The sequence below is a fragment of the Mixophyes fleayi genome, chromosome 12 (assembly GCF_038048845.1).
Source record: "Mixophyes fleayi isolate aMixFle1 chromosome 12, aMixFle1.hap1, whole genome shotgun sequence".
Classification (NCBI taxonomy): domain Eukaryota; kingdom Metazoa; phylum Chordata; class Amphibia; order Anura; family Limnodynastidae; genus Mixophyes; species Mixophyes fleayi.
In genome coordinates, this window is record NC_134413.1 from 81,714,303 (window position 1) to 81,992,171 (window position 277,869).

Below are 277,869 nucleotides of genomic sequence, written 5' to 3' on the forward strand. Positions count from 1 at the left end.
CTATCTATCTATCTATCTATCTATCTATCTATCTATCTATCTATCTCCTATCTATCTATCTATCACATAATCTATCTATCAATCGCATATCTATCTATTCATCTCATACCTATCCATCTATCTATCTATCTATCTATCTATCTATCTATCTATCTATCTCATATCTATCTATCTATCTATCTATCTATCTATCTATCTATCTATCTATCTATCTCATATCTTTCTATCTATCTTATATCTATCTACCTATCTATCTATCTATCTATCCCATATCTATCTATCTATCTATCTATCTATCTATCTCATATCTATCTAGCTATCTATTTCATATCTATCTATCTATCTATCTATCTATCTCTCTATCCCATATTTATCTATCTATCTATCTATCTATCTATCTATCTATCTATCTATCTCATATCTATCTATCTCATATCTATCTATCTATCTATCTGTCAATCTATCTGTCAATCTATCTATCTCATATATATCTAGCTATCTATTTCATATCTATCTATCTCATATCTATCTATCTATCTATCTATCTATCTATCTATCTATCTATCAATCTATCTGTCAATCTATCTATTTCATATCTATCTATCTATCCCATATTTATCTATCTATCTATCTATCTATCTATCTATCTATCTATCTATCTCATATCTATCTCATATCTATCTATCTATCTATCTCATATCTATCTATCTCGTATCTATCTATCTATCTATCTTTGATCTCTGTAACTATAATGTAAGGATACATACATATTATATAGTATAAGACCACTGATTTCATATATACAGTAATAGTATTAAAGTAAAGATTATAAAGACAATTATTAGTAGCGCAACAATCTAATTTATCATGTGTAAGTTTAAGGCTGTCTACTTATAAATTAGTGATTTATGGAGTAATGTGATATTATCCAGAAGATTAGTTAAATTATACAGATTACATGTTGATTTCTGTATACATTGAATGTATTAATTTCTGGGATGTGCTATATGATAGTCACCTCTGTTTTTATTATGTAATTAATACTTTCTATTTATCATCAAAAATATAATTTAACGGGTTTTTTTTATTGCATGAATTTGTTTGATTAAATATCACTAAAGAACTATAGGGAAGGGTTTTGTGACTGTCCCCTGGTACTTACAGTATATCTCAGGTACTTAGTCTAAGTATAAATTCTGGTGGAGGCACTAACCACTCAATAAAAGCGTGTTACAATAGTAAATGACAGTGCCATAAAATATGTTTATATATCAAATAAATACAATTATAGTATGAGGTGATGAATGCAGCCTGTCTCTCTCTGCAGTAATCTGCACTGGGACAAGGAACATATTAAGAACACTATCACTGTACAGATATAGAGATTGTTACAATGTACCCAACCACATTCTACAGAGGTAGGTGGGGCCAACACAAAAGTAGGCGGGATTTAGAACTCCTGGAATGTGGTTGTAATAACATTTAGGAAAACCTAAATGTAATGACTTAATACACAGTGGGTCATTACTAAAGTATTTCAGGGAAGAGCTGCCAGTCCTGTGCAATAAAATTACATGATTCCTTTTGGATGATGTGCGAATGATTAAAAACCTCTTTGCTCAAACTTATTTAGGTGCCTACTAACACATCCTTCCAATATTCCTTTCATAGAAACATATCTGACTTTGTTTAATAAGTTTAACTATTACGAAACATGTTGGCACAATCGTATCTGATCAGTCTGCCAGAGCAGCATATGAGCACCTCAACGCTCTGTTGCATCTTCCCCTGCCAAATGCGGTTGATGACAGAGGGCAGGACTGGTGGACTTGGGTTTTTCCAAAAAGGGCAATTTGGCATCTAACAGCACTAAGAATATGTGTAATAAGTTTTTGAGTTGGTTTCGGTGTCTTAGGAATTGAGCGGGGGAGTAGAGAATAAGAGAGAGATGGAGGAAGAGAAACCTGAGTAATTTTGCAGATTAACCGGTGGATCGATTCCCAGAAAGGGAGCAGTTTTGGACAGTGCCACCATATATGAGACAGGGTACCCTCTTGACCACATTGACGCCCAACACAGCAGTGAGGAGCTTGGATATATTATATGAAGACGGTGTGGGACCAGATACCAATGGTAAAAAATCTTGCGACAATTTTCACTTATCTTAACGCAGATAGAGATCTTAGAGAGGTTCAGGAGAATCAAATCTCTTTTTTTAATATATAAAAATGTGTACTGTGTGTTTCAAAAATTGCACTAAAAATAATCCTTATAATAAATGGATATCCAGTGCGATCACCACAAAGGTGAAATGCTTCAATCATCGGTAAGAAAACACTTCTTTTGTAACAATTGTGTATGAGCCATAAATGTGCCCAGTGATTGGGGGTGGTTTTAATTAATAACAGTACAGGGAGGGTTGGCAGACAATGGCATAAGTGAAGGGGATAGCTATTCCAAGGGTTTGCTGGTGATATACTAAGTGCACAGGAGGCAGGATTAATAATATTGTCAGTGCAATGGGGGCTGGCCATTTGTTCTAAATGTTCGAGGCCCTATTTGGAAAAGGAAATAGGTACATACAATTTAAAAAACTCCAAGCATCTTCAGCATTAAATCAATAGCACCCTCATTTAATAATTAGGCCTCTCCAGACCCAACATTAAAATTATAGTAAAATAGATCTATGTTCCTCCTTCCAGCCCTGTCATTAAATTAATAGTATTGCCATTTAATAACTAAACCTATTACCCTACCTCTAAACAGCCCCAGCAATAAATTAATAGCATTTACTTTTAATATAACCATTTCCCATCACCCCATCTAAATGTATTAGACCCCACCAATAATTAAATTGCTCCACCATCACCCCACAAATAAAATAGCACCCATTAAATAATTAGCCCCCACCTAAACTTCACCAGTAAATTAATAGCCTACCTCCCACCCATGTACTACTAAGACAAGCCCCCCATTCCCTCACACTTTATAGCAGCCCCCTTCCTATAGTTTTGTTTATGCAGCCCCCCTCCCTATAGTGTTTTATATATGCAGCCCCCCTATATGGTTATGTATATCTATATATGCAGCCCCCCTCCCTTTAGGTGCTCTTCTTCTCCAGCATTGCTCCTCACTGCTCAGACTATATAGTGCAGCTGCCATCTACCCTTGTATGCAATGATCACATATTGATCTCTTAAGTTGTGTAACCTAATTGAATTGGGGTCTGATTGGGGATAAAAACTGATCACAATGGGAGTACTCTGAAATATCTTCATAGACTACACACCAGCGCCCTGTCACTCTCCTGGTTAAAGGGGAAATGTCAATTTTCCTGGGATTTCCTGCACTGGTTCATGACAATTGTACCTATTTCACAACCTGTAATCTTATATCTCCATGTCTGTTATTATTCCTTCTCTGAGTCAATATTTTTTTTTTCAATGTTTTATTTTTATTGAGGTATAAAATATAACATATACAATTGAATGCATTATGAAATAAGTACTTATTTTCACAATTCTCATACAATTCAATAGATAATTAACATCCCTTGTCTATTTCTCCCAAATAACCCATCTTATCCAGGACTTAACTATTAGAAGGTGGAGATAAGTTGATTGGAGGATCTGCAGAGACCATTCTTAACTCATACCATTTAGTATTGTGGAAACTATTCCAAAGTTGTGTTCGTATGATATGGGGTAAGAGAGTTATAAAGCTCTCCCATGTGTCAAAGAATTGCTTTACTCTGACCTCTTTCTGCAGAGACGTCTCTATCCTGTCCATTCGGAATGTGTGATAGAGTTTTTCTTTAAAAAGGGAAAACATAGGAGGGGAATCCTGGGCCCAGACTTGGAGTATGCTTTTCCTGGCCGCAGCCGAAACTGCCAATAGCAGCTTCTTACATCCCTTACTAACTTTGCAGCTATTCCAAATATTGCCCATTCCGGAGACGGAGGTGCATAATTTACCAGGTGTGTATTAGAGAACCTCCAAATCTGGGTCCAAAATCTTTTAATTGGGGGACATTCCCAAAAGCAATGTGTCAAATCCGCCCTTGGAGACCCACACTTCGGACAACAATGGGACTCTGATAACCCTATCTGAAACCACCGAACCTACAAGCCAGCGCCGCTTTAAATTTTAGCTGTCAACTCGCCGATCTCCCGCGAGTTGAAAAAAACGGACTTTGATACATTTACCCCCTGGTGTCAAATGAGGGAACCGTTCCTGCCATAGTGAAAGGCCAGTTTTAGAATGGTTATAGTCAAATTGGGTTCGTAACAAGGAGTAATGTTGTGAGATGGCTTGGTGGGTCAAGAGAGGTTTCGAAAGCATAGCCTCCAATGGGTTATCCCAAGCCTCCGGAGAGATTTTACGTAGTACTGTATTAATGTAGTGTTGGCACTGAAATATAGCTAAGTGGTGAGGAGCCAATTGTGGATAAGTAAAACTAATCTGGGCATAGGTCATAGGTTTTCGTATATTTGTATCAATTAATGATCTTATTTTAGTGATTCCCAACTTCGCCCAATCAGTAAATGGGAAGGAAGCTGAGCCATTCTGAAAGTTCGGATTATTTAACATTGGAAGGTGCATTGAAGTGTAAGGGCTTAAGTGATATCCATGACAAAGTTTATGCCAAAGTTTACGTATAGTATACAAGATTGGCTTATGTATAATCTGAATTGGAAGTTCTTGTTCATGTAGATGAATAAAGGCCAATAGACTAAGATTGGGAATGACGCTCTGATCCAATGTAGTATTAGTATAAATATCCGTATTGTGCAACCAGTCTCTAAGGTGTAGTAATTTGGCTGCTTGATTATATCTGGTGACATTTGGTAGATTCAGCCCCCCTCTATTTCTGGACTGTTGTAATTTAATCAACCCAATGCTCGTTTTCTGGAATTCCAGATAAAGCGTCTAAAGTCTGCATCCAGTCTGGCTGCATCCGATCTGGTCAATAGTAAGGGTAAAACTTGTAATGGATACAATAGTTTAGGGAATATGATCATTTTAATTATGTTTATTCTACCTCCATAGGAGAGGCAGAGATGTTTCCATCCTTTCATCTCATGTTTCACTACACTTATCACCTTAGAGATATTGAGGTCATATAAAGAATGAATATCTCTTGGTAGTCGGATGCCCAGGTATGACATGGTCGATTTTGCCCATGTAATGGGGATATCCCGTGCCCATGCTGGGGTTATGACCCTTTTACTGAGATACATAGCAGTAGATTTCTCAAAATTGACAGAGAACCCTGAGACAGAACCAAACTCCACTATTCGATTCATCAGGGATCTAAGTGAGACTTCAGGATTAGATATGTAGATCATTACATCGTCGGCAAAAGCTGTCATTTTGATTTCCTGGTTTCCAATCCTTATCCCCTCCAATCGCGTCCAATTTTGAAAAACTCTAAGCATAGGGTCCAGTACCAAATTAAAAAGTAATGGAGAGAGTGGACACCCTTGGCGAGTGCCTCTAAACATTTCCAGTGGAGAACCAGTGACACCATTGACCAATAGAGATGTTTTAGGAGATGTGTAAAGAAAAGCTATCAGGGCTCTAAAATCAGTGTCAAAGCGCCTGCATGAAAGTATTTCATTTAAAAATGGCCATGCAACAGAGTCGAAGGCCTTTTGAGCATCTAGACTAAGGATCCTGTTAGAGGTAGACCCCACATTTGAGGCCACAATCGCTGAAATGGCTGTCCTAATACCCTTAACCGAGTGACGCCCTGCCACAAATCCCAACTGATGAGATGTTAACAGCCCAGGAAGGATACCTTGTAACCGGTCTGCCATGATCTTTGCTAAAAGTTTGTAATCTGTATTCAAAAGAGTGATAGGGCGATAAGACCCCTCCATCAAAGGATCCTTACTTGGCTTAGGGATAAGGATTGTATGGGCCACATTAAATGAAGGATATACAGGACGTTCTCTATGCAGAGCCCTTATGTAAGGCTGAATAGTAAGTTTGGAAGGTTTCCAATAACTCTTCCGATCTGGTTAGGATCTTAGAAGAGCTATGGGCTTTAAGGGCAACTATATGACTTTTATGTCTCTGAGGTTTGGTTATGTTTGCAAGTAGTTTGCCAGCTTTATTTCCCCATCTGAAAAATGTAATTTGTTGTTTTGCTTGAGAAGTAAAAAAACTTTCTAACAATTGCCTCGCCTCACGGTAAGTCCTCCATGACGTATCCGATTGATCAGAAGTAAATTTATCATATGCCTCAGCCGATAATCTGTGTAAATTGTCATAAATTTCCCTCGCCGTCTTACGATGCCTAGACACATATGCAGGAGTCAATATTTCATGATTATACAGACTAAATTCACTTTATGTGAAACTGAAACATTCGCTTTTCACATCAATTAACATTAAAGTTTACCTGTTTACATACACCAGTTCCTTGCACAGCTTAGATCCCTGATTTTTGCAAAAATAAAATATAATCTATTTTAAAATTTGCATAGTTGGTAAAACAATCCAACTACTAGGAGTTTAGCAACTAGCTGAAGCCTAGACAAGAGACGCACATTAAGATTTGTCAGCGGCATCTGGAATATATTACTAAATAAATGCCACCATCGCATTCTCTTTCCTCAATGGGTTTCAAATAGACTACCGTGGACTAAGGCATGGGTTTTATAAATCTCCTTAATTTCACATTTGTGTTTTGTGCACTGTTACTCAAACGCAACTCTGCTGTAACATTAGTCACAGTTTTCTAGTTCTCCTTAATATAAGAATTGAGAGTGGTGGTGGGCTGTGTATGTGTACAGGGGTAAACGCAGGATTTGTAGAAAGGGGTTTCCACACTACACCACCAGTGGGGGCGTGACCAGCATGCATGGGGGCGTGGCTATCATTTTGGACAGTGCTTGGCTGCTCTCCAACTCTTCCTATCCCCATAATATACATGGGCAGTGCTGCGTGCACTACTGTTAGGTGCACTTTTCAAGCAGAGCCGTGTGAAGCAGGGGCAGGGTCCAGTCACCTCAATTATACAGTGCCCCAGGCTTGGAGGGGGGTTTACATGCACTAGAAACCCCCCCCCCCCCCCTTGGTTTGCCTATGGGGTAGGTCCTAGTGCTATTGTATAAGTAAGCAGCTGGGTGATACAACTTTTGTCTTCAATCCCAGGTTTTCAAAAGTGTTGATGTGCCAGCTAGGGACCATTTCTTGCACGAGTCCCGGGGTTCAAGACATTTCAGCTACTATATCCAATTACCACTGAGCTTTCCCATTTGGTGGCAGATGCTAAATAAGTATTGTCATGGATTTACTGCCAATGACATGGGTCACTTTATTGCCAAGTAATACCCCACCTTGCTTACCATCATCATCATCAGCTATTTATATAGCGCCACTAATTCTGTAGCGCTGTACAGAGAACACACTCACATCAGTCCCTGCCCCATTGGAGCTTACAATCTAAATTTGCTAAGATACACACATACAGAAAGAGAGACTATGGTCAATTTGATAGCAGTCAATTAACCTTACCACCAGCCCTGGCCGCGACACCCCTGTGAGATCGCCGCGGCACCCCAGGGAGCCTTGGCACATGGTTTGGGAACCACTGCTCTAATGAATAGAAACATCCCGGTATTAGTAGAAGCAATGGTATGTCTAACAGTATAAAATGTCATCTAAGAAAGTCTCTAATCGGGCCCTCTAAGAAACGCTTGAAGATCTAACCGACAACAACAGCTCAAGCATTAATGGAAAACATATTGATTGTGAATCTAATTTTAAAAAAAGAAAATAGCTAATGTCCCATTCACTGGCAACAACATGACAAAGACAATCTCAGACCATAACCACTTTTACTAGACCCACTACTGCTCATACTAGAATACCCAACGTCAAAGAAAGTGCCCACCAAGGTCGTAGATCATCTGAACGTTCTCATGCATCCCCTCTAAGTATAGGAGAGTTTAAGGGTGTCCATGAGTTGTACATCTGACCTTTCCGAGTCTGACAATGTAGTGCCACTTGCAACCTCTTCCCAAATTTCTCAACAATTGGAAATATGAGAATGCCTAATGATTTAGAAATTGAGGATGGTACTTTGGAAGTTCTTCCTATGTTTGAACTTGGATGCAAGAAAATGATGGTGGACATAACAACGATCATAACAGGTCATTTAAAGTAACATGCTCTATTCCACTGAATGTCCCAAAAAAAAGTCATGATTAATACCCAGGGGTACTACTGGAAGTGATTGAAGATGCCCTGGTCTTTCCATTACTAGCATGGATGTTGCACTAGGCTGTTTTAGGACATTGGGATGTCTTCCTAAGTGCCAGAAGCACAAGCTTGCTTAGTGGACTAGTAGTCAGTTGCTTTAATAGCAGTGGTGTTGGCAGGGCCGCCGAGAGGGGGGGGGAGCGGGTACTAATTACCCGGGCCCGGGCATACCAGGGGGCCCGGCCGGGGCCCTCACTGTTTACTTTTTTTTATTTCCTTTTTTTTAAAAAAAACGTACTTTTTTCTTTTTTTTTTTGCCGCCGGGGGGGTAGGTGGGTGTGGGGGTCCGGCGGAATGGCGGTTCAGGGCTCCGCCCCTTCATTGGTGGGGGGAGCAGGTTTTTAAAAAAGAAAAAGAAAGAAAGATACTCACCTGATCGCGGCATCGGTGTCCCTCCTCTTTCCTCTCTGCTCTGTTTACACTGACTGCCGGGTGTGATGTCGTCAAGTCACGCCTGACAGTGAGGAGCAGCGCAGAGAGGACCAAGACAGAAGAAAGAAGCATGAAGAGAGAGGACAGAAGAGAGGAACACAGCTAATACAAATGTAAGTAAAAAAAAAAAGGGAGAAACAGTGTGAGGAACAACGGGGAGAGAGAGAGAGAGGCACAGTTTCAGAAAAAAAGGGGGAGAGAGAGAGGCACAGTTTCAGGAAAAAAGGGGGAGAGAGAGGCACAGTTTGAGGATAAAAGGGAGGAGAGAGAGGCACAGTTTGAGGATAAAAGGGGGAGAGAGAGACACAGTTTGAGGAAAAAGGGAGGAGAGAGAGGCACAGTTTGAGGATAAAAGGGGGAGAGAGAGACACAGTATGAGGGAAAAGGGGGGAGAGAGAGGCACAGTATGAGGGAAAAGGGGGGAGAGAGAGGCACAGTATGAGGGAAAAGGGGGGAGAGAGAGGCACATTATGAGGGAAAAGGGTGGAGAGAGGCACAGTATGAAGAAAAAGGGGGGTAGAGAAAGGCACAGTATGAGGAAAAAGGGGGAGAGAGAGAGGCACAGTATGAGGAAAAAGGGGGAGAGAGAGGCACAGTATGAGGAAAAAGGGTGTGAGAGAGAGCCACAGTATGAGGAAAAAAAGGGGGGACAGCAGAAAGACACCGAGTGTTGGAGAGGGGGGAACGGATGGCACAGTGATGGAGAGCGGGGGCAGCATGGCACAGTGATGGGGAGGGGGGTGCAGGATGGCACAGTGATGGAGAGGGGGGTGCAGGATGGCACAGTGATGGAGAGCGGGGGCAGCATGGCACAGTGATGGAGAGGGAGTGCAGGATGGCACATTGATGAGGAGCGGGGGCAGCATGGCACAGTGATGGAGAGGGGGGTGCAAGATGGCACAGTGATGCAGAGGGGGGTGCAGGATGGCACAGTGATGGAGAGCGGGGGCAGCATAGCACAGTGATAAAAGAGGGAGGGCAGCATGGCACAATGATGAAGGCGAGGGGGGCAGCATGGCACAGTGATGGAGAGGGGGTGCAGGATGGCACAGTGATGGAGAGCGGGGGCAGCATAGCACAGTGATAATAGAGGGAGGGCAGCATGGCACAATGATGAAGGAGAGGGGGGGCAGCATGGCACAGTGTGATGAAGTCGGGGGGAGCAGCATGGCACAGGGTGATGATGGGGGGGCCAGGTGAAGGCAGAAAAGCAGCATGGAGGGCGCAGTGTGATCATAATGGGGCACAACATGGTGATGAAGGGGCACAGTAATGTGTGTGTGATGGCACAGGGGGCTTGTGGCAATGTAGTGTGAGGTGGGTGGTGGCTAATTAATGGGTGCAATTTTGTTTGTGGGGTAATGGTTGGGGAATTTTATAGTGCGGACTATTAATTTAAGATGGGGTGGTTTGGGGGCTACTGAATGTGGGGGAGAATGAGGTCTCTTTATTAAATGTGCCTATGATTTATTTAATGTCAGTGATGGTTGCGGGAAATAGGTATATTTCTGAAATGTAAATACTATTAATTTATTGCTGGGGCTGTTTGTAGGGAGGGAAATAGGTTTGTTTATTAAATGTGAATACTATTATTTTAATGTTGGGGCTGGAGGAAGGCCTAATTATTAATCATGGGTGCTATTGATTTAACGCTGGGGCTGGCTGTAATTTTCTAAATGTACCCATTTTTTATTTCCAAATAGGGCCCCCAACTTTCCAGGATCCAGACAAGCCGCAACTAAGGAAACCTGCAGCCACAGGTGTTGAAAGTGAGAAGAACAGGTAATAGAGAGCAGGAGAGTGTGTGAAATGTTGTGATTCTAGTGGGACAATCCCAATTTTTGGTGACCGTTCAGTGATGTACACAACAATGCAAGTTTTTTTTCTGTAAGAGGGTTTCCTGGGCAAGCCAAGTGATTCATAGCCACGCCCCCAATTGTACAACCATGCCCACATTTTTTTGTGGGTGTGGTTGTACAATTGTGGGTGTGGTCGTACATATTTTTTGTGCCGCACAAAAATTTAGGGTCGCACAATTTATTTATTTTTGTGCCGCACAAACAGTTCTTGGACGTGTAATTCTCAACTATAAGGTGGGCCTCATGAAGTTGTTGTACCGGGACCCTGAATTCCTCTTGGCAGCCCTGGGTGTTGGTGGCATTTGTTCAAATTCCCAACTCAGATTTCTGTTTCAGTAGTTTGCCTGGCACACCAGGCTGCTTGATGACACTGAGAAAAGTGTATACACTTACCTGAATAATGAGCTGGCTCAGTGAACTAGTAAACAGGTACTCTAGTGTCAGCAATGGTGAAATTCCTTACCTGAATCCACAGACAGGCTTCCTTTTATATTTCACCAGGCTGGTTTATGACATTGAGAAATGTCTCCCTACTTACCTGAAGCACTTACTGGCTCAGTGGTAGAACATTCAGGTGCGGTACTGGACGTGATACTGGAGTCCTTTAGTTTATATAACCAGGCATGTCTCATTGTACCTGGATCCAGTACCTGGATCGTATCCCCGGGTAGACCCTATTTTAGCAGCTTGGATGTTGCACCAGGTAATGACAGTGAGAAAACTATGGTGTGTACCATCCTTTATTTGAATAGTAAGTGACCCCTTCTCTGATATGGTAGGTTGTCTAGTTTTCAACATTGTTTGTTTTGCTGAGCTATCCATGTTATTCATAGACTTTTTATGCATTTCATACAAACTACCAACATCATGTTTAATTGCTGATTTATTAAGAAAAACTATATGTAGAAACCAGATTTTTGCTGTTTTGGAAATATGAATGGATACTACACATTGTACTACTAAGTTTGTCTTACAGGTTACAAACAACAACACACACACATATATTTAGTTGTGGTTCGCTTTCCGCCTATTTTGGATATATTTTCTTTGCCATGTCTAGGGTTATAAATAAAGCAATGGTAGTTCCTGTAAGTCCAAAGACTTCTGAAAAATAACTAGGTGTGATTTGTGTGGGTGCTGTACAGAATAATGACTGATATTGATGTTGGTTATCATCCTTATGGTTCCAAAATAAACTCAGCACAGGGAGGGGAGATCACCTGAGCAGCGAAGGGGTTAAAAATACCATTGTACCAACTATCCATTTAATTACGGATTTGTGGGGCAATGGTACTGGTCAAACTAAGGACTACAGGATCACCGTAATCACGGGATTGGTGTATCGGCTTCATCAACTGCAGTGACTCAAGCATCAGCCTCACCTCCCCTCAGTCCAGTACTGGCAGAGCCCAGGTCAATCACAGCCAGGCTACTTTATGTATCACTGTCGTAGTCAAATGGCTCCGCAGAATTTCCCGTTTCTGATAACGGAGGTAACATTGTCTGCACCTTACTACTGGAAAAATCTCAATACATATCACGCTTTACACACATAAGCAAGCCATGAAGAGCCACACAGAAAACCATGACATAGGACAAGGAATTACATATTACCTTATTTCAGCATATTGGAAATTTCTTTCAGTTTTAGGCAATTTATTTAAACCTTTTGACATATTAACAAGAGATGTTAGTTCAGACACTACGAGCCTTAATCAAGTCATTCCAGTAATTAAACTAGTGGAAATGCAACCAAAGAAATGTATTGACTATATGAAAACAAGTGATTCTGCAAAGTCCTTTGGTAAGCATGCTTGATTCTAGGCGTCAGGTTTATGTTGAATCTTTGTTCCCAACAAATGCAGATTAAGAAATGAAAGCAGCTACTTGGGAAGAAGTTGGCAGCTCGAATGGCCCATGAAACTGCCTTTCTGTCAGCCTCTTCTGGAAATGTTACTGCTTCTGCCTAAAAAAAGGAACTATTATATGTATCAAACTGGGAATGAGTCTGCACAGCAGTCACGTGTCAAAGAATTTGACTTCTAGTCAAGCTTATGCCCAGATATTTAGACGCACCTACGATATCTCAAACTCGAACACTCTGTCGGTAGAAGGTTATTTTAATGATAAAAGAGAAGTTGACTTTATAGATAGACCCTCTGAACACTGAGAAGAGTAGAAGTGTCTTTGTAGCCACTTGTACAGATTGGATATGATCTACCTAATCTGACCACCCTCCGTTGTGTACTCTGAAAGAGTGATGGTTGCTGGAGGCTACTTCCCAAAACCGTATAAAAACTGATCCTCCTCAATATGATCTTCAACTTCTTGGACAAACACTGCTGCCGACAAATTGAAAAATAATCTGTGACCGTTGATTCCAGGGGACAGCCTTATATTGGGTGAGGACATGGACACCAGTGCTGACCCTGATAATGATGAGAAAAATTAGGACGATTCAGCTCTTGTTGAACCTCATATTGCGGCTTACACAACCTGCTGCAGGTTTCTTCTCTGGATCCAGAACATTTTGGGGCCTGTTTGAAATGTGCACTTGAAATATGGAAAGCTGAGCAATACATGAACACAGTACTCAACACATCTCTGAAATTATAAAAGGTTAAGTGCTCCTCAACAAGAGTAATAGAGGGTCTCTAATGCTACCTGAAATACCTACTAATTAGGGAATAACCAACCCTATAGCACAATAAATGATGAGACCTTGAGATAGAAGAAACAGGAGAAGCCACATCTAAAAGAAAACAATGTACTATATGTTAGACTCAAAGTGACCAGTGCAAGAATATCCAATATATAATAATTTCTCCTTGCAGTATTCTATATTCTAATACTTAGTGTATACGGCACTTGCATATCAATGTTTCCGGATATCAGCAAGCCAACAAGAGTCCAAATCATTGTCCAAATGTATAAATAGTTTGTGTTGCGCCAATTGAAAGACCAGGGTATCCGTTAATGCTGACAAATAATCAAATAATTAAGAGGCATCCAGTCTTAAACCTTAATTGAAATTATGTACATGTAACAACCAGCATGGACAGGGGTAAGAATAACTCAAAAGAAACAGAAAGGAAACTCAGTTCAGAGCAAAACGTATCAGCTAAGCTGTAACAGACAAATGTTACTAAATCCTTTTACTCGCGTTTCTCTTATTTCAACCAAATCAGTTAAGGTCCTGATGAGGGTAGCTGGTATATCAAAACACATGTATCTCTGACAATTCACAGAGCTACAGGGAGTTCAATTATAACAAGCCCAAATCCAACCATGATGGTAATGCAAATTACAAAATCTTTGTGAGTGACCCTTGTCAGATCTGGCTGTGTATAGTCCAGATGTCAGGTACACTTTGCCTGTTCATCCTTCAGAAGATTTCTGGCCAAATTACCCAAATATGTAATACTTCTCCCCACTGCAGTTTAATAGAGGTGTATTGACACGTGCAATCTTCCTACATTAATACTCTGTGCTGCTGGGGAACCTGCTCCTTCCAAGATATAACTGTAAGTCTGTGGAGAATCCAGCCCCAGTGGCCGAACTACCATTGGTGCAGCAGGTGCCGTGCACCAGGGCCCATGGATATAGATGGGGCCCGCTGCATGGCAGATGCAGAGGGTCGGGAGCCCCGGTTCCCTCCTCCCCGCCTCCCTCTACGGGGGCCCACAGTGCACTAGTTCCGCCTCTGTCTGGCCCAGATCACAGTTCATGGAATGTAAAGAAGCCAATCAGCAGCATCAACAAATGTCACATGTCTATAGCCTTATAAAGGGAGCTCACAGATGCTCGTTTTACCTGGACTGTACTTGGGGAAAGTCTGTGGGTGTCTCTGTTACTTGGACTATTAGTAGCTCAGATCACAGTACACTTGTCTGATGTGGTACATAGCTGTATAAACAGTCGCAAAGACACAACTATTTCCTGTACATGTCATTACCAATCTAGGTGCAGAGATACACAGGCAGTACATTGTGATCTCCACCAATGTATTGTCAAAAAAATCTACATGCAGTAAATGGGAATATTTTTGGCTGCATATAGAAGGAAGTCAATGCTTGTCACTTTCCATTCTGCAGTCAGTCATACAGCAATAGGAAATGTATCAGTGTGACTCAGCAGACTGCCTTCAGAATGCCTTCCTGGGGAAAGGGAATATCTATTAACAACCCCAAAAATCTATTTTCATGAAAGTAATGCAATATAAAAATAGGTATAAGAACCACCAAATGCTTTGACTTATTGACATAAATGGTGTCAGCTGCCAACTCTCCCGTCCGTGAGACTCACAAATTTCTGGGAGTTCTCCTGGACTCTCGGAAGAACAGCGCAATCTTCCGCGTCCTGCCCTCTTCCCTAGTGAAGTTGGTGGGGGAGGGGCTTAATGGCGCAATTCACAGTGTCCCTTTATAAAGAACTTGTGTTGGCCTCACAAGTAGAGCAATTTTGGGCACCAATTCACAAAATATTGTGCCCCGAGTCTGGAGAGGGTGCAGAGAAGGGCAACTAAATTATTATTGGGTTAGGTAGATCTCAGTGATGAGTAAAGACTGACTGAGCTAGATTTATTTACACTAGGGATCAGGAGATTAAAGGAGGTTGTGATTACTGTGTACATATGGGCAGAGTTGGATTACGAGGAGGCCCAGGGGACACGTGCCCCGCTCCCCCAAGCACTCCCATCAGCGAGGCACTGTATGTTTCCAGATTACTGGCCTCTCCTCCGGGACCATTCACCTTTCGTTCATGCGACCGCAGATCGTATGATCGGTTCCTCCCTCCTTTCCCCTATATCTGTGCCCATGTCCTCTTCGGTGTGGTTGTCTACGCCTATCTCCTGAGCTGGGATGCGCACCTCCTGACTTTTTTGCCGTCCCATGTGTGCAAGCTGCAAGACAGGGAGACAGAAGAGACACAGGGGAGAGGGTATATCCAAGGGTGCCGAGAGGGGGGAGCAGTCCCCGGACAGTGTGTGACATCACACACTGTCCCAGCAAAAAGGAGGAGGAGTTCCTGCTCAACTTATGTAAGTGAGCTGGGTTGGGGTTGTGGGGGGTTTAGGATGTGTCTGGGGGGGATGTAATGTATCGGTGGTGTGATGTTTTTGCGGCGGTGGCATGATTTGGCTGGGGGGGGTGGCGTGTTAAATGTTATGTTTTATTATAATGTATGTCTTATATATTGCATGCTAAAAATTAAGAGGCGCTCAAAAACCCTTATATATGTGTGTATGTGTGTGTGTTTAAGGGTTTTTGAGCTCTCGTAATTTTTATATAAGACATACATTATAATAAAACTTAATTTTATATATATATAGGAATGTCCGCGTGCCACATCACCGGCCATTGAATCTCCCCCATATTGTTAATTTATCAATAAATTGGTTTTGAGTTATGTCATTTTCTCTCATTATTGAATTTATGTTTAAGGGTTTTTGAGTGCCTCTTAATTTTTATTGCGTGTTTATCTTTGTATGGGGTTGCAGGGCCCCTAGAGGCAGCCAAATCTGTTATACACTTACAATTGGGGTTCATTATCTGACCATTTCCATACATATAGATATATTTGATTATTTTTATCACACATATTTTGCTTGTTATATAATTATATACTGCGTGATCTGTGTTGTGTACGGTGTTCACTAATTATTCTCCATATTTCATGTACATTTTTCAAACAGGTCCCAACATTCCAGGATCCAGACAAGAATCCAGCACCAGGCTGTGGAAGCTACAATAACAGGTGAGAGCAAAACCATTTTAATACACAATGGGGGAAAGTCAATTGCCAGTGACAAAATCTCCGCCACAAAGTGTCGCACGGGCGTTCCAGAGACACTTTGTGGATAATTGAATTCCCCCCATAATGTCATGTGTAAAGAGGCGCAGCCACAGTCCATGTTGGCCATGCCCCACCACACCCCCTTCAGCAGCAAACATCCCTTCTCCTACAATGTGTGGAGGGGGGCCCAGAAAGTTGCTGTACCGGGGCCCCAAATTCTCTTGGCCTGGGTATATCTTATTGTAATGTGGGTGGAAGTTATTAATTTAATGGTGGAGTGTGGATGGGGGCTAATTTTTTCACAGTGGGTGCTATTAATCTACTAGTAGAGTGATGATGGTACTATTAAATTTAATAGTGAGGTGATGGGACCTTTAATTAAATGTTGGGGTGCTTTGGGAACTATTATTTGAAGGTGGGAATGAGTTTGGGGAGAAGGAGGCCTATTTATTAAATGTGAATTATTTCATGTATTCTAAATGCTCCAAGTGCTTATAGACACTGCTGCCTGTTTCCCAGTGGAGCTCACCATCCACTAACAATATGTGTAATATGTAATACACTAAAAATGTGGAACCAGGCGCTGTATACATACAAAGCGTTAGGAATACTTATATAGGCAGATATGTATACAATGACAGTTACTTATTACTTCCCTTTCTTTCTCTTCTCACTCAAATAGAGAAAAAATTACGCAACAAAGAAAATATTATAGTGCAGTATTTCCTGCTTAATTTTCAACCCATCACCAAGCCGATAAAAGTCCATCTATGCTGTTTCCTGCTCAGTATCGAATCCACTTACAGTGATCTGATTCAGCTCTTTCAAATAGACAAATCCAAACAGCGGTTATTTCAAGTGATATTCTCCTTTGTCGCAGTATTCCACTTGTATCATACAATTCTCAGATGGTGCAGAAATAAGAAGATCGCACGTAGGGCCCGAGTCATTAAGGAAAGTGAGGCAAAAAAGGAGTAAATGTTCTCTGTACCAAACCATGTTACAATGCAAGGGGTGCAAATTAGTTTGTTTATTTTGCACATGACATGATCTATTCACATTATTAACATTTTCACGTAAAATTAACATTAAAACGAATCCCCATCATCATCGACATTTATTTATATAGCTCCAGCAGATTCCGTAGCATTTTACAATTGGACACATCCAAAGTGCTGGGGTAATGCAAATACCTCACCCTCAAATGTATCAGATCTGTAAACTCCTCCTCTGGGATTGTGCTCTCCTTGCCCCACTCCGCTACCAACGCGTTTCGACATGTTGTCTTTGTCTGTTGACTGTTATATCCAGAATCCTTAAATACTGCAACACTACCAGTCACATAACCGAAATCATCAGTACAATATACACAGTGTTCATAGAAAAATGTCCACAGAAGTTCAAATAACAAGTCCTACTAAACCGATACTATACTTCAATTTAAGAGGAATTTCTTAATCCTTATTAGTCCAAGTTGTCAACGATATTCACACATCTCGGCTCGCTCCGTGTGGTTACCATGACTCAGCTAACGGAACCCGTAAGTAGTATAATAAACAATCCTTTAAGCCTTGGTTTGGAAGCCAAGTGCTATCCAAGCCTCTCTCTGGGGATTTGGGTCACTGTCTCGCTTAATCGAGATTTAATCCAACTACAAGTACAGTTGGGAGGAATGTCCCGCTTCACACTACTGCTCGTGAAGTGGAAGCTACATGTCTAAAATCATAGCCATATTAGACCATAAGGGCCCCGGGTCCTCCGAAGCCTTAATCTAGATCTTCATATGAGGCTAGTAAAGAATTTTCCTGGCAAATTGGACCTTCCTTTGTAGGGATATTTTGATTTCCTCCGGATAAATTGGGGTTTTATGGATGAATATTGAACTTAATGGACCTCTGTGTGTTTTATAAACCTTTAAATCTATGTAACTATACATGAGAATTATTAAGACAGATATTGTAAACGTACGTGTGGGACTGACAGTGAGAAGCACTGCTCGATCATGTGTAGTAATTATGGGCAGATATAGTGTTAAATAGTACATGGCTTAGAAGGAGAACATGTCTAGATCATGTATGAGGATTATTGGGAGAGCAGCCCGTGTGAGATTGCGTGGGGGCTTTTGCAAGACCCATTAATAGATCACGTATGAGAGCCATTTGTAGATCATATGTGTAGCCTGATGAAGGAGCTATTGTCTAAGACCAATTGGCTTTTGATTTTAACCCTGTTAATGTTTTTTTTCTACATTCCGGTTTTAATTCATCTTTGGACGTAAGTTCCGTTGCGTGCCGTATCTTACATAAAAATGCTCTGCACATGCTCATAAACAGACCTTACGCCGGAGAACACAATTGCATCTAATTCATGCCCAAATGCAAATGACTCTTCCAACTACCTACGACTTTAAGGGCGGGACAGGGGCGGAGAGGGGCGCAGGCACGGTACAGTGAGGGCGTGCTGAGCCCCAGTGCACGCACATTCATCCAATTCGAGCTGTGGGCATCTCTGAGCTACGCGTTTGTCAGCCGTATCACTTGGACCAGCTACGGCGCAGTATCAGTGCCGTGTAGCCAGGACGCACTTAGGCACACATTCAAACAGAAACGTTTCTTGAGGACCGCTTGTATCAGAATAGGGGTGGACATACGCGCAATCAACGTTCGATTTTTTAAAATACAAATTGCGTTTCAAGATGAACCAGGCCCTCTGTATTGTGTGCTAGAGAGGTTCTCAGCACGTTCCGTTTCTGCCGATGTGAAATTCACTATAAATACTGTATGAGCCTTCACCAGAGGAAGTGAGAACAGCCTCAGCTTCTGTGTAATGACCAGACAGTTACTCAGTACGAACAAGTCACAGCACAATGTGGTTCTTGGGTATCCTGATAGTCTGTAAGTAGAGAGAATCTGTATAATATATGTTTTCTAGGTATCATATGTAAACAATGTATAAATATATATATATATATATATATATATATATATATATATATATATATATTGAGTGCATCCTCATGTATATTCTTGTATATATATATGTATAAGAATGACACTCTCCGAAATGCAACTCATCAAACCGAAATGACATTATAGTGTATATGTAAAATCTTATTTATACATTTTATTTTTCAGCATTGAATAATGAAGAATCAGGTAAGCACACTATAAATATGGGAACATTGTTAGAAATATCTACACTGTGTCTATCTGTATGTATGTATATCTATATATGTATTGTAGGTACGTACATTTGCTATGTTGCCCTGTGGTAGTTTCGCCCATGCATGTATGTATATCCTTTGGCCATGTTTCTATATTGGTCAGATGCACAGTCTTACTTGTATGGTGCTAAATTCTCAGTAAATACATTAAGTAAGATGCTGTGTAAGTTTGGATTAGTCTATGGATAATGTTACTGTATGCTGGATGTACTTCTCTTCACTACATACAGTACTGTCTCTTGTCTTGATTACTAGTGATGACGGCTGTGTATACAGCTATAACATGTGTCTGCTATCAGGAGCAACTCTAACAATGTATTTTATGTACAGAAGACATTCATATCATCCATTTATTTATTATATTATATTTTTGTCTAACTTTTGGGTTTTTTACTGTTTTATCATTAATGCCGATATTATTAACTGGTGGCATTATTTCTAGATATACTGTATGTATATATATATATATATATATATATATATATATATATATATTTACTTTTTTTTTCCTGTGCGTTCTTAATAATCCACATAGGCTTTGGACATATTCTGACACTTGTGCAGTAGAGTACAGCAGACCTACAGCCGACTTCATCAGCACTTGTATCTTGTGATCCGTCGTTCCTTGATGAATGCGGGAGTGCGTAGAGCCAATTTCCTGCATTCTAAAACAACGCACAATGCGCTTAGCATGCGACACCTTGATGAATCAGGCCCAATATAACTTTTAACTTAAGTGCAAAATAATAATAAAATAGCAATAACTACTTGGTAGTTTTGCAATCATGATTGAGGGAATTCCATAATGAAATGTCTTACGTCAGGGTCCACAAGATAAGATTCCGGCTTTTTAATGTGAGATTTATTTATTTACAGTTCAAAATAATATATTTAATGTCCAATGATTCATGAATTAATTAGAATCATTAAGTCTAGTTCTAATGTTATAAAATTGTCTACACTGATCACATCTATAAGGTGTCCCCCTCTCTATACATAGCCCCCACCCATGCGGTGCCTCAGTGGGGTCCCCCAGCCAATAACCCTGCAGTTACATTATTACAGCTGCTGGTCGCAGGGGAGGAGCCGTCATTCATCACACACCCTCAGTGCTTCTACTAAAGTATAGTCCTAACTCCTGTCTGTGAGAGTACCGACATTGTGTCACATATACAGATGCATGAATGTATGTAAAAGACTTAAGGGTTAATCTTCCCAGAAGACACCTCAGCTCTTCAGACACGTAATATTCAAGATTTGTCCCTGAAAATATCCCCATTTTTCAATATTGACCAAATGTACAATACAATTCCTATTATTTTATATACTAAATATACTTATCACTATCCATAGTTATTATCTGAGCTTTAGAGCTTAATGTTTATTAAATATTAAATTACATTATAACGCAGCTTAGTACACATATAGATTATAGTTCCAAAATCTCTTCCTAGTCCAGAGTTGTCCACGTTCTGGATGTCTTTAATCACACACAGGTGAGCTAATCTTTTTGGCTGGGTCAGTAATAATCCCACCTGTTTCTGCAGACAGAAAACATGACCTCTTGGTAGTCCTTGAGGACTGAACTCGGACACCTCTGATCTAGACTGTACCCCATGTAACTTGCTCATGTCTAGAGATAATTTGCAAATTTTGACAACTATATTAATACATCCCAGAGGACATCATGATAAGTTGACCTCTTAGCTTGGTATATTTGTATATATAAGCTAATGTTGGTACTCTCACTGTCAGGATGTTCCTATAAACGCTGTATAAGAATTTCCTGCCCCCCCCTCCCCATATGTACACAGGTAATACTTTGATTTTATTAGTGTTTTAGAGGCAGGATTTACATAAGATGTCAGTGGCTGGCTGGCAGATGGGAGCAGTACTTCCTCTTGTATGTGCCTGTTAGAGTGGAATTGTATGATTATTGATTTAATATCTATCATGTGCTAAGCTTTAGATGCTAATATGTTATGCTATGACTTTAAGAGAAATTAAGCAGATATTATTTTCAGTTTAAAAAGACAAATTATTCAAGGTTGGCCACGCAGCGCCATGTCCCCATCAACGAAAACATTCCAAGAACATGTAGCAACGTTCTTGATAAGATAAAACCCAAGGACTCAAAGATGGGGGCAGCACAAGGATATTGGCAAAAAGCCTGGAAAGAGATAACACACAAAGAAGAAAGAGTTGTTTGATCTTTGATGTAAAACTGAAATATATATATTGTTAATTGATTTTCTCTCATTATTTTAATGTCTTATAATTGGTTGTTCAGAATCTATACCCCTAGACTTACATGTATAAAAATAAGCGCTGAAGTGGTCTCAAATTGGAACAGAATAAAGCTGCTCAGCATTATATCATACAGGTGTTGAGTATTTTCTGTTCACCAGTCGACTGAAAACAAAGAAAGATCTGACTGACATTGAAGGTGCTTGATAGAAGTATCGGTGAACCCCGATACCCCAACATTTCTGGGGGCTAGGTCCGGGATGCTCCAATATCTCCACACCTGACGCCAAACTCCACTGATGTCCAGAGAACTGCTGAACTAAATCCGGTGAGTAAGAAAAGTGTAGATTTCTACCTTCTTACTCAGTTCAGTATTTCTTTGTATGTCTAAGGAAAGTCAGTTGAGGTGATTAGAGGGTATTCTATGAACCCAATGTACAGTCAGAGGAAAGGATAATGAAATGATAAATGTATGGATACTGTAGATTATGATGGATGTAGACAATTTTAGTTAGAAGATAATAAGAGAGGTGTATGTAAGAATTGTACCTGCTGCATTGTTCTGAGAAAATATTCAGGTTGCAAGGGACCTAGACTAGAGTGTGTTACAACTACAAATGCATATTACGGTTTTGTAAGTAATGAAAAAGAACTATATTTTACGTTCGGGTGCATTTGAATGAAGAAATACTACATATTGGCCACAAAATCATATGTTACCAGATTATAAACCTATATGTCCATACACTGACTTGAGGGGAAGAATCGGATCAGCCATAAGTGCCAGCCTTTTAATCTACAGCCAATAAACCTCACATCTGGTGTTCCTATGGCAGACTAGGAGGTAAAGGATTAAAGATACTTATAGTCTGTACAAAGGGGAAAATTGTATTACCTTATTCCACTTATAAGACATTGTATCCCAGATACTGACAGTACTGTGACCAGTAACCCAGTAAATGGGGGCACAGAACAGTAAGATGCCTACTATAGGCAAGCCTATGGATATAATGAAAAAGAGAGAAGGTAGTAAAGCTCTTAAAAGAATTCATAAAGTACTCAAGAGAGCAGGATTTCCCCCAGAAGGGACATTAGACTTAGAGAAATGGTATGGGTTTTATTTGAATAATAAAGAATGGATAAAAAGGCTTGGCTATGAAGATCAGGTCAATGTGTGGATATGCTAAATGTATGTTTGATCCTGCGCAGCTGAATGAGTGAGATGTGCCCCTCCCTTATTCTGTGTAAAAGATTTCAGTGTGTTGAGATAAGAAGCACTCTGTTTTTTGTTATCTGACAATGTATGTAATGCTGACAAAATATGTCCGGAGTGCTGAGTGATAATAACATGTTGAGGCTAACTTGTATTTAGTCTAATGCTGGGACTTGTAGTTCCACAGCAGTAGGCTGGAAGGTATCAGCTGATTTTTCTTTCTCTGTATGTGAGTTTTGTCTCCGTCTTACTTCGTATGAGGGAGATCTGTGTTTGTCTGTCTTGTCTGTTTTTTGTTTTTTTTTACAAAAGACATGTTTCAAGGTTAAAGAAGTTGTACATTTGTAAATAATATAATGCCTGCCTGCTTAATTCTAAGCTTTTAAAGAGATGCATAACAAGTGTTGAAATGTTTTGGTCCATCATTACACGATTCAGTGGACGGACAAGTTGGCTGGGGTCCAACAAGCCGTTTCTGTATTTGAACAAAATAATTTTGTTTCTGAAATTTGAGGAAAATATCTTTCTCTTTAATAAAGTTGAGAATTGTGGGAGTGAGCCTTTACATGAAGATATATATTACAAGCTGTTTTTATCTGTGTGAAAATGGCGCTGATGAATGTTCTCAAAAATCAGGAGGGTTTGTTATGCCCATAAAGAAATGTTACGAGATAAAATGTCGTCTGTGAGCGAGAATTGTGAATATATATTTGTACTTTAAACATGGAAATCACAGAATCTGGAAATATGTGTGAATATTTGGTTTACAAAGAGATGATGAGAAAGGAGTGGCTTTGAACACTCGCCCAGGTCTCGTCACTTTGACATTCCCTGTTTGTGAGATTAGGGACTGCCCTTTGAGGAAATCAGTTTTTCATTGTATGGAACGCATAGCGTCACAGTTAAGCTACAAAGAGAAACTTTTAAACAAGTGTCGTATTAGCAGCTGTTCAATGTGAATTAATAACAGTTACTGTAATTCCTAGTGAATAAATGTTAATCTCTATGCAAAAGTTTTTTCTTCACAGAAGCTCTCCAGCTACAAAGCACCCTTTCAATCCAGATTGCATTGATCCAACTTGCAATGAATAGAAGTTGCAATATGTTTTGGTCAACAGCCACAACAAACATAAGTATAAACTAATGAAGGATTTATAGAACGTAGACTCTGCTGAGTAATGATTACCTTGTTTTGGAAAGAGATATTAGAGTTTATGTGCTATTCGCATAGCAAATGCAGGAACCAGATGGTTTTTCTGTATGTGCAGAAAGCAAAAGGTTTTTATTTTTAACCTCATAACAATTTTGAGTCAATCAGTGTTGTAAACGCATTCACTGCCCTTATTTACTGTGCTATAATAGTAATATACTGCAAGTCCTTCTTTGTATCGTGGGTATGGTAATGCATTGATGGGAATTCAATATTTGTAAGGAAATGAAAAAGATTTAAGACTTTATGAGCTATTATCTGTGTTTTTGCATTAGCATTTCTGGGTGATAGTAAGACATTTACACTCTCCACTGAACAAAACCAAATGTTTAACCAATTTTAAGCTAAAGCAACTTCAGCACCAGCACTGGCTTTGCCAGATTGTGACAGAGCTACTCAAGCACACAAAGTTGAAGGCTTCACTCAAGATAATGCCCAACATCGCTGACTGTTTAAGACCAGATTCCTCAATGGCCTTTCTGAAACATATCGTTAACAATTGTTCCTTATAAGACCAGAAGTAGTAACAATGGAAATGCAATCCATGCTCCAAGTCCTGGAAGGTATAGAAGACCGGGAAAAGGAGAAGCAGAGGAAAGTCAAAGACAAGTCCCAAACCGTTCATGTGGTCCAAGAAAATCAAGACTGGAAGGTTCGTAAAGACACAAGAGGTGCACCTGAGCAATAAATAAAGGAAAAAGGAAATATGACAGAAATGAAAAAACAAGGAGTTTGTTTCTTTTGCAAACAAAGAGGCCACATGAAAAGAAATTGCATTAAGCATAAGAAATGGCTGGAAAGAAGAAATCAACAAGCTACAGACCAACAACTGGCATAGGAAATTGGCACTCCAACGTACCTCCGGCTCCCATATAACCAAACTCTGAAAGATGACTTAACTAAAGGCCTAATGAATATCATATTACCCAATGGTCAAGAACGTGAGTGTCTAATTGATACTGGAGCAAGCCGCACTGTATTAAGAAAACAGGAGGTACCTCAACAACTATTAACAGAAATTGATTTACCTGCTACAGGCCTAGCAGGAAAAGAAGTAAAACTAACAGAAAGTAAACCAGTTACACTTTTAGTAGGTGAAGAGACAATTGAAGTACCAATACAATTTCTCACTTCCTCATCTTGTCCCTATAATCTGTTGGGAGCAGATGTACTTTCAAGATACAAGCCAGCATCAAATACACCCCAACTGGAGTAAAACTCACAAGTCAACTCCCATCTCCAGTCCAAGAAGAGCTTACAGCAGCAATCTAGATGCTAGAGCAGATGAGCACATGTCACAAGGATAAGACTGTTAATCTACCAGATTGGCTGAACATAGTACCAGACAAGTTATGGTCCAAAGGAAAACAGGATGTGGGCACACTTAAAGTAAATCCTGTAAAACTGACACTAAAGCCAGGAACACATCCTGTCTCAATTAAACAGTACCCACTTGCTGCAGCTCAAACCAAAGCGATCTCAGAACAAATACAAGAATATCTACAAATAGGGGTGTTAAGAAAATGTCGCTCTCCTTATTCTACACCCCTATTCCCAGTAAAGAAACAAGATGTCAGACAAGGGGGTGCAATACTGGATGGTTTATGACCTAAGGAGGTCAACAAAAGACTTCTGATCAAACACTCCCATTGTACCCAACCCCCACACTTTGCTTAATCAGATACCGCCAAATGCAAAATGGTTTTCAGTAATTGACTTGGCAAATGCTTTCTTCTCAGTCCCAATCACAGAAGATAGTCAACTCCTTCTAGCCTTCACCCATGATGGAAACCAATATTGTTGGACAAGACTCTCTCAAGGAGGAGCCACAAGCCTATCAGAATTTTCAGAAGCAATGGCACTAATTCTCCAAGGATGGAGGCCTATCAATCCAACTACTCAACTCATTCAATATGTAGATGATCTCATGGTGGCTGCGGAAGCTGAAGAAGAATGCAAAGCAGAAACACTGTCATTACTTTGTTTTCTGGCCGAACAAGACTGCAGAATATCACCAAGCAAGTTGCAACTAGTACAGGAAAAAGTAATATTCTTAGGACATTGTATCTCTGCAGGAACCAGACATCTTACAACTGAAAGAGTTAAAGTTATACGAGACATGAAGACACCAAAAACAGTCAAAGAAATCAGAGCCTTTTTGGGACTCCTCGGATATTGCAGAGAGTGGATTCCTTCAGCTTCAATTCTTATGCAACCACTGTATGAATGCTTGAGGAAACAACAGGGAACAGTACCACTCAATATAACTGAAATAGAGAATGCAGTGCAAGCCCTGAAACACGCTATCTCTACTGCACCAGCACTTGGACTACCAGACTACCTGAAGCCTTTCACATTGTTCTGCCATGAGCAGTCAGGACATGCTCTAGGAGTCCTCACACAGAAACATGGAACGAAGCAAAGGCCACTGGCCTATTGTTCTGCACAACTCAATCCAGTTATGAGAGGCTCTCCATCATGTATACAAGCAGTAGCAGCAGCAATACTGAAAGTGAAGGTAGCAGATATGGTATTGGACCATGCACTTATTATTCAAGTTCCACATGCAGTCACAGAAATTCTTAATCAAGCAAAAACAAAACATTTGTCTGCAGCTAGACTAACTAAATATGAGGTAGCCTTGCTCAGCGCCTCACATGTAACAATTACCAGATGCACAATCCTCAATCCAGCAACCCTGCTCCCCATTGATGATTCAGAAGAGGGGAGTAAGGGGAGTCGCAAAGAAGATGAATCATCAGACAGGGGATATGAGGACCTGAGTGAAGCGTCTGAAGAAAAAACTGAAGAAATACACACACAAAAATTTTCACATGATTGTTTGGAACTTATGAAATTAGAAACTTGAGCTTTGCATAATGTTACTGACACACCACTTTCAGATGCAACCCTAACTCTTTATGTAGATGGATCTAGATACTATGTGGATGGAGTTCCATATACAGGTTATGCCATCACAACTGAGGAAGAGGTGCTTGACTCGGGAACACTGTCTAATGGAACATCAGCACAAGAAGCAGAATTGATAGCTCTAACTAAAGCTTGTGTATATGCAGAAGGACAAAAAGCCAATGTATATACAGATCCACGTTATGCCTGGGGAGTGGCGCATGACTTCGGTCCCATTTGGAAAAGCAGAGATTTCCAAGGATCAAATGGAAAACCCATCAAACATGCAAACTTGATTAATGAACTGTTTAGAGCATTGGAACTCCCTAAACAAGTGGGAATTATAAAGGTTCAAGCTCACACTAGAGAACAAACTCCAGAAGCAAGAGGAAATAACTTTGCAGATCAAGCAGCAAAAAAGGCAGCCCTCCAACCAAATAATACTACATTTCTTGTAGACTCAACAGAAGAGGACACAGACAAACTTCAATTCTCAGACCTACAAAGCTTTAAAGACTTTCAGAAACAAGCAACAAAGGATGAAAAGAATAAGTGGGAAAAAGAAGGCGCACAGCTTGATGAGCAAGGAATATGGTCAAAAGAAAATAAATGGTGCCTACCAAGAGCCTTATACCCAATAATGACTCAGATTGCACATGGACAAGTACATCATTCCAAAGAGGCAATGACTAATAGGGTATGGAAAAATTGGATTGCCCCTGGATTTAACTGTGCGGACACAAACTATGTGGCAGCTTGCTGGATATGTGGAATACACAATTCAGGGCAAAGAGTAAAGACCCCAGGAGGAAGCATTCCAAAGGCTTTCTATCCCTTTCAGAGACTTCAGATCGACTATATACAACTTCCTAAATGTGGTACCTACGAGTATGTGTTAGAAGGAAAAGCTACTGCTAAAAACACAGCAAAGAAATTAATCTCAGAAGTCATCTATAGATATGGCATACCTGAAGTTATTGAATCAGATAGAGGTACAACCTTTACAGAAGAGATAATGAAGCATGTAATGAAGAACTTGGGAGTATCACAAGCTTTTCACACTCCTTATAGGCCACCAGCAGGTGACATTAAATTGAAACTACAGAAAATTATGCAAGAAACCAAAAAGACTTGGTTAGAATATTTATCAATAGTTCTGTTTAACATTAGAACTACACTTATGAAGAGACACAGGTTTAGCACCAAATGAGATACTGTTTGGCACAGCACACAGAACAGGCTGTTATTTTCCATAGCAACTACAGCATGTACGTGGTGATTTGTTGAATTATGTTGCTTTATTACAGAAACAACTAACTGAAATATATGGTCAAATGTTCTCCTCCATTCCAGACCCTAATTTTGATACAGGTACCCATAAACTGCTATCTGGGGACTGGGTGGTCATAAGAAAGCACATCAGGAGACGTCTTGAACCCAGATATAAGGGTCCTTATCAAGTCCTGTTGATGACTCCCATGGCAGTGAAAGTACAGGGAAATGACACCTGGATTCACGCATCACACTGCAAAGTCTTCAAATCAGGGGAGTCTTGTTCTGATAAATAGAAATGACTGTCTTATGGTATTGATATGTCTTACCAGAATATTTCTGCCTGAAGTAGGGGTCAATGCCTCCCTAACCCAGTTTGAAACAGACAGATAAGTGACAAATTGCCTATGTCACTGTGAGAAACAGATGGGAAGGAGTGCTCAACAATTTGCACTCATAGGAGAATAAACTTTTAAAATGCCTTTGTAAATACTTAACCTCATTGCCAAAGTTGTCAGCAATGATTCATTTTGAATATTGGAAATATTGCCATTAGTAGCAAAGGGTTTGGCAATCCAGCTCATTGTATATGTGGTAGAGAAAATTGTTATATGGCTGATTAAGAAATTACTGACACTTGATTGTTGTTCCTGCAGGAAAAATAATGAGCTTCCTGAACCAGTAATGATCACAGAAATTTCTACAAGTTTAATGTCTGAGACAAACAGTGAACATTATGAACAATGGTCAACAATCAAACCAAAAACCTGCACAGTCTGCAACAAGAGATTGACAGTGACCATCGAGAAACCAGAATGAAAATTGATGTCCTATTCATTAGTGGGACATATTTGTTAAAGAATCTTATTCCATATAGAAAGCAATGAATATCTTGATTCATCCATTGATACTAATTCTTCTTGTACTAACTATAATGATTATATGGAACTGCTACTTAAAATGTAATACAAGAAAGTTTTTGAATAGATATCAGCAAAGTATTCCCCTCTATGCACCGAGATAAAACATTAAGTAGGGAAAGAAAAGTTATGGTGATAAAGTACCAGAGATATGTGCTTAATGAATTCTTGTTCTAATCATATGGGGTCCTTATGATACCATATGTTTAAATGTAGGTACTAACTGTCTTCTGCTGAGTATCGCCATGACTGATAGGTAGAGGTTAATAGTTGATATTTAATCAAAGAGGGGAATGTTAGAGTGGAATTGTATGATTATTGATTTAATATCTATCATGTGCTAAGCTTTAGATGCTAATATGTTATGCTATGACTTTAAGAGAAATTAAGCAGATATTATTTTCAGTTTAAAAAGACAAATTATTCAAGGTTGGCCACGCAGCGCCATGTCCCCATCAACGAAAACATTCCAAGAACATGTAGCAACGTTCTTGATAAGATAAAACCCAAGGACTCAAAGATGGGGGCAGCACAAGGATATTGGCAAAAAGCCTGGAAAGAGATAACACACAAAGAAGAAAGAGTTGTTTGATCTTTGATGTAAAACTGAAATATATATATTGTTAATTGATTTTCTCTCATTATTTTAATGTCTTATAATTGGTTGTTCAGAATCTATACCCCTAGACTTACATGTATAAAAATAAGCGCTGAAGTGGTCTCAAATTGGAACAGAATAAAGCTGCTCAGCATTATATCATACAGGTGTTGAGTATTTTCTGTTCACCAGTCGACTGAAAACAAAGAAAGATCTGACTGACATTGAAGGTGCTTGATAGAAGTATCGGTGAACCCCGATACCCCAACATGCCCTTGTAGAGAATTCCCCCTCCCCCTGATTGTCTATTTATAAATCCATTGAGCAACTTTCCAGTTTTCTTCTTGTAAGACCTTCTACAGAATTACTTAATGCAACTACGAACATAGAGGAAATTGCACAGAAGTGACCAGCTCCTCTAATCTTGTCTAGCGGCGTAAATCAATGCCATTCAAGCTGGAACGTAGAGTTTCTGAGCTAACTTCCTTTTCCCCAAAAATGTGAATATATAACTGTTCACAGACTCCCCCCCTGTGTACGACACAAGCAGAGCTGCAGGGACAGCAACAAATATAGTTACAAACACTGTAAAATATTGTTTTTGATCATTTTACACCAAACATTTGATTTTCATTATTTATTCTACCGATAACATTCATGCAACATGGAATAAAATGATCAAAAAATTTAAATCTGACAGGAAAATCACTTGATAACAGGAAATCTTTTCTTCATAGTATCATAGTGGTGTAGATCACTTAGTAGTGTATATTGGTGATAATGATGACAATCTCACTTATGTAACAAGGTACCCATGTGTGGATCACAAATGATCATCTCTTGAAATGTAAAAATGTAATTACTATGTAACAGATTATTCTGGGTGGAACATTTCCATCACTTCTACTTGAGAATAATCAGAGTTGAGGTGTTTATAATGTAATTTGTCGATTTAAATGCTTGTATATTACACATATGGAGCCTGATTATTATCTGAACGCAACTTACACATAAGTGTTTAAAAAGAGAGCGGAACTTGTGCATAGTTCCAACCGCATTCATATCCAAGCGGATCTCAACTTAGGTTTCGATTTGAATCTGGGTGTAAGTACGCTCCTTCTTACGTTACTTGTCGTACGTAGACACACAGAACTGCAGTATATGCACTTGTGTATGTACAATAAAAGACAGAACGTGTACTATGCCATGTGGGTCGTCACTATCAGTCGGCACTTACACCTGTCCTGTAGTGGATGCAAATGACCCGGCTGAAAACGGGCGTACATAGACAAACACAGGAACTGAATGGACCACATCTGCGTCGGAACGCACATGGCCTACGTTATTTTTGCAAATGTATTAATGTATGGCAAATATTATAGTTATTATATAAATACATGATAATAAATAATATAGGGCCTGATTCATGAAGGAACTTAGACAAGAAATGGAATAAGTTTTCTTACTTACGTTTTCTGGACAAAACCATATTACAATGCAAGGGTTGAAATTATTATTATTATTATTATCATTTATTTGTTGGGCGCCACAGGGTTTTCGCAGCGCCTTACATAATATGAACAGTAGACGATACAGGGTAAAATATCACAGAACAATAAACACTAAGTACCAATGCTTTGGAAACTCCGGGCAGACATATGGAGTGAGGGCGGAGCAGAAGAGTCGGTATGAAGACAGGAGGGGAGAGGGGCCCTGCTCATACGAGCTTACATCCTAAGGGAGGGTGGACAAAACAGGCACGGGGGAGGCAGTGATGCAATGGAGAAAAAGGGACCAGGGGAGAGAGGGGAGAACAAGCAGAGTGGATGAGGGGTTAAGTGGATAGTTGGTGGCTTTCAGGAACAGGTGAGTTTTGAGTGCCCGTTTGAAGGAGCACAGATTGGGAGCGAGACGGATGGAGCTACGGAGGTCATTCCAGTGCAGGGGGGCAGCTCGGGAAAAGTCTTGGACTCGGGAGTGGGAAGAGGTAATGAGAGTGGAGGAGAGGCGACAGTCGTTTGCCGAGCGCAGGGAGCGAGCAGGAGTATGAATGGTAAGTAGGTTAGAGATGTAGGGAGCAGTAGACTGGGAGAGAGCTTTGTAAGTGGTAGTAAGGAGTTTAAAGAGGATTCTGTAAGGGAAAGGGAGCCAGTGTAAGGCCTGGTAGAGAGGGGAGGCAGAGGAGGAGCGACGTGAGAGAAAGATAAGTCTGGCAGCTGCATTGAGTACAGATCGAAGCGGGGCGAGATGGGAGAGAGGGAGGCCAGTGAGGAGGTTGCAGTAGTCCAGGTGGGAGATGATGAGTGCATGGATGATGGTTTTAGTGGCGTCTTGTGAGAGGAAGGGTCGGATGCGGGCGATGTTGCGCAGTTGGAAGCGACAGGCTTGAGCAAGGGATTGGACGTGGGGGGCAAAAGAGAGAGAGGAGTCAAGGGTGACTCCCAGGCAACGGAGTTGGGTGACAGATGAGATGGTGGAGTTGTTAACAACGATTGAGAGGTTGTGGTGAGAGGGGAGTCTGGAAGGAGGAAAGACAATGAGTTCCGTTTTGGAGATGTTAATTTTGAGAAAGCGTGAGGACATCCAGGAGGAGATGGCAGAGAGGCAGTCAGATACACGAGAGAGGAGGGTGGACGAGAGATCAGGAGAGGAGATATAGAGTATTTGTGCCCATGTACACAAATATTTGATAGCTTATTTGTACATTGAAATTTAAAGTTGATATTTGTGTGCTACATGAAAAAACAGTCAGTATTTAACTTATGTGCAAAATAATAAACTAATTTGCACCCCTTGCCTAAGTTCCTTAATGAATCAGGCAATCCACTAGTCAACATTATTATATAGCAAAGATTGACCTGAATTATATAAAAATGTGAAATAATTGGAATGTTTATACTTAGATACTAGACATACCGCCACGTTCTCAGTCACTCTTCCTCTGCATCAGGAGCCTCTACACAAAGTGTAAATGTCAAATAAAAGTCCAACCTTACATCTCATTTCACTAATCTTGCAACTGAAAATAAAATCTCATTTAGGACTGCTCCACATAACTAGATGCATGATCCTACCCCGTACATAGCAAAGAGCGACCACGCTGAGTCCAACAGCTGGTGCTAAGGTCTGCTCCTCTGGAAGAAGAGCAAAGGAACTCACAGCCATCAGACAGCTGATATTTGAGGTGCATTAAAATCACTAGTCCTCAGTACAATTACTGCCGAAATCTTCTGGGTGTGACGTGTGCACCCCGTCAGCTGATCAGTAGCTGCGTGGCGTTGGGATTCATAGCCACACAGTCTTACACCAGCCATAGATCAGCAGCTGTGATGTAAAACTTTAGGTCAATGGAGGCTGGAGCAATGGGAACGTGTTCTGTAGCGTATTAAGGGGCACATTTATCAATATTCACATAAAGTGAAAAGTAGTTTTCAATCCTTATCGCAATGATAAGGATTGAACTACTTCTCACATTTATGTACAGCCCTGCAGAGAAACAGCAGTTCCGAAAAACTGCTGTTTCAGTGATAAAAAAAATCATACATACCCCCCTCTTCGGAAGCGCTGTCTTCGGGTCTTCTCTTCACTCTTCAATTGCGCATGTCCAGTTCCAAGAACTGGACATCCGCACACAGATCCCCTCTCTGTCTCTGCAACGATAGTTGCAGAGAGAGAGCTGTGAGTGACAGGGAGGGATCATGTGATCCCTCCACACATGCGCTGTCCAGCTCTGCTCTCCGGAGCAGAGCTGACAGCATTAGATTTCCTCAATTCGGATGATGTACGCCAGCGCGTACATTAACGTGACAAGTTACCGGAAAAAATGTTTTTTCGGGACTTGTTAGATTGCGGCCAGGAGCAGTCACCATTCTGTTGAATGGTGACTGCTCCCAAAAACGAAGAGGAAAGCAAAGCAGCAGATATCCATGATATCTGCTGCGATGCCCCCTTAATAAATTTGCGGAGGGCACTGTGGGACCTTAATGACCCGTTAAAAGCACTATCGTGCTTTATTAAATATGCCCCTAAGTCACGCTATGCTATCTGGTAGGCCAATGGACGATGTGGCACACACCAGGGAAATGCTAACTACTTGAGAATTGGTTTACATGGTGTAGTGGATGCTGCAGATAGCAGGTGCAGCTTGTGCCCTAGGCAAAGACCCCAGTGGCTGGTGGATGCATGGCAGTTACAATCAATAGTTAGTGAAATGCACCAACTTAAGAAGACCTCCAGGAAAGAGCCAACCGGGGTTATTGTTGTATTTATTCTTAGAGACTGTCCTGAAACTAGGATTGGGAAATTGGGACAAAAAAATCTGGATCACTTCCCTTAATGAGATGTACAGCAGCATGCCAAGGGTTAATACCAAGGAAACAGCTGTAGTCACAGGCAGCGTTGTAGCCAAGGATAAACCATATAAACAGAAAGAGTCAAGAACTTAGACTAGCACACAAATCCAGGTTGTTGCGGTCACTGGATGCAAGGAAATGGTGTTCAGCACACACAGGGTTAACAACATAGACTCAGCATATTTAAACGCTGGGCAACACAGACACTCGTGGTCAGAGGCAAGCCGAGAGTCAGGTATCCTAAGAGACAGGAATATGAACACGCTACACTGGTGACAGGCAAACAATAATCTGGCAACTCAGTGTTCAGTGCAACGTGCTTATATAGCGGCTGAGGTGCGCCCAGCACCGATATTAACCCATACCTTAGTGCATAAGAGGGATTTCTGTGTGCACTGGTGCTGTCTGCAAGTGTTAGTCTGATTGTGCAGTGACGCTAAATGCCAACGTCCAGAACCAGCGCTTATGGTTTGGAAAATTTGGTTCTCCTAGAATTAGTTTCAACCTGATGATGTGCCAATTCTTTATGGGGCACCTATATGTAACATTCACTTTGGTCCCTGCCCAATTGGAGCTTACAGTCTAAATTCTCTATCTCATCACACACACACACACACACACTCTCTCTCTCTCTCTCTCTCTCTCTCTCATGAGTTGGAAAGACGATTGGGAGGCACATTGACTAACGTCAGCGAACTATCTCACCAATGCTCTAACGGAATAATAGATTCAGAGATATTTAATTGACATTTGGGGGTAAATGTATCAAGCTGAGAAGTTTGAATGATAGCTAGAATATGATTGGTTTCTCAAACCCGATGGAAAACTCTCAGCTTGATACATTTAACCCCTGGTCTAAAATTTTCCCAGACAAGAAGAGAAATGATTTGCTGAACTTATCATGCATTAGTCACTGTGATGATGGCATTGTGTTCTGGACATTGTGGTGTCTGGACTGTTTTGACCAGACTGTGTATATCCTTCATGGTACAATTTGAATTTAGTCTATAATAAGAACATTTCTATAGCATAGATACATTTAGGGACTAAAGATACAAAACATGTCCCAATTTCTGGGCAAACAAAGAGAAGCTTTATATATCCTTGGGTGCCATAATATTTGTTGATATAGTACATATATTCATCCTCACACTTGCTACCTTGATTTGACAATTGGAATTAAACAGATATTGGGACAGTCTCTTGGGGAATGGAACAGGTGGTAGATCTGGTAGTAACATTGTCCCTCAGTAAGATGCAGGGATTTATATTACAATTGCTGCTGGAAACTCTTAGGATAACGTTGACCAAACCACCCACTGGTCACAAATGTAACATCTCCAAACCATGTAAGATTTAATGTATTAGGAAATGGTTCAGATTGTTTAACTCCTCTCTACCGGTCATCATACTGTGTGTTTTCCAGTTCCCAGGTATGTGTTAACTTCCTTCCCTGTGACCTATAACTGTCACCTCTGCTGTATTGTAGGAGCTGCAGTCAGACCTGTGGTGATCTTCTCTCCTAATTATTATAATATATTCGTCCATGAATCAGTGACTATAACATGTAACACGGGACCTGCTGCAGAACAGACACAGACATATTACTGGTATAAGGACAACAAGCTGATGCACAGAAGAAGTAAACAGAGCTTTAAGATTGAAAGTGCCAACGATGCAGACAGTGGAGATTACCAGTGTAGGACCAGTACTGGTGATTACAGTCATCCTGTCAGACTGGATGTTAGTTATGGTGAGTTATCAGCTCAGATCCTCAATTTCCACTTGCTGTACTTCAATTAGATTCACTAACACATCAATAATATTGTTTTCATTTTACAGAATATCTCATTCTGCAGAGACCCCCCTCCGTTTATGAAGGAGACCCCCTGACTCTGAGATGTCACAGTGTTACTGGATTTCCTGGAATAAACACAGTATTTTACAAGGACGGTGAAGTGATACAATCCTCAGTCACTGACTCTGTGTTACATATTGATAAAGTAGATAAAAGTGTGACCGGCACATACAGATGTACACGACAATTACTGCATCATGATGATAATACATATCATGATTACTCTGCTGAATCCAAAATCTCTGTATTAGGTAAGTTGTAGTGAAATCCTTCACTAGAAATGTGAAATATTTTTTTTAGCTATGTTGGAGATTCTTGTTATTATAATTACTCAGCTGTATCCCATATCTCTGTGACAGGTGAGTTGTGGGGAAATCCTGCTCTAGAAATGTGATATATTATTATCTATTTTGGAGTTTTACATTCATTCAGAACTCATCTGACCAGTATGGACAATATAGTATATTTGGGGGAACAGGATTCCAATAAGATTCAGTAAGAAATTATACAGAACCAACCATGACGGATGGACAATGATTTCCCCTTAAGACACAAGACACTACATTCCCAGAAATGTAATACAGGAATTTATGGGTCTCTGTGCAGCTCTGCATGTAGTACACACAGAGCCGGATTAACCGCAGGGCTTTATGGGCTATAGCCCAGGTGCCTCGGGCAGCTGGGGGGCCCTTAAGAAAGATCTGCCGGCTGCGTTATATATATATATATTTTCCTTTGATACTGCCGGCGATTGCTGTCAGTGCAGGCATGGCAAGCTGACTTAGTAAGGAGGAGACGTAAGACTGTGATCTCACGCCACCTGACCACACTAAGCAGTGCAGGGCACACCCTGCTCACACTGACAGCAAGAAGACAGAGCAGCCGCTGGAGCCTGCAGCAACGAGCTGGAGAGGAAGAGGACAGCAAGTAGGTAAGTAAAATATATTCCAGCCTTCCCTATTATACCCCAATATCTATGGATTACTGTACCTTATATATGTTCAACAATTTGTAGGAGTGCAATAGTTTGAAAACAAATGGTGGTTTATTAAGGTTAAAACAATGCTAACTGGTTATAATTGTAACAACCATTTATTATTTACCTGTGCTAAAACCAGTTAGCATTGTTTTAACCTTAATAAACCACCATTTGTTTTCAAACTATTGCACTCCTACAAATTGTTGAACATATATAAGGTACAGTAATCCATAGATATCTTATTTGCTTTTTGAAAATACAGAGAGAGAGAGTATATTAAAGTATGGACGACGTATGCCCAATCTGATACTACTGGGGGGCCCCCAGTAGTATCGGATTGGGCATATGTCGCTCGACAAATGGGGACCTCACAGTACCCCTAGCTCAGGGGCCTACAGTGTCTTAATCCGGCCCTGAGTACACATGTGAGGAGATCTATTGGGCATGTGGAAAGGTCTGATGGGCATATAAAGGGCATGAGCAGAGGTCTCGGTGTTGTGGCTCCACACTACACCTTTACATCCACCGGACCGAGGGGCCGGCACTGGACAAGGTCTATTGTACTCAACAACATCTGAACTTTCTCCTTGATACCAGGATTGGTTATTAGGTGGAATAAATTAATGGGCTGTTTGGCTCTATCCTAATAATGATTTATATTCTGTACATATCTTATTAATGATTAATGATGAATGTATTTAACAAGAAAATTTGAGGATGCCAAACCTGGGTGTCCATTTACCATTCAACAGCGGAACCAGTCATTATGTATTGATGTATTTATAATGCAGTACCGCTGCTATTTACTATGCTGGGGTTGCTCTGGGAGCCCTGGTGAAGCTAATACACAAACTCTTTTGTGCTGTTTTCCTATAGAGAAAGGATTCCCGATGACTATAGTTATTGGGGTCATAATCGGACTTCTAGTGGTCGTATTCCTCATCTCGGCCCTCCTTATATGGAAACGGAGAAGTAAAAGAGCTTCATCAACCTCTATATATCAAGGGTCACCTCCAGCAAACACAACTGCAGGTAACTAGAATTTGCTGTATCTTAGGTATTATCATTGTGAAGATCAAGCACCCAGCACAGGAGATGTGGAAAGACAAGGGCCCCGTACCTAACAGGAGTGCCAATGCAATACAATAACTATTGTGATGATATACTGTATGTGTTTGGATTACTGTCTGCCATTACTGTCAGCAAAGCATCACTATTGCACAAAGGGTAGAAGGGCTTGTGGGCCGGACATAAATCTAAATTACCAATAGAGGGCAGTGTATTCATTTACTGTCCATAGAAATTACTTCTCAATGTTTCCCCGCAACAAATAGACATTACAACTTCACCGTGGTTCCAAGGTTGACAATTCCTTGTTCCCACCCAAGGAGATAATTGACTGTCCTGATTTTATTATTAATTTAATATCTTCTTTTTGATTATTAATGTATTGTTTAGTCAATTAATATATTGCTCAATTATTATAACTGCAACTTAACAATCCTGTCCCACCAATCATTTCCCAATTAATCTCCATAAAAACAGCTATTTCCTTAAAAGAGTCATGTTCAGCATTTTTTTAACCATAACTGCAGTGGAAATATGGACTATAGATAGGTGGTGTTGGGGGATGCTATTGGTACTTTCAAGAAATGCTATGGCAGCTTATTCTATATGTAGAAATATATTTTTTTGAAGTCAGAAAATGTCCTAATCCTCTACCTCCCACCATGATTGCCAATTGCCAAATGTCTTTGTGGAGGATTTTTTTTGCTTTCATTTAAACAGCAATAAGTTGAATTCAGTTTGACGCACTCGTGTCTTTTACTCGGATAATTAGGTGACTGTAATCTTCTGTTCTGTCACCGTAGATGACACAAATCCCTCTGTTGAAGAAAACGTCTGTTACACCTACCTTGATATAAGACACTTACCTAAAGGTTTGTATTAGCAATTTGCTTGTGAGCACAAAACCGATACAATTACCATGTACTTTTACACAGTTGTGTTATAACGCCAGAAACAAACATCCACTTCTTTAATGTCACGGTAAGTTGGGCTATCCATATATCACCTGTAGGGCTAGAGCAAGCCCCTATGTTCTTGTCCTCGTTTGCCATTGTCCAAAAATACAAACTATATGAAAATTACCTTTATTAATAATGAAACTGCTTAGATATCTGTTATTGCCTTAAACTAATAATAATTACCAATTTCTATTTGCACAAGTTCTACTCCCTGACAAATCTCACTGGGATAAAATGACTGCTCTGTAACCTAGGAATTAGTCACATCATTGAGTGAAGTTACTGGTTCCTAGTGAATGAATAGTGTGGACATTGGTTTTGCCTGTTCTTTTTATCTGTGTACGGTACTTACAAGATGATTTTTTTATCTTTTTCTCTTTCGTGTTTTTCAGCGTCTGCCAGTAGAAATGTGAGTATTCTTTAGAGTTATATGGACATATAGACAGAGGATGCAGCATTTGGTACATCTGGGAGTTAGGAGGTGGACTGATAGACTTGAATAAAGAAATGAGTCTTAAGGGCACGCTTGAAGCCTTTGAGAGTAGATGCTAACCTGATGGAACGTGGAAGATCGTTCCACAGCAGGGGAGCAGCCCGGGCAAAGTCCTGGAGACGAGAGTGAGGAGAGGTGATCAGTGAAGCAGTGAGGCGGCGGTCACAGGCAGAGCAGAAGGGGCGGGTAGTAGTGTAGGTAGTGCTGAGATTGGAGATGTAGGGAGTGGAGGATTGATTAAGAGCTTTAAAGGTGAGGGTGAGGAGTTTAAATTTAATTCTGTAGGCCATGGGGAGCCAATGTAATGACTGTTGGAGGGAGACAGCAGAGATAGAGAGGCGGGCAGCAGCATTGAGGATAGACTTAAGAGGGTCAAGGTTAGAGTCAGGTAGGCCAGAGAGAAGGAGGTTACAGTAGTCACGGCGAGAAATTACAAGCGAGTGAACAAGGGTTTTCGTGGCTTCCGTGGTGAGAAAGGGGCGAATCTTGAATATATTCCGAAGGTGGAAGTAGCAGGATTTTGAGAGGGACAGAATGTGAGGTTTGAAGGAGAGGGAGGAATCAAGGATGACCCCAAGGCATCGGACTTGAGGGACAGAAATGAGGGTAGTGTTATTAACAGAAATAGAGAGCGGAGGAGGTGGGAGGGTTCTAAAAGAGGGGAAGACGATAAGATCAGTCTTGGAAATATTGAGTTTAAGGAAGCGTTGGGACATCCAAGATGAGATGGCCGAGAGACAGCAGGAGACACGAGACAGAAGGGAAGGGGAGAGGTCAGGGGATGAAAGATAGATTTGGGTATCAGCGTAGAGGTGGTACTGGAGGCCAAAGGAACAGATGAGGACACCTAGGGAGGAGGTAAGAGGGAGAAAAGCAGAGGGGCCAAGAACGGAACCTTGAGGAACGCCAATAGGTAAGGGAAGAGGGGGGGATGTGGAGTCATGTGTAGAGACTGACAAGGAGCGGTTGGTGAGGTAAGAGGAAAACCAGGAGAGCACAGTGTTACAGAGATCTCTAGAATTGAGAGTTTGCAAAAGGAGTGTGTGGTCAACGGTATCAAAGGCAGCAGAGAGGTCAAGAAGGATAAGCAGGGAGTAGTGTCTTTTGGATTTTATATATATATATAAAAACTCCCAATGTAAGCACGTCTACACCACCTAGAGCAGCAATGTTTTTCTAACCTGAGCTTTGTATTACAAACCTCATTTAGGTCGATTCATCTGTCACCTACGCTGAGGTGAAGCATCCAAAAAAGTAAATAAGGAAACTGTGCTCTATTTGGGTACAAGCCGTAGCAAGTTCCTCCACGCCTCTCGCTCCCGGAGATAAGCCCACATTATACCTGTATTTACACATCTGACGAGAAGGTTTCTGCATCATGTGCTTGGAATACATTGTGACCCATAAACAGGGGATACAAGAGGGGGAGAGAATGGGGAACGGGGTGAAGCATAAAGAACGAGACAGTAACGGAAGGACAATCACGTCCACATCACTTGGAGCAGAGCCGCCCCATCACCCACCTTTTATAATGGTCTCATACCATAAATATTTCATAATAGTTCATGTGCTTAAATGTATCAGAAAATATTATTGTTAAATATGTTGTGTAAAATTATTTTCTTTTTTTAAAGGATAATAAAAGATAAAGTGCATATTACATCAACTAAAAATCTATTTGACACAACAGAATTCGCAATCCAATTTACACTTATTTCTTTATACACTGATGCTCACGTACAAGCGTGCAGAAGTGCAAATTCAGAGGAACAATGCTATGTGCCGCTGTGGATGTTATTGTGACGTGGCGACCTGGATATGTGGGCCTTAATGACGGTGTCTCTGCAGTCTGTGGAATTGTCTTTTAGAGGTTAAATACAGTATAACCCCTATAGCCTCCCTCTCATGGACTCGCTATAAAGGCCCTTATAACGAGTACACAGGACTCTCCCACCGTTGACAGGTCACATTTCCCACATTCAGAGCAGTAAGTTTCTCTGTACTCTTGATGCTGCTACTGGTGATCTCTCCCTCTGGTGTGGGCATCTCCTCTCAAATTGGGATAGAGCTCTTCCCGGGATACTTTTACCGGTTCCACTAACCTCCTGGCAGTAGAGGTTGCTGGGATATGTAGTCCCTCATGACGCTACGGCGGCACCATCTTGCTGCTGGCAGCATCATGGGTCACAGAGATAACGTATGACATAAGAAAAGAATAAACATGGTGTGAAAGCAGAAAATGATCCTAATCGCTAAATGAGACCCAAACCTGCTGGATCTGTAAAACTTGCCTGCACATGTGTGTCCAAATTAGACATGCATGCAGGGCCTGATTAAGGGTCACAGCCATCCTAGGCTACTACACCAGTTGCCGCCCCCCCCAACCACTGTGTGTGCAATTATATCTATAATATAAATGTCTAGTGGGTGTGTTAGTCTGTCTGTGTGTGTGTGGAAAAAATAAAACCAAGCTGCAGCGCCACCTGCTGGGCGGAGCTATACACTGACCTACTAAATTCTTAGTGTGTGTGTAAAATAAAATTCAGAAAGGGCTGAAATTTGGTATACTAAGATGTTTTTAATTTGTTAATTTAATTTGTTAATTGTTAAAAGTGTTTATAAAGATTTTAAAAAAAAATATATATATTTCTTGAAGGAGAAGTGACAGTTGGGAGTGGTTGGTGGTTGCCGGGGGTGACAGTGGGGAGTGGTTGGTGGTTGCCAGGGGTGACAGTGGGGAGTGGTTGGTGGTTGCCAGGGGTGACAGTGGGGAGTGGTTGGTGGTTGCCGGGGGTGACAGTGGGGAGTGGTTGGTGGTTGCCGGGGGTGACAGTGGGGAGTGGTTGGTGGTTGCCAGGGGTGACAGTGGGGAGTGGTTGGTGGTTGCCGGGGGTGACAGTGGGGAGTGGTTGGTGGTTGCCAGGGGTGACAGTGGGGAGTGGTTGGTGGTTGCCGGGGGTGACAGTGGGGAGTGGTTGGTGGTTGCCAGGGGTGACAGTGGGGAGTGGTTGATGGTTGCTGGGGGTGACAGTGGGGAGTGGTTGGTGGTTGCCGGGGGTTACAGTGGGGAGTGGTTGGTGGTTACCGGGGTGACAGCGGGGAGTGGTTGGTGGTTGAGGCCTGGGCTATGGCCCAAATGCATGACAAGAACCTTTTTAACACCTTAAGTAGCTTGATTTGACTAGAATGCATGAGTATCATGCACGGGTTAACTTGTGTATATATATATATATATATATATATATATATATATACACACAAAATTGTAATATATTAATCAATACATAATACACACTTCATTCTGCACTTCATCTCTCACCTGATCTTGCAGCGTAGACTACCTGATGTTCTCTTTTGCAAACTGTATTTAAAATGTACAAAAATTGTATTATAGTGCAAAATTTTAACAAACCCTGAATGTTTCAAACACATTATTTCATTATGACCATATAAAACAACCCCCTAGTACAGATATAGACGATAAAATATATGAAAATTATATACAATCATATACTAATATCTACCAGCCCTGAATGTCTAGTATTTAGCATTCTAGTCACCGCCACACAATACAGAGATCATGCCCCCCACAAGCTATTTCATCAGCTCCCCCCGCCAGCCACTATATTCCCCCAGCCATTTATATCAACCCCCACCAGAATGTTTATGACCCCAACCATCCATTTCATCAACCACCCACTCATTTGCCCAGCCCCCCAGTCAATTTATTAACAACCACTCTCAGTCACTTCATTAACCCGCCCCCTCAGTCATTTCATTAGTCCCTCCCAGTCACATAATTAGCCCCTCTTATATTTAAATATTTTATTAAGAAACATTGGCATCAATGTGCCCGATACGGATCCCTGAAGGACCAGTTTGGAGACGTTTAGGGGTATATTTACTAAACAGCGGGTTTGAAAAAGTGGAGATGTTGCCTATAGCAACCAATCAGATTCTAGCTATCATTAATTTAGTACATTCTACAAAATGACAGCTAGAATCTGATTGCTGCTATAGGCAACATCTCCACTTTTTCAAACCCACAGTTTAGTAAATATACTCCTTAGTCAGTGAGCTCTCCATCTTTCTACGGTATAGTGTTTGAGCTGTCCTCGTTACTTTTAAGTCACTGAAACTAAATTCTAAGACATTGGGGGGTATTCAATTCACAGCGAGATCCCCGGAAAACGAGCGCTCAAAAAATATTACCGTTAATACGGTAATTACTCGCTGAATTTCAGCTAGCTGAAATCCAGCGAGTAAATTACCATATTAACGGTATTTACGCTCATATTACCGTATTAACGGTAATATTTTTCGAGCGCTCGTTTTCCGGGGATCTCACTGTGAATTGAATACCCCCCATTGTGTGTTGCTTTTTATCTACTTGTTCCTAAAAACTGCATTGTGTGATGTAAACTGTTTTATATTCTTAGTTCAAATAAACATGCACAACATTATTGTGTTCAAATGGATGCACATTACAGCTACTGTAACACTGACATGCTTACAAGAAAGGAGTATGGACCACACACACAATACAGCCTAGGAACAGGCTGTTATTAAATGTAAAATAACTCTAACATTTGGATGCATAGACTCTGCAAGCAAGTCAATTGCAACCAACATCTAGGTCATATTTTAAGAATGCAAAGTAAACATTTTATAAATATACTTGCTGTTGTACAAAAAAATAATAACTTCACATAAAATCGATGTAAAGTTTGCTTGAATTCACTAAATATTGATGGTAATGGACTAACAGATGAGTTAGTATTTCTCATTCTTGCTGAACTGCTCTCAAAACTTACTAGCGCAAAGCGATCTGTTTAATCCAATAAAATAACGTGGATCACAGAGATGGATTCAAGCGGGCAGCCTTCACCAATTGTACAAGTGGAAAGCAATTAGGTGATATCAGTCTCTAATGTATGCTTAGGTAACATCACCGTTCCCCTTAATAGCAGGACTGTGGTCATTCTGAGCCTGGAAGCTGGAAAGAAATGGCACCGGTTAGCACTCCAATGGCTTCTGTGCCAATTTATAACACAGACGCTGGCACTATCCAGGGTAGAAGTAGCAATGGAGCGCTAGCAGAGAGTTCTTTCAAACCATGGGGGTTGAGCGCGGAAGCCACTTGTTCTGATGTTGGGAGAGGGAGGATGTTTGCTTAAAAACTGAATTTTAGTGATCCCCAATCCATTTTAGTACACGGAACTCTAAAAAAACAAAATAACTTACTCACCTGTCCATATTCCATCCCCTTCCAAAGCCGACTTACAAGTTCCTGTTACCTTAACTAAGGTAACTAAGGGACCTTGAAGTATTGAGGATCCCAGTTCCTGTATTGAAAAAGTAGAGATCAGAGGCAAGTTGGTTGAACCTTTTACGCAAGATGCACAATGCGGCATTTTTCTAATGACGGTAAAGATGCCGCATCAGCCCCACCCGCGAACGTGGTGCAGAACGCACAAACACACCGCAATCTCACTTGATGACAAGAACGAGTGTTCTGCTATTGTCAATTGGCGATATGTCATGGCTGTTGTTTTAAAATGATAAAATATCATCAAAGTCGATGCAAGAAAAGACAACAATACCATCGGTCATTGTCCCGCACAATTTATCTTTTCATAGACAGACGTCAGTACAGAAACACTGACATTGTTACTTGATTTACAAATCTTTTTCCTGTGGTCAATAAATCTATTTATTTATTTTTTCATTTGAACAAGCTTACTGTACAGAAGTGTCCTCATTTAAAGATTATTAAAGCCCGTCACAGCTTAGGGTGATGGGCCGAAATAATCACAACACATCACATTAATGTATCACAAGCTAGCATTCTCTGTCAGGCTTACAATACTGTACATAAGACCCATGGTGGATTTGCTGTGTATAAATACTTTTCAAACAGTTGACAGTATGACGTGAGACTGCGTCCATCCCTGTCCTTTGCATCAAAGGGGTTTCTGCAAACAAAAGTGTACAACATCTATAATATTTAATGGGCTGTTGCATTAATACCATAATATTAGAACATGCATTTCAATACTATCTTAAATATATAAGAGATACATTAATAACATACTTGTACCCAGACCTGATTAGGAGGAAAGGCCAGAGAGCAACCCTGATACTATTTCACTGATATTGTTAAAACAGATTCATCTAAATAATTTATTAAAATATATTTGCTGACATTGGTGGGTTTTAGTGCATGATTTTTACTGCAGTAGATTTGCTTTGAATACACATAAAGATTAAACATAAAGATTAAGAATAATTAATACTAAAATGACTAAAAATATAATGGAAAAACAGCAAATAATGTGAAGAATGTATAACAATGTAAACTCAGTGCCCAGGTAGGTACTTGTGTGGGTATGGACTCCAATAAGTGTTGAATCAGAATAAATAAACAACCAACCCCTCAGCTTCCATTGACCACCTGTCCAGATCTATATTAATGTCAAATAAAATGACTTTGTTTTAGTACAGATAGTTTTCCTGCTAGATAATTACTAAACTGAATCTCATTGTTATATTCTACACACTGGACAATCTGACAGGTCAATTATTTAAGGAAAGCAGGATGAAAATAATATGTAATTAATTCTATTATAACATCTGTTCCACTTATGAGCAGCGGCCATTTTCTTGTAGCTCAGGTAGTGAGGGGTGAACGTCTGTTGGTGGAGAAATACTGCACTCTGCTTCTGCTGGGAAATATAAGAATGTTTCGTAAATAGCAGAAAATACATCTGATTACTAACAATTTAATAACGAGTAAAATAGTGACTTCTGTATATTTTCTTTACTGAATAATGGCGGCGGCCATTTTCCCGTAGCCCACAGGCACACTATGGGAGTTAGTGACGCTCATAAGGGGCGTGGTCACATGCTCTCTCAGACGCCATCTTGGAACCTGGAGCGCTACATCCGGGCCCTGTACAAGGCAGAGGTAATATCTCCACTATATTAATATATTTGTCCCTGGGAATCACTCAGGCAACGGGAGAGGGTACAACACACTGCTCTCCATCAACAGCCAGCTTTATATACAGTGGGACAAACTGGCAATTATCCCCATAGAGTTACCCCATGTTTATGTGCAGCCTCCAGGCCATGACTGCACATAAGTGAAAATAAAAGCACCTAACAGCAGCCTTTACACAATTTAATAGTAAAAGCAATAAGAGCTACTAAACCAAAGAGCTTAAGTAGACATAAGAGGTGCAAACAAAAAAGAGCTATAGGAACAATAGAGGAATTAAAGTGTTACATAAAATACAATTTGCTGGTATCTCTGCCCCCAGGCTGGATGGGCTCTTGTCCCTGCTGTAATACATGCTATGGAGACATAGAACTGCTGCTTGCTGACCTTTGCTGTATGTCATTTTTCTAAGAAATTATCTTTTTCTCTCTATAAAGTGCATACGGTCGGGTTTTTCTTAGACCCACAGCCCCTTGCGGCCAGACCAGTTCCAGCAATGTTTCTATATGCTGGTAATACGTCGAATAATGTCTTTGTTTGTCGATCCAGGTGAATCTTCTATTGGTAGCATTTTAAACAGACGCATGATAAATCATCATCATCATCATTTATTTATATAGCTCCAACATATTCCGTAGCGCTTTACAATTTGGGACAAACATAGTAAACTAATAAACAAACTGGGTAAAACAGACAAAGAGGTGAGAAGGCCCTGATCGCAAGCTTACAATCTATGGGACAATGGGAGTTTGACACATGAGGTTAAGTCTACATTTGCAGGCGCCCAGCCAGACTGCAAAGGTAAAAGTGACTCATAAGCTAAATGATCCTGTCACACAACAATGTTGGTCAAGGGGTAGTTGTATAATGGATGGTAATAGGGTAACGTAGTGAGGTTAAGAGGGTGGCTGAGGAATATTATAAGCTTGTCTGAAGAGGTGGGTTTTCAGAGAACGCTTGAAAGCTTGTAGACTAGAGGAGAGTCTTATTGTGCGAGGGAGAGAATTCCATAGAGTGGGTGCAGCCCGGAAAAAGTCCTGTAATCGGGAATGGGAGGATGTAATGAGGGTGGATGAGAGACGCAGATCTTGTGCAGAACGGAGTTGCTGAGTTTGGAGATATTTTGTGATAAATGCAGTTAGACCACAAATGAAAAGAAGTAGGTCCACGTATTGGTAAAGATAAACAGCATTTAAACAAATGATACAGGAACAAAACAAAAATGTAGGAGGTTGGGTGTCACAGAACAGGTAATAGTTACATAATGGGTATTGGTTTTGGCAAGTAGAGATCTTTGTAACAACTATAGGATAGGCGATGTTAAGGGTAGAGGGAAAGACTCGATAGGTTGAGTGTTCAGTGTGGGAAGGACGATTTTGTCCTTCCCTAAAAATCTGGGTTTGTCATGAAGATGATATGAGTTTTTTTCTTCCAAACGTGGGACCTCCTGGATGCGGTTTTTGACTGCTGAGAGATGGAGGGTCCGTTTGTTTCCACTGGGACACAATGATCAATTGGGCTGCGTGTAAGGTTAATTTTATGGAGTGCCTAGATGAGTTTTGGGGAGGGTAACGTATAAAAAAGATCCACAGAACTTTAGGAATCAGAACTTCCATTGTAGAATTAAGGAGGGTTTAGATCTTGTTCCAGAACAAGGAGAACTTGGTCCACCGTATATGACTTCATGCTTCCCAGCACAATTCCACAAGCACGTCAGCTGTGGGGAACATCTTGTTCAGTTTATCGTGGTATAATTCCACGGGTAGTACACTTTATACACTGTGTCCTTGATCAGACAATGTGTAAAGAAAACAAAACCTGACCCTAACCTCACAGTATAAGTAGCCCCTAATAGAGATGCTTCCGACACCGCAGTAAGGAGAACTGTGAGTGGGAAATAGAGAGTGACTGAAAGAAGAAGGGGCAGGAAGAGGACTGAGGACAGGACAGTAATGGGGGAAATGTTTATTATGTATAAGCATGAATACCTCCATAATACTGATCACTGGGTATAGCTCCTCTCACACCAGAGCGACACTGACAGACTGAGGACCTGCTGTATGAGGTGCAGCATAGCTGCAGATGGTCTCTACAGATCTCCCCTGTTACCAGTGTATATTTTTTTCCCTCCGGATTCCGTGCTTTCTTGAGTACTCAAGAAGACCAAGAGAGGGTGTCCTAGTAATCCTGGTACCACCAGGCTGGCCGAGAAGATCATGGTATGCCGATGTTGTAAACATGGTGTCATAGCGACTAGCTTTAATGACATGGCTGATGAGGCCATCATGTTTGGGACTAAAGGGTTTTCTGAAAAGGTCATTCAGACCGTAATTAAGACCAGGAAATTAGCCTCTTTTGAGAATTACTCCATAGTGGAAAACCTACCTAGGCTGGAGTGAGAGAAAAGGAGTTAACATTTCATCTTTTAACTTGTCATGCCTTTTAAAATGTCTGTCAGTAATGAATACATTCACTGTTGGGGCAGGATTTGGGAATCATTGGCCTGTAAAACATTGAGTTGCGATCAACCTTCCTTAAAGCCAAAGTGTCGACCTTTCTTCAGAGGATTCTTCATGTGCAACAGCTCTTTCTTCTACCGGTAGTTTCATGGGATCTAAACTTGGTCTTTACAGCATTACAGTAGCCACAATTCAGTCCTCTTGAATCGGTTTCCCTTAATTCCTTACCTGGACGGTGTCCTTCTTATTGGCCATTACTTTAGCAAGGCAGGTGTCTGAAATGGATCCCCTGTCTTGCAGCTCACCTTATCCTGTCTTTTACAACCATAGGGCTGTTTTGTGCCACAAGCCTTCTCTCCACTTGCTTTGGGCCAGGATTTAACATCTAGAAGTAATGAATTTCTCCACCTGTTGAATGTAGTTAGAGGTTTGAGGATTTGTGTAGACACATCGACATCCGCTGGCCTCTATAGTAAAGAGCGTTGTATCCGAGGATGCTTTCCCAGCCAGGTGAAAAGCCAACCGAGGTGTATCAGTTCCCTCATTGCGCCAGTGAAGCAAGACAAATTTAAGAATATATCTCATGTTAAACAAAATAATTCAGATGAGAAGGAGTCATGTATGAGAATGGTAGGACCCAAGTGGTGGTGTTGGGGTATTCAAATGGGAGAGTCTTCTTGCAAGGTTCCACAACCAACTTTTTGCCATGCAGCCTATGAAGGATTTTGGAGTCTCGTTGATGAGACCCATTACTCCATTAACATGCCATATCCCGTCTCACAGAAATGCTGTGAGCATCTTACATCAGAATTGTCAGTTTCTTAATAACATTTATTTTCTGCATTGACAATACAAGGTGCACTTCTGCAATAAGTTATTTCATAACAAAAATGAGAATATCCTCCCCTAGGAAAGACCCTGAAAGCACTATTACTCTTCCCACAACCCCAGGTTGGTGCATGTGGGGTAATGAAATGGTTAAAAAAAAGTGGTTTATATTTGATGGACAACAGATTCCAGCAAGTGCTGTCATTCCTACTTTCTTTAGCTTATAATTGATGTCTCTCTCAAAACACAGATTTACACAGTAGTGATAAAGAGATCTGTGTGACACCCAGGAGCCGCCCCTGTGTGTCAGGAAGATTGAGCAGGACCCAGAGCCCCATCACGGTGCCTGAACCTCACTCACTGATACATGGGAGGAGCAACAAGATCATTCAGCTGGTGACTGGAGAGGTGACTGCTGGGAATGGGACAATATACAGTAACACCAGGGGATGTGTCTGGATGATGACTGTGTCATTGTGTTGTCAGGTTCCTGCAAGGTGTCAGGAAATCACTGTGTATTTCTCTATGCAGGAGTGGAAGTATTTAGAAGGACAAAGGAATATTTGTATGGACGTAATGATGGAGAATCACCAGATCCTCACATCAGTGGGTAAGTGAAGACTTTGAGGGCATCTAGATACACACGTCATCTGATAATCACTTATAAGCAATGTCATTTCTATTTCCTACAGATATATCCAGTAACAGAAATACCCCAGAGAGATATCTCCGTCCTCTTTATTCACAGAATTGTACACAGGAAAATCCCAGTATCCCACAGGAGTATCAGGTAGATGACATTTTATGGTCTCGACAAATACCAAAGTGAATTTTCATTATATGATCTGTACAAAAGCTGTGTGGATCTTATACAGTGATAGTCTTCTGTTTTCTCAATTTAATAGATATTATGAAATAATTTTTTTATTGTTTGTATTTTTTGTTCGTTTGTATTTAGGATGACGTCCTGACTGATATTAAAGTAGAAATTATAGAGGGAGAGGAAAAGGAGATTGTGAGGGGTAATCAGCAGTGTAAGGTTGAGGAAATCCCTACAGATATCAGCACAGGTGAGTAATTAACACTTATTACAGAAAAGTGTCACATATTCTCTTTATTAATGCACTAAAAACTGTCTTATTTTACACCTTTCTCTGTTAGTATATGCTAATGAGAAAAAGTATCTGGCCAGTGGATAGTCATTCCCTTATCTGTGAGGAGTTTGTATGTTCTCCCCGTGTTTGCATGGGTTTCCTCCGGGTGCTCCGGTTTCCTCCCACACTCCAAAAATATACTGGTAGGTTAATTGCCTGCTGAAAAAATTAATATTAGTGTTTGTGTGTTAGGGAATTTAGACTGTAAGCTCCAAAGGTGCAGGGACTGATGTGAATGACAAATATTCTCTGTGGCACTATATAATTAAATAATGATGATTATTAGCCAGGGATGCACAATAGATCTCCAGGCATCTCTTCCCAGGCACTTTACCACGGGTCTTCCAGGAAGACGGTGGCCCGTCAGGAGTCCATTCAGTCCCTCATTTCGATGATTATTCCTGTTATAGTAAAAGGAAAGGGATTAGGGTCTTATTCAGTCCTCATCCTGGTCCAGAAGCGGGACTGCTCCTTCCTACCTATTCTGAACCTGAAAATGCATGAACGTGCAGTTGAGGATGGATAAGTTCAAGATGGGGTCTTTATGGTCAGTCACCAACAGCATGGAATGAGATGGTTCATGGTGTCCATGGACATTAAGGATGTGTATCTCCATGCTCCAATGTGGAAGGGTCATTAATACCCTCTAAGATTTGCTGTTCAATCTCACCATTACCAGTTTCGGGTCCTACCGTTTAACCTGACAACAGCACCGAGAGTATTCGCATAGATCATGGCAGCAATGACTGCCTTTCTCAGATCCAGAGGGGGGACGTAACTGGATGATTTACTGATCAAGGCAGGTTCACTGGCCTTCAGTCCCATGTTCAAGAGACCACGCGGTTTTTAGAATCACATGAGTGGACTATCAATATCAAGAAGTCTAACCTGAGCCCTTCCCAGAGGATGATCTTCCTGGGCCTTCAGTTCAATGCCTGATAGCATCAGGTGTTCCTGCCAGAAGACAAGATCCTCTTGCTACATTGACTGAAGAAGACCATTTTCGCTTAGCCCGCAGGTGCTGGTTCAACTGGGGATGAGGATTCGGAGAAATTTGGTGTCCAGTTTCGAAGCAATGCAGTTTGCCCCATTTCATTCACGAGTGTTCTAGCTCAAGGTAATCTCGGAAGTCGAATAAGTCCCACCTACTCTTGTCCAAACAGACGTTCACTCTGTTGCCGGAGGCGAGAGTTTTTTGCTTCAATTGGTGGCTAAGGGGCAACCTCACCAAAGGTCGCCCATTCATCATCTGAGACTGGACATTAGTGACAACAGATGCCAGTCTCCAGGACTGGAGTGCTGTGTTGCTCCTGTACTAGTTTTATGGAATATATACTCAAGAGAAGTCAAACTTTTTATGAATGTGTTTAGAACGCTTCTCAACACTTTGTACGCAGCCAAACAATTTCTGCGAGGAAGGGACATAAAGATGCAATCTGACAACACCATGACAATGACATACATAAATCAGCAGGGGGCCATAGAGTGCCCTAGCCATGAGGCAGACAGTCAGAATCCTACGTTGGGTGGAAAAGCCATTTTGGCAGTCCATCCCAGATGTAAGAAACTGGGAGGCTGACTTTCTCGGCAGGCTCTTCATCCAGGGGAATCATCACTTCACCTGGAGATATTCCAGCAACTGTTGTTAAGGTAGGGTCAGCCAGATGTTGACATGACATTATAGCGTCTTGGTTGAACACAAGGTGCAGTGCTACTGGTCCAGGACGGGATCTGCAGAAGTGTCTAGAGGGCGCCATGTTGGTTCAATCTCATTTATTTGTGCCCACCAGTAGACATGCTTCCATAGATTATTATAAAGGTATAGAGATTTTGGTGGCATCGGACTGGCCCAGGAGATCTTGGTACACCAACAACCTTGGAATGGCAGAATGTCTGGCATGGTGTCTGCCTCTAAGGCCAGACTACTTAATTCAGGGTCCCTTCCTCCACCAGGGTTTTCCTCGGCTGGTCCTTATGGCATGGTTGCTGAAGCCACGATTCTTAAGGCCAAAGGTTTCTCTTATAGAGTGGTTCAGACCATAATCAAGACTCACAAGCCTGTGTCTGCCCGTAATTATCAAAGAGGCTGGAAGATTTATATCTCCTGTTGTGTATTAAAGGGATTACCTACCACTGCTTTCAGGATGGACCGATTACTGCAATTTCTGCAGGACAGTTTGAAGAGGTGTGTTTAAATTCAGTTTCTTGAAAGTCCAGGTTTCAGCCCTCAGAGGAAACGGGCTTCCTGAAGTGCACACTATCATACAAAGCATGATGCATATGCAGCCTCCTGAACCAGTCTGTTGCTGACTGCCTTGAAACATCCTCCTTTCGAATCAATTGGCTTTGTGGAGTTGAAGCTCCTTACCTGAAAGTAAGTCTTCCAACTGGCTATCTCTTCTGCCAGGAAAATTTTAGAGCTGAGGGCTCTGTCTTGTAGATCTGCATTACTACTTTTTCACAAGGACAGAATGGTGCTTAGGACCAAACCTTTTAACCCATGGTGGTGTTGCGGGTCCACCGGAATCAGGAAATTAGGATTCCAGCTTTGGGTCAGGCTAAGTCTCCAGAGGAAGACAGTTCTCTGGATGTGATTCGATCCCTGAAAATAAATGTGGACAGGGCCATGTACGGATGCCCTGTTAGTCCTTTATGATGGTCATAAGAGAAGCTGGCCAGCATTTTAACAGACCATTCCCCTTGGTATTACATTGGTAATTTGCCAGGCGTACCTTGGAGCAGGACAGCCTATCCCTGAAAATGCCGCAGTCACATACCGCAAAATCAGTGGGTGCCTCTTGGGAGGAACGGAGCCTTTACAGAGCAGCTGTGTTGGGCATCTACCTGGTCATAGTTGCTGACCTTCATTAAGTTCTACAGCTTTAATACTTTTGCATCAAAAGATGCCAATTTTGGACATAAGGTTGGGGACAGTTTGGGACGTACCCACACTATTGTGACCTCCATGGATGTCAGAAAAAAATTGCTAAATTTTGTACTTGTGTTAAATCCTTATCTCTGAATCCAATGGGGGATACTGTATATCCTCCCCTTATGCTCTTCTGTTTGTTTTTTTTGTTTTTTTTTTTATTGTTTTTGTGCCATTCTGGTTCTTGTTCTTTATTATTTTCTTTGTTAGGATTCGGGTTTTCGTGGGACAATGTTGTATTCTCTCCTTCCTCTTGTTCTGTACCCCAGTTTCTGTCCTTCAGGGCTTTGTTAGACAAGCACTGAGGGTTAGAATATAGCCATAGGAGTATAGTTTCAATTTCAGCACTAAACTTGAAAGTACCCAAGGCTCCAGCAACCATACACTGTAACCCACTTTTGCCAGTGTTGCCCGTTGGATTCAGAGAAAAGGATTTATTGCAAGTGCAAAAATCCTATTGTTTACCCTGTGTAATAATCCATGGATGTTTGATTCTTACTTAGCTTTATATTAAAACTGCAATACTAAAGCAAAATACCAGCTGATTTCGAAATGTTCACACACACACACCGTCACAATGTACAATACACACAAACTCCACCTTTGTCTAACACATGGAACTATAATCACACACCTATCATTGTACAATAGCTCCCCTCCAATCTGTGTGATTGGATGTTCTGTACTGTTGCTCTTCGTCTGTAGAGCTGCCTCTGTACCCTGCTTGCCCTTATTCTTTCTTCCATTTAGTGTTGTTGCCCATCTGAGCTCTGCTCCATTCTCCTCTGACCTGATGCTCTCCTCTTCTCTGTGTAAGGGTGTGAGACCTAGGAGTAGTGTAAACTCATGGTCAGGACATGCTGCAAATTTAGCCAACATCTACTCTGCCTCCAAGACTCCAGTGTTTGTGTGTGGGGGCAGTGTCTAGTTGGAAAATGTCACGGGATAATGAGGATTCCTGTCCTGTGATGTTGGCTGTACATTGTATTTTGGGAAATGTTACTTGCCAAAGTCTGCATTTTGGCTGCAGATGCCCAATGTGGCCATGCTATCTGCGCGACTCTGCGACTGAGTCTACGCAATGGTGATGCTGTTTTATAATTGTAATGAAGTCTTCTTAATTAAACAACTGGGGGCATATTCAATTAAGCCCTAATATTAAGGCTACGCATTTTTTTTGTTAATACGGTGACACAACGTTGCGGATTTCCCTTCACAACCCTATGTGGTGCAAAAGAAAATCTGCGATGTTGCGGATCCGTTACAGAGGCATTTCGTGCTTAATTGAATATGCCCCTGAATGTCTTAAACTTGCTTATAGTATGTACATTTTGGCCATTATAATACTCATTATAATACTCCACATACTACATGTGTAAGAAGCATTGAAGTGGGGTTCACCATCATCGCGGTGACGTACACTTTCCACCACCAGTGTGGCCACACTTATTTTGAAGCTCCACTTCATGACCTTCTACGTGGTCATTGGACAATAGTATCTTTACGATGTGGGACATTTAGCTGGTTCTCTTCAGAAGTGATCGATTTGATGGTTCATCAGCCTTATTGATGGTCAACACAGTCGGTTGATCTGATTTTTTATATGTCTAGTTGTTATCCACTGGCCAGTGTTGCATATTTTATGGTTCATTTTTAATAAAGTGTTTATATACATTTATTACCCACGGTTGGTTGTATATTGATTGTGTGTATCGGTCATCAGCGCTGTTTTCTGTTGTGTTGTATTAATTGAATATGCCCCTGAATGTCTTAAACTTGCTTATAGTATGTACATTTTGGCCATTATAATACTCTACTCAATGTAAAATAAGATATCTATTTCCATACATTTATTTCCAGCCGATGAATGCAAATGCTGGAATATTTCGGAAGGACAACTGATTTTATCTACAGATTTTGAAATACAAGAAGATAACATCACACAAGATTCTCCGGGAGAAAATCCCATTGCCCTAAATATACATCAAAAACTTCCCAGTGCAAATAAATCATCTGATCTTTGTAATCATGAGGAATGTTCCCCTAATAACTTATATATTGTTACACATAGTACAGCTCATACAGATGATAAAATATTTCCACATTCTGAGGGTGGAAAATGCTTTACAGTAAAATCATCTCTTCATGAAAATCAGAGAACCCAAACATGTGAGAACCCATTTCCATGTTCTGAATGTGGGAAATGTTTTGCACACAAATCAAGCCTTATTAGACATCAGAGAACCCACACAGGTGAGAAACTATTTTCATGTTCTGAGTGTAACAAATGTTTTACAGAGAAATCAAAACTGTTTAGACATCACAGAACTCACACAGGTGAGAAACCATTTCCATGTTCAGAATGTGGGAAATGGTTTACAAGCAAATCAAATCTTTTTCACCATCAGAAAATTCACACAGGCGAGAAACCATTTTCATGTTCTGAGTGTGGGAATTCTTTTTCACACAAATCACATCTTTTAGAACATCAGAGAATTCACACAGGTGAGAAACCATTTTCGTGTTCTGAATGTGGGAAGTGGTTTACACATAAATCATCTCTTATTCACCATCAGAGATCTCACCCAAGTGAGAAACCATTGCAGTGTTCTGAATGTGGGGATTTTTTTATGCGCAAATTAAGTCTTATTGAACATCAGAGAACTCACACAGGTGAGAAACCATTTCCATGTTCTGAATGTGGGAAATGGTTTATACATAAATCAGATCTGATTAGACATCAAAGAACTCACACAGGTGAGAAACCATATCCATGTTCCGAATGTGGGAAGTGGTTTTCACGTACATCAAATCTTATTAGGCATCAGAGATCTCACACGGGTGAGAAACCATTTCAATGTTCTGAATGTGGGAATTTTTTTATGCGCAAATTAAGTCTTACTGAACATCAGAGATCTCACACAGGTCAAAAACCGTTTACATGTTCTGAATGTGGAAAATCTTTTATACAGAAATCAAGACTTGTTGAACATCAGAGAACTCACACAGGTGAGAAACCATTTTCATGTTCTGAATGTGGGAAATGGTTTATAGACAGATCAAATCTTATTAGACATAAGAAATCTCACACAGGTGAGAAACCATTTCAGTGTTCTGAATGTGGAAAATGTTTTACACAGAAAGTGAATCTTATTGAACATCAGATAAAACACACAGGTGTGAGACCATTTCCATGTTCTGAGTGTGATAAAGGGTTTACAAAAAAATGTAATCTTTTACAACATCAGAGATTTCACACAGGACAAAAGCAATTGGAGATGAAATGAGGTTGCTGTGATACTCTAGCAGTTGATTTCATTAATGCAAAAAAAAAAAGGCATAACTATATTTAAAAAGTTTATATATGCAGTTATGTTATACAAATGTTCCCATTTATATGGCATGCCCATGGCTTAATGAGTCAAGATGTGTCTGCAGGGGAGCAAAACTGCTTCTTATGGTAAGGGCTAAGGAGATCTGGACTTTCCTTGCTGACTGTGATTTAGGTGCATTCATGCACTTTGTATTACACAAACGTGAAAACGAGAGTTTGTTTTTCTGGGTGAAATGTCTAAATGAGGTTCATAGGCTGGAGAGTGCGTATCAGGTTTGCTGTAGATGAATTCCTCATGTCGTTTCAGCTGCTGGATGTCTTGTACCGTATCGGTAGTAAGAACGTCTCTCATCTTCTCTTTGGACTTAATTCAGGATGTTTAAAACATTTCTTTAATGGCTTCCTTCATTTACTTTTTGGACAAATTAAATGGTGTTAAAATGTCATACTAATGACTGTAGTGTTTGTTATAAAACAATTAAATCCTTCAGATTCCCAGTATTCATGGAACGGAGGTTTTGAGTTCTCCATATTTACTATACAATGGGACATGTTTGATTATGGAGTTGGACCTATTTGGTCCTTCTCATCCATGTAAGATCTCTGGACAGGTTAAGAAAGGTAGAAGTCTAGATGCATCAAAACGGACATCATGTACGACCAAAAGGACAATGCTAACGTCATTAAAAACATTCAATAGTTATAATCGGCACCACACTCAGCTGTGGGTTATGTCACACAGACATATATATCTCATATCGGTGAACCTAACCTTGTTATTACATCAGTGAAATACTATATGCAGGGTGGTATATACTGTGTAATATTTACAGTTTAACACAGGTGAGACAGCCGTTTTGTGGGCTGTACAACATTCATGGGAATACAGCCGATCAATTCATTAGGAAGCAGTCCCATCACTAAGGTACTTCATGAATTGATCGGCTGCATTCTAAAAAATGCCCCCAAAATGGCACCATGCGCTGTATGTTAGTGATGGTTGTGCTTTAAAGGATGTGACATTAAAATATATGTAACACCTTAAACATTAGGATAGTGTGAGTCTTATAGTTGCCACTCTTTCTATGCAAGTTGAAGTACATTGCTGGCCTATCTTTTTAAATACCTCATATATTGTGTACTGTAGTTTGCACCGCGACTAATGGAATATGTTTAGGTTCATTTTCATGTTTTTGGTTGTTTATTGTTTCTGTACTTTTTATTCTTTATATATTAATAAGGTAAAATAAAATGTTCCAAAGTTGTGATGGAATCAAGTGTCCTTTATTTTGCTGGCAAAAAGGGTGTGGACCGAGCTATCAGCATTCAATGCAGTCGAGCCACACAGTGAGAATTCCGGTAGAAATTGGTGTTCCAGCCTTCAAACACATCAGGACTGCCTCTATAACTCTGGTGAGCATGAATCACTGACTGGTTGTTGTCATTACCTCGTCAGCTGTGGTGAGCATGAGGCTTTGCACTGATTTAATTAGGGTGTGCTTCTCTCCTGACCTGATTGGATTTTTGGAGTTTGAAACCCTTCCCGTTCTATGTAATCTTTTTCAGTGATAGAAGTAATTCCTGCACAGAAGAAGCTCTGAGACTCTTTAGTTACCAGTTTCTGCTTCAACTCTGACTCTAGCTTGGCAAACAGCATTAATACTCCAACTAGGCATTTTGGCATCCAGCATACTTTTAATTATTTTGTGAGTACTGCAGCTTGAACATAGAACTGCTTATATGAAACAAATGTCTGCTGGCTAGGAAGGAAACTTTTCTACATCACTCTGCTTGCCGATACTGAAGTGAGGGGCTCTGGGCTGGTCTTTGTTGCATTTGGAATGTTGCTGCCTTCAGCCTTTTCACATTCCATTTGTATTTCCTGCTCTAAATTCTACCATCATTTTAATGCATTATACTTTGAATTGGCATTGAACTGCTCTACCATAGCATTGTTGTGCCAACATATTTGTTTGGCATAGCATTGCCTTGCAGTTGTTTTACCACTTTAATTATATTGCCACTGCCATACCTCACTTGCCACCATCCGGACATCTATACTACTTAGGCCCAGATACCATCCTGACCATTGCCCAAATTGGCTTCTGGACCATCTAGAACCACCTAGGCCCCTGTACGATTATGGTCCCATCCAGTCCTCTCTACATTCTGGCCTCAATATGTTGCAGACCTCTGCCCCATAGTGAACCTATGTGTATTATCTCATTTGCTCCTTTTGTGGCTCATTTAGAAAGTAATCTCACGGGTTCCTCTAACCTATGTCTCATTTCTGTACCTTTTTGTCTATCTGCCCACTCTCTGTCATCCTCTCTGTCCCTTTTTTGTCATTTGATGAATTGTTTTTGTACGCAAAGCGTTTTTTTTCCATTTAATTGTATGAAACCATTTATTATTCTGTCTATCCGTACACTTGGTTTTTAACTGTATGTAATTTGCAAGTGTAGTTTATTGTATGTTCTAACCCCCTGTGATGAAACGAGTTTGATATCACTGTAACCATCCTGTCCCTCGTTTCTCACATAATGTGGATTATAGCAAGTACTTTTTATAGCCCTTGCTTTTGTTCTCTAGCTCAACAGACTACAACTGCAGTGTCTAATTACATGTGGATAAGGGGACATTGTAGCTCATTGTAAATATGTATATTAGTTATTCTATATTGTTGAAGTGACAGTGAGGTTGTTATTCATTGTCCTTAAAGTGAAGCCAGGGAGGTTATGGGTAGGGATCAGGTTGCAAGCTACTGGTGAAAGGGAAGGCTAATTAGTATCCATTGTTCTGACAAGACTACTCCAGACGTTTTTTCTGTGGAAGTACAGCTCATATCCATTCCCCTTTCCAACGCCTCATGTCCAAGACTCCCCAATGTTTAACAAGGAGAGGCCAAGGGGTTATCCCAGGGAGGGTAAAACACTGTGGAAAGTGGACCTTGGATATAAGGAGCCACTCCAGGGAGTAGGTGATATTCATTCTGGGATTTAATTTATGGAAGGTGCAGTGTAGCTGGTTTTGAGTTTTTGTTCTCCACCAATGGACTACAGCTAACTGATGGGTCTTTAAGTCAGGACATCCAGGTAACTGTAGCTCCTTAAGCTAGTGGGATAAGGGACAGATGATGTGGTAAACCTGCCTGGCATTTACTTACTGTACATAATAATTTAGTGATTGTTTTTATTACAATAAATGTATTGCTTTACTTTCTAACTACATTTGCCTGAGTGACTAATAAGAACCTTAGAAGGTACTGGGTTGGCTTCCCTGGCCTGGAAAGGCACCTGTGGGTGGCCAGCCAGAGTGAAGTGGGTGGAATTGGGCCAGAAACCAGGTATCTTCACACCCCCTATGTATGGCTCCGCTGAAACTTTGTCGTGCCTTATAAAGAAAAGATAATAATAAAGATGAGGGGTAGGGGCACATATAAGTAGGGGGCTAGTAAACAACATATCTGGCAGGCCAAATCCATAAAAATCCATCATGCTTATATGAGAGTAACATAACCTTAATATCACACGCCAGGTCCGCAGTCGAGACCCGGCGGACTTACCTGCTCCGAGCGGGGCTGTTCCCCAGCACTGAGTGCTGTGTCCATTCGATGGCGGTGGATTCTGGTCTGCTCATGTGCAGACTCGATCTCCTCTTAAGCCTTCTCCCTCTCTGCCATTGGAACTGCTATTACCTGCAGGATATTTAAGGCACCTGACCATGCAGTCAGGTGCCTGTTTTTTATGTCAAACCCTGACTGTGAGAATATTTGGCTCCTTTTGCTTCTGCTGTATGTTGCTCACTGTTCCAGTGATTCCTCAGTTGCTGTTCAGTGCTACTCATGCACAACTATTCTCTTGACAACTCCAGTTCGCTGCTCTATGGCATCTCCCTGCAGAGTTCTCTCCAATCCTATAGTCCCTTCTAGCACTCTCCCAGAGGGCCGCAACCTGCAGGGCAGTGGCTGCAAAGCCCGTACGTACCCCCTTGCCGGGGTTCATGTTGAAGACAACCTGTCCCCTTAGACTCTGCGCCTTTGGGTAGATTAGTGTTGAGATAGACTGGCCCGGAGATCCTGTACTTCTGCCTAGAACCGTGACAGCTAATTAACTTATTAAAGATTTGGAGATTGAACCTGTTAGTTGGACTTGTCTCCTCATTCACAGGCACAGCTAACCTTTATAAAAATGGTTTCCTTCTCCAGACTTCCATATTTGTTGCAATCTCTCCCACTTATTCTTATCAGCAAAGATGAGAAACCCATTAACTTCCATAAATGTATCTGGCACAGAAAGAGACCAAGAATAGGTCTGAAAAATTGCAATAAAGTATAACGGGGACATACATTTTTCTGATATTATATGTTACAATTACGCCATTGTTTTAAGATATCTACAAGACTGGATTCACAAGCAGGATATATATGCCAACAGCCACACAACAAAACATTCTGCCCAACACTGATTTAAGATCAGTCCTCCACCAGCATGGCAGTGAGATCTCATGGGAAGTGGGGTAGAATCCCTGACTTTGGAACACGTCCTGAGATATAAATATAATCTCAATGCTCATAAATCTATACACCTTCTGTTCCTATACATCCGGGCATCCTACCCCTTCACAATACGGAAAGCAGGGAATATTGCCACAACTTCCCATCTTATCAACAAGGATATTAAAAGGCCATTGGCCTACGTAGAAGCTAAATACGAGACCATGAGGACTTAACCCATCAGCTTTTTACAAGCTCAACGCTATATAACCTAAGTCACTGAAACATTTCCAGCTTTGGACTGGCGAAAACCCATTTGATCTGCTCTTTCTGGCACCTCCACCCAATTCATTACAATGGCTTGAGGGAGGTTGCCAATCGTGCAGTCGATCTCTCAGTTTTAAATTAGCATGCTACCCATTTCCCTGCTCTCTCCAGCAAAGTCCTTCTTCAAGCACTTTCTAATTATTAAGTACAAGTTAACCCGTGCATGATACTCATGCATTCTAGTCAAATCAAGCTACTTAAGGTGTTAAAAAGGTTCTTGTCATGCATTTGGGGCTAGCCCAGGCCCCCTCAGGGGAAGAGCGTTACTTCCCGACGCAAGCGCCCTTTTTTAACGTGGTTTTGTCCACATGTCACCACCTCTTCCTTCATCTTCATCGCCACATCCTTCATCAAGCTACTTAAGGTGTTAAAAACTCCCCACTGTCACCCCCGGCAACCACCAACCACTCCCAACTGTCACTTCTCCTTCAAGAAATATATAAGTCAGTGTATAACTCTGCCCAGCAGGTGGCGCTGCAGCTTGTTTTGTTTTTTTCCACACACGCCACTAGGCATTTATATAGTAGATGTTAATAATAATAATAATAATAATAATAATGATCTTCCAGATTTGGCTTCAAAGGGAAATTCCATCCTTCACTCCTGTCAAGGAAAAATTGGCCTTTATTTTCCGAATGGACCGTGTGGATCAACTCTAGGAAAAGAAACGAACGTTGAGCCGTTCTTTGATACTTGCAAGAGTTACATTAACTCCGTCCCTCAAACAACCAAAAATCAAATCCAAATGCCTTAATCATACTACCTAGAAGGAGTTGCGCAACGTCTTAAGGAACCCTCCCCAATCCAACTTTAAACTCACTACATTCAAACTTTCACAACATAACATACATTCACATATCTGGTTGCCTAACCTGCGGTCTAGCTCACTTATATTGTCTAGACTTGGACATTTTACAATAATAATGCAAAGTAGACAACATTTGCACTTTCCTTTGGACACAGTATGTACTGTTGAGTATTTGTTAGGACACTAATGTTCCTTTACTTGATGCCCGTTTCGTCACATCTGTAATTCATGTTGTTGTGGCCAAGTTTCTTTGTACTTTATGGTATGTCAAACTCCGTCATTTTATTCAGTGACTTAATAAAAATAAAAGTAAAAAAAAAATACCCTTAATTAGTTATATTTAAAATAATTGTTTTGACCATAGATTTTGTTATTTAGCTAAATTCAAAACATAACATGACTAAATGTGAGTGACTCCTGCTGCAAATAAAATCATTTTACAGCCAGGGAGTAGTACGCTGTTTACTTTCACTATCACATATTATGAATAATACTAATTATGTATGTGTAAGACCATCCAATCCATTTCCTTATATTACTTGGATTATATAGTTTATTATATCCAAATATACTCACTGAGGCAGAGGTTATAATTCACAGTGATATATTTGTATATATTACCATCATATCAACAATTTTATCTATATTTTGTTTTTAATATATCATAGCCTATAAAATGCATTTTATAAATATGTCATTAGTCAAAATAATTTATTTATATACTCTTTAAATCAGAGATAGCCATTTGCTTTCCCTTCAGAAGTTTGTGTTAGGTGTAAATATCGGTGCATTCAATGTTGGTCAATATTTCTTGTATATTTACTGAATTATTAAAGAAAACTGATCAATTTATGACATCAGTAAGATCATGCGGTATCAGTGCATCTAAGGAAAAAGTGCTTTCACTTAACCGTTAAGAGAGTTCATGTGTTAAATCATCGACCCTCATCAAATGACTTATCTTTTTCAACCCCAACACTCTCAATACTTTCAAGTTTCTTTTATGCTTACAATGAAAGTGTTTTGCTACAGGTGTTAATTGTTTCACCTTTTTTTACGTTGAAATCAATTCTTATTGAGTTCTAATATTCGTTGTTTGGGTGGTTTCGCAGTCATCCCTATATATTTATTTACATACATACAAATTAAGCAGTGAATCACGCTTGTTGTGATGGAATCTCTGATTTCATTGGTTCTCCCAAATATGTCTTCAAATTTCAAAGTGTGTGCTCAGGGCCAGATTAAGGGAATGTAGGCCCCCGGGCAAAGGGGGCCTCCATTCTCCCACAAGCCCCCCCTCCCGGAGCGCTTACCTACCTCCGTTCCTGTCACTCCCTGTGACGCACAGTTATCTCCTTACTGAGAAGATCTCATGAGTGATCTCACAAGATCTCTTCAGTAAGGAAATTACTGCGCGCCGCGGAAGCACTACAGTGACAGCAGGCAGCTAACAGCATAACATTTGCTGTTAGCTGCTTGCCATTCTCCAGCTGACAGTCGGGTCGATGAATGCCGGCAGGCCCCCCAGATGCCCAAGGCCCCTGGGCTCTAGCCCAGTTAGACTGCTGGTTAATCCGGCCCTGTGTGTGTGCGCCATATAATGGCATGCCTTTCACCTTCGGTGGTGCCCTGACTTTCTTACATAATGCCTGTGGACTAACCTGTCCCTTAGTCCTCACTATCAACATAGAAATAGTAGATTATATTGTAGAACTACTACAAGAGGGAATTTGATCCAGAGTGAGCATTGTCTCCAAAGTTTTTGACAAACTTTCTCAGCAAGAGCTACAGACATTCAAAAAGGTGCTATCAGAATTATAGAAACGGGAGGATGTGATCATCAAGCCCTCAGAGTAAGGGGGCAATATAGTTGTCTGGGGTAAAACAAGTTTACACAGCAGAGGTAACTGGACAGTTGAGGGATAAAACTATTAATAATCCCACAGATAACTAGAAACACCTACACCAAAGAATAATGGGCAAAGCCCATGATTTGGGAATTATTACAAGAACAGAATTTGAGTTAATAAAATTGTCCTAACATTCTATACTTTCTTCAAAGTTCACAAAAATGAGAAAATACCTTCGGGGAGGCCCACGGTTTCAGGCTTCAGTAGTTTCACTGAGAAAGATAGCAGCATTTTTTTTTTTTTTTTAGGTACCCATTTCATATACCAAAGATACTCAAGATGTGTTATGCAGGTTGAATGTCATCATTATGACCGAGAACACATAGCTGGTTCCATGTGATGTTGGATCCTTATAAACCTGCCAGGAACTTGTACAGGATCCTTACTGCAGTTTATATGGTGAGGACGTAGTTACAATGGGACCTGTAGTGCAACTAGGAAAAATGTAAATAAAACACACACACACATCACTGTAAAAATGATTTTAACTGAAATAAAAAACACCCAAACCTACACAGCCCTCAGTTACCTGCTTTATGGCTCATCTACAGCCAAGGTCTTCATCTGTAATACCCATCGATAATAAATTAACCCTGAGGAGCGTAAGGCATTGTACATGTCGACCTTCTTCAGTTTCTGCTTCTTGGTGGATTCCTAATCTTGACCTTTGGCTCTTGGACTCTGTCTACTTGCACCCTAGTTACTTTTGCCTTTCTTGTGAGTGAATTCTATTTATTCTATTTATTCCAGCATCTTTCAGGACGATACCATGGTAACCCCATGCCAAAATTTCCCAATAAATATCGAATCATGGGAAACTTTCTGCTGCGAACATGTAATATTTATAACAATCGGTGGCCTTGAATTTCAGCCAGGGAAACCAGATGGTGTTAAAATCAGTGACTTTATCATTGACATATAGTCGTCTAATCAGGTACTAATTTGTCCTTGAGGGATATAGGTTCGGTGCATTTTCATCGGATAGAAATAACCGACTTACCCATGTTAACTGACTGAGCAGAGATTAAGTACATAAATAGGGATTTTTAAACAAGTTGAGGAGCCAGAAAGATGGTTCTAAAGGAACTTTATCGTTTAGAGTGGTCTTAACAGTATGAACTACTTTTTCTTTAGATTTCTGCTACTTCCACCATCATGGTTTTGGTAACTTCCTGATGATTTAGTCTTCTTGCCTGAGACTATTCTGAGATGAAAGTGTTGAAGTGGCTTCAACACTACAATCATTTACGTGAACTGTTCTCTCACCACCTTCCCAGAGGATGATCTATGATGGAGGAAAAAATTCCCAACAACTAAAGTCCCTCTATTGAGGATACTGGACTAAAGGTGTCTTGCCAAGAAATCTGCCGTTACACAGGCAACTGGGTCCCGGTATCCTCCTCAGTGTCATGAAAACAGCTACAAAGATATTACTCTTGAAATATTTACTGAATGAAGCATTCCATTATTTCAATATGGGAACGATAAGCAACTACAGCTAGGAAATGGATTATTAAAGTTAATGAAATACTAAGTATTAATGGTAAAGGGTAAGTCGTCAGTATACATATAATTTGGGATTCAGGGAAAAGACACAATATAGGAACTAGTTAGCGGATCCCTATAGGTAATCATAAAATAATACATTATACATTGATAACCAACACCAAGCACACAGAACCCCCCCCCCCCTCACACAACCACACTCCCCTTTATACAGGATATTCCCTTATCACATGCCTCTTCCTATTTTACTCTGATTTAAATAATATTCAAAAAAAAGTAGTCAACTTTATTGATAATTAGACTTTATTACCCGATTTGGGTACTGACCATATAATTGCATGACATGTTCATATATATATATATATATATATATATATATATATATATATATATATAGTACTATTATTTCATCTACTTGCTATATAAAGAATGAAAAGTACAGATAGAAAATAAATATCACACTAAACTTATTCCACTGCGCAAACTACAGAACACAATGTATGGAGGTGTAATTCTCAAGATACAGTCCACATGAAACTGTGTGTTAAACGGTCAATGATAGACCCATGATACATTTAGTATTAGACAGCTGTAGTACACGGTATAATCATCGAACACCGCTGTGATATAGATATATAGATATATATATATTTATGTGACATAACCCACAGCTCAGTGAGATGGTGATTTAAACTTTAAAAATGCTCATAGAATTTTTTTTTTTTGCACGTTTTACTAACAATAGCATCCACTGCTTGTTCATGCATTACATTTTGGTTTTCGTACATCTAGGGGTAAATGTATCAATCTGCGGGTTCTTCAACACCCGCGTGTTCAGCCTCTTCCGCGATTAAATTTCAAGGGGCGCTGCATTGTAAAGGGAAGTTAACCCTATACAATGCAGCGCCGCTTGAAATTTAATCGCGGAAGAGGCTGAACACGCGGGTGTTGAAGAACCCGCAGATTGATACATTTACCCCCTAGTCTTATACGTTTCTTAATCTGTATGCTGGCAAAGAATCTCCATCCATGTCATATCTCTGAAAAGATGGACAGTCATCAATTTACTGTGTCCCATGATATCTTAACGCCATGTAATTTGTACAAGTAAATGAAAAGAGCCATCAGTGTGTCTATTAAGGAAATATCCTTAATTTCTGAATCAAGTCCACAGGGAGGGTGAGAGAAGTTCTTACTTATCTAGGAAAGAGGTGTCCCAAGTTCAGTCCTGAAGGGCTACCAACAATTCAGGTTGTCAGGATTTCTGTCAGTAGAAACAGGTGGAATAACTAGTGACCCAGTCAAATAGATTAACCCACCTGTTGGTTGCACCATAGAACCATATTTTTGAAGCTTTGTAATTGACCCCCACTAAGATAGTAACAGATAACATAACTCATTGTTTAACTATCTCATCGTTTTAATTAGAGAGTATGAAGAAACATAATGTAATAGTATCCCGGTCTATACAGTATATCTCGCATTGTCAGGATTATATATTACCTAGTATCCTATATAACAACATGGTTGTGTTATTACTGTAGAGTCATGATATCTAATGAAATACGTAGACCTGTTCCATCTTATGTTGGTGACATGCGTATTATAACAATGAATGGTAATTAAGTTATAACATGTTAACATATAACCTTGTTTCATGTCCAGTTTGTTTTTGACCTGTGTGAATTTTCTGATGATGCGCAATATTTGTTTTCTGTGTAAAACATTCCCTTATTCACACCATGTGAATGGTTTCCCACCTGTGTCAGTACTCAGATGTTCAACAAGTCTTTTTTTGGAAAACATTTCTCACACTCAAGACAATGGATATGGTTTCTCACCTATACAAGTTATCTGATGGTGAATAAGACCTCATTTATGTGTAAAACATTTCCCACACTCAAAACATAGAAAAAGTTTCTCACCTGTGCGAGTTCTCTGATGTGTAACAAGTTTTAATTTGCTTGGAAACCATTACTCACACTCAGAGTACTGAAATGGTTTCTCCCCTGTGTGAATTCCCTGATGTCTCAAAAGATTTGATTTGCGTGAAAAACATTTCCCACACTCAGAACATGGAAATGGTTTATCACCTGTGTGTATTCTCCAATGTCTAATAAGATTGGAAGTGAGTGTAAAACATTTCCCACACTCAGAACATGGTAATAGTTTCTCACTTGTGTGAGTTCTCTGATGGTGAACTAGACCCGATTTCTGTGTAAAACATTTCCCACACTCAGAGCATGTAAATGGCTTCTCGCCTGTGTGAGTTCTCTGATGTTCAACAAGAGTTGATTTGTTTGCAAACACTTTCCCACACTCGGAGCATGGAAATTGTTTCTCACGTGTGTGAGTTCTCCGATGTTCAACAAGTGTTGATTGGATTGCAAAACATTTCTCACACTCAGAGCACTGAAATGGTTTCTCACCTGTGTGGATTTCCTGATGTCTCATAAGACTTTGTTTGTAACTAAACAATTTCCCACACTCAGAACATGGAAATGGTTTCTCACCTGTGTGAGTTCTCTGATGTGTAAAAAGTTTTGATTTGTTCGGAAAACATTTACCACACTCTGAACATGGAAATGGTTTATCACGTGTTTCAATTCTCTGAAGAACAGATGATTTAATTATAAAGTGTTTCCCAGCGTCAGAACACAGAGAGATTTTATCATCTGTATGACCTATATTATGTGTAACAATACCTATGTTATCTGGGGAACATTCCTCGTTATTAGAAGGATCAGATGATTTATCTACACTGTGAAGTATCGGATGTGTATTTAGGGTAATGGGGTTTTCTTCAGGAAAATTGTGTGCGGTGTTATCTTCTATTTCAAAATTCGTGGATAAAATGAGTTGTCCCTCCGAGATACTGCTGCGTTTGCATCCATCTGCTGGAAATAAAATAAATGTATAGAAATTAACTCCATGGAGAAGCAGATTATATTGTCCAAGATTATGTGCCAATCGCTTGATAGAACCAATCATGGAACACGTATACCAATTAAAGTTTACTTAAATAATGGAAGGAATGTAACCCATATTCAATTCACATCAAACATTCCCTGACATTCCCAAACATTCCCTAATGGATGAAATGCGTAAAAACATTATCAACTACCTATTATTAAGCTCATGAGCTTGAACACCAACTGCTCAACTTTCACTGCACCGAGACGGAGTACTAGAGCACTTCTGCGTGAAGAATCGGACATAGAATCTAGGCGCACAGCCTTCATACACACATCTGTGCGGTATTCAATGGTGGTTGAACAGCGGAAGGACGACACATTTGGACCGGATTCCCCAGGCAACTATCCAGATACGAGGGTAAGTCACCATGTTTACCCCTGTCCTAAAACCTACTAGCCACCACTGCCCTTATCCGCATGTGGAGATAAATCTCGTATGAACAGTATCTGTGCCTTCTACATCTTATGGTTTACAAGCATACGTGGACTGTATTTGGAGATCACCAGATGTTGGATCATTTGTTACTGCCACAAACGTTGGCTCTTTAGGTCTCCTGACGCGGTTTTGGTGCAAGGAGCCATTTTGTACCATTAGGAAAACAGCGGTTCTACATTTGTTTCAAGAGGTCCATTCTGGATTGAACTTTACCATTGTTACATACTGGTGCTCATCAAGCCCAGTAAATTGGAGTTTTACTACTTAATTATGATCTGTGTGTGTTTCAGTGCACAGAGATATCTGTTTACTGTTCTATTATTTTTAATACATTGAGTTTTGACCATTTGCAATTATATTGCCTTCATATTTCTCACACACATTAATACAAGTTACCATCTATTTACCTACTTAACGCATTTCCCAACTGCGCCTGGGAACTTTTGTGTATTTGTATTCAATAATGGGAATTGGGAGCACCCCCCTCCATTGCATTCCCATTGGCAGGACTGATAGACATTATTATAGGGAAACGCTGATTCCCATTAAGTTTTACACATTGCCCAGCCAGCTGCTAGGACAGGAAGCCTCATCAGTCAGTGACATTGTCCAACGAGACGCTGCCCTCACACACAAACACTGGATATTTAGAAGGATGCACATGAGTTAAACTAGCAGCGAGTCCTGGACATTGGTTTACACTACTCTTAGGTCTCACAGAGCAGAGGACAGCATCAGGGCACAGTAGGAGAACGGAGCAGGGCACAGATGGGTAACAGCACAAAGTATAGTCGGCAGTCAGACGAGTGTTCACAGTCTGACTGGCAGAAGAGTACAGAGCATCAAAGCACGTAGATTGGAGGGGAGCTATTGTGCAATGACAGGTGTCCTGCTATACAGTGTGTGTGTGTGTGTGTGTGTGTGTGTGTGACGTGTACCTTGTGACGAGGTGTGTGATCATAGAGGGAGAGGAATCGGCTGGTATTTTGTTTAGTTTTACATTGTTACTATACACTGGAGGATAAAATGTATGGGTTATTACACAGGGAAAATAATGGGCAATGTCACATGTGGTAGTACAGAGAGGGTTATGGACAGTGTCATAGGAGGTAGTGTACAAGAGGTTCATGGGTAATTTCATGGAGTCAGACTGACGTCCCATGAGATACACCAGACAGGGTGAGGAGGAGACTGGTCAGATCTCTGGGCTGGTAGCACACAGTGATATGATGCGAGGAGGAGACTGGTCAGATCTCTGGGCTGGTAGCACACAATGATATGATGTGAGGAGGAGACTGGTCAGATCTCTGGGCTGGTAGCACACAGTGATATGATGCGAGGAGGAGACTGGTCAGATCTCTGGGCTGGTAGCACACAGTGATATGATGCGAGGAGGAGACTGGTCAGATCTCTGGGCTGGTAGCACACAATGATATGATGTGAGGAGGAGACTGGTCAGATCTCTGGGCTGGTTGCACACAATGATATGATGTGAGGAGGAGACTGGTCAGATCTCTGGGCTGGTTGCACACAATGATATGATGTGAGGAGGAGACTGGTCAGATCTCTGGGCTGGTAGCACACAATGATATGATGTGAGGAGGAGACTGGTCAGATCTCTGGCCTGGTAGCACACAATGATATGATGTGAGGAGGAGACTGGTCAGATCTCTGGGCTGGTAGCACACAGTGATATGATGTGAGGAGGAGACTGGTCAGATCTCTGGGCTGGTAGCACACAGTGATATGATGTGAGGAGGAGACTGGTCAGATCTCTGGGCTGGTAGCACACAGTGATATAATGTGAGGAGGAGACTGGTCAGATCTCTGGGCTGGTAGCACACAGTGATATAATGTGAGGAGGAGACTGGTCAGATCTCTGGGCTGGTAGCACACAATGATATGATGTGAGGAGGAGACTGGTCAGATCTCTGGGCTGGTAGCACACAGTGATATGATGTGAGGAGGAGACTGGTCAGATCTCTGGGCTGGTAGCACACAGTGATATGATGTGAGGAGGAGACTGGTCAGATCTCTGGGCTGGTAGCACACAGTGATATGATGTGAGGAGGAGACAGGTCAGATCTCTGGGCTGGTAGCACACAGTGATATGATGTGAGGAGGAGACTGGTCAGATCCCTGGGCTGGTAGCACACAGTGATATGATGTGAGGAGGAGACTGGTCAGATCTCTGGGCTGGTAGCACACAGTGATATGATGTGAGGAGGAGACTGGTCAGATCTCTGGGCTGGTAGCACACAGTGATATGATGTGAGGAGGAGACTGGTCAGATCCCTGGGCTGGTAGCACACAATGATATGATGTGAGGAGGAGACTGGTCAGATCTCTGGGCTGGTAGCACACAATGATATGATGTGAGGAGGAGAACATGAATCTAATAGGGCCTGATGGCTCCCACTGGACAGATACATTGTCCTCATTAGTTTGTACTGACAGAGGAGGGTATAGAATAAATGATTGTTTTAGTGACTGAATAAGCAGAATATGTGACTCTTCTCTGTAATAAGTGATTATTACGCACCTGTGCTGATATCTGTAGGGATTTCCTCCTCCTTACACTGCTGATCGCCCCTCACATACGTCTCTTCCTCTCCCTCTGTTATTTCTACTTTAATATCAGTCTGGACGTCATCCTGAATAGCCCACAAAATAATACATGTTATATTTAATGATATCTGATTTAATAAATTGAGACAAAACAGAAGAACATCAGTGTATAAGATCCACACAGCCTTTCATAAAAGGCGATAATAAAAATTAAATTTGGTATTTTAGTATTTGGGGAGACAGTAAAAAGTCATTTACCTTATAATCCTGTGGGATACTGGGATTTTCCTGTGTACAATCCTGTGAATAATGAGGACAGAGATATCTCTCTGGGGTATTTCTGTTACTGGATCCATCTGTAGGAAACACACAGTGACTGATTACATTGTTCTATGTAATTATCAGATGACGTGTATCTAGGTGGCTCTCAAAACTGCTCCACTTTACAATAAATTAAGTCTCCTCTTACCCAGTGATGTGAGGATCGGGTGATTCTCCATCTTCACATCCTCATACAGACCCTTGGGCCCTTCTAAATTTTCCCACTCCTCCTTAAACCTTACAGGAACCTGACAACACAATGACACAGTCATCACCCAGACACATCCCCTGGTGTTACTGTATAATGTCCCATTCCCAGCAGTCACCTCTCCAGTCAGCAGCTGAATGATCTTGTTGGTCAGTTCCAGGATCTTCTGGTCATTGTTTTCCTCACGTATCAGTGAGTGAGGTTCAGGCACCGTGATGGGGCTCTGGGTCCTGCTCAATCCTCCTGACACACAGGGGTGGCTCCTGGGTGTCACACACTCACCAGATCTCTTTATCACTGCTGTGTAATCCTGTGTATGGAGAGAGACATCAATAAAAAGGTAAACTAAGTATTTGGAATTTTTTTGCTAAATTAACAATAATGATTTTAGAAATACAACCCCGATCATATATGTAACTGTTTCCTAAATACATGAGAGTAAACTGTACGTAACATTTCCATCTCCTGCAGCTACAGACACCTTCGTTGGTCCCATCTCTCTGAGTCCTCTACCTGCAGACGGCCCCACGGATGTATCGTCTGCTGTACAGCACAATGAGTATAAAGTGGGGGCTTGTAGTAGACAGAGGACAGTATGGCCGACCTATGGAAGATGGTAGGAGAGGTAAGTGCTGTATACCCTCTAATAGACTCTATAGGATACAGGTAGGGCAGGGTTTGTATTTGTAAAATCGATCCTCCTTGTCTATTTTACACATTTAAAAAAAATCAGGAAAGTGGAAATCACCTTGTAATCGTAAAACTTAGTAACATCATAAAAGACAGCAAAAGCTGTAAATCCCAAAGTCTCATGAATGTATTAGAGATAAAAAATGTACTATGGCCAATGCAAAATATCCCAACTTGTGTGAAGATTTTGGGACTGATACTTTTTTGTCTACGTGCTCCACAGTTACATCTGGCAGATGAGAAGACTGAGGCAGAGCGGAAATCACCAAAAGGGAGAGCGGACACCATCCTGGGGAGCAGAGGCTCATGGGAAGGATAAACTTTAAACAAACACATCCTGTTGTCACTACATCACTTTGGGCCTTATTGAGAGTGGAACGTAAAAAAGACAGAACTTGCATTCGAAAAAGACGCAGGTATTCAGACCCGATCTTTACAGACGTGTCTGCCTCTTCATATGAAGTAACGGTTCAGTGTAACCAGAGCTGTCTTATATATCATCTCTGAAGGGGCATTTATGTTTGATCTATCTCTAAATAAACAAAACAGAAGATAACCCATAGTTAACGCCACCATGAAGGGGAAAAATAAATAAAAACTAATAAATGTCTGGTGATTCTAAAATGAAACATATGTACAACTAAGCAGTAAGAATGACGTCACTGTGACATTCCCAGAATCCCTCACCTCTCCAGTCATGTCCCTGTTTTATTTATAGCAGTAAGAATGACGTCACTGTGACATTCCCAGAATCCCTCACCTCTCCAGTCATGTCCCTGTTTTATTTATAGCAGTAAGAATGACGTCACTGTGACATTCCCAGAATCCCTCACCTCTCCAGTCATGTCCCTGTTTTATTTATAGCAGTAAGAATGATGTCACTGTGACATTCCCAGAATCCCTCACCTCTCCAGTCATGTCCCTGTTTTATTTATAGCAGTAAGAATGATGTCACTGTGACATCCCAGAATCCCTCACCTCACCAGTCATGTCCCTGTTTTATTTATAGCAGTAAGAATGATGTCACTGTGACATTCCCAGAATCCCTCTCACCTCTCCAGTCATGTCCCTGTTTTATTTATAGCAGTAAGAATGATGTCACTGTGACATTCCCAGAATCCCTCACCTCTCCAGTCATGTCCCCGTTTTATTTATAGCAGTAAGAATGATGTCACTGTGACATTCCCAGAATCCCTCACCTCTCCAGTCATGTCCCTGTTTTATTTATAGCAGTAAGAATGATGTCACTGTGACATTCCCAGAATACCTCACCCCTCCAGTCATGTCCCTGTTTTATTTATAGCAGTAAGAATGATGTCACTGTGACATTCCCAGAATCCCTCACCTCTCCAGTCAGCAGGTAGATGATCTCCAGGGTGAGATTTAATATCCTCTCACTCCTGTCCTTGTCCATCTTCAGGGAATCAGTGATTTACACAGATCGGGTTTCACCTTCAGTTGACTTCTAGCAAAAGATTCTCTGGTTCCTCACAGCTCAACTGTCTAGGAATAAATATAATAATCATTATAACATCACAGAGCAGAAATGTCATATAATAAAATATGAAACATTTAGGGTCTCATGTAGAGTAGAAAATAAGGGCGTTTTCTTTGCATAAATACGTATTTCTGTAATTCTTGTGGACGCAAAAAATACGTAAGACTAAGTCCCTATGTAGAGTGAGAAACATCTAACACTTACTCCCCTGTATGTGTAGAGAGGTTGAACAGCGAAGGGGAACAAGCGTAGGTCAGGTACAGTAAGGACGTGTCACATCATGTGTGTAGCATGTAAAGGTGGAAACACCAGCAGATCAGTCAGTCTGGAGGCACATCTATTGCGGATTCTCGCCCCTGCTGCACGATATGTTCTGATGACGGAGCTTGCTAGTGTGTTAAGAAATAAAAACGTAGGAATTCTATCTAGTAGACGGGGCTCCTAAGACGGCTGCTTTCTAGAACAGCTCTGTGCTTAAACTGATAATCTGCACCCATCCAACAGGAGTCTCACAATGTTACATCACTGCTTCGCGACTTCCTCAGGGTATGAGCATCAATCAACGACCTACACTTCAGAAGGGAAGACAGGACGACTTTACAGCCTAACTAGGGATCGGAGTTCACTGGAGAACGGGAGCTGCAGACCCTCAGCACGACGGACATGTAAGTGCACTAACAACAAGCTAACAAATCAAAGTGTGTTATCTCACATTGTGACTAACCAGAGAGAAACGGAAAACGCACATCTGAGACTTTTGTCCATAATCTAAGTAGACTAACCCAGGAACACTGCAGATACTTACGCTTAACATAACATCATTCTTATGTACTGTGGCTGCATCATCTGTATAAGGAGCTTGGCTGTTGTGTTATGTAACTGATCATATATAGAAAACTTGAATACATTATAAAGACCATATATTGTTGTCTACTCATCATTACAAACTGACCGTTCTGTGATGCACAGGGGTATAACTTTGTCACCCCAAAGGGGCACACAACCTGTTGGTTTCATCCATTTAGCATTGATCCGCAGATTGTCTTGACAACAAAGCCACAAATAGGGCTCAATTTTTCAATATAACCACTATACAAGCCAAGGGCCCGAGTCATAAATGAAATTAAATGCTGATATGAGCCATGTTTAGAGTTAAATCGCTCTGCTCATGCCCAGAAACAGACTATACACCAGTGAACGCAAGTACATTCAATTCATCTGCAAACACAAAGGACACTTCTGACAGCCTACGATTTCATGGGCGAAACTGGGGAGGGACGGAGCGTATGCACGTAGTCAGTGTACAGTAAGGGCGCGCCAAGCTCAAGCACACGTAGCAGTGTCCGATACCAGCTTTGGGCATCTCTAAGGTACGTGTTTTTCAGTTGTATCATTTGCACAAGCTACAGGGTAGGTGTAAGTGCCGAGTGATAGTGATGACAGTCACGTATGCAAGCTGGAATATGTGTTTGTGTAATGATAGACACAAAACGGAGTCTTCAGTGCAAATTTTGCAGTTAGTTTTAGTGGTTTTCTGTGTATGTGTCAGTTTGCATAAGTGTCTATCGGTCATAGGCCAGATGACCCATAGCCTACCTTCTTTAGGGTGTTGGCCAGTACTCACTGCGCATTTAATAGAGATAAGGTATTGGAATTTATTAACTAACCAATGGATTAACACAATTATGATTATTACCTAATATGTACACTGTGTCCGGGGTGTGTCCCTCGTAGACGGACTGCAGCCGTGTCTGAAACTTTGATTCCAGCCCCTGGAAATGGGCAAGGGGCCCCTGGAATTACTGACTTGGAATAACCGTGACTATTCATCTATACTAATCCATCTCTGCAGCTAAGTATATTGTGTTATTATCTTTATCAAAAGCTATTTATTGTACTGTTATCTTTATAAAAGCTACTCTGGTTACTCTCTCATAGTAAAGCTGTATCAACAAACAGTTTATAAATCAAGAGCAACTGTAAAAATACCTTTTATGTACAGTAGACATTAATAGCACATTGACAATTGTATTTCATGTAGGCGGGGAGGGGGGGGGAACCCTGTTTTTTAAAGATGTTTTATGAAGGACTATATTATTAACAGGTGTTAATGCATTTAATATTTTTTAAATCTGTGCATTCTGCTGGTATTTTATATTCCACATATGTACATCCTGCAGTGTACTGCGTCCGCCTTGTTCCGTGCTGTATATTCAGAGCATTCCTACAGAGCATTCCTACACCCATATTCAGCAACAGTCGTATATTCAGATCCGCTTATAGTTGAATACGTACTTGCATATGCTCGATTTATGCGCGTTTTTATTTATTTTGCGCGTCTTAATGAATTAGGCGCACAGAACCCAAACCTAGAAACAAGGTACAGGAGTTGTAATCATATCGCTGGGTGCCGGTACATCCTTTCAAAGAGACTTCAAAGTCTTCACCACTCTACTAAGGCAACACAACATCATCATTATCATCACACACCAGATGATAATGAGAATAATCCCCTACCTGAAGCAACCTCCCTACTCAAAAATTACTCCACAACATCGGCCAGAGACAGAATGGGCCACTGCACCCGAGATACACTACCTTTGCTTCTGAGACTTGACCAAGCGTAAAAGGTTTTCTGCTTCCTCAGAACCTCCTGGTACCGGAATCTAGGAAGTGTCCTTCTCCAAATAGCAGGCAGATGTGGCCTCCTGGAGAAATTTCGTCATCCCCTGGCTGGGCACTTCGTATTCTCAATAAATGGTGTTTCCCCTTTCCCTGCTAAACATTGTCCATAAATCCCATCTTCTTTTTATCCTTTAACAATAGGCCCCAAAGACTCTAGGCCAACATCCTGAAGAAACCTATCACTAGACAGGGGAAGGGGACTCCCAGATAAAAGAGTGCTATCTGGCTTCAAACATTTCCCAAGTGTTTGCGTCATATGTTCCCCACAGGCACATCTTCATGGCTAGACATCGAAACCGGCTACCTAGCCTGGCCTAACCCCTGCTGATCTAAACAGAAAGCAAAGACCAAAGGCTTCAGAACTACTCCCAACACTAAAAATTCTCAACTAAACTCTGGCACTCATATTCGTTGAGACTAAACATCACCTCCCCCATGACTAGTATCTGGGGCAATTCTGCTTCCTGCTGGGGACATATACGGCCAGGTTTACTAACCTCCAAGCTGATCAAAAGTTTCCTACAGAAGTCTGTGGATGTTCCTTGCTGACCTCCAAGAGTCACGTTCTAAATACATTAGAATACCTTCAAACACAACATTTCTTGTACTCCCTACCTCTAGCCCACACTCTTTGGGATCTCATTCCACTTGAACGCTTTTGCAGACACCCGCCCACATGCAAGTGTATTAGACCACAAATGTATGTTATTCCGCTTGATGCTGCCACACCTATGTGAAACTATTCCGAGGCTGAGTGGGAGAGGGACCTTGGCCCCCGCCAGATGAGGAGGCCTGGGTGGACACTAGTGGCACTACAAATTATAGTATGAACTGGCGCTCATGAGTTTGATGGCGCTTGTACAACCAACCAACATGCAAAACACTCCTAGGCTGTCAGTGCATGCTGACAACTGTTATCTATATTGGATGGCAGCCCATTCATTACCACCCTTACATCCTATTCTTTCCCACCACAGCTGAATGTCAGTGCTACCTCCACTATCTCTTTCTCCTCAATGGACCAAGCAATAACCCCCTCACACAGCAACCCTATTACCTATCCTGCTTCCACTCACTATTATCCCTTTGCTCCAACATCCCTTTACTCATTTATACCTCTGTCTCTCTGCTGACAGAGTTGTTCACTTGTAACACTTGTGTAAAATGCCGGCTGGTATGTTATTACAGATAGGTGTCTCTTTCTTTCATTAAATGTATTGTTTTATATTATCACTGAGATTATGGGTAAAATGTGGCCCTATTCAAGGTTAGTGGGCTACATGATATGGCCCAGAAGTGTATCAGGTTGCCCATCACTGGTATACACCCTATACCTTTATGTAAACGATAGTAAATGACACATATACAACATGTAACCATATGGGAGATATCAATGAATATTTTAGGATATACTTCTATGGTGACTAAATTGCCTGAAAACATCATGGGGTGAATCACGGAAAAATGTGCATTTATTACAGTTTTCCTAAGTTAACTAAATAAAAATAAAAGGATATTTACTTTAAAATGCCACCAAATGGTAGGTTGTCCCTACAGCAGGGATCAAGAGCCCACTTGTCGTGGGGGCAGATTTCCCTACAATTTGTCTTCTATGTAACACCCCTCTATAATAAATCCTTCATATCCCTACGTAGAGATGTAGGATAGGGACTGTCTGCGCTGTGAGGATGTATCAGTGGAGCTGTGATTGGTTGCTGCCCTGCGGAGAACATAGTGGTGTAACCTGGTGGGATCTATTGGTGGTGTAACCTGGTGGGATCTATCCGTGGTGTAACCTGGTGGGATCTATAGGTGGTGTAACCTGGTGGGATCTATCGGTGGTGTAACCTGGTGGGATCTATCGGTGGTGTAACCTGGTGGGATCTATCAGTGGTGTAACCTGGTGGGATCTATTAGTGGTGTAACCTGGTGGGATCTATAGGTGGTGTAACCTGGTGGGATCTATCGGTGGTGTAACCTGGTGGGATCTATCGGTGGTGTAACCTGGTGGGATCTATCGGTGGTGTAACCTGGTGGGATCTATCGGTGGTGTAACCTGGTGGGATCTATCGGTGGTGTAACCTCATGAACCTCTGCAGACGGCGTCTTCTTGCGCATCCATAGCTGAATCGATCTCCCTCAGCTGCTCCACCAATACGGTAGACAATACTTATGGAAACCCTGGAAACTGCTGGCTAATGGCCAATAGCCCCTAAGACTAAAAGCAGACGCTCGTGGATGGAATATGTCAGTCTTGGATCTTACCTTAACAATAGTAGAATAGTAAATCTTTAGCAGCTCCTATGATCAGAAATTTTGTGGATAAAAAAATCCTCAATTTTCAAACAATAATTTAAAAAATATAAACAAAAGAAAACAACAAAATATGGAAGCAACTAAGTATAATTGTCACCATTCAAACAGTATAAAGAAATAAAGGACATACTAAAACACTTTCATAAAATTAACAATAAAAATCAAAACAATATCAAACACATCAGTAATCTACTCGCATTATGAGATAGACGGTGCACTCAACTATACTAGGGGTGAGCGGGTTCGGATTTATGAAATCCGAACGGTGCCGATCCGAGCAGTGTTCGGGGATTCCCGCCCGACGCAAAACTCAGAACGAGGCAAAACGTCACCATCCCGCCGTCGGATCTCACGAGATCCGGATTCATATTAGTCCCCGCTTGCCACCGCCATCTTCACTCGGGCATTGGAGAGGGAAGAGGGAGTGTGTGTTTGTGGTGTCCTCTGTCCTGCTCATTCCAGTGGTGCTGTCCTGTGCTCTGTCCTGCTCAGTCCAGTGGTGGTGTCCTGTGCTTTGTCCTGCTCAGTCCAGTGGTGGTGTCCTGTGCTTTGTCCTGCTCAGTTCAGTGGTGGTGTCCTGTGCTTTGTCCTGCTCAGTTCAGTGGTGCTGTCCTGTGCTCTGTCCTGCTCAGTCCAGTGGTGGTGTCCTGTGCTGTGTCCTGTGCTCTGTCCTGCTCAGTCCAGTGGTGGTGTCCTGTGCTCTGTCCAGTGGTGGTGCAGTATAAGTCCACTGATCCTGCCGTATAAGTCCAGTGGTACTGCTGTATAACTCCACTGATCCTGCTGTATAATTCCAGTGGTACTGCTGTATAACTCCACTGATCCTGCCGTATAAGTCAAGTGGTACTCTCCTGTGCCGCATATAATTTTTAAAGGCTTTGCCGAGTATGTGTGGTTTAGGGGTACGCTCTCTTGTGCTGCATATAATGGAGAACAAAAATTTGGAGAATAAAGTAGGGGAAGATCAAGAACCACTTCCTCCTAATGCTGAAGCTTCTGCCACTAGTCATGACATAGACAATGAAATGCCATCAATGTCGTCTTCCAAGGCCGATGCCCAATGTCATAGTAGAGGACATGTAAAATCCAAAAAGCCAAAGTTCACTAAAATGATCCAAAAAAAAAAAATTAAAATCATCTGAGGAGAAACGTAAAGTTGCCACTATGCCATTTACGACACGGAGTGGCAAGGAACGGCTTAGGCCCTGGCCCGTGTTCATGACTAGTGGTTCAGCTTCACCCAAAGATCTAAGCCCTCCTCCTCCCCCCCCCTCTAGAAAATTTAAGAGAGAGTTAAGCTGTCATCAAAAACACAGCAAACAACTCTGCCTTCTAAAGACATGGCATCACAAATCCCCAAGGAGAGTCCAAGGGTGTTCCCAGCACTGTACGGGAAGAGGTGGCTCCTTCCACCATCTGCAGCACGTCCTCTGCATATGCTGGAAGGATCACCCACAGCGCAGTTCCAGATTTTGAGAATGAAAGTCATCATCATCATCATTTATATAGCGCCACTAATTCCGCAGCGCTGTACAGAGAACTCACATCAGTCCCTACCCCATTGGGGCTTAGTCTAAATTCCCTAACATACATACACACACACACACACACACACACACACACACACAGAAACAGAGACAGAGACAGACTGACACACAGAGACAGGCAGACAGACACAGACTAGGGTCAATTTGTTGGCAGCCAATTAACCTACCAGTATGTTTTTTGGAGTGTGGGAGGAAACCGGAGCACCCGGAGGAAACCCACGCAAACACAGGGAGAATATACAAACTCCTCACAGATAAGGCCATGGTCGGGAATTGAACTCATAACCCCAGTGCTGTAAGGCAGAAGTGCTAACCACTACGCCACCATGCTGCCCAAATATTTGCAAGTTTATTTTGTTTCTGGTAAAATCCTGTTTAGGTTTGTAAAAAGCTCTTTCCCCCAAAAAATAAAAAATTGAATTTTGCAAATACCCCTCAGATGAAAGGATGCAGCGAAATAGTTAACCAACCACTGATGATGCTCTGTTAAAGAAACCATTGTAAAATAAATTAAGATTTGCTCTGTATTTTTTTTCAGCAAGTATTCCATTTGAATGTCAATGTTGTACACCAGGAGGAGGATATTGATGTAGCTGGCGCTGAGGAGGAAGTTGTCGAGGAGGATGCTGATGTGGTTTTCTTAAATGAGGCACCAGGGGAAGAAACAGTTGTTGTCCATGAGATGAAAAAGCCCATCGTCATGCCTGGGCAGAAGACCAATAAATCCACCTCTTAGGTCTGGAATTATTTTTATCCCAATCCGGACAACAAATGTATTGCCATATGTAGCTTATGTAAAGCTGTAATAAGCAGGGGTAAGGATCTTGGCCACCTAGGGACATCCTCCCTTATACGTCACCTGAAGACCCTTCATAATTCTGTGTTTAGTTCAGGAACTGTGGCTAGGACCGTCAGCAGTCCAGGGACACCTAAATCCCTTGGTCCTGTTGTATCCACACCAGTAACACCCTCCTCGTCAATTTCCTCCTCGATCTGGATCAGAGATAGTCCTGCAGGCCATGTCACCGGCATGACTGAGTCCTCTTCAATCCGGGATTCTTCCGGAGGATCCTGCAGCAGTAAACCTACTACTGCCGCTGCTGCTGCTGGGAGTCGGTTATCTTCCCAGAGGGGAAGTCGTAAGACCGCTATGTCTTTCACTAAGCAATTGACCGTACAACAGTCGTTTGCCATGACCACGAAGTACGACAGCAGTCATCCTATGGCAAAGCGGATAACTGCGGCCTTGACAGCTATGTTGGTGTTAGACGTGCGTCCGGTGTCCGCCATCAGTGGAGTGGGATTTAGACGTTTGATGGAGGTATTGTGTCCCCGGTACCAAATCCAGTCTAGATTCCACTTCACTAGGCAGGCGATACCCAGGATGTACAGAGAAGTACGAAAAAGTGTCCTCAGTGCACTGAAAAATTTGGTTGTACCCACTGTCCACTTAACCACCGACATGTGGACAAGTGGTTCAGGGCAAACTAAGGACTATATGACTGACAGCCCACTTGGTAGATGCATCGCCTTCCGCAGCAACAGCAGCATCAGTAGCAGCATCTCCGAAACGCCTGTTTGTTCCAAGGCAGGGAACGTTGTGTATCACTGGTTTCAGTAAGAGGCACAACGCCGACAACCTCTTAGAGAAACTAAGGGAAATCATCTCGCAGTGGCTTACCTCACTTAGACTCTCCTGGGGATTTGTGGTGTCTGACAACGCTAGTAACATTGTGCGGGCATTACATATGGGCAATTTCCAGCACGTGCCATGTTTTGCCCACACAATAAATTTGGTGGTGCAGCATTATCTTAAAAGTGACAGGGGTGTGCAGGATATGCTTGCGGTGGCCCGCAAAATTGTGGGACACTTTCGCCATTCTGCCACTGCCTACCGAAGACTGGAGCACCATCAAAAACGCCTGAACCTGCCCTGCCATCACCTCAAACAAGAGGTTGTGACGCGCTGGAACTCTACCCTCTATATGCTGCAGAGGATGGAGGAGCAGCAAAAGGCCATTCAAGCCTACACAGCCACCTACGACATAGGCAAAGGAGTGGGGATGCGCCTGAGTCAAGCGCAGTGGAGACTGATTTCTGTGTTGTGCAAGGTTCTCCAGCCGTTTGAACTTGCCACACGAGAAGTCAGTTCCGACACTGCCAGCTTGAGTCAGGTGATTCCCCTGATCAGGCTGTTGCAGAAGCAGCTGGAGAAAGTGAGGGAGGAGCTGGTAAAGCATTACGATTCCACTAAGCATGTAGCTCTTGTGGATGAAGCCCTTTGTACGCTTTGCCAGGATCCGAGGGTGGTCATTCTTTTAAAGTCAGAGGAATATATTCTGGCCACCGTGCTCGATCCTTGGTTTAAAGCGTATGTTGTGTCTCTGTTTTCGGCGGACACAAGTCTACAGCGGTGCAAAGAACTGCTGATCAGGAGATTGTCCTCTGAAGAGGACCGTGACATGGCAACAGCTCCTCCTTCATTTTCTCCCACACCTGTGACTGCGAGGAAACAGCTAAAATTTCCTAAACGACCCGCTGGCGGGGATGCAGAGCAGGCAGGAGGGAATTTCAACATCTGGTCCGGACTGAAGGACCTGCCAACAATTGCTGACATGTCTACTGTCGCTGCATTGGATGCTGTCACCATTGAAAAAATGGTGGAGGATTACTTTGGTGACAGCATCCAAGTAGACATGTCAGACAGTCCTTACTTGTACTAGCAGGAAAAAAAGGCAGTTTGGAAGCCCCTGTACAAACTGGCTCTATTTTACCTGAGTTGTCCTCCCTCCAGTGTGTACTCCGAAAGAGTTTTTAGTGCAGCGGGGAACCTGGTCCGTGAGCGGCGAAGGAGGTTGCTTCCACAAAATGTAGAGAAGATGATGTTCATCAAAATGAATTATCAATTCTTTAATGAAGACCAGCACTGGCCTCCAGAGACTACAGAGGGACCTGTGATTGTGGAGTCCAGCGGGGACGAATTGATAATGTGTGAGGATGAGGAAGTACACACTGAAGGGGTGAGGAATCAGAGGATGAGGACGACATCTTGCCTCAGTAGAGCCAGTTTACTTTGTACAGGGAGAGATGAATTGCTTTTTTGTGTGGGGGCCCAAACAAACCAATAATTTCAGCCACAGTAATTTGGTAGGCCCTGTCACTGAAATGATTGGTTTGTTAAAGTGCGCATGTCCTATTTTCCCAACACAAGGGTGGGTGGGAGGGCCCAAGGACAATTCCATCTTGCACCTCTTTTTTGGGCATTATGTGCTCTTTGGGGCCTAGTTTTTCAAACTGTCATCCTGTCTGCCACTGCAGTGCCACTCCTAGATGGGCCACGTGTTTGTGCCGCCCACTTGTTTCGCTTAGCTTAGTCATCCAGCTACCTTGGTGCAACCTTTTGGCATAAAAACAATATTGTGAGGTGTTCAGAATAGACTGGAAATGAATGTTATTGAGGTTAATAATAGCATAGGAGTGAAAAGAAAAACTGGATTTTAGCAGTTTTTATGCTTTTTTTTAAAAAAAAAAAATCAGAACCCAAAACCTTGAAGGGGGTGTTTTGGCAAAACCCATTAGAACCCAAAACCTTAAGGTATTCAAAACCCAAAACGCGAAAAGTGTCCGGTGCACATCCCTAATTTATACCATCATATTTCTTATACTTATAGGTATTAACAAATTGATAAAAGCAGATCTTAATTACATGATCCTTATGATCGTTCACATAGTTTGTCAAGCCAATGGTTCAATGTCAGGTAAACATTCCTAATTAACTGCATAAATATAACAATTTACAGTAAGAAAATATTTCCCACTACCCGTATCAGAATACATCTCAAGATCAAATAATATAATAGTAATAACAATGTCCAATGCAGAGAGATCAGAGCTTATAGAAAAAGGTTATTTCAACTGTAATTCTGATATGATAAATGCAGTAAATGAGCCCCAGCTCATTAGTATCACCCAATGGGACATTAACAAGACATTTGGTAACTGTATTGATCAAGAAATACAGAACTTATAACCAGACATCAGTAATAGTTACCTCTCATCACCTGACCTGGAACCTCTGATATACAGAGCCAATGCTGACGTCATGACGTCACGCCGCACGTTCCTGAAACTCTGCCCGCAGAGCAGCGTCACTGGTTCTATATCTGTAACATCAGTGTCTGGGAGACTACGGGAAAATGGCCGCCGCAGTACTGCATAAAGGACAATACAGTCTTAGAAAGCATTTATTTTACTAGCAAATACATTGTTTAATTAAAACCACAGAGCGTCTTCCCCCTCATCTCTCTCCCACACACCTCCCGCTTTTCCCAACCCCTGTCGCCCATTTCCATTTCTTTTATTGTAAAGTCCTCATTGCAGGAGAGCGGCGGCCATTTTCCTTTAGTCTCTCACACACTATTGGTCTTACAGTAATATCTTCGCCTCTGACAACAACTTACACTGCACAGGGGGCGTGGCCATAAGCTATCTCAGACGCCATCTTGGAACCTGGAGCGCTACATAAGGGACCTGTACAAGGCTGAGGTAATATATCTCTATAGTAATATATAATATCCTGGCGATCAGAGCGTCATGCATGCGGCTGAGCTTTCACATCAGCTGCTACATAATCTTCATTGTGTTGCAGTCAGCAGAAGGCTGTTAGTAATAGCAGAGCTGGTTATTATAATGATATAGCTGTGAGAGACTTAATACCCAGACCAGCTACACCCCATACACCACAGAGGTGCTCACACACCATGACTAGCCCCCATCCCTCTCCTTCTACCCCCATTACCCCACATCCCCCCTACTATCACCTCCTACCCAACCACCCCTCACCAAGTGCCCCTAACACATAGCTTGTCTAGTGCTGGAGACTAGCCCCCATTCCCCTCCTTCTACCCCTATTACCCCACATCCCCCTACTATCACCTCCTACCCAACCACCCCTCACCAAGTGCCACTAACACATAGCTTGTCTAGTGCTGGAGACTAGCCCCCATCCCCCTCCTTCTACCCCTATTACCCCACATCCCTCTACTATCACCTCCTACCCAACCACCCCTCACCAAGTGCCACTAACACATAGCTTGTCTAGTGCTGGAGACTAGCCCCCATCCCCCTCCTTCTACCCCCATTACCCCACATCCCTCTACTATCACCTCCTACCCAACCACCCCTCACCAAGTGCCACTAACACATAGCTTGTCTAGTGCTCTAGACTAGCCCCATCCCCCTCCTTCTACCCCCATTACCCCACATCCCCCTACTATCACCTCCTACCCAACCACCCCTCACCAAGTGCTACTAACACATAGCTTGTCTAGTGCTGGAGACTATCCCCCATCCCCCTCCTTCTACCCCCATTACCCCACATCCCCCCCCTACTATCACCTCCTACCCAACCACCCCTCACCAAGTGCCACTAACACATAGCTTGTCTAGTGCTGGAGACTAGCCCCCACCCCCCTCCTACCCCCATTACCCCACATCCCCCTACTATCACCTCCTACCCAACCACCCCTCTCCAAGTGCCACTAACACATAGCTTGTCTAGTGCTAGAGACTAGCCCCCATCCCCCTCCTTCTACCCCCATTACCCCACATCCCCCTACTATCACCTCCTACCCAACCACCCCTCACCAAGTGCCACTAACACATAGCTTGTCTAGTGCTGGAGACTAGCCCCCATCCCCCTCCTTCTACCTCCCATTACCCCTCATCCCCCCTACTATCACTTCCTACCCAACCACCTCTCACCAAGTGCTACTAACACATAGCTTGTCTAGTGCTGGAGACTAGCCCCCATCCCCCTCCTTCTACCCCCATTACCCCACATCCCCCTACTATCACCTCCTACCCAACCACCCCTCACCAAGTGCCACTAACACATAGCTTGTCTAGTGCTGGAGACTAGCCCCCATCCCCTCCTTCTACCCCCCATTACCCCACATCCCCCCTGCTATCACCTCCTACCCAACCACCCCCTCACCAAGTGCCACTAACACATAGCTTGTCTAGTGCTGGAGACTAGCCCCCATCCCCTCCTCCCCCCCCCCCCATTACCTCACATCCCCCCTGCTATCACCTCCTACCCAACCACCCCTCACCAAGTACCACTAACACATAGCTTGTCTAGTGCTGGAGACTAGCCCCCATCCCCCTCCTTCTACCTCCATTACCGCACATCCCCCCTACTATCACCTCCTACCCAACCACCCCTCACCAAGTGCCTCTAACACATAGCTTGTCTAGTGCTGGAGATTAGCCCCCATCCCCCTCCTTCTACCCCCCATTACCTCACATCCCCCCTACTATCACCTCCTACCCAACCACCCCTCACCAAGTGCCACTAACACATAGCTTGTCTAGTGCTGAAGACTAGCCCCCACCCCCCTCCTTCTACCCCCATTACCCCATATCCCCCTACTATCACCTCCTAACCAACCACCCCTTCACCAAGTGCCACTAACACATAGCTTGTCTAATGCTGGAGACTAGTCCCCATCCCCCTCCTTCTACCCCCCATTACCTCACATCCCTCCTACTATCACCTCCTACCCAACCACCCCTCACCAAGTGCCACTAACACATAGCTTGTCTAGTGCTGGAGACTAGCCCCCATCCCCCTCCTTCTACCTCCCATTACCCCTCATCCCCCCTACTATCACCTCCTACCCAACCACCTCTCACCAAGTGCTACTAACACATAGCTTGTCTAGTGCTGGAGACTAGCCCCCATCCCCCTCCTTCTACCCCCATTACCCCACATCCCCCTACTATCACCTCCTACCCAACCACCCCTCACCAAGCGCTACTAACACATAGCTTGTCTAGTGCTGGAGACTAGCCCCCATCCCCTCCTTCTACCCCCCATTACCCCACATCCCCCCTGCTATCACCTCCTACCCAACCACTCCCTCACCAAGTGCCACTAACACATAGCTTGTCTAGTGCTGGAGACTAGCCCCCATCCCCTCCTTCCCCCCCCCATTACCTCACATCCCCCCTGCTATCACCTCCTACCCAACCACCCCCTCACCAAGTGCTACTAACACATAGCTTGTCTAGTGCTGGAGACTAGCCCCCATCCCCCTCCTTCTACCCCCATTACCCCACATCCCCCCTACTATCACCTCCTACCCAACCACCCCTCACCAAGTGCCACTAACACATAGCTTGTCTAGTGCTGGAGACTAGCCCCCATCCCCCTCCTTCTACCTCTATTACCTCACATCCCCCCTACTATCACCTCCTACCCAACCACCCCTCACCAAGTACCACTAACACATAGCTTGTCTAGTGCTGGAGACTAGCCCCCATCCCCCTCCTTCTACCCCCATTACCTCACATCCTCCTACTATCACCTACTACCCAACCACCCCCTCACCAAGTGCCACTAACACATAGCTTGTCTAGTGCTGGAGATTAGCCCCCATCCCCCTCCTTCTACCCCCCATTACCTCACATCCCCCCTACTATCACCTCCTACCCAACCACCCCTCACCAAGTGCCACTAACACATAGCTTGTCTAATGCTGGAGACTAGCCCCCATCCCCCTCCTTCTACCCCCATTACCTCACATCCCCCCTACTATCACCTCCTACCCAACCACCCCTCACCAAGTGCCACTAACACATAGCTTGTCTAATGCTGGAGACTAGCCCCGATCCCCCTCCTTCTACCCCCATTACCTCACATCCTACCTACTATCACCTCCTACCCAACCACCCCTCACCAAGTACCACTAACACATAGCTTGTCTAGTGCTGGAGACTAGCCCCCATCCCCCTCCTTCTACCCCCCATTACCCCACATCCCCTCTACTATCACCTCCTACCCAACCACCCCTCACCAAGTGTTTCTAACACATAGCTTGTCTAGTGCTGGACACTAGCCCCCATCCCCCTCCTTCTACCCCCATTACCTCACATCCCCCCTACTATCACCTCCTACCCAACCACCCCTCACCAAGTGCCACTAACACATAGCTTGTCTAATGCTGGAGACTAGCCCCCATCCCCCTCCTTCTACCCCCATTACCTCACATCCCCCCTACTATCACCTCCTACCCAACCACCCCTCACCAAGTGCCACTAACACATAGCTTGTCTAATGCTGGAGACTAGCCCCGATCCCCCTCCTTCTACCCCCATTACCTCACATCCCCCCTACTATCACCTCCTACCCAACCACCCCTCACCAAGTACCACTAACACATAGCTTGTCTAGTGCTGGAGACTAGCCCCCATCCCCCTCCTTCTACCCCCCATTACCCCACATCCCCTCTACTATCACCTCCTACCCAACCACCCCCTCACCAAGCACCACTAACACATAGCTTGTCTAGTGCTGGAGACTAGCCCCCATCCCCCTCCTTCTACCCCCATTACCCCACATCCCCCTACTATCACCTCCTACCCAACCACCTCTCACCAAGTACCACTAACACATAGCTTGTCTAGTGCTGGAGACTAGCCCCCATCCCCCTCCTTCTACCCCCATTACCCCTCATCCCCCTACTATCACCTCCTACCCAACCACCTCTCACCAAGTACCACTAACACATAGCTTGTCTAGTGCTGTGGACTAACCCTCATCCCCCTCCTTCTATCCCCATTACCCCACATCCCCCCTACTATCACCTCCTACCCAACCACCCCCTCACCAAGTACCACTAACACATAGCTTGTCTAGTGCTGTGGACTAGCCCCCACCCCCTTCCTTCTACCCCCATTACCCCACATACCCCTACTATCACCTCCTACCCAACCACCTCTCACCAAGTACCACTAACACATAGCTTGTCTAGTGCTGGAGACTAGCCCCCATCCCCCTCCTTCTACCCCCATTACCCCTCATCCCCCTACTATCACCTCCTACCCAACCACCTCTCACCAAGTGTCACTAACACATAGCTTGTCTAGTGCTGGAGATTAGCCCCCATCCCCTCCTTCTACCCCCATTACCTCACATCCCGCTACTATCACCTCCTACCCAACCACCCCTCACCAAGTGTCACTAACACATAGCTTGTCTAGTGCTGTGGACTAACCCTCATCCCCCTCCTTCTATCCCCATTACCCCACATCCCCCCTACTATCACCTCCTACCCAACCACCCCCTCACCAAGTACCACTAACACATAGCTTGTCTAGTGCTGGAGACTCGTCCCTGGTTAGGGTTTGTTTAGGGTTAGGGCCATGTTTCAAATAAATTCCCTATAAAGTGTTTGCAGCCAGAGTTTCTCTAAACCCTAAACCCCAACCCCCTCATTACCAGTTTCAGAAATGTATACATATATGCTGGTAAAATGTACAATAATGTCTACATTTGTTTGTGTATCCAGGTGAATCTTATATAATTTTTTTCATGACAGAAATAGCTTTCTATTAGTAGCAATCTAAAATGAAAATCCTGTCATGTTTATTTAGAGAAATCTATTCATTATTGTATTTGTATCTTACCTGTGTTTATACTATGGTCCCGATTCATTAAGGAACTAAAAGTAAATAATAGGAGTAACTTTACGCCTAGGCAAGACCATGTTGCATTACAGGGGGAGGTACATTTAAAATTTGGATATAGATTTATAGTTGGGGTAGGACATGTCCTATATCAACTTTAAATTTCAGTGTTAAAATTAAGTTATCAAGTATTTGTGTGCTCCATGAAAAACAGCCAGTATATAACTTATGTACAAAATAATAAACTACAGTCATTGCCAAAATCTTTAAAAATGACACAAGTATTTGTTTTCACAAAGTTTGCTGCTTCAGTGTGTTTAGACCTTTTTGCCAGATGTTGCTATGGTATACTGAGGTAAAATTACAAGCATTTCATAAGTGTCAATGGCTGTTATTGACCATTACATTAAGTTTATGCAAAGAGTCAATATTTGCAGTGTTGACCCTTTTTTATGAAGACCTCTGCTATTCGCCCTGGCAGCTGTCAGTCACCTTCTGGGCCACATACTGACTGATGGCCGCCCATTCTTGTCTAATCAATGCTTGGAGTTTGCCAGAATTTGCGGGTTTTTGTTTGTCCATCCGCCTCTTGAGGATTGACCACAAGTTCTCAATGGAATTAAAGACTGGGGAGTTTCCTGGCCATGGACCCAAAATTGCAATGTGTTGATCCCCGAGCCACTTAGTTATCACTTTTGCCTTATGGCAAGGTGCTCCATCATGCTGGAAAGAGCATTGTTCATCACCAAACTGTTCTTGGATTGTTGGGAGAAGTTGATCTTGGAGGATGTTTTGGTACCATTCTTTATTCATGGCTGTGTTCTTAGGCAAAATTGTGAGTGAGCCCACTCCCTTGGCTGAGAAACAACCCCACACATGAATGGTCTCAGGATGCTTTACTGTTGGCATGACACAGGACTGATGGTAGCGCTCACCTTTCCTTCTGTGGACAAGCGTTTTTCCAAATGCTCCAAACAATCTGAAAGGGGAATCATCAGAGAAAATGACTTTACACCAGTCCTCAGCAGTCCAATCCCTGTACCTTTTGCAGAATATCCGTCTGTCCCTAATGTTTTTCCTGGAGAAAAGTGGCTTCTGTGCTGACCTTCTTGACACCAGGCCATTCTGCAAAAGTCTTCGCCCCACTGTGCGTGCAGATTCACTCACACCTGCCTGCTGCCATTCCTGAGCAAGCTCTGCACTGGTGGTGCCCCGATCCCGCAACTGAATCAACTTTAGGAGATGTTCCAGGCGCTTGCTGGACATTCTTAGGCGCCCTGAAGCCTTCTTAACAACTATTGTTCCCAACTCCTTGAAATTCTTGATGAACCGATAAATGCTTGATTTAGGTGCAATCTTACTAGCAGCAATATCCTTGCCTGTGAAGCCCTTTTTAATCTAAGCAATGATGACTGCATGCTTCCTTGCAGGTAGCCATGGTTAACAGAGGAAGAACAATACTTTCAAGTACCACTCTCCTTTTAAAGCTTCCAGTCTGTTATTGTAGCTCAATCAGCATGACAGAGTGATCTTCAGCCTTGTCCTCATCAACACTCCAACCTGTGTTAACGAGAGAATCACTGACCTGATGTCAGCTGGTCCTTTTGTGGCAGGGCTGAAATGCAGTGGAAATGTTATTTTGGGGATAAAGTTCATTGTCATGGCAGAGGGAGACTTTGAAATTAAATTCCATCTGATCAGTCTTCATGACATTCTGGAGTATATGCAAATTGCCATCATAAAAACTGAGGCAGCAGATTTTGTGAAAAATAATATTTGTGTCATTCTCAAAACTTTCGGCCATGACTGTACATTCTCTGAAATAGATAAATCAATATTATAGATAATCTTATTAAAGATACATGTGTAAGGAAAATAGCATAGGGAATAAATGGTGGTGAACCTAGGGATTATTGTATATTGATATTACGCTATTGGTTTGAGCCATATTATAATATACGTATGAACTGAATGAAAGGCTTTCTATGTTAACAGTAAAAGACTTTAATTTGAATATATAGATTGTGATTATTGGTTATTTATAACGGATATATATCGTCAAGTAACGCCGAGATACAGTAGCTATTGGATAAGTAATTCTGTAAGGCTTTAGTGTTATTTAGTTTGGTGAATGGACTGAACAAGGCAACGTTATTTAAGGAAAAGTGTATAGCAGTGCGAGTGTATAACAAGTGTATCTGAGAATAGAATAAAAAGATAGTGTGCGCACTAGAGGCCTAGCCGCAGGATCTTTTACACCTACAATGTAAAATGTTTATGCTGGTGCTTGTTGATGTACAAGTGTTAGCATACCAATGGCTGCCAGAGCTTGCTGGCACTTGTAGAACTACAAGCACCAGCATTCCCTGGCATGCAGTGCCCACTGGGACTTGTAGTGCACCTGGAAAAACACACTGGAAAATAAGCACCATTGAAAAAGATGAAAAGGATTGCTCCTTGGAGGAGCCACCTGGTAAATGACAGGCTGAGAGCCAATCATTGTAACTATTCAGAGTGACTTCACTGGGATTGGTCAGTGTGGGTAAAGGAGCTGATTGGTTAGATGCTGTGTAGCTCATTCATACAGTTTATGAATGAAGTACATTGTACAGTATATCCCAGCAGTATGTTGGTTTTCTATCACTAATATATTCATGAGACTTTGGGATCTGCAGCTGTTGTTGTATTTTTAGGTGTAAGTTGTACAATTAGGAGATTGAGATCATCATGGGGGAGGGGGGGGAGCTATAGGAGCCGCATCGCTCCTTCACAACGGGAAACCATTACATATGTTATAGGGGTTGTATTTGTAAAATAGACCATTATTGTATACAGTATTTTGCACAATAAACCCCTAAAAAATCCAAATACGTGTAGTTCCATTTACCTTTTTATTAATGTCTCTCTCCATACACAGGATTACACAGCAGTGATAAAGAGATCTGGTGAGTATGTGACACCCAGGAGCCGCCCCTGTGTGTCAGGAGGATTGAGCAGGACCCAGAGCCCCATCACGGTGCCTGAACCTCACTCACTGATACATGAGGGAAACAGTGACCAGAAGATCCTGGAACTGACCAACAAGATCATTCAGCTGGTGACTGGAGAGGTGACTTCTGGGAATGGGACATTATACAGTAACACCAGGGGACGTGTCTGGATGATGACTGTGTCATTGTGTTGTCAGGTTCCTATAAGGTGTCAGGATGTCACTGTGTATTTCTCTATGCAGGAGTGGAAGTATTTAGGAGGACACAAGGGTCTGTACGAGGACATGAGGATGGAGAATCACCGGATCCTCACATCACTGGGTAAGAGGAGACTTTAAATTATTATAGAGGAGAGAGTAGATCTGAGGGCCACTTAGATACACTCATCTGATAATTACATATAAACAATGTAATCAGTCACTGTGTGTTTCCTACAGATGGATCCAGTAACAGAAATATCTCCATCCTCTTTATTCACAGGATTGTAAAGAAGAAAATCCCTGTATCCTACAGGAGTATCAGGTAGATGACATTTTAGGGTCTCACCAAATACCAAAGTGAATATTCCAATTTATGATCTGTAAAAAAACAAATTGTGTGAATCTTATACACTGATATTCTCCTGTCTCACCACAAATTCTTAAATCAGATATTATAAAATATATTTGTATTGTTTTGTGGACTATTTAGGATGACGTCCTGACTGATATTAAAGTAGAAATTATAGAGGGAGAGGAAGAGACGTATGTGAGGGGTGATCAGCAGTGTAAGGAGGAGGAAATCCCTACAGATATCAGCACAGGTGAGTAATAAACACTTATTACAGAAGAGTCACATATTCTACTTATTCAGTCACTAAAACAATCATTTATTCTACACCCTCCTCTGTCAGTATAATGTAATGAGGAAAATGTACCTGTCCAGTAGGAGAGTCAGGAGCCATCAGCCCCTATTAGACTCCTGTTCTCCTCCTCACATCATATCATTGTGTGCTACCAGCCCAGAGATCTGACCAGTCTGCTCCTCACATCATATCACTGCGTGCTACCAGCCCAAAGATCTGACCAGTCTCCTGCTCACATCATATCACTGTGTGCTACCAGCCCAGAGATCTGACCAGTCTCCTCCTCACATCATATCACTGTGTGCTACCAGCCCAAAGATCTGACCAGTCTCCTCCTCACATCATATCATTGTGTGCTACCAGCCCAGAGATCTGACCAGTCTCCTCCTCACATCATATCACTGTGTGCTACCAGCCCAGAGATCTGACCAGTCTCCTCCTCATATCTTATCATTGTGTGCTACCAGCCCAGAGATCTGACCAGCCTCCTCCTCACATCATATCATTGTGTGCTACCAGCCCAGAGATCTGACCAGTCTCCTCCTCACATCATATCATTGTGTGCTACCAGCCCAGAGATCTGACCAGTCTCCTCCTCACATCATATCACTGTGTGCTACCAGCCCAGAGATCTGACCAGTCTTCTCACATCATATCATTGTGTGCTCTCGGCCCAGAGATCTGACCTGTCTCCTCCTTACATCATATCATTGTGTGCTCTCAGCCCAGAGATCTGACCAGTCTCCTCCTCTCATCATATCACTGTGTGCTACCAGCCCAGAGATCTGACCAGTCTCCTCCTCACATCATATCATCACTGTGTGCTACCAGCCCAGAGATCTGACCAGTCTCCTCCTCACATCATATCATTGTGTGCTACCAGCCCAGAGATCTGACCAGTCTCCTCCTCACATCATATCACTGTGTGCTACCAGCCCAGAGATCTGACCAGTCTCCTCCTCACATCATATCACTGTGTGCTACCAGCCCAGAGATCTGACCAGTCTCCTCCTCACATCATATCATTGTGTGCTACCAGCCCAGAGATCTGACCAGTCTCCTCCTCACATCATATCACTGTGTGCTACCAGCCCAGAGATCTGACCAGTCTCGTTCTCACACTGTCTGGTGTATCTCACGGGACGTCGGTCTGTCTCTATGAAATTACCCATGAGCCTCCTGTACACTACCTCCTGTGACAGTATCCATAACCAACTCTCTGTCCTACCACGTGACATTACCATGAATATTTGATCCTCAGCTGTATTTCACTTGCACCAACAGTTGGGGGACACTGCTCACTATGGGATATAGAGGGCACTGTGTGGAGTAAAGCACTTAAAGTCTCTATCCTGCTCCCCTCCCCGCTATGCCCCCTCTGGCCAGTAGAATCAGATTTTTATTAATAGTGCCTATGGTGCATGGCACGTTTTTAGTTTAGCCTTTATTTTATTTATTTTGTTTAAATAGGTGTTTACAGCGGCGTTCACTAACTGAATGCCGCGGTGGGCAGTTAGGTAGAGCGCTTTAGTGCCGCCCCCATTAACGATTGCCGGTCCCCGGGATAAGGGTCACCCAGCATCAGCATCTTTATTTCTTACATTATGTAAAAAAGAGGGACAGGTTCCAAGTCCAAAACTGTCACGGTGACGTATTTAACTTGTTCCAGTGGCAAACGAAAATGCCTGGTGGACTGTCAGACTCTGATGGCCTATGTAATAACTGAAACTGAGGACCTGCATCAGCAAACGTCTGGGGTTGCTGCTGATATGGTGGAACCATTTCTGAAATTGAGAGACAATCCATGTTTGGGGGCGGTAGGTGCTGATACCTTTACCTCTTCCGCCCATTATACACAATCATCTGATGTCCTTCACTCGGGAGAGACATCTAAGTTACTACCCACCACTGCAGGGGTTTCTCGGGAGCCTCCCTGGATGCAAAACTTGGAAAGATCAGTCCAGGATTTGGTTAGAGTATATTTTTCCTTCGAGCAGATCTTGCAATCCTCTGCTGTGGGCAGACGGAGTAAACGCCTGGGTCATTCGCTTCCTCATTATATAGGGGATTCTGACATTGGACCCATCCTCTCCGGAGGATGGTGATGTTCAAGATGACTCAGATTGCGAGGATTTGTCCGTTGTAGAGGAGGACGCCTCTAACAGACAGGGAATTGAGGACCTGATATTAGCAGTAAGGCAGCTTCTCGATATCTCAGATGAGGAACAAGAGCCCACACAGGTATCCATGTTCAAGAGAATAAGAAAAGGAAAGTGTTCTTCCCTCCTTCTACCCAGTTACTTGAAATTTGGGGTGAAGCAGTGGAAAAATGGACTCTTGCACTGAGCTAAGTCATTCAGGCAGGCTCACCTAGAACTGATTTGTTCCCCTTGGCAGACCATATTAAGGAGGCTGCTATATTCTTAGGAGATGGCGTCATAGACGCAGGTCAGGGGTTATCGCATACTTCCTCTTTGGCTATTGCAGCCAGACGTACTCTGTGCCTCAGATCTTGGGAAGCAGATGTTGAGTCCAAAAGAACTTTGGAAGCCTTGCCTTATGATGGTTTGGTTTGTTTGGTCAGGCTTTGGAAAAATTAGTTGCTCAGGCTACTGGGGGTAAGAGTCCTTTTCTGCCCATAGCTGCTTTTAAGCCCAAAGGTAACCGGTTTCATTCCTTTCGGTCTGCTGGAAAACCCAGAGGTACTCCATCACAAGGTCAGTTTCCAGCTTCGCTAGGGGTGAGCCAAAGAGTTAGGCTGGCTTGGACGGGTCGCCGTACCGCCCCCAAACCTGCCGAAAAACCATCTGCATGACTCATTAGTTCCCCCACTGGAAATCACAGTGGTGGGAGCTTTTCTCCTGGGTTTTCGGCATCAGTGGGTCTCTTCTACCACAGATTCCTGGGTAAGGGGGGTGATATCCAGGGGTTACAATCTGGATCTGGAAGGGCCACCTCCCATTTCCTAACCACTTCCCTTCCCAGAGAACAGATCAAAAGAGAGGCTCTTCAAAGAGCCAATCAGTCCTTACTGGTATCAGAAGTGATTGTTCCAGTCCCACAAGAAGAAAATGGTTGGGGCTACTACGCTCACCTGTTTCTGGTTCACAAACAGGACTTATCTTTCCAGCCTATTCTGAATCTAAAAGATCTCAGCATGCACTGAAAAGTTCCCAGTTTTCGAATGGAGTCCATTCGTTCGGTGATAAACTTAATGGAAAAGGATGAGTTCTTGGCATCCTTGGATAACATACCCATTTGGACAGGACACCACAATTTTCTAAGATAACCATTTTCAGTTAAGGGCTTTTCCTTTCGGACTGGCAACAGCTCCACAGGTGTTTACCAAGGTGATGGCAATTATGGGGGCAAATTTGCGTCCACAAGGGGTAAAAATCATACCCTACCTAGACGTTCTCCTAATAAAAGCAAACTCAGTCTTCAGTCACATCTGCGTCTAACGGCAGATACCTTGCAGGCCAACGGTTGGGTTCTCAATTACAAAAAGTCCAGTTTAATACCCAGTCAGCACATGCTGTTCCTAGGTCTTTTGTTTGGCACCAGGTTTCAGCAGATGTTTTAAATTTCGGAAAAAATTCAGACTATACAGCATCAGGAGAACCACTTATTTGCTATCAGACAGGTATCAGTCCTTCATCGTGTGAAACTGATGGGCCGCATGGAATCTTGCTTCGAGGCTGTGCAGTGGGCTTAGTTTAATTCTCTGCCTCTTCAACAGACAATTCTGGTTCATTGGAAGAATCCAATGACAACCTGACAGCTCAGGTCTTCGGGTTATCTCCTGCGACACGCATGACCCTTTTATGGTGGCTGAGGTCGTCACATCTCAATCAGGAACTGCCATTCTCAATTTGGGAATGGACAGTGGTGACTACAGTTGCCAGTCTCTCGGGCTGGGGGGCAGTCACTCTGGATCTTCGGTTACAAGGGACCTGGACAAAGGAAGAGACGACGTTGCCTATCAATGTTCTCGAACTAAGGGCAGTCTTCCGGGCTTTAGTCCATGCTCAGTCCCGGCTTCAAATCAGACCCATTCAAATTCGATTGGACGATGCCACAGCAGTGGCTTATATCAACCATCAGGGAGGAACCAGGAGTTCCCGAGATATGATGGAGGTGTCCCAAGATTTTGAAATGGGCGGAATTACGGGTTCCGGATATTTCTGCAATTTTCATTCCGGGAGTACACAACTGGGAGGCGGACTATTTGAATCATCATGCTATCCATCCAGGGTAGTGGTCTCTCCACCGGGAAGTGTTCATACAGTTGGTACACAAGTGGGGTCAGCCGGAGATAGACCTAATGGCTTCTAGGTTGAACCACAAGGTGGACAAGTATTGCGCAAGGACACAGAATCCTCAGGCTTGTCTGATAGAAGCCATGACAGTTCCTTGGAGGTTCAAGTTGGGGTACATCTTTCTGCCAATTCCGATGTTACCTCGGGTCCTGAAAAGGTTAAATCAGAAAAGGTTCAGGTGATTCTTCTGGCTCCAGATTGGCCAAGAATATCTTGGTACGTGGATGTTCTCGAAATTGTCTGAGAAAATCCTTCCTGAGAGGCAGCCGCCACGGAGGACTTTCAGTCAGGGACCGTTCTTTCATCAAGATCTATCTTGCTTGACTTTGACAGCATTGAAATTGAAACTTTAATACTCCAACGTAAAGGTCTTCGGATCAAGTAGTTTGGGCTATGCTCCAGGCCAGAAAGCCCTCTTCTTCCAGTAACTATTATCATATTTGGAAGTCTTATGTAGAGTGGTACAAAACAAAACAGATTTCCACCTCCTCCATTCGTTTGAGTAGGTTGTTGGCCTTCTTGTAAGATGGTTTGGTTAAAGGTTTTCGTCTGGCATCCCTTAAAGAACAGGTCTCGGCTCGCAGTGTATTTTCAGAAGCGTTTGGCTCTGATACCTGACGTTCAAATGTTTCTTCAGGGAGTTTTACACGTGCAACCTCAGTTTATTCATCCAGTGTCTCCATGGGACCTAAATTTGGTTCTCTTGGCGCTGCAAAGTTCACCATTTCAATCTCTAGAGTTAGTTTCTCTGAAGCTTCTTACCTGGAAGGTTTCCTTCTTGCTAGCTATTGCTTGAGCCAGGTGGGTGTCTGAATTGGCGGCTCTTTCTTGTCCTGTCGCCTTTTCTTGTCTGTCATGATTATTACAGGACGATATTACATACTTTTCCTTAATTTCTGCCTAAAGTGGTGTCTAAATTACATATTAACCAAGAAATTATTATTCCGCCATTATATAAGAATTTATCCTCCAACAGCCAGAGATCGGATAGTCTGTTGGACGTGGTCTGAGCTTTACGCCTTTGTGTGGATCGTACATCATCTGTACGTGAAACAGAGAGTCTCTTGGTATTGTATGATGCTCAAAAACGTCTGGCCGGCCATGAAGCAAAACTACAGCTAGATGGATTAAAGATACTATCTGTCAAGCTTATGTTTCCGAAGGATCTCCAGTTCCAGAAGGTCATACGGCTCATTCTACCAGGTCGGTCAGCGCCTCCTAGGTGGCACGGTTGAGCAGTTGTATAGGCTGGTTACCTGGTCTTCCGTCCATACATTTACCAGATTCTACAGATTTCATGTCTTTGCTTCGAAAGACGCAGGTTTTGGCCGTAAAGTTTTACGAGCTGCTCGTTCTGAGCATTCCCACCCATGGGGGCAGCTTTGGGACGTCACTATGGTGAGCAGTGTCCCCCAACTGTTGATGCAAGTGAAAACGGGATTTTTGTACTTACCGTATAATCTCTTTCACTTAACACAGTTGGGGGATACTGCGCTGTTTTGTGTTTCGCCCTCTCTTGCAGCTTTGTTAGTAAAATAAACTGATTTTACTGGCCAGAGAGGGCATAGAGGGGAGGGGAGCAGGAGACGGCCCAGAATCTATGTACCATTAGAGGGCAGGAGAGCCAAAGAGGGTAAACAGCTACGGCTTTCATGTAGAAACCACGGGACCCAAACCTTGTCAAAGTTGTATGATTTATCGTGAAGGTAGCATGTAATACTCTCCATGCTTGCGACATACCAGATGTAATTCCGTAAAGCCTGCATGGAGGGAGGGTTAGTGTCTTTCCAATGTTTAGCTATTAGAGATTTGGCAGCAGCCAGTATGTGAGAGATCGGCTTGTTGGAGGGGGCGCTCTCAGACTTGCTGGTAATTTAACCCACGTCTACTCAAATTTTGAGGCTCCAGTGTGTGTGTGTGCGCGCAGTGTCAAGTTGAACATTGTCACTGACTAATGAGGCTTCCTGGCTAATGACTCTTCCTGTTCTAGGATGCTGGCTGGGCAATGTGTGTGCTTAGGAACTGTTAGACGCCAATGTCCGCATTTTGGCTGGAATTATCCAAGCTGGATGCATTGTACGTGTCACTGTGGCTGGGATTATGCAGTGTGCTTGGTAATGCAGTTTTCTAATTATAATGAAGTGTTTGTAGTTTGTAAATTGAAAGTAAACCGCTGGATATTTCAACTTACTCATAGTTTGAAAATGTTGCGCATTATAATATGTTAATCAGTGTAAAATAAAATGTCTATTTCCGTACATTTATTTTATTTCTAGCAGATGGATGCAAACACAGGAATATCTCAGAGGGAAGATTCATTTTATCTACAGATTTTGAAATAGAAGATAAAATTACACATGATTCTCCAGGAGAACACCGCAGTACCCTAAATATACATCCAGTACTCCACAGAGCAGATAAATCATCGGATCCTGCTAGTCATGAAGAATATTCTCCTGATAACATAGATATTGTTGCATATAGTACAGCTCATGCAGATGACAAGATATTTCTGTGTCCTGAGGCTGGGAAATGCTTTATGGTTAAGTCATCTCTTCATAAACAGAGAACTCACACAAGTGTGAAACCATATCTGTGTTCTGAATGTGGGAAATGGTTTGCACAGAAATCATCTCTTGTTGAACATCAGAGAATTCACACATGTGAGAAACTTTATATGTTCTGAGTGCGGGATATGTTTTACACGTAAATCATCATTTGTTCATCAGAGAACTCACACAGGTGAGAAACCATTTACATGTTCTGAGTGTGGGAAACGTTTTACACATAAATCAACTGTTGTTGAACATCAGAGAACTCATACAAGGAAAAAGCTATTGGATATGAAACAAGTTTGATTACATTAATGTAAATTGAAAAAATAAGTATGTCTGTTGAGAAAGTTAAGGGTTAAAATATTTGTGACAGTTTTGGTATCTGCTCTTGTGCTGACATATGTTTTTAGCATTGCAAACTCTTCCTTTGACTGTGTTAACTTTGGTCAGTGAATTGTTTGTTTCTTATATGGCACATGAACACATTGTATATCTGTCTCTTATTTCTCTGCTATCTATATTGATGGCTGGCTCTATTGCATTCATTGAAGAATGCTTTATCGATATCTGGACATTTAATTTCTTTATAATTTTGGTGGCAGTAGTGGGATGTCGCAGAGGGATTTACAGTGATTCAAAACTTCAGCTGAGGGGGCGTGGCTTGGCGGCCATTCGAGTCGGACGCGTTAGGAGTGAGCTCCTGCTCCAAACTATACAAAACCCCTCAATATCCAATACTGGGGTGCGCTCACAATCCACACGTGGGCGGAATTGTTCCACGGTGCATCCAAGCGACAATCTGAGCCATCAAACACCCGAGGCTCTGCCCTACATTTGATACCCGGGAGTGCGGCCTAACCCTCCTCGTGTCTTCTGAAGACTGATCACCGCCACCAATCTAGCCAAGGCTTACCTCTCCGGCAGGTGTCCAGCAGCTCCGGTTAGTCGGGGGTCCAGGCGGAGTCCTTCTCGGCGGGACAGCTCTGCAGGCGCAGCTACCGATATTTGCAAGCAGAAGGAGGGATCCTCCAGCGCTGCCCTGAAACACGGAGGTGAGGCTGTGGGTGGTCGCGGTGGCGCTGCTGGGAATGCCAGGGTCTGTCGGCTCTCCTGATCCAACGGGGCAAACCAAGCCATCTGCCTGCTAGCGCCTCAGCACCTGCCACAACACAGACCAGAATTTGATTCCAGAAGCTGTCACTTTGGCCTCAAGGTACAAGTTAACTAATTATATATATTGTCTGGCTGAGGGAGGTGAGTCCTCCACAGATAGCAGCTTTGAAATACAGATCCACAGAAAGAATAGTTTCACCTGCAAACAGGCCTCTCTCAGTGGAAACATTTACTCTGATGTAGCAACACTGACATCTAGTGGCAGTTTTCCGTTACTACATTACCCATCCAAATCTACAAGTACATAAATTCTTCAGGTCTGTTATATGGAAGTTAGCTCTCTGGCCAGACAGGGGCGCACTGGACATACTGTAATATTCCTTTAAACAGACTGCGGGCCGCGTTCTGCGGGATGGCTGCCTAGACCAATCATGAGGAGACGCAGATAGCGGCAATCTTACCACAACAGTATGTACTACCTGCAATGATTATTATACTTTGAACAAGTCGCTGAACACGCTTAGGATCGCCTTGATGGGCAAAGACCGAAAAAGCTCGGCCAAGAAAAACCATAAAAAACCCCAGGAGACCCCTCAACGTTCCGATCTTCGCTCATATCTACAAATTCCTGTGGCCGTGGAAGAACCAGAGATGACATCTCCTTCTGCTGCTTCTGGCTCAACATCGCCTGACACACGCCAGGATGACACACACCGTCAGAAGGGGACTGGGGTAGCAGAACAACAGGATCTGTCTCAGGTCCTACAAATGCTTAAGTCCCTCCCGACTAAGCAAGAGCTACCCTCCAAAAAAGATTTTGAAGCGCTGGAAGCAAAATTGCAAGAGATTGTCCACCAAGAAGTGGCCACACTGCAAGCAGACATCGCCCACCTTGGCCATCGCCTGGTGGCCCTTGAAGAACACAAGGAAAAGGGAGATGAACGTGTTACAGCTCTAGAAAAGACGGTGGCGGAACAAGCTAAGGCTCTGCAAGGATTCCAGCAAAAGATAGATGATTTAGATAATCGGGGTCGTCGGAACAACTTACGAATACGGGGTTTGCCGGAGGATGTCCCCCCACAGGGCCTGATAGACGCTTTGACAAAGGTGTTCAATGAGGTTCTGGAATTACCATCAGACAATACAATTGTATTTGACAGAGCGCATAGGGCACTACGCCCAAGGGGGGCCCCAACGGAAAGGCCTAGAGATGTTATATGCCGACTCCATTACTACACGCAGAAGGATGAGATTGTACGCAAGCTAAGGGGTCTCCAAGGATTGGAGTTCAACGGTCAGGAAATCCACATATTCCAAGACCTCTCCTGGCAAACTCTACAATTTCGGAGGCAGCTTAAACCCCTCACGGAGGAGCTCCGGAAAAAATCAATTAAGTACAGATGGGGCTTTCCGCTCCAACTGCAAGTTACACATGAGGGAAAGTCAGCAGTCCTCAGGATTCCGCCGGACTTGCCGGACTTCTGCTCCACTTTGAGCATTCCACTAATTGCTCTAGCTGAATGGCAGTGTCACTCACCGGACCGTGAGTGCCTCTTCCCGGACATTTAGGAACCGTGGCCGTCCACCATCCTGAGGGTCTGCGCATGCGCAGCCCTTTTCTATACTTCAGTGTATACCCCTTTAACTTAATTGGCAGATCAGGCAACCTCCCTATATTAAGCACCTGTGGTCACTACCACGTTGCCTGATCTTGGAGTCTCATTCCTCATGAGTCTCTGAAGGTGTTCCTGTATTACTCGTTTATTCAGCGCTGCTGATTCCTGTGGTTTCCAAACCACTTCTACTACTGTGGTTCCATACCACTTCTACCATCAACTGTATCATCATGACTGTTTGCTGATTCCTATCCGCTGCCTCCGTGCACTACAGTCTTCTACACCACTTCAACGTTATTTTATATCTATGTGACTGTTTGCTCATCGCTATCCGCTGCCTCCGTGCACTCCAGCTTTTACCTCACTCACCTGCTTCTCATCAAGTCTGTTTGCTGATTTCTATCCGCTGCCTCCGTGCACTACAGTCTCCTGCTTGCAACTCGCCTGTGTTCAACATCGTGACTGCCAGCTGACTACTATCCGCTGCCTCTGTGCACTACAGTCTCCTGCTTGCAACTCGCCTGTGTTCAACATCGTGACTGCCAGCTGATTACTATCCGCTGCCTCCGTGCACTACACTCTCATCTCATCTTTGCTGTGACTTCCTCGAGACTGCCGCTTTTCATTACCATCTGCCACACTTCGTGATCTACAGCTCCTGCCCTGCGCTGCACTCCTGTTTCCCATCGCTGTTGGTTCCTGTGGTTGCTACTGGTTACCTCCGTGTGCCGCTGAGTCCTGCCGCTGTGGTCAGCGCTATCGTCCATCTCCTGCTGATCCACTCTCCACGCCTTCACGTGTTCCACTGGTCTCTACCCCCCTGTCAGCATTGGATTTGTATCTCTTCTACTACCCTCTGCTGGATCATCTCCATTCTCCTGGGTTTCCTATGAGTCCAGTTCCACGTGTTGCTGACTCCTGTGGATTTGTGTCCCTGTCGGTCTACTCACCTGTGCGCTGCACCTGCTAGACCGCTGCTTCACCTATCCAGGGACTTCCTATCCAGTCGGCCTCCAGCCGCTCAGGTACCGCTGCAATCCCATCTGACTGCTACTGCTGAACCACGGTATGCATACTTCTCATTGACTGTGCTGTGTATTGCATATCTTGCTGGACTGTGTTTGGTTCTCTCTGGAGTCTGCTATCCGCTGAGTCTATTGCCATCATTGACTGTGTTATCATTGTGCTGGACTACTTCAAGAGACTTTCTAGATTGCAGACCTGATCAGTCATTTACATATATATATATATCTATATTGTGCATATTACTGTGGATCGTGTATAAGGTGCCTGTGTATATCCTGTGTTGCAGTCTTCCCCCGTGCACCTCCTCACATATATATTCAGTGGTACAACTTGCTGATGTCAGACCACTGATCCCTGTTTCCGGTATCACCTGTTCCATTATCCTCTCACATAGCAGTGGTACAACTTGCTACCGCAGACCACTGACTACCTGGATACCTCCACTTGGATTCCATTCCTTCACTCAGACAGCGGTACAACTTGCTACCCGCAGACCGCTGACTCTCATCACCTCCTTGTTTCTGTTGGACATTCCTCCTCACTATAGCAGTGGTACAACTTGCTATCGCAGACCACTGACTACCTTCACGTGTCCTTGTCCATACAGTTCCTTGTGTATCATTACCTCATTATTACCAGTGTTGCTAGTCATAGACTTTCCTGAGCATCTCATCGGCCATCATTTCATGTTCCGTGATCACCCAGCTACCAGAGTACCCTATTACCATCTACATTGCTCTGGTAAGCCTACCATCTGGTGATCCCTGGGTAAAGACTCCTAGTGCCCGTGACAGTAAGATCAGGCCATGACAGACCCAGATGTGGAACCTACCGCCAAAGAGATGCTGCAATATCTGGTTAGCCGTGTGGAGCAACAGGATGCCCGCCAACAGCTGCTACTTCAGTGTTATCAGTCATTAACCTCCCAAGGAACATCTGGACAGACTGTGACAGCTACTACTGAAGCTCCTGTGCTTTCCTCCGTTTCCCCATTGCCATCCCAGGTGTCTACAGCTTCCACGCTTCACCTGCCTACTCCGTCAAAGTACGATGGAGACCCCAAAACTTGTAGGGGTTTTCTTACTCAATGCTCAGTTCATTTTGAGCTCCAACCTCAAAATTTTTCTACCCATCGTTCCAGAGTGGCCTATCTTATTTCATTGTTTTCTGGACAAGCTCTCGCATGGGCTTCTCCTCTGTGGGAAAGAAACGATCCATTGTTACAGGATAGTGCCGAATTTATTTCCACGTTCCGAAGTGTATTCGATGAACCAGGTCGTGTTATTTCCGCTGCATCCAGCATTCTCCGTCTTCGCCAAGGATCTCGCACTGTGGCTCAGTACGTCATTCAATTTAGGATCTTAGCCTCTGAACTTCAGTGGAACACTGAAGCATTAATTGCCGCCTTCTGGCAGGGGCTTTCCGATAAAATTAAAAACGCACTGACTTCACAAGAACTACCCTCCTCTTTAGAAGATTTGATCTCTCTTTGCCATCGTGTAGACCTGAGGTTTCGTGAAAGAGAACCTGAGAAAACAACTTCGGTTAAAACACCTCCTCTCTCAAATCCTCAATTTCTCCCAGCTTCATCTCCGGTGATACCCATGGAGATAGGTCGCTCCAAATTAACTTTAGAGGAGAGGGACCGAAGAATAAAGAATAGACTTTGTATCTATTGTGCCGATTCTACGCATATGCTCAATTCTTGTCCCAGGAGATGCCGGGCTCTAACCAATACTGGGGAGATAAGGTTAGGGTTCCTGCAGTCCTCTCCATCGTCTATGAAATCTAAAGTCTGCGCTTTTGATGTGACTATTTCCTTTGCTACCAAAACCTTTGAGTCACAGGCATTGATTGATTCCGGAGCAGCAGGAAATTTTATTTCCAAATCATTAGTAAATCAATGGTCTCTACCAGTGATTATCTTAAAAACTCCCATTACTGTGACGGCTATCGATGGATCACGTCTCACCAACGGTCTCATCACCCAGAGTACGTCTCCAGTAACCCTTCAGATTGGTGCCCTGCATCATGAAGAGATATCGTTTTTAATTCTTCCTGTTACGACAAGTCCGATTGTCCTAGGCCTTCTATGGCTTCAGTGTCACTCTCCCCAGATTGACTGGCGCACTCCTCGAGTTACATCTTGGGGAACTGAATGTCATCATCGTTGTCTCTCCCAAGTGGTTTCATTCAAAAGACAGCATTCGTCTATTCCACCAGGTCCTCCTCCACAAGATCCTTCATCTACGGATCTGTGTGATAAAGTTCAGTCTGAACGCCTTCCTCCTCATCGGGCGTTCATGACGTCATCGGACGTTGAAGATGGATCTCAGGAGTCATCTTCAAAAAGTCAAGTGCTGGTAGTTCACGGTCACCATCCGTCTTTTCCGGAATTTCCTGCCCTCCCGCCCACCCAAGTTCCTGCGGTGGAAACGGTTTGTCAGACCTTTAAAAATATCTGGTCTCAGGTCAGAACCTGTTTAAAGAAGACATCTGTCAAATATAAATCTTTCGCTGATAAGAAGAGGCGGGCTATTCCACCACTAAAAATTGGAGATCGTGTCTGGTTATCCACAAAAAATATTCGTTTGAAGGTTCCATCCATGAAATTCGCCCCTCGTTTTATTGGTCCATATAGGATCATTCAAGTTATCAATCCAGTATGTGTGAAACTCCTTCTTCCTAAGAGTCTTCGGATTTCTAATGCCTTCCATGTATCTTTGCTCAAACCTCTTATTATCAACCGTTTTTCAACTCCTCCCTCAGCTCCGCAGCCAGTTCAAGTCCATCAGGAGGAGGATTTTGAGATTACCGAGGTACTAGATGCAAAAATTTCGCGAGGAGTCCTCCACTTCCTCGTTCATTGGAAGGGCTTTGGTCCTGAGGAGCGCTCTTGGATCAAAGCTGAAGATCTTAATGCTCCTGCCCTTTTGAAGAGGTTTTACTCCAAAAATCCGGACAAGCCCGGTTCCAGGCGTTCTGTGCCCACCTTTAAAAGGGGGGGTACTGTCACTCACCGGACCGTGAGTGCCTCTTCCCGGACATTTAGGAACCGTGGCCGTCCACCATCCTGAGGGTCTGCGCATGCGCAGCCCTTTTCTATACTTCAGTGTATACCCCTTTAACTTAATTGGCAGATCAGGCAACCTCCCTATATTAAGCACCTGTGGTCACTACCACGTTGCCTGATCTTGGAGTCTCATTCCTCATGAGTCTCTGAAGGTGTTCCTGTATTACTCGTTTATTCAGCGCTGCTGATTCCTGTGGTTTCCAAACCACTTCTACTACTGTGGTTCCATACCACTTCTACCATCAACTGTATCATCATGACTGTTTGCTGATTCCTATCCGCTGCCTCCGTGCACTACAGTCTTCTACACCACTTCAACGTTATTTTATATCTATGTGACTGTTTGCTCATCGCTATCCGCTGCCTCCGTGCACTCCAGCTTTTACCTCACTCACCTGCTTCTCATCAAGTCTGTTTGCTGATTTCTATCCGCTGCCTCCGTGCACTACAGTCTCCTGCTTGCAACTCGCCTGTGTTCAACATCGTGACTGCCAGCTGACTACTATCCGCTGCCTCTGTGCACTACAGTCTCCTGCTTGCAACTCGCCTGTGTTCAACATCGTGACTGCCAGCTGATTACTATCCGCTGCCTCCGTGCACTACACTCTCATCTCATCTTTGCTGTGACTTCCTCGAGACTGCCGCTTTTCATTACCATCTGCCACACTTCGTGATCTACAGCTCCTGCCCTGCGCTGCACTCCTGTTTCCCATCGCTGTTGGTTCCTGTGGTTGCTACTGGTTACCTCCGTGTGCCGCTGCGTCCTGCCGCTGTGGTCAGCGCTATCGTCCATCTCCTGCTGATCCACTCTCCACGCCTTCACGTGTTCCACTGGTCTCTACCCCCCTGTCAGCATTGGATTTGTATCTCTTCTACTACCCTCTGCTGGATCATCTCCATTCTCCTGGGTTTCCTATGAGTCCAGTTCCACGTGTTGCTGACTCCTGTGGATTCGTGTCCCTGTCGGTCTACTCACCTGTGCGCTGCACCTGCTAGACCGCTGCTTCACCTATCCAGGGACTTCCTATCCAGTCGGCCTCCAGCCGCTCAGGTACCGCTGCAATCCCATCTGACTGCTACTGCTGAACCACGGTATGCATACTTCTCATTGACTGTGCTGTGTATTGCATATCTTGCTGGACTGTGTTTGGTTCTCTCTGGAGTCTGCTATCCGCTGAGTCTATTGCCATCATTGACTGTGTTATCATTGTGCTGGACTACTTCAAGAGACTTTCTAGATTGCAGACCTGATCAGTCATTTACATATATATATATATCTATATTGTGCATATTACTGTGGATCGTGTATAAGGTGCCTGTGTATATCCTGTGTTGCAGTCTTCCCCCGTGCACCTCCTCACATATATATTCAGTGGTACAACTTGCTGATGTCAGACCACTGATCCCTGTTTCCGGTATCACCTGTTCCATTATCCTCTCACATAGCAGTGGTACAATTTGCTACCGCAGACCACTGACTACCTGGATACCTCCACTTGGATTCCATTCCTTCACTCAGACAGCGGTACAACTTGCTACCCGCAGACCGCTGACTCTCATCACCTCCTTGTTTCTGTTGGACATTCCTCCTCACTATAGCAGTGGTACAACTTGCTATCGCAGACCACTGACTACCTTCACGTGTCCTTGTCCATACAGTTCCTTGTGTATCATTACCTCATTATTACCAGTGTTGCTAGTCATAGACTTTCCTGAGCATCTCATCGGCCATCATTTCATGTTCCGTGATCACCCAGCTACCAGAGTACCCTATTACCATCTACATTGCTCTGGTAAGCCTACCATCTGGTGATCCCTGGGTAAAGACTCCTAGTGCCCGTGACAGGCAGGAATCCCATCAACGTCTATACCCGGTAATGGAGGCTCAACACGACGATAGATTCCACCTTTCAAGTAGATCTAAACGGTCACCGCAAAAGCGTTTGAATCAGCAGGCGCAAGGGAACACTTGATTATGCACAACTGAGTGCGAATATCCACTCCTCGGAGGAAGACCTCTCCTAAGACCCTGCTGAAGGCCTTCTATTGTAGATTGTTTTCCTTGGGCGAGAATATCCTCAATATTCTTATTTTATTTTTGTCTATTTAATATTCTTCATCCCTAATGTGCTATTCTAAACTGCTGATGACCATTATTGATCTGTTTAGCCCATCATCATTTTTCTAAAGTTCTCTAAAGTTTTCTACTGTTATATTGTTCAAGTATTTTCGATAAGCTATGTGTTCATGCTTAATGTTTCACAAAATTAGATTTGTTAGTGCATATGTGTAATGTAGGTTCTGCGCCTCTCTGCTGGGCGGGGGCCTGGGTTGAGATCACCCAGGGCTCAGCTGGGGGTGAGGTGCGGAACATTTATTTATGTTTGTTTGATTGTCGCTGTTTGCTGTTCTCCTCAGGGCCCTAAGACCGAGTGTTATATTCCGGGTCATGTCTGGACCACGGTCCTACATGGACTGCCGGAACGGTCTTATAAACGTGCCAAAGATTCTTAGTTCTTTGTTGATACTGATACTTCAGTTTAAGCACTTATGGCTTCCTGACCCTCTTCCCTTCCCCCTTATCCCTACCTTTTCTAACTTTCCCCAACTACAATCTACTTACGGGTTCATACCTCTTTCCCCTTTGTGGTGGTACACATGTAATCACTTAGAACTGCTTGGTAATGGTGGGTAGACTCAAATGTGTTACCCTTAATGTCAAGGGTTTGAATATCCCCGAAAAACGGTCCCGTTTATTGCGCGACCTCATAGCTAAAAAAATTGATGTAGCCTTCATACAGGAAACTCATTTTAAACAAGGTTTTGCTCCAAGGCTGCACAGTCGCCAGTTCCCGTATGTCTTCACAAGTGACAATGCAGGAAACAAGTCCTTGGGAGTGGCAATTCTCATGTCTAGTCGTCTACCTGTTCAGAATATAGACCCACATATATTACAAGAAGGCAGAGGTCTGGCAGTGACATGTACAATCTCCTCCCAAATGTATACGTTTGTTAACATCTATGGTCCGAATTCTAATCAACCTCTATTTCTAGAAAAGCTTCTGGATAAAGTGGAATCGATAAAGAAGGGCATCACCATAACAGGCGGAGATTTCAACTGGGTTCTGCATCCACCGACGGACTCATCTTCAGGATCTGCTAGATTGGCCGGTAAGCTGTATCGAAGGGTGAGACGTACTTTGCACGAACACCAGCTGGTCGACACATGGCGTCTTAAACATCCCACAGACCGTGACTATACTTTCTTCTCGCACCCACATAATACATATTCGAGACTGGACTATTTCTTTCTTACCCACAACCATTTGCCCATGATATCAGAAGTAGCTATAGGCCAGATTACATGGTCTGACCATGCGCCGGTGTATCTGACGCTCTCTATTTCCAGAACAGGTAGTAGACCTTTCACCTGGAGGTTAAACGAGCTCTTAATCCAGGAAGCGCATAACAAGACAGTGATAGAAGAGGCCATTGCGGACTATGTCCAGACTAATGACACCCCTGACATTTCGAAGATTTCTCTATGGGAAGCTCATAAATGCGTTATACGAGGTAAACTTATCCAAATGGGTGCGATCAGAAAGCGAGAAAGAATAGCATATAGGGACTCACTCCTAGAAAAAATCAAGACACTAGAAATGCGACACAAATCCTTCTTAGATCCCTCTGTTATGACAGAATTGACAGAAACCAGGAAGACTCTGAACCAATTAATGTCAGATAAAATTAAACATGACCTACGTAGATGTCAGAACCAGTTTTATCAGTGGGGAGATAAACCAGGGAAGCTTCTGGCTCGTGCTCTGCGCAAACAGAGAGCCCAACTATATATTCCTCAGATTAAGACAGACGCAGGGTCCACACTAGTTCACACCACTGATATTGCTGGGGCGTTCCAGACCTATTACACTAAGCTTTACAATTTGTTCGACACGCTGAACACAGCCAACCACCCGACCAAACAGGCTCGCATAGCAGAATACCTTAAGCGCATAGATTTTCCCACATTAGATGAGGATGCCGTACAATTATTAGAAGAACCCTTTAAGATCGAGGAACTGGAAGAGGCGATCAAGACGACACCATCAGGGAAAAGCCCGGGGCCGGATGGTTTCACCATTCTTTACTACAAAACTTTCAAAGCACAGCTAGCCCCTCTCTTGCTGCAGGCCTTTAACTCTATTTCTGCCCAGAAACACTTTTCCCCTCAAACGCTAGCTGCTCAGATTACCGTATTGCCAAAAGAAGGGAAAGATCCAGCTTCATGTGCTAGTTATAGGCCCATCTCTCTACTTAATGGGGACATTAAGCTTTACGCTAAGCTGATAGCAAATAGATTAAAACCATATTTGACCCAAATCATCCACTCTGACCAGGTGGGGTTTGTTCCAGGGAGGGAGGCGAGGGACAACACCACTAAGATAATCAATTTAGTACAATATGCGCATACTGCCAATATCCCAACAGTTTTACTATCCACAGATGCCGAAAAGGCATTTGACAGAGTAGACTGGGAATTTATGAAAGGGGTACTTAGTCACATGGGCTTAGGCCCTCGGAGTATGGCTTGAATTGCCGCCTTGTATACGCAGCCAACTGCAAGGGTCAGAGTAAATGGGGAACTATCAGAACCCATTATCATATCTAACGGTACCAGACAGGGATGCCCTCTGTCTCCTCTGATCTTTATCTTGTGTATGTAAGCATTGGCCCGCTCTATCCGGGCAAACCCTGATATCTCTGGTCTACAGATGGAGGACAAAAGCTTTAAATTGGCCCTCTTCGCGGATGACCTCCTGGCAATCCTCACTAACCCTGTGGTTTCGATCCCTAATTTACTATCAGAATTTCAGCAATATGGTGAGCTATCTGGCTTTAAAATTAACTACTCAAAATCGGTAGCTCTCAACATCTCTGCGCCCGAGGCAGTAGTTGAAGGCCTGAAACCAGCATTCTCATTCACGTGGCATCCATCACGACTTAAATATTTGGGGGTGTTTATCAACAAAGACAACGCAAAGATTTTTGAAGACAATTTTACTCCTATCACAAGCTCAATTTGTAGGGACTTGAGAAACTGGTGCCCAAAAGGCTTTTCCCTGATAGGCAGAGTCAATGTGGTTAAAATGAATGTATTACCACGGATCCTCTACTTGCTTCAAACGCTCCCCATACACCTCCCCACTTACTGGTTTAAGATGCTACATAAAGCAGTCAGGGATTTTGTGTGGAAGGGTAGAAGCCCCCGGTTTAAACATGATACACTTTATATGCGCAAGCACGCTGGGGGACTACAACTCCCCAACTTTGCATTATACTACGATGCGGCTATGTTAAATAGGGTGGTGGACTGGACGAGACAGAGACTGGACAAACAGTAGGTCTGGATCGAGAGCTACGTTGTAGGCAAGGCACTTCAATTTTCAACATGGCTGCACCCACTCCCTAAAGTCATCCACCCGACTGTTACACCAACTCTGGCTAGATGGGCCAGATTGCGCTCGGTTCCCCACATTTCCTCACGACACTCGCCTTTGACCCCGATATTTGACAACCCGGGGTTTCCCCCAGGACTTGCTAGACAGACGTTCAGACATTGGATTGGGGCGGGGCTCCGCAGGGTTGGCCAGCTGGTGGACGCGTCTGGGGTCTTGCCTTTCGCCGATCTCCAATCTAAATGGAAACTTCCGAATGCGGAGATTTGGAGATACATACAGCTCCGCCATTTTCTCGGATCCTTGGAGGTACGGGAGTCTGTGGGGCGGCCGCTTACACAGTTTGAATCTTTATGTACCTCTCCGCTATATCCTAGACATACTCTATCTCTCATCTATAGTAATCTCATTGAATACACCTTTAATAAACAACCCACCTTCATACGACACTGGGAGAGGGAGCTGACTTGCTCGATATCCGAACAAGATTGGAAAGATATCTTCTTACGCACCCAGTCGAGCTCGGTCAGTATACGGGTGGTGGAAACACAGTATAAGGTGATGACTAGATGGTATAGATGTCCTAGCTTGCTGGCTAGGATGGTTCCTGGGATGTCGAACGTGTGCTGGCGATGTATGTCGGCGCCGGGCACTCCGTTACATGTATGGTGGGACTGCATAGCTCTTAGAACTTTTTGGGACGCAGTCCTTCTAATTACTAAAGAAATTACGGGCGTTGAGCCACCTAATTGCCCCAAATACTGGTTATTGAATTATAATAAAATGACAATCTCTAAATACAAAAAATCAACAATTAAAAACCTTAGCAACGCGGCAAAGGCCGTGATTCCAGTACATTGGAGATCCCCGAATATCCCTACCATTAGAGAGTGGTTTGCCCGAATAGAATCCTATAGAATAATGGACGACATACTCTATTCCTCAAAGGACAAATACAGGGAATATCATTACATATGGTTTGAGTGGCTCGAATTCAAGGATTCACCACTATATTCTCAGTGGAATAAATGAACCCCCCTTACTCTCTCCCCCCCTCCCGCTCTACCTTTCTCTTTCTCTCCCTCTCTCTATCCCTCTTTGTCTTTCCGCCATCCCTACATGATGTATTATTGAATACTAAATGGTACTATATTTTTATGCTGAACTATTGTTGAATCGTGTTCATGTATATGTGTCTTTACGTAATATTTTTGAATATCCTTAATGCATTGTTCTATGCAAAATAGATATGTTTGTAAAAGCTGTTCAATCTTTCAATAAAAAAGAGATTTACAAAAAAAAAAAAAAACTTCAGCTGAAATTCTCCTTGAATCTTCAAGGCGCCTGGTGAGACTTTTTCTTACTTAAATGTTGCTTCAGAGGAAATAATAGGCTGAATGTAATTACTGATGGTTTCCAGCTGGCTTCTCGGACGATCTTACACGTCCCCAGATATCGCTATGCATCCTATGGAGGCAACAGATTGTGGGTAACCATGAACTTATATGTGTATATATTTATAACTTAATGAGATTGTGTTAAGTGTTGTGATTAGAAGATATCTGAGGTTATGGCTTTAAAAACTGGTTGAAATAAAACCAACGCAGTTTTGTGTAATCAGAAGATCTTAAAAATAGTTTGCAGAAATCTAACAGATTTCGAGAGATCAGATCATTGATGTTATGCCTTTAAAAATTGATTTAAATATATCAAGACAAAGTTTGTGTGATCAGAATTATTAAGAATTGGTTGCAGAAATCTTACAGATTTCGAGAGACTGTTATTTCTGACCCTATCTGTACCCCTATCTGTAATGTTGAAAAGGGACAAAATCAGAATATAGGTCTGTCTGCCCTCTCAGATGGTGTTCCTGGGAAAATTTATGTCTTGTCTTTATGGAAAATGTGTTGAACCTCTGATTGTTTTATGTATTAATACATTAGGTTTTGTAAAAATGAATCTAATGTTTGAAAAAGCTAGGTACTAACTGATGTGTTTTAGCAGGTGGCTTTAGATTTAAGGAGTTACTAAAATAGCTAAGGCATGTATTTTCTAAAATACTGAAGGAAAAAGCAGGGTCGGACTGGGCTGCCTGGGGCCCGGGGTATCCTCCGGTAGTTTCCCGATGCCGATTGCTCCCCTCTTCGTGGGTGGGGGAAGCGGGTAACCTTTAAAAAAAAAATACTCACGTGACCACGGCGCCGGCACCCCTCCTATCTGCTCCCTTCGCACTGAATGTCAGACATGACGTCATCATGCCCGATGTTCATTGAGGATCAGCGCAGATTGGAGTCGGTAAGAAGACCGAAGAGAAGAAAGAAGCCGATAGAAAAGGTAAGTGAAGGAACGGAAGCAAGGGGGAGTAAAGACAGCATGGCAGCGAGTGAAGGGAGAGCAAAGACAGCATGGCAGCGAGTGAAGGGAGAGCAAAGACAGCATGGCAGCGAGTGAAGGGGATCACAGACAGCATGGCAGCGAGTGAAGGGGATCACAGACAGCATGGCAGCGAGTGAAGGGGATCACAGACAGCATGGCAGAGCGTGAAGGGGGAGCACAGGCAGCATATGCACAGTGCAAAGGGGGGCCAAAGCAGCACGGCAGAGTGCGACGGGGGGCCAAAGCAGCACGGCACCGTGAGAAAGGGGGGCCAAAGCAGCATGGAGGGCGCAGTGTGATCATAAGGAGACACCGCATGGTGATGAAGGGGCATAGTAATGTGTGTGTGAGGGCACAGCGGGCTTGTGGAAATCTAATGTGTGTGTGTGTAGTCGTGGTGGCTAACTAATGGGTGCTATTTTGCTTGTGGGGTGATGTAAGGCAATCTAATTTTATAGTGGGGACTATAAATTTAAGAGGGGTGGTTTGTGGGGCTATTAATTGAATGTGGGGCTGAGTTTGAGGAGCATGAGGTCTATTTATTAAATCTGAATATGAATTATTTAATGGCAGTGACGGTTGCTGGAAATAGGTATATTTATTATACGTAAATGCTATTAATTTATTGCTGGGGCTGTCTGGACAGAGGGAAATAGGTTTATTTATTAAATGGGAATACTATTTCTTTAATGCTGGGGCTGAAGGAAGGCCTAAATATTAATCGTGGGTCCTATTGATTTAACGCCGGGGCTGGTTGGAATTTTCTAAATGTAACCATTTTTTTTTCCAACTAGAGCCCCCAACATTCCAGGATCCAGAGAAGCCGCAACTAAAGAAACCAGCAGCCACAGGTGGTGAAAGTGACAAGAACAGGTAGGACAGTCTCTCAAATGTTCTGAGCCTAGTGGGACAATCCTGATTTTTGGTGACTGTTCTGCCCAATCTAAGCGGCACGTCAAGACTGTGTACTCTTTATATACACACTGCATTATTTATATACTACACTATGGTGCTAGCTGTCCTTCGTGGGCTGCCCACTGCCCCTCTAGTGTCTGGTCTCACCTCTATGATGGCTGGCCCCACCCCCTCTAGTTGGCCCCTAGCGTTGCAGTCCCCCGGTGGGGCCCTTCATGCCCCAGTCCGACACTGGGAAAAAGAGAAGAGAAGATTGCTGGAAGGGGGCTGTGGGCTGTCAGCTGTTGTGGATAATAGATCATGACAATGACAACTTCACAGGCAGTAGATATCATAAAGAAATAACTTTGAAGAACACTGCTACCCCTCTTACTATTCTACCTATGACGCTGCCCAACTGCTCTACAGACTGTGCTATCCTTTCTGTGTCCCTCTGGGAAATGGCGCTGGATCGCTGTGGAGGGCGGGTACTTATAGAATCCAAAGCTCCCGAGATCCGACGACGTAACGATAACGTTTTTGCCTCGTTTTCAATTCCGAGGGCAACCACAGCCCACTTGGTACTCGGATTTTGCTTTGTCGCTTTGCCGAAGACAATAAAAACAAGATATTAACGATTTTTTTCAATAATTATGGTTTTGTTTCTATTATTGTTTGATTTTATTGTTATTTTATTATGTAATTAAGACAAAAACACAGTGATATTACTTACACTTCATCGTATTTCACAATAAATATGTCAATTAAACTTCTAGTTCTTTCTTAAAAATGTATGTAACCCCCTTATATGTAAATGTGATGTGGTAATTTTTTATATACTATTTCTTGATGTACACAGGAGTATAATTAAGAAAATAAAAGTATTAATTAAAAAGCTTTCAATACCATAAATTTCGCAGACCTGTGTTGATCTTTTTTTAATCTTTTTTTTTTTACTTTGCTAAGTGGAAAATACATAAAATCCTCCAGATTCAGTGGAATTTATTTTAGATCAACAGATGACAGTTGCTATAATTTAGAAACCCTTTTTATTTTCCTTTAAAAATTAACTGGACACATATCTTCTCTTACGGCAGCTAATTGCCCGATGTGGCAGTGTGTAGCCACAGCTCAAAGCCTCCGCAGTGCGTTGAGTTGTAGCGTTGCCTCGGGTCTAAAGAACGCCCACAGAGAGTGCCCGCATCAGGATGAATTGCTGAAATTCTTTATTATTTGTGGACAATGAACATCAGAGATGAGACACAAAGAAGCAGTGGGTACATTCTTGTTTTCGGTTCCCACCAGAATTAAGCCTGGAAAAGAACCACATAAAACCCCAGTCCTGTTTTTTTTCTGGCTATTTACAAAAATTCGCTAAGATCAGCTGAAATCATCCAGATCCAGTGGAAACTGGTCGGAAATCAAGAGATGATTGCAGTGATTTTAAATCAATTTCAATGACTCTGGGCGATTTCAGTTGATTTTCCCCTGATTTCAGTGATCTGTAGTATTTGCCAAAATACAAGACGGGATTTATATATAGTAAACTCCAAACAGCATTATATTGTAAAGAACAACAAAATAAAAACATTAAATAGAAGCCAATATTAATACAATATTTAATACAATATATAATAGATAGTAACTGACCCAGCATATACAGTGTAAAAAGCAATCACAGGTCCCTAATATCTATTAGTACTTATTATGTAATGATTATTAATTCCGTTTCATTAGCCACGTCATGCAAAACATTGTGGCCAGCAGCAAATCTAGACCATTAGTCACGTGGTTCTATCAACACAGTAATCATATACAATTTACCTTGCACCTTGCATACATATAATATATATATATATATATATATATATCTACTATCCTATATATATATCCCTCCTCCCCCCTGGGGGGTCTCCCTGTCTTCCGCGCCCCCCTTCTTGGGCCCCGTCGTTTTTCGGATCCTCCCTCCCCTTCCCCGCCCCCTCTAGCTGTGCATTGAGCGTACTGAGTTGCTGTGTTTACTGTACTGTGCTGTCTCCCATTGTATTGTGATTTTGTTTGTCTCTGTACGGCGCTGCGGATGCCTTGTAGCGCCTTATAAATAAATATTAATAATAATAATAATAAATACTATATAAATGCCTAGTGGCGTGTGGTGAAAAAAAAAAAAAACAAGCTGCAGCGCCACCTGCTGGGCAGAGTTATACACTGACCTATATATTTCTTGAAGGAGAAGTGACAGTTGGGAGTGGTTGGTGGTTGCCGGGGGTGACAGTGGGGAGTTTTTAACAACTTAAGTAGCCTGATGAAGGATGTGGCGATGAAGATGAAGGATGAGGTGATGGAGAAAAATGATGAGGTGGTGACATGTGGACAAAACCACGTTAAAAAAGGCGCTTGCGTCGGGAAGTAATGCTCTTCCCCTGAGGAGGCCTGGGCTAGGCCCAAATGCATGACAAGAACCTTTTTAACACCATAAGTAGCTTGATTTGACTAGAATGCATGAGTATCATGCGCGGGTTAACTTGTGTGTATATATATATATATATATATATATGCACATTTGCCCCTGTTATTTTAAAATGATGAATTCGCTATGTCATGCACAACATTTATATATTCCTACCACTCCTGATTATCTAAAAACATATTTTATGTGATATAGTATAGTATAATATAATACCAAGCATGCATAATAAAATAATAGGATATTAAAGGTCACCCCATGAGTTACATGACCTGTAGAAAACATGTGTTAGTACCTGTGACACGGATTGGCCTAACCATTTTGTTGTGTGAGATGAACACAGATGCGGCCTCTCTCACCAGTCGTACAAACAGGTAACAGATGATTAATTAGACTTTTGTAGCAAGAAAATTAGGGACAGTAATAATTTGATGACCCTCAAAATCTGGGGTCCTGAGACAGCGGCCTCGGTTCTCCCCGATATAGGCCAAACCCGGTGACAAGTCTGAAATATAGGAAATCTATGGATTAAGTCCACATTTTTTCCTGGTTTAAATTTATTCCCTGGTAACTCTTTAAGTTCCAGCCTGGACTATATATTGAGGTTTAAACCATTGGGACAACTACCTGTGGCTCTGTTGTGTGTCTGCTTGTTTCACTACATGGCTCGGAGTCGGAGTACAGTGGGAATGTGACAATCAACAGAGTTGTGAATGGAAACTGCAATAGGCTTCCTATTAAAAGCATAGGCCCCCAAGACCACCAGCTCTGAGCTGATGCAAAATTCAGGTCCCTTTGGAGAGTGAAAATGGCAGTCAGCCCCCCTGTAAGACGAGGAACACACCTTAAAAATACACCCTATGCACCCCGGATCTCACTTGAAACAAAGAATATCCCTCTTTTTCTTCAGGACAGTCCCTATTTATAGCGCCCTAAAGGGTTCTGACTGGGGGAAAAGGTTTTAACTTAATCCAAAAAAGGTATGGTCTAATCATAAGCTATTTTCATAGCACCACTAATTCCGCAAGTCCCTGCCCCATTGGCGTTTACAGTTGAATTTCCCTAACATACACTGAGACTAAGATCAATCTGACAGCCAATTAACCTACTAGTAAGTTTTTTGGAGTGTAGGAGAAAACCCACACGGACACAGGGAGAACATACAAACTCCACACAGATAAGGCCATGGTCGGGACTTAAACTCACAGATGAGGCAGAGGTACTAACCACTGAGCCACCGTGCTGCCTATAATTGGTTCTGATTTTCTTGTCATTTGTCAGGTATGGCCAGGGCCACCGTGAGGGGAGGTGGGGGTGGGTACTATTTGCTCTGGCTTGGGCATGCCAGGGGGCCCGAACTAGGGATTGTGGCTTGTAGACGCCAGCGCAGAGATCATGTGAATATACAAATACTGACATGACCGCGGCTCTCGCGTCTTCCCTCCTCCCTTTGCACTGAATCACGTGATGACGTAGATAAAGAAGGGGGGGAGAAAAAGGCACTATTTGGTGATGAAGAAGAGGGGGGGAAGAGAGAAAGGCACAGTGTGGTGATGAAGAAGGGGGAGAGAGAGAAAGGCACAGTGTGGTGATGAAGAAGAGGGGGGGAGAGAGAAAGGCACAGTGTGGTGATGAAGAAGAGGGGGGGAGAGAGAAAGGCACAGTGTGGTGATGAAGAAGAGGGGGGGAGAGAGAAAGGCACAGTGTGGTGATGAAGAAGAGGGGGGGAGAGAGAAAGGCACAGTGGTGATGAAGAAGGGGGAGAGAGAGAAAGGCACAGTGTGGTGATGAAGAAGGGGGAGAGAGAGAAAGGCACAGTGTGGTGATGAAGAAGAGGGGGGGAGAGAGAAAGGCACAGTGTGGTGATGAAGAAGGGGGAGAGAGAGAAAGGCACAGTGTGGTGATGAAGAAGGGGAAGAGAGAGAAAGGCACAGTGTGGTGATGAAGAAGGGGGGGAGAGAGAAAGGCACAGTGTGGTGATGAAGAAGAGGGGGGGAGAGAAAGGCACAGTGTGGTGATGAAGAAGGGGGAGAGAGAGAAAGGCACAGTGTGGTGATGAAGAAGGGGAAGAGAGAGAAAGGCACAGTGTGGTGATGAAGAAGGGGGAGAGAGAGAAAGGCACAGTGTGGTGATGAAGAAGGGGAAGAGAGAGAAAGGCACAGTGTGGTGATGAAGAAGGGGGAGAGAGAGAAAGGCACAGTGTGGTGATGAAGAAGGGGGAGAGAGAGAAAGGCACAGTGTGGTGATGAAGAAGAGGGGGGGAGAGAAAGGCACAGTGTGGTGATGAAGAAGAGGGGGGGAGAGAGAAAGGCACAGTGTGGTGATGAAGAAGAGGGGGGGAGAGAGAAAGGCACAGTGTGGTGATGAAGAAGGGGGAGAGAGAGAAAGGCACAGTGTGGTGATGAAGAGGGGGGGTAGAGAGAAAGGCACAGTGTGGTGATGAAGAAGAGGGGGGGGAGAGAGAAAGGCACAGTGTGGTGATGAAGAAGAGGGGGGGAGAGAGAAAGGCACAGTGTGGTGATGAAGAAGAGGGGGGGAGAGAGAGGCACAGTGTGGTGATGAAGAAGAGGGGGAGAGAGAGAGGCACAGTGTGGTGATGAAGAAGAGGGGGGGAGAGAGAGAGGCACAGTGTGGTGATGAAGAAGGGGGAGAGAGAGAAAGGCACAGTGTGGTGATGAAGAAGAGGGGGGGAGAGAGAAAGGCACAGTGTGGTGATGAAGAAGAGGGGGGGAGAGAAAGGCACAGTGTGGTGATGAAGAAGGGGAAGAGAGAGAAAGGCACAGTGTGGTGATGAAGAAGAGGGGGGAGAGAGAAAGGCACAGTGTGGTGATGAAGAAGAGGGGGGAGAGAGAAAGGCACAGTGTGGTGATGAAGAAGAGGGGGGAGAGAGAAAGGCACAGTGTGGTGATGAAGAAGAGGGGAGAGAGAGAAAGGCACAGTGTGGTAATGAAGAAGAGAGGGGGAGAGAGGCACAGTGTGGTGATGAAGAAGGGGGAGAGAGAGAAAGGCACAGTGTGGTGATGAAGAAGAGGGGGGAGAGAGAAAGGCACAGTGTGGTGATGAAGAAGGGGGAGAGAGAGAAAGGCACAGTGTGGTGATGAAGAAGAGGGGGAGAGAGAAAGGCACAGTGTGGTGATGAAGAAGAGGGGGGGAGAGAGAAAGGCACAGTGTGGTGATGAAGAAGAGGGGGAGAGAGAAAGGCACAGTGTGGTGATGAAGAAGGGGGGAGAGAGAAAGGCACAGTGTGGTGATGAAGAAGAGGGGGAGAGAGAAAGGCACAGTGTGGTGATGAAGAAGAGGGGGGGAGAGAGAAAGGCACAGTGTGGTGATGAAGAAGGGGGAGAGAGAGAAAGGCACAGTGTGGTGATGAAGAAGGGGGGAGAGAGAAAGGCACAGTGTGGTGGTGATGAAGAAGAGGGGGAGAGAGAGAAAGGCACAGTGTGGTGATGAAGAAGAGGGGGAGAGAGAAAGGCACAGTGTGGTGATGAAGAAGGGGGGAGAGAGAAAGGCACAGTGTGGTGATGAAGAAGAGGGGGAGAGAGAAAGGCACAGTGTGGTGATGAAGAAGAGGGGGGGAGAGAGAAAGGCACAGTGTGGTGATGAAGAAGGGGGAGAGAGAGAAAGGCACAGTGTGGTGATGAAGAAGAGGGGGGGAGAGAGAAAGGCACAGTGTGGTGATGAAGAAGAGGGGGGGAGAGAGAAAGGCACAGTGTGGTGATGAAGAAGAGGGGGAGAGAGAGAAAGGCACAGTGTGGTGATGAAGAAGAGGGGGGGAGAGAGAAAGGCACAGTGTGGTGATGAAGAAGAGGGGGGGAGAGAGAAAGGCACAGTGTGGTGATGAAGAAGGGGGAGAGAGAGAAAGGCACAGTGTGGTGATGAAGAAGAGGGGGGAGAGAGAAAGGCACAGTGTGGTGATGAAGAAGAGGGGGAGAGAGAAAGGCACAGTGTGGTGATGAAGAAGGGGGAGAGAGAGAAAGGCACAGTGTGGTGATGAAGAAGAGGGGGGAGAGAGAAAGGCACAGTGTGGTGATGAAGAAGAGGGGGGGAGAGAAAGGCACAGTGTGGTGATGAAGAAGGGGGAGAGAGAGAAAGGCACAGTGTGGTGATGAAGAAGGGGGAGAGAGAAAGGCACAGTGTGGTGATGAAGAAGGGGGAGAGAGAGAAAGGCACAGTGTGGTGATGAAGAAGTGGAAGAGAGAGAAAGGCACAGTGTGGTGATGAAGAAGAGGGGGGGAGAGAGAAAGGCACAGTGTGGTGATGAAGAAGGGGGAGAGAGAGAAAGGCACAGTGTGGTGATGAAGAAGAGGGGGAGAGAGAGAAAGGCACAGTGTGGTGATGAAGAAGAGGGGGGAGAGAAAGGCACAGTGTGGTGATGAAGAAGAGGGGGGGGAGAGAGAAAGGCACAGTGTGGTGATGAAGAAGAGGGGGGGAGAGAAAGGCACAGTGTGGTGATGAAGAAGGGGGAGAGAGAGAAAGGCACAGTGTGGTGATGAAGAAGGGGGAGAGAGAAAGGCACAGTGTGGTGATGAAGAAGGGGGAGAGAGAGAAAGGCACAGTGTGGTGATGAAGAAGTGGAAGAGAGAGAAAGGCACAGTGTGGTGATGAAGAAGAGGGGGGAGAGAAAGGCACAGTGTGGTGATGAAGAAGAGGGGGGGAGAGAGAAAGGCACAGTGTGGTGATGAAGAAGGGGGAGAGAGAAAGGCACAGTGTGGTGATGAAGAAGAGGGGGGAGAGAAAGGCACAGTGTGGTGATGAAGAAGAGAGGGGAGAGAGAAAGGCACAGTGTGGTGATGAAGAAGGGGGAGAGAGAAAGGCACAGTGTGGTGATGAAGAAGGGGGAGAGAGAGAAAGGCACAGTGTGGTGATGAAGAAGAGGGGGAGAGAGAGAGAGGCACAGTGTGGTGATAAAGAAGGGGGAGAGAGAGAAAGGCACAGTGTGGTGATGAAGAAGAGGGGGAGAGAGAGAAAGGCACAGTATGGTGATGAAGAAGAGGGGGGGAGAGAGAAAGGCACAGTGTGGTGATGAAGAAGAGGGGGGGAGAGAAAGGCACAGTGTGGTGATGAAGAAGGGGGAGAGAGAGAAAGGCACAGTGTGGTGATGAAGAAGGGGGAGAGAGAAAGGCACAGTGTGGTGATGAAGAAGGGGGGAGAGAGAAAGGCACAGTGTGGTGATGAAGAAGAGGGGAGAGAGAGAAAGGCACAGTGTGGTGATGAAGAAGAGGGGGAGAGAGAGAGAGGCACAGTGTGGTAATGAAGAAGAGGGGGAGAGAGAGAAAGGCACAGTGTGGTGATGAAGAAGGGGGAGAGAGAAAGGCACAGTGTGGTGATGAAGAAGGGGGAGAGAGAGAAAGGCACAGTGTGGTGATGAAGAAGAGGGGGAGAGAGAGAGAGGCACAGTGTGGTAATGAAGAAGAGGGGAGAGAGAGAAAGGCACAGTGTGGTGATGAAGAAGGGGGAGAGAGAAAGGCACAGTGTGGTGATGAAGAAGGGGGAGAGAGAGAAAGGCACAGTGTGGTGATGAAGAAGTGGAAGAGAGAGAAAGGCACAGTGTAGTGATGAAGAAGAGGGGAGAGAGAGAAAGGCACAGTGTGGTGATGAAGAAGGGGGAGAGAGAGAAAGGCACAGTGTGGTGATGAAGAAGGGGGAGAGAGAGAAAGGCACAGTGTGGTGATGAAGAAGGGGGAGAGAGAGAAAGGCACAGTGTGGTGATGAAGAAGAGGGGGAGAGAGAGAAAGGCACAGTATGGTGATGAAGAAGAGGGGGGGAGAGAGAAAGGCACAGTGTGGTGATGAAGAAGAGGGGGGGAGAGAAAGGCACAGTGTGGTGATGAAGAAGGGGGAGAGAGAGAAAGGCACAGTGTGGTGATGAAGAAGAGGGGGGGGAGAGAGAAAGGCACAGTGTGGTGATGAAGAAGAGGGGAGAGAGAGAAAGGCACAGTGTGGTGATGAAGAAGAGGGGGAGAGAGAGAGAGGCACAGTGTGGTAATGAAGAAGAGGGGGAGAGAGAGAAAGGCACAGTGTGGTGATGAAGAAGAGGGGGAGAGAGAGAAAGGCACAGTGTGGTGATGAAGAAGAGGGGGAGAGAGAGAAAGGCACAGTGTGGTGATGAAGAAGAGGGGGGGGGAGAGAAAGGCACAGTGTGGTGATGAAGAAGAGGGGGGGAGAGAGAAAGGCACAGTGTGGTGATGAAGAAGAGGGGGAGAGAGAGAAAGGCACAGTGTGTTGATGAAGAAGAGGGGAGAGAGAGAAAGGCACAGTGTGGTGATGAAGAAGAGGGGAGAGAGAGAAAGGCACAGTGTGGTGATGAAGAAGAGGGGGGGAGAGAAAGGCACAGTGTGGTGATGAAGAAGAGGGGGGGAGAGAAAGGCACAGTGTGGTGATGAAGAAGAGGGGGGGGGGAGAGAGAAAGGCACAGTGTGGTGATGAAGAAGAGGGGGGGAGAGAGAGAAAGGCACAGTGTGGTGATGAAGAAGAGGGGGGGGAGAGAAAGGCACAGTGTGGTGATGAAGAAGAGGGGGGGAGAGAAAGGCACAGTGTGGTGATGAAGAAGGGGGAGAGAGAGAAAGGCACAGTGTGGTGATGAAGAAGAGGTGGGGGAGAGAAAGGCACAGTTTGGTGATGAAGAAGAGGGGGAGAGAGAGAAAGGCACAGTGTGGTGATGAAGAAGGGGGAGAGAGAGAAAGGCACAGTGTGGTGATGAAGAAGAGGGGGAGAGAGAAAGGCACAGTGTGGTGATGAAGAAGAGGGGAGAGAGAGAAAGGCACAGTGTGGTGATGAAGAAGAGGGGGAGAGAGAGAAAGGCACAATGTGGTGATGAAGAAGAGGGGGAGAGAGAAAGGCACAGTGTGGTGATGAAGAAGAGGGGAGAGAGAGAAAGGCACAGTGTGGTGATGAAGAAGAGGGGAGAGAGAGAAAGGCACAGTGTGGTGATGAAGAAGAGGGGGAGAGAGAGAGAGGCACAGTGTGGTAATGAAGAAGAGGGGGAGAGAGAGAAAGGCACAGTGTGGTGATGAAGAAGAGGGGGAGAGAGAGAAAGGCACAGTGTGGTGATGAAGAAGAGGGGGAGAGAGAGAAAGGCACAGTGTGGTGATGAAGAAGAGGGGGGGGAGAGAGAAAGGCACAGTGTGGTGATGAAGAAGAGGGGAGAGAGAGAAAGGCACAGTGTGGTGATGAAGAAGAGGGGGAGAGAGAGAGAGGCACAGTGTGGTAATGAAGAAGAGGGGGAGAGAGAGAAAGGCACAGTGTGGTGATGAAGAAGAGGGGGAGAGAGAGAAAGGCACAGTGTGGTGATGAAGAAGAGGGGGAGAGAGAGAAAGGCACAGTGTGGTGATGAAGAAGAGGGGGGGGAGAGAAAGGCACAGTGTGGTGATGAAGAAGAGGGGGGGAGAGAGAAAGGCACAGTGTGGTGATGAAGAAGAGGGGGAGAGAGAGAAAGGCACAGTGTGTTGATGAAGAAGAGGGGAGAGAGAGAAAGGCACAGTGTGGTGATGAAGAAGAGGGGAGAGAGAGAAAGGCACAGTGTGGTGATGAAGAAGAGGGGGGGAGAGAAAGGCACAGTGTGGTGATGAAGAAGAGGGGGGGAGAGAAAGGCACAGTGTGGTGATGAAGAAGAGGGGGGGGGGAGAGAGAAAGGCACAGTGTGGTGATGAAGAAGAGGTGGGGGAGAGAAAGGCACAGTGTGGTGATGAAGAAGGGGGAGAGAGAGAAAGGCACAGTGTGGTGATGAAGAAGAGGGGGGGGAGAGAAAGGCACAGTGTGGTGATGAAGAAGAGGGGGGGAGAGAAAGGCACAGTGTGGTGATGAAGAAGGGGGAGAGAGAGAAAGGCACAGTGTGGTGATGAAGAAGAGGTGGGGGAGAGAAAGGCACAGTGTGGTGATGAAGAAGAGGGGGGGGAGAGAGAAAGGCACAGTTTGGTGATGAAGAAGAGGGGGAGAGAGAGAAAGGCACAGTTTGGTGATGAAGAAGAGGGGGGAGAGAGAGAAAGGCACAGTGTGGTGATGAAGAAGAGGGGGGAGAGAGAGAAAGGCACAGTTTGGTGATGAAGAAGAGGGGGAGAGAGAGAAAGGCACAGTGTGGTGATGAAGAAGGGGGAGAGAGAGAAAGGCACAGTGTGGTGATGAAGAAGAGGGGAGAGAGAGAAAGGCACAGTGTGGTGATGAAGAAGAGGGGGGGGAGAGAGAAAGGCACAGTGTGGTGAAGAAATGGGGGGGAGAGAGAAAGGCACAGTGTGGTGATGAAGAAGGGGGAGAGAGAGAAATGCACAGTGTGGTGATGAAGAAGACGGGGGGGGGGTAGAGAGAAAGGCACAGTGTGGTGATGAAGAAGAGGGGGGGGAGAGAGAAAGGCACAGTGTGGTGGTGATGAAGAAGAGGGGGGGAGAGAGAAAGGCACAGTGTGGTGATGAAGAAGGGGGAGAGAGAGAAAGGCACAGTGTGTTGATGAAGAAGAGGGGAGAGAGAGAAAGACACAGTGTGGTGATGAAGAAGAGGGGGGGAGAGAGAAAGGCACAGTGTGGTGAAGAAATGGGGGGGAGAGAGAAAGGCACAGTGTGGTGATGAAGAAGGGGGAGAGAGAGAAATGCACAGTGTGGTGATGAAGAAGACGGGGGGGGGGTAGAGAGAAAGGCACAGTGTGGTGATGAAGAAGAGGGGGGGGAGAGAGAAAGGCACAGTGTGGTGGTGATGAAGAAGAGGGGGGGAGAGAGAAAGGCACAGTGTGGTGATGAAGAAGAGGGGGGGAGAGAGAAAGGCAGTGTGGTGATGAAGAAGAGGGGGAGAGAGAGAAAGGCACAGTGTGGTGATGAAGAAGGGGGAGAGAGAGAAAGGCACAGTGTGGTGATGAAGAAGGGGGAGAGAGAGAAAGGCACAGTGTGGTGATGAAGAAGAGGGGAGAGAGAGAAAGGCACAGTGTGGTGATGAAGAAGAGGGGAGAGAGAGAAAGGCACAGTGTGGTGATGAAGAAGAGGTGGGGGAGAGAAAGGCACAGTTTGGTGATGAAGAAGAGGGGGAGAGAGAGAAAGGCACAGTGTGGTGATGAAGAAGGGGGGAGAGAGAGAAAGGCACAGTGTGGTGATGAAGAAGAGGGGAGAGAGAGAAAGGCACAGTGTGGTGATGAAGAAGAGGGGGGGGAGAGAAAGGCACAGTGTGGTGATGAAGAAGAGGGGGGGGAGAGAGAAAGGCACAGTGTGTTGATGAAGAAGAGGGGAGAGAGAGAAAGACACAGTGTGGTGATGAAGAAGAGGGGGGGAGAGAGAAAGGCACAGTGTGGTGAAGAAATGGGGGGTAGAGAGAAAGGCACAGTGTGGTGATGAAGAAGAGGGGGGGGAGAGAGAAAGGCACAGTGTGGTGGTGATGAAGAAGAGGGGGGGAGAGAGAAAGGCACAGTGTGGTGATGAAGAAGAGGGGGGGAGAGAGAAAGGCAGTGTGGTGATGAAGAAGAGGGGGAGAGAGAGAAAGGCACAGTGTGGTGATGAAGAAGGGGGAGAGAGAGAAAGGCACAGTGTGGTGATGAAGAAGAGGGGAGAGAGAGAAAGGCACAGTGTGGTGATGAAGAAGAGGGGGGGGAGAGAAAGGCACAGTGTGGTGATGAAGAAGAGGGGGGGGAGAGAGAAAGGCACAGTGTGGTGAAGAAATGGGGGGGAGAGAGAAAGGCACAGTGTGGTGATGAAGAAGGGGGAGAGAGAGAAATGCACGGTGTGGTGATGAAGAAGACGGGGGGGGGGTAGAGAGAAAGGCACAGTGTGGTGATGAAGAAGAGGGGGGGGGAGAGAGAAAGGCACAGTGTGGTGGTGATGAAGAAGAGGGGGGGGAGAGAGAAAGGCACAGTGTGGTGATGAAGAAGGGGGAGAGAGAGAAAGGCACAGTGTGTTGATGAAGAAGAGGGGAGAGAGAGAAAGGCACAGTGTGGTGATGAAGAAGAGGGGGGGAGAGAGAAAGGCACAGTGTGGTGAAGAAATGGGGGGGAGAGAGAAAGGCACAGTGTGGTGATGAAGAAGGGGGAGAGAGAGAAATGCACAGTGTGGTGATGAAGAAGACGGGGGGGGGGTAGAGAGAAAGGCACAGTGTGGTGATGAAGAAGAGGGGGGGGAGAGAGAAAGGCACAGTGTGGTGGTGATGCAGAAGAGGGGGGGAGAGAGAAAGGCACAGTGTGGTGATGAAGAAGAGGGGGAGAGAGAGAAAGGCACAGTGTGGTGATGAAGAAGAGGGGGGGGGAGAGAAAGGCACAGTGTGGTGATGAAGAAGAGGTGGGGGAGAGAAAGGCACAGTGTGGTGATGAAGAAGGGGGAGAGAGAGAAAGGCACAGTGTGGTGATGAAGAAGAGGGGGGGGAGAGAAAGGCACAGTGTGGTGATGAAGAAGAGGGAGAGAGAGAGAAAGGCACAGTGTGGTGATGAAGAAGGAGGGGGAGAGAGAGAAAGGCACAGTGTGGTGATGAAGAAGGGGGAGAGAGAGAAAGGCACAGTGTGGTGATGAAGAAGAGGGGAAGAGAGAGAAAGGCACAGTGTGGTGATGAAGAAGAGGGGGGGGAGAGAGAAAGGCACAGTGTGGTGATGAAGAAGAGGTGGGGGAGAGAAAGGCACAGTGTGGTGATGAAGAAGAGGGGAGAGAGAGAAAGGCACAGTGTGGTGATGAAGAAGAGAGGGGAGAGAGAGAAAGGCACAGTGTGGTGATGAAGAAGGGGGAGAGAGAAAGGCACAGTGTGGTGATGAAGAAGAGGGGAGAGAGAGAAAGGCACAGTGTGGTGATGAAGAAGGGGGAGAGAGAGAAAGGCACAGTGTGGTGATGAAGAAGGGGGAGAGAGAGAAAGGCACAGTGTGGTGATGAAGAAGAGGGGGGAGAGAGAAAGCACAGTGTGGTGATGAAGAAGAGGGAGAGAGAGAAAGGCACAGTGTGGTGATGAAGAAGGGGGAGAGAGAAAGGCACAGTGTGGTGATGAAGAAGAGGGGAGAGAGAGAAAGGCACAGTGTGGTGATGAAGAAGAGGGGAGAGAGAGAAAGGCACAGTGTGGTGATGAAGAAGAGGGGGGGGGGAGAGAAAGGCACAGTGTGGTAATGAAGAAGAGGGGGGGGAGAGAAAGGCACACTGTGGTGATGAAGAAGGGGGAGAGAGAGAAAGGCACAGTGTGGTGATGAAGAAGAGGGGAGAGAGAGAAAGGCACAGTGTGGTGATGAAGAAGGGGGAGAGAGAGAAAGGCACAGTGTGGTGATGAAGAAGAGGGGGGGGAGAGAGAAAGGCACAGTGTGGTGATGAAGAAGAGGGGGGGAGAGAAAGGCACAGTGTGGTGATGAAGAAGGGGGAGAGAGAGAAAGGCACAGTGTGGTGATGAAGAAGAGGGGGAAGCAGGATGGCACAGTGGTGATGAAGAAGAGGGGGGGGGAGAGAGAAAGGCACAGTGTGGTGATGAAGAAGAGGAGGAAGCAGGATGGCACAGTGGTGATGAAGAAGAGGGGGGGGGAGAGAGAAAGGCACAGTGTGGTGATGAAGAAGAGGTGGGGGAGAGAAAGGCACAGTGTGGTGATGAAGAAGGGGGAGAGAGAGAAAGGCACAGTGTGGTGATGAAGAAGAGGGGGGGGGAGAGAAAGGCACAGTGTGGTGATGAAGAAGGGGGAGAGAGAGAAAGGCACAGTGTGGTGATGAAGAAGAGGGGGGGGAGAGAAAGGCACAGTGTGGTGATAAAGAAGAGGGGGGGAAGCAGGATGGCACAGTGTGGTGATGAAGAAGAGGAGGAAGCAGGATGGCACAGTGGTGATGAAGAAGAGGGGGGGGGAGAGAGAAAGGCACAGTGTGGTGATGAAGAAGAGGAGGAAGCAGGATGGCACAGTGGTGATGAAGAAGAGGGGGGGGGAGAGAGAAAGGCACAGTGTGGTGATGAAGAAGAGGTGGGGGAGAGAAAGGCACAGTGTGGTGATGAAGAAGGGGGAGAGAGAGAAAGGCACAGTGTGGTGATGAAGAAGAGGGGGGGGGAGAGAAAGGCACAGTGTGGTGATGAAGAAGAGGGGGGGAGAGAAAGGCACAGTGTGGTGATGAAGAAGAGGGGAGAGAGAGAAAGGCACAGTGTGGTGATGAAGAAGGGGGAGAGAGAGAAAGGCACAGTGTGGTGAAGAAGAGTAGAAGGGAGAGAGAAAGGCACAGTGTGGTGATGAAGAAGAGGGGGAGAGAGAGAAAGGCACAGTGTGGTGATGAAGAAGAGGGGAGAGAGAGAAAGGCACAGTGTGGTGATGAAGAAGAGGGGAGAGAGAGAAAGGCACAGTGTGGTGATGAAGAAGAGGGGGAGAGAGAGAGGCACAGTGTGGTGATGAAGAAGGGGGGAGAGAGAGAAAGGCACAGTGTGGTGATGAAGAAGAGGGGGAGAGAGAAAGGCACAGTGTGGTGATGAAGAAGGGGGAGAGAGAGAAAGGCACAGTGTGGTGATGAAGAAGAGGGGAGAGAGAGAAAGGCACAGTGTGGTGATGAAGAAGAGGGGAGAGAGAGAAAGGCACAGTGTGGTGATGAAGAAGAGGGGGGAGAGAGAAAGGCACAGTGTGGTGATGAAGAAGAGGGGGAGAGAGAAAGGCACAGTGTGGTGATGAAGAAGGGGGAGAGAGAGAAAGGCACAGTGTGGTGATGAAGAAGAGGGGAGAGAGAGAAAGGCACAGTGTGGTGATGAAGAAGAGGGGGAGAGAGAAAGGCACAGTGTGGTGATGAAGAAGAGGGGAGAGAGAGAAAGGCACAGTGTGGTGATGAAGAAGAGGGGAGAGAGAGAAAGGCACAGTGTGGTGATGAAGAAGAGAGGGGGAGAGAGAGAAAGGCACAGTGTGGTGATGAAGAAGAGGGGGGGGAGAGAAAGGCACAGTGTGGTGATGAAGAAGAGGGGGGAGAGAAAGGCACAGTGTGGTGATGAAGAAGAGGGGGGGAGAGAGAGAAAGGCACAGTGTGGTGATGAAGAAGAGGGGGAGAGAGAGAAAGGCACAGTGTGTTGATGAAGAAGAGGGGAGAGAGAGAAAGGCACAGTGTGGTGATGAAGAAGAGGGGGGGGGAGAGAAAGGCACAGTGTGGTGATGAAGAAGAGGGGGGGAGAGAAAGGCACAGTGTGGTGATGAAGAAGAGGGGGGGAGAGAGAAAGGCACAGTGTGGTGATGAAGAAGAGGGGGGAGAGAGAAAGGCACAGTGTGGTGATGAAGAAGGGGGAGAGAGAGAAAGGCACAGTGTGGTGATGAAGAAGAGGGGGGGAGAGAGAAAGGCACAGTGTGGTGATGAAGAAGAGGGGGGGGAGAGAGAAAGGCACAGTGTGGTGATGAAGAAGAGGGGGAGAGAGAGAAAGGCACAGTGTTTTGATGAAGAAGAGGGGAGAGAGAGAAAGGCACAGTGTGGTGATGAAGAAGGGGGAGAGAGAGAAAGGCACAGTGTGGTGATGAAGAAGACGGGGGGGAGAGAGAAAGGCACAGTGTGGTGATGAAGAAGGGGGAGAGAGAGAAAGGCACAGTGTGGTGATGAAGAAGAGGGGGGGAGAGAAAGGCACAGTGTGGTGATGAAGAAGAGGGGGAGAGAGAGAAAGGCACAGTGTGGTGATGAAGAAGAGGGGGGAGAGAGAAAGGCACAGTGTGGTGATGAAGAAGAGGGGGGGAGAGAGAAAGGCACAGTGTGGTGATGAAGAAGAGGGGGGGAGAGAGAAAGGCACAGTGTGGTGATGAAGAAGAGGGGGGAGAGAGAGAGGCACAGTGTGGTAATGAAGAAGAGGGGAGAGAGAGAAAGGCACAGTGTGGTGATGAAGAAGAGGGGAGAGAGAGAAAGGCACAGTGTGGTGATGAAGAAGGGGGAGAGAGAGAAAGGCACAGTGTGGTGATGAAGAAGAGGGGGGAGAGAGAAAGGCACAGTGTGGTGATGAAGAAGAGGGGGGGGAGAGAAAGGCACAGTGTGGTGATGAAGAAGAGGGGGGGGAGAGAAAGGCACAGTGTGGTGATGAAGAAGAGGGGGGGAGAGAAAGGCACAGTGTGGTGATGAAGAAGAGGGGGGGGAGAGAGAAAGGCACAGTGTGGTGATGAAGAAGAGGGGGGGGGAGAGAGAAAGGCACAGTGTGGTGATGAAGAAGAGGGGGGGAGAGAGAAAGGCACAGTGTGGTGATGAAGAAGAGGGGGGAGAGAGAAAGGCACAGTGTGGTGATGAAGAAGAGGGGGGGGAGAGAAAGGCACAGTGTGGTGATGAAGAAGAGGGGGGGAGAGAAAGGCACAGTGTGGTGATGAAGAAGAGGGGGGAGAGAGAAAGGCACAGTGTGGTGATGAAGAAGGGCGAGAGAGAGAAAGGCACAGTGTGGTGATGAAGAAGAGGGGGGGAGAGAAAGGCACAGTGTGGTGATGAAGAAGAGGGGGGGAGAGAAAGGCACAGTGTGGTGATGAAGAAGAGGGGGGGAGAGAGAAAGGCACAGTGTGGTGATGAAGAAGAGGGGGGGGAGAGAGAAAGGCACAGTGTGGTGATGAAGAAGAGGGGGAGAGAGAGAGGCACAGTGTGGTGATGAAGAAGAGGGGGGGAGAGAGAAAGGCACAGTGTGGTGATGAAGAAGAGGGAGAGAGAGAATGGCACAGTGTGGTGATGAAGAAGAGGGGGAGAGAGAGAAAGGCACAGTGTGGTGATGAAGAAGGGCGAGAGAGAGAAAGGCACAGTGTGGTGATGAAGAAGAGGGGGGGGAGAGAAAGGCACAGTGTGGTGATGAAGAAGAGGGGGGGGAGAGAGAAAGGCACAGTGTGGTGATGAAGAAGAGGGGGGAGAGAGAAAGGCACAGTGTGGTGATGAAGAAGGGCAAGAGAGAGAAAGGCACAGTGTGGTAATGAAGAAGAGGGGGAGCAGGATGGCACAGTGTGGTGATGAAGAAGAGGGGGGAAGCAGGATGGCACAGTGTGGTGATAAAGAAGAGGGGGGGAAGCAGGATGGCACAGTGTGGTGATGAAGAAGAGGAGGAAGCAGGATGGCACAGTGGTGATGAAGAAGGGGGAGAGAGAAAGGCACAGTGTGGTGATGAAGAAGAGGGGGGGAGAGAAAGGCACAGTGTGGTGATGAAGAAGAGGGAGAGAGAGGCACAGTGTGGTGATGAAGAAGAGGGGGGAGAGAGAAAGGCACAGTGTGGTGATGAAGAAGGGCAAGAGAGAGAAAGGCACAGTGTGGTAATGAAGAAGAGGGGGAGCAGGATGGCACAGTGTGGTGATAAAGAAGAGGGGGAAGCAGGATGGCACAGTGTGGTGATGAAGAAGAGGGGGAAGCAGGATGGCACAGTGTGGTGATGAAGAAGAGGGGGAAGCAGGATGGCACAGTGTGGTGATGAAGAAGAGGGGGAAGCAGGATGGCACAGTGTGGTGATGAAGAAGAGGGGGGAGCAGGATGGCACAGTGTGGTGATGAAGAAGAGGGGGGGAAGCAGGATGGCACAGTGTGGTGATGAAGAAGAGGGGGGAGCAGGATGGCACAGTGTGGTGATAAAGAAGAGGGGGAAGCAGGATGGCACAGTGTGGTGATGAAGAAGAGGGGGAAGCAGGATGGCACAGTGTGGTGATGAAGAAGAGGGGGAAGCAGGATGGCACAGTGTGGTGATGAAGAAGAGGGGGAAGCAGGATGGCACAGTGTGGTGATGAAGAAGAGGGGGAAGCAGGATGGCACAGTGTGGTGATGAAGAAGAGGGGGGGAAGCAGGATGGCACAGTGTGGTGATGAAGAAGAGGGGGGGAAGCAGGATGGCACAGTGTGGTGATGAAGAAGAGGGGGGAAGCAGGATGGCACAGTGTGGTGATGAAGAAGAGGGGGAAGCAGGATGGCACAGTGTGGTGATGAAGAAGAGGGGGAAGCAGGATGGCACAGTGTGGTGATGAAGAAGAGGGGGGGAAGCAGGATGGCACAGTGTGGTGATGAAGAAGAGGGGGAGCAGGATGGCACAGTGTGGTGATGAAGAAGGGGGGGAAGCAGGATGGCACAGTGTGGTGATGAAGAAGGGGGGGAAGCAGGATGGCACAGTGTGGTGATGAAGAAGAGGGGAAGCAGGATGGCACAGTGTGGTGATGAAGAAGAGGGGAAGCAGGATGGCACAGTGTGGTGATGAAGAAGGGGGGGAAGCAGGATGGCACAGTGTGGTGATGAAGAAGAGGGGGAAGCAGGATGGCACAGTGTGGTGATGAAGAAGAGGGGGGAGCAGGATGGCACAGTGTGGTGATGAAGAAGAGGGGGGGAAGCAGGATGGCACAGTGTGGTGATGAAGAAGAGGGGGAAGCAGGATGGCACAGTGTGGTGATGAAGAAGAGGGGGAAGCAGGATGGCACAGTGTGGTGATGAAGAAGAGGGGGAAGCAGGATGGCACAGTGTGGTGATGAAGAAGAGGGGGGGAAGCAGGATGGCACAGTGTGGTGATGAAGAAGAGGGGGAGCAGGATGGCACAGTGTGGTAATGAAGAAGAGGGGGGAAGCAGGATGGCACAGTGTGGTGATGAAGAAGAGGGGGAAGCAGGATGGCACAGTGTGGTGATGAAGAAGGGGGGGAAGCAGGATGGCACAGTGTGGTGATGAAGAAGAGGGGGAGCAGGATGGCACAGTGTGGTAATGAAGAAGAGGGGGGAGCAGGATGGCACAGTGTGGTGATGAAGAAGAGGGGGAAGCAGGATGGCACAGTGTGGTGATGAAGAACAGGGACAGCATGGCAGAGTGTAAAGGGAGACAAAAGCAGCAGCACAGATTTTTTTTAGCGCGTTCGACTATAAAAAGGGCCACATAAAGTTGTTGTACTGGGGCCCTGAATTCCTCTTGGCAGCCCTGGGTATGGCTTTTGAACCGCTCTTCCTTCTACCTCGACATCTGGCAAAAACCCACATGAAACTTTTACTTATAGACTTTAGAAATCATTTCTCCATCAATAACTTCCCTGCTATGTCCAAATAAGTTAAAGGGGTTACATGGCTCCGCCCTGTCAGGGGGTTGAGCCAATGAATTAGCCAATGAGCTCTCAACAGCGCCTATAAGACACCCAGCTCCCCCTCTCACAGCAGGTATTTGTCCTAAAAGCTGTTAGGAATTAGTATCCAGCTTCTACTAACTAGTTGTTTCTCTAAGATGCCAAGATCTACCTTTAATTCCCAGGCACATGAGAATTTTACTAAGTGGAAAATACTTAAAGTCCTCCGGATTCAGTGGAATTTATTTTAGATCAATAGATGATACATACAAGTCTGTCGTGGTAAGGACAGCTCGGTGGGCTAGTGGTTAGCATGTCTGCTTCACAACATGGGGGTTGTGAGTTCAAATCCCAACCATGTCCTTATCTGTGTGGAGTTTGTACATTCTCCCCGTGTTTGCTATATAAATAGTAGATGACAGTTGCTGTAATTTAGAAATGTTTTTTCCCATTAAAAATAAACTGTGCACATCTTTTCTCTTACGTCGGCCAATTGCCCGATGTCGCAGCGTGTAGCTACGGCTCAAAGTCTCCGCAGTGCGTTGTGTTGTAGCGTTTCCTCGAGTCTAAAGACCGCCCACAGCGACTGCCCGCGTTTGGATGAATTGCTACAATTCGTTATTATTTGTGGACAGTGAATATCAGAGAGGAGACACAAAGAAGCAGTGGGTATTTTATTGTACTCGGTGCCCACCAGAATGAAGCCTGGCTTGGAAAAACAACACAGAAAACTCCAGTCCTGTTTTTTTCTGGCTATTTTCAAAAATTCACTGAAATCCAGTGAAATCACCAGATCCAGTGAAACTGATTTCAAATCAATCTCACTGAATCTGGGTGATTTCAGTTGATTTCCCTTGAATTCAGTGAATTGAAGAAATTTGAAGAAAAAAACAGGACGGGTTTTTGGTTCATATTTCCAGTCTTATTTGATTGATTGCTTAATCCAAATTATTTGTGAACAATGGGTTTCAGACATAAGGAAAGAAAGGAGTGCAGAGGTAAATTTGTATAATTCCATCACAGCAGGACTTTTTAAAGCCAGTCCTGTTTTTATCTGTAATTTTCCTTAATTCACTGAAATCAGGAGAAATCTAGTTAAATCATCCGGGTTCAGTGGCACTGATTTGAAATCAGTGTGTGACTAATGATTTTATTTAAATTTGTTGGAAATCTGGCTGAATTCAGCTGATTGAAGAAGATTCAAGATAAAAAAAAACAAGACAGTCTCAAATTTGTTTTGGGGAAATTAGCTACTAATTGCAAGCTACGCTCTTAATATGAAACATGGCGCTCGTAAGGCTTCTGGGGAGGATTAATATTATCAAGATGAACACCTTACCAAAAGACTTATACCTCTTCCTCCCAGACATTAGTTTGTGATTTCATTTGGGCTGGGAGGACACCCACATTAATACATAGAGAACATACAAACCACAGAAAAGGCCATGATGAGGAATCAAACTCATGACCCCAGCATTGCAAAGCAGGTGTGCTAACCACTAAGCCATTGATCTTCCATGCTCTGTAGGGCCCTCCCTATCTCCTTCCTTGGCTCACCAGGCTGCCCCACATCCCACGGCTGGTCCTACCCTCCAATGCTGGGCTTGGTTGAGGAAACTAAAATACATTTCTTCCACATTGTCCCCTCTCACCACACTGACCTAAAATCCAAACTTCCCACTAGGACTACAGCCAGGGGGTTTTCCAACTGTGGCTAGCTGAGGAGTCAGACACAGTGGCTTAGTGGTTAGCACCTCTGCCTCACTGTACTGGGGTCATGAGTTCAATTCTCACTCATGTCCTTATCTCAGTAGAGTTTTTTTATGTTGTCTACATTTGCATGGGTTTCCTCCCACACTCCAAAAACATACTAGTGGGTTGATTTGCTGCTATTAATTTGACTTTAGTCTCTCTCAGTCTGTGTACATAAGGGAATTTAGACTGTAAGCGTCAATGAGCAGGGATTGATGTGACTGAGTTCTTTGTACAGCGCTGCGGAGTTAATGGCGCTATAAAAATAGCTGGCGATGATGGTTGATATTATTTAGAAACCTTTTGTTTCTCCTTTAAAAACTAACTGGACACATTCTTTACTCCTATGCCGGCCTATAGCCCAATGTCACAGCGTGTAGCCACGGCTCAAAGTCTCCGCAGTGCGCTGTTTTGTAGCGTTGCCTCGGGTCTAAAGACCGCCCACAGCGAGTGCCCACGTTTGGAGGAATAGCTAAAATTCTTCATTATTTGTGGACAATGAATATCAGATGTGAGACACAAAGAAGTAGTGGGTATTTTATTGTTTTTTAGTCCAGTCCTGTTTTTTTCTGGCTATTTTCAAGAATTCACTGAGATCAGGCGAAATCATCCAGATCCAGTGGAACTGATTTGAAATCAATCTCACTGAATCTGGGCGATTTCAGTTGATTTTCCCTGATTTCAGTGAATTGAAGAAATTTGAAGAAAAAACCAGGACGGGTTTTTGGTTCATATTTCCAGTCTTATTTGATTGAATGCAAAAGCCCAATTATTTGGGAACAATGGATTTCAGACATAAGGAAAGGAAGGTGTGCAGAGGTATATTTGTATAATTCCATCAAAGCAGGAATTATTAAAGCCAGTCCTGTTTATATCTGTAATTTGTCTTCATTCACTGAAATCAGGAGAAATCTAGTTAAATCACCCGGGTTCAGTGGCACTGATTTGAAATCAGTGGGTGACAGTAATGATTTTACTTCAATTTGTCAGAAATCTGGGTGAATTCAGTGGATTGAAGAAGATTTAACATAAAAAAAACAGGACAGGCTCAAACTTGTTTATGGTGAATTTTATTCCACTAATCTCCAAGTTTCGTTCTTAATATAGGACATGGCGCTCCTAAGGCTTCTGGGGAGGATTAATATTCTCAAGATGAACACCCTAGCAAATGTCCTATACCTCTTCCTATTTACATCCCTTGCAGAAATTAGCTTGTGATTCATTCGGGCTGAAAGGAAACCCACACAGAGGGAGATCATACAAACTCCACACAGATAAGACCGTGGTTGGGAATCAAACTCATGACCCCAGTGCTGTGAGGCAGAAGTGCTAACCACTGAGCCACCGGGCTGCTATACTTTGAAGGACCCTCTCTATCTTCTTCTTGTCTCAACAAGCTGCCCCCCATCCCACAGCTGGCCCTATCCTCCAATGCTGGGCTAGGTTAAAGACACTAAAATACATTTCTTCCACATAGTCCACTCTCACCACTCTGACCCACAATCCAAACTTCCCACCAGGACTACAGTGTTTTCCAACTATGGTTAGATGGGGAGGCGGTCTGGTGTGGTCACTTGGTTGAATATGGTAGGATACTCCTTCCCTGACTTGCAGTAGAGGCTGAATCTCTCCTTTCCTGATCTCTGGCTATATTTGTAAGCCAGACACTACATCCAAGATAAGACCATTCTTTCAGGGGCAGGGAGGAAGATGACCGTCTCTGAGGATCTTTGTTACACATCTCAGGAGCCCAGCCACACAATCTCCACTATCTACAAAATATTAATTGTAAACTTGTATGGTTCATTACCGATCTATGCAAAATCATGGGATGGGGAGTTGGGGAGGTCAGAAACCGATAACATTTGGCCAAAAATATTCCAATTCACCGTTCCCCCAGTCTCTCTGTGGTTGAAACGCAGTTGAAGACCCTCTCCAGATGGTACAGGTGCCCTCCGGACTGTGCAAGGTCCTGATGAAGATGCAGATCGGTCACAGGGTCTACATTCCACTTCTGGTGGAGTTGCCCAAGTTTTGCCCCCTTTTGGCTCAAAGTCAGAGAGTTCACCATAAAGATGAGAGGTGGCCAGTACCAGATGGGGCCAAATTGTTGGCTGTTATCCTGATTTCCCAGTATAAAACTCCATACTTAGACATGTTTTACTGTACATTGATGAAAGTCTTGTACCCATTATATCTGTATAGTCCTCAATAAAGAAAAATTAAACCAAAAATAAAAATAGGACGTTTTAATGTCTTTATTTCGGTGGATTGTATAACCCATTATATTATATTCTCAATTATTTTTGAACAACAGGGTTCACACATGAAGAACAGGACGGCTGCAGAAGTATAGCTCTATATGTCCATCTAAGCACAGCCTGATTTGGGGGATTAGCCCCAGTCCTGTTTATATCTGTCTTTTTCCTTAATTCACTGAAATCAGGTCCAATCCCATAAAATCACCCGCATTGGGTGGAATCATTTTGAGATCAATTGCTTGGTTGCGATTTCTGATAGTTTTCACCGATTCTGGGCGGTTTCAGTTGATTTAATCTGATTTCCATGAACTGGAGAAAATGTAAACTAAACGTTCCAGGTTTTATTATCCTCACTTTCCAGTATTACCTTATAACGCCGCTACTTCATGTTACTTCTGTGTAAACAATTCATTTGAAACATAAAGGACAAAGTGCAGTTTGTCTTGAAAATCCCAGTCCTGCACCTCCTCACACTCACCGAGATTAGGTGCAATCACCAGAAAGCACCCAAATTCAGAGAACTTGATAAGAGCTCAATAGATGACAGTAAAACGAGGGTATGATTCATCCCAAATCATTCACACTGAATCCGGGTGATTTAAGTTGATTTTGGTGTCTCGGAACAAATGCAGCTTTATTGTTTTTCTAATTTATCACTCTTTATGTTTATATTAATTGGATATTTTACTCCCGGAATCAACCAGATTCAGCTGAACTGATTTGAGATTAAGGATTAATAGATGGCATTAGTTATAGATGGTATTTCTCCAATAGGAGATAACACAGAACTAGACCCATCTTAGATGATCTGATATATAAAGTTTACACTACGAGTAGCATAAGCTATAACAAATAGACAATGTTACCTTCACAATAAGTGTTTATAATAGATTTGGTGGACTTATATACAACATTTATAAATTAATCAGTATAGTATAGTTTAGTATAAGAGAACGGGTTTTGAAACTCTTCTTACATGAGGGATATTCTAAAATAAAATTGGATGTATCTTAAACATAGCTTTGGTAGAATGACAATATGATTCTCACTATATCCTATTAAAGGTCCTATAATCAGGATATAAATGGACATTTCTGTTCCAGAAGAAAGTTTTTGTTCCCCTGGGTATCCTGAACAATTTTATAGCACTTCTCTATTCTCTCCAGATCAGTGGTCACAATGGAAACTTAGACGTTGCGGAATGGAAAATGTAAGTGAATAGAATCTGACAGTTTTACAATGATGGCAGTAGGAGAAGCGGCAGTATGACATACCCCCGTATACCAGCTCACTTCCAGCACTGATAACACCACATTCTTCTATGTGATTACATACATTAAGTCATTACAGTTTTACAAATAATGAATTATGATGGAATAGAAAGATATTTTAATCATTTATTTTTCTAGCTGAGTTTAATAAGACCTACTGGTTTCAGATCTCATAATACAGAGAACCTATTAGTCTAGTTGCGTGTCTATCGCCTATCCAGGATTACATACAGGGGAAAACCTGATGATTTTGTATCTGACTTACATACAAAATACTTTTATTGTTAAGAGGGGCAGTGCTGGGATCTGGAAAACAATACTTTAAATCCCTCACAGGAACACATGACTAGAGAGCACACAGGAAATGTCACCTCTAGTTCCATGGAAGGGTTCTCTACAGTCAGAGCAGGGAATGTGATACCGGAGGAGGTATTCTTGGCAGTAACAGCACATGAAATCAAGGGAGGGTCAAGTATTACGGAAACAGGATGAACAGGGTAAATGGGGTCGTATTGGCAGATGGTAATGTGTCAGATTATATGTCCCCTGCAAGACATTCTGTAGACAAGGTTCTTGAGTAAACAATTTGTTATAATTCGGCTTCACCCAGTACATAGATATTATATCAAAGAATTGTACAACACACACAAGTTTGACATTTATTTGAAAACACCATAAAAACTCTCAAACTGACCATTATAAAAATCACTTATAGAACAAAGATGAGTTCATACGATTTTTTTTGTCAACCTCTATGTTAGGTGAGCAGAGGCTAGACACTAAGGGGTAGATTTACTAAACCTTCGAAATAGTAAAAGTGGGAGTGTTGCCCATAGCAACCAATCTATATCTATCTGGGGCTCCCTGCAACCCTCTCCTGATCCCGGCAGGGTAATATACTGTATATATAAAGAACCAATACAGATTTGGCTGTATTTTGGAATAGTCATAAAATACCCGTATTTCAGACAATGGCTTACCTGGAAGAGAGAACACATGGAAATCAGTTACAAAGGGACAGGGGACATGTTTAATTTCATGCACAAATAAAACATATTTTCAGGTAATGTAAAATACAAATATTTGCTTTGTGATAGGTGAAACTAGGGCAGATTGACAAACAGCATTGAATTCCTGAGCGTACAGCGCCCACTAGCGGGCAGTATGATGAACTGCAGGTCAATGAGCTGCTGTTGGTTAGCATACAATCGTAGACAAGGATGATGAGAGTAGCAGTAATCCGAGTCAGGAAGCTTTTGTTGTCCGTGTCCGATTAGCAGCCACTGGTGTCTGTGGGACAAGAGGCCAATCTGTGTCCATGACGGGCCTGTATACTAGACGTTCATATTAATGCCCAAGTCTGGTCAACCCACTGTCCTCAGGGTGGTGTCATCGCAGGGGGCTCTTCTTCATCAGAGTCTAACTCAACAGTTTCTTCCTTAACCCACTTCCCCATGCCATCCGGGATCCAGCCGGAGCTGCAGAGATAGAGAACGACGGGTTAACACATGCCACAGAAAAGGTAACAATTCATATAGACAAGGTGTGAACCTGTAACAACTCCTCCCCCCACCACATAAATGAGGTGGAAGCTTCTGGACTTCACCACTTCACTGTCTCAGAGGGGGATGTTGAGGGCTGGGAATTCAATCTCAACCCTTTACATAGAGTGGGACCAGTCTTACACAATACCGCCTACTATTTCACCTCCACAGTCCTCTTACTGTATCATTCACCTCTATAACAAAGGTGATATATAGACGATCACAGGGCTCCCCAGAAGGCTGAATGGTACTGGTCAATGGTAAAACATTTCCCACGTTCAGGGCTGTCTCATTACCTCTGGCACACACTAAACCTGGACAGCCTTTTTCTCTGACCTGGTCCCTCCTACACAGGCTGCCACTCTCTCTTGTACACAAGGGGCGCACAGTCTAGGGTCTCTTACCATCTCATGCTGCTGCTCCTTCATCCTCTCAAACCAGTCCCCCACCCCCACACACATTGTACCTAGCATTCATTCATCAAAGTATTTAGCAGAGCTCCTCACAGTGACTGTATGAAGAAACCCTGGACGATCATGACCGTGTATGATGATATCACCGAACTGCAGTAACAATTTCCTTTCTGGTTTGCAGGTTTACGGATAAAACAACCCATTACCTGCACCAATTTATTATCTCGCAGAGACCTCAATTATAGGAGAGGATTCTGGTCTTCCCTGATTAAGTTTTACACTGCAATACAGGCTGCATTATTAAACTAAACCATATGCCTTGTGGGTGGAGCTTACTTATTGAGTACATACAGACAGGATGACCGGAAGAATGAAAGTGTTGTGTATCAATTGTGCCAAGAACAACACTGGCCGTTTCTTGCCGACCATTGATTCTAAATAGGGCATTACCCACCTCTTCAGTAACAAGTACTGTTGCATTTCCCGCCTTCTGTCTGGGTCATCACTGAGATCTTCCTCCTTCTCTGAGCTCTTCCGAGTCTTCTTACGTCCCCTGCTTTTCCTCACCTGAGACTGTTTGCAGATACCTGGGCATGGAAAAGATTTAGGATAAGTTCACGATTGCTGACTGCACGTACATTCAATGTGCTCAATACATACGCATGACCTATAGAACATTAATGATAAATACTTATTATTCCGTTGCTATGCAAACATCTACCATTCCTACTGTTGAGGTAGAAGGATCTTAGGTGTTTGGGAAAGTGAAGGGGACCTGTAGTTGATGACCACATATTCTATTTCATTGCTCTACTTGAACATGACTAAACAAGACCAAACATGATTAGTATTGTCCAGGGCCTTAAGGATAAACATAAAAGTTGGTTCTTATATTTCTTTAAAAACACACCCGATATTGTTGGCCTCAGATCATTTTATGGGCAGCAACGTTTCACCACTCAAAAGACCGATGGATAGTGTGGTGGTATTATCTACATTATCACAACACTGTAGGGCACGGTCTAGTTAGATTTGATCTAAACCAATTAAAGTTGGATCACATTGGCAGATAAAAATTTTGGTGTTAATCCTTGAGCTCAGCACCTCTTTTCCTCCTGGGGATTTACTGTAACATGAGACAGGTTGTGTGATACATTCTGGGGCCCTCCAGTCTCCTCCCCCCTGGTGTCGGACATCTACAAAGCCAAGGGTAGTCATTAAACGATCAAAGTGATAGGTGTGGAAAACTTTTGGCAATCCTATCTACGGAGATGCATGGAACTCAACCCATGATACCAAAGTGACGGGTCTCCCGAAAAACAGCTAGTAAATTTTGTCATCTGTATTCCTCCTTCCAATGAATACACGGAGTTGGAGACCAGGGGGTAAATCTACAGTCAGGGTTCTTACAGTTGAAAAGATTACTGAGGCAATCACCTCCTTTCCCAATGGTAGGCTAAGGGCACCAATGGCTTCCCCCATCAAGTGTTATAAAGTACTGTACAGGTAGAGATCATTGACCTGCAGCTCAATGTTAAATTTAATGATGACAAAGACAGAGGTAATTTTTTATCAAGTACTCTCCCTCTGTAACGCACATGCTCATGTTATGGCTGCACAGCCCAATTTCTTGTAGTTAGGCTGGCCATATATACACATAAACCCCTCAGCTGCCAGAGTGTTGGGAACAGGCGCGGCAGGAGAGCTCAGCCTAGGTGGCATCGCCAGAGTTGGCCACAACTAACAGCCCTAGAGGAAAGAGCCTGGACTGTGTGCCCCTTGTGTGCAACAGAGACACATACAAGACTGTGGCAGCTTGTGTAGGAGAGACCAGGTCAGAGAGAACGGCTGTCCAGGTCTAGAGCGAGACAGCCCTGAACGTGGGAAATGTTTTACCAGTGACCAGTACTATTGAGCCTCTGGGGGTGCCCTGTGACGGTCTTAGCCAGTGGGTTTTTAAAGTAACCCCCACTTCAGAGAGGGAGACTCCTGACCTGGGTGAATTGTGAGGACTACAAACAAAAGGAGTCTTGGGCTCTCACCGTTGCTCCAGAAATAACCCTCCACAAACGCTGATGGGACAGATACGTGTATTACCGTTGCTGTGAATCAGAGGAAGCCAAGTGCAATTATACGGCTTAAGAGTTAAACTAGGGGCCTGTAGCGACTGCCCTAGAGACCTTGCCATATACTTTGGAAAGTTTAACCAAGAGATCCGCTGTGTTTATACGTTCTAACTGTAGTATCCAACACCTTGGGATGTTGTTATTGTAGGTATCATTAAACATCTACTGTGAAGTAACCCAGGTAATCAACTCAAGCCCACCACCGGTAGCCGTCGTAATTCTTGCCGGGCGTTAATATGGTTTACGTTATTTAGTTAGTTAGTAGGATATGTGGTTATATATATATATATATATATATATATATATATGCGTTATCACTGTTGGCCTTCACCTGAGGAGCTGCTCCCTGGCTCACTGCCAGGTGTCTCTTCTGTGGTTTCTGGTGGGCAGGGTCGTGTGTTCATTGGATGGTTGCTCTCGGTAGTCAACAAAGGGGCAGGAGAAGGACGTATCTCAGAAGAGCTGTCCTTCTTTCCAGCATCTCCTGGCCTGGAACAAAAGAGGATAAACCACTCTGGCAAAAATGTACAGTCATGATTGGACATTATATATGACCCTGAAATAATCTATAAAATCGATGTGATTACTGTTCCCTTCCCTTTTAGGTAACAAAAATGTATTTCTTGAATAGAGGTAATTTAAGGGATAGTGTTTTGGTAATTATTAAGTGGTGGGTGTAGATAACATCCCAAACATAAAGTGTTAATGGTCAACAATATAAATTATATCCAGACGTAAATTTGGAGGAGTCAATAGACGGAACATTAAACTACAATGTGACCTATATTGAGAACAGGACTCCAAACAAGCACTCCCCATTCCAGAGTGATAGGAGATAGAGAAGCCCCACCAGTCTGAAAGGAGATGGGACAAATAGCGTGTAAGGCAGATTTAACCTTAGTTATTTAAGGAATATACTGAATATTGTCATTTCAAACACCACCTTTACCCAGTGCCGTAAAACTTGCACCAGACAACAGTTGGGCCTCTAGTGTTCTCACTACCAGCCACGGGTTGTTACCTCTTCCTAGAGCAGCAGCTGCTATATGACGCAGCCTTCAGCAATGCATGCTGGGTGATCTTTCTGGTCTATGCAAGCAGAGGAGCGGGAGCCTTTGGGAGCTATAGGAAGAGAGAGAACAGTATGAGGACATTGCATTATCTGTAATGTATACAGGAGATGAGTGCATGGGTCATCTAATACAAATGGCTCTGGAGTGTCAGTCAAAGGGACAGAAATAGATTTAAAATTTTATTATATTTTTTTTTTACAACTCTTCAGTAAAACATTTAATTATATTTTTCTTGGCGTCTCATTAACTATTTTGTTAATTAGTAACAGCCGGTTAATAGAGTTTTCACAATAAACTGACATTTGCAGAGACTGCAGGTGTAACCAATAAACAAGGGAGGACACACATACATTACAAAATCACTGCACAAAACACGCAAGATCAGATACTTGTCCTACTTTGATCTTGGCCAAGACTCGCCGAGTTTACAGATATGTTTACTTAGACATAACCAATATTTACACCAATTACAAGTTGTGTATAAATGTACATTATATACATTTTTTTATTTATTTTTTATAAAACCACAACCATTCCAGGCTTTGCACAAATATGTTTTGACAAGTGGGAGTTGGTACGGCTACTAGCTGGAGGGTCTAATGGAACGTAGCAATGTAACACTTCTCCTTCAAGTAGAGGAAGAAGAAGAGAATCATTTCATCACTCCTGAATGTTTGTTAACAGCTGGAGGAGTTTTTATTGTCTTATAAATGGCAAAACAGAGAATTAAATCGTAAATCACAAAACATTTCAGCCATTTATAATCCAGAAGCTAAGTGTACAGCTAGTAATCCTGGATGTATACACTCCACAACTGATTTGTACTGAACCTGCTCTCCTGCATGAACATACTACTGGTGCTGATGTTTCTGGATGTCATTCCTGTGTTTCGTCTTCTTCCCATAAAATCTCTGCAGACCTGGAGAAGAGGAGAGGGGAGATCATGGGGGCAGACAGAGTAGACCTGGAGGTGAGGGGAGATCAGGGGGGACAGATAGAGTAGCCCTGAAGAAGAGGAGAGATCAGGGTGGACAGACAGAGTAGACCTGGAGGTGAGATCAGGGGGGACAGACAGAGTAGACCTGGAGGAGAGGGGAGGAGAGATCAGGAGGGACAGACAGAGTAGACCTGGAGGTGAGGGGAGATAAGGGGGGACAGACAGAGTAGCCATGGAGAAGAGGAGAGATCAGGGTGGACAGACAGAGTAGACCTGGAGGTGAGATCAGGGGGGACAGACAGAGTAGACCTGGAAAAGAGATCAGGGGGGACAGACAGAGTAGACCTGGAGGAGTGGGGAGGAGAGATCAGGGGGGACAGACAGAGTAGACCTGGAGGAGAGGGGAGGAAAGATCAGGGGGGACAGACAGAGTAGACCTGGAGGAGAGGGGAGGAGAGATCAGGGGGGACAAACAGAATATACCTGGAAGAGAAGAGAGGAAATATCAAAGGGTACAAACAGAGTACACCTGGAGGAGAGATCAGCTGGGACAGACAGAGTAGACTTGGAGGAGAGGGGAGATCAGGGGGGACAGACAGAGTAGACCTGGAGCAGAGGGGAGATCAGGGGGGACATACAGAGTATACATGGAGGAGAGGGGAGATCAGGGGGGACAGACAGAGTAGACCTGGAGGAGAGGGGAGATCAGGGGGGGACAGACAGAGTAGACCTGGAGGAGAGGGGAGATCAGGGGGGACAGACAGAGTAGACCTGGAAGAGAGGGGAGGAGAGATCAGGGGGGACAGACAGAGTAGACCTGGAGCAGAGGGGAGATCAAGAAGGACAGACTGACTAGACCTGGAGGAGAGGGGAGATCAGGGGGGAAAGACAGAGTAGACCTTGAGGAGAGGGGAGGAGAGATCAGGGGGGACAGACAGAGTAGACCTGGAGAAGGGGGAGAACAAAGGGGACAGACAGAGTAGCCCTGGAGGAGAGGGGAGATCAGGGGGGACAGATAGAGTAGTCATAAAGGAGAGGGGAGATCAGAGGGGGACACACAGAGTAGACCTGGAAGAGAGAAGAGATCAGGGGGGACAGACAGAGTAGACCTGGAGGAGAGGGGAGATCAGAGGGGGACAGACAGAGTAGTCATGGAGGAGAGGGGAGATCAGAGGGGGACACACAGAGTAGACCTGGAAGAGAGAAGAGATCAGGGGGGACAGACAGAGTAGCCCTGGAGGAGAGGGGAAATCAGGGGGGGGGGGCAGAAACAGTAGCCCTGGAGGAGAGGGGAGATCAGAGGGGGGCAGAAACAGTAGCCCTGGAGGAGAGGGGAGATCAGAGGGGGACAGAGAACAGACCTGGAGGAGAGGGGAGATCATGGGGGACAGACAGAGTAGCCATGAAGGAGAGGGGAGATCATGGGGGACAGACAGAGTAGCCATGGAGGAGAGACGAGATCAGAGGGTGACAGACAGAGTAGACCTGGAGGAGAGGGGAGATCAGGGGGGACAGACAGAGTAGACCTGGAGGAGAGGGGAGATCATGGGGGACAGACAGAGTAGCCATGGAGGAGAGGGGAGATCAGGGGGTACAGACAGAGTAGCCATGTGGAGAGGGGAGGTCAGAGGGGGACAGACAGAGTAGACCTGGAGGAGAGGGGAGATCAGAGGGGGGGCAGAAACAGTAGCCCTGGAAGAGAGGGGGGATCAGAGGGGGACAGAGAGCAGACCTGGAGGAGAGGGGAGATCAGGGGGGACAGACAGAGCAGACCTGGAAGAGAGGAGAGATCAGGGGGGACAGACAGAGCAGACCTGGAAGAGAGGAGAGATCAGGGGGGACAGACAAAGTAGACCTGGAGGAGAGGGGAGATCAGGGATGGACAGACAGAGCAGACCTGGAAGAAAGGAGAGATCAGGGGGGACAGAGTAGACCTGGAGGAGAGGGGAGATCATGGGGGACAGATAGAGTAGACCTGGAGGAGAGGGGAGATCATGGGGGACAGATAGAGTAGACCTGGAAGAGAGAAGTGATCAGGGGGACAGACGGAGTAGACCTGGAAGAAAGGAGAGATCAGGGGGGACAGACAGAGTAGACCTGGAGGAGAGGGGAGATCAGGGGGGACAGACAGAGTAGACCTGGAGGAGAGGGGAGATCATGGGGGACAGAGTAGACCTGGAGGAGAGGGGAGATCATGGGGGACAGATAGAGTAGACCTGGAAGAGAAAAGAGATCAGGGGGACAGACAGAGTAGCCCTGGAGGAGAGGAGAGATCAGAGGGGGGCAGAAACAGTAGCCCTGGAAGAGAGAAGAGATCAGGGGGACAGACAGAATAGACCTGGAGGAGAGGGGAGATCAGAGGGGGGCAGAAACAGTAGCCCTGGAAGAGAGGGGAGATCAGAGGGGGACAGAGTAGCCATGGAGGAGAGGTCAGATAAAGGGGAACAGAGAGCAGACCTGGAGGAGAGGGGAGATCAGGGGGGACAGACAAAGCAGACCTGGAAGAGAGGAGAGATTAGCGGGGACAGACAAAGTAGACCTGGAGGAGAGGGGAGGTCAGGGGGGACAGGCAGAGTAGACCTGGAGGAGAGGGGAGATCAGGGGGAACAGACAGAGTAGACCTGGAGGAGAGGGGAGATCATGGGGGACAGAGTAGACCTAGAGGAGAGGGGACATCAGAGGGGGACAGACAGAGTAAACCTGGAGGAAAGGGGAGATCAGGGGGGACAGACAGAGCAGACCTGGAGGAGAGGGGAGATCAGGGGACAGACAGAGTAGACCTGGAGGAGAGGGGAGATCAGGGGGACAGACAGAGCAGACCTGGAGGAGAGGGGAGGTCAGGGGGGACAGGCAGAGTAGACCTGGAGGAGAGGGGAGATCAGGGGGAACAGAGAGTAGACCTGGAGGAGAGGGGAGATCAGGGGACAGACAGAGCAGACCTGGAGGAGAGGGGAGGTCAGGGGGGACAGGCAGAGTAGACCTGGAGGAGAGGGGAGATCAGGGGGAACAGAGAGTAGACCTGGAGGAGAGGGGAGATCAGGGGGACAGACAGAGCAGACCTGGAGGAGAGGGGAGGTCAGGGGGGACAGGCAGAGTAGACCTGGAGGAGAGGGGAGATCAGGGGGAACAGAGAGTAGACCTGGAGGAGAGGGGAGATCAGGGGGAACAGAGAGTAGACCTGGAGGAGAGGGGAGATCAGGGGACAGACAGAGTAGACCTGGAGGAGAGGGGAGATCAGGGGGACAGACAGAGCAGACCTGGAGGAGAGGGGAGATCAGGGGGACAGATGATTGACTCACAGGTTATATGTTTCTTTCCAGACCGGTGCACAGTCAGCATATCAATAGTGTCAAAGACAGGTCCGTGATGACATAGGGTACAGGCGTACCTAACAAGAAACACACATCACCATCACTCTTAACAATGACAGTTTAGTCACATAATTTTACAGAATATTAAAGACACAACCACGAGTGACGATTTAGATTCCTGCACTATTATCAGTGCACACCTTGAATATTTAAAAACTGCACGTTGGCTGTAGTACCAGTTATAAACATAATCAAGCCTTCTAAAAAGGAAAAGTGCTATGGAAACCCATAGCAACCAATAACATTCTAGTTATCTTCTAGAACAGGGGTGTCCAACCTTTTAGCTTCCCTGGGCCACATTGGAAGACGACGAGTTGGTTTGGGCCGCACATAAAATACACTAACACTAACGATAGCTGATCATCGAAAAAACCATAGAAAACATAGTAAACATATTAAACTTACTAGGAAATGAAGTTAGTAAGAGTTAGGAAACCTGTTGCAGAATCATGATTAAAGCAGTAGTCCCATTACCAGCTACAATTTAACTTACCTGCATCTGCCCCTTAGTGGGGTTCGGGGAATTAAATGCCAAAAACTTTTTCTTCCTCTCTTTCTGCACCCATTAATCATTTTTTTATTGACCAGTTTGAAATGGTCACCGATATAGGTAGCATCAGGAGGACTAATAGAAATCTACATAGATTTAAAGATAGGGTGGCGGGAAAAATGGCTCATGGAGCAGCATCCGATGAGGGTAACAGTGGGTGATATTTTCACCCTACTCAGCACTGCACATTTAAAATGGTTTAAAATATTAAAAATACAATCATCTCATAATAATTATATTAGATACATACAGAGAACACAGCTAGTTCATAATTGCATGGTGCAGAAAGTCCAAATTCAGAGTAACAACAATAAGATACTGGATAATCTTTCACTGATGCTGATAGTTCACGCGGGTGACTCCTCTGTGCTGCGCTACACAATGGATGTCGGGTGTGATGACGTCACCCCCGACATTCACTGCGAGCGCCACACGGAGGAGGAGACCAGGGAGGGAGCCGGAGAGCCAGCTGACGTGACCGCAAGGTAAGTATTTTCTTTCTTTTTTTTTTTAAGGATTTTTTTTTTCAGCACTGCCCCCTTGCCACAACCAAAACCCCTGCTGGGCCACATTTACAGGCATGCTGGACAACCATGTTCTAGAACATGTTCTAGAACATGATAGATAGAATCTGATAGGTTGATATGGCCAACGCTTCCACTTTTCCTTTTTAGAAGGTCTAACACATCTACCCCTAAGTCTTGTCTACACAAACGTTTATATATGGAACAACAATAATACAGTGTTGATTGTTTCGGTCACTGTTCTGCTGAGTGATAGGCAGCAGCCTCAGACAGGGAAAAGAAGCTGTTGCGAGGTCCAATGGTGGAAATATAGTTTTTTTTCCCCTTCTCATTACAGTAATCAGAGGATAATCCAGCTGATGTATTTTTGACATAGGATAAAAATACCCCTTGAATCAATATATTATTATATTCTAATCTTTTGAACTATTTTTCAACACTTGTCTGTTGTGAATGGCTCATTCAGGGACATCCATTTTAAAATAAATAAATAAATGGGTGTTTTCGTGGGAGGGTCAGCAGCAGGTACACCCCCAATAAACCGCTATACTAATCTTTTCTATTTTGCAAAGGTCATTCAGTAAAATCTATATTTAAAAAAGGGCGTTTGCGTGTGAGGGTTTTTTCTGGGCATTTTTGACGTTCAGTGACCGCATGTAGAACATTGCAGTGGCTGCAAAAAAAAATATATAATCTGCCATGTTGCAAACTGATTGGATAAATTAAACAACAAAAATGTAATGTTAGGTGCAAGAGATAAAAATGTTGAAATGCTACGCACACCCTAAATTTGATATGTTACACAGCAAGCATTATGGATAGTGAAGAGGCAGTAATAATCAGATGCCATTACATGGACAAGGTATCAGTAGAAATTTAGACATGTAGATACCCAATTGTAAATAGCAACCTAATTTGCTGTGGCTATATAAACAAATGAGGATTCTGAGAGACGAAGGTGGCCTGTAGCCATACTAAAAACTTCAAAGACTACACACACAATACATTTTTTGATGGACAGAGCATTCATCGGTTGCCAAGGGCAGGGCTTTACTTACCGTGTTTTTCTTATATGCTCTGTTGTAATGCCGCCCTTCTCAATCAAACCAAGGAAGGGAGGGCTAAACAATCATTGCCTCGGTGGAAACTTCATCCAACCCCGAGGTAAAGGGGACCACTAAAGACTAGCAGCAGCAGTGGTCCGCAAGATCCATGTATATAAATATGGAATGTATATAAATAATATTTATATGTTCTATTAGTGACGTGTAAGAAATATGTAAACGAGACAGTTCAAATAAGCCCATAGTCGCCCTTCCCACATATGTAAGTATGCATAATACTCACATTGATGCAGATTTGGTTGCCCAAAACATGTCTTGACAGTGCAATAGAAAGTCCACACTCTGAGAAATTCCACTGTTTGGTTTTGCTAGCTGTTAGCTGACTCACATCGTTCTCTCCGTCACCATTTTTGTTTAAATAAAAAACTGAACTTTTGCCAAATTTACATTGGTGACCATGTGGTTATTTATTCAATTACAGTAACAGTAAGTCTGAACATGCAAAAAAGGTTTGGGTGCACTGAAAGGGAGATATCAACTCTATGCAGTTTATTATTTTTTTTAAATTGAATCGGAGAAAGCAAATGCAATAATGGCAAAGTTACAAAATCCTTCATTAAGACAGCTCGCTGCAGACTTTGGTGAAAATTGAGAAGGGATCATTAGAGAACAGACTGGAAATGAATGTTAATGCTATAAATAGTGATATAGACGCAAAACAGCTCAAAACTACATTATTTATGCTATTTTTCACAATTTTTAATTAAATCCAGATCCAAAACCTTTCGTGTTTTTTTTGCCAAAACCGGTAACAAAGCTGAAACACGAACGCTGTCTAGACCCGACACCAATTTCGAAACCAAAACAAGAGGGTCAGCGCACATCTCTAGCTTGTGGAAATATAAAGATTGAATGGGTTTTTTTTTTGTGTTTTTTAATTATACTCATGTGTGGGTTAATCAATACACGTGTGGGCTGTGTTTAAAAAGCAGTGAGACACAGATCTTCCACACTCTATGCAGGCTTTTTTCAATGTGGTATAGCCAATTATTTCCTTTGAAGTCGTTTGTATACGATGAAACGCGTAAGGTGTCTGTTTAAAGTCTGACCTCTTGGACATGAAACCATTTATTTTAGAGCTGCATATTTGGCTTAAATTAGTCTCTCCAGTAAAAATATTTCAACAAGCCGGATTGATCAGGGCGGTCAAGAAATATACCAGCACCTGGTATAATGAATAAAGACCTCCTGTTATTCTCTGGACCATGCACCGTAATTTATCCCATGGGATATTCAAAGCAGAAATGCAACAAAAGTGACTGAAGATAACTGTATGTATCTCCTGTTTGCTAATTCGCATCAACTTGTCAGCTGGTTGAGCGAGTGTGTCTATGTGAGATCCACAACAGGAAACCATATATACAAAAATGTCAAGCGCTGGGAAAACCTGTACTTCTTACTTTCTTCAAACTGAATATATGTTGAATTCAAATGCAATATCAGGCAATATAATAGAAATAGCCTAATATAATAAAGAACACATGTTATTTTTATTTTAGTTACATCACATGAATATAAAAAAGATTGAACAAATAGCCAGACAATATTATCCTAATAAACAAGAACATATAAGTTCTATCTGTGGAAGGAAGAGGGGGAGGGAGGGGGGAAAAAATGCCCGGGCACAAGAAAAAAAGAGGATTTATGTACTTACGTTAAATCCGTTTCTCTTATTCCATCTGGGGGACACTGCTTTACCATGGGTTGTGGAGGGGAGCTGGGAGTTGGCACCTAACTAGTTAACTTTAGTGCTGCTGATAGACCCCTCCCCTCTACAATCCCCCTGCCTCTTCCTGTACAATCCAGTTAGTTTTAAAAAGCCCCAGGAGAAAAAAGGGCAGTCAAACAAGAGCACACAGAAGAATAACAGAAGGGAGGGATCGCAGTGTCCCCCAGACGGAATCAGAGAAACGGATTTAACGTAAGTACATAAATCCTCTTTTCTCTTTCATCCAGTCTGGGGGACACTGCTTTACCATGGGGACGTTCTAAAGCAGCCCCTAAAGGGTGGGACTACTCTGAAAATCCCGCTCGTAAAGCATTACGAGCGAAATTTGCATCTGCTGATGCAAAGACATTAAATTGATAAAATTTAGTAAACGTATGGACAGAGGACCAAGTGGCTGCCCTGCAAAGCTGGTCCGCAGAAACACCATTCCTTGCTGCCCACGACGCTCCAACCGATCTGGTGGAATGGGCTGTGATTCTCTCCGGCACAGGACGGCTAGCCTTTATATAAGCTTGTCTGATGGTAGACGTAATCCATCTTGCAATGGACTGTTTTGAGGCTGGCCAGCCTCTCTTATTAGCGTCATAAAGGACAAATAGAGAGTCTGTACGTCTAATCTGAGAAGTTCTCTTAACATAAATGCGGAGAGCCCTAACCACATCTAACTTTTCCATCGATTGCTGATCCGTATGGGAAGAAGATGAGAAAACCGGAACTACAATTTCCTGGTTGAGATGAAAAGCCGACACTACTTTTGGTACGAAAGAAGGGAGAGTTCTTAACACCGCTCTGTCCTCGTGGAAAACCAAATATGGTTCCCTACAGGACAGAGCTCCTAATTCGGAAACTCTACGAGCCGAAGCGATAGCCAAAAGAAAGAGGACCTTCCAGGTCAACCACTTTAGGTCTGCCTTACTCAAAGGTTCAAAGGGGGGGCCCTTGAGCATCTCTAGGACCATGTTGAGATCCCATGGAGCAGTTGGAGCGACATAGGGAGGTTGGATATGTAAAACTCCCTGGAAAAAAGTCCTAATGTCTGGCAATTCGGCTAATTTCTTATGAAAAAATACAGAAAGTGCCGAAACCTGGACCTTTAGGGAACCTAACCTAAGGCCTGCTTCCAGGCCATTTTGAAGGAAGGCTAATACACGGGAAAGTCGAAAAGAGGACGAGTGGAACGTCCTATTTTCGCACCATCTAATGTAGGCCCTCCAAATCCGGTGATAGATCCGAGAAGAAACAGGTTTCCTGGCTCGCATCAGAGTCTGAATTACACTGGGCGAAAAACCTCTAGCCTTCCAGAGGCTGGCTTCAACAGCCATGCCGTTAAATTGAGCTGAGGTACATTCTGGAAATGGAATGGACCTTGCAGAAGCAGGTCAATTCGATACGGAAGGCGGAACCCCGGCCCTTCCGCCATAGATATGATGTCTGCGTACCACACTCGGCGCGGCCAAGAGGGAGCGACTAGAATTACTGGCAGAAGGCCCTGCCGAACTCGTCTGAGTACTCGAGGAAGCATGGGAATTGGGGGAAACAGGTATCCCAACCTAAACTCCCATGACATCGTCAAAACGTCCACTGCCGCCGCTAAGGGATCCCTTGCGCAAAACTTGTGGACCTTCCGGTTGTGTCTGGAGGCCATGAGGTCTATGTCCGGAGGACCCCACCTGAGAACCAGAGACTGGAAGACATCCGGGTGTAGAGACCACTCCCCCGGCATCAGCTGGTTTCGACTTAAATAGTCCGCCTCCCAGTTTTCTATTCCTGGAATGAAAACCGCCGATATTGCTGGGACATATTGCTTTGCCCAAACAAATATTTGGGCTGCAATCTCCATAGCCGCTGCACTCCTGGTTCCTCCTTGTCTGTTGACATATGCCACGGCCGTGGCATTGTCGGACTGAATTCTGACCGGTTGCCCCTGAAGAAAAGACTGGGCTCCCCGGAGAGCCAAGAGAATGGCCTTCAATTCCAAAACATTTATCGGTAGAGTGGATTCCTGAGGCGACCAAATTCCCTGGAGTCGTAGGTGAAGGATTACCGCCCCCCAACCCTTCAGGCTGGCGTCTGTCGTGTCTATGATCCATGACCATTGTGCGAAGGATTTTCCCATGCTCATGTTGTGCAGACACATCCACCACTGAAGAGATTCTCTCGCTTTCTGAGATAGAGAGATCCTTTGACTTTTCAGGTGTAGGTGTGATCCTGACCACTTTGATAGCAGATCCCATTGGAAACATCGAGAATGGGCTCGCCCGAAGGGAATGGTCTCGAAAGAGGCCACCATCTTTCCGAGTAGCCTCATGCACAAGTGCATTGAGGGGCTGGGGTAAGACAAAACCTGGGAGGTTACCGACTGAATAGAGGAGATTTTCTCTGCTGAGAGAAACACTCTCTGCCTCCTGGTGTCCATGATGAGTCCCAGGAATACCATGCGCTGACACGGGATCAACTGGGATTTTTTTGAATTTATTAGCCAACCGTGGCCCTCGAGAACTGCCTGGGTGAGGGACAGGTGATAACGCAGGCAACCTTCTGAGGAAGCCTTGATGAGTAGGTCGTCCAAGTAAGGAACGACCTGAACTCCCTGCAGGTGAAGACATGCTGCCATAACTGACATAATCTTCGTGAAGACCCTTGGCGCAGTTGAGAGGCCAAAGGGGAGAGCCCGAAACTGATAGTGAGCAGATCCTACCGAGAATCTGAGGAGATACTGGTGGTGGATCCAGATGGGAATGTGGAGATAAGCGTCCTTTATATCTATGGACGCCATGAACTGATTTATCTCTAGGCCGTTTATTACTGACCTGAGATTCCATCCGAAATTTGTCCACCCTTAAGTGAACGTTGAGGCCCTTTAAGTTTAGGATGGGCCGAAAGGAGCCGTCCGGCTTCTTGACTAGGAACAGGTTTGAATAAAAAACCCCTTCCTTTCTGCCCATCTGGCACTCTGCAGATGACCTGCTGGAGTAAAAGAGAAGCAACACAATCCTGTATAGCCCGTCTTTTTAAAAGATCCTGAGGTAGCGGGGTCTGGAAGAAACGCTGTGGAGCCGGGCCCAATAGGTCTATTCTGTACCCCTCTGAAATGATTCTCCGAATCCAAGGATCTTGGGAAGACGCTGTCCATTGTTTTTGAAACAGGGACAGACGTCCTCCCACTGGCGCCCCCTGTAGTACAGGTTGGTCGTCAGGACGCAGGCTTTTCCTGGGTCTTAGCGGCCTGGCGCTTGGTAGTAAACGAGGATCTTCCCCTAGAGGAGGAGCCTCGGGAATTAGATTGCCTTCCTCTGAAGGACTGACCCCTTTGGAAGGAAGTCCCTTGAAAGGGCTGTCGGAAGGAGCTATTTCTCTGAGCACGGCTTCTGTTAGCGTATACTGGCAAAGAAGTGCTTTTGCCCCCCGTAGCCTGGGAAATGAGGGTATCCAATTCCGGGCCGAATAAGCCCGCTGCAGAAAAGGGGATGGTTTCAACGGAGCGCTTTGACTCTGCATCACCTTCCCAGGATTTCAGCCATAGTGTTCTCCTTGCTGAAATGGAGGCCGCCTGAATGGCAAAGGAAACCGCTGCTGAATTCTGGGCCGTCTCATAGATACCCCGAAGCTTCCTTTAAATGCGAAGCAAGGGGAAGGAGCTCGGAGTCCTGTAAAGCTTTTGCCAGCTGGTCTGCCTATGCTTCCATGGCTTTTGCTACCCAGGCTGAAGCAAATGTGGGTCTAAAGCCAGAACCCGCAGCCGCAAATATTGATTTGAGCTGGGATTCTACCTTACGGTCATTGGCGTCTGGGAGAGACGCTGAACCCGGGGCTGGGAGTAGAGTATGTTTAGCCAGGCGAGCAATAGGAATGTCTACCTTGGGAATACTCTCCCAGCGAGTCGCCTCTTCCTCCTGAAGAGGATACAGAGAGGCGAACCTTTTGGGAATGAAAAACCTTTTCTCAGGTTGTTTCCAAGCCCCTTCAGCAATTTCTTTGAGTTCTGCAGAAGGAGGGAAACGGTTGGCTTTTGTTTTGGCCTTTTTGAACAGATTTCTGTCCCTGGGGGAAACCTCCTCCGGCTCTGGGAAGTCCAGCGCCTGTCTAACCGCTAAAATCAAATCATTAACAAATTGGTTTCTAGGGTACACTTCCTGCTCTGAGGAATGACTATGGTCAGCATCCGAATAGATTTCCCCCTCTTCCTCAGACTCTTCCTCCAAATCTGAAAGGACCACAAGGGGATTTACTGCTCTAAACCTCCTTCTCTTAGCAGGCGGGGTATTAGAGGAATCTAGCAACTGGTTAAGCTTGTTTAATCCCTTCAAAAAGGCTGTAGACCAAGCCGGGTCTGTATTAGCAGGGGCTGGGTCAGCCTGTGATGTGGAAGTTCCCGGCAAACTCGATCCACTGGCATCTGAGGAAGCCTGGGGGTCTGACTGCGTATTAGTATTGCTAGCCACCGAAGTTGCCACAGTTGATAGCAACTGATTTGATTGAAAAACCATTTGGGCTAGGGAGGTAACCGACTGTGTTAGGGAGGTTACCCAAACCGGTTCCTCAGACGAAGGGGCTGTAACCTGCTGGCTTTGCACAGAGGGGGGCCCCTGCTTTGCATGCAGCGCAGAGCGCCAAAGGGTCCTTCTGCCCACACGGTAATTTTACATGACATTTAGAACATGTGAAATATTTTGCCATAGGGCCCTTTCCCTTATCTGTCATTTCATATAAAGGAAGGCACACCAATCACACAAAATCAATCTAGCTGAATATACAGATAGAGATAAAGGGAGAGAGAGAGAGAGTAAAATATATTAAAAGAACAGAGTAACAAAGGACAAATATAGGGAATATCATTACATATTGTTTGAGTGGCTCGAATTCAAGGATTCACCACTATATTCTCAGTGGAATAAATGAACCCCCCTTACTCCCTCCCCCCTCCCGCTCTACGTTTCTCTCCCTCTCTCTATCCCTCTTTGTCTTTCCCCCATCCCTACATGATGTATTATTGAATACTAAATGGTACTTTATTTTTATGCTGAACTACTGTCGAATCGTGTTCATGTATATGTGTCTTTATGTAATATTTTTGAATATCCTTAATGCATTGTTCTATGCAAAATAGATATGTTTGTAAAAGCTGTTCAGTCTTTCAATAAAAAAAGATTTACAAAAAAAAAAGAACAGAGTAAATAACAAGTAATCAACTAATGTCTTTGAAAAAGTTGTACTTGAATATTTTAAACACCATAATATTTTAGGCTAGCAGGAGACTATAATGTAAACCTGCTAAGCCAGTAATAAAACAACAAATATGTGTTTAAATAAGCTTGTACTTAGCCCAAGGGCCACCAAGACAGGGAGAAGTCCAACAGCAGTCTGTGCTCTCCCTCAGCTCTGTTCCTGTTCCCGGGCTTCTGCTTTGGCGCCAGAACCCTGGGAAGGTCCATCTCTCTCTTTCTCTGTGAGAAGGGGGGGAACTCTATGTTTTAGCTCCCCCCTCTTCCCTGATGCCGTTGTTCTGTTGAAAATCCATAGGGAAAAAATGGCTTTTGGTGGCAGATTAGTGGAGACCTCTATTAGATCCTCTTCCCAGGACAGAAGTCTCCGCAGCGGTACTTCCCGACGCCCCCCTCCTATTTCTGAGGGGGGAATCTTGGTTTAGCCCCTTCTCCTGTCCGAATTCAAGATGGCAGCCACCATCTTCATTACCCGATAACCAGCGCTCTATGCCTGTAATGGCAGCGCCGGTTATCGGGGAGGCTATGGGAGTGCAGCGGTCCATGAGACCGCTTGTCACTCCCTATAATCAGGCACTTTGTAATTCAGCCCCTGTCAGTGAGAACCGCTGGCTCTCAGCTGACAGGGGAATGCCTGCGCTGCCGAGCTGTGAGTGTGTTCTCTATATTAGAACACCCTCCAGCACTACCACCTGTGTAAAAAAAGAGAAAACATAAAAGAACAAATAAAATGTATTAAAATTACACTAAGCACTAAAAAACTTGCCCAAACTCCAGGGCACCTAAAAAAAACTGGATTGTACAGGAAGAGGCAGGGGGATTGTAGAGGGGAGGGGTCTATCAGCAGCACTAAAGTTAACTAGTTAGGTGCCAACTCCCAGCTCCCCTCCACAACCCATGGTAAAGCAGTGTCCCCCAGACTGGATGAAAGAGAAATGCTGCTTACATAGATTGCACTAGATGGAAAAAATATACATCTATTTTAAATCCCGGTTCCAGTAGAAAATAAAAATGTATAAAAAGCATGCATTAGAAATAGAGCAGGGTATAAAATCAAAACATAAAAATAGGTATAGTCCTCCACATATAATGCAACTTCGTGGGAAGCAGTAATGCGCTGAAAAATCCTCATAGGTAAGGGAGAATTTAAATTCCAATAGTCACGTATAAAAAATGATAAAAGATGGCATATGTAATATCTCAGAAAAGTTCTTACCACCTTCTTCACGGGTTCGGATGATGTCTGATAAGTCCTCTCCTTAAGGATGGCTTAAAGCCCAGTTGGAATTGGAATAAACCAGAGTGTTTTACCACTTTCTGGACCCTCCGGAGGGGTGATAAATATATACCGATCTCAGCAATGAATCCAATCGTCCTGCAAATGCTACAGCAGGGTTAGGGTTAGGGTGCCTGATATTGCATTTGAATTCAACATATATTCAGTTTGAAGAGAGTAAGAAGTACAGGTTTTCCCAGCGCTTGACATTTTTGTATATATTGTTTCCAGTTAACGATTTGAGTCATTGGATTCACGGGACAAGCGAAGAGACATCATAACACTGTCCTTGGTCCTTTTTCGTAACGTTTATTAGCTCTACATTTGAGAATCTATCATATTGTAGACGTACTATAGTACTTCCCTTTTATGGCCATTGTTTCATCACGCTACAAGTTTAATCATTGCAGTTACGGTATGAGATATTGTCATCTATTTAAATGGTTTGGCCAGTGCTTAAAACACTCCGTGCTTCAGGTTTGTTTGTACTCTTTTCAAGGCTGACAACTCTAAAAGGAATGTCAAGGTAGATCACAAAGTAGATCACAAGGTAGATCACAGAGCAGGTGCACGAGGCGAAGGGTAACAGGGTCTCACAGAAGAGTTGGATGTTGTCTTCTCATAGGAGGGATTTCAGGTAGAATTTTCTCCTATTTACCGTCTCTTTAACTCTATTATCCTCTTTTTTCCTGGTAAACCCAATACTTTTTTTGAAAGACAAAAAAAACTCACTTAGCTCCTTCATATCTTAAAGATGTAATGAAGAAATAAAATAGCTGGTTAATTTTTTCACTGATTGGCTTGTAAAATAAGTACATAAAGAAGATAAGACATTTGCTCATTCAACTTCAATGAAAACTAGGAATATTAATTTACTTATGAATTGTAATACCACATATGTGGTTTATTTGAGTATGCTTGTGGCAAAACATATGTAGGGAAAACTAAAAGCGCTTTAAAGGTGCCAATATTTGAACATATACAAAATATTCTACATAGGGTAGACAATCATCTAATTATATAAATTGATCCCAAAGGGTAATTTGTCATTATAATAACAGTAGATGAGAGAGGGCTTAAAGTCATTTTATTTTTAATTATTATTTTCAATTTTCTTATTATTTTTATAATTATTCATTTTTATTTCTAATTTTATTTTTATTTTCAATTTTATATTTTTGTTTGGAATTGTCACATGTTCACATAGTGAAACATTGCATGATAGAAGGGAAACACCGTCTTCGAATGACAGTAGAAACATCTGTGCGTTGAGCCATAGAGAAATTTAGATCTTAATTACTGTTTAGTTATGTACCTGTAGAGATCTCTTAGTCTCAATGTAAAGAAATGTCAGTTTGGTGTGTAGTCTAATGGTTCACTGAATGTTGATTAGGTAATGTGATTAAAGGTTTCTGTCTTAGTAGAGGCAGAGAGTGTGGGCTATATTGAAATAAAATTTAAATAAAAGAAAAGCATTGATTTTGATTAACAGTTGAAATATTTGTCCGTTGACCTTTAGAGAGATATAAGACACCAAGTACTGTCTAATGAATGTGCCTCTAGAGATTTCTTAGAAATCTCACTTTGGGGTTTAATCTAATTAACTCGCTGAATGCGGATGAGGATAACTGCGGTTAAAGATTTACATGTGAGTACCACTGCATTTTGTTTTAAAATCGTGAAAATGTATTCAATTAAATAAACAAACTGAGACGTCTAAGAATCCCTTTTGTTCTAAAAAAAAACCAAAAAACTAATAACTAACTGTTAAATGATGAAGAATTCCATAAACAGCAGTTAAGATATTGTCTAAATATGGAATATTCATGGTTACAAAGTAGAAATGCTCCATTATAGAAGTGACACTGCTGTAGTCTATTAAAATGTGACTTATGTAAAAGCCGATGGCACTGTGTGGCTAATGAATGAGGTCATATACACACGTTAGAGAAATCAGACTGCCAGAATAGATGATGGTTGTTAAAAGATTCACGGCAACAAGAAAATAAGATTGTAAAAAGGGGGATTCCTATTGACTATGTAAAAATAGGGGAGCTGATACAGCGATGAATTCCTTTCGTTATAAACCATAGTCATACTATGAAGAGCTTTACTTTTATGCATTTTATGACTTTTAGATAGTTTTAAATAGTGGTCAGGATACATAGTGCCTTACAAATGATCTACTAAAATGTGGGAATTGGAATAGTTTTTAAAAAATGATTTGTTATATCAGGAATGTTATTATAATTATAGTCCAATGTTTTTTGTATGAAACAGCCAATTAAGTATAGTGAAACTAATTAATGCGATCGTTTCTACACAATTGTACACATGTAGAAAAAATAAAATAAAAATGAAACTGCCGTATAAAAATGTTTGTTTTACCATGGATTCACCTCTTACGAAACGGGAAGAGGGATGTGGACCATGGTCATTGTATGAAAATCTGTTTTATGTCGGACGCTAAACTGAGATACCTGGAGGAAATTCAGTGTTATAGGCTTATGTCCTTTTGATATCTGGTATATGTGAAATTTACAATTTTTAATAAAATCTGCTTTTAATGATAATACACCATGAAAGTGCCCCCATCTGTTTGATAATTTAGATCTGGCTGTTCCCGTGGAGATCGGGTGTATGAAGGGAAGGACGCGTGGAACACAATCTGCTTGGTCTGAACATTATAAGTGTGGTGACAAAAGCGAAGAGTAAAGGACTATTTCAAGGAATTATATTGGGATACCCAAGAGTGCGCACTGTGTATTCGGTATGTTTCATACATACACACACAGGCCTATTTTTTTATTTATATTAATATAATCAACTGCCTTTACAATATTTAGAGTATCACAGCACACGTTTCAAATTCAATTGCTTTTGTCATGAGCGAATTTTTTTCAACTTTCATTTATATATATGAAAACATTTCCCACACTCAAAAAATGAAAATGGTTTCTCACTTGTGATTTCTCTGGTGCGCAACAAGAGATGATTTCAGTGTAAAACATTTCCCACACTCAGAACATGTAAATGGTTTCTCACCTGTGTGAATTCTCTGATGTTCAACAAGAGTGGATTTCAGTGTAAAACATTTCCCACACTCAGAACATGTAAATGGTTTCTCACCTGTGTGAATTCTCTGATGTTCAACAAGAGTGGATTTCTGTGTAAAACATTTCCCACACTCAGAACATGTAAACGATTCCTCACCTGTGTGCATCCTCATATGTTTTAAAAGCAATTTTTTTGTAAGCAAACCATTTCCCACACTCAGAGCATGGAAATGGTTTTTCACCTGTGTGAGTTCTCTCATGTTCAACAACATGTGATTTCCGTGTAAAACATTTCCAACACTCAGAACATGGAAACGGTTTCTCACCCGTGTGAGTTCTCCGATGTTCCACAAGATGTGATTTCCGTGTAAAACATTTCCCACACACAGAACATGGAAACGGTTTCTCACCCGTGTGAGTTCTCCGATGTTCCACAAGATGTGATTTCCGTGAAAACAATTTTCCACATTCAGAACACGGATATGATTTCACACTTGTCTGATGCATATCAAGAGATGACTTAACCCTAAAGCATTTCCCACATTCAGGACAAAGAAATATGCTATCTGTATGAGCTATATTATGTGTAACAATATCTCTGTTATCGGGAGAACATTCCTCATGATTAGAGGGATCAGGTGATTTATCTGCTATGTGGAGTATTGGATGTATATTTCGGGTAGTGGGGTTTCCTCCTGGAGAATCTTGTGTGATGTTCTCTTCTATTTCAAAATCTGTATATAAAATGAATTTTCCCTCTGAGATATTCTTGTGTTTGCATCCATCTGCTGGAAATAAAATAAATGTATGGAAATAAACATTTTATTTTACATTGATTAACATATTATAATGCCCAACATTTTCCTATTATGACAAAGTTGAAATGTACAGTTGTTAAATTTCAATTTGCAAAACAACTAGCACTTTATTACTAAATTACCAAGTCCAAGGCATAAACCACCTACATTGATGTGCAAATTGCATTCAGTTTGAATAATTCCAGTCAAAACCCTAGAACAGTAAGATCTGTCAACCAGTGACATTGGCCCACTAGACACTGATCTCACACATCAGCACTGGAGCCTCAAAAGTAGACCAGAAGTTGGTTAAATTAGCAGTGAGTCCTGGATATGGGTTTACACTACTCTTAGGTCTTACATCCTTGCACAGAGCAGAGGACAGCATCAGGACAGAATAGGAGAATGGAGCAGGGCACAGATGGGTAACAGCACAAAGTAAAGTATAAGGTACAGAGTCAGATCAGCAGAATAAAGAGCAACTGTACAGAGCATCCAAGCACGTAGATTGTAGGGGAACTATAGTGTAATGACGGGTGTGTGCGAGATGGGAGAGTTTGTGTGAAGTGTACGTTGTGATGGGGTGTATGTGATCTTAGAGGGAGGAGAATAATATCATATACTGCATTAATATTACAGTGATAATATACAGTTGAGGATCAAATATTAATGGTGATGTCACATGTAGTAGTACAGAGAGATGGCTATGGGTACTGTCACAGGAGGTAGTGTACAGGAGGTTAATTGGTAATTTCATGGAGTCAGACTGACATCCCATGAGATACAACAGACAGTGTGAGGAGGAGACTGGTCAGATCTCTGGGCTGGTAGCACACAGTGATATGATGTGAGGAGGAGACTGGTCAGATCTCTGGGCTGGTAGCACACAGTGATATGATGTGAGGAGGAGACTGGTCAGATCTCTGGGGTGGTAGCACACAGTGATATGATATGAGGAGGAGACTGGTCAGATCTCTGGGCTGGTAGCACACAGTGATATGATGTGAGGAGGAGACTGGTCAGATCTCTGGGCTGGTAGCACACAATGATATGATGTGAGGAGGAGACTGGTCAGATCTCTGGGCTGGTAGCACACAATGATATGATGTGAGGAGGAGACTGGTCAGATCTCTGGGCTGGTAGCACACAGTGATATGATGTGAGGAGGAGACTGGTCAGATCTCTGGGCTGGTAGCACACAATGATATGATATGAGGAGGAGACTGGTCAGATCTCTGGGCTGGTAGCACACAGTAATATGATGTGAGGAGGAGACTGGTCAGATCTCTGGGCTGGTAGCACACAATGATATGATGTGAGGAGGAGACTGGTCAGATCTCTGGGCTGGTAGCACACAATGATATGATGTGAGGAGGAGACTGGTCAGATCTCTGGGCTGGTAGCACACAGTGATATGATGTGAGGAGGAGACTGGTCAGATCTCTGGGCTGGTAGCACACAATGATATGATGTGAGGAGGAGACTGGTCAGATCTCTGGGCTGGTAGCACACAGTGATATGATGTGAGGAGGAGACTGGTCAGATATCTGGGCTGGTAGCACACAATGATATAATGTGAGGAGGAGACTGGTCAGATCTCTGGGCTGGTAGCACACAATGATATGATGTGAGGAGGAGACTGGTCAGATCTCTGGGCTGGTAGCACACAATGATATGATGTGAGGAGGAGACTGGTCAGATCTCTGGGCTGGTAGCACACAGTGATATGATGTGAGGAGGAGACTGGTCAGATCTCTGGGCTGGTAGCACACAGTGATATGATGTGAGGAGGAGACTGGTCAGATCTCTGGGCTGGTAGCACACAGTGATATGATGTGAGGAGGAGACTGGTCAGATCTCTGGGCTGGTAGCACACACTGATATGATGTGAGGAGGAGACTGGTCAGATCTCTGGGCTGGTAGCACACAATGATATGATGTGAGGAGGAGACTGGTCAGATCTCTGGGCTGGTAGCACACAATGATATGATGTAAGGAGGAGACTGGTCAGATCTCTGGGGTGGTAGCACACAGTGATATGATGTGAGGAGGAGACTGGTCAGATTTCTGGGCTGGTAGCACACAATGATATGATGTGAGGAGGAAAACAAGAGTCTAATAGGGGCTGATGGTTGCTGACTCTCCTACTGGACAGATACATTTTCCTCATTAGTTTGTACTGACAGAGGAGGGTGTAGAATAAGAGATTGTTTTATTGACTGAATAAGCAGAATATGTGACTCTTCTCTGTAATAAATGTTTATTACTCACCTGTGTTGATATCTGTAGGGATTTCCTCCTCCTTACACTGCTGATCACCCCTCACATACGTCTCTTCCTCTCCCTCTATAATTTCTACTCTAATATCAGTCAGGACGTCATCCTGAATAGCCCACAAAATAGTAAAACATATAATTAATATGTGATCTAATAAAATGATATGAAACAGAAGAATATCAGTGTATAAGATCTACACAGCTTTTTCACAGATCATATAATGAAAAGTCAATTTGGGATTTGCGAGTCCCTTAAATCTACCTGATTCTCCTGTGGGATACTGGGAATTTTCTGTGTACAATCCTGTGAATAATGAGGACGGAGATATTTTTCTGGGGTTTTTCTGATACTGGATCCATCTGTAGGACACACACAGTGACTGATTACTTTGTATATATAAGGAGAATATGTGACTCTTCTGTAATAAGTGTTTATTACTCACCTGTGCTAATATCTGTAGGGATTTCCTCCTCCTTACACTGCTGATCACCCCTCACATACGTCTCTTCCTCTCCCTCTGTAATTTCTAATTTAATATGAGCCAGGACATCATCCTGAATAGCCAACAAAACAATACAAATATATTAAATAATATCTGATTTAACAATTTATGGTGAAACAGGAGAATATCAGTGTATAAGATTTATTTTTTTACAGATCATAAATTGGAAAATTCACTTTGGTAATTGGCGAGACCCTAAAATGTCATCTACCTGATTCTCCTGTGGGATACTGGGATTTTCTTGTGTACAATCCTGTAAATAATGAGGATGGAGATATCTCTCTGGGGTATTTCTGTTACTGGATCCATCTGTAGGAAACACACAGTGACTGAGTACATTGTTAATATGTGATTATCAGATGAGTGTATCTAGGTGGCCCTCAAAATTGTTCTCCCTTTTACAATAAATGAAACTCTCCTCTTACCCAGTGATGTGAGGATCCGGTGATTCTCCATCCTCACGTCCTCGTACAGATCCTTGGGTCCTTCTAAATTCTCCAACTCCTCCTCACACTTTATAGGAACCTGACAACACAATGACACAGTCATCATCCATTCACATCTCCCAATGTTACTGTATAATGTCCCATTCCCAGCAGTCACCTCTCCAGTCACCAGCTGAATGATATTGTTGGTCAGTTCCAGGATCTTCTGGTCATTGTTTCCCTCACGTATCAGTGAGTGAGGTTCAGGCACCGTGATGGGGCTCTGGGTCCTGCTCAATCCTCCTGACACACAGGGGCGGCTCCTGGGTGTCACACACTCACCAGATCTCTTTATCACTACTGTGTAATCCTGTGTATGGAGAGAGACATCAAGGTAAATGAAGATCCACATATTTATAATTTTATTTAGGGGCTATTAGTGGAAACTTAATAATGATTTATTTTATAATTACAACCCATATCCTATATGTAACTGTTCCCCTATATACAGGAAAGTGGAGTGTATATAGCATTTACCTCTCCTACAGCTCCGGACACCTTCAGTGTACCCACCTATCCGAGTCCTCTATCTACAGCCGGCCCCCACGGATCTATCATCTGCTTGGATAAATCAGTGCAGACCGCAAGATGAGTTTGAAGTGGGGGCTTGTAATAGACAGAGGACTCAGAATGGTCGACATATGGCAGATAGTAGGAGAGGTAAGTGCTGTATACACTCTAATAGACAATGTATATAGAAAACAGTTACAGGTAGGGCAGGGGCTATATGTGTAAGATAAAGCATTACATTGTCTATTTTGCACATTTAAAAAAACTGCAGGGAAATGGAAATCATCCCATAATTGTAAAACTTAGTTGCATCTAAAAAAAAATCAGCAAAAGCTGTAAATCTTAAAGTCTCAGTTAGTGATAGGAAAAAACAACAACACACTGTGACCAATGCAATATATCCAACATCTGTGAAGATTGTGGGACTGATACTTCTATCTGAGACTGTCTACCTGCTGCTCATTTACAGCTGTTCAGGGGGAGACGACTGAGGCAGAGTAGAAAGTACCAGAGTGAGAATGGTCACCATCCTGTGAGCCAGAGAGGAGGATCATGGGAAGAATAAACTATAATATAAAAATTCATTCGTTGTGTATAGTGTGATATAACTTATATAAAGGTAAACTTTATGTAGCATATCAGTGTGTATATGTTGTAGATGTCCTCATGTAACAGATAACGCCCTGTGTAACACCTGTAAGGTGATATTGTTGTACTCACAAACACAATATGAGCCAGATCCTATAAAAACTGTAATATAATTGTTTCTATAGAGGATCTCACAGAACCTAATGGCCACAGATAATATTGTGGGCTACATCCTAATGCACACTTTCCTAGACAAAGTAATCTGGAAAGTGTCCTAGTATTTCTCATGTGGGTCTCTGTAACCAGGACCATGGAGTCTCCATGAAACCAGAAACACAAGGGGTGGAGCCTCTCTCCCAGAATCCCTCACCTCTCCAGTCATGTCCCTGTTTTATTTATAGCAGTAAGAATGATGTCACTGTGACATTCCCAGAATCCCTCACCTCTCCAGTCATGTCCCTGTTTTATTTATAGCAGTAAGAATGATGTCACTGTGACACTCCCAGAATCCCTCACCTCTCCAGTCATGTCCCTGTTTTATTTATAGCAGTAAGAATGATGTCACTGTGACATTCCCAGAATCCCTCACCTCTCCAGTCAGCAGGTAGATGATCTCCAGGGTGATAGACTTCTTCCTCCGCCTCTAGCGCATCAGGATCGTAGTACCCCTCCCCACCCTCAATTGATGTCCCTTGGCACACTGACACTTGGGGCACAGTTGGTCTCAATCCAGAGAACGGTCTTCCTCCCCGTGGGCAATTTCTTTGTATATGTCCCAGTTGTTGGCAAGTGTAGCACCTCCTAGGATCGGATACGGCTGGACCACGAGGTCTGGGCACAGTAGAGTGCGCAGCTGGGGTACGTGGTGGCATGGGGCGTAATATAGCTGGTGGTGTCTCTCGATCAGGTGGGGTCCTTCGACTAGTTGCCCATTCACCTCCGCTAGGTCCCCTCCATTGGGGACGGTTTGCACGGAATTCATCGGCTAATGCTGCTGCTTTCTTTGGGGTAGTGGGATTTCTGTCCACCACCAACTCTCTAATTTCTGTAGCCATTTTATTCATTAGCTGATCCAATATAAAGATGTTTTTAATGTCTGTTAAGGTTGTGGCTTGCTTCCCTTCTAGTCCCCGATTACAGTTTCTTTGCAATAAACTGCTAAATCCCGTATAAGAAGAGTCACTGGTTCTTGCCATGGTTCTGTACTTAGTGCGGTAGGATTCAGGGGTGACCGCATATCGAGCCAACAATACTTTCCGAATCTCCTGGTACTCTCTTCCTTGCTCTGGGCTCAGGGCATGGAATGCCTCTGCGCTCGGCCCATCAAACTAGGTACCAAATATTTCGACCACTCCGCCACAGGTATATCATGCGTTTCCATCATGGACTCAAATACCTGAAGGTAAGTGTCTATGTCCGTGGCTGATTCCACAAAGCGTGGTACATCGTGATATCCCAATCGCGGCGTCTGTCTTCCTTCCAATACTGAAACTGATGTCATTGCAGGTACCACAACCGGTCTACCCAGTGCTGCTCCCAATACTGCTGCCCTCTCATGTGCGACAGCTCCTGGTCCAAGTACATCCAACCAAATCTGGAGCTGTCCTGTGTTGGGGACGGTTATTGCAGCTGCCTGGGTTGTCATCTCCCCGGTTACATTACTGAGTTCCCCTGACGGGTCCTGAACCGCCTCCTCCTCCTCCTCAGCAGGGGTTTCTATGTCCCACTAAGACAATTTTTCGATTAGGGACACTCTGGTATCCGTTGAGTTGATTTCAATTTTTCTTGCCTGACAAAGTTCCTGCAGAATTCCTTTCTTGGTGTTTCTGTAGGTTTGTGCTGCTGTCTCCATTCTGCTGTGCCTTTCCAATACCGTGCTTGTCACTGAGTGATCCCACCGCTTGCCACCAAATGTGAAGATACCTGGTTCCCAAATCACTCAGACACGGTATTAGAGGTAAACTAGAAGGATGATTTATTCTGCAGAATAGGATTAAAATACAGCGCGGCCCCTTAACGATAGCAAGTCCAACAAGTGAGGAAATCAGTTCACATAAATCCAGTGAGATATGTTCCACAGCACATCTCTGGCAGAGCATCACCTCCTGGCCAAAAAATAGTCACACACATCTCCAGCTCCCAGGGAAGGCTCATTTATCACCTCATAATCCCACCTTGGGAACTGCCTACCCAGGGGAGTTGCAAAAGGTTTCGATTGGGGGGCTGCATACACTATCCAGCCCCTTCCCCTACCTCCCCAGGTGCTAGGTCTGGCTCCTGGCTGGCAGTAGAGCTCATTATTGGACAATAGCGAACAAGCAGAAATAAGAATGGTAGCTTCATTCACTCAACTCCTGAGTGTTCCCTGTGGAGGTGGAATTTAACCCCTGAAGTACTTTTCCAAGGAGATGTTATAGTTACATCACTGATACTTCCTGATAACAACATGGCTACAAAGTGCAGTTTAGGTATGGAGTAGATTAAGGCGGCAGTTCCCAAAGTGTGCACCGCGTCTCCCAGGGGTGCCGCGGCGCTGTCACAGGGGTGCCGCGAGCTGGAAGAGAAACAACAAAAAAAAAAGTTACCAATCCGGCGGCGCCTGGGACTCAGCATCCTCCTCTCTCCTGCCGCTTCTCACTGAATGTCGGGTGTGACAGAGTATGTGGAAATGCAGAGGGGGCACAGAGTGTGTGGGGAGCTGCAGAGGGGGCACAGAGCGTGTGTGGAGCTGCAGAGGGGGCACAGAGTGTGTGGGGAGCTGCAGAGGGGGCACAGAGTGTGTGGGGAGGTGCAAAGGGGGCACAGAGTGTGTGGGGAGGTGCAAAGGGGGCACAGAGTGTGTGGAGGTGCAAAAGGGGCACAGAGTGTGTGGGGAGCTGCAGAGGGGGTACAGAGTGTGGGCACAGAGTGTGTGGGGAGCTGCAGAGGGGGCACAGAGTGTGTGGGGAGCTGCAGAGGGGGCACAGAGCGTGTGGGTAGATGCAGAGGGGGCACAGAGCGTGTGGGTAGATGCAGAGGGGGCACAGAGGGTGTGGGGAGGTGCAGAGGGGGCACAGAGCGTCTGGGGAGGTGCAGAGGGGGCACAGAGCGTCTGGGGAGGTGCAGAGGGGGCACAGAGCGTCTGGGGAGGTGCAGAGGGGGCACAGAGCGTCTGGGGAGGTGCAGAGGGGGCACAGAGCGTCTGGGGAGGTGCAGAGGGGTCACAGAGTGTGTGGAGGTGCAGAGGGGTCACAGAGTGTGTGGAGGTGCAGAGGGGTCAGAGTGTGTGGAGGTGCAGAGGGGGCACAGAGTGTGGGGAGCTGCAGAGGGGGCACAGAGTGTGGGGAGCTGCAGAGGGGGCACAGAGTGTGTGGAGGTGCAGAGGGGGCACAGAGTGTGTGGGGAGCTGCAGAGGGGGCACAGAGTGTGTGGGGAGCTGCAGAGGGGGCACAGAGTGTGTGGGGAGCTGCAGATGGGATACAGAGTGTGTGGGGAGCTGCAGAGGGGGCACAGTGTGAGTTAGCTCTAAATTATTCTTTGACAGAAATATAATTGAAAAATATATATAAAATAATTATTTTCCCTTGGATATATGTGTATTATTTTTGCATACAACTAAATAAGTATTTCTGTCCTGACTTTTTGACCCAACTAATAAAACTGGACTGCTCTGTAATTATTTTGGAGGGGTGCCTTGAAAAAATTATGGAGACTCTAAGGGTGCCACGAACTGCAAAAGTTTGGGAACCACTGGATTAAGGGGTTGTAACACCATACACCATGCCCGTTGCTTTACACACACAAAAATGCATAAGACGAAGTCCCTATGTAAAAAAATTCCTCTGCACCCATCCAACATGAGTCTCACAATGTTACATCACTGCTCGGAAACTTCCTCAGAGTATGAGTCTCATTCAATGACCTACACTTCAGGAGGGAAGACAGAGCGACTTTACAGCTTAACTAGGGATCGGAGTTCACTGGGGAACGAGAGCTGCAGCCCCCCGCCACGACGGACATGTAAGTGCACCAACAACAAGGTTCCAAAACAAAGTTTGTTAATTCACATTGTGACTAACCAGAGAGAAATGGAAAACGCACATCAGAGACTTTTGTCCATAATCTAAGTAGACTAACCCAGGAACATTGCAGATACTTACACTGAACATAACATCATTCTTATGTACTGTGGCTGCATCATCTGTATAAGGAGCTTGGCCGTTGTGTTATGTAACTGATCATATATAGAAAACTTGAATACATTATAAAGACCTTATATTGTTGTCTACTCATCATTACAAACTGACCGTTCTGTGATGCACAGGGGTATAACTTTGTCACCCCAAAGGGGCACACAACCTGTTGGTTTCATCCACTCAGCTACAGGCCGGGTGTAAGTGCCGAGTGATAGTGATGACGGCTGTGTATACAGCTAGAACATGTGTTTGCAATCAAGAGCAACTGTAAAAATGTATTTTATGTACAGAAGACATTAATAACACCACGTACGTACATATGTCTGATTTACATGCTTTTTTAAAAAAAATCACACATTGCCTTACATTGGCTTTGCCTGCCTTCATGAATCAGGCCTACAGTGTTTAAAAACCCAAACCTAGAAACAAGTTACAGGAGGTGTAATCATACTGCTGGGTACCATCCTTTCAAAGAGACCTCAAAGTCTTCACCACCATACTGTGGCAACACAACAACAAATACCGAATATACACACCCAGAAAACTCACCAAGGCCCTAATCCTTCTCCTTAAATTGGAAATTGAAGCAGAGAAAGATCACCTACCTGAAGCAGCCCCCTACCCACAAGACCCCCAAAAACAACTCCACAACATCTGCCCAAGACGGAATAGGCCACTGTTCCCAACATCGACTATTATTATTATTATTCGTCCTCATCTATAGGGCTCCACAAAATTTCCGCAGCGTCGTACAGACACAGACATAAGACCATACAGGGTAGATACAGTACCGAATATTAAACAAATACTACCAGGACTTCAAACACTCCAAACATAGCTTGTATAGTGAAGTAGGAGCAGAAGAATAGGTAGAAGAGAAACAAGAGGGAAGAGGGCCCTGCTCATAAGAGCTTACATCCTAATGGGAGGGCAAACAGACAGGAGGCAAAAACGGAGTCAGAGGAGGGGATCAAGCGCAAGAGAGGGGGTAAGAAAGAGGGTAAGGTAATCAAATATGGATAGAAGATTAGGTGGTTGGCTGGTAGGATTTGAGGAAAAGATGTGTTTTGAGTGCCCATTTGAAGGTGGCTACATTAAGGGACAGTCAGATGGAGCGAGGAAGCTCGCTCAAATGAAGAGGGGCAGCCAAGGAGAAGTCTTGGATTCTGGCCTGGGATGAGGTGATCAGGGTGGAGGAGAGGTGACGGTCATTGGCTGAACTCAGGAAACGACATGGAGTGTGAATGGAGGAGGTAAGAAATGTAACGGGCAGTGGAGTGGGGAGAGGGTGAGGAGTTTGAAATGGATTCTGTAGGTGAAGGGAGAAGCTAACTCTGCCTCTTGGACTTGACTAAGTGTAAAGGTTTTCTGTTTTCCAGAATCTCCTGGTACCAGAATCTAGTAAGTGTCCTTCTCAAAACTGCAGGCAGATGTGGCCTCCTGGAGACATTTCATAATCTCCTGGCTGGGCAGGATCACAGCGGTCAAAATTAGTATCACTAAATGGCGATTCCCCTCTCCCTGCTAAACAATGTCCATAAAGCCCATCTTCATTTCATCTGGAACAATAGGCCCCAAGACAGTAGGCCCGAAGAAACCTATCACTAGAGGGGAAGGGGACTCCCAGATAAGAGAGTACTATCTGGCGTTGAACATTTCCCAAATGGCTGCGTTATATATTCCCCCACAGGAGCATCCTCCTGGCTAGACACCGAATCCAGGTACCTAAACAGGTCTGACGTAACCCCTGCTGGTCTAAACAGAAATCAAAGACCAAAGACTTCCGAACTACTCCCAACGATAAAATTCTGAACTAACCTCTGGCACTCATATTTGTTGAGACTGAACATCACCTTCCCCATGACTAGTATCTGGGGTAATTCTGCTTCCGGCTGAGGACATCTACGGCCAGGTTTACCAACTGCCTCCGAGCTGATCTTAAGTTTCCTACAGAAGTCGGTGGCTGTTCCTTGCTGACCTCCAAAAGAGTCACCCTCTCACGTTCTAAACACATTTGAATACCTTCAAACACAACATTTCTGGTACTCCCTACCTCCAGCCCACACTCTTTGGGACCTCATTCCATTTGAACACATTTGTAGACACCAGCCCACATGTAAATGTATGAGACTCTAAATGTATGTTATTCGGCTAGACGGTGCCCCACCTATGTGAAACGAGTACGACGCGGAGTGGGAGAGGGACCTTGGCCCCCCACCAGATGAGGAGACCTGGGAGGACACTAGTGACACTACAAATTATAGTATGAACTGGCGCCCATGAGCTTGATGGCGCTTGTAGTTCTACAACCACCAACATGCCAAACACTCCTAGGCTGTCAACTGTTATCTATATTGGATGCCAGCCCATTAATTACCACCCTTCCATCCTATTCTTTCCCACCACAGCGCTGTATGTCAATGCTACCTCCAATATCTCTCCCTCCTCACAGGACCAAGCAATAACCCCCTCCACACAGCAACCCTATTATCTATCCTGCTTTCACTCACTATTATTCCTTTACACCTCTGTGTCTCTGTTTGAACTCTATTCTCTTTCCTATGCTGCCTGTTGGTCCTATCTGGTCTCTTTCCTCATCCAGCCCATGCATCACCACCAGGCTTCTGTCCAGTGCTAAATTCAGCTGTGTCTGCTATAAAGAAATTAAAATGACCATACAGCTGTTTCTATTGTCTTGTGCAAGTTCTGTCATAGCAACTCTGGTGTAAATGTTCTTCAGATTGCTGTCCTCACACTGCCTGCTCCTACTGTGCACTTCCTGCTTTAACATAACACCTATTTCTGCAAAGAAGAACAAGCAGCGCTAGAGATCATTGTGACAGGATGGACCGCCTATGCCACCCTGTCTGCTGTTGCTGGGAACCGGCTGGGCTTACTTTTCCACCATTCCCTTTCGTTATCCCAAATGCGCCCTCTAACTGCAGTAGCAGGGGCTTACAAATGTTGCCACCAGTGCTGTAACTAGCCATTTTAGTGCCCTGGGCGAGATAGGGAAGCGGAGCCCCCCATCTAAGTGGGAGTGTCAATTGTCGAGTGGGCGTGGTCAACCTACTGTGGGGGGCGCAGCTAGCTCTTTACAAGTTCTAGACCGCACTGAAACCACCTCCCTCCCCATTCTTCTCGGTCTGGCTTTGTAAGGATCTTTATGTAATAAGCCTCCATAGATCAAAGTACTTTAAATGCAGCTATCACATGCTAGCTGTATAAAAAATGAATTGGTTATTGAAATAAAACTCACTGAAACAAATTAAAACAAATGTAACGGTACCATCTGTATCACACGTCCCCTTCATCACACTGTGCCCTCCATCACAGTTTCTCCTTTATCACACCGTGCCATGGAGCCATCTTTATCCCATCGTGCCCCCTTATCACCATTGCACGAAATGAATATATATATATATATATATATATATACACATACACACATACAATATAAAGAGCCTCCTAGTGTCAGCCATACCTTACAGAGAGCATTCCTGTGACCACCATACAATACAGAGAGCATTCCTGTGACCACCATACAATACAGAGAGCATTCCTGTGACCGCCATGCTATACAGAGAGCATTCCTATGACCGCCATACTATACAGAGAGCATTCCTATGACCGCTATACTATACAAAGAGCATTCCTATGACCGCCATACAATACAGAGAGCATTCCTATGACCGCCATACTATACAGAGAGCATTCCTATGACCGCTATACTATACAGAGAGCATTCCTATGACCGCCATACAATACAGAGAGCATTCCTATGACCGCCATACTATACAGAGAGCATTCCTATGACCGCCATACTATACAGAGAGCATTTCTATGACTGCCATACTATACAGAGAGCATTCCTATGACCGCCATACTATACAGAGAGCATTCCTATGACTGCCATACTATACAGAGAGCATTCCTATGACCACCATACATAACAGAGAGCATTCTTGTGACTGCAAAACAGATAAATACCTAACCTGAAATTAATAGACCCTAGCATTAAATTAAAAAGCCCCAACAATAAATTTAATTGACCCACCAGCACCCCACAAATAAAATAGTACCCATTAAATAATTAGCCCCCACCTAAACGTCACCATTAAATTAATAGCCTACCTCCCACCCATGTACTAAGACACCTAACCTCCCTACCCTCATATCACACATTAATACATCCCCCCCTTCCCTCACACATTATGGCAGCATACCCCCCCTTCCCTCATAAAGCATAGCAGCATCCCCCCTCCATAATAGCAAGATGCAGCACACATTCCTCCCCTCCATAATAGCAGCACACCCCCCCTCCCTAATAGCAGCTCACATCCCCTCCCTCCATAATAGCAGCTTACATGCCCCTCTCCCCTCCCTCCATAATAGCAGCTTACATGCCCCCCTCCCTCCATAATAGCAACTCACTTGCCCACCTCCCTCCATAATAGCAGCTCACATCCCCCCCTCCCCTCCCTCCATAATAGCAGCTCACATCCCCCCCCCTCTCCTCCCTCCATAATAGCAGCTCACATCCCCCCCTCCCTCCATAATAGCAGCTCACATCCCCCCCTCCCCTCCCTCCATAATAGCAGCTCACATCCCCCCCCTCCCCTCCCTCCATAATAGCAGCTCACATCCCCTCCCTCCCCTCCCTCCATAATAGCAGCTCATATCCCACCCCTCCCCACCCCTCCCTCCATAATAGCAGCTCACATCCCCCCCCCCCTCCCTCCATAATAGCAGCTCACATCCCCCCCCCTCCCTCCATAATAGCAACACACATCCCCTTTCCCCTGCTTTGAAACTTACCTTTTTCCTCTTTCTTCCTGTCCAGCCGTCGCTGCCTGGCTCCTCTCTGGTTCTCTGCTTCTCTGCTGCCTAGCAACGTCATGACATCAGACGCTGAGGCAGAGGGCAGAGTTCAGAAGGGGGTGGAGCCGGGTGCCGGCCGCCATTTTGGATGCGCCGGGCGGCCGGCAGTCTGAATCTGAGATCTGTTTAATTTTTATTTTTTTTCACTCCTCACACAGAGGCAGGTGCGGGCGGCCATTGCGCCCCCTTGGGACTGCGCCCGGGGCGCGGCACTGCCCGCACCGGCCTCGTTACGGCTCTGGTTGCCACCATTGGACTCCTTACCGGCATCCAGTACTGGGTTTCTTCTGGTTAACGGATGCTGCAAGTGTACCCCGTTACTGGAGTACCTGGGCTGGTACTCCTGACCTCTTCCTATGGATCAGGGTTGCTGTGGATGGATCCCCCCTGGCCTATCACACTGGCCAGAGCTGCTGGGTAGCGGCAGAGCGGTGGTACCGGAAAGCTGGGTCCAAACCTCAGAAACAGCCGGGAATGGATTAGATTTGGGTCTAATCTGTAAATCACAGGATTTCCAGCAAGGAAGATATTTTCAAGCAGGTCTTTGAAGCAAGCAATGTTTATTTGCAGTCACACTGATTGAAGGTACCAGTGCTCAGTCAGATGGAATCAGAAGAACAATTTTCAATAGAAGACAGGGCTGTTTATACAGATTTGGACACAGCCTCACAGGCTATTTTTAGAATCAAGATGCAATTTGCTTACCCAAACATGGATTTACATGCAATGCAAAGCTAACAATATTAACACTAATCTGTGATATCCTAACACTTGCTTTGATTTCCTGGATCTTGTTTCAGCCACAGAGAAAATCTATCAGCAGTCTAATTAAATCTTCCCATGCCTTCAGGTGCTAGACCCTCACATCAAAAGGTCTAATTAACATGGATCTTTTCTTCCAACATTTGCAGAATACACATTTGCTCCAAAGAAAATAATTCCCCAAGAAAAGTTACAAACCCCAAACAAGGCATTTCCTTACACCAATATACACAATATACTTTCTAAAAAAAAAAAGGCTTATTGTATCAGAAATAATGCATTTCCTCTACCAAGGTTAATACAGAAAAAAATAATTTCTCCCCTGGTCTCAGAAATAAAGATTTCCTATATCAAAATACACACAATATCAAAAATAAGTGCATTTGCAATTATATAAATAAGGGCCCTGTGCTATTTCCTTTACATACATTTATACCATAAGTTATATAGAAGTGATCCAGTCACAATCCAATTGATCAGTATTACACACACAGATCTCCTTACTGCGGTGTCGGAAGCATCTCTATTAGGGGCTACTTATACCGTGAGGTTCGGGTCAGGTTTTGTGTTGTTCTTTGGTTGACCTTTGGTTAATCTGGTCTAGAGGGTTAGGGTGAGGAAAGGATTGCGGTAAGTTAGTCTGTCACTGTCCACCTGCAGTACTTGTACTGTGGGCTGGACTGGATTAGATCAGGTTTCCGAGTAAGGACGCTCACGTGGAACTGAGACTCCAGAGAGGTGAACAGGAATCGTTATTATTATCATTAACGTGTGCAATATGCAGATTCCTACTTCCAGCATCCGGTAAACCCCGGAGATCACACGGTCACTGAGGTAGCCCTGCAGGATGGAGAGATCCTGGGTCTGAGTTAGCTCTTACAAGAAAAGCAATGGAGAAACAAAAGACTTTACATTTAAACCACTGATGATATTTCAACTCAGTGTGACCAGTGTAATAAAACATAACATTGCAGACAGTAAGACCTAACATTGCAGTGTCCCCATCACTGGACCTGTTGCGGTGGCACCAATCTAACAATCAAAACAAAAACAAAGATGAAACCACACACACACAAATACAGTATAGACCAGTGATGGGGAACAGGCGGCCCTCTGAGCCCTCACCTGCTTTATTGTAAGATTTATTTGCGATAGCGCAACCCCTGTGTAAAATGCGCTGATACGTTTCACAGATAGGTGTCTCTTTCTTTCATTAAATGTTTTGGTTTACCTGATCACTGAGCTGAAGGGTAAAGTGTGGCCCTTTCCAAGGTTAGAGGGCCACACCATGTGGCCCCGAAGTGTATCAGGTTGCCCATCACTGGTATACACCCTATACCTTTATGTAAACTATAATAAATGACACATATACAGCATGTAACCATATGGGAGCAATCAGTGAATATATTTTAGGATATACTTCTATGGTGACTAAATTGCCTGAAAAGATCATCATCATCATCATCATTTATTTATATAGCGCCAACATATTCCGTAGCGCTTTACAATTGGGGACAAACACAGTAAACTAATAAACAAACTGGGTAAAACAGACAAAGAGGTAAGAGGGCCCTGCTCGCAAGCTTACAATCTATGGGACAATGGGAGATTGACACATGAGGTTAAGTATACATTTTGCATCTTGGCCCAGCCAGACTGCAAAGGTAAAAGTGACTCATAAGCTAAATGATCCTGTCACAAAACAATGTTGGTCAGGGGGTAGTTGTCTTGTGTGAAATTGTGTAACAGGCTAAAGGTAGTGAGGTTAAGAGGGTGGTTGAGGAATATTATAAGCTTGTCTGAATAGGTAGGTGTTCAGAGAACGCTTGAAAGTGAGAACCGCTGGTTCTCATCTGACAAGGGAATGCCTGCGCTGCTCTTCTGTGAGTGTGTTCTCTATAGTAGAACACACTCCAGCGCTGCCATCTGTAAAAAAATTCAAAAGTATAAAATAAAATTGTAAATTTAAACTAAGCACTAAAAAACACTGCCCACTCTCAAGGGCACCTAAAAAAACTGACAGTAAGAGGAAGAGGCAGGGGGATTGTAGAGGGGAGGGGTCTTTTGGCAGCACTAAAAGTTAACTAGTTAGGTGCCAACTCCTCAAGCTCCCCTCCACAACCCCATGGTAAGCAGTGTCCCCCAGACTGGATGAAAGAGAAAGATAGATTTGGGTATCATCCGCATAGAGATGATACTAAAAGCCAAAGGAACTTATTAGATTTCCAAGAGAAGCGGTATAGATAGAGAACAGCAGAGGACCTAGCACTAAGCCTTGCGGTACTCCATCTGATAAAGGAAGTGGAGCAGAGGTGGCTCCAGGGAAATTAACAGTCAAAGAGCGATTAGAAAGGTAGGATGAGAACCAGGACAGAACTGTGTCTTGAAGCCCTAGGGATTGCAGTTTTGTATGAGAAGAGGGTGGTCAACGATGTCAAATGCAGCCGAGAGATCCAGGAGAATAAGGAGAGAGTAATGGCGTTCAGTTTTAGCAGTGATCAGATCATTGACAACCTTGGTCAACGCAGTCTCTGTGGAGTGTTGAGAACGAAAGCCTGACTGAAGAGGATCCAACAGGTTGTTTGTGGAAAGAAAGCGTGTGAGGCGAGTGTAGGCAAGTCTCTCTAGAAGCTTGGTGAGGCAAGGTAGCTGAGAGATGGGACGGTAATTTGAGAGAGTGTTTGGGTCGAAGTTTTGTTTTTTAGAATAGGAGTAATCATGGGGTGAATCATGGAAAAATGTGATTTTGTTACTGTATTCAGAAGTTAACGAAATAAAAACAAAATATTTATTGTAAAATGCCACCAATAGAAGCCCTACAGGAGGGATTAAGAGCCCACTTGTTGTGGGGGCAGATTTACCTATAATTTGTGTTTCATGTAACACCCCTCTATAATAAATCCTTCATATCCATACGTGGAGATGTAGGATAGGGACTGTCTGCGCTGTGAGGATGTATCAGTGGAGCTGATTGGTTGCTGCCCTGCGGAGAACATAGTGGTGTAACCTGGTGGGACCTATCGGTGGTGTAACCTGGTGGCATCTATAGGTGGTGTAACCTGGTGGGATCTATAGGTGGTGTAACCTGGTGGGACCTATCGGTGGTGTAACCTAGTGGGATCTATCGGCGGTGTAACCTGGTGGGATCTATAGGCGGTGCAACCTGGTGGGACCTATCGGTGGTGTAACCTAGTGGGATCTATCGTGGTGTAACCTGGTGGGATCTATCGGTGGTGTAACCTGGTGGGATCTATCGGTGGTGGGGTGTTGTAGGTGTTTGTTACTTACTTCTTAATCCTGTAAAGTGACACAGTTGTCAGATGTTCCTCTTGTTTGGTTCCTTGTGTTCCTGTTCTTAGTTCGGTGGATGGTCCCGGTGGATAACTTTTGGTTTTCCTCCGGAGTGAAGTGGTTCCTTGGTGATACTCCCTTTGTTGGGTATTGGTGCACTTGTTCTGTGTATAAATCCTGAAGTACTTTGTCCTATTGAAGAACAAATGGGAGAAGAGTCACAGAATGTGGGTGGTGTTTTGGACTCCCCCCAAAAAAGATGAAAGTAGTGATCCTGCCTGTGAGAGCTGGAGGGCGACACGGACCTTAAGGATGTGGGCTACATATGTTATATAAGTATAATGCTAACAAACTGTGTCTGTTTGCTTGACTGTAGGAAAGACTCCTGGGGTAAAATGTATCAAGCTGAGAGTTTCTGCGGGTTTGAAAAGTGCAGATGTCGAAAATAGCAACCGATCAGATTGTAGTTATTAATTTACTACATTTTACAAAATGATAGTTAGAATCTGAGCGGTTGCTATAGGCAACATCTCCACTTTTCAAACCCGCCAGAAACTCACAGCAAGTTAGTTACCCCCTGGTCTTACTACATTGAGGGAGACTGGGAATGTGACCGTCACATGGGCAGTAGACCCTACGCTGTACCTACCATGGAATGGGGTCTATACTGTGACAATTACACATAGATAGAACACAGTATAGTGGATGGTGCGAGGGGGACTGTGGATGGGCAGACATGGGTCACTGTGTCCTTCAGTAAGAACTGTGTGTGTATATGGAGGTGTTTATGGATGTGGATCTCATGGGAGGTGGTCTGAGGAATAACCACTGGGGGCTTTGCAGCAGGACCCAGTCAGACACTGGCTGTGGGGACTGATGGTGCTGACATGTAGGGTGGGAAGGGACATAAACTAATAGTCTATGTGATATGTATAAGGGGATGGATTCTGTATGAGGCCCTGATGGCCGGGAGGCTGCACATAAACATGGGGGAACTATATTATTACCTCAGCCTTGTACAGGGCCCGGATGTTGTACAGACTGAGGGCGGCGCTCCAGGCTCTGACATGGCGGCTGAGGAGGATGTGGCCACGCCCCCTGTGCTGTGTAGGTTGTTGTCAGGGGCGGAGATATATCTGTAAGACCAATAGTGTGTGGGAGACTACGGGAAAATGGCCGCCGCTGTCCTACACCGAGGACAACAGTTATAAGAACTTACACTAGCAATTAAGTTATTACCAAACAGATGTAGGATGTGAGCAACGGGGGATGTAGGAGAATAACATTGAGCGTATGTATGTCCCCATGTCATCATCATCATCTGTAATATTGAACATAGGTGTATGTATGTATGTAATTCCTGTGTGTGTGTTCCCATTGCATGTATGTTATACATGAGTGTGTCCTGCATGTATGTTATTGCTGTGTGTTCTTCTTCTGTGTTTATGTATATATGTTATTCCTGTGTGTGTGTTGCTATTCCTGTGTGTGTGTGTGTGTTGCATGCATGTATGTTATTCCTGTGTGTATCATACATATGTTATTGTGTGTATATCATGTGTGTGTTACATGCGTGTATGTTATTCCTGTGTGTGTGTGTGTTGCATGCGTGTATGTTATTCCTGGGGGGTGTATCATGAGGGTGGGAGGTAGATAGACTGGAGATTACTATCTAACCTCCTAATTAGTAGATAGAAGGCCGTACTCTATTAATTACTACATAACATAAGGTCTAGATCAGGCCTGTCCAACCTGCGGCCCTCCAGGTGTTGTGAAACTACAAGTCCCAGCATGCCCTTCCAGCTATCAACTGGTTGTCTACTGGCAAAGCATGCTGGGGCTTGTAGTTTCACAACACCTGGAGGGCCGCAGGTTGGACAGGCCTGGTCTAGAAGCTCAGTTGCACCTAAGTTAGGTGATAGACTCTGTATCCTGTCTGTCCTAATAGGAGATCAGCGCAGATTGTTGTTGAGCCCCCTAATTGTTATTGCAAAACTATATAAAAGTCTGTAAATATTCATGGGATTTCCTAGCAGCAAAATAATGATATAGATCGAGCAACAAGGTGAACGCTGACGTGCGTTTCGCTAGTAGCTTTATGGAGGTTGTCTGTTAGATAGTAATCTTTTACACTCAATTTATATCATTTACTGTGTAATGACAGATCATATTCCATCACTGAAAATCCCTTTTGTGGTTTTGCTCTACATTTGCCCGTCCCTTCCCTCCCCCGTTTAACCTCTCTACACATACAGGGCAGTAAGTGTAAGAAGGGCATCACCCTACACAGGAACTTACGCTTATACTTTTCTCGTGCACATGCAAAGTACAGAAATTTTACGCAAAAAATCACACTTTCGTTCAACTTCCCACGAGTCCCTCAGTGTTTCCTATTTTATTATATGACATGTCTGCTCTGTGATGTTTATAATGGTTATTATATTTATTCCTAGACAGATAAGCTGTGAGGAACTAGATAATCTTTTACTAGAAGTCAACTGAAGATGAAACCTGATCTGTGTAAATCACTGATTCCCTGAGGATGGACAAGGACAGGAGTGAGAGGATATTAAATCTCACCCTGGAGATCATCTACCTGCTGACTGGAGAGGTGAGGGATTCTGGGAATGTCACAGTGACATCATTCTTACTGCTATAAATAAAACAGGGACATGACTGGAGAGGTGAGGGATTCTGGGAATGTCACAGTGACATCATTCTTACTGCTATAAATAAAACAGGGACATGACTGGAGAGGTGAGGGATTCTGGGAATGTCACAGTGACATCATTCTTACTGCTATAAATAAAACAGGGACATGACTGGAGAGGTGAGGGATTCTGGGAATGTCACAGTGACATCATTCTTACTGCTATAAATAAAACAGGGACATGACTAGAGAGGTGAGGGATTCTGGGAATGTCACAGTGACATCATTCTTACTGCTATAAATAAAACAGGGACATGACTGGAGAGGTGAGGGATTCTGGGAATGTCACAGTGACATCATTCTTACTGTTATAAATAAAACAGGGACATGACTGTAGAGGTGAGGGATTCTGGGAATGTCACAGTGACATCATTCTTACTGCTATAAATAAAACAGGGACATGACTGGAGAGGTGAGAGATTCTGGGAATGTCACAGTGACGTCATTCTTACTGCTATAAATAAAACGGGGACATGATTAGAGAGGTGAGGGATTCTGGGAATGTCACAGTGACATCATTCTTACTGCTATAAATAAAACAGGGACATGACTGGAGAGGTGAGAGATTCTGGGAATGTCACAGTGACGTCATTCTTACTGCTATAAATAAAACGGGGACATGATTAGAGAGGTGAGGGATTCTGGGAATGTCACAGTGACATCATTCTTACTGCTATAAATAAAACGGGGACATGATTAGAGAGGTGAAGGATTCTGGGAATGTCACAGTGACATCATTCTTACTGCTATAAATAAAACGGGGACATGATTAGAGAGGTGAGGGATTCTGGGAATGTCACAGTGACATCATTCTTACTGCTATAAATAAAACGGGGACATGATTAGAGAGGTGAAGGATTCTGGGAATGTCACAGTGACATCATTCTTACTGCTATAAATAAAACGGACATGACTGGAGAGGTGAGGGATTCTGGGAATGTCACAGTGACATCATTCTTACTGCTATAAATAAAACAGGGACATGACTGGAGAAATGAGGGATTCTGGGAATGTCACAGTGACATCATTCTTACTGCTATAAATAAAACAGGGACATGACTGGAGAGGTGAGGGATTCTGGGAATGTCACAGTGACATCATTCTTACTGTTATAAATAAAACAGGGACATGACTGGAGAGGTGAAGGATTCTGGGAATGTCACAGTGACATCATTCTTACTGCTATGAATAAAACAGGGACATGACTGAAGAGGTGAGGGATTCTGGGAATGTCACAGTGACATCATTCTTACTGCTATAAATAAAACAGGGACATGACTGGAGAGGTGAGGGATTCTGGGAATGTCACAGTGACATCATTCTTACTGCTATAAATAAAACAGGGACATGATTGGAGAGGTGAGGGATTCTGGGAATGTCACAGTGACATCATTCTTACTGCTATAAATAAAACAGGGACATGATTGGAGAGGTGAGGGATTCTGGGAATGTCACAGTGACATCATTCTTACTGCTATAAATAAAACAGGGACATGACTGGAGAGGTGAGGGATTCTGGGAATGTCACAGTGACATTATTCTTACTGCTATAAATAAAACAGAGACATGACTGGAGAGGTGAGAGATTCTGGGATAGAGGCCCCACCTCTTGTGTTTCTGGTTTCAGACCAAAGTCTGGTAGAATAACTAGGACACATTCCTAAATTATTTTGTATATCAGGACTTTCCAGTTGAATATAGTCCACAATATTATTTGTTGCCATTAGGTTCTGTGAAAAAAACGATTTAAGGGTTTACAATACCTGCGTCTTTTTCGAATGCAAGTTCTGTCTTTTTTGCGTTCTGCTCTCAATAAGGCCCAAAGTGTTGTAGTGACAACAGGATGTGTTTGTTTAAAGTTTATCCTTCCCATGAGCCTCTGCTCCCCAGGATGGTGTCCGTTCTCCCTCTTGTGATTTCCGCTCTGCCTCAGTCCTCTCATCTGGCAGATGTAACTGTGGAGCACGTAGACAACAAAGTATCAGTCCCAAAATCTTCACACAAGTTGAGATATTTTGCATAATCTCTCGGTTGGACTACTGCAACCTCCTACCTCCTTCTCACTGGCCTCCTCCACTCTCATCTCGCTCCTCTTTGTTCTATACTCAATGCCTCTGCTCCACATCATTCTCCCCTCTCTACCAAGCCCTTCACTGGCTCCCCTTCCCCTACAGAATCCTCTTCAAGCTCCTCACACTCACATACAAGGCACTCGCCAACTCCACTGCTCCCTATATCTCCAACCTCCTCTCTGTTCACTATTCTTCCTGCCCACTGCGATCGGTTAACGATCGTCGCCTCTCCTCCCCACTGATTACCTCATCTCACTCACGTATTGAAGACTTCTCCCGCGCTGGCCCCCTCCACTGGAACGATTTCCTTCGTGCTATCAGAACTTCCACCAATCTATGGAGTTTAAAACGTGCATTAAAAAACTCACCTCTTATTAAATGTCTTCCAGTCATCTGCCTAACTACCCACCTGTCGGCTCCCTCTCCCTCTCTCCCCCTTCCTGCTTCTCGCTCCCTTTGACCCTGTCCCCATCTCGCTTTCCTTGTGTCCTCTATCTGTCTGCCCTTCCCTTAGATTGTAAGCTCTTCTGAGCAGGGTCCTCTCTCCTCCTACAGCTACTCTGCCTACCTCCTCCTTGAGCCCACTAATTCCACCCCTGCTTTTCTATGAACCTCATCAGTGGCTCTTAACCTGTTAGCTGTGCCCACACTCCTGGGCACAGGTTTCCTGCTGTGCTGACTTTCCCTCACCCTTTCTTATTAGCTGTGCACTGAACTACCTGAGTAATATGGATACATGTTTATTGTACCGTAATGTGCACCCTGTGCTGTCCTACTGTTTGTTCCTGTACGGCGCTGCGGACACTTTGTGGCGCCTTACAAATAAAAATTAATAATAGTCTTAAATATTTTGAAATCTACATTCCAGAGTTTTGTTCTGAAAATGTTATTCAGCCCTGGTCTGTTCAGCAGCCGACCAGCCTTCAATTGCCGCAGTCACAGGAGACCCCTCTGCATAGCACTGGTGGGGGCAGCAATGAATGGGGGATATGGGGGGAGGTGGGTACGGGGCGGCCAAGTACAACACTGAGCTAGGATCTTATTGTATATTAAGACTCTTCTTAGTTCTGTGCTGGTCTTCTCTTACTCTACATTTATCCCCCCCACTAACACCCCCGTCCTTACCATTATTATTATTATTAATTGTTATTTATAGGGCGCCACAAAGTATCCGTAGCGCCGTACAAGGACAAACAATGGCACAGTACAAGGTGAAACAGCACAGTACAAGTAACAGTAAGCACTATAACTCTGGGGACTCAGGCACAGCATGAAAGAGAGGGAGGGAGGGGAAAAGTGAGTATAGGCAGGTAACTATGGCCCAAGAGGGTGGGCACGGATGACAGGTTGAGAGTCACTGAGGGGAGCGGAGAGAAGCGAGAGGAGACAGAGGGCAGAGGGACTGAGAGGAGGTGAGCTGAGTAGCTGGAGAGCGCAGTAAAAAGTGATGGAAACAGAAGGTAGGAGAGCCCTGCTCAAAGGAGCGAACAATCTAAAGGGAGGGGAAGACAGACAGACACATGGATGAGACGGAGAGACTGGAGAAACGGAGACGGAGTCGAGGAAGGGGGAGAAGGGAAGAAGGGATGAGAAAGAGAGGTAGCCGACCGGTGGGAGTTTAGGCATGAGACTGGAAGGCTTTAAGGAAAAGATGGGTTTTTAATGTTCGTTTGAAAGAGGACAGATTAGGGGAAGTTCTGATGGAGCGGGGGAGCTTGTTCCAATGGAGGGGAGCGGCGTGGGAGAAGTCTTGGATACGTGCGTGAGAGGAGGTAATCAGAGGGGAAGAGAGGCGACGATCGTTGGACGATCGCAGTGAGCGGGAGGGAGTGTGAATAGAGATAAGGTTAGAGATGTAGGGAGCAGTGGAGTTGGCGAGGGCCTTGTAAGTCAGAGTGAGGAGCTTGAAAAGGATTCTGTAGGGGAAGGGGAGCCAGTGAAGGGCTTGGTAGAGTGGGGATACAGAGGTGGAACGGCGAGAGAGGAAAATAATCATCCATCTCCCCTGACTTTACACCTCACAGCCATTTACTTACATTAGATAATGGGTATAACATATGTTCATATGGATGGCGTTGTGTTGATATGTTACAAGTGTTTTGGAAATATATTGTCACATACACAATGCACATGTTGTTGTAGCACCCCTCCCCAACGTACCCAAATATGTTCTTTCTGTACCCCTTTCACTACACTCCCCATCTTATTGTCTGAAAACATATTTTAAGAAAAATATATTTAAAATAAATAAATAAAATAACATGTATAACATCTGTCCTCAAGGACTGCTGATAGTTTTTATATTACAAATAGTTTTCCTTTTAGATACACACTTCACTGAATGTCACTTATATTTTACCTACTGGACAAGCTGTGAGATGAATTATTTAGAGAAACCACAATGAGAATAATATGCAATTAGTATATAACATCTGTCCCATTTATAAACAGTGGCCATTTTCTTGTAGTACAGACAGTGAATATCTGATATCTGTTGGTTGTTGGAGAAATACTGTACTTTATTTCTTCAGGAAAATATAAAGTATGTCTCATAAATAGCATAACCTACATCTGATTAATAACAAGTTAATCAGTAGAGTGAAATGAAAAGTTTTTATTCCTGTATTGTTTTCAATGAAGGACAACAGTGGCCATTTTTCTATAGTCTCCGACACACTATTGGTCTTACAGATATATCTCCGCCCCTGACAACAACAAGTTTGCCTTTATGAGCCATCGACGCTTTAAATTTTCACTGTAAAGTCATCGATTTCCAGGGACTTGCAGAAATCGGAGAATGATACATTTACCTTCTTATGGTCTTCAACTCCTGCTTGCCTGGTAAAACGCCTACTTGGTTCTGGTGAACCAAGTGGGGGTGTTCTGATTTCAGAGGGGTGGTCAAAAATTTTGTATAGATTCTCAAATTGGTTATGGGATGACAATCATATTGGTGTACGTTAGAGTGAAAGGCTGCCCTCTAAAAAAATATGTTTTAAACGGGTTAGTCAGTTTGGGGGTTCATTTTATAAAATTGGTAAGTTAATCCAAAGTTGGGTGCTGTGGCCGGTTTCATGGGTTTAATTGCTTGAAGGGTCTTTACTACAGTTATGTCATCATTAAGGTTATCTGGTGAGAAGTAGGCGTCTACTGTCCTGTTGATGGCTGTACGTGAGAGGCAGATTTGGTAGACTGTACAGCGAGTTGTAAAATCTGGGAAACTCCTCTGCTATCTGAGATGGATCATAAGTGACCAAGCTATGATTTTTCTTAGTCATGTTTATTAAATGTTGGGATCCTTTTGACAGAGTTTGTTCTCTAGAATAGAGTGAAATTTGTTACCCTTTTATTGTTTTACATTTTCTGAAGGGTGATAGATTCCCTTTTTTGAGAGCAGATTGTTAAATTGATCATTATACATAATAATTTCTACCAAGAGCTCAAAAGCGGGATGATGTTTGTCTTGTGTGTGGAGAGACTCAATTTGCGTTTACAAATTCGAGATTTCCAGAGCAGATATTTTTCCAGAGAGTGGAAATAGAGAACCAGTAATACTGACTTTTTCAGCCTCCTATACTATTCTGGACTCTATATCATATGTTGCATTTAGGCTATAAAGTACTCAGTAAAATCCCGATCTTCTGGGTTATCAAGTTGTTCAAGAGTACAGTTGTCTCTGTTCCAATGAAAATGATGTGGCTTATGTTTTATGATATTGAGATGTAGATATACTGCAGAGTGCTCTTTCCAGTAGAATGGCGTAGACCCAGCACTTTGTGGTTTGTTTTTGAGTAAGCCAGAAACAAACAGCATGTCAGTACGAAGGCAGATACGATGTTGGCGGAGTCGTGTGTGCAGAATCTGGCACCAGGTATCATAAAGAGTGTGACGGGCCAGTCCAGTACGGATGCCATGTGCTTATACTCTCTGGAGGGGCAAGTTTTGGGCTGAGATTTATCTAGCTTTAGATCTAGGGTTAAATTAAATCTCCTAGGATCAGAGGACACTTTGCATGGTGTGGTTAAACATCTTATGGAGGAAGGCGACTGGTTCTAATTACGAGTGTGGGCAAAGACAATTGTCTCGGATCAGAGGAAGCCTATAGAATGGAGTGTGTAAAAAGGAACATTTCTATGTATATAAATTGCTATTCCTCTCTGTTAACTGTTTGCTGAGGCTTACCCCTGAGCAAGGTGTGGGCCCCATGGTGTTGGGCCCTTTCTGATGTTTGATATCTGCTCTCTCCCCTCGGCAGGCTTCCAAGACAATGAAGTGCTTTTTAAGGGAATTTAAACCATTCACATTGATGAATATAACCTTCAATGTCATCGAATTATGAGCATGAGAAGTCTGTCATAAGCTTGACATAAGTGTTGAGAGGGCAGGTAGAACAGGAGTGAAGGGATAGTGGCCTGGATGGATGCTAGTGTGACATACGTAATAGGGGCCTGTGTGTGTGTTTGGTGGGGGGGGGGGTGGGGGTGTGTAGTAGGATCTGAAAATTGCACAGATGATAGACGTAGGAAAGATTAGGAGAAGGCTGAGGGTAGGAAATTTTCTAAGGTGGATTTAGGGATAGAGAGAAAGCAAATTGGGAAGGGGAGCATCACAAGTCAATTAAAGGGGAAGCAAACCACAGTCCAAACTGCAGGAAGAGTCTCGTGGATTGAAAAAGTCTCCATTGGGTGATAGAGGGTCAATCTGCAATAAATAACAAGAAACAGGAAACACAACAAAAGTGACACCTATTACAACATTGTTTTAATTTTATAACATGTTGGGATCATCTTGAGAAATAGCATTTCTGGCTTCAGAGAAGAATCACTGAGCTCTGGGATGTGCATACCCCGAGAGTTTGTCCATCAGTTTTGAAGAACAGAAGACAGAATTAGACCTGTCTCTCATGTTAAACAAAATTACTCCAAACAGGGGGAGTCTGGAATGAGTTTTGGAGGACACGAGTTGTCCACAATTAGTGGGGTTATTTAAGTGGGGAGAGTCATCTTGCAAAGTTCTGCAACCCACTTTATGCCTTGCAGGCCCCGGATCCAGTTTGGAGAGGATGGTTTGCCTTTGATGTCCCGACTTAGCATACAGAGGCTTGGTGTGTATTTAGCACTTAGAAAGAAAAACACCATTGACATTTGTTGTTATAAGCTACAAATATATATATATTATAGGATTGTGGTGATCCCCTACAGTTCGTCTCTTTTGAATTGTTAAAGGTGCCAGATCTTGGAAAATTTGCGTCTGGGAGTCCTTCAAGTCAATGAATGGGCTGTCATCGTCGGCCATCATGATTCTTTCTTTTGCAATCGGGCAATAATTTCTCTGAGATTTTGGTCTGGGGTAGGCCTTGCTCCCAGACCACTATGAGATCTGTCTAACACACTTGTTGTCTCAGAGAGATCAGGAAGCACATGTTTAAAGAGGCCTACTAAAAATGCAGTGAGAGACTATGGATTCTGGGACGCATCCAATCCAGAGATATTTTCTCCTAGTTCTCATGATCTTGAATGGATCGTCTCTATTTCCATGTCCGTAATAACCTGTGAGCGACGCAGCTGGTCCATCTTATTTTCAAGTTGTTGTTTCTGGATCCAAGAGAGGTGATTTCCATTATTTTATTTTTTGTAAAATAATTTGTCCGTGTCTGGTTGAATGCTTTTCTTGCTGCGTTTAGTTAGAATTCGGATGCTCAGGGTGTGAGAGACAGGAACAGGAGGTGGGGATTTCATGATGGGTTGGAAGGAATTAGTAACTAATCCTCCATAATGTCATTCCCTCAGGTCACAGTATAACTAATTTGAAGCCAGCCTGGGGCTGAGAGCAGGTAACAGAGAGCACCTCTCAGAACTTGGTGTTTGTAGTGCCGGCATCCTAAGTGTAACTTCCTTTAACGTGACTCTGGTTGTTGGTGTTTATAAACCGTTATACCTGCTGAGGTGTGAACCTTTATATATATATATATATATATATATATATGTACAATACGTGGAATTAGAGAAGTGTATTGCTGTTGTCTAAGTGCCTAGATAATGTGGAAGCCTTGCTCTGAGGTGTCCTGGTCCTAGACTGTGGTCCTCCAGGCTTGTACCTACAGGGATAAAGTGGCATGACGGCCTGTGTTGTGGTTATGCCATGTTAGGGGCATGCCTAGAGCTTTAGAAGAGATCTGCTGCTTCCAAGCAGACAGGTGTTGTGTGAAATTCACTTATCGGTCTTATGAAGCTGGATCAGAGAAACACTGAATAGGGCTCTATGGCCCATTCACTCAGGGCCTTATGTAGAGTTGGACACTCCTTGCGACCACATGGCAAATTTCCCTCCCCTGCCCCCCAAAAAAGACTCTCTTTATGTAGTAGGAAGTCGGAAAGTATCTTGATGCTCTGTATACTACATAAAATAAAGCTCTTTGTTTAGGGCAGTAATAGCTTTAGAGGACGGACTTTTTTGTAATTTTGACCCCTAGGTATCTAATGCTCCTTTTTGCCAATTCAGAGGTTGTATTACTCCATGAGGGGCAAGCAATATTTGGTTTGAAGGACAAGGCTACTGACTGACTTATCTAGATTCACTGAGGGCCAGATATTATGCCGTACTCCTTGATTCTGTAGAGGATGTAATGATTGAGCCAGATTTGATATGAAAGAATGTCGTTTGCAAAGGCAGAAATTATAATTTTGCTGTTTCCTATACAGATGGTTTTAAATTGTTATCATTGTTGTAAGAGACATGATAAAGGCTCAAGGGACAATTTCAATAAAAGAGGTGACAATGAGAATCCCTGTCGTGTTCCCCTTTACATCTCCACCCTATCCCCCACAGTCTGGAGATTCTCCAATTTTTTTGTCAATCATGTGCATGATTATCTTTGTTCATTCATTTCTGCCACGCGGGTTAAGGGCATCACAATGAGTTTCTTGCTCTGTTCTGAAATATCATGGTCCCGTAGAGGAAGTTGGTTGGAACCAGTACTTCCTAACCACAAGCTGATGTGGCTCAATCAGTGTTTTTGTTCCAGCAGCCGGTGAGTTAGGTCACAAATCAAGATCCAATAGCAGCCAAAACTCAAGTATTCTGTACTCAGAAAGTGCCAACAATTTCAGTTGCAGTGGGAGATATTTGCATCAGAGGGTGATGGAATCCAGTCCCCTCTCTAATCACCAGGCACACTTTCGGTGTGCACCAGCCAGGAATTACCTTAGCTGGGCCAAGTCACTTCTGCAATGCTCAATTTCATTGACTCTTGGTGGTGCAGGCTGGAATGTTGGATTATACTGTTGGACACTCCCAAAGGTTTTTCATGCCCCTAACTTTCTTTAAATTAGACCAAGTTGTGGTATAGGTCTGATGTATTTTCAGGTCTGATGGGTTTTATTTTTTAACACACCAGCCAGGTCCGTCAGCAGCACGTATCTTGCATCAGTCGAGCATCCGCCACAGATACGTCTCTAGACTGGCTTAAGTGCTAGTGTTTCACATTTGGGTGTAGCCCGATCTGTTCCTGATTGATCTCCTTATATCTGACTCCTGTTTAAGTTTAAGCATCGTTGATTTTAGTTTTGCTAGCTCCTTGGTACTGTTGTGGATCTTCTGTCTTCTGACCTTGGCTTGCTCACCGTCCTCCTTTGTACTCTTTCCGTGGAGCCTCCAGCTATCATCTGATTATCCAGCCTCTGCTACAGACAACATATAAGTAAGCCTTCAGCTCCTGTCCTTTATAGACTGTGCCTCTGAGCATTTGCTATAGCTGCCACTTGTGCAGCATTCAGGTCCCATTACCTCCTGAGTATTTCCCAATATCTAGCCATCATCTGTGTTATCAAGTTCCTGCTGTTTACTTAGTACATTATCGGTTCCTATTTTGTCTACTACTTCTTTTTAAATCTGCAAAATAGACAATAAATATTTTATAAATACATTCCTTAACTGTAACTGTCTCCCATATGTAATGTCTATTAGAGTGTAAATAGTACTTACCTCTCCTACTATCTTCCATAGGTCGGCCATTCTGAGTCCTCTGTCTACTACAAGCCCCCACTTCAAACTCATCTTACTGTCTGCACTAATTTATCCAAGCAGATGATAGATTCGTGGGGGCCGGCTGTAGATAGAGGACTCAGATAGGTGGGACCACTGAAGGTGTCCAAAGCTGTAGGAGAGGTAAATACTATATACACTCCACTTTCCTGTATATAGGAAACGGTTACATATAGGATATGGGTCGTAATTATGAAATAAAATATTATTGTTTATTTTGCAAAGTTAAGCCTTAAAAATATTTCAGAATTTGTGGATCTTAATTTACCTTGATGTCTCTCTCCATACACAGGATTACACAGTAGTGATAAAGAGATCTGGTGAGTGTGTGACACCCAGGAGCCTCCCCTGTGTGTCAGGAGGATTGAGCAGGACCCAGAGCCCCATCACGGTGCCTGAACCTCACTCACTGATACGTGAGGGAATCAATGACCAGAAGATCCTGAAACTGACCAACAAGATCATTCAGCTGGTGACTGGAGAGGTGACTGCTGGGAATGGGACATTATACAGTCACATTAGGGGATGTGTCTGGATGATGACTGTGTCATTGTGTTGTCAGGTTCCTATAAGGTGTGAGGAGGAGTGGGAGAATTTAGAAGGGCCCAAGGGTCTGTACGAGGATGGAGAATCACCGGATCCTCACATCACTGGGTAAGAGGAGCCTTTAATTCATTATAAAGGAGAGAGCAGTTTTGAGGGCCACCTAGATAAACACATCACAACATAATCATATACAATATAAGCAACGTAATCAGTCACTGTGTGTTTCCTACAGATGGATCCAGTAACAGAAATACACCAGAAAGAGATCTCTGTCCTCATTATTCACAGGGTTGTACACAGGAAAATTGCATTATTAAAGAGCAGCATCAGGTAGATGACATTTTTGGGCCTCAACCAATCCCAAAATCCCGAAGTGACTTTTTCATTGTATGATCTGGATAAAGCTTTGTGAATCTTATACACTGAGATTCTTCAGTTTCATATAAGTTTATTAATTCAGATATTATTAATTATGATATTTTTTATTATTTTGTGGGCTATTCAGGATGACGTCCTGACTGATATTAAAGTAGAAATGATAGATGGAGAGGAAGAGACGTATGTGAGGGGTGATCAGCAGTGTAAGGAGGAGGAAATCCCTACAGATATCAGCACAGGTGAGTAATAAACACTTATTACAGAAGAGTCACATATTCTGCTTATTCAGTCACTAAAACAATCATTTATTCCACACCCTCCTCTGTCAGTACAAACTAATAAGGAAAACGTATCTGTCCAGTTGGGGTGTCAGGAGCCATCCGCCCCTATTAGACTCCTCCTCACATCATGTTGCTACCCATAATCCTCTCTGTACTACCATGTGTTATTAACCATTATCTTCTGTGTGTAATAATCCAGGAATATTTTATCTTTGGCTGTATATTAAATTTCTAACAATAAATCTAATAATAAATCTAATAATAAATGCATAATATGAGATTATTCTCCTCCCTCTAAGATAACATACACCCCATCACAACGTACACTTCACACAAACTCCACCTTCTGACACACACTGAACTATAACCACACACCTGTCCTTGCACAAATGCTCCCCCGATAAATAAACCCTCCCCACTAGGTAATATCAGTGTTATTTCATAATACCCCTAAACTACTATGGATCAGATATTACATGGTACTTGTTGGATCCATAAATTGAAGGGCTCCCTCCATAGTAAATTGTAATATTATACTTTGGGTATCAGTAATGTAACTAATAATATAAATTCCCTGGATAGACAGTCCAAGTAATTTGTGACCATTGTTGACAACTATCACATCAAACAAAATCAAACAAAGTATAACTTATATTATCATACCCATAAACATTCTATAAAGAGAAATATTCTAATATTAAGATAAATGAGTGTGCAGTGGTCACTATAATCTGGGAAATCCTAACAATTAGAATCTAGTGGGACCAGACCGTGTGGTCAAAAATGTCATAGTATAGAAATGTAAAGTAAGTCTTAATACTGGTGTTCCAAATAGAATCATTTATACATAATTCATCATTATTACCAATGCAGTGACTCACTGAGCTTGTACTGCAGAAATTGTAGTGTAAATGTTTCCAGCATTAATAATGCTCTCAGGGCTGCTTGTTTGCAGCGGTGTATCAATGTTCTTAACAATTATGTTGGTATATATAGTACATGGTGACCTTTTAAACACCTATTGTGAAGTTCCCAACATTGATATAATGGACATTATGATCGCACTCTTAGTTAAAATAGATGGCAACTGAAGCGTGGCTTGGACAAGCATGGAGTAGCACGTATCGTTGCTGCTCTACAGCCTACAAATCCTGATTAACTCCTGTATGGTGGCCAAAGTGAAGGTTTTGATACAGAACTGGATTCATAACAAGCTGCTGCAAAGGTTGACCCGCGGTTGGTCTTGACTTGGTACAAGAGTGAGGTGACCTCTGTCCCTGTTCGAGCCCTTCCTGTGTGGCGGTAATTGGTGCAGGAGGCAGTGAGTGCACCCAAGGTAATTAATTGCCCCTTCTTAATAGCAGACCCGATTACCGTTGTGGGATCTAACTATTGCCTGTGTGCCGACCGAGCTGCAGACTGAGAGACGTGCCCTGCTGGCTGGCACACATACTGTTAACTTACATTTATAAAAAAAAAAAAGTGTGCACCTCACTCTGTGGCGTGGGGTGGAGGGTGAGTGCACCTGGCGAAAATCTGGCAAGCTGTATCCAGATAAACAAAACTACAGACAGCATTACAGCTCCTGAAGCATAGACACATATTGTAATACATATCCTACATTATGGGCAAGCATGGCCAGCCTACTGCGGCAGGAAAGTTGGAGCGTGTTGCCCGTTCTTCCACCACTACCTCTGGTCCGGGGGATGCACAGCGCTTGGAACCGTCGCAGACCTCCACTTCTCCCTTGCCGGTCCCTCCGGCTGACCGAAAGGTCACGCTATAACAGGTTTTACAGGCCATTGGTATCTCTGAAAAACGGGTGACTGAAAAAATTGGAGAGGTGTAGGCTGACCTCTCCCTTCTCCGGCATGACATGCAGAAAATCGGAGAGAGTGGGCGAGGTGGAGGCTCGTGTTTTACTTTGGAGGATGCTTTCGCGCCAGTAAGGGGCCAGTTTGAGGGTCTGGAGGCACAAGTTTCCCTGTTTAAAGAAAAACTCACGGATATTGAAGGTCGTTTACGCCCAAATAACATCCGCTGGAATGGGCAGAGGGTACTGCCCCATAATCCGCCCTGGAGAAGTGGCTGGTGCAATTGTTTGGCACAGATTCGTTTACAGCTCAATATGCGGTGGAGAGGGCCCACTGCATTCCAGCCTAGGCACCTCCTCCTGGAGCTCCTCCCTGCACCTTTTATAGCTAAACTCCGGCACTACCGTGACCGTGATGCTGTGCTGCGCTTGGCCAGGCACAATGGCCGATAGCGGTGTATCCTGATTTCGCTTTGGATGTACAAAAAAATAGGGCTTAATTTATCCTGGTTAAGAGAAGATTGCAAGGCTTACAAATTCCATACGCTATGATCTTCCCCGCCTGGCTAAGGGTGGCTTTGGAGGGATGTACATATTTTTTTTGATATGTCCCGTGAGGCTACTGGTTGGTTTGATCGTCTGACTGCTGGTGGGTGCTGACGTATGTTGCCTGATGTTTGTCATTTGTCTCTTTGGGACACTATGGTGTTGTATCTCCCTGTGCATCAGGTGTTGGAGATGTTCATTTTCTAAATGCTGTTTGATACGTGTTGATAAGGTATACTGTTTTGCAAATGCCACAATAAGAATTAACGGGCTGGAGAGCCAATGGCTTTAAAGCCGATCTTGGTCTGTTTGCCCAATTTTTTTTTTCTTTTCTTCCCTTTTTTCTTTCTCTTGTTTCTCGTACTGTATTTCCCTCTGATCACTCTTGGGATCTTGCCTCCTTACTCTGCTGGTTGGTGGGCGGCTTGCCTTGTTGGATCCGGGCTATTGTGAGCAGTGTGGGCTTGACTGGTGATCGTGTGCTGGCCCGCTGAGTATACGAAGTTAACTGTAGTTAGGGATTAAGGTCTACTTTAGTTTTGGGTGCAGTATGCAGGGTGGGGGTGTGGGGTTTTCGTGTTAAGGTTAATCAGAAGTTGTCCAATTCTCTTGTTTCTCCGAGTCATATAACACATTCTCAAGAATTGATCTAGCTCTCTTGTCCCACTCTGGTGCCGGCTGTTACTTTAATAGAATACTATAACAGATTACTGGATTTCTACTACTAATCTTGATTAGCGCTGGCTTACCTGAGGTGCAGAGTCTAACGATCTCTCCGTGTTCACCAAGAACCGCTGCAAGGCGGGGTGGGCTTCGCTGCCAGGAGTCGCAGGTCAGGGTCCTCAGGTTTGCCCCAAGATGTAGTGCAGCAGAGTGGAGCGGAAGATGCGGAGTCAATCAAGCCGGTTCGGTACACCGGAATGGAGGCGGGCAGAATCAGGAGGCAAACTCGGAGTCAATCAGGCAGGGGTCGGTACACGGGACACAAGAATAGAGGGATAGTCAGCAAGCCGAGTCAGTACACAGGGGTTGTAAAGCTAGGATAGTCAAACAGACAGAGGTCAGAACACAGGCAGACACAGGAGACTGGAAGGCACCGCAATCCACGAAGCACAGGAGAGATCTTTAAATACTGATGGGGATTCAAAATCCTTGCCTCTAGGTTGCTGTCACATGACCGCCTCCGGGTTGCGGTCACGTGATCGCTGGATGCAGAAGTGCGGCCTCCGGGCGGCGGGGACAGGTAAGTCCGTTACAAATACAAGGCCAGGGGGATCTCTGACCACTCGCCTCTCCTCCTTTCTATTGACTTTGCTATTACCAGAGGTCAGTCCTTCTGGAAACTGAATCCCTTCTGGCTTTCTCTGATGGGAACGGGAGCAACATTAGTGACTCATTGGGAGGGATTCTTTGCTGTGCCAGCAAGGCCTCCAATAGTCTGGGATGCCTTTAATTGACTTTGGCTAAACAACTGGCTCTGAGGTTGAACAGGGTGGTGTTGGAACTGATACATCCTGATCAAACGGGATTCATGCCAGGCAAGTCAACGTCTATTAATCTTAGGAGATTATTCACTATCCTGCAGGTGCGGTCTCCTCCTTCAGGGACCGAAGTTGGGGTGTCCTTGGACGCGGCCAATGCATTTGACTCTGTGGAATGGCCGTACCTGTGGGAGGTGCTATCTCGCTTTGGGTTGGGTCCAAAATTCATAAACTGGATTAGCCTGTTATACTCTCATCCATTATCGTGTGTGCGTTAAAGGTTGTCTCTTTCAGCCATTTCAATTGGAACGTGGCACTAGACAGGGCTGCCCAGTGTCCCCGGCATTGTTTGAACTGGCAATAGAGCCTCTCGCTTGTTTGATCCGCCACGATATACAAATTGCAGGGATTAAATCAGCACACAAGGAGGATAAGGTGGGCATTATACGCCGATGATATGTTGCTGTTCCTTTCGGACCATGATGTCTCTCGAAGAGCTCTCTTGCGGGTAGTTGACAGGTTTGGGGATTTCTCCAGGTTAAAAATCAATTGCCATAAATTCAGTGTGTTTCCATTGGGTTGGGAAGGCCCCGTGACACCATTGGAAAAGCTTGAATTGAAATGGAAACCCAAATTCAAATATCTGGGTATTTGGATAACCAATATCCCTTCAGAATGTGTAAAGTTGAACTTACAACCCCAAATCGAATATCTTAAATCGAAAATTCATGTTTGGAGAAAGTTCCAGCTCTCTGTCTCTGGCAGGATAAATTTGATTAAAATGGTGGTACAGCTAAAATTTTTATTTATATATATATATATATATATATATATATATATATATATATATATATATATATATATACTCCAGCAATCACCCATATACAGTCAGGTCCATAAATATTGGGACATCGACAAAATTCTCATATTTTGTGCTCTATACACCACCACAATGGATTTGAAATGAAACAAACAAGATTTGCTTTAACTGCAGACTTTCAGCTTTAATTTGAGGGAATTTTCATCCAAATCAGGTGAACGGTGTAGGAATTACAATGGTTTCTATATGTGCCCCTCCTTTTTTAGGGACCAAAAGTAATGGGACAAACTAAACAATCCTGCATCAAACTTTCACTTTTTAATACTTTGTTGCAAATCCTTTGCAGTCAATTAGAGCCTGAAGTCTGGAACGCATAGACATCACCAGAGGCTGGGTTTCATCCCTGGTGATGCTCTGCCAGGCCTCTACTGCAAATGTCTTCAGTTCCTGCTTGTTCTTGGGGCATTTTCCCTTCAGTTTTGTCTTCATCAAGCATGCTTGCTCAATCGGATTCAGGTCAGGTGATTAACTTGGCCATTGCATAACATTCCATTTTTTAGTCTTAAAAAACTCTTTGGTTGCTTTTGCAGTATGCTTCGGGTCATTGTCCATCTGCACTGTGAAACGACGTCCAATGAGTTCTGAAGCATTTGACTGAATATGAGCAGATAATATTGTCCGAAACAGTTCATAATTCATCCTGCTGCTTTTGTCAGCAGTCACATCATCAATAAATACAAGGGAACCAGTTCCATTGGCAGCCAAACATGCCCACGCCATGACACTACCACCACCATGCTTCACTGATGAGGTGGTATGTTTTGGATCATGAGCAGTTCCTTTCCTTCTCCATACTCTTCTCTTCCCATCACTCTGGTACAAGTTGATCTTTGTTTCATCTGTCCATAGGATGTTGTTCCAGAACTGTAATGGCTTATTTGTTTGGCAAACTCTAATCTGGTCTTCCTGTTTTTGTGGCTCACAAATGGTTTACATCTTGTGGTGAACCCTCTATATTCACTCTTGTGAAGTCTTCTCTTGATTGTTGACTTTGACACATATACACCTACCTCTTGGAGACTGTTCTTGATTTGGCCAACTGTTGTGAAGGGGTTTTTCTTCGCCAGGGAAAAAATTCTTCTGTCATCCACCACAGTTGTTTTCTGTGGTCTTCCGGGTCTTTTGGTGTTGCTGAGCTCTCCGGTGCGTTCTTTCTTTTTAAGAATGTTCCAAAATTTACCACGCGCCTCCCCTTCTCCCCCTCCACCTCTCATCTTCTCTTTTATCTTCCTCTTTCTCTTCCTTCTCCTTTTCTTTCTTCTCTTTTAAATATAAAAATGCCAGTCTTTATTTCATTGAACCTGTGCTATTTTGTCTCTGAAGCACAGAGACTTCTACTTCACTATCCAATGTACTGAATATATTTTGTTTGATATGACGTGTATCCTTTTGCACTGTTAATTCTTTTTTGTTTTGACCGTTAATAAACACTTGTTTAAAAAAAAAAAAATGTTCCAAACAGTTGATTTGGCCACACGAAATGTTTGTGCTATCAATCAGATGGGTTTGTTTTGATTTTTCACCCTTATGATGGCTTGCTTTATTGATAGTGACAGCTCTTTGGATCTCATATTGAGAGTCGACAGCAACAGATTCCAAATGCAAATGTCACACCAAGAATCAACTCCAGACCTTTTACCTGCTTAATTGATGATGAAATAATGAGGGAATAGCCCACACATGTCCATGACATAGCTTTTGAATCAATAGTCCCATTACTTTTAGTTCCTTAAAAAGTGGGAGGCACATATAGAAACCATTGTAATTCCTACACCGTTCACCTGATTTGGATGTAAATACCCTCAAATTAAAGCTTAAAGTCTGCAGTTAAAGCAAATCTTTACTTTACTTTCATTTCAAATCCATTGTGGTGGTGTATAGAGCACAAAATATGAGAATTGTGTTGATGTCCCAATATTTATGGACCTGACTGTATATCTTACCTTTTATCTTTCGTAGCATAGACCAATACTTAGTCTCTCTGGTATGGGAAGGGTGGAGGACTAAGGTCAAGCTTAGCTCGCTGTGTAGGTCTACATCCTCTGGTGGCCTTGCGCTTCCTTTCCTGAAACTATATTATTTTGCCTCTCAGCTAGCTCATCTCAAGGCGTGGGTTTCTGATCTGGATTATCATGTCCTACATTGGGAATTAGTGCGTCAATTCAATGCCAACTATTCGCCTTCACAGTCACTGCTGTCGGGACGAATTACTTACAGGCTTCCCAGCTGCTGATACAAGCAATTAAGATTTAGAAAATTAGTAATAAAATGGTGGGATATGCTGATACTGACTCATGCACTCCCATTTGGGGGACAGAGAAGTTAAAGCAATTGGACACCGTGGAAGGGTCCAGGTGATGGTCCCAATATGGTGTAAAAGTTTTTGGTCAATTATGTGTTGTGGATGTTCTCAAATCCTTTGATCAGTTGTCTAGGGAATTCTCCATACCCAGGACAATGTTCTTCTCTTACCTCCAACTGCGGCATACTATAACAACACAACTTAAGGGGAAACCACTGGTAATTGTTATAGCTCCTCTGAGAAAGCAACTACAGACCCTTGGCCACAAGGGTTTGATTTCACATATGTATTCACACATCCTTTATGAATCGATGTTGGGTGAATCCAAAAAACAGGAAATGAGGTTCCTCTTCAGACACCGGCCACGTGTATATTTGGATTGCGCTTGAAGGAAAAGGTTAACAAGCTGACACAACTTTATACTTCTCACTTGTATTTGTTAGCTAAACTTAGCATAGCGAGACTCTAATTGGCTCCAGAGAGCCCCATGTTAAAAAAATTAAAAGCATTGGTCAACACTACTATAGGGCATGAGAGGTTTGTGTATACCAGCAGGCAGGCCTTTAAGAAAGTTGATGCCATATGGTTTAGGTGGCTTGAGTCTCCATATGCACTTGTTTCCCCGAATTAATGGGTTCCGAGTGCATAAGTCTACAGGTACCCAGGTCAAATGTTTAATGTCAAATGTCACACATTATGTGTCTTGCTTGCAATGTCTGTTGTGCTATTATGGCTCATGGGTAGATTATGCTCGCCCTCTTTTCATATCTGTATAGATATCTATGCATGGGTATTTTCTGATTCATACCCCTCAACAAGTTTTGCACATATGTTGTAGTTTTGTGATGTACTTAAAGACAGGAAGATTCTCCATATGAGTCATACTTGCGATTGTTTTCCTGTGTATGTTTTCTTTTGTTCTTTTCTTCTGTTTTTTCTATGTCTGTATTTTTTGGAAATATCAATAAAAATACTTTGATTTAAAAAAAAAATAAAAAAAATAGGTGGCAGCTATTCCCACTTTCTTTATCTGGCTTAATCACATACAAGCATTATTAATGTCAGAACATTTATGCTACAGGTTTTGCAGTACAGTATCTGCCCACTGTGTACTCACTTATTTGCATTTTAGAATATTTCGCTATTATATAATTTTTATGGGTGTGATAACACAATGTATATTTATTTGATTTTGTTTGATGTGATAGCTGTCCAATGGTCACAAAGTACTTGGACTGTCTTTCAGTTGAGGGAATCTATATTATTAGTTATATTACTGATACACAAACAAAGGGAAGTGCCCCTCTGATATAGTATTCTTGCTCCCCCTCCAATCTACATGCCTGGATGCTCTTCATCCATTCTGATCTTACTCTGTACCCTGCTCTGCCCTTAAACTTTGTGCTGTTGCCCATCTGTGCCCAGCTCTATTCTCTTAAGACTGTCCTGATGGTGTTCTCCGCACTGTGCAATGATGTGAGACCTAAGAGTAGTGTAAACTCATATCCAGGACTTGCTGCTAATTTAACCCACATCTACTCTACTTTTGAGGCTTCAGGGTTCATGTCTTTGGGCAGAGTCTAGTTGGACAATGTAATTGGCTAATGAGGCTTCCTGTCCTAGGATGCTGGCTGGATTGTGTTTAAAGTCTGCATTTTGACTGGAGTTATCCAATCTGAATACAATCTGTTTGTCACTGTGGCTGGGTCTATGCAGTGTGCTTGGTAATGCACATTTATAATTATAATTGTTTATAGTTTCCAAATTCAAGTGAAACAGCTGGACCTTTCAACTCACTCATAGTATGAAACTGTTGGACATTCTAATCTCTTAATCAATGTAAAATAACATGTCTGTTTCTATATATTATATTTCCAACAGATGGATGCAAACACAGGAATATCTCAGACGGAAAATTTATTTTATTTACAGATTGTGAAATAGAGGATTATAAAACCATAGAAGATTCTCCAGGAAGAAACCCCATTACCCTAAATATACATCCAATACTTCACAGAGCAGATAAATCATCTAATCACGAGGAATGTTCTCCTGATAACATAGATATTATTACACATAATAAAGGTCATACAGATGATAGAAATATTTTATCTTCTAAGGGTGAGAAATGCCTAATGGTTAAATCATCTCATCATAAACATCAGAGAACTCACAGAAGTGTGAAACCATTTCCATGTTCTGAGTGTGAGAGAGGTTTTACACGTAAAGCAAATCTTGTTGCTCATCGGAGAACTCACACAGGTGAGAAACCATTTACATGTTCTGAGTGTGGGAAAACTTTTATAAACAAATCAAAACTTATTAAACATCTGAAAACTCACACAGGTGAGAAATCATTTCCATGTTCTGAGTGTGCGAAATGTTTTATAGACAAAGCAAATCTTGTTGCACATCAGAGAACTCACACAGGTGAGAAACCATTTCCATGTTCTGAGTGTGGGAAAAGTTTTACACGTAAAGCAAATCTTGTTGAACATCAGAGAACTCACACAGGTGAGAAACCATTTCCATGTTCTGAATGTGGGAGATGTTTCTCACATCATTCAACTCTTTTAAATCATTTGAGAACTCACACAGGTGTGAAACCATTTCCATGTTCTGAGTGTGGGAAATGTTTTACACAGAAATCGCATCTTGTTAAACATCGGAATATTCAGACAGGGCAAAAGCAATTTGATATGAAACAAGGCTGCTGCAAAACTGCAAATATTGTAAGCACAGTCGGTTTTATTAATTTGAATTAAAAAAAAATAGGCACAAATATAAATATATATATATATATATATATATATATATATATATTACATACATATACACGTCGTACCTCACAAAAGACGGTGCACTATCGCAGTGCAAATATGGACTTGGCATTTAATTGTGTGGTCAGTACAAAAATCGGGTAATAAAGTAATTATCAACGAAGCTGACTTTTTGTTTTTCTTATGATGATTTAAACTAAAGGAAAAGAAAATGAGAGAAGGCAGCATCTGGTAAGGGTATGTCCTGTATGAAGTATGGAGGGGAGTGGGTGGATATTGGTTGACAATATATGATCTATTATTTTACTATTCCCTATATTGGGCTGCTAACAGGTTTCTATAATGTGTCATTTCCTAGAATTCCATATTGTCATGTATGTTGGTTACCTATCCTCTGCCAATATCGCTTAATCTGTCATTACTAATCCAGCCCTTAACCTTAGTTGCTTATTGTTCCCATATTGAAATGACGACATAATGGACTTTTTCATTCAATAAATGTTTCAAGAGTGATCTCTTTGAAGCTGTTGTCACAATACCTGGGGGAGTTGATACCGGGATCCAGTTACCTTTGGTAACCTCAGAATTGTGGGTAGCACGGTGGATAAGTGGTTAGCACTTCTGCCTCACTGCGCTGGGGTCATGAGTTCAATTGCCGACCATGGCTTTATCTGTGTGGAGTTTGTACGTTCTCCCCGTGTTTGCGTGGGTTTCCTCCGGGTGCTCCGGTTTCCTCCCACACTCCAAAAACACACTGGTAGGTTAATTGGCTGCTATCAAAAATTGTCCCTAGTCTCTCGCTGTCTGTGTGTGTGTGTGTATGTTAGGGAATTTAGACTGTAAGCTCCAATGGGGAATGAGTTCTCTGTACAGCTCTGCGGAATCAGTGGCGCTATATAAATAAATGGTGATGATGATGAATTGTTGGGGAGGCAGTTTTAGCAACATTGGACCCCTATTAAATAATAGGAGGCAAGTTACTGGATATCTGTGTGGTGAGGGAATAAAAGCTCACACTGACACTGATGAGGAATAAAACAGATTGATTCTAACTTACACAGAGGTTCATTGAAACAGTCACGACATATGCCCTAAATAACCATACATCACACTAACACTGGGGTACTATATGTATGTGTGCGAGAGTGTATGTATATACAGCAGGTGAAATAAGTATTGAACACATCAACATTTTTCTCAGTAAATATATATTTAATGGGGCTAAAATTAAATTTACACTAAATGTCAGCAACAACCTTGCAATCCACATATGCAAAGAAATCAATTCATAGATGTCCATAATTTAAGTTTTGTGTAATAATGTGAAATGACCCAGGGAAAAGGTATTGAACACGCTTGCTGAAATTTATTTAATACTTTGTACAAAAGCCCTTGTTGGTAATGACAGCTTACAGATGCCTCCTGTATGGAGAAACTAGTCGCATGCATTGCTCAGGTGTGATTTTGCCCCATTCTTCAAATCTTGAAGGTTCCGTGGGCTTCTTCTATGAACCCTGATTTTTAGTTCTTTTCATTGGATTCAAGTCCGGTGATTGGCTGGGCCATTCTAGCAGATTTATTTTCTCTCTCTGAAACCAATTGATTGTGTCCTTGGCTATGGTTTGGGATCATCGTCTTGCTGAAATGTCCACCCTCATTTCATCTTCATCCTGGTAGATGGCAGCAGATTTTTATCAAGAATGTCTCGGTACATTTTTCCATTCATTCCTTCAATTACATGCAGTATTCTAGCACCGTGTGCAGAAATACAGCCCCACACCATGATTTTCCCACCTCCAAACGTCACTGTTGGTATGGTGTTTTTGGGGTGATGTGCGGTGCCATTTCTCCTCCAGACATGGTGGGTATTATGGCATCCAAAGAATTAAATTTTGCTCTTATCTGACCACACTATATTCTGCCACTATTTCGCAGGCTTGTCCAAATGTTGTGCAGCAAACTTTAAACGAGCTTCAACATTTTTTTTCTTCAGCAAAGGAGTCTTGCGTGGTGAGCGTGTATACAGGCCATGGCGGTTGAGTGTGTTACTTATTGTTTGTTGTTTTTTTTTAACCAATTGTACCTGCTAATTCCAGGTCTTTCTGAAGCTCTCCACAAGTGTCCTTGGTTCTTGGACAACTCTTCTGACAATTTTTTCACTTCTCTGTCAGAAATCTTGCGAGGTGCACCTGACCGTGGCCGGTTTATGGTGAAATGATGTTCTTTCCACTTCCGGATTATGGACCCAACAGTGCTCACGGGAACATTCAGCAGTTTAGAGATCCTTCTGTAACCAATGCCATCAGTATGTTTTGCAACAATAAGGTAGTGAAGGTCTTGAGAGAGCTCTTTGCTTTTACCCATCATGAGATGTTTCTTGTGTGACACCTTCGTAATGAGACACCTTTTTATAGGCCATCAGTTGTGGCTGAGCCAGCTGGCAAGATTGCTTTCTAATTACTCGTAGATTTCAGCTGGTGTCTTGGCTTTCCAGGCCTTTTTGCGCCGCCTTTTCTTCATGCGTTCAATACTTTTTCCCTGTGTCATTTCACATTATTACACAAAACTTAATTTATGGACATCTATGGTTTGATTTCTTTTGCATGTGTGGATTGCAAGGGTTGTTGCTGACATTTGGTGTAAATTCCATTACAATAGCCCCATTAAATATGTATTTACTGAGAAAAATGTTGAGGTGTTCAATGTTGGCAAACTCCTCATGAGTGGCGTGGAAGTCCTTTGTAAAGTCCCGGAACTTCAGACGATAGGTCTCTGGGGTAATAGTGTACCGTTTAAGGAGCCCTATAGTCCGCACAGTCGTGTTTGTTTGTGTGTGTATATGTGTGTGTGTGTGTGAGATATATATATATATATTACAAAGGACTTCCACGCCACTCATGAGGAGTTTGCCAACCTGCTGCGGGAGTCGGCCAGGAAGTGGGTGCGCGGGGCAGGTGCCCAGACTGTGAATGAGGTAATAGACTTGATGTGTCTAGAGCAGTTTCACCGACGGTGCTCACCGGAGGTGACAGAATGGGTCCTGGACCCGGAAGCCAGGCACCCTGGAAGCAGCAGCACAGCTGGCGGATCAGTATGTGGCAGTGAGGCCACACTGGCAGAAGCGCCAGGTTAACAGCCAGCACCAAAGGTCTGTACAAACGGGGACACCCCTCTACTACTTACTCCCAAAAGCAAGTACCTAACCCTTCGGGTACCATTCCCCACGCCGCCCTGTTCTGTCCCTGGCAGTTATCAGAGACCACCAGAGCCCAGGCTGGAGAGAAAGTGCTACCTCTGCGGGGAAATTGGTCATTTAAGGATGGACTGTCTCACAGCCCCAACACCCCAGACTCGTGCCCCTAATCCGAGTCCTGGGGCCCGGCTAACTTGCTTAACTGGCGAAGTTGAGCCATTAGAGACTGTTTCCACCCCTGCCAGCCCAGTGGAGTGTGGCGTGTGTGAAGGTGACTCAGCGGAGAAAGTCACGTGTGTTCAAAAGACCCCCAAAAACGTAGAGAAATCTGAAGTCGGTCCAAGCGGGAACCTGCAGGGTGAAGGACTGAGAGACTCGGGCCTCAATTACTGTTGTGAGTCTGTCACGGGCACTAGGAGTCTTTACCCAGTATCACCCTCTGATGGTCTTATCAGAGCAGTAGAGTTGGTATATGATACTCTGATGGCAGGGTGATAATGGAACTGGAAACAGCAGATGGTTAGAGAATGCTCAGAAAGTCTATGACTAGCAGCACTGGTAAACAATAGGTAACTGAACACGAGGATCCGGATGGACAAGGACACGTGAGGGTAGTCAGTGGTCTGCGCACGGCAAGTTGTACCACTGCTATAGTGAGAAGGAATGTCCAGGAGTAATAAGGAGGTGGAAGTCAGCGGTCTGCGTATAGCAAGTTGTACCGCTGTCTGTAGTGAAGGAATGGAATCCAGGTGAAGGTAACGGGGAAGTCAGTGGTCTGCGTGTAGCAAGTTGTACCACTGCTTATGTGAGAGGATATATGCAACTGGTGACACAGGGAAACAGGAATCGGTGGTCTGCCTCTAGCAAGTTGTACCTCTGAATATATATGTGAGGAAGGACACGAGGAGATAAATGCAATGCAGAGTCTATACGGGTACACTGAACTTGATCCCACGTTGAACTGCACACAATAATAATAATGAATGAACAGCACTGCACAGATAAACAAAGTCACTAGAATAGTCCAGCAAAAGGAAACACAGTCAATAATAGCAATAGTCTCAGAGGATGGAAACTCCGGAGGAGAACAACTCAGTCCAGATGGATATGCAATACACCAGCACAGTCAATGAGAAGTATGCATACCGTGGTTCAGATGAGCAGGCTGTTAGAGATAGCTGCAGGGATACCTGAGCGGCAGGGAACTGACGAGATGAGAAGTCCTTGCAGAATGGAAGCGGCAGGTAGGTGCAGCGCACTGTAGGTAGGCCAGCAAGGACGACAAAATATTCAGGAAGCAGTAGTATATCGAATTGAACAGCAGGAGACCACGGGAGAGCTGAAGCGATGTAGCAGAGCTGGAAGCCGAGGAGCGTAGACTCGATGCTAACAGGCAAGTTGACACAAATGGACACACTGTAGAAGCAGTAGGCAGCGGGTCAGCTGACGGCAGGTAGAATGCAGACTGGAGCGCTGAGACGAGCAGGACTCTGTAGACACGCTGAAGTAGCTAACAGGAATCAGCTGGAACAGTAGCGATGTAACACAGGAGAGTTGGAGAGATCTGTAACTTGTTAGACACATGGAGGCAGCGGATAGGAATCAGCTGCTGGAGTCACGATGAAACACAGGAGAGTTTGAAGTAATCTGTAACTGTAGATATACGGAGGCAGCGGATAGGAATCAGCTGCTGGAGTCACGATGAAACACGAGAGTTTGCAGTAATCTGTAACTGTAGATACACGGAGGCAGCGGATAGGAATCAGATGCTGAAGTCACTAGGAACACGAGGAGTAGAAGTGGTCTGGAAACCACAAACGGCAAACAGGAATCAGCATAAGCCGAACACACGAGGAGGCACTGGAACACCTTCAGAGACTCATGAGGAATGAGACTCCAAGATCAGGCAACGTGGTATTGACCACAGGTGCTTAATATAGGGAGTGTTGCCTGATCAGCCAATTAAGTTAAAGGAACAGAACTGAAGGTTAGAAGGGACTGCACATGCGCAGTACCTCATTATAATGGACGGACACGGTTCCTAGCTACCTTAGAAGTAGCACTCACAGTCCGGTGAGTGACAGAGTCCCTATCTTATTGATCCTGCTACAGTATTGCAGGATCGCACTGCCAAAGTTACTGTGTCAGATGGACTGGAGAAAGAAGTGCCTGTAGCAAGGGTGTATCTGGACTGGGGAGATGGCCAGGAGTTGCGAGATGTTGCCGTTCTGGATGGCCTCCCAACTAATCTGATTTGGGTCAACGATGTTGGGGGTGGAATTGTGACCGCATTTCTCAACACTATCACCCTGAGCCAAGCTGCTAAGCTACATTCTTCAGAATCTACACCTGCACAGCCCAGCCCACAGGAAAAGACCACAGCTGCTATTTCTTCAGGAAACAGCCAGCCCTTTGCCTCTGGAAAGACTACGTCCCCTAGCAACGCAGAGGATGTTGTCTCTTGCCAACCTGATCTTGTGGGGGTGCCCGGTGATGCTCCTGTTCTTAGCAGTATGCCAGCTCCAGCGGTGAGTACAGCTGACCACAGTGACACCACTTTGACTCCTCTTTGACTGTCTCTAGTCACTCCAGCATAGACCCCGCTGCAGCGTATCCTGACTTAGACGATAGTGAGGGCTGCAGGGAAGAGTTCAGGGCAGCGCAGCTCTTTGTACCCTCACTGGAAGGCATGAGGCGCCAGGCTGGCGGCAGCCTTCCAGCGAGGGAGGTAGGGAGAGTGACCTGGCATAAAGGGTTTTTGTACCGTGTAGCAAGGAGGGTAGATGGGGATAGACCAGTCTGGGAACAAGTTCACTTACCCTGTATTAACACTTTTGTAGATGAGTTGCACATAGTTCAGGGTTACCTAGAGGACATTTCCAATTTCAGTAAGATTGGGGAAGATAATCTGGAGCAAATAGGGCTGGTGTTGGGAAAGATGGGGTGGGCATGTTTGACTGTTAGGGCAGAAATCTGCCAGTTGGGGATGTCGGAGGTACAGCACCTAGGTGATCATGTGGGGGAAGGAAGGGTTAGGTCAGAACCAGCTAAGGTAGAGATAATCCAAGACTGGCCCCAGCCCACGACCCAGTTACATGTACTGGCATTCTTAATGACTGCAGGGGACTACAGATGTACTGTCTCAAACCTTAGCACTGTAGCGAAGCCCCAGACAGATCTCGCTGAGAAGAAACTCCCCAAAATATTTGACTGGACACCCGCTTGTGAGCTGGCATTTCAGTCGTTAAAGGAAGCCCTGGTTCGTGCTCCTGTACTGTTGGCGCCTAATTATGACAAGGACTTTACTGTGCAAACTGACGCGTCACAGTGTGGACTGGGAGCAGTACTTAGCCAGGTGGGGCCAGATGGGCAGGAGCCCCCAGTGGCCCATTTGAGCAGAAAACTGCTAAATCGGGAGGTTGGGTATGCCACAATTGAGAAGGAATGTTTGGCCATTGTGTGGGCAGTGAAAAAAATACAACCTTATTTGTATGGACGACATTTTACTGTGGTGACTGATCATAATCCTTTAATGTGGCTACAACACACCTCAGGGGAAAATGGGCGTTTGTTGCGCTGGAGCCTTGCACTTCAAATTTATGACTTTGACATAATTCACAAGCAAGGAAAGGCTCACAGCAATGCGGATGGACTGTCTCGGCAGGAAGAACCCGATCCTCCGGATCACCTCCGGTAACCCTAGGATACTGCGGACCAGGAGCCAAATCGTCGGACATGCCACCCTGGTTGCCATGTAGACAAGGGGGGGTAGGGGTGTGACTGGATCACTGATAAATAACTTTTGGTATAAATTTATTTAAAGGGAATGGTGCAGGCCGCTTATTTATATAATTGCCAATGCACTTATTTTTGATATTGTGTATATTGTGAATTAGGAAATTATTATCTCTGAGACCAGGGTTGAAAATTTGTTTTTTCTGTTTACGCTTGCTAAAGGAAATACTTTATTTCTGATGTATATATCTGATACAACGAGCCTTTGTTTACAAAGCCTTTTGTGTATTGTGATGTGGGAAACTGGCTTGTTTCTGGTTTTTGTTGTTCTGTGTGAATATGTATTCCGAATGGTCTGAAGAAATGCCCCGTGCTAATTGGATCTTTTGATGTGTTGTCGAAGTCAGATCATTGGATATGGTCATTTCAATTAATATCTAACAATTTGGTTTTCTTTTATCTGAAGGTATGCGAATAGCACGCTACGGCGTGGATGAACGTAATTTAACCACAACACGTGGCAAACACTTATACACACATTTACATGCACACATACAGTTGTAATTAGCTCATATGTAAAAGTAGATGCAACACATAGTCATTTAGGTAGAAAGTGGCAGAGTTTATGGTTAAATATTATAATGTTATATATACGATAGAGAGATCTAAGGTTCAGGTCACAGGAAACATATCATGTCTGGTATCATTCTAATCCCTTATTTATTCTCAGACGTTCAGTTCAATCTCCGAACTGATTTCACCTTGCGTATGCTAGATATGGATTGTAGGGAATAAATGGTTAGAATGATATTGTCTGTGTAATGCAAATAGACCAGTTTAAACAGGTTCTTGGCAGGATGATTTGAATGCATCTCCAGGAGAGCTGACCCCCACCTTTGGATGTGATCATTTGAACTGGCCAATGACCTGCATTGCACTGGACCCTCCTGAAGCCTGAACCTACGGAAGCAAGCCAACTCATATGTATTGTTTTCACTGTATCACCAACTGTATATAAGCAGGGGTTCTGGGACCAGTATTCAGTCTCTTTTGACCACAGACTTCTGGATTGAATGCTGTATACTAGATGCAGGTTGCCTGCTAAGTAACGGCTGTACTTATTTTATTCTGACTTGCTATTCTGCTACTTTTGGCTATTAAATCACATTGTGCTTTGGAACCACATCACTGGAAGTGGACAATCGTTATTGGATAGCAACTAGATGGTCATAACAACTTGGGGACTTGCAGCAGAGGTTACGCTACCGGATGCTTCGCAAAACCTATCGATTTCGGTTCCTCAACAAAGGGTGGAGGGACGCGTCATATACGGGTAAGAACGCAATGTGTTCAAAACCTGTTTATCATTCTGTTGTGAAACCGAATGTCTGTTGTTGCATAATCTAAGGAGCGCTAACTTGAATCTAGGGCAAGAGAGAGAATTTTCTTTTTATTGTCGTTGTGCGTTGAAAATGTATTGCAATGCATTGCGTATGTTTTTCCGGTATTGTTGCCACGTGTTTAAACAGTCATTTTGATAGTCTGTTATATATGTATAGTATTATCACTTGTTAAAACCTCTGAAAAGTTATTACTATTGTTTTGGAAATTGATTTTCTGCGCAGAAAACAAAGGTGTATGTGAATGTGAATTGTATGATTTACTGTTGAAATAGACAGGGGTATCGGTTGCTGCCTGACGAACCAGACTTGGGTCGTGACTTGGGTTGAGTAGCAGGAGGAATTTCGTTGGCAAGGTTGGGTAACCCCCAGTGCTACCTACCAGTGGTAATACACTCAGCAGATTTGTTGGAGAGACAGGGTATCGAGGAGCTGATATTTCTGCGATTTACGTTGATATTTCTGTGTTAGGAGGTGGGTGGACATAGCCTATTTAAATCGGCTATGGTGATAGTCTCTAGTGGTAGTGGTGTGTAGTGTTGAGAAAAAGTTTGTTCTCACAATGGGTGGTAAGCATTCGCTAGAGATGGTCAATGAGGTGCTGCCTATGGTTGGGCCGATTGGTTCGGCGCGATATGTTATGTTTAATAAATATGGCGCATATGCAACGGCATACTGCGACATATGGGTCAAGTTGACCAGAGATTGTATGAGACCTTTTCCAAAGATTGGTAGTGTCACTCACCGGACTGTGAGTGCTACTTCTCGTGTGTTTAGGAACCGTGGCCCTCCACCATCCTGAGGGTCTGCGCATGTGCAGCCCTTTCAAACCTTCAGTACATGTTCCTTTTAGTTAATTGGCTGATCAGGCAACACTCCCTATTTAAAGCACCTGTGGTCAATACCTCGTTGCCTGATCTTGGAGTCTCATTCCCCATGAGCCTCTGAAGGTGTTCCTGTGTTTCCTCGTGTATTCAGCTCCTGCTGCTTCCTGTTGTTCGTTTGTGGTTTCCAAACCACTTCAACTTTCCCGTGTTCATCGTGACTGCACCAGCTGATTCCTATCCGCTGCCTCCGTGCTTCTACAGTATCCTGCTCACTTCAACTCTCCCGTGTTCATCGTGACTGCACCAGCTGATTCCTATCCGCTGCCTCCGTGCTTCTACAGTATCCTGCTCACTTCAACTCTCCCGTGTTCATCGTGACTGCACCAGCTGATTCTTATCCGCTGCCTCCGTGCTTCTACAGTATCCTGCTCACTTCAATTCTCTCGTGTTCATCGTGACTGCACCAGCTGATTCTTATCCGCTGCCTCCGTGCTTCTACAGTATCCTGCTCATCGCAACTCTCCAGTGTTCATCGTGTCTGCAGCCAGCTGATCCGCTATCTCCGTGCTTCTACAGTGTTCCTGCTTATGTCAACTCGCCTGTCTGCATCGGGTCAACGCTCCGCTGCTTTCATCTCAGCTATTGGTTAGCAGACCGCCTCAACTCTCCCGTGTTCTCCAGGTGTCCAGTTCTATATACTACTGCTTCCTGAGTATTGTTTAATCCTTGCTACCTACCGTGCGCTGCACCTACTTGGTTACCGCTTCCACCCTCCAGTGGTTTCTCATGCTGCCGGCCTCCAGCCGTTCAGGTATCCCTGCACGTCTCTCTGACAGCCTGCTCTCCTGAACCACGGTATGCATACTTCTCATTGACTGTGCTCGTGTATTGCATATCTAGCTGGACTGACTTTGTTCTCCTCTGGAGTTCCCTATTCACTGAGACTATTGCTATCATTTGACTGTGTTTCCTATTTGCTTAGATAGTTCTTGTGACTTTGTATATTTGAGCAGTGCTGCTCAGTTATCATTATATTGTGCATATCATCGTGGGATCAAGTTCAGTGTGTCCGTGTATCCTCTGCATTGCATTCATCTCCTCGGGCTCCTCCTCACATATATATTTCAGTGGTACAACTTGCTAGATGCAGACCACTGTCTCCTGTTCCCTGTGACACCAGTTTCCAGTATCCTTTCACATAGCAGTGGTACAACTTGCTAACGCAGACCACTGACTCCCCTGATACCTTCACCTGGATTCCATTCCTTTACCCAGACAGCGGTACAACTTGCTATACGCAGACCGCTGACTCTCATCACCTCCTCGTTACTCCTGGACATTCCTCCTCACTATAGCAGTGGTACAACTTGCTATACGCAGACCGACTACCCTCACGTTTCCTTGTCCATCCAGTTCCTTGTGTACAGTTATCTACCTATTACCAGTGCTGCTAGTCATAGACTTTCCTCGAGCATTCTCTTACCATCTGCTGTCTCCTGTTCCGTGGTCACCCCGCTACCAGAGTACCATATTACCAACTATACTGCTCTGGTAAGTCCATCATCTGGTGATACCTGGGTAAAGACTCATAGTGCCCGTGACAGGTAGTTTCAGTTCAGAGGTGTTGTATAATGTCAGAGATAAAGTACGGTTGATTAAATCAACCAAACGAAGAATTGAACATGATGACTGTTTAAAGTTGTGGCAACTAGAAGGCAACACGTGGCAAGGCAGCGTGTGCACAGCGGAAGTGGGCATTGCGCAAAGCGCGGGCATAGCTGATGTAACTGTTGAGAAGCGTGGAGAACTGAGCGCAAGCGCACCCCGCCGCCCTATGCGGTTGGGGGTGTAAGTACAGCCGTTACCAAAAATGATAAAAATGAAACGAGCAAACTATATCCTGTACTAAGTCAATTTAAAAATGTTTCTGAGGAAGACGATGAACCCACTATAATTTCAGCCCAAGTATGGAAGGGGAGCGGTCCCACCAGCAGGGGCACCGACTGAAATTGGTGAGAGTAGTGGAGTAAGTACTAGGAGGGAGAACATTCATTGTACTGAAACCGTTGTTCCTGTGATTAATCCTGAATGTAGCGATTCGGTTGGTGTTTTTCCTGTCCGCACAATAGCAGTTCCCAATGGGAAAGCGGACAAGGGTGGTGTAGTTCCTGTAAAGAATGTAGCAATGCATTGTCCTTGGACTAGATTGGAGTTACATTCAATTATGTCTGATTTCCCAGATCCTAGGAAAGATTTGGCCAGATGTCAGAAGTTCGTTAAAGACTTGGGTAATGCGCACGAGCCAACAAATAAAGATTGGCGAGTGGTGTTGAGGGCCTGGCTTCCACCCAATACAGACATACAGAAGTTTGTTAAGGACTGTGTGTTGGAGGACAGAACCTTAACAGATGAGGATAACCAAGAAAACAAGAGAATTGTCTCACAATTGGCCATCTATTTTCCAGTGGTAGTGAATTGGAGCAAATTTTTCACTATCAAGCAAAAAGATAGTGAAACTGCAATGGATTACTTTGCTAGAGCTCTGTCAGCAATGACACAGTTCACAGGGATATCTGACATAAAGGAAAACCCACATCACATGGAAGTGGCTGTTATGGTATTAATGGATGGTCTCAGAGAAAATCTAAAGACCAGGGTACAAACCTCATTACCTAATTGGAGAGGCATCACGGTAGATGCTCTTAGAGTCTGCTGTGGAGCATGACAAAAATATCTTTAGAAGGAAAAATACACAGAGTGAGGTTAATGGCGGTGAGTATCCAGGCTCTAGAGGAACGACACACGACCACAAGCTGACCACACACGTAGAAAGAGATATGGGAAAGTGAGGTGTTACAACTGTCATAAAGATTGACACGTAAGGAGAAATTGTCAAGAGAACACATCGGAGACACATAGATACCCACAAGGGAGGAACTCACAGGGTTATTTAGATTCACAAGGGCCACCGCACATGCCATAGTAGCAAATGCTCTGCGGGGAAGTGATAGCGCTAGGAATCAGGTCATACCTGTAGTCTACAGCCAGTTAGGTTAACTGAGAATCTGAGGGAAGGATCTACAATGACAGTTGATATAGCTGGTACGAAACAAACATTTCTTGTAGATACAGGGGCGGCCAGGTCAGTGTTAACTTCTCCTTTGTCTCTACAGGTCCCTAACAAACTGTTCCAGCTATGGGGGTTAATGGGGAGAGTGTTACATTACCCTTTGACCAAACCTGCAGACGTTACTATTGGGCCTCTGCATACCAAGCATTCATTTCTCTTGGCTGCAGCGGCTCCTACTAACTTGCTGGGATTTATTGTGTAAAATGGGATCTGTCATATACTGTACCCCTGATGGTGTATTCCTAGACATACCGGGGAAGGTTGCACATGAGATACAGGACATATTGAACACCCCACAAAGGTTAATATTACACTCTACCGTTCTAGAACAAAGTCCATCTCAAGTAAAGGGGATGTTACTGCAAATACAGGGTTCCCTATGGACCAAAGATGGACAGGACACTGGATTGATGGCGAATGTAGCTCCTGTAATGGTTAATCTAAAAAGTGGTAGGATAGCTCCAAAAATCCCATAGATCCATTAAAACCAGAGGTGGAATTAGGGGTGTATCCTGTTATTGAGAGGCTGCAGCAACAAGGGATCTTAATTTGTACATCCAGCAAAGCCAATAGTCCCATTTTCCCAGTGAAGAAGAGTGGGGGAGGTGCTATAGATTAGTCCAGGACCTAAGGGGAATTAACAAAGTTTTTGAGAGCCAATTCCCCGTAGTGCCCAATCCAGCTGTCATCCTCATGCAGATTCCACCATCTGCCAGACATTTCACTGTTATTGACCTGTGTTCCACCTTCTTCTCGGTCCCTCTTCACCCTGTCAATATCTCTTTGCATTCTCCTACAGGGGAGTGCAATATACATGGACTAGACTGTCCCAGGGTTCATTGACAGCCCCAGTATTTTCTCCCAAGCCTTACATGACTGCTTACAATCCTTCCAACCAAACAATGGGTCTGTTCTAATTCAATATGTGGACGATTTGTTGTTGTGCTCTGATTCGTTTGTCATGTTGACATGATACTAAATTGTTGTTGCTTCATCTCTCACAAACAGGGCACAAGGTGGCAAAGGACAAGTTACAGCCATGTCAGACTAAGTTTAAATACTTGGGACACTATCTCACCCAGGGGCTAAGACACTTGACATCGGACAGAATTTAGGCAACACATGACTCTGCCACAGAACCAACAGCAATTCCATACCTTCTTGGGGATGTGTGGATATTGTAGATCCTGGATCCCAGGTTTTTCTTTTCTGGCGTTACCATTGCAGGAGTTAGCTTCTTCTTCAAAACCTGAGCATGTCATACACACAGAGTTATCAGAGCAGGCTTTCTTTAATCTTAAAGATAGTCTGACTAGAGCCACCTTCATTGGGAATACCTGATTATGAAAAACCCTTTGCGTTATACTGTACGGAAGCTGATGGTTGTGCAGCAGGTGTCCTGACGCAAAAACATGGTGACGCTAGCAGACCGGTAGCATACTATAGTGCACAATTGGACACTGGCAAGATCACTCCCAACATGTCTCAGAAGTGTAGCAGCAACTGCTCTTCTGGTAAGTAAGAGCGAGGACGTAGTACTAGGACATGATTCAACTGTCTATACACCCCATGCTGTGTCAGCTTTGTTAAATTCAGCTCAAACCAGACATGTCTCTTCGACTAGGTTCACAAAGTGGGCATTAGCTCTGATGGCACCCTCAAACATCACCATCAAACGGTGCAATACTTTAAATCCAGCTACATCCCTACCATATGGGATGCACAAATGGTGGAAGGAGAGGAGCCTCTGGTTGGGGATGAGTTTTGCAGGTATACTGATACACATGATTGTATGGCATATCTGAACCAGACTTTTACTGCAAGGTCCGACATACGTGACACCTCCTTAGAAAATGTAGATTTTGCATTCTACACGGACGAGAGTTCTCATAGACAGACTGAGACGGGAGAAATATGCACCGGTTACACTGTTGTAGATGACCAGGATGTTATAGAGCCTGAACCACTTGGCTCACCTCACTCAGCCCAAGTGGCTGAATTAGTGACACTAAGGAGAGCGTGTGAGTTGGCAGAGGGTAAATCAGCTAATATATACACTGACTCTAGGTACGCCTTCGGGGTAGTGCACGATTTCGGGGCCCTTTGGCATCTTTGAAACTTTACGACAGCAGCAGGCACACCAGTAGCACACTCCCAACACAATTTTCTTTCTGTGTGTGTATTTGTGTATTTATGTGTGTGTATATGTAATTATGTGTGTGCGTATTTGTGTGTAATTGTGTGTTTACAGTCAAGTCCATAAATATTGGGACATCGACACAATTCTCATATTTTGGGCTCTATACAACACCACAATGGATTTGAAATGAAACAAACAAGTTTAACTGCAGACTTTGTGCTTTAATTTGAGGGTATTTACAACCAAATCAGGTGAATGGTGTAGGAATTACAACAGTTTCTATATGTACCTCCCATTTTTTAAGGGACCCAAAGTAATGGGACAAACTAAACAATCCTACATCAAACTTTCACTTTTTAATACTTTGTTGCAAATCCTTTGCAGTCAATTACAGCCTGAATTCTGGAACGCATAGACATCACCAGATGCTGGGTTTCATCCCTGGTGATGCTCTGCCAGGCCTCTACTGCAAATGTCTTCAGTTCCTGCTTGTTCTTGGGGAATTTTTCCTTCAGTTTTGTCTTCATCAAGTGAAATGCAGCTCAATCGGATTCAGGTCAGGTGATTAACTTGGCCATTGCATAACATTCCACTTGTTAGTCTTAAAAAACTCTTTGGCTGCTTTTGCAGTATGCTTCGGGTCATTGTCCATCTGCACTGTGAAGCGCCGTCCAATGAGTTCTGAAGCATTTGACTGAATATGAGCAGATAATATTGTCCGAAACACTTTAGAATTCATCCTGCTGCTTTTGTTAGCAGTCACATCATCAATAAATACAAGGGAACCAGTTCCATTGGCAGCCATACATGTCCACGCCATGACACTACCACCACCATGCTTCACTGATGAGGTGGTATGTTTTGGATCATGAGCAGTTCCTTTCCTTCTCCATACAAGAATTTTAATTACCCGAGATAGCTTGATCGGCTGCACACGGCTGGCTTCCATTATGCGGCTACTCCAGGCACAACAAAAATAACAAAACACATATAAACACACACACATATATCAACCACAGCATGTCTCTTGGAATGTGCTTTTGCAGGGCAGCACTATTTTGTACTAGTGATTATTTACAAACCTTGATAAGAGATGGGGCCTAATTTTAATATGTGGTCATGGAAGCACATTATTTAAGTAGAGGTGCACGTAATTAATAGTTATCTAATCAGTGCTATTGCCAAGCTAAATGCTTTCATTGTTTATAAAACGTGCAAATGTAGTATCGTTACTTTTTGATCTGATTAGACTCGTTGGTCAATGTACACGAGTTTATAAAACTCATAATTTCACGAGGAATAGATTTAAGTTTATTAACAGCTACGTCAGGAGGATTCTGGGATCCAGTTACCTGTGGTAATCTCAGGATGTTGGGGAGGTGCTTTAGAATCACAGGACCTCATTAGGGACAAAGAGGCAAGTTACAGGATATCTGTACATTTAAGGAATAAAACAGTGCATTTAATGCACTAAGGAACTGTAAATCATCATTATTTATATCCCACTAACACTGGGGTACTGTGTGTGTGTGTGTGTGTGTGTGTGTGTGTGTGTGTATTGTTTCCTAGATCTCCAGCTGAGTCCCTCCTCAAGGTCAAGAAGCTGAATAAACAGAGCTGTCTAACAACCCTCCCTGCCTTACTGGTTTTAGTTGCCCTCACCCCTGTTTACAAGTCGGGAGCCTGAGTCCAGGCAGTTTCCTTTTGGAATGGAGAGTATGAAGACTGTCTTGTCCAACTTCAGTTAGCTAAATTCTTAACTCCCTATAATTCCGATATCTTGTAGTTTCTCCTATGGATGTAACAGGACACCATCGTCCCTGTGTAAACCCGTTGGCCAACAATAGTCAATGTCTTGTTCCTTGTTTTCGATTTGCTGTTAGGGTTATGTGCATACACAATATGCTGCGTTCTATACCAGGATTAGGAACATGCTTCACCCATCCACATGTTACAGGAATGCTGGACATGACCATTGGATAAGTTGCACATTACTGTATACAAGTCAAGGGAACTCCTTAAAAGAGGCACTAGAGGCTCAAGAAATTGTTATTCCAAAAGAGAGTAGTAATCAGTTAATGGATTTTTACTGTCATCCTATTTCACTGCTGAACACGGATGTCAAAATCTACATGAAAATCCCAGCTGAACGTAGTGCTACCCCAGTTAATACACTGTGTCCAAGTAGGTTGCCCTAGTAGACAGGCTATGGACAATACTAGAAGGTTGATTAGTGTTATCCATATCATAAATTCAAAAATCCCCAATACTATTACTTTCTCTCGATAGAATCAGTTGGACTGTTATGCTGGATTCTTTGCATCAATTCGGGTTTGGGAGAATAAGTGCCCTACGCTATTCGCTTTAAGTAAATTTGTACCACAAGTTATTTAATAGTGATCCAGTCACAGCCCCCATGCAAGTCTTTCCCACCTTCACTGCTCTCAGAAACACACTGCAATTCCCCAACCAGGTATTTTACCAATACCTCCAACTCCGATATATATTTTTTTCCCCACAAGCTCCCCTTAGTCACAGAGACCGAGAAATGTTCACCACCGGGAACAATCTGTTGTAGCTCCTTTTGCTCTAAGGGCCTTATTTCCACCATATACCAGATCTTGCTTCAGCACAAACAGCCTCCAAAGGACCCCCCACGAATTAGCAAGGGATCCGGCCGAGGGAAAGGGAGGAGGCACTGAATCCGAAAGAGTGGGCCAACATCAGACTAAATTTAGCCAAAACCTCAATATCTGTTTGGGTTAAAGAGAACATCCACAAGATCTTTTATCGATGGTACTGGGTCCCCACCCGCATTCGCTCAATTTTCCACCAACTCCTCGGATCTCTGTTGACGGAACTGGTGGACCTGCCCAAAAATACGCCTCAATTAGCTAGAAATACACTCACTCATGTTCTAAATCAACGTCAACATGCCACCCTCTGCATTATACATATTATTGCTCAGGCCTATCCCTGATACCTCTCGCCAAATACAAAAAATTATTTGACACATAATAAATGCAGCAACTTGCCTCATAGTCACATATTGTAAAAATACCAGCATAACGGCGCATAACAGCAAAGTTGCACGACACCCCCGCTACATTTGAGGTCCTGTCGCCTTGGACAAATCACTATGTGGCTACCCCTCCCCTAACCGCAACATACTCCCACTTACTATACTCTAACCAGCCGCCCTCACAACACTGGTTATTCCTGTTTACCAACATTTCTATAATCTCACTTTCTTCCCCCCACTCCAAACAAAATAAACATCGGTATACAAATTCCCTGTGGTGTAATTAGGTTCCTCACAGCTACTTAGACTTCAATCTTAGTACTTTGATATTGTATTAACGTTGATCACTGTACACTTTTTGGTTTACTGCTGGTTCTCTCCTTTGTACCTTGTTTAAAACCAATAAAAAAGTTTTTGTTTTTTTTAAATAAAGGAAAACAAGGAGAAAAAAATGAACAAGTTTTTTCAACTTCAACTTTTTCATGTTACAATGTAAGGGGTGCAAATTAGTTTCATGTTACACACAAATACTTGATAGCTATATATTTTACACTGAAATTTAAAGTTGATCTAGAACAGTGATGGCTAACCTGTGACACTCCAGGTGTTGTGAAACTACAAGCCCCAGCATGCTTTGCCAGCGATCAGCCAGTTATCTACTGGCAAAGCATGCTGGGGCTTGTAGTTTCACAACACCTGGAGTGTCACAGGTTAGCCCTCACTGATCTAGAACATGCCTTACTGCAACTATAAATCTGTCCCCACATTTTAAATTTAACTCCCCCTCCAATGCAGCATGGTCTTGGCAAGGTGTGGAGGTCTGTGGGGCTGTACAGAAAGTTAAAAAGGGTGGGAGGATGTGACTACAGGGAGGAGTGCGGCGTAGCTTACGAAAAATTTCATTCTGTGACTGCACATCTTGCCAGTTCTGTTTACATCAGCATTACCCCCCTCAGAATTCCTTTTTCTTATTTATTCCGTGCACATTCTCCCTGCACATTAATCCATGATCCCTTCCTTGCACTGACTCCTATTTCTTGTTTTGTGGTTCTGATTAATAAACACATTTTTTTGTAGACCTTACATAGATTGGGCCTTACAAAGAGTCAGAAAGGAGGTGCAAATCTAAAATCATTTTTCTGAGGATGGCAGACAAATCAAGATTTTATTTTGCAGCAGTGCAATAATCATCTTGCTGCATATACTAAAGACCCATTTTTATAAAATCTGCATTTATCATTTGACTTTGTGGCGTCCTGATAATGCTTTAATGTGAGCTACTTACCTTGAGGAAAAGAATAGTCCTCTATTACAAGATGTAAATGTTTTAACAGTCTCCCTGTGATAGATTTGACCCCTGAGGTCCTATTTTTCAGTAAGAGATCCCAAGGTCCCAGGGAGGACAGAGAACACATATCTAACATGTGACGTTATCCTGTACACAGAGGGTTCATGTATCTTTGCTCCTCCACTCCTGTCCATTAGCCTTACCTAATCTGAGCTGGATATTGTCGGTGTTCCATTTAGCAATAAAGTGTCACTAGCCTGTGTGTATAGTTACCTAGAGTCTGTGGCTTCCATCTCAGATCTGATGGGTAGATACAGACTTAGGCTGCATATATTCCCCACATTAAAGAACACATCAATTGAAAATTATAATTTCTAGTTATCTGTATATAATTATAGTCTGTGAAGTTAGGCCTTTCAGAAATGTCAAGCTTAAAGTCCACTGTGCACGAGGAGTCAAGAATGAAGTGTTGAAGTCGTATAATTGGATGAACGAAAGTATATTGGTTTAATATTGGTTTGCCATGCGTATTGCGAGGCGTACGCCACGTGTCGTGATGCGATCGCACAGTAAAATACGCACGCACACACTCGCATTACAACATTTAGTTATTTATACAATTCATATTAGTTCTGTTACACTGTAATTTATGAGCAGATAGCATTTGATTTATTATTGGTTTATATATATATATATATATATATATAGACATTGATTATATGTACACTTCAGTGTTATTAAAGGTTTAGGTTATAGGAAAGGTGTCATGCCTGATATCATATTAAAGCCCTATTCATCAGTAGCTGTCCGGTGCAGTCGGCGAAGTGATCGCACATTGCATACTTTAGTTATTGATATTAGGGAATAAACCTTTTGTATGACGCTGGCTATGAAAGGAGCAAACCCCCTGGAGAGACGACCCCCTCCTTTGGATTCCTTAGATTGAATCAGCCTATGAACTGTTTGCCCTGGAGCCACCCTGTGTCTGGATCTATAGAAGCAAGCTACGTCATCTCTATTGTTCACAATGAAACACTGACTGTATCTATATTCATAGCTGTGCATCCAGACCTCAGTCAACTCTGACACAGTATTCTAACAGATATACTGTCCACCGGGTCCCGTGGGTGCGCAGCGAGCGCAAGCGATTGCATTGGTATGTACTTATCTTTTGGTATTGGCTGTGCTGTACTGTACTTTATTACAATATAATAATGTATGAATTGTTGACTATTTACATCTGCTAAAATAAACCACCATGTGCTTTGGAAACACATACAATTGATTGGGCAATGCTTATTTGAAAACGATAGAATTACTTTAATAGAAGTATCCAGAATACTATATTAAATTCATGTTTCATATGTATCGGTGCAAAAACTCGTAACCCGTTTATTAAAAGGTAAAATTATCTTTCTGGGATGTACTGGTGAAAATATATTTGCTTATAAAAAGTCATGAGTATGAAATGTGCCTTGAATAGGAGAGAATTGCTAGTGTCGGAAGACACTGGTGGGTCCCTGCTGTCAGTAAGGCTCCAGTCATAAACAGTGAATGAGGGGAGTCATAATTGTCTACGTCAGGGATAAGCTCCTCTAGCTACTCCCTGATTAGATATTTTATCATATATTCCAACAGTCATACAATATATCACCTCTATTTTGTCAGGAAACCGCTCCTGAAGCCCTTTATTTGTCAGAAAGCACCCTCTGCGCCCTTGTGATTTCGAAGCTTACTGTAAGGGAACACACTGGATTCCAGCCCCAAATCTCACACTTACCTCTTTCTCTAGGGCTACAGACTTCGCTGGTCCCTTTTCCCAACACAGACGCACGCTTCAGACCTCTCAGCAACTGCCACCAGCTACGTATAAGGCCCGTAGCGAACTTATGACTTAATCACCCAATTGTACACCCTCTGTGCTTTGGTAGCTAAACTATTAACCCTTCACACACTGGTTTCTAAAGAGTTAATTCAGCCAGGCAATCTGTCTCTTCTAAACAGGCAATGGATTCGTTTAGAGCAGTAAGGGCAGAACTATTACATTTTAGATAGAATACGCAAAAAGTACAATGCTTACAGATAATAAAAAAAAACAATTAGATAAAGATTTGACATACAAATAAAGATTGCAAACAGTTACAAAAACAAAAAGGGATAACAGTACAGAGCATCACTTACATATAATAATCTGTATGCCTGGGGCAGGCAGGCACAAAAGATGGACAGTCCTTCAATTAGATTGATCTCCAAGAAGCTGAAAACTTGTCCCTTCAAAACACAGGTTTTTAAACAAACTCAAATGGGACGGCATTCACAAGGGCAGTGTGAATGCTAATGTGGGGGCGGAAATGTCCCTTGGGTGTCACCAAGGGCTTGTTCAAAACTATTCCTAGGTTTTGACCTGTCTTAGCTTTCCTCAGATATATCCCAGAGACATAACTCCCCCTTCAATAAACCGGTCATAATCTCCCGCACATTTATATACCAAACATGATGGAATTATGACAATGTGACATACCTTTCCCAAAGATATGTGATTTTAGCTGTTCACGGATACCACCCGTACCTGTCATTCACAACCTTGGTGTGATTTCTGCTCCTCAGTATGGAGTGCCACCCAGATTTCCCAAAATATGAACTATGACAACATTTTCCTTTTGACGGTCAGATTTCTATATACCTGTATAGGCTGTCACATGCTGCCTACAAGGCGTTCCAGCTGTGATCGGCCCTACCAAGTCTATTCCAGTGTCCAAGACTAACAGCGAGAGATCTTTGAAGCTGCTACAGGTGACATGGTTATATTCTCACACTGGGATGTGCAAAGCCAGCAAATACATTTACATCAGACTCTGTCTTCATACTTTACACTTTAATAGCTCAATAGATCCATGGATTCATTTGAGACAACCTATTTATACTGCAGTTATGATTTATCCCTTATAAATAACTGCAAGCTCCCTATGTTCACGACAGTCTCCCCTCCTAATAACATAGATGTGCTGGCTCCAGCTGCCACTGCACAGGAAGACTGACGGCAGATTTGTAAACCTGTGACTGAGGTCACAGGTCGCGGCTTCTCCGCAGCAGGAAATAACGCTGTGCAGAGACTGAAAAGCCGGCAATAGACATGGTGCTGGGAAGTAGAAGAGGAGAAGAATAGATAAAAGCAGCAAAGAAGCAAGAAAAGGGCACAGCTTAAGTAAGTGGCCAGAAAATAAAGCAGAGACCAGGGATACCGAATAAGTAATGGGGATGGACAATAGATACAGAGAGTGGGGTGCAGGTAAGGGGAGACAAACAGGGGTAAATATTTAAACATGAAAACATCTTATGTATATTTTATTACGGTATATTATTATATATTTTGTCACCTTTACATGTAAACCAATCATGAGGCTGGAATAGTGTTATTCATGCAGACATTTACAATGAGCCCTCAAAAGGACAACAGAGTAATAAATTAGAAAGATCACAAAACAAAACCTAGTCCCTACACTGCATTTATCTAATGACCTTTGCAGACCTTTTACAAAATAGACTGTGTCTTGAATACTATGTTCAATAATATATCCAACAACTGTAACGTATACAGAGTGTACAATTAGGACACCAGCAACCAATGCAGCATCACTTTAATTTCTGTGTGATGAACAGCAGCATATTCCAGGGGTTGAAGGGTTAATAAACACAGACAGAGGAATAGAACACAGAGCACTATTACATTCCAATTCTCCTATACATCATCATCATTTATTTATATAGCGCTACTAATTCCGCAGCGCTCTAGAGAACTCGCTCACATCAGTCCCTGCCCCATTGGAGCTTACAGTCTAAATTCCCTAACACACACACACAAAGACAGACTAGGGTCAATTTGATAGCAGCCAATTAACCTACCAGTATGTTTTTGGAGTGTGGGAGGAAACCGGAGCACCCGGAGAAAACCCACGCAAACACGGGGAGAACATACAAACTCCTCACAGATAAGGCCATGGTCGGGAATTGAACTCATGACCCCAGTGGTGTGAGGCAGAAGTGCTAACCACTTAAGCCACAATGCTGTTAATAGGTGCTAAGGAATAAAACACACACATTGAAGTGAAAAATTAGAAGTGACGGCATTAAAAATGTAAGTGAATGGAGTTTGATAATTTTACAATCAAAGCAGTAAAAGTGGTGGAATGGCATACTGCCATCCAATCAATAAATATATATATTTATTTATTTTTGCAACATCTTTTATTGGTTGGAGGAAATAAGGAGAGAGAGGGCAGAAAAGTCAACAATAGGAAAAGACATTAAGGCTAGGAAGCAGGGACGACAGAAGGGACGATATGAAATTTAGGGGAGGTAGGGACTGAAAACTGTGGAAGGAACTGGATCAATATGAAAAGTTGGTGATCAGAGAGGCGAGAGTGCAGCATATTTCCCTTTAAATGTGTAATGTAAATATATATTTTTCATTTGGCCATGCATCCCCGATTTGCAGAGCTAAATGTCAGTAGGTGGGCCCTAACCATTGCTTTCTCCTGTGGGCCCTTTAGGGCCCAGTCCGACACTGCTGATGTATCATACTGGCACATAACACCCCACTTCAAGCACTGGTTATATGTAAATGTAAGATTGTAACTGATACTAATCCACTCAAACAGTCACTCTGTCACCCTTCCAAACTATGTTGTTAAGGTAACGTTTATAGACAAATATTTTCACTATAGTTTTTATTATAAATAAAACATTTCTCCAAGCAGCCCTTATGTAAATTTGCAAAACTAGGGGCAATATTGCCCACATTGCAGTGCCAAATGTCTGTATAAAAAAAAAGTATCTCGGAAATTAAAATAATTGTGTGAGACTACAATCTATCAGATCACGTAAAGTCTTTATGTAACAAACTCAAATCTGAACCCTCCATTATAAATTCATTCTTCAACTAAATGCCCTTCTTGTAAAATCTATTTATGCATTAATTAAGCACATCACTGGTGGCCCATGGAAAGTCATCCTACGTCCTTCCATTGTTTGTCAGAGTTCTGTAGTATCTTTTACATACAGAGGACCACTCTAACATACTTATTCAAGAAAATCTCAACATATTCGGGGTGATGTCAGAAATTCTGTTCCGGCCACAATCGCTCACCCAGTGGTCTTGTTATTAAAACATGGAATTACCAGACAATTCTGCATTCTCCTACTGATTATGTCCTTGTGGGGAAAAAAAAATCGAATTTTTGCAACAATATATATATATATATATATATATATATATATATATATATATATAAATAATTGTATTATATTTATATACGCACACACAGCTCATACACAAACACCAATATTATTATGATCTGTGGTAATTTAGTGTATCGTTAGTGATTATTTCTATGTACTCATGTGTAGCTTATAATCTGTTTTATTCCCGAACTGTACAGTCATCTAGTAACTGGCTTCCTACTCTTGAATGTAAGTCAATTGATGCTAAAAGTGCCTCCCCGATAAATCGGAGGTTATCGGAGGCTACTGGGACCCGGGATGTTCAACTCTCTGGGGAATCGCCCCCCGGGTATTTTAACAACAGAGATCACTCTTGAAACATTTATCTACAATGATGCAGTCAATTATTTCATCATTTCAATATGAGAACAAGCAATTAAAGTGAACTGACTTCCTTAAACTAATGAAAGACTAAGGGGTATATTTACTAAACGGCGGGTTTGAAAAGTGGAGATGTTGCCTATAGCAACCAATCATATTCTAGCTATCATTTATTTAGTGCATTCTACAAAATGAAAGCTAGAATTTGATTGGTTGCTATGGGCAACATCTCCACTTCTTCAAACCCGCAGTTTAGTAAAGCTAGCCCCAAGCGTTAATGGCAAAGGGTAGGTAGCCAGTATACATGACAATATGGAATTCCAGGAAATTACACAACATAGGAACCTGTTAGCGAACCACTATAGGGAGTAGCTTAAAAAAAGATCCTATTTTGCCAACCAACATCTAGCACATAGGACGCCCCCCATACATACATACATACATACATACATACATACAATCGGTCACTCTCCTCTCAATATTTTATACAGCCTATTCCCTTATCAGATGCTCCCTTCTTACATTTTCTTTTCTCTTCTTTAAATAATGTAAAGAAGTTATCTTCGTAGGTAATTATTGATTTTATTACCCGATTTGTGTACTGACCACATATTTGTAAAAAATGAGCTGTCAGTGGCTCCTCACTTGGATATGCTGCCCAGCGTGTATCAACAAAGTATCACCAATACTTCACACAAACATACATATAAACAAAAAACGATACAAACATATGGCGCTGCCTTCACGCACACTGGGAAGGATGATGGATAAAAGAATGGAATCAGTGCCCATGTACAGTTCTCTAGAATGTAAAAGTATACAACACAAAAGGAACTGATAGTGTAGTAAGTTGACATATAAACATGGTAGAGATATTCCAGTTCAAATAATGCCCGTGCATAGATGATAAAAAGCACACATAGCACCCGTGTCTTCACTCAAAATGGAAACCCCTACAGGGTATATGCTTACTGGAACGTTGTTGTATTCAAGCCCTTAATAAACATATGGATATTCCAATCTTCCCCGAGTTGCCTCAATGGCGTCATGCACTGCAGGAAAAAGCAGTCAGGAAGTTGAAGGAATGTGGTCAGGAGTCCTCTGGACTCTGGAGATAGGCCTGGAAGATACGTTCTTGGAGCCACAGGTCTACCTTGTCCATCTCTCCAGAGTCCAGAGGACTACTGACCACATAGTTGTATGCCATGTCTATTTATGCATTCTCATTTCACCTACAGATTCAATATATAAATAATAAATATATTTATGCCTATTTTAAATTTTTTATTAATAAAATCAACTGCTTTTACAATACTTAAACCTTGGAAACTTGTTTCTTGTTCAATTGCTTTCGTCATGTGTGAATTTTCTGGTGTTCAATAAGACCTGATTGGTTTGTAAACCATTCCCCACAATCATGGAAATGGTTTCTTACCTTTTGTGAGTTCTCTGATGTCTAATAAGATTTGACTTGTCTGTAAAACATTTCCCACACTCAGAACATGGAAATGGTTTCTTACCTCTGTGAGTGCTCTGATGTCTAATAAGATTAGATTTTTGTGTAAACCATTTCCCACATTCAGAACATGAAAATGGTTTCTTACCACTGTGAGTTCTCTGATGTATAATAAGTTTTGACTTGTCTGTAAAACATTTCCCACACTCAGAACATGGAAATGGTTTATCACCTGTGTGAGTTCTCTCATGTCTTATAAGCTTTGATTTGTTTATAAACCGTTTTTTACACTCTAAACAAGGGAATGGTTTCTCACCTGTGTGAGTTCTCAGATGTTCAACAACACTTGATTTCCGTGTAAAACGTTTCCCACACTCAGAACATGTAAAGGGCTTCTCACCTGTGTGAGTTCTTTGATGTTTCTTAAGAATTGAATTCTTTTTAAACCTCTTGCCACATTCAGAACATGGAAATAATTTATCACCTGTGTGAGTTCTCTGGTGGTTAATAAGACCTGATTTTTGTATGAAACATTTCCCACATTCTGAACATGTAAACTGTTTCTCACCAGTGTGAGCTCTCTGATGATTCATAAGATTTGACTTCTTTTTAAACCATTTCCCGCATTCAGAACATGGAAATAATTTCTCACCTGTGTGAGTTCTCTGGTGGTGAATAAGACCTGATTTGTGTGTAAAATATTTCCCACACTCAAAACATGGAAAAGGTTTCTCACCGGTGTGAGTTCTCTGATGTTCAACAAGACTCAATTTTTGTGTAAACCATTTCCCACATTCAGAGCAAGGAAATTTTTTCTCACCTGTGTGAGTTCTCTGATGTCTGATAAGGTTTGACACGTCTTTAAAACATTTCCCACACTCAGAACAAAGAAATGGTTTCTCACCTGTGTGGGTTCTCTGATGTTTCATAAGATTTGACTTGTATACAAAACATATCCCACATTCAGAACAAGGAATTTTTTTACCTGTTCGGCTTCTCTTACGTTTAGGAAGAGATGATTTAACTAAAAGACATTTTCCATCCTTAGAACATGGACAGATATTATCACATGTATGAGCTACACTGTGTGTACTAATATCTGAGTTATCAGGAGAACATTCCTCACAATTAGAGGGATCAGATGATTTATCTCCACTGTGAAGTGTTGGATGTATATTTAGGGTAATGGGGTTCTCTCCAGGAGAATCTTCTGTGATGTTTTTGTCATCTTCTATTACAAAATCTGTAGATTTAAGAAGTTGTCCCTCTGAGATATTCCTGTGTTTGCATTCATCTGCTGGAGATAAAATAAATGTATAGATTATAATGTCCAACATTTTCATACTATGAGGCAAGTTCAAGATGGCCAATTGTATTAATTTTAATTGGCAAACTACAACCACTTTGTTACAATTCTAAAACCACATTACGAACATTGCATGGACTCATCAAGAGTGACAACTCCAGCCAACACACAGACTTTGGCGAGTAACATTTCCCAGGCACACACACTGCCCAGCCAGTATCATAGGACAGGAAGCTTCATTACTCAGTGACATTGTCCAACTAGACACTGCCTCAGAAGCAGAGCAGATGGGAGATAAATTATCAACAAGTCTGGGCCATGGTTTATACTACACTTAGGTCTCACATCCTTACACAGAGCAAAGAAGACAATCAGGATATTGTAGGAGAATGGAGCAGATCACAGATGGGTAACAGCACAAAGTTTAAAAAAGCAGAAGGTCAAAGAATGGTATAGAGACAGATCAGCAGATGAAGAGCATCCAACAGCATCGATTGGAGGAGAGATGATGTGCAAGACGGGTTTTGTGGTTGTATTTGCATATCTGCAACAAGGTGGAGTTTGTGTGACGTGTATGTTGTGATATGGTGTGTGTGATTACCATGTATTTTGCATTAGTATTACAGTGTTAAACCGGGTACACATTACAGGTTTTTCACCTAATTATCGGACAGATTACACGATAAATGACCGATAGGGCCGACATCACATTAGTGTGTACGTTCCTACAATCATGTTTTATTGTACCAAAAAACATTGTATTGTTTGATTTGATTTTATAAACTGCCTAACATTGCCCACCAATGATGGAACAATGTCAGGCAAATTTGGAATAATATGATGTGAGGAGGACACTGGTCAGATCTCTGGGCTGGTAGCACACAGTGATATGATGTGAGGAGGAGATTGGTCAGATCTCTGGGCTGGTAGCACATAATGATATGATGTGAGGAGGAGACTGGTCAGATCTCTGGGCTGGTAGCACACAATGATATGATGTGAGGAGGAGACTGATCAGATCTCTGGGCTGGTAGCACACAATGATATGATGTGAGGAGGAGATTGGTCAGATCTCTGGGCTGGTAGCACATAATGATATGATGTGAGGAGGAGACTGGTCAGATCTCTGGGCTGGTAGCACACAATGATATGATGTGAGGAGGAGATTGGTCAGATCTCTGGGCTGGTAGCACATAATGATATGATGTGAGGAGGAGACTGGTCAGATCTCTGGGCTGGTAGCACACAATGATATGATGTGAGGAGGAGACTGGTCAGATCTCTCTGCTGATAGCACACAATGATATGATGTGAGGAGGAGACTGGTCAGATCTCTGGGCTGGTAGCACACAGTGATATGATGTGAGGAGGAGACTGGTCAGATCTCTCTGCTGATAGCACACAATGATATGATGTGAGGAGGAGACTGGTCAGATCTCTGGGCTGGTAGCACACAATGATATGATGTGAGGAGGAGAACAGGAGTCCAATAGGGGCTGATGGATCCTGACTCTCCCACTTAGACACATACATATTCCTTATTAGTTTATACAAACAGAGGAGAATGTAAAATAAGATTTTTTAAGTGACTGAATAAGTGGAATGTGACTATTTTCTGTTTATTACTCACCTCTGCCGATATCTGTAGGGATTTCCTCCTCCTTACACTGCTGATCGCCCCTCACATACGTCTCTTCCTTTCCTTCTATATTTTCTACTTTAATATCAGTCAGCACATCATTCTAAATAGCCCACAAAATAATAAAAATATCATAATTAATAATATCTGATTTAACAAAAGGATACGAAACAGAAGAGTAATCAGTATTCAAGTGTGAAGGGGGAGCCGCGGTGTGTGCACGCGCACATGTACATAGTGCGACTTGCGCATGTGCAGTACCTACGGTGCACGTGCCAAAATCAACGCGTTGATGGCCACACTGCAACTGCGCACACGCCGACGCCGCATGCAGTTACATAGCAGAAACCCACTGTGTGTCGGTACGTACACAGTGGGGAGAACCGCCAGGGGTGATGACATCATCACCCCTGGACACCCACAACATCCACGTGTGTGTGTGGTGAATCACCACACACACATTGCTGCTGCGGAAGCTGGGAGTTTCCAGGTCTGGATTATAAAAGCCAGACCCGGGACTCCCCCTCTCCCTCTCTGTCCCTGGACAACAAGCACTGTCCTACACTACACTACAGAAAATATATATTATACCACACTACAATACAGAAAATATATATTATATAGGGATACACTGCACTACAGAAAACCTACACTAAGCTACAGGAAAGGATTCTATACTACCGGAACATTTCCTACATTGCAGAAAAATAATTGGATCCAGGATACAAGGATTTGATAAGTATCATTGATAATATATATATATATATATATATATATATATATATATATATATAACATATATATATATATTCTATAAAGGTATATGTGTTTGTAATGTGGATTTAACTATTTATATACACATAACTGTGTAGCTATTGTCTGATATCTGTGATAGTTAAATATATATTATAAATACTAATTCTTATTAAGAATACATATGTAAAGCTAGCATAGTGTATGGAATAAAGGTGGTGAACCTAGGGTTAATGTAATATTGATTTACTATGTTATGTTGAACAACATTATGATATATGTGTGAACTGTGAATACAAGCTTTTCTGTGTTAACAGTAAAATACTTTGATTTAAATACATACATATGTTGTGAGTATTGGTTATTTATAACGAATATATACTGTGAAGTACTGCTGAGATACAGTGGTTATTAGATAAATAATTCTGTAAAGTTTAAGTGTTATTTAGTATGGTCAAAAGACTGAGTAAGGCAACAATGTGTAAGGAAAAGTGCATAAAAGTGCGAGATTTATAATGAGTGTATCTGAGAACAGAATGGGAGGATAACGTGCTTATGTGAGGTGCTACCACAGGTCCTTATACAACAAGATCTACACAGCTTATTTACAGATTATATAGTGAAAAGTCATTTTGGGATTTTCAGAGACCCTAAAACCTACCTGATTCTTATGTGGGATACTGGGATTTTCCTGTGTACAATCCTGTGAATTAAGTGGACAGAGATATCTCTCTGGGGTATTTCTGTTACTGGATCCATCTGTAGGACACACACAGTGACTTATAACATTGTTTATATAAGTAGAATATGTGACTCTTCTGTAATAAGTGTTTAGTACTCACCTGTGCTGATATCTGTAGGGATTTTCTCCTCCTTACACTGCTGGTCACCCCTCACATACGTCTCTTCCTTTCCCTCTATATTTTCTACTTTAATATCAGTCAGGACGTCATCCTAAATAACCCACAAAAGAATAAAAATATCATAATTAATATTATCTGATTTAATAAAATGATATTAGGTAATTTTGGGATTTTGTGAGACCCTAAAATCTACTTGATGCACCTGTGGGATACTGGGATTTTCCTGTGTACAATCCTGTGAATAAAGAGGACGGAGATATCTCTCTGGGGTATTTCTGTTACTGGATCCATCTGTAAGAAACACACAGTGACTGATTACATTGTTTATATGTGATTATCAGATCATGTGTATCCAGGTTGCAATCAAAACTGTTCTCTCCTTTTACAATAAATGAAACTCTCCTCTTACCCAGTGATGTGAGGATCCGGTGATTCTCCATCCTCACGTCCTCGTACAGACCCTTGGGCCCTTCTAAATTCTCCCACTTCTCATCCTTTATAGGAACCTGAAATACAAAATGACATCCTGACACCTTATAGGAACCTGACAACACAATGACACAGTCATCACCCAGACACATCCTCTGGTGTTACTGTATAATGTGCCATTCCCAGCAGTCACCTCTCCAGTCACCAGCTGAATGATCTTGTTGGTCAGTTCCAGGATCTTCTGGTCATTGTTTCCCTCACGTATCAGTGAGTGAGGTTCAGGCACCGTGATGGGGCTCTGGGTCCTGCTCAATCCTCCTGACACACAGGGGCGGCTCCTGGGTGTCACCCACCCACCAGATCTCTTTATCACTACTGTGTAATCCTGTGTATGGAGAGAGACAACAAGGTAAATAAAGATCCACATATTTGGAATTTTATTTAGGGGGTCAATTGTGCAAAATAAACAATAGTATTATATTTTAGAATTACGACCCATATCCTATATGTAACTGTTTCCTATATACAGGGAAGTGGAGTGTATATAGCATTTACTTCTCCTGCGGCTTTGGACACCTTCAGTGGTCCCACCTATCTGTATCATCTATCTACAGCCGGCCACCACGAATCTATCATCTGCTTCGATTAATCAGTGCAAACAACAAGATGAGTTTGAAGTGGAGGCTTGTAGTAGACAGAGGACTTAGAATGGCCGTCCTATGGAAGATAGTAGGAGAGGTAAGTGCTATATACACACTAATAGACAGTTCATATAGGAAATAGTTACAGGTAGGGCAAGTGTTGTATGTGTAAAAATAGGATTTTTGGATTCACCATAAAATCCCTTTCTCGTAGTCCACTGGGGGGCAATGCTAGACATAGGGGTAAAGTCAGTGGTCTCGGGAGTCAAGCCATTGAAACTGTTAAATCTTTGACTCCACCCCTACTATAACCCTCGTACAGGAAGGAGTACTCAGTTTATGTATAACATAGCCTGAAGGAAGGGCCGACAGTGGTTTTATCAACAACAAACACAGTCAACCAACAACACTCAGAGCAAGGGTGGGTGTGCAGTGTCCCTTCCCCCCATGGACTATGAGAAAGAGACTTTACGGTGAGTACAAAAATCCTAATCTCTTACGTCCTATTTGGGGACACTGCTAGACATAGGGGACATACCAAAGCTGCTTCTAAGGGAGGGACTGCTCTGACACAGCCTCACGCAAAACCTTATAGCCAAAGCGGTCACCCTGAGGTGCAAAGCCCTGCGACCTGTAGAATTTCAAAAGGGTGTGGACAGAAAACTATGTAGCCGCCTGCCACAGCTGTTCGGCTCAAGCTCCATGACAGGTCGCCCAGTTCGAATGAGCTTACAAACCTCCTGGCATCAGCATAGCTGAGCTTGTGTAAGCCAATTTGTTGGTGTAAATGATCCAGCGAGCTAAAGACACCTTGGAGGCCGGCCGTGTCTGTGCGCACCATACAGCACAAAAAGGTTTTGCACAGACCCACAGTGCAGGCTACATAGCACTTAAGGGTCTTGACCATGTCCAATATTAACAAGAACTGATGAGAAACCTCGGGAGCACAAGAAGAGGAAGAAACAAATAGACCAGGTGCAATGACCGACCTGCAATTTGAGAGTCTTGAGATTCAGAATAGGTCTGAAATAGCCGTGTGGCTTTGGGACAAGGAAAAGGTTGGAGTAAAACCCAACCCCCTTTCCAGTGGTGGGACTGGAATGATCACCACCGAATCCAGCAGGTTCTGGATTGGTACTTGGAGCGCCCTGTGGCGGAATCCACAGGCTGGAAGCTGTGAGGTGAAAAAAAGGCAATGAGGGAACTGGCGCAGGTCTATGACATAACCTCATGACTATGCCCTTGATCCCGGGTTCGAGCGATGATTCTAGCTACTTGTACCGAAACAAAAGAAGACATGCTCCCACCACCTGTCTGTGGATGGGAGTCACGTCATGAGAAGGCCGACTCGGTCAGCTTGGGATATCCGCATCTGGAGGGGCCTCGGCACCGACAGAAGCCACCTCTCGAGGGGGCATTTGATTGACCTGTGGCCGGGGATACTCTAACCCTGTTAAAGGGCTGAAAAGACTGAATCCCGGGATGCTTAGATTTGGCTTGAGTTACTCGCAAAACTCAGCTCTTTCCTCCGTATCTTCAGACATAAGCTGGTCTAACCTAGCTCCAAAAAGGGAGATTCCGTTAAATGAGACCGCTTCAAGAGTGCGCTTAGAATCCGCATCTGCGGACCAAGAGCGCAGCCTCAAGGAACGCCTGGATGCTATAGTAAGCGCAGAAAGTTTTGCAGCAACCGAGCGAACATCCAAGGATGCCTGGCCGATAAAGTCAGAGGCCTCTCCCATATGATCTGTCAGGAGTAATAATACATCTGTGGGGGAGCCATACGAGAGTCACCAGGCTAACTGCTCTGCCCATGCTTGAATGGCCTTATTGACCCAGATTGTGGACATGCCCGGCCTAAAAACACTGCCCGCAGCTTCATACACAGAACAGAGCAAAAAAAAAAAAAAAACACATTTCTTGTCTGTGGCATTGTTAAGGGAAACGCCCACTTGTACTGCCAAGGTAGTTGTTCTAGGGGGGTGGGGGATGGTCTACCTTAGGAAGAGCTTCCCATTTTTCTAATTCTTCTACCAGTAGTGGGTAGAGAGCTCTAAACTTCTCAGGCATGTGAAAACGGCGGTCAGCTTTTTCCATGCCTCCACAGTCATGTACATTAATTGAAAAAAACCAAAAAACAATACGAGGGCGCTTGGGAACCTTAAAACAAAGTCTAAAAAGATGGTTAAGTTGCAGCTCTACCAACAGGCTCTGTAACCCGTCTAAAACAGAAATGAAAAGAAAAAACAGAAAGAGCGCTAACTTAAACCCAAAAATGAATATTTAATATCCGTCCGTGAACCAACAACTGGACCTTGAAAATTGAAACTTGTATTTGTTATGATTTTACACCTATTTACATTGATGTCTTATTGATATTTATTTTTCTAATTAATATTAAATGCACATTAATTGGGTGAATGGAGGAGGAGGAGGAAAAGAAATAAGCGGTTTCCTCTGACTTTTCAAGAACGTGAAACCAGCCGCACGTAAAATCTCTCGGTTAGCGAAGGTCTGTCTAACACCCAGCACTAAGTCATCTACCTCCTGAATAGTGGATGAGTCGTTCACGCTAGCAGAATCTCTGTGAGCCTCGAACTCCTCCCCTGATGAAAGGTCTGAAGTACAGTCTACAGTATAGCTCTAGGAAGCAGGGGACGAGTCCAGGACCTCACCTTCCTATACAGAAAACAGCTGCCACGTGTCCGAAACGGAGATCTTCTCCGTTAACCTGTGCCCCCTGTGTGAGGTGCAGCCACAGCTGTGCTCTGCGGTTCAACGGAGATCCGCTGTGGCTGCTTCTGGTCCTTCTTCTTGTCTGACAATGCTCGTTGACTAGGTGGGAGGGGGCGCGACCGCAGCTCCCGTCTGTGTCTGTCAGCTCACTGCGGCCAAACGAATGAATTAAATAGTGGCTGCTATGCTGGGGGTCAGAGAGCTGTCAAAGCTACTCACCCCGGCTCAGGAACCCAGGGTGGAGGAAGGTCGCAGGATGTCCTCCCCCTGGGAGGCTTCCCTGAGCCCAGCAAGGTTTCCCCCTAAATAAAAAGTAAAATAACCGGAAGTAAAAATTAATAAAGTAAAATTCAGGGCAGCAGCCCTGGACAAAAAGCCCCACTCCGGAGCGCACTAGAACTAAACTAAGTAGTCCCTCCTGTGGGAGGGGTATAGTAGGGGTGGAGCTACACTCACAGATTTAACGGTTTAAGTGCCTGGACTCCCGGGACCACCGACTATACCCCTATGTCTAGCAGTGTCCCCCAATAGGATGTAAAGATAGATGAAGCATTTCTTGTCTATTTTGCACATTTAAAAAAAAACTGCAGTAAAATGGAAATCATCCCATAATTGTAAAACTTAGTTACAGCTAATAATTAAGCAAAAGCTGTACATTTTAAAGTATTAGTTAGTGATAGGAAAAAACAACACACTGTGGTCATTACAATATATCCAACATCTGTGAAGATTGTGGGACTGATACTTCTATCTGAGACTGTCTACCTGCTGCTCATTTACAGCTGTTCAGGGGGAGGTGACTGAGGCAGAGCAGAAAGTACTGAAGTGAGAATGGACACCATCCTGTGAGCCAGAGAGGATCATGGGAAGAATAAACTATAATATAAAAATCCCTGAAGAATGAAACATTCTTTGTGTATAGTGTGATATAACTTATATAAAGGTAAACTTTATGTAGAATAGCAGTGTGTATATGTTGTAGATGTCCTCATGTAACAGAAAACGCCCTGTGTAACACCTGTAAGGTGACATTCCCAGAATCCCTCACCTCTCCAGTCATGTCCCCGTTTTATTTATAGCAGTAAGAATGATGTCACTGTGACATTCCCAGAATCCCTCATCTCTCCAGTCATGTCCTGTTTTATTTATAGCAGTAATAATGGTGTCACGGTGACATTCCCAGAATCCCTCACCTCTCCAGTCATGTCCCCGTTTTATTTATAGCAGTAAGAATGATGTCACTGTGACATTCCCAGAATCCCTCTCACCTCTCCAGTCATGTCCTTGTTTTATTTATAGCAGTAAGAATGATGTCACTGTGACATTCCCAGAATCCCTCTCACCTCTCCAGTCATGTCCCTGTTTTATTTATAGCAGTAAGAATGATGTCACTGTGACATTCCCAGAATCCCTCACCTCTCCAGTCATGTCCCCGTTTTATTTATAGCAGTAAGAATGATGTCACTGTGACATTCCCAGAATCCCTCATCTCTCCAGTCATGTCCTGTTTTATTTATAGCAGTAATAATGGTGTCACGGTGACATTCCCAGAATCCCTCACCTCTCCAGTCATGTCCCCGTTTTATTTATAGCAGTAAGAATGATGTCACTGTGACATTCCCAGAATCCCTCATCTCTCCAGTCATGTCCTGTTTTATTTATAGCAGTAATAATGGTGTCACGGTGACATTCCCAGAATCCCTCACCTCTCCAGTCATGTCCCCGTTTTATTTATAGCAGTAAGAATGATGTCACTGTGACATTCCCAGAATCCCTCTCACCTCTCCAGTCATGTCCTTGTTTTATTTATAGCAGTAAGAATGATGTCACTGTGACATTCCCAGAATCCCTCTCACCTCTCCAGTCATGTCCCTGTTTTATTTATAGCAGTAAGAATGATGTCACTGTGACATTCCCAGAATCCCTCACCTCTCCAGTCATGTCCCCGTTTTATTTATAGCAGTAAGAATGATGTCACTGTGACATTCCCAGAATCCCTCATCTCTCCAGTCATGTCCTGTTTTATTTATAGCAGTAATAATGGTGTCACGGTGACATTCCCAGAATCCCTCACCTCTCCAGTCATGTCCCCGTTTTATTTATAGCAGTAAGAATGATGTCACTGTGACATTCCCAGAATCCCTCTCACCTCTCCAGTCATGTCCTTGTTTTATTTATAGCAGTAAGAATGATGTCACGGTGACATTCCCAGAATCCCTCACCTCTCCAGTCATGTCCCTGTTTTATTTATAGCAGTAAGAATGATGTCACTGTGACATTCCCAGAATCCCTCACCTCTCCAGTCAGCAGGTAGATGATCTCCAGGGTGAGATTTAATATCCTCTCACTCCTGTCCTTGTCCATCCTCAGGGAATCAGTGATTTACACAGATCGGGTTTCACCTTCAGTTGACTTCTAGTAAAAGATTCTCTGGTTCCTCGCAGCTGAAATGTCTAGGAATAAATATAATAATAATAATTATAAACATCACAGAGCAGACATGTCACATAATAAAATGTGAAACATCGAAGGCCGCGTAGAGCTGGATGTAAGAGCATTTCTTTGCGTAAAATACGTATTTCCGTACTTTGTATGTACACAAAAATGCATAAGAGTAATTGTGTATGTAGAGTGACACACATATTATACTTACTACCCTGTATGCTTAGAGAGGCTGAACAGGGAGGGGGGACAAGCGTAGCTCAAGTGCAGTAAGGGCGGTTCACATAATTTGTGTAGTGGTGACGGCTGTGTATGCAGCTAGAACATGTGTTTGTAATCAAGAGCAACTGTACAAATGCATTTTATGCACAGTAGACATTACTGATAAATGTATTTCATGGGGAAAAAAAACACATTTTTTTTACATTAAGGACTATATTATTAATAGGTGTTACTATATTTAATAATATTTTTTAATCTGTGCATTCTGATGGGACTTTATATTCCACATGTGTCCTGCAGTGTGCTGACTTCACTACCCTACTAAGGCAACACAACATCATATACCGCCTGTACACACACAGATCCCCCACTGAGGCCCTAAACTGCTGCAGAGGTAGATCACCTACCTGAAGCAACCTCCCTACCCCAAAAACCCCCAAAACTACTCCACAACATCTGCCCAAGAGGGAATGGGCCACTGTCCCCAATATCAACTACCTCTGCCTCTGGGACTTGACCAAGTATAAAGGTTTCCTGGTACCAGAATCTAGGAAGTGTCCTTGCAGGCAGATGTGGGCTCCTGGAGACCTTTCATAATCTCCTGGCTGGGCAGGATCACAGCGGTCAAAATTAGGATTATCAATAAATGGTGATTCTCCTCTCTCTGCTAAACAATGTCCATAAAGCCCATCTTCATTTCATCTGGAACATTAGGCCCCAAGACAGTAGTCCTGAAGAAACCTATCACTAGAGGGGAAGGGGACTCCCAGATAAGAGAGTACTATCTGGCGTCGAACATTTCCCAAGCGGCTGCGTTATATATTCCCCCACAGGAACATCCTCCTGGCTAGACACCGAATCCGGCTACCTAAACAGGTCTGACGTAACCCCTGCTGGTCTAAACAGAAAGCATAGACCAAAGACTTCCAATCTACTCCCAACGATAAAATCCTGAACTAACCTCTGGCACTCATATTCGTTGAGACTGAACATCACCTCCCCCATGACTCGTATCTGGGGTAATTCTGCTTCCTGCTGGAGACATCTATGGCCAGGTTTACCAACTGCCTCCGAGCTGATCTTAAGTTTCCTACAGAAGTCGGTGGCTGTTCCTTGCTGACCTCCAAGAGTCACCCTCTCACGTTCTAAACACATTTGAATACCTTCATATACAACATTTCTGGTACTCCCTACCTCCAGCCCACACTCTTTGGACCTCACTCCCATAGAACGCTTTTGCAGAAACCAGCCCACATGCAAGTGAATGAGATCCCAAATCTACATCATTCTGCTTGACTCTGACCCACCTATGTGAAAGTATTACAAGGCTGAGTGGGAGAGGGACCCTGGTCCCCACAAGATGGGAGAACACTAGTGGCACTACAAATTATAGTATTAACTGGCACCCATGAGCTTGATGGCGCTTGTAGTTCTACACCATGATGCAAACACTCCTAGGCTGTCAGTACATGCTGACAATTAGTATCTATCTCTGATGCCAGCCCATTCATTACCACCCTTGCGTCCTATTCTTTCCCACCACAGCGCTGAATGTCAATGCTACCTCCAATATCTCTTCCTCCTCATTGGACCAAGCAATAACCCCCTCCACACAGCAACCCTATTATCTATCCTGCTTTCACTCACTATTATTCCTTTACACCTCTGTGTCTCTGCTCGAACTCTATTCTCTTTCCTTTGTTGTCTGTTGGCCCTATCCATTCTCCCATTCATCCAGCCCATGCATCACCACCAGGCTTCTGTCCAGTGCTAAATTCAGCGGTGTCTGCTATAAAGAAATTAAAATGACCATGCACCTGTTTATATTGTCTTGTGCAAGTTCCGTTATGTTGTAAATGTTCTTCAGATTGCTGTCCTCACACTGCCTGCTCTTACTGTGCATTTCCTGCTTTAATATAACACCTATTTCTGCAAATAAGAACAAGCAGCGCTAGAGATCATATTCTCTGTATCTCCTTCCCATCTCCTCTTCCCTCCGGCTTGAACAGGTCAGTAGTAACAGGGGAGATCTGTAGAGAAGAACAGCTGGTAAGCCACAGCACCACTGATCTTGAGGACGGCTATACACACCAGCGGCAGCCGCGACACCTCAGATCGATAAGGGACACACTGGAACCTGACCTCCGGGGATTACCTCCACACAGGACTTACTGCATCTCCCTACCCCGATACATCATCATAGAGGAATCCTTACTGCATCTCCCTACCCCGATACATCATCATAGAGGAATCCTTACTGCATCTCCCTACCCCGATACATCATCATAGAGGAATCATTCGGCTGCACCCTCCATCAACCACAACGCCATGCTCTAAACACTGAGTGACATCTATATATGACCTTACTTAAGGTATGCTATTTACTGCTATTTATCCTGTGTAATCAGTTCTGGACTCTGTGCATATACATTGGAGCCTCAATATACAGATTAGAACTTGTTATACCTGCTACGTTTATTGAAGTGTTGGACTTCCATTTATTCCTTGAATCTCCCTGGAGGATTTATCTGGGAACATTCATATAACCACTATATGGACTCATGGGCATTTTGAATATATCATACAGTGTATAATATTATATACCTAACACCTGATGGTCCGGACCATATATGTTATATGTGTTTTATTCTTCTCTGATGAAATAAATATTACACCCTATATTGTGATTACCACACCTTTATATTACACCAGGGAATACTGCTCGTTTCTTACACTGTGTACCATAGGGGGACGGGGCCCTCACATAAAGTATTCCCACAAGAGGCAACACCATACATAATATACAGAAGGGAAGCGCGGTTCATTACCCACCATTTTGTTTTTCTACCTGTATTGAGCATGAGGCATGCTTGGCACTTGTTGTCTGGGCAATGTTATCTCCGCTTCTTACACTCTAATTCACCTGCTCATGTGGACGTCAACTTGAGACTGAACCATATACAGCTCCACTCAATGGGAGAAAGCACAGAACCCTGGAAACTGCCGGCTAATGGCCCCTAAGACTAATATCAGGCGCTCGTGGATGGAATATGTCACAGTCTGTGAACTGACCTTAACAATAGATAAAATAATAAATATTTAGCATCTCCTATGATCTGATTGTTTTGTGGATAAAAAAATCCTCAATTTTCAAACATTAATGTCTAAAAAAACAAAAACAAAACAACATATGGAAGCTGAGAAGTATAATTGTCACCATGCAAACAGTATAAAGAAATACAGCACTTATTTATTAAGACATAAAACAGTTTCAGAAAATGAACAATAAAAATCAAGACAGTATCAAACACGTCAGTAATCTACTCACATTATGAGATAGACGGTGCCCTCATCTATACCATCATATTTCTTATACTTATAGGTATTAACAAATAGATAAAAACAGATTATAATTGCATGGACCTTCTGTTCATTCATATAGTTTACCAATCCAATGGTTGAATGTCAGGTAAACATTCCTAATTAACTGCAGAAATATCACAATTTACACTAAGCAAATATTTCCCACTACCCGTATCAGACAGTTACATGAGGACGAAATATCTAAAGATCAAACAATAATAATTATAATGTCCAGAGAGCTTAATCCTTATAGAAACTGCTTATTTCAGCTGTAATTCTGAAATGAGAAATGCTGTAACTGAGCCCCAGCTCATCTGTATCACCCCCATGGTACAGTAACAGGACATCTGCATCACCCCCCCCCCCCCATGGTACAGTAACAAGACATCTGTATCACCCCCATGGTACAGTGGCAGGACATCTGTATCACCCCCATGGTACAGTAACAGGACATCTGTATCACCCCCCCCCAAGGTACAGTAAAAGGACACATGTATCATCCCCCATGGTACAGTAACAGGACATCTGTATCACCCCCATGGTACAGTAACAGCTCATCTGTATCACCCCCATGGTACAGTAACAGGACATCTGTATCACCCCCATGGTACAGTAACAGGACATCTGTATCACCCCCATGGTACAGTAACAGGACATCTGTATCACCCCCATAGTACAGTAACAGGACATCTGTATCACCCCCATGGTACAGTAACAGGACATCTGTATCACCCCCCATGGTACAGTAACAGGACATCTGTATCACCCCCATGGTACAGTAACAGGACATCTGTATCACCCCCATGGTACAGTAACAGGACATCTGTATCACCCTCATGGTACAGTAACAGGACATCTGTATCACCCCATGGTACAGTAACAGGACATCTGTATCACCCCTCCATGGTACAGTAACAGGACATCTGTATCACCCCCATGGTACAGTAACAGGACATCTGTATCACCCCCATAGTACAGTAACAGGACATCTGTATCACCCCCATGGTACAGTAACAGGACATCTGTATCACCCCCATGGTACAGTAACAGGACATCTGTATCACCCCCACGGTACAGTAACAGGACATCTGTATCACCCCCCATGGTACAGTAACAGGACATCTGTATCACCCCCATGGTACAGTAACAGGACATCTGTATCACTCCTCATGGTACCGTAACAGGACATCTGTATCACCCCTCATGGTACAGTAACAGGACATCTGTATCACCCCCCCATGGTACAGTAACAGGACATCTGTATCACCCCCATGGTACAGTAACAGGACATCTGTATCACCCCATGGTACAGTAACAGGACATCTGTATCACCCCCCATGGTACAGTAACAGGACATCTGTATCACCCCCATGGTACAGTAACAGGACATCTGTATCACCCCCCATGGTACAGTAACAGGACATCTGTATCACCCCCATGGTACAGTAACAGGACATCTGTATCACCCCCCATGGTACAGTAACAGGACATCTGTATCACTCCCCATGGTACAGTAACAGGACATTTGTATTACCCCCATGGTACAGTAACATCTGTATCACCCCCCATGGTACAGTAACAGGACATCTGTATCACCCCCATGGTACAGTAACAGGACATCTGTATCACCCCCATGGTACAGTAACAGGACATCTGTATCACCCCCCATGGTACAGTAACAGGACATCTGTATCACCCCCATGGTACAGTAACAGGACATCTGTATCACCCCCATGGTACAGTAACAGGACATCTGTATCACCCCCCATGGTACAGTAACAGGACATCTGTATCATCCCAATGGTACAGTAACAGGACATCTGTATCACCCCCATGGTACAGTAACAGGACATCTGTATCACCCCCATGGTACAGTAACAGGACATCTGTATCACCCCCCATGGTACAGTAACAGGACATCTGTATCATCCCAATGGTACAGTAACAGGACATCTGTATCACCCCCATGGTACAGTAACAGGACATCTGTATCACCCCCATGGTACAGTAACAGGACATCTGTATCACCCCCATGGTACAGTAACAGGACATCTGTATCAACCCCCATGGTACAGTAACAGGACATCTGTATCACCCCCATGGTACAGTAACAGGACATATGTATCACCCCCATGGTACAGTAACAGGACATCTGTATCACCCCCGTGGTACAGTAACAGGACATCTGTATCACCCCCATGGTACAGTAACAGGACATCTGTATCACCCCCATGGTACAGTAACAGGACATCTGTATCACCCCCATGGAACAGTAACAGGACATCTGTATCACCACCCATGGTACAGTAACAGGACATCTGTATCACCCCATGGTACAGTAACAGGACATCTGTATCACCCCCATGGTACAGTAACAGGACATCTGTATCACCCCCATGGTACAGTAACAGGACATCTGTATCACCCCCATGGAACAGTAACAGGACATCTGTATCACCCCCCATGGTACAGTAACAGGACATCTGTATCACCCCATGGTACAGTGGCAGGACATCTGTATCACCCCCATGGTACAGTAACAGGACATCTGTATCACCTCCATGGTACAGTAACAGGACATCTGTATCACCCCCCATGGTACAGTAACAGGACATCTGTATCACCCCATGGTACAGTAACAGGACATCTGTATTACCCCCATGGTACAGTAACAGGACATCTGTATCACCCCATGGTACAGTAACAGGACATCTGTATCACCCCCATGGTACAGTAACAGGACATCTGTATCACCCCCATGGTACAGTAACAGGACATCTGTATCACCCCCATGGTACAGTAACAGGACATCTGTATCACCCCCATGGTACAGTAACAGGACATCTGTATCACCCCATGGTACAGTAACAGGACATCTGTATCACCCCATGGTACAGTAACAGGACATCTGTATCACCCCCATGGTACAGTAACAGGACATCTGTATCACCCCCATGGTACAGTAACAGGACATCTGTATCACCCCCATGGTACAGTAACAGGACATCTGTATCACCCCATGGTACAGTAACAGGACATCTGTATCACCCCCATGGTACAGTAACAGGACATCTGTATCACCCCATGGTACAGTAACAGGACATCTGTATCACTCCCCATAGTACAGTAACAGGACATCTGTATCACTCCCCATGGTACAGTAACAGGACATCTGTATCACTCCCCATGGTACAGTAACAGGACATCTGTATCACCCCCATGGTACAGTAACAGGACATCTGTATCACCCCCATGGTACAGTAACAGGACATCTGTATCACCCCCATGGTACAGTAACAGGACATCTCTATCACCCCCATGGTACAGTAACAGGACATCTGTATCACCCCCCATGGTACAGTAACAGGACATCTGTATCACCCCCATGGTACAGTAACAGGACATCTGTATCACCCCATGGTACAGTAACAGGACATCTGTATCACCCCCATGGTACAGTAACAGGACATCTGTATCACCCCCCATGGTACAGTAACAGGACATCTGTATCACCCCCCATGGTACAGTAACAGGACATCTGTATCACCCCCCCATGGTACAGTAACAGGACATCTGTATCACCCCCCCATGGTACAGTAACAGGACATCTGTATCACCCCCCATGGTACAGTAACAGGACATCTGTATCACCCGCCATGGTACAGTAACAGGACATCTGTATCACCCCCATGGTACAGTAACAGGACATCTGTATCACCCCATGGTACAGTAACAGGACATCTGTATCACCCCCCCATGGTACAGTAACAGGACATCTGTATCACCCCCCATGGTACAGTAACAGGACATCTGTATCACCCCCCATGGTACAGTAACAGGACATCTGTATCACCCCCCATGGTACAGTAACAGGACATCTGTATCACCCCCATGGTACAGTAACAGGACATCTGTATCACCCCCCATGGTACAGTAACAGGACATCTGTATCACCCCCCATGGTACAGTAACAGGACATCTGTATCACCCCCATGGTACAGTAACAGGACATCTGTATCACCCCCATGGTACAGTAACAGGACATCTGTATCACCCCCCATGGTACAGTAACAGGACATCTGTATCACCCCATGGTACAGTAACAGGACATCTGTATCACCCCCCATGGTACAGTAACAGGACATCTGTATCACCCCATGGTACAGTAACAGGACATCTGTATCACACCCCATGGTACAGTAACAGGACATCTGTATCACCCCCCATGGTACAGTAACAGGACATCTGTATCACCCCCATGGTACAGTAACAGGACATCTGTATCACACCCCATGGTACAGTAACAGGACATCTGTATCACCCCCCATGGTACAGTAACAGGACATCTGTATCACCCCCATGGTACAGTAACAGGACATCTGTATCACCCCCCATGGTACAGTAACAGGACATCTGTATCACCCCCATGGTACAGTAACAGGACATCTGTATCACCCCATGGTACAGTAACAGGACATCTGTATCACCCCCATGGTACAGTAACAGGACATCTGTATCACCCCCATGGTACAGTAACAGGACATCTGTATCACCCCCATGGTACAGTAACAGGACATCTGTATCACCCCCATGGTACAGTAACAGGACATCTGTATCACCCCCATGGCACAGTAACAGGACAGTGATGAATATATAACATGTAAACAGACTACAGGAATAGTCACCTTCCAGCGCTCAGACACTGATATCCTGAGCCAATCACTACGCGGCTGACGTCATGACGTCACATCGCACCGCCTGTCGAGTAGCGTCACTGTTTCTATAGTTGTAAAAGCAATGCTGACTACGAGAAAATGGCCGACGCTGTACTGCATTGAAGACAATACATTGTTAGTAACTGTTTATTTTACTAGCGATTACATTATTAGATTAAAACAACAGAGCTCCACCCCCCTCATCTCTCTCCCACACATTTCCCCTTTTTCTCATCCCCTGTCGCCCATTTCTACATCTAATCCTGTTTTGTCCTCAGTGCAGGACAGCAACGGCCATTTTACCTTAGTCTCCCACACACTAATGGTAATTGGCAACAACGTACAGTGCACAGGGGGCGGGGCCACATAATCTCTCAGGCGACATATTACAATTTGGATCGCTACATCCGGGCCCTGTACAAGGTTGAGGTAATATATCCCTATAATAATATATCAGGCAGCGGGAATTACCCCCATAAAGTTACTCCATGTTTATGTGCAGCCTCCCGGCCATCAGGGCTTCATACATGCGGCTGAGCTCTCACATCAGCTGCTACATAATCCTCATTGTGCTGCAGTCAGCAGAAGGCTGTTAGTAATAGCAGAGCTGGTTATTATAATAGTAGAGCTGTGAGAGACTTAATACCCAGACCAGCTACACCCCATACACCACAGAGGGGCTCACACACCATGACTAGCCCCCATCCCCCCTTCTACCCCCCATTACCCCCCATCCCCCTACTATCACCTCCTACCCAACCACCCCCTCACCAAGTGCCACTTACACATAGCTTGTCTAGTGCTGGAGACTAGCCCCCATCCCCCTCCTTCTACACCCCATTACCCCACATCCCCCTACTATCACCTCCTACCCAACCACCCCTCACCAAGTGCCACTAACACATAGCTTGTCTAGTACTGGAGACTAGCCCCCATCCCTTTTTCTACCCCCATTATCCCACATCCCCCCTACTATCACCTCCTACCCAACCACCCCTCACCAAGTGTCACTAACACATAGCTTGTCTAGTGCTGGAGACTAGCCCCCATCCCCTCCTTCTACCCCCATTACCCCACATCCCCCTACTATCACCTCCTACCCAACCACCCCCTCACCAAGTGCCAGTAACACATAGCTTGTCTAGTGCTGGAGACTAGCCCCCATCCCCCTCCTTCTACCCCACATCCCCCCTATCACCTCCTACCCAACCACCCCTCACCAATTACCACTAACACATAGCTTGTCTAGTACTGGAGACTAGCCCACATCCCCCCTACTATCACCTCCTACCCAACCACCCCCTCACCAAGTGCCACTAACACAAAGCTTGTCTAGTGCTGGAGACTAGCCCCCCATCCCCCCCTTCTACCCCCCCATTACCTCACATCCCCCCTACTATCACCTCCTACCCAACCACCCCTCACCAAGTACCACGAACACATAGCTTGTCTAGTGCTGGAGACTAGCCCCCTCTCCCCTCCTTCTACCTTCATTAGACCCCACATCCCCCTACTATCACCTCCTACCCAACCACCCCTCACCAAGTTCCACTGACACATAGCTTGTCTAGTGCTGGAGACTAGCCCCCCATCCCCCTTCTTCTACCCCCATTAGACCCCACATCCCCCCCTACTATCACCTCCTACCCAACCACCCCCTCACCAAGTGCCACTAACACATAGCTTGTCCAGTGCATATATCTTAACAACTACATTAAGGAGGGATATAGGACAGTAGCTTGCACAATTTCAAGGGACCTTCCCCTCCTTATGTATGACTACAATGCGCGCTTCCAGCATCGAGTTAGTTAAGGGGGCGTTGTGCAAGACAGCATTGAACAGGGTGTGGAGATGGGGACCAGGGTCTGGGAGAATCGTAGAAGATAAGTAAAATCAGAACGTGCCTGAATTAAGGAAAGATGGAAGGGAGAGGAGAAGGAACAAAAAGGAACACGACCAGTGCATGGGGCATAAGACTGGCCAGGAAAAGTGAGGGGCAGTGCCTGTGGCAGGGAAAGGCAAGGGCAGCATACCCATTGTGGGGACGTGGCCAGGGAAACAAAAATGGTCTAGTAGCTCCAACTGCAGGAGGTGGCTGTCTATGCCACCTCCAGGCCAGGACAATAAAGCTGAGATGGGAGCCAGGAGGAGAGGAAATGTCATTAGGGGTGGGGGACAGCTACTACCATGTTCTAAAGATCTGGTCATATAAAAGAAATGGGGCAGTAGTAGTGTAGCAATCTGAAACGGTAAGAAAACAACAGAGTGTAAACACAGAAAATTAGTGAAGAACAAGGCAGGATAACATCCCAGGCCTAAGACACACAACTCCTTCTAGTCTTCATGAGGAGGACCGAAAACCAGCGGTCCATCATGGAGAAAGGAGAGAGTTGAGGCAAGGTGGCTTCTGGTGAAAAGAACACAACAAACACATATCAAGAAGGTGGAACAGAGGCAGGTGGTTTAGCAGTTCTTAACACAGTCGTCCACTCAGTATTCAGGAGCTTCCGAGGGGGAGAGGTGGATTTCAAGGAGCTGGAGCCCGGTCCTTGTGTCAGGGGGTGAATAGGAGGGGCTGGGAGTCCCAAAGTCTTGAGGAGTTGAACTGCATTCGCCATGGCCCGGCAGAGTGAAGTTTGTTATGATGCCAGAGGAGAGAGCAAAACGGAAATCCCCAGCGATATCTAATATTGTCCTTAAGGATAGATGTCACTGGTTTTAAATCATGTCTCTTGAGGAGGGTAAACGAGGAAATGTCTTGGAAGATTTTGCAGGCGAGCATGATCAACTGAGATTAAGTCGGTCTTACTAGATTCCTGTAGAATCGCCTCCTTAGTGGTGTAATAGTGACAGTGAAGGATGACATCTCAAGGTTGGGAGAATTCCTGAGAACGAAGGGCTCTGTTGCCTCTGTCCAAAAGGAGCTGACCCTCCGGGCTAGCAGGAGCTAGACGAGCAGAGAGTCTCTTCAGGTATTGATCAAGGAGGGGTTGGTCCACTGCCTCAGGAATACCTCTGATGCGTAGGTTATTACGCCGGGCCCTATTCTCTTGATCTTGTTGTTCCTGCAGGTAGAACATATTTTCTTGTAGGCGCTGGAGGTCAGCCACCATGTACCGGTGCAAGGAGACTTCTTCATCCATTTTAGTTTCAAGGTGGCCTGTCTTCTCCCTAAGGTCATGCAATTTGGCCTTCAGGGATCCAATCGCCTACATCGATTTCCTCATCTCCTTGACCTCACGGAACAGGGATTATAGATCTTTGCGAGTCAGTGGCGAAGAGTCCGAATCATCGCGGTGTGGAGAGGATGTACTCGGGGTCTTTGCTTCCGTGTAGGCAAATTTCTTAAGGATCTGAGGGAGGTCCGAGCTACCCGTCTTCCTGCCCCATTTGGGCGTGATACGCTCTGGAAAGAGGCCACAAATAGGATGTGTAGTCGTGAAAGTATCTGTGTTTAGGTTAGAAGAAAAGGCAGCGTCACGACATTCCAGGCGATAACCCTGGCCCAAGGGCCATGCGAAGCGTCATAGGTTAATCCATATCAAGGCTCACATTAGAACAAAACAGTGCACAGCCGAGCACAAATGCAGAACTCTCCTTTCGTGGAAGTGGGCAGAGGTATCAGAAGAATGCTGCTCCCTGTGTGCTAGAATGGGACAGCTCAGTCCAGAAAAGTAACCCACTATGTGTGTATGATAGATAGGCGGTGCGGTAGTACCAGGGGCAGCAGAGTGCCAGGCCCCTATCAGGCAGCTGGTGCCGATCTGCACCAGTGCACTACCCAATGATGATGCTGAAAGGTAGCAGGGCTCCCCACAGTGGTGCGTGTGGGGGACAGCAGGCCCACTTTCAAACTTGACAGACGGGTATAAGGTTTGTCGAGAGATTTATTTTCACCACTTGGTGGCAGCAGTGAGCCACAGAGAGGCCACGGTCTGACAGTGAGCCAGGCTAGATTTAAAGACGAAAAGAGAGAGAATGACCATGTTGGGCACTCTTAATGGATATATATTTATATGATATTCATCTGTTTTAAAATCTTTTAGAATAAATCTTTATTGATTCAATTGCAAGAACATTGGTCTAGTAGCGAAATATTTAAAAATTGTGATTGAAACATACACTGGGATGTATAAAGAAATCTGTTAAAATAGACAATGATTAATTGTCTTTCCGCGAGGCTACTCTTGGATAATTAAACTTGGATTAGAAAAATCTTATCATATATCCACTATAATAAATGAATACACACTCCAGACCTTTTCTGCTATAAGATCTGATTCCTCTATTATTATAATAAGGTATCACCTCTATAAAATAGATTTGATGGATTGGGTCCAGCAGTTAATTGTATAGAATTTTGTATATAATAGGCACCACTAGGAAAGATATAATCCCTATAGAATCATATATAATCCGCTTGTGGAAATTTAAAGGGTTAAGAGTCCTATTATATAAATCTGGATAACCCCCTCATATAAGTGGTCCACACTTTTACATATCATAACATGTCTTTCCATTTATTATACTGTAGATAGAAACTGTGTAACATATGTCTCTACCTATAGGACCATAGATAGGGTAAATCCTGATGGATAGGCTGATAGTAATAGACTCCGTGTACTAATGTGTTACTGAGTCTCCCTGTCTTCTACGGTGCCGACCAGACCAGATATGATCGCGGGTAATGCTAACTGCTGACTACAACTAATTTGTCATTCCTATCTAAATATAATATACGAGGACTTGAGGCAGAGGTAGGAGAGGTAAGAGTAGCGAATGGTTACCTGGTGCAGTCAACCCCCTTTTTTGTGTATAGTGAGCCTGGCTAGGCTACAATTTACCCCTGGAACCCAAGTCCCAACGTGTGCAGATGGGGTCTTAGAACATCAGGACAAGTCTGAGGACTGAATGGGGTGGCCAGAGTGGGATGTCCATGTGCTAGGGTAAATAGGCAAGAGGAGTGTCCCCTCAGGTGCAGACAACTGCAGTTATCGTCTGTAATTCCTCATACACTGCTGGGGACTGTTGGGTGAGCAGGTGAACTGATCGGGGGTAGTTGAATAGACCTTACCCCCTGCAAGGTGATGGATGGAGCGGCAGGCCGCGTCTGTGTGCTCCATGCGCCGAGGACAGATCAGGAGACATGCGACTGGACCATAGGGTTGTAGGAGGTCCAGTCCTCCCTCATGTGCTCTCGGAATTGCAGGGAGGGAGCCCCGTTGGAGGAGGTGGTTTGATGGGGGCATTTCTCCAAATGCTAGCACCCGTGGGTCCGGTGATCAGAGCAACTCCGGTGACAAGATGGCGTCCGGCGGATCCAGAAATCAAGGCAGCGGATTAGGCCTCAGATGTGCCAGGAGGACTGGGAGTAGGCGGGCCACCCCATTGTGAGTCCGAGCTGAGGCGGAGGAGGTAGGCAGCCGCGGGTGACAGTTTTGGCTGGTTAGTGACGGTGGAGAGCCTAAAACGAAAAGGGTTCCTCAGAGCTCAAATATAACGCGGCCGACTTAGATGGCTGCCAGGCCATGCCCCCGTGGAATGAATTTTAATACAAAAATTTGCAGAAATCCCCAATTCAGGCATTTGTGACAGATTTCAAATTGAGCACAATGCACCAAATAGATGTGGGTGACAGCCAAGACACCTGGCCACAATACTATTGGAAGCCATACGGTATTGTGTGAGGTCACTTAGCAGTCTTATGAAGCTGGATCAGAGGAACTTCTGAGAAACACTAACCAGGGCTCTACGGCTCATGAAAAGAGGTCACACAGGGCCTCCTGTAGAATTGGACGCATCTTGCCTCCAAAATGCAGAAGTAAAATGTGTCCTAAAAAAACATTTTACATAGTATACAAGGTATCTTAAGATCAATCAAAGATCTGTCTACTACAAGCCCCCACTTTATAGTCATCTTGCTGTTTGCACTAGTTTGTTCATAGCAGATGATACAGAGAATAGGAGATACTTGCTGTGTGCCACAAGGAGAGGAGACCGTGCATTGTCTGTGCCCGGCTTACACATGTGGACACACGTTATTCAGCCAGGTATGATGATGTCACGTTGAAGTTTGTGCATGTGCACTGCACACCAACCCCACCTTCCCTCTGCATGTATAGATCATAATGGGGGGTGTGCTATAAGAGCAGCATCACTCCTTCACAATAGCAAACCGTTACATATACGCAGGATTACACAGTAGTGATAAAGAGATCTGTGTGACACCCAGGAGCCGCCCGTGTGTCAGGAGGATTGAGCAGGACCCAGAGCCCCATCACGGTGCCTGAACCTCACTCACTGATACGTGAGGGAAACAATGACCAGAAGATCCTGGAACTGACCAACAAGATCATTCAGCTGGTGACTGGAGAGGTGACTGCTGGGAATGGGACATTATACAGTAACACCAGGGGATGTGTCTGGATGATGACTGTGTCATTTTGTTGTCAGGTTCCTATAAGGTGTCAGGATGTCACTGTGTATTTCTCTATGCAGGAGTGGAAGTATTTAGGAGTACACAAGGGTCTGTACGAGGACGTGAGGATGGAGAATCACCAGATCCTTACATCACTGGGTAAGAGGAGACTTTCATTTATTGTAGAGGAGAGAGTAGCTTTGAGGCCACCTAGATACACACATCTGATAATTACATATAAACAATGTACTCACTCAATGTCTGTTTCCTACAGATGGATCCAGTAACAGAAATACCCCAGAGAGATATCTCCGCCCTCAGGATTGTAAACAGGAAAATCCCTGTATCCCACAGGAGTATCAGGTAGATGACATGTTACTGTCTCCCCAAATACTAAACTATCAAAGTTGAATTTTTATTATCGACTTTTATGAAAAATTGCGTGGATCTTATACACTGATGTTCTTCTGTTTCGTCTCAATTTATTAAATCAGATATTATTAAATATGACATTTATTGTTTCGTGGTCTATTCAGGATGACGTCCTGACTGATATTAAAGTAGAAATTACAGAGGGAGAGGAAGAGACGTATGTGAGGGGTGATCAGCAGTGTAAGGAGGAGGAAATCCCTACAGATATCAGCACAGGTGAGTAATAAACACTTATTACACATATTCTGCTTATATATACAATGTAATCAGTCACTGTGTGTTTCCTACAGATGGATCCAGTAACAGAAATACCCCAGAGAGATATCTCCGTCCTCATTATTCACAGGATTGTAAAACGGAAAATCCGATTATCACACAGAAGTATCAGGTAGATGACATTTTAGGGTCTCTTCAAATACCTAAATGTCAAGGTGACTTTATTATATTATCTGTAAAGAGCTGTGTGGATCTTATACACTGATAGTCTTCTGTTTCATCTCAAATAATTAAATCAGATATTATTAGATATATATTTTATTACCATAATCCTCTTTTTGATAACTCTCACAGGTTTGGCCCTTTATACCTCCTATCCTCTTTTGCTTTCTCTATTGTCTCTTGCATTTATTTTTACTGTTTATATTGTTTCTCTTGTCCCTTACTTATCTGTATTTTTTTTTTCAGTTTATTTTTTGTTGATTGTGCGGCGCTGCGGATTCTATGGCGCCATATAAATAAGATGATGATGATGATCTTGTTATTGTTTTGTTGGCTATTTAGGGTGACGTCCTGAATGATATTAAAGTAGAAATTACAGAGGGAGAGGAAGAGACGTATGTGAGCCAGCCTCCTGAGGTCTGAGCTATTTTTAGAATCAGGATGCAATTTGTTTACCCAAATATGGATTTACATGCAATGCAAAGCTAACAATATTTACGCCTATCTGTGATATCCTAAAACTTGCTGTGATTTCCTGCATCTTATTTTGGACACAGAGAACATCTGACAGCAAGTCTAATTACCCCTTCCTGCCTTCAGGTGCTGGACCCTCACACATCAAAAGGTCTAATTAACATGAGATTAACATGGGTCCTTTCTTCAGATACTTGTAGAATACACATTTCCTCCACTTGAGAATTCTCAAAGAAAGTTACAAAACCCCAAACAAGTCATTTACCTACCAAAATACACAAACACCTTTCTCAACAAAGGCTTATTGTATTAGATATATACCTTAAGAAATAATGCATTTCCTCTAGCAAAGTTACAAACCCAAACAATGACACTTCCATACAAAACACATCCCAATGTAACAAGATAAGTGCATTTCAAATTATACATTGGTGCCTGCACCTCTGATTGCAATACATTTCTACAATAAATTATTTCTACATGATCCAGCCACAAATAAGTTATTTATAAGTGATCCAGTCACAATGAGATATTATTAATTAGAATATTTTTATTATTTTGTGGGCTATTTAGGATGACGTCCTGAGTGATATTAAAGTAGAAAATATAGAGGGAGAGGAAGAGTCGTATGTGAGGGGTGATCAGCAGTGTAAGAAGGAGGAAATCCCTACAGATATCAGTACAGGTGAGTAATAATCACTTATTACAGAACAGTCAAATATTCTGATTACATAAACAATGTTATCAGTCACTGTGTTTCCTACAGATGGATCCAGTAACAGAAATGCCCCAGTGAGATATCTCCGTCCTCATTATTCACAGGATTGTACACAGGAAAATTCCAGTATCCCACAGGAGTATCAGGTAGATTTTAGGGTCTCGCTGAATTCCAAAATAACTTTTCATTATATGATCTGTAAAAATGCTGAGTGGATCTTATACACTGATATTCTTCTGTTTCATATAATGTTATTAAATCAGATATTATTAATTATGATGTTTTTATTATTTTGTGGGCTATTCAGGACGACATCCTGACTGATATTAAAGGAGAAATTATGGAGGGAGAGGAAGAGACGTATGTGAGGGGTGATCAGCAGTGTAAGGAGGAGGAAATCCCTACAGATATCAGCACAGGTGAGTAATAATCACTTATTACAGAAGAGTCACATATTCTGCTTATTCAGTCACTACAACAATCTCTTATTCTACACCCTCCTCTGTCAGCACCAACTAATGAGGAAAATGTATAAATACTGGTGGATCCTCAGGCGCTATAACGTATCTCATGGAATTAATCACTAATGGTATAGACATTAATAAGTCCACCTTATAGAGTTCCCAGCAGACAGCTGATGTCAGCAAATGCACATAACTGGTATAAGGAAGATCGATGGACATCTGTTTTCCTTATGATTACTGGTGTATGGGTATCACAATACGAAATCGATTTGAGCACGTGATGTTAAAATAGGTCTTACAAGGATTTTTTTTTATCATATGAGGTTATAATCTCTTCTGTGTTCTTTGTATTTTGAAGATACAAAACGTCTAAAAATCTGTTGTTGGACATTGAACTCTATAAAGTGGACTTATTCGTGTATATACCATTAGTGATTAATTCCATGAGATGGGCAGCACGGTGGCTCAGTGGTTAGCACTTCTGCCTTACAGCACTGGGGTCATGAGTTAGATTCCCGACCATGGCCTTATCTGTGAGGAGTTTGTATGTTCTCCCCGTGTTTGCGTGGGTTTCCTTCGGATGCTCCGGTTTCCTCCCACACTCCAAAAACTTACTGATAGGTTAATTGACTGCTATCAAAATTGACCCTAGTCTCTCCCTCTCTCTCTCTCTGTGTATGTTAGAGACTGATGTGAACGAGTTCTCTGTACAGCGCTACAGAATTAGTGGCGCTATATAAATAGATGATGATGAGATCCACCAGTATTTATTTATATTTTATTTAGTAAGTAAGTTGGAGCTCATTTGAAGTAATAGGGCTGCTGTTTCTGAGAATTAGAGTGCTCTAGGAAGTGTTGTTTTATCCTCATTAAAATAAAAACATCTGTCCAGTGGGGGAATCAGAAACCATCAGCTCCTATTAGACTCCTGATCTCCTCCTCACATCATATCATTGTGTGCTACCAGCCCAGAGATCTGACCAGTCTCCTCCTCACATCATATCATTGTGTGCTACCAGCCCAGAGATCTGACCGTCTCCTCCTCACATCATATCACTGTGTGCTACCAGCCCAGAGATCTGACCAGTCTCCTCACATCATATCACTGTGTGCTACCAGCCCAGAGATCTGACCAGTCTCCTCATCATATCATTATGTGCTACCAGCCCAGAGATCTGACCAGTCTCCTCCTCACATCATATCATTGTGTGCTACCAGCCCAGAGATCTGACTAGTCTCCTCCTCACATCATATCACTGTGTGCTACCAGCCCAGAGATCTGACCAGTCTCCTCCTCACATCATATCACTGTGTGCTACCAGCCCAGAGATCTGACCAGTCTCCTCCTCACATCATATCATTGTGTGCTACCAGCCCAGAGATCTGACTAGTCTCCTCCTCACATCATATCACTGTGTGCTACCAGCCCAGAGATCTGACCAGTCTCCTCCTCACATCATATCACTGTGTGCTACCAGCCCAGAGATCTGACCAGTCTCCTCCTCACATCATTTCATTGTGTGCTACCAGCCCAGAGATCTGACCAGTCTCCTCCTCACATCATATCACTGTGTGCTACCAGCCCAGAGATCTGACCAGTCTCCTCCTCACATCATATCATTGTGTGTTACCAGCCCAGAGATCTGACCAGTCTCCTCCTCACATCATATCATTGTGTGCTACCAGCCCAGAGATCTAACCAGTCTCCTCCTCACACTGTCTGGTGTATCTCATGAGACGTCAGTCTTACTCCATGAAATTACCCATGAACCTCCTGTACACTACCTCCTGTTCTACCCACAATCCTCTGTGTGCTGCTACATCTGACATTACCCATTATTTTCCCTGTGTGATAATCCATTAATGATCAGATCAACTTGCTGTAAAGTAACACTGTAAAACTAAAGTAAAATACCAGATGATTCCCAGATGACAACACACCACATCACAACATACACTTCACACAAACTCCACCTTCCTGGACACACACAACTATAACCACACACACCTGTCGTTGCACAATAGCTCCCCTCCAGTATGTGCTTGGATACCCTGTACTGTTGCTCTTCATCTGCTGATCTGTCTCTGTGCTATGCTTTGCCCTTATGCTTTCTTCTACTTCGTGGTGTTACTATCGGCTACGAGTTTGTGGACATACCACCAGCTAAAATTGACATAGCTAGAGAGAGGTAATGCAGAGTCTAAGTTACTGCCGTTATTTACCAGGGCCCGCAAAAAAGCAGGATGGATTTGGCTGCATGTAGTAACTAGGTTGAGTTCCACCAAACTGGCCCTTAGTTTGGTTGACGGAGCACTATAGGCAATTAGGCAGAATAGTCATACTAGCCAAAGTCAGCAGGATGCAGGATAAACAAACAGAATCCGCAAGCAAAGAAATAGTCAGGAAAAATGAAAGGTTAAACCAATCTGTCAGTAAAGTACAAAGTCAAGATCCAGGTATCACAAAGTCAGGAACAAGGCAGGTCAATAATCTGGAATCAAACAATAAACGGGAAGACACTCAGGAGCTCAGAGCAGCAAAGCTGATACTCTAGAAGGGAATGACAGGCAGAGCAGGTTTATATACTGCTTGGAAGTTCACTTTGCCGCCTCTGTGAAGTCGGTAATCATCTGCTTGCAACTCTGTAAACTTGCATCAGCTGCGCTTACCATGCTGTGCATTGAAAGTTCAATACTGAGTCCTGCATCTAAATACAGAATTCCTGACAGTTGCCGATCTGTGCCCTGTTCCATTCTCCTTCTCTGTCCTGATGCTCTCTGCTCTGTGCAAGGGAGTAGTGTAAACCCATGGTAGGACTTGCTGCTAATTTAGACCACGTCTACTACGCTTATTATGCCCCAGTGTTTGTGTGTGCCGGTAGTGTCTAGTTGTTGAATGTCATTGGTTATTGATGCTTCCTGTCCTATTATGCTGGTTGTAGTTTGCCAATTGAAATTAATACATCTGGATATCTTGCCTCATAGTATGAAAATGTTGGGCATTATAATCTATATATTTATTTTATTTCCAGCAGATGAATGCAAACACAGGAATATCTCAGAGGGACAACGTCTTTTATCTACAGATTTTGTAATAGAAGATAACAAAACCATCACACAAGAGTCTCCTGGAGAGAACCACATTACCCTAAATATACATCCAATACTTCACAGAGCAGATAAATCGCCTGATCCCTCTAATCATGAGGAATGTTCTACTGCAAACAGAGATATTTTTATAAATAGTACAGTTCATCCAAATGATGCAATCGTTCCATGTTCTGAGGGTGGGAAATATATTACAGATAAATTATCTCTTCATACACACCAGAAAACTCATATAGGTGAGAAACAATTTCCATGTTCTGTGTGCGGGAAATGTTTTGCATGGCAATCAAGTCTTATAAGACATCGGAGTATCCACACAGGGGAGAAACCATTTCCATGTTCTGAGTGCGGGAAATGTTTTGCACGGAAATCATATCTTATCACACATCAGAGAGCTCACACAGGTGAGAAACCATTTCCATGTTCTGAGTGTGGGAAATGTTTTGCACAAATATCAAATCTTATCGGACATCAGCAAACTCACAAAGGTGAGAAACCATTTCCCTGTTCTGAGTGCGGGAAATGTTTTGCACAAATATCAAATCTTATTGAGCATCAGAGAAGTCACACAGGTGAGAAATTACTTCCCTGTTCTGAGTGCGGGAAAAGTTTTACACGGAAATCAATACTTATCACACATCAGAGAACTCACACAGGTGAGAAACCATTTCGATGTTCTGAGTGTGGGAAATGTTTTGCACGGAAATCACATCTTACCACACATCAGAAAACTCACACAGGTGAGAAACCATTTCCATGTTCTGAGTGTGGGAAATGTTTTGCACGAATAGCAAATCTTATTGAACATCGGCGAACTCACACAGGTGAGAAACTATTTCCCTGTTCTGAGTGCGGGAAAAGTTTTACACGGAAATCAAGCCTAGTTGAACATCAGAGAGCTCACACAGGTGAGAAACCATTTCCATGTACTGAATGAGGAAAAACAGTTTACATAAAAACAAGATTTTGTTGAATATCAGGAAATTTACATACTACAAAAGCAATTGAACATGAAACAAGGAGCAACCATGCTCTTAATATTAAAAAAGCATTTAGTTTTATTAATGTAAATTAAAATGGGTATATATATATATATATATATATATTTACATTGTTTATACTCAGGGAAGGTCTGATTGGAACAGATCACTCGTGTGCAACTACTTTTTCTATTAGATATTGTCCACAGTAATAACGAGACCTCCTTGTTGTTAAATAGGGTACTGAGTAATATATAATTCTGGCAATGAGCTGGAGGTATAATGTGGGATCTAGACACTGTACAGTATGTTTATTCATACTCTCATTCTCTAATTGAAGGTGTGGGAAGGTTTATATAATTAGTTCTCTAATCTGTTACTTTCTCGTTGGGGATTGATTATAAAGCTTCAACAGTGTGGTCCCACGTTGTAAATGTAATTCTGTGATGCCATGTAGCTATTTGTACAAATGCTCTTATTTATATGGTATGCCCATGGCTAAGTGGGTCGAGATGTGTCTGCAGGGGTGCAAAACTTTGCTTCATCCTATGGTAAGGGCTTAGGACATTTGGACTTTACTTGCTGAATGTGATTTAGATGCACATTCACCAGCATGTGAATAATTAGTTTGTTTTGCAGGTCGAGATATATTAATAAGGAAGTATCGGTAGATTCTCCTTTGATGCTTATCGATGGTGGTTTTTTATTTGTCTAATTACACTGTGGCGCTTTGCACTGTCTGCTGACTGTCTCTCTCTGTCTCACAACTAAAGAGAGTCTGACAAAAGACACACTGAACTGGCTGCTGCTGCTGGGGTGGTGATTGACAGAGTGAAAGACACACTGGTCAGCCAATCAGCAGCAGCTTATAGGACAGCCCACCCCTGGCTCACTGGTGCTGGGCTGGCTGGTTACAGGTGCTCCGCCAGAGAAAATTAAAGGAGAACCCACTAAGATTCTGGAGGCTGATGGAACAAACATACCCAAATCTGACCAAAATAGTGAGACAATATTTGAGAACTGGACACTTTGGTTCCTTCAGAAAGCCTATTCTCTGGTGAAATTAACAGTAAAACCAGAAATGGGATAAAGGGGAAGCTACATTCAAATTTACTATTTCTGCAGAGCGCGGATGAGAGAAGTTTTCCAATATTCTCCTCCCATGTTCAGTTGTTTTTTTTCCCTCGGTGTAATGACGATAATTAATCCATCCCAATAGTATACCCCTATATTGCAAAAAACAACAAACTACCAGTTTCAATGTATGTATTAGTTTTTGTTATTTTATATGTTCAATTTATTAACCTGTTGCTACTGTTGCAAATATAGTTTTAAACAAATAAATATCCCTGTTTGTGAGCAGTAATGCCAGTGAGCTGTTTCATTATAGTTTGACTAGTTATTGTTAATGCTTCGTGTTGTTTTTTTCTGCAATAACAAGTTTGCTTTATCCCAAAAACATGTTTTACTTCTAAAAAAAATGCACACATCGGACCTCATTTAGAGTCGGATGTAAACTGCGTTTAAGAAGTGTAGGAGTGGGAGTGTGACGCAGCTTGGTAGGGTATTACGAGTGGCAAGCAACCCCAGTTGTGTCCCACTCTTAATACCCTATCGAGGTGTGAGCAGTTACTGCAGCTAGCTAACCGTTTGCGCCACCTAATTCCTGCCGCACAGCTTTAGCCCTGTTTTGATATCTGTTGCGTCTGCGCCTCACTGCGACTAGGATTTATTTACATGGTCACGCCTTCACAATTCCGCGCTCCTCCCATTCTCTCATAGTGAGTCGCAAGTGTTAATTGCGTCCAAGATGCAGGCGGATTTGGTGCTTTTTGCACATGCGTGATAGTGTTTATTTGTTGGATACGCCTAAAACGGACTTTGCGTCTGGCTCTAAATGAGGTCCATCTTTATCATTTTTGCACCATTTCTGTGTGTGTATGTATAATTTTTATATATATATATATATATATATATATATATATATAAACATTGACTCGACCCAATGTTAAGGACTAAACAATGTTTTGTAATCAGTGTTTAAAACATCGGTACAACCAATGTTTTCAAACACACAAATGCGATCTGTGGTAAATACAGTCCCGATGTCCCCGCACTCATACTTTATGACATAAATGAGGTTAATTTTGGAGAAGCAAAAAAAATAAAAGTTGACTTTAATGAAGAGGGTGGTCTTAAAGAAAAGTAGGCATGATTTTGAGTCATAGGTTTTACACATTCATCCATGCACGTATATGTCTTAGTTCACAGAAGATTGCACACTTTGACAAAGACAAAGTTCCCAGATGTGGAATGTGGGTATATATGTTCTAGGGCAATAAATAGCAGTATTTGTGTAATATTATATGCTCTGTGGGGCTGCACTTTGTCCAGTTGGTAAATTACCTCCAGTGGATCCAGCAATTCTCTGGTTGGGGTTTCCTGATAATAACGTTACTGTAAATGGATTCCTCATGTACTTTCAGCAGCTGGATGTCTTGTACCATCTAGATAGTAAGAACCTCTCTCGTCTTCTCTTTGGACGTCATTCAGGAAGTTAAGGACATTTCCTTAATAGACATATTGATGGCTCCTTTCATTTATTTGTTGGACAAACTACTTGGTGTTATGATGTCACAGGATTCAGGAAACTGATGATGTAACAATTTCCTGGGGAGATATATATTTACTATTATACATATTTACTATACAGTGGTTCATGTTTGATTAAGGAGTTGTTGGCCCTATGCGGTTTTTCCAGGGATCTGACATGGATGGAGACTCTTTGGTACAGATTTAGAAATATAGACACCATATATAAACAAGAGGACATTTCTAATGGTATTAAAAACATTCAAAAGAACAAATTGAATGAGTGTCTTAATAGGTAAAATCACCATCACACCCAGCTGTGGGTTACGTCACACAGACACATATCTCACCGCAGTGTACGGTGACTTTTCCTTTACTACAGCTGTGAAGTATTAAATGTAGGATGGTTCTTCTAACAATCACAGAGAGAGATATTTTGTGGACTGTACCAACATTTATAAGACATCAGCGTATTTATTAAATGGCAAACAATAAAGTGAGTGCTGTGACCGGCCGATCAAATGGCCACTGAGCTCCTTTTTGTTGTATTCATACTTTTATGTGTGTATTGTAAAATGCTTCTCTGATCAAAGGCTGGGCCGACACGTCTCTACATATTATGCCATATTATTCTTTCTTATCAGTAATGTATCAATACAGAGTCTGCAAATCTTTTTCATACCCTTAAATGTAAGTTGATTCCAAGACCCTTTGTTCTCTGAGTATAAAAGCTGGAATGCAGCCAGAGGGGCTCTTGCCTCAGACTGGACCTGTATGATGAAAGGTGCCAGAGTTTATCCTGATATGTTTCCAGCTGTCGTGTGAAAGGAGGAGGGGGCCTGGAAATTGACTGTTACTTGAACATATGAGATTCATGAGTCATTAACTCTTTGAAACCGAAAGAACCTCGTTCAACCTGGAACGCAAATTTTTCAAATATTTGTATAAATATTAATTAAGCTCAAGACAAAGATACACAAATCTAAGTATTGTAGTAGATGGCTGCTGTCGTCTGAATGCCTGATAGTTCATCAGGTAGAAAAATTAAATCTGAGAACAAAAGTAAAGAACAAAGCACTGAAGAGTGTACTAATTGTATGAGTAGTGGGCAGTATCATCATCATCATCATTTATTTTTATAGCGCCACTGATTCTGCAGCCCTGTACAGAGAACTCACTCACATCAGTCCCTGCCCCATTGGAGTCTAAATTCCCTTACACACACACAGACAGACTAGGGTCAATTTTGATAGCAGCCAATTAACCTACTAGTATGTTTTTGGATTGTGGGAGGAAACCAGAACACCCGCGCAAACATGGGGAGAACATACAAACTCCACACAGATAAGGCCATGGTCGGGAATTGAACTCATGACCCCAGAGCTGTGAGGCAGAAGTGCTAACCACTAAGCTAACGTGCTGCCCTTCTGCAAGTTGCTCTATTATATGTGTACCAGATAAGTTAAGAATCAAGTCTCATCTATATTAAATGGATTATCTGATCCAATCCTTTGTGTCTCCACACCATGGATCCACTTATAAATCTGTATAACTCAGGGACACCATGAAGAAGTGATCGCTCCTGAACACGTTACCCATTGCTGCACAGTGTGAATTTGTGTGTCTTTAAACGCAGACTGCACATGCTATGATTTGCACGTGCACAGTAACTAATTACATGATGCCGGCTGCGTTATCAGCCACAGACTGCACCTGCGCAGTACTAATGACGCGGCAGCAGCACGCGCCTGGGTGCAAGGTATCACAGCTCTACAGGCCAGCAGAGATGTGGACGTTTCCCCCTCTTAAGAAACCTGGTTTCTGGTGTAGAAATACGAGCTGCTTAGACCAATGCTTAATTATAGAGTTAAAGTTAATATGGCAGCAAGGTGATACCCGCAAACCCAGGCAAAAAGTTGGCAGATCACACAGCTAAGGAATTAAGAAAGAGATAATAACCTCTTTATTTAAACAAAGTGTATGCGCACAGTAAATGCAACAGTGCTCCCTAAGGAGAAACGTATTCCCCCACCAAATATAACAGTAAAAGCCCCTAAGTCCCCAGCAGGTTACCTCCCAGCTCAGAGTCCCAGCAGGCACAAAGTCCACAGTTGACAATCGAGGTGGACCAGGGGTTCTGCTCCGATAGGTGGATCTGTCTGTATTGCTCATCTGGGGAGCTCAGTCAACTCTCCACCAGCTTGGTGGGACTCTGGGTATCAGTCTCCGTACCGATGCAGGCTCACCAATTCCCCAGAATCTGTGAGTGTCTCCCAATGGAGTGATGACAAATCAGTCCTAGAGGTTCAGCACCTGATCTGGCTGAGCAGGTTCCAGGTTTACACGATCTCCTCTGGCCCTGACAGAGTACGGAATTCCCCAACAACAACCTCAGATCCTTACTCCCTCCCTGCGCCATCTCCCCAGGCCATGATTAATTTTCATTGGTGGTGGATAGAATCAAGGTGGTAACAGAGGTGGAGGTAGAATATGACCTCAGCCGTAGCCCACCTTATGTTTTCCTGCCATCAAGTCTGGTTTGGGACATGCTGGGACAGTGGTCAATCAATAATTAATCCCACCTCCTGACTGAAGATAGAGTCCAGACCCTCCCGTTCTTAACCCCTTCCCCTACTTTGTGATGTAACAGGGTCTCCAGCTGCTCCATGCTTCCTGTGGGGCTGCCACCCCCTCCCACTGACTGACAGACCGTGCTGGCCCGATATTCCCACTGGTCTCCTCACAACTGTATTTGGTTTATAGATCCAAAGACATTTTGTTAAAGACGGCTGACAGAGCCATGTGCCATGCAGTCTGGCCTCCATGTTGTAATGTTGTCTGTGTCCTCCATTTTGTTATGTCTTGTGGGTCTATCCTCCATCTTACATACTCTCTCTCGCTATTAACAAAGAAATATAGATGACCACACACATATATATATACTGAAATGTGAGATACATACATTCATACACAGGTAGGAAAGGCATATTTACACATTGATTGAACAGCTGAAGTAAGCAATGTATTGTATTTGATGTATAATATATTATGCTTTCTACACTGTTATTATATGTGTAAAGACTGTTACTGAAAGTACCTATTCTTGATAAGAATACATATTATCTTAATGAGACTTTGTGGAAAACCTTTCTTGATATGATATGTATTATTCCTGATATCATACTGTGGGAATCAGAGTAAATGGAGCAGACATTGAAATAGAATTATCTCTCTAAGAACTGGTTATAAACTAGAACCTGCCCTTTGTGAGTGATAATGATGGAAGGTATTAAATGGTTAATAACAGATTAGTATATTTGCTTCACCATTAGACCCTCGGTGCTACCAGACAGCATGGCAGACCCTCAGGGACATAGCACCGGAATAGTCACCCTTTTACAGACACATAGTAACAAAAGGAAGAACTATATAGTGTAGTATATATACAATCAAGTGTAATTACAAATGTATAAACTGTATGTACAAGCAAACAAAGAGCATTTATCTGAGTGGTATATACTCAGAGATCATTGATCAGTCCTGGAAAAACTTCAGCCCACCACTGTCCAATTATGGAGATACAGGTACCAGCAGGTAGAAGATCATCACAGAAGAACAAAGGTGCAGAATAAATGTTGACCCTACGCGTTTCATCTTACTAATAAGACTTCATCAGAGGGATCCAGTTGTAGTAAGTCAGGCTAGTGCAGGGATTGTTCTACAAGGCAGGTGAATAATGAGCTCCATTTATCAGTGTATCTCCCAGCCTCTGGCACTAGGAAGGAACTAAGAGGAGGAACATCAGCCATATTGTGCCTCTCTTGTGAAGCCACTGACAGTACACCCAGCAGACATCTACTTTACATACTATTTGGTAGATTTTGCCAAAATGTAAAAAAATCAATATATATTTAAAAAAATGTAACCCCCAAAGGCACTCCACTTAAGCAATAGCAGTCTAACGGAAAAAAAAAAAAAACAGTCTTAAAATGTTCTGTATTCTGAGTTATGTTGCCCATAAATCAGTTGTTTTGTCTCCCAGGGACCCCAGCTGCTGCATTAGTACAGAAAAGTTACCCTCTTCACACTGTTGAACTTGCATCACTGGTTCACTCTGTGGGAGGAGACTGTTGCTGGAAACAGGTGCTGTGTTATGGGATGTTACTGCAGGTACCTCTAGGTGTGAAGTTAATGTAGGTACCTCTAGGTGTGAAGTTAATGTCTCCTTCAGGTCACTGTCAGCTTCCTCATCTGCTGACCCGTACTGCGTATCCCAGGCTCTCAGCGCTTTTTTCATTTCGCGCCTTGTCGCTGTGTAAGGAATTTCTAGCTTCTTTGTTTGGCACAGTATCTCAAGATCCGACTTGGACATTTTCCTGTACTTCAACATCCTGTGTGTTCTCTTGGCTGCAGTTATTCCTCTCCCGAATAACTCGGCTCTCCTGACTGGTGCATGAAAAGCTACCTGCGGTTATCCCGCCGCTTGCCACCAGAAATCTGTGACATGATGGACCGCCTATGCCACCCTGTCTGTTGCTGCTGGGAACCGGCTGGGCTTACTTTGCCACTGTTCCATTTCGTTATCCCAAAAGCGCCCTCTTGCTGCAGTAGGAGGGACTTACAAATGCTGCTACCACTGGACTCCTATACCGGCATCCAGTACCGGGTTTCTTCTGGGTAACTGACGCTGCTAGCGTATCTCATTGCTGGTGTACCTGGGCTGATACTCCTGACCTCTTGGATCAGGGATGCTGTGGATGGATCCCCCCTGGCCTATCACACTGACCAGGGCTGCAGGGTAGCAGGCAGAGCGGTGGTGCCGGAGAGCTGGGTCCAACCTCAGAAACAGATGTTTTCAAGCAGGGTCTTGAAGCAAAGAGTGATGTTTTATTTCGCTCAGGTGCCCTGACAAGGACAGTTCCACTGACTAAAGGTATCAGTGGTCAGTTCAGATGGAAACATCAGAATGATACATTTCATTGTACAGGAGAGTGCTTTTTATACAGATTGGGACACAGGCTATTTTTAGAATCGGGATGTAACCTGTTTACCTAAACATGGATTTACATTGCAAAGCTAACAATATTTATACTTATCTGTGAAATTCTAGAAACTCTGTGATATCTTGCATCCTGTTTTTAGGAAATCTAGCAGTACGTCTTTAATTAAACCTTCCCGTCTTCAAGTGAACCCTCACACATCAAAAGATCCAATCAACATGAATCCTTTCTTTAGACAGTCGCAGAATACACATTCCCAAAGAAAGGTACAACCCCAAACAAAGCATTTCCTTACACCAAGATCTACAAAAGGCTTTCATTACGCAGCGGGAATCATGTAATTAGTTACTGCGCACGTGCCAATCATAGCATGTGCAGTCTGCATTTAAAGACGCACAAATTCACACTGCAGCAATGGGTAACGTGTTCAGGAGCGATCACTTCTTCATGGTGTCCCTGAGCTATACAGATTCATAAGTGGATCCATGGTGTGGAGACACAAAGGATTGGATCAGATAATCCATTTAATATTTTAATATAAATGAGACTTGAATCTTAACATACCTGGTACACGTATAATAGAACAACTTGCACATACTGCCCACTATTCATACAATTACTACACTATTGGGCTCTTTGTTATTTACTTTTGAACACAGATTTAATCTTTCTACCTGAGTAACTATCAGACATTCAGATGACAGCAGCCACCTACTATATTTATTAAGTACTTAGATTTGTGTATCTTTGTCTTGAACTTAATTAACATCTATACCAGTGGTTCCCAAACTTTTGCAGTTCGCGGCACCCTTAGAGTCTCCAAATTTTTTCAAGGCACCCCTCCAAAATAATTACTGAGCAGTCCTGTTTTAGAAGTAGTTGGGTCAAAAAAATGTAATAAGTATTTAGGTCAGGACAGAAATACTTATTTAGTTGTATGCAAAAATCCCCCCTCTACATCCAGACACACTGCCCCCTCTGCATCCAGTCACTCTGCCCCCTCTCACTACCCTCTGTCACGCTGTCCCCCTCCTGTCACGCTGTCCCCCTCCTCTGCCCTCTGTCACACTTCCCCCTCTGCCCTCTGTCCCCCTCCTCTGCCCTCTGTCACACTGCCCCCTCTGCATCCAGGCACTCTGCCACCCTCCGCAGCCCTCTGTCTCTGCTGCCCTCTGTCACTCTGCTGCCCGCTGCCCCCCTCTGTTTCCCTGCTGTCCTCCTCTGCTGCCCGCTGTCCTCCTCTGCTTCCCGCTGTCCTCCTCCGCTGCCCTATGTCCTCCTCCGCTGCCCTCTGTCCTCCTCTGCTTCCCGCTGTCCTGTGTCCCCCTCTGCTGCCCGCTGTCCCCCTCCGCTTCCCGCTGTCCTCCTCCGCTTCTCCCAGCCATAAAAAAAAAGAAAGAGCACATAAACTTACCAATCCGTCGGGCGCCGGGACCCAGCAGCCTCCTCTCTCCCGCAGCTGTCACTGACGTCGATATTCAGCGACAGCTGCGGGAGAGAGGAGGCTGCTGGGGCCCGGCGGATTGGTAAGTTTATGTGCTCTTTCTTTTTTTTTTTATGGCTGGCCCGCGGCACCGCAGTGACAGCGCCGCGGCACCCCTGGGAGCCACGGCGCACAGTTTGGGAACCGCCGATCTATACAAATATTTGAAAAATTTGGGTTGAGCACCTGTTCCAGGTTGAACGAGGTTCTTTTATCATCATCATTTATTTATATAGCGCCAACATATTCCGTAGCGCTTTACAATTGGGGACAAACATAATAAACTAATAAACAAACTGGGTAACACAGACAAAGAGGTTTCAAAGAGTTAATGACTCATGAATGCAAGATTTATTGAAAAGTTTAACTTTATTATTACAATCAACATAATAATATAACAGTGAGAGTAAATTAAATACTTTGTTTCCAATGTTGAATCCCATATGTTCAAGTAACAGTCAATTTCCAGGCCCCCTCCTCCTTTCACACGGAAGCTGGAAAAAAATCAGGATAAACTCTGGCACCTTTCATCATACAGGTCCAGTCTGAGCCCCTCTGGCTGCATTCCAGCTTTTATACTCAGAGAACAAAGGGTCTTGGAATCAACTTACGTTTAAGGGTATGAACATGATTCGCAGACACGTTATTGATACATTACTGATAAAGAATATATTCTCGCACATGTGCAGAAAGCATCTGAGACACCGGCCTGGCATAATATGTAGAGACGTGTCGGCCCAGCCTTAGATCAGAGAAGCATTTTACAATACATACAGAAAAGTATGAATACAACAAAATGGAGCTCAGTGGCCATTTGATTGGCCGGTCACAGCACCGTTTTCACTTTATTGTTTGCCATATAATAAATTGTTAGAACCATCCTACATTTAATACTTCACAGCTGTAGCAAAGGAAAAGTCACCGTACACTGCGGTGAGATATGTGTCTGTGTGACGTAACCCACAGCTGAGTGTGATGGTGATTTTAACTATTAAGACACTCATTCAATTTCATCTTTTGAATGTTTTAATAACATTAGAAATGTCCTCTTGGTTATGTAGGGTGTCTATATTTTGGTGCATATAGTCTTGTACCTTCCTAAATCTGTACACTACCAAAGAGTCTCCATCAATGTCAGATCTCTGGTAAAACCGCATAGGGCCAACAACTCCTTAATCAAACATGAACCACTGTATAGCAAATATGTATAATAGTAAATATATATCTCCCAGGAAATTGTTACATGTCACCAGTTTCCTGTATCCCGTGACATGTCCAACAAGTAAATGAAAGAAGCCATCAATATGTCTATTAAGGAAATGTCCTTAACTTCCTGAATGACGTCCAAAGAGAAGATGAGAGGTTCTTACTATCTAGATCAGTGGTTCCCAAACTGTGCGCCTAGGCTCCCTGGGGTGCCTTGGAGATCTCACAGGGATATGTCGGCCGGAGCCAGTAGTAAGCAAGGCGGCGGGGGGGCTACTTGGTAACTATTTTGGCTTAGGGGTGCCTTGAAAAAAATTGAGACCCTGAGGGTGCCTTGAACTGAAAAAGTTTGGAATCCACTGATCTAGATGGTACAAGACATCCAGCTGCTGAAAGTACATGAGGAATACATTTATAGTAACGTTTTTAACATGAAACCCCCAACCAGAGAATTTATGGATCCACTGGAGGTAATTTACCAACTGGAAAACATGCAGCCCCACAGAGCATATAATATTACACAAATACGTTATTTATTGCCCTAGAACATATATACCCACATTCCACATCTGAGAACTTTGTCTTTGTCAAAGTGTGCAATCTTCTGCTGTTGTGTTATTGAATGGTTGTACTAAACATGTATATATGCCCCTCCAAATGTGCATTCTTATATTAAGTGTCTCTGGAAGGTGCAAAAAGCATCACATTTAAAAAAAATAGGACGAGATCTGACCTCTGCCACCACTAAGCATGCATAAAATTCAAGTCCTTTTACAGGGAAGAACAAGTCAACCACATGCTAAATCGGGAAGATCTCAGTGAATGCTCACTCTCCAGCCTTTAAACCTCATTAAAACATCTCGCCCTGCAAAGCAAACTTTAAGTTTTCACATGCTGGTGAATGTGCACCTAAACCACATTCAGCGAGGAAAGTCCAAATCCCTTTAACCCTTACCATAGGATGAAGCAAAGAATTTCACATCTTGACCCAATTAGCCATGGGCATACCATATAAATAGGAGCATTTGTACAGAAATAGCTGCATGGCATCACAAAAATTGCATTTACAATGTGGGACTACATTTTTGAAGCTTCATAATCAATCCCCAGTGAGAAAGTAATAGACTAGAGAACTAATTATATAAACCATCTCACACCTTCAATTAGAAAGTGAGAGTATGAATAAACATACTGTAGTGTCTCAGATCCAACATTATACCTCCAACTCATTGCCAGAATTATACATTACTCAGTACCCTATTTAACAACAAGGAGGTCATGTTATTACTGTGGACAATATCTAATAAAAAAAAAGTAGTTCCACACGAGTGATCTGTTCCAATCAGACTTTCCCTGAGTATGAACAATGTAAATATAAATAGAGAGAATTTTAATTTACATTAATACAATTAAATGTTTTTTAATATTAAAAGCTCGGTTACTCCACATTTCATGCATAGTTGCTTTTCTACTATGTGAATTTGTTGATATTCAACAAGATCTGGTTTGTTTTAAACTTTTCCTCATTCAGTACATGGAAATGGTTTCTCACCTGTGTGAGCTCTCTGATGTGTGATAAGATGTGATTTCCGTGCAAACCATTTCCCGCACTCAGAACATGGAAATGGTTTCTCACCTGTGTGAATATTCTGATGTTCAAGTAGACTTGATTTCCATGCAAAACATTTCCCGCACTCAGAACATGGAAATGGTTTCTCACCTATGTGAGCTCTCTGATGTGTGGTAAGACGTGATTTCCGTGCAAAACATTTCCCACACTCAGAACAAGGAAATGGTTTCTCACCTGTGTGAATAATCTGATGTTCAACTAGACTTGATTTCCATGCAAAACATTTCCCGCACTCAGAACATGGAAATGGTTTCTCACCTATGTGAGTTCTCTTATGTGTGACAAGATGTGATTTCGATGCAAAACATTTCCGACACTCAGAACATGAAAATGGTTTCTCACTTGTGTGAGTTCTCTGATGTGTGACAAGTATTGATTTCCGTGCAAAACATTTCCCACAGTCAGAACATGGAAATGGTTTAGCACCTGTGTGAGTTCTCTGATGTGTGATAAGTACTGATTTCTGTGAGAAACATTTCCCACATTCAGAACATGGAAATGGTTTCTCACCTGTGTGAGTTCTCTGGTGTGAGATAAGTTTTGATTTCCGTACAAAACATTTCCCGCACTCAGAACAGGAAAATGGTTTTTCACCTGTGTGGGTTTGCTGATGTTCAATAAGAGTTGATATGTGTGCAAAACATTTCCCACACTTAGAACATGGAAATGGTTTCTCACCTGTGTGAATACTCTGATGTTCAACTAAGTTTGATTTCCTTGCAAAACATTTCCCACACTCAGAACATGGAAATGGTTTCTCACCTGTGTGAGTTCGCTGATGTTCAATAAGATTTGATATTTGTGCAAAACATTTCCCGCACTCAGAACATGGAAATGGTTTCTCACCTGTGTGAGTTCGCTGATGTTCAATAAGATTTGATTTTTGTGCAAAACATTTCCCACAGTCAGAACATGGAAATGGTTTCTCACCTGTGTGAGCTCTA

General features: G+C 43.6%; 7 protein-coding genes, 1 long non-coding RNA gene and 1 pseudogene across 14 annotated transcripts in view; 5 read left to right on the plus strand and 4 right to left on the minus strand.

The window, feature by feature from the left end:
• The first annotated feature begins 19,174 nt into the window (after positions 1–19,174).
• On the plus strand, positions 19,175–41,310 carry LOC142108745 (low affinity immunoglobulin gamma Fc region receptor III-B-like). Its single transcript, XM_075192586.1, has 8 exons — positions 19,175–19,252; positions 19,493–19,513; positions 35,793–36,056; positions 36,146–36,412; positions 38,017–38,172; positions 39,012–39,080; positions 39,560–39,576; positions 40,871–41,310. The coding sequence occupies exons 1-8, from the start codon at positions 19,225–19,227 to the stop codon at positions 40,916–40,918; spliced, it is 870 nt and encodes a 289-aa protein (XP_075048687.1). The 5' UTR covers positions 19,175–19,224; the 3' UTR covers positions 40,919–41,310.
• On the plus strand, positions 23,404–30,113 carry LOC142108246 (uncharacterized). Its single transcript, XR_012680131.1, has 2 exons — positions 23,404–24,174; positions 28,515–30,113. It is a non-coding gene; the product is annotated as an uncharacterized LOC142108246 (long non-coding RNA).
• A 5,268-nt stretch (positions 41,311–46,578) lies between the features above and the next one.
• On the plus strand, positions 46,579–207,244 carry LOC142108588 (uncharacterized). 6 transcript variants are annotated; one of them, XM_075192369.1, is made up of 7 exons: positions 184,413–184,544; positions 185,703–185,860; positions 196,367–196,558; positions 196,637–196,728; positions 196,853–196,950; positions 197,126–197,237; positions 206,183–207,244. In XM_075192369.1, the coding sequence occupies exons 4-7, from the start codon at positions 196,698–196,700 to the stop codon at positions 207,064–207,066; spliced, it is 1,125 nt and encodes a 374-aa protein (XP_075048470.1). In that variant the 5' UTR covers positions 184,413–184,544; positions 185,703–185,860; positions 196,367–196,558; positions 196,637–196,697; the 3' UTR covers positions 207,067–207,244. The 6 variants fall into 6 exon arrangements, with proteins under 6 accessions (XP_075048473.1, XP_075048468.1, XP_075048470.1 ...); XM_075192368.1 differs by having other exon boundaries at positions 184,413–184,540; XM_075192370.1 differs by having other exon boundaries at positions 184,413–184,540; positions 185,707–185,860.
• LOC142108577 (uncharacterized) lies at positions 50,484–58,564 on the plus strand. The gene is made up of 4 exons (XM_075192347.1): positions 50,484–50,557; positions 50,640–50,737; positions 50,906–51,017; positions 55,891–58,564. Exons 1-4 carry the CDS (start codon positions 50,515–50,517, stop codon positions 57,315–57,317), a joined length of 1,680 nt encoding a protein of 559 aa, XP_075048448.1. The 5' UTR covers positions 50,484–50,514; the 3' UTR covers positions 57,318–58,564.
• Positions 67,397–85,851, minus strand: LOC142108583 (gastrula zinc finger protein XlCGF66.1-like). Of its 2 annotated transcripts, none has more exons than XM_075192356.1 (7): positions 85,706–85,851; positions 74,954–75,111; positions 73,037–73,228; positions 72,859–72,958; positions 72,648–72,745; positions 72,364–72,475; positions 67,397–69,304 (listed from the first exon to the last, which is right to left on the minus strand). In XM_075192356.1, exons 2-7 carry the CDS (start codon positions 75,020–75,022, stop codon positions 68,385–68,387), a joined length of 1,491 nt encoding a protein of 496 aa, XP_075048457.1. In that variant the 5' UTR covers positions 75,023–75,111; positions 85,706–85,851; the 3' UTR covers positions 67,397–68,384. The 2 variants fall into 2 exon arrangements, with proteins under 2 accessions (XP_075048457.1, XP_075048456.1); XM_075192355.1 differs by having other exon boundaries at positions 67,397–69,307.
• Positions 164,187–192,360, minus strand: LOC142108948 (uncharacterized; annotated as a pseudogene).
• A 23,851-nt stretch (positions 207,245–231,095) lies between the features above and the next one.
• On the minus strand, positions 231,096–240,125 carry LOC142108398 (uncharacterized). Its single transcript, XM_075192020.1, has 9 exons — positions 240,062–240,125; positions 239,494–239,678; positions 238,057–238,248; positions 237,844–237,940; positions 237,637–237,725; positions 237,414–237,525; positions 237,233–237,330; positions 235,810–235,921; positions 231,096–234,170 (listed from the first exon to the last, which is right to left on the minus strand). The coding sequence occupies exons 1-9, from the start codon at positions 240,123–240,125 to the stop codon at positions 232,849–232,851; spliced, it is 2,271 nt and encodes a 756-aa protein (XP_075048121.1). The 3' UTR covers positions 231,096–232,848.
• A 12,212-nt stretch (positions 240,126–252,337) lies between these two features.
• The window catches only part of LOC142108562 (uncharacterized), a 365,380-nt gene continuing 339,848 nt past the window's right edge, over positions 252,338–277,869 (plus strand). The window contains 7 exon segments of the mRNA XM_075192316.1: positions 252,338–252,411; positions 258,215–258,357; positions 258,436–258,559; positions 258,675–258,763; positions 260,318–260,429; positions 260,511–260,608; positions 260,770–260,881. Of these exon segments, the coding sequence (XP_075048417.1) occupies positions 258,475–258,559; positions 258,675–258,763; positions 260,318–260,429; positions 260,511–260,608; positions 260,770–260,881 (496 nt within the window). The 5' untranslated portion in view covers positions 252,338–252,411; positions 258,215–258,357; positions 258,436–258,474.
• LOC142108561 (uncharacterized) overlaps positions 274,440–277,869 on the minus strand; it is a 47,177-nt gene continuing 43,747 nt past the window's right edge. The window contains exon 8 of the mRNA XM_075192315.1: positions 274,440–277,855. Within this exon, the coding sequence (XP_075048416.1) occupies positions 276,819–277,855 (1,037 nt within the window). The 3' untranslated portion in view covers positions 274,440–276,818. The remainder of the gene's footprint in view (positions 277,856–277,869) is intronic.

What these genes read in the sequence shown, in the direction of transcription:
- LOC142108745 (XM_075192586.1), top strand. Translation starts at nt 19,225, where the DNA reads ATGTGGTTCTTGGGTATCCTGATAGTCT. An exon ending in CAGACTGGATGTTAGTTATG is followed by an intron (nt 36,057 to 36,145) that starts GTGAGTTATCAG and finishes TTCATTTTACAG; the next exon opens with AATATCTCATTCTGCAGAGA. An exon ending in ATCCAAAATCTCTGTATTAG is followed by an intron (nt 36,413 to 38,016) that starts GTAAGTTGTAGT and finishes GTTTTCCTATAG; the next exon opens with AGAAAGGATTCCCGATGACT.
- LOC142108577 (XM_075192347.1), top strand. Translation starts at nt 50,515, where the DNA reads ATGGACGTAATGATGGAGAATCACCAGATCCTCACATCAGTGG. An exon ending in CCAGATCCTCACATCAGTGG is followed by an intron (nt 50,558 to 50,639) that starts GTAAGTGAAGAC and finishes TATTTCCTACAG; the next exon opens with ATATATCCAGTAACAGAAAT. An exon ending in CCCTACAGATATCAGCACAG is followed by an intron (nt 51,018 to 55,890) that starts GTGAGTAATTAA and finishes ATTTATTTCCAG; the next exon opens with CCGATGAATGCAAATGCTGG.
- LOC142108583 (XM_075192355.1), bottom strand. Translation starts at nt 75,022, where the DNA reads ATGGACAAGGACAGGAGTGAGAGGATATTAAATCTCACCCTGGAGATC. An exon ending in TTCAGCTGCTGACTGGAGAG is followed by an intron (nt 72,959 to 73,036) that starts GTGACTGCTGGG and finishes TTGTGTTGTCAG; the next exon opens with GTTCCTGTAAGGTTTAAGGA. An exon ending in CCCTACAGATATCAGCACAG is followed by an intron (nt 69,308 to 72,363) that starts GTGCGTAATAAT and finishes TTTTATTTCCAG; the next exon opens with CAGATGGATGCAAACGCAGC.
- LOC142108588 (XM_075192367.1), top strand. Translation starts at nt 94,286, where the DNA reads ATGATGACTGTGTCATTGTGTTGTCAGGTTCCTATAAGGTGTCAGGAT. An exon ending in TTATTAAAGAGCAGCATCAG is followed by an intron (nt 196,951 to 197,125) that starts GTAGATGACATT and finishes TGGGCTATTCAG; the next exon opens with GATGACGTCCTGACTGATAT. An exon ending in CCCTACAGATATCAGCACAG is followed by an intron (nt 197,238 to 206,182) that starts GTGAGTAATAAA and finishes TATTTCCAACAG; the next exon opens with ATGGATGCAAACACAGGAAT.
- LOC142108398 (XM_075192020.1), bottom strand. Translation starts at nt 240,125, where the DNA reads ATGCGGATTCTAAGCGCACTCTTGAAGCGGTCTCATTTAACGGAATCT. An exon ending in TTCAGCTGGTGACTGGAGAG is followed by an intron (nt 237,941 to 238,056) that starts GTGACTGCTGGG and finishes TTTGTATTTCAG; the next exon opens with GTTCCTATAAAGGATGAGAA. An exon ending in CCCTACAGATATCAGCACAG is followed by an intron (nt 237,331 to 237,413) that starts GTGAGTACTAAA and finishes TGTGTCCTACAG; the next exon opens with ATGGATCCAGTAACAGAAAT.